General features: G+C 40.4%; 1 protein-coding gene and 2 pseudogenes across 1 annotated transcript; 1 reads left to right on the forward strand and 2 right to left on the reverse strand.

The window, feature by feature from the left end:
• Window positions 1–50,360: 50,360 nt before the first annotated feature.
• CWH43 (cell wall biogenesis 43 C-terminal homolog) lies at window positions 50,361–169,190 on the reverse strand. Its single transcript, XM_030917603.1, has 16 exons — window positions 168,971–169,190; window positions 166,786–166,977; window positions 163,897–164,017; window positions 163,394–163,548; window positions 160,678–160,879; window positions 156,735–156,823; window positions 149,258–149,515; window positions 145,938–146,063; window positions 137,544–137,623; window positions 112,853–112,958; window positions 110,679–110,814; window positions 108,950–109,099; window positions 103,463–103,607; window positions 98,656–98,717; window positions 89,423–89,578; window positions 50,361–50,624 (listed from the first exon to the last, which is right to left on the reverse strand). Exons 1-16 carry the CDS (start codon window positions 169,011–169,013, stop codon window positions 50,546–50,548), a joined length of 2,100 nt encoding a protein of 699 aa, XP_030773463.1. The 5' UTR covers window positions 169,014–169,190; the 3' UTR covers window positions 50,361–50,545.
• LOC104660732 lies at window positions 137,678–138,612 on the forward strand (annotated as a pseudogene).
• A 68,684-nt stretch (window positions 169,191–237,874) lies between the features above and the next one.
• On the reverse strand, window positions 237,875–238,016 carry LOC115896247 (annotated as a pseudogene).
• Window positions 238,017–268,746: the final 30,730 nt, after the last annotated feature.

A 268,746-nucleotide genomic window follows, 5' to 3' on the forward strand; every position in this document is an offset into this window, starting at 1 on the left:
TAGATCTGCAAAGAAACGTTTCAGAGCCCACTGAGGCCTAGAGTGATAAACTGAATATCTGCAGATAAAAACTAGAAAGAAACTATTTGTGAAACTGCTTTGTGATGTGTGAGTTCAGTTCACGTAATTAAAACTTTTATTTCCTTCACCAGTTTGTAAACCCTATTTTTGTAGTATCAGCAAAGGAACATATCTGAACCACCTGAGGCCTATACTAAAAACTAGAATATCTAATGATAAAAAGTAGAAAGGAGCCATCTGTGAAACTGCTTTGTGGTCTTTGGATTCCACTCACAGAGTTTAACCTTTTTTTATTCAACAAGTTGGAAACATTCTTTTTGTAGAATCTGCGAAGGAAATTTAGTATCCCAATGAGGCACTTAGTGAAAAGCGGAATATCCCTTTATGAAAACTAGAAGGAAACCATCTGTAAAATTGCTTTATGATGTATGGATTCAGCTGACTAAGTTAAACTTTTCTTTTGCTTCAGCAGTTAATAATCACTTTTTTTTTTTTTGGTAGACTCAGTGAGGGATATTTTGGCACCTTCTGAGGTATATGGTGAAAAAACAAATATCCCTAGATGAACACTGGAAAGAAGGTATTTGTGAAACTGCTTTGTGATGTGTGGATTCAGTTAACAAAGTTAATTCTTTCTTTTGATTCAGCTGTTTGAAAACAGCCTTTTTGTAGAATCTGCAAAGAGACATTTTAGAGCCCACTGAGGCCTATAGGGAAAAACTGAATACCCCATAATATAAGCTAGAAAGAAGCTATCTGTGAAACTGCGTTGTTATGTGCAGATTTAGCTCACAGAGTTAAACTTTTCTTTTGATTCAGTAAGATGGAAAACCTCTATTTGTAAAATCTGCAAAGGGACATTTTGGAGTCCACTGAGGCCTACAGTGAAAAACTGAGTGTCCCACGATAAAATCTAGAAAGCAGCTCGCTGTGAAACTGCATTGAGATGTGTGGATTCACTTCGCAGAGATAAACCTTTCTTTTGATTCAGCATATTGGAAACACTCTTTTTGTGGAATCTGCAAAGGTAGATTTCACAGTACACTGAGGCCTACAGTGGAAAACAAAATATGTCACGATAAAAACTTGAAAGAAGCTATCTGTGTAGCTACTTTGTGAGAGGTGGATTCATATCACAAAGTTAAACCTTTATTTTTACTCAGCAGGTTGGAAACATTCTTCTAGTAGAATCTGCAAAGGGATATTTTGGAAACCACTCTGGCCAATAGTGAGAAACTGAATGTCCCCTGATAAAAACTAGAAAGAAACTATCTGTAAAACTTCTTTCTGATCTGTGGATACAGCTCACAGAATGAAAAACTGAATATCCTGTGATAAAAACCTAAAAGAAGCTATCTGTGAAACTGCTCTACCATGCGTGGATTCAGCACCCAGAATCAAACTTTTCTTTCAATTCAGCAGATTGGAAACACTCTTTTTGTAGAATCTGCGAAAAGACATTTTGGAGCTCCCTGATGCCTATAGTGAAAAACAGAATTTCACGTGATACAAACTAGAAAGAAGCTGTCTATGAAACTGCTTTGTGATGTGTGGATTCAGCTCACAGAGTTAATTCTTTCTTCATATTCAGCAGATTGGTAGCACTCTTTGGTAGAATCAGCGAAGGGACATTTCAGAGCCCACTGAGGTCTACAGAAAAAAAAATCAGGCAATAAAAAATTTAACAAAGTCATCTGTGAAATTACTTTGCCATGTGTCTAATCAGTTCACAGATATCAATCTTTTTTTGATTTTGCAGGTTGAAAACATCCTTTATTTTTGGAATCTGCAAAGGGTCATTTCAAAGCCCACAGATGTCTGTAATGAAAAACAGATATTCCTAAACAAAAACTAGAAAGAAGCTATCTGTGAAACTTATTTGTGATGTGTGCATTCAGCTGACAGAGTTAAACTTCTCTTTTGATTTACCAGTTAGTAAATACTCTTTTTGTAGACCCTGTTAAGAGACATTTCAGAGCCCACTGAAGCCTATAGTGAGAAACCAAATATTTCATGATAAAAACTAGAAAGAAGCTATCTGTAAAGTTTCCTTGTACTGTATGGATTCATTACACAGAGTTAAACATTTCTTTTGATTCAGGAGGTTGAAAACACACTTTTTGTAGAACCTGTGAAGGGATATTTTGCAGCCTACTGAGTCCTAGAGTGAAAAACAGAATATCCACAGATAACAAGTACAAAGAAGCTATCTGTGAAACCGCTTTGTAATGTGTGGATTGATCTCAAAGAGGTAAACGTTTCTTTTATTCAACAGGTTGGAAACACACTTTTTGTAGAAACTGCAAAGGGACATCTGGGAGCCCATTGAGGCCTACAGTGAAAAAAATGAAAATTCCCATATAAAACTAGAAAGAAGCTATCTGTGGAACCACTTTTTGATGTGTGGATTCATCTCAGAGTTAAACCTTTCTTTTCATTCTGCAAGTTGAAAACACTATTTTTGTGGAGTTTGTGAATGGGCATTTTGGAGCCCATTGAAGCCTATAGGGACTAATTGAATATTTCATGATAAAAACAAGAAAGAAGCTATCTGTGAAACTGCTTTGTTATTTGCAGATTCATCTCAAAGAGTTAAACCTTTCTCTTAATCAGCTTTTTGGAAACACTCTCTGTAGAATCTGTGAAGGAAAATTTCTTAGCCCACATTGACCTCTAAGGGAAAACCAAATATCCCACCATGAAATCTAGAAAGAAGCTATCTGTGAATCCACTTTGCAAAGTGGCAATTCTTCTCACAAAGTTAAATCTTCCTTTTGTCTCAGCAGGATGAAAACACTCTTTGTGTTGAATCTACAAAGGGATATTTTGGAGCCCATTGAAGCCTATGGGAAAACCTAATATCCCACAATTCCAACTAGAAAAAAATTTTATCTGTGTAACTCCTTTGTGATGTGTGGATTCATCTCACAGAGCTAAAACTTTCTTTTGATTCAGCAAGTTGGAAACACTCTTTCTGTAGAATCTGTGAAGGAAGTTTTCACAGCCCATTGAGTTCTATCAGGACAAACTGAACATGGCGCACTAAAAACTAGAAAGAAACTACCTCTGAAATCACTTTGCAATGTGTGGGTTCATCTCACACAGTTAAAACTTTCATTTGACTCAGCAGAATTGAAACGATCAATTCGTATAATTTGTGAAAGCACATTACGAAGCTCATTGAAGCCAATAGGAGAAAACCAAATATCCTGTAATGAAACTTGAAAGAAGCTATAACTGAAAACACTTTGTGATGTGTGGATTCACCGCACAGTGATGAACATTTCTTTTGATTGAGCAGATTGGAAACACTCTTTTTGTAGAAACTGCAAAGAGCTCTTTCTATTTTATTTAGACTTTCTGTATTTATTATTGAATCCTATAGGGAAAAACCAAATATCCCACAATAAACAATAGAAACAAACTATCTGTGAAACCGTGTTGTGATGTGTGGATCAACTGAGTATTAAACTGTTCTTTTGATTCAGCAGGTTAAAAATTCAATTTTTGTAGAATCAGTGGCATGTCATTTCAAAGCCCATGGAGGTCTACCAGGAAAATCTAGAAAGAAACTGTGAAACTGCTTTGTGATTTGTGGGTTCATCTCAGAGCTAAACCTTTTTTTTCAGCAGATGTGAAACACTCTTTTTGTATAATCTGGGTAAGAACATGTCAGAGCCCTTTGTGGCTCCCCAAAAAAACAAAAACCTGAATATCCTGTGAAAGTAAAGAGAAGCTATCTTTGTAACCTCTTAGCAATTTGGGGATCATCGCAGAGTTAAATCTTTCTTTCAATTCAGCAGGTTGGAAACAGTCTTATTGTAGAATATGTGAAGGGATATTTCAGAGCCCATTGAGTTCTATAGGGAAAAACCAAGTATCTTGTGATAAAAACAAGAAAAAAGCTATCGGTGACACCGCTTTACCATGTGTGCATTCATTTAACAAAGATAAAACTTTCTTTCAACTCACCAGGTTATAAACACTCTTTGTGTAGAATCTGCAAAGAGAAATTTCAGATTCCATTGACACCTATAGGGAAAAATAAAATATCTTGTGGTAAAAACTAGAAAGAAGGTATCTATGAAACTGCTTTGTGATGTGTGTATTCACCTCACAGAGTTAAACCATTTTGGTGCAGCAAGTTGGAAACACTCTTTTTGTAGAATCTGCAAAGGGACATTTCATAGTTAATTGAGTCCTATAGAGAAAAACAGAATATGTGCTATAAAAGCTAGATAGAAGATATCTCTGAAATTGCTTTGCAATGTGAGGACTCATCTCACAGGGTAACCTTTTCTTTCAATTCAGTAGTTTGAAAACACTCTTTGTGTAAAATCTACGAAGGGGTATTTTGATTCCCATTGAGGCCTCTAGGGAAAAATCGAGTATTCCATGATAAAAAATAGAAAGAAGCTATCTGTGAAACAGGTTGCAATGAGTGGATTCATCTCACAGAGTTAAACCATTGTTTTGATTCAGCAGGTTGGAAACCCTCTTGTAGAAACTCTGAAGAAACACTTCCTTGCCCATTGAGACCTGTTAGAAAAAAACAAATATCCTGCAATTCAAATAACTAAATATTATGTAAGAAACAGCTTTGCAATGTGCAGATTCATCACAAAAAGTTAAAACTTTCTTGAGATTCAGCAGGTTGGAAACACTCTTTTGGTAAAATCTGCATGGGGACATTTTGGAATCCATTGAGGTCTATAGGGGAAAACTGAATATGCCCTGATAAATATTACTAAAAAGCTATTGGTGAAACCACTTTGCAAGATGTGGATTCACCTCACAGAGTTAAACCTTTTTTCAATTCGGCAGGTTGGATACCGTGGGGAAAAGAAAGAGAGATCAGACTGTTACTGTGTCTACGTAGAAAGAAGTAGACACAAGAGACTCCATTCTGTTCTGTACTAAGAAAAATTCTTCTGCGTCTAGATACTGTTAATCTGTAACCCTACCCCCATTCCTGTCCTTGCAGAGACATGTGCTGTGTCTATTCAAGGTTTAATGGATCTGGGGCTGTGCAGGATGTGCTTTGTTAAACAAGTGCCCGAAGGCAGTATGCTTGTTAAAAGTCATCACCGTTCTCTAATCTCAAGTACCCAGGGACACAAACACTGCAGAAAGCAACAGGGATCTCTGCCTAGGAAAGCTAGGTATTGTACAAGGTTTCTCCCCATGTGATAGTCTGAAATATGGCCTCGTGGGAAGGGAAAGACCTCAGTGTCCCCCAGCCTGACACCCGTAAGTGGTCTGTGCTGAGGAGGATTAGTAAAAGAGGAAGGAAGGCCACTTTGCAGTTGAGATAGAGGAAGGCATCTGTCTCCTGCCCATCCCTGGGCAATGGAATATCTTGGTGTGAAATCAGATTGTACGTTCTATTTACTGAGATAGGAGAAAACCACCTGGAGGTGTGATGTGCTAGCAGCAATGCTGCTCTTTATGCATTGAAAATGTTTATGGAGATGTTTGCATATATGCACATCAAAACACAACACTTTTTCTTAAACTTATTTATGACACAGAGATCTTTGTTCATATGCTTTCTTGCTGACCTTCTCCCTACTATTGTAGGGAGAAGGTCAGCAAGACCTATTGTCTTGCCACTTCCCCCTCTCTGAGATGGTAAAGATAATGATCAATAAATACTGAGGGAGCTCAGAGACCAGTGCCGGCCCGGGTCCTCCATATGCTCAGCGCTAGTCCCCTGGGCCCACTTTTCTTTCTCTATACTTTGTCTCTCTGCCTTTTTCTTTTCTCAAGTCTCTCGTTACACCTGATGAGAAATGCCCACAGGTGTGGAGGGGCAGACTACTCCTTCAGGATACAATGTTGTTTTAGAATCTGCAAATAATTTTGGAGCCCTTTGAAGCCTACAGAGAAAAACCAAATGTCTCACAATAAAAACTTGAAAGAAGTTATCTGTTAATCCACTTGGTTATGTGTGGATTCATCTCACAGAGCTAAAACTTCCTTTTGATTCAGCAGGTTAGAAACACTCTTTTTGTAGAGTCAGTGAAAAGACATTTTGGAGCCTATTGTGGCCTACTGGAAAAAAACACTAATATCCCATGATAAAAACTGAAATAAAAGCTATCTGTGAAAAAGCTTTGTGTAGTGTGGATTCATCTCACAGAGTTGAACTTTTCTTTTGATTCAGCCAGTTGGAAACACTCTGTGTGTAGAATGTGCAAAGGAACTTTTCAGACCCCCATTGGGCCTCTAAGGAAAAACTGAATATCCCAAAATAAAAACTAGAAAGCAGCTATCTGTGAAGCTGCTTTGCAATGTGTGGATTCACCTTATAGAATTAAAGCTTTATTTTTCATTCAACACATTGGAAACACTCTTTTTGTAGAATCTGCGAAGGTACATTTTGGATTCCTTTGAGGCCTATAGGAAAAAATTGAATATTCTGCGTTAAAAACCAGAAAGAAGATATCTGTGAAACTACTCTGTGATGTGTGCATTCATCTCACAGAGATAAAACTTTCTTCTGATTCAGTAGGTTGGATTCACTCTTTTTGTAGTATCTGTGAATGGACACCGGTTCCCCATTAAGGCATACTGGAAAAAACTAAATATCCTGTGATAAAAACTAGAAATAAGGTATCAGTGAATCCACTTTGAGATGAGTGGACTCATCTCACAAAGTTAAACCTTACTTCTCCTTTAGTGGATTGAAAACACTCTTTTTGCAGAATCTGTGAAGGGACATTTGAAAGTTCATTCAGGCCTATAGTGAAAAACCGAATATCCCCAGATAAAAACTAGAAAGTAGATCTCTGTGAAATCGCTTTGTGATGTGTGGATTCATCTCTCATTTGATTCAGCATGTTGGAAATCTCACAGATGTAAACATTTTTTCTGATCCAGCAGATTGGAAACACTTTTTTTCAAGAATCTGTTAAAAAAAAACTTGAAACCCATTAAGGCCTATAGGGAAAAAGTGAATATCCCACAATAAACACTAGTATCAAACTATCTGTGAAATCTCTTTGTGATGCGCACATTCGTCTCACAGAGTTAAACCTTTGTTTTGATTTGGCAGGCTGGAAAACTCTTTATGTAGAATATGTGAAGGAACATATAACAGGCCACTGAGGCTTATAGTAAAAAAACATATATCCCTTGATGAAATCTAGACAGAATCTATCTGTGAAACCACTTTGCAATGGGTGGATTCATCTCATAGAGGTAAACCTTTCTTTTGATTCAGCAGGTAGAAACAATCTTTTTTGTAGAATTTTTGAGAGTACATTTCAGAGCTCATTCATGCTTACAGGGAAATACGGAATATCTGACCATAAAAACTAGAAAAAAGCTATCTGTGAATCCACTTGCTGATGTGTGGAGTCATCTCACTGAGCTGTACATTTTTTTTAACTCAGTCGGTTGGATACACTCTTTTTGTAGAATCTGTCAAAGGACATTTTGGAGCCCTTTGATGCCTATTGAGAAAAACTGACTATATCATGGTAAAAACTATATGGATCCTCCATCTGAAACACCTTTACAATGTGTGGATTCGTCTTACAGAGTTAAATTTTTCTTTTCATTCAGCAGATGGAACACACTCCTTTTGTAGAATCTGTGAAGGGATATTACAGAGCACATTAATGTCTATAGAAAACATCTGAATGTCTCACAATAAAATCTAGAAAGAAGCTATCTGTGAAACTGCTTTGCAATATGTGGATTCTTTTTAAATAGTTAAATTTTTATTTTGATGCATCAGGTTGGAAATTTTTTTTGTAGAAACTGAAGGGATTTTCGGAGCCCATTGAGGTCTGTAGGAAAAAAACTGAATATATTAGAAAAACTAGAAGAAACTATATTCAAAACCACTGTGCAATATGTGGATTCACCTCACAGTGCTAAACCTTTCTTTACATTCAGTAGGTTGGAAACACTTTTTTAATAAATAGATTCTGTAAACGTACATTTCACAGTTCCCAGAGGCGTAAAAAGAAAAACTGAATATCCCATGATAAAAACTACTAAGAAGGTATCTGTGAAACTGCATTGGGATGTGTTGATTCATCTCACAGAACTAAAGCTTTCTTTTGATTCTGCAGATTGGAAACACTCTTTCTCTAGAATCTGAGAAGTGACATTTCAAAACTAACTGAGGACCACAGGGAAAACCAAACATCTTACATTAATAAACACAAAGAAACTCTCTGTGAAAATGCTTTGTGATGTGTGGATTCATCTCTCAGAGTTAAACTGTTATATTAATACAGCATGTAGGAAGCCTCTTTTTGTAGAATCGGTGAAGGGACATTTTGGAGCCCACCGAGACCTTGAGGGAGAAGCAGAATTTACCACAATAAAAACTAGAAAGAAGCTATCTGTGAAACCACATTGTGATGTGTGGATTCCTTTCACAGAGTTAAATCTTTTGATTCAGCAGGTTGGAAACACACTTTTTGTAGAATCTGTGAAGGGACGTTTCACAGCTCACTGGGGCTTATAGTGAAAAACTGAATATCCCGTGATAAAAACTAGAAAGAAGCTATCTGAGACACTGTTTTGTGATGCATGTGTTCATCTCACAGAGATAAACCTATCTTTTGATTCAACAGATTGGAATCATTCTCTTTATAAAATCTGCAAAGGGACATTTCAGAGAACAATGAGGCCTATAGGAAAAAAAAAAATATGCCATGATAAAAACTAGAAAGAAGCTATGTGTGAAACTGATTTGCAATGTGTGAATTCATCTCACAGATTAAAACCTTTTTTGTGATTCAGCAGATTAGGAAAACGTTTTGTGTGGAATTAGCAAAGGGATATTTCAGTATCCACTGAGAACTGTCGGGAAAAGCAAAATATCCCTAGATAAAAACTAGAAAGAAGCAATCTATAAAACTACTTTGTGATGTGTGGATTTATCTCACAGAGTTAAACCTTTGTTTTCATTCAGCAGGTTCAATATACTGTTTTTGTAGAATCTGCTAAGAGATATTTTGGAGTACATTGAGGGTATAGGAAAAAACAAATATCCCTTGATAACAATTACAAAGAAGCTATCTGTGAAATGGCTTTGTGATGTTTGAATTCATCTCCCAAAGTTCAAACTTTCTATTAACTCCGCAAGATGGGAGCAATCTTATTATAGAATCTTTGTAGGAACGTTTTGAAACCCTTTGGGGCTTATAGGGAAAAACTAAATATCTCGCAATAAAAACTAGCAAGAAGCTATATGTGAAACAGCTTTGCAATGAGTGGACTCATCTCACAAAGTTAATCAATTCTTTTGATTTAGCAGGTTGGAAACACTGTTTTTGTGGAAACTGCAAAGGGACATTTTGGAGTACATTGAGGGTATAGGAAAAAACAAATATCCCGTGATAACAACTACAAAGAAGCTATCTGTGAATCCTCTTTGCAATGTGTAAATTCATCATAGAGAGTTAAACATTTCTTTTGATTTAGCAGGTTGGAAAATCTCTTCATGTAGAATCTGGGAAAAGACATTTTGGCACCACTGAGGCCTTTAGGGAAAAACCACATATCCAGCAATATAAGCTAGAAAGTAAAAATCTGTGAAACAGCCTTGTGATATGTGGATTCATCAACAGAGTAAAACCTCTTATTTGATTCAGCAGGTAGAAAACACTCTTCTGGAAGAACCTGCGAAGGGGCATTTTGGGGCACATTGAAACCTCTAGTTAAAACTCGAGTATCTGGCAATAAAAATTAGAAAGAAGCTATCTGTGAAACTGATTTGTGATGTGTCTATCTCACAAAGTTAAACATTTCTCTTGATTCAGCAGGTTGGAATCTCTCTTTTTGTACAATCTATGAAGGGACATTTTGGATTCCATTGAGACCTATAGGGAAAACTCGAATAACCCATGATAAAAAGTACAAAGAATCTATCTATGAAACCACTTTGCGATGGGGTGGGTTCAGCTCAGAGAGTTAAAACTTTATTTTGATTCAGTAAGTTGGAAACACTCTTTGTGTAGAATCTGACAAGGGACATTTTGGAGCTCATGAAAACCTACATTGAAATATTGAATGTTTGGTGATAAAAGTTACAGAGAAGTTATCTGGGAAGCTGCTTTGCAATGTGTGGATTCACCTCACAGTGTTAAACCTTTCTTTTGATTCAGCAGAACGGAAACTCTTTTTCTGTAGACTCTGCTAGAAACATTTCTGTGCCCATTGAGGACAACACAGAAAAATCAAAAATTCCATGAGAAAAACTATTAAGGAGTCATCTGTGAAATTTCTCCATGTGTGTATTTATCTCACATATTTAAACCTTTCTCTTAGTTCAGTAGGTTGGAAACACACTTTTTTAAGAATCTGCCAAGGGGCATTTCAGAGTCAATAGAGGCCTATTGGGAAAATGGAAACATTCTGAAACAAACACTAGAAAAAGCTATCTTTGAAACCACTTTCTGATGTGTGAATTCATGTCACAGAGGTAAACCTTTGTATTGAATCAGCAGGTTGGAAAAACTCTCGGTGTAGAATTTGTGCACGGACATTTCAGAGCCCCTTGAGGACTAGTGGGAAAAATTGAATATCTCACAATAAAAACTAGAAAGAAGCTATCTGTAAAACCACTTTGTGACATCAGGTTCATCTCACAGAGTTACACCTTTTGATTGATTCAGCAGGTTGGAAACACTCTTTTTGAAGAATCTGCAAAAGAACATTTCAGAGCCCTTTGAGGACTAAGGGGATAAACTGAATATCCCATGATAAAAACTATAAAGAAACTATCTGTAAAAACACTTTGTGATGTCGAATTCATCTCACAGAGTTAAAATTTTTGATTGATTCTGCAGGTTGGAAACACTGTTTGTGTAGAATCTGGGAAAGGACATTTCAGAACCCTTTGAGGCTTATAGGGAAAAACTGAATATCCCATGATAAAAACTAGAAAGAAGCTATTTGTGAAAGTGCTTTGCGATGTGTGGATTCACCTCATGGTGCTAAACGATTCATTTGCTTCAACAGAGTGAAAATATTCTTTTTGTAGAATCTGCCAGGGATAATTCAAAACCCATTGAAGTCAAAAGGGAAAAACCTAATATCAAGTGGTAAAACATAGAGAAAAGAAACCTGTGAAATCAATTCATGATATTTGGACTCATCTCACAAAGCAAAATCTTTCTTTCTATTCAGCAGGTTGGAAATACTGTTTTTTTTACATTCTGGAAAGGGACATTTTGAAGTCCATCAAGGTCTAAAGAGAAAAACTGAATATTCCATGAGGAAAACCTGAAAAAAGTTATCTGTGAAATTATTTGGCAATTTGTGGGTTCATCTCACAGAGCCAAAGCTTTCTTTTGAATCAACAGGGAGGACACATTCTTTTTGTAGAATCTGTGAAGGGACATTTCATAGCCCATTGAAACACACAGGGAAAACCAAATATCCCATGATAAAAATTAGAAAGAAGAAATCTGTGAAACTGGTTTGTGATGTGTGAAATCATCTCACAAAGCTAAATCTTCCTTTTTATTAAGCTGTTTGCAAATGCTGTTTTTGTACAATATACAAAGAAACATTCTGAAGCTTATTGAGTCCTACAGTGGAAAACAGAATATTCTGTGATTAAAACTAGAAAAAAGTGGAGGCGTGCCCAAGATGGCCAAATAGGAGCAGCTCCAGCCTCCAGCTCCCAGTGTGAGCGCCACAGAAGATGGATGATTTCTGCATTTTCAACTGAGGTACCAAGTTTATCTCACTTGGTCATGTTGGACAGTTGGCGCTGACCATGAGTGCAGCCCGACTAGTGAGAGCTGAAGCAGGGTGAGGCATCGCCTCACCTGCAAAGTGCAAGGGGGAAGGGAATTCCTTTTCCTAGCCAAAGGAAATTGAGACACACAACACCTGGAAAATCAGGTAACTCCCACACTAATACTGCACTTTAACAAGGGTCTTAGCAAGTGGCACACCAGGAGATTATATCCCACACATGGCCCAGAGGCTCCCATGCCCACGGAGCCTCCCTCATTGCTAGCACAGCCCTCTGAGGTCTAACTGCAAGGCGGCAATGAGGCTGGGGAAGGAACGCCTGCAATTGCAGAGGCTTAAGTAGATAAACAAAGTTGCCAGGAAGCTCGAATTTGATGGAGCCCACCATAGCTCAAGGAGGACGGCCTGCCTCTGTAGACTCCTCCTCTGGGGACAGGGCTTAGCTAAACAAAAAGCAGCAGAAACCTCGGCAGAGGTAAATGCCCCTGTCTGACAACTTTGAAGAAAGCAGTGGATCTCCCAGCACAGATGTTGAGACCTGAGAAAAGACATACTGCCTGCTCAAGTGGGTCCCTGTCCCCTGAGTAGCCTAACTGAGAGACATCCCCCACTAGGTGCATACTGACACCTCACACCTCACATGGAGGGTACACCCCTGAGACGAAGCTTCCAGAGCAAAAATCAGACAGCAACACTCACTGTTCAGCAATATTCAATCTTCTGCAGCCTCCGCTGCTGATACCCAAGCAAACAGGGACTGGAGTGGACCTCTAACAAACTACAACAGACCTGCAGCTGAGAGTCCTGACTGTTAGAAGGAAAACTAACAAACAGAAAGGACACCCACACCAAAACCCCATCAGTACGTCACCATCATCAAAGACCAAAGGCACATAAAACCATAAAGATGGGGAAAAAGCAGGGCACAAAACCTGAAAATTCAAAAAATCAGAGCGCATCTCCTCCTCCAAAGGAACACAGCTCATTGTCAGCAACGAAACAAAGCTGGACGGAGAATGACTTTGACGAGTTGAGAGAAGAAAGCTTCAGTCGAATCAAATATCTCAGAGCTAAAGGAAGAATTACATGACGAGGGCAAAGAAATTAAACACTTTGAAAAAATATTTGACGAATGGCTAACTAGAATAACCAATGTAGAGAAGTCCTTAAAAGAACTGATAGAGATGAAAACCATAACACAGGAACTACATGACAAATGCACAAGTTTCAGTAAATGACTCGATCATCTGGAAGAAGGAGTATCAGAGATTGAAGATCAAATAAGTGAAAGGAAGTGAGAAGAGAAATGTAGAGAAAAAAGAGTAAAAAGAAATGAAAAAGTTCATCAGGAAGACCTAATTATCCTAAAAATATATGCATCCAATACAGGGCACCCAGATTCATAAAGCAAGTCCTTAGACACTTACAAAGGGACTTAGACTCCCATATAACAATAATGGGAGACTTTAACATCACACTATCAACATTAGACAGATCAAAGAGACAGAAAGTCAACAAGGATATCCAGGAATTGTACTCAACTCTGCACCAAGCAGACCTAATAGACATTTGCAGAACTCTCCACCCCAAATCAACAGAATATACATTCTTCTCAGCACCACATCCTACTTATTCCAAAATTGATCACATAGTTGGAAGTAAAGCACCCCTCAGCAAATGTAAAAGGTCAGAAACCATAGCAAGCTGTCTCTCAAATCACAGTGCAATCACACTAGAACTCAGGACTAAGAAACTCAATCAAAACCGCTCAACTACATGGAAACTGAACAACCTGCTCCTGAATGACTACTGGGTATGTAACGAAATGAAGGCAGAAATAAAGATGTTCTTTGAAACTAATGAGAACAAAGATATAACATACCAGAATCTCTGGGATACATTGAAAGCAGTGTGTAGAGGGAAATTTATAGCACTAAATGCCCACAAGAGAAAGCAGGAAAGATCTAAAATTGACACACTAACATTACAATTAAAAGAACTAGAGAAGCAAACGGAAACACTTTCAAAAGCTAACAGAAGGCAAGAAATAACATTCTGAGATCAGAGCAGAACTGAAGGAGACAGAGACACAAAAAAACCTCCAAAAGTACAATGAGTCCTGGAGCTGGTTTTTTGAAAAGATCAACAAAATTGATAGACTGCTTGCAAGACTAATAAAGAGAAAAGAGAGAAGAATCAAATAGATGCAATAAAAAATGATAAAGGGATGTCACCACCAACCCCAAAGAAATACAAACTACCATCAGAGAATACTGTAAACACCTCTACGCAAATAAACTAGAAAACCTAGAAGAAATGGATAATTTCCTGGACACTTATACTCTCCCAAGACTAAACCTGGAAGAAGTTGAATCCCTGAATAGACCAATAGCAAGCTCTGAAATTGAGGCAATAGTCTACCAACCAAAAGAAGTCCAGGACCAGACAGATTTACAGCCGAATTCTATCAGAGGTACAATGAGGAGTTGGTACCATTCCTTCTGAAAGTGCTCCAATTAATAGAAAAAGAGGGAATACTCCCGAACTCATTTTATGAGGCCAACATCATCCTGATACCAAAGCCTGACAGAAATACAGCAAAAAAAAAGAGAATTTTAGACCAATATCCCTGATGAACATTGGTGCAAAAATTCTCAATAAAATACTGGCAAACCGAATCCAGCAGCACATCAAAAAGCTTATCCACCATGATCAACTGGGATGCAGGGCTGATTCAACATATGCAAATCAATAAATGTAATCCAGCATATAAACAGAAAAAAAGACAAAAACCACATGATTATCTCAATAGATGCAGAAAAGGCGTTTGACAAAATTCAACAGCCCTTCATGCTAAAAACTCTCAACAAATTCAGTATTGATGGAACTTATCTCAAAATATTACGAGCTATTTATGACAAACCCACAGCCAATATCATACCAAATGGACAAAAACAGGAAGCATTCCCTTTGAAAACTGGCACAAAACAGGGATGCCCTCTCTCACCACTCCTATTCAACATAGTGTTGGAGGTTTCGGCTAGGACAATCAGGCAAGACAAAGAAATAAAAGGTATTCAATTTGGAAAAGTCAAATTGTCCCTTTTGGCAGATAACTTGATTGTATATCTAGAAAATCCCATTGTCTCAGCCCAAAATCTCCTTAAGCTAATAAGCAACTTCAGCAAAGTCTCAGGACACAAATTCAATGTGCAAAATTCACAAGCATTCTTATACACCAGTAACAGACAAACAGAGAGCCAAATCAGGAATGAACTTCCATTCACAATTGCTTCAAAGAGAATAAAATACTTAGGAATCCAACTTACAAGGGATGTAAAGGACCTCTTCAAGGAGAACTACAAACCACTGCTCAGTGAAATAAAAGAGGACACAAAGAAATAGAAGAACATACCATGCTTATGGATAGGAAGAATCAATATCCTGAAAACGCCCTTACTGCCAAGGTAATTTGTAGATTCAATGCCATCCCCTTTATGCTACCAATGACATTCTTTACAGAACTAGAAAAAACTGCTTTAAAGTTCATATGGAACCAAAAAAGAGTCCATGTTGTCAAAACAATCCTAAGCCAAAAGAACAAAGCTGGAGGAATCACGCTACCTGACTTCAAACTATACTACAAGGCTACAGTCACCAAAACAGCATGGTACTGGTACCAAAACAGAGATATAGACCAATGGAATAGAACAGAGCCCTCAGAAACAGTACCACACATCTACAGTCATTTGATCTTTGACAAACATGACAAAAAAAAAAAAATGGGGAAAGGATTCCCTATTTAATAAATGGTGACTGGGGGCGGAGCAAGATGGCCGAATAGGAACAGCTCCAGTCTCCAACTCCCAGCGCAAGAGACACAGAAGACCGGTGATTTCTGCATCTTCAACTGAGGTACTGGGGTCACCTCACTAGGGAGTGCCGGACAATCGGTGTTGGTCAGTTGCTGCAGCCTGACCAGCGAGAGCTGAAGCAGGGTGAGGCATCGCCTCACCTGGGAAGTGCAAGGGGGAAGGGTATCCCTTTTCCTAGCCAGGGGAACTGAGACACACAACACCTGGAAAATCGGGTAACTCCCACTCCAATACCGCGCTCTAAGCAAACGGGCACACCAGAAGAATATATTCCTCACCTGGCCAGGAGGGACCCACGCCCACAGAGCCTCCCTCATTGTTAATACAGCAGTCTGTGGCGATCTAACCGCGAGGCAGCAGCGAGGCTGGGGAAGGGACGCAAGCCATTGCTGAGGCTTAAGTAGTTAAATAAAGCTGCTGGGAAGCTCAAACTGGGTGGAGCTCACAGCAGCTCAAGGAAACCAGCCTGTCTCTATAGACGCCACCTCTGGGGGCAGGGCTCAGCTAAAAAAACAACAGGGGAAGCAACACAGGCCTGAGCAGACGCGAACAACTCTGTCTGACAGCTTTGAAGAGAGCAGTGGATCTCCCAACATGGAGGTTGAGATCTGAGAACGGACAGATTGCCTGCTCAAGTGGGTCCCTGACCCCTGAGTAGCCTAACTGGGAGACATCCCCCACTAGGGGCAGTCTGACACCCCACACCTCACAGGGTGGAGTACACCACTGAGAGGAAGCTTCCAAAGTAAGAATCAGACCGGTACACTCGCTGTTCAGCAATATTCTATCTTCTGCAACCTCTGCTGCTGATAACCAGGCAAACAGGGTCTGGAGTGGACCTCAAGCAATCTCCAACAGACCTATAGCGGAGGGTCCTGACTGTCAGAAGGAAAACTATCAAACAGGAAGGACACCTATACCAAAACCCCATCAGTACGTCACCATCATCAAAGACCAGAGACAGATAAAACCACAAAGATGGGGAAAAAGCAGGGCAGAAAAGCTGGAAATTCAAAAAATAAGAGTGCATCTCCCCCTGCAAAGGAGTGCAGCCCATCGCCAGCAACGGATCGAAGCTGGTCAGAGAATGACTTTGACGAGATGAGAGAAGAAGGCTTCAGTCCATCAAACTTCTCAGAGCTAAAGGAGGAATTACGTACCCAGCGCAAAGAAACTACAAATCTTGAAAAAAGAGTGGAAGAATTGACAGCTAGACTAATTAATGCAGAGAAGGTCATAAACGAAATGACAGAGATGAAAACCATGACACGAGAAATACGTAACAAATGCACAAGCTTCAGTAATTGACTCGATCAACTGGAAGAAAGAGTATCAGCGATTGAGGATCAAATGAATGAAATGAAGCGAGAAGAGAAATCAAAAGAAAAAAGAAGAAAAACAAATGAACAAAGCCTGCAAGAAGTATGGGATTATGTAAAAAGACCAAATCTACGTCTGATTGGGGTGCCTGAACGTGAGGAGGAAAATGGAACCAACTTGGAAAACACTCTTCAGGATACCATCCAGGAGAACTTCCCCAACCTAGTAGGGCAGGCCAACATTCAAATTCAGGAAATACAGAGAACGCCACAAAGATACTCCTCCAGAAGAGCAACAACTGCAAGACACATAATTGCCAGATTCACCAAAGTTGAAATGAAGGAAAAACTCTTAAGGGCACATAGAGAGAAAGGTCAGGTTACCCACAAAGGGAAGCCCATCAGACTAACAGCAGATCTCTCGGCAGAAACCCTACAACCCAGAAGAGAGTGGGGGCCAATATTCAACATTCTTAAAGAAAAGAATTTTAAACCCAGAATTTCATATCCAGCCAAACTAAGTTTCATAAGTGAAGGAGAAATAAAATCCTTTACAGATCAGCAAATGCTTAGAGATTTTGTCACCACCAGGCCTGCCTTACAAGAGACCCTGAAGGAAGCCCTAAACATGGAAAGGAACAACTGGTACCAGCCATTGCAAAAACATGCCAAAATGTAAAGACCATCGATGCTAGGAAGAAACTGCATCAACTAACGAGCAAAATAACCAGTTAATATCACAATGGCAGGATCAAGTTCACACATAACAATATTAACCTTAAATGTTAATGGATTAAATGCTACAATGAAAAGAAACAGACTGGCAAACTGGATAAAGAGTCAAGACCCATCAGTCTGCTGTATTCAGGAGACCCATCTCACATGCAGAGACATACATAGGCTCAAAATGAAGGGATGGAGGAAGATCTACCAAGCAAATGGAGAACAAAAAAAAGCAGGGATTGCAATCCTAGTCTCTGATAAAACAGACTTTAAACCATCAAAGATCAAAAGAGACAAAGAAGGCCATTACATAATGGTAAAGGGATCAATTCAACAGGAAGAGCTAACTCTCCTAAATATATATGTACCCAATACAGGAGCACCCAGATTCATAAAGCAAGTCCTTAGAGACTTACAAAGAGACTTAGACTCCCATACAATAATAATGGGAGACTTCAACACTCCACTGTCAACATTAGACAGATCAACGAGACAGAAAGTTAACAAGGATATCCAGGAATTGAACTCATCTCTGCACCAAGCGGACCTAATAGACATCTATAGAACTCTCCACCCCAAATCAACAGAATATATATTCTTCTCAGCACCACATCGCACTTATTCCAAAATTGACCACATAATTGGAAGTAAAGCACTCCTCAGCAAATGTACAAGAACAGAAATTATAACAAACTGTCTCTCAGACCACAGTGCAATCAAACTAGAACTCAGGACTAAGAAACTCAATCAAAACCGCTCAACTACATGGAAACTGAACAACCCGCTCCTGAATGACTACTGGGTACATAACGAAATGAAAGCAGAAATAAAGATGTTCTTTGAAACCAATGAGAACAAAGATACAACATACCAGAATCTCTGGGACACATTTAAAGCAGTGTGTAGAGGGAAATTTATAGCACTAAATGCCCACAAGAGAAAGCAGGAAAGATCTAAAATTGACACTCTAACATCACAATTAAAAGAACTAGGGAGGCAAGAGAAAACACATTCAAAAGCTAGCAGAAGGCAAGAAATAACTAAGATCAGAGCCGAACTGAAGGAGATAGAGACACAAAAAACCCACCAAAAAATCAATGAATCCAGGAGTTGGTTTTTTGAAAAGATCAACAAAATTTACAGACCACTAGCAAGACTAATACAAGAGAGAGGAATCAAATAGACGCAATAAAAAATGATAAAGGGGATATCACCACGGACCCCACAGAAATACAAACAACCATCAGAGAATACTATAAACGCCTCTACGCAAATCAACTAGAAAATCTAGAAGAAATGGATAATTTCCTGGACACTTACACTCTCCCAAGACTAAACCAGGAAGAAGTTGAATCCCTGAATAGACCAATAGCAGGCTATGAAATTGAGGCAACAATTAATAGCCTACCCACCAGAAAAAGTCCAGGACCAGATGGATTCACAGCTGAATTCTACCAGAGGTACAAGGAGGAGCTGGTACCATTCCTTCTGAAACTATTCCAATCAATAGAAAAAGAGGGAATCCTCCCTAACTCATTTTATGAGGCCAACATCATGCTGATACCAAAGCCTGACAGAGACACAACAAAAAAAGAGAATTTTAGACCAATATGCCTGGTGAACATCGATGCAAATATTCTCAATAAAATACTGGCAAACCGGATTCAGCAGCACATCAAAAAGCTTACCCAACATGATCAAGTGGGCTTCATCCCTGGGATGCAAGGCTGGTTCAACATTCGCAAATCAATAAACGTAATACACCATATAAACAGAACCAAGGACAAGAACCACATGATCATCTCAATAGATGCAGAAAAGGCCTTTGACAAAATTCAACAGCCCTTCATGCTAAAAACTCTCAATAAATTCGGTATTGATGGAACGTACCTCAAAATAATAAGAGCTATTTATGACAAACCCACAGCTAATATCATACTGAATGGGCAAAAACTGGAAAATTCCCTTTGAAAACTGGCACAAGACAGGGATGCCCTATCTCACCACTCCTATTCAACATAGTGTTGGAAGTTCTGGCTAGGGCAATCAGGCAAGAGAAAGAAATCAAGGGTATCCAGTTAGGAAAAGAAGAAGTCAAATTGTCCCTGTTTGCGGATGACATGATTGTATATTTAGAAAACCCCATCGTCTCAGCCCAAAATCTCCTTAAGCTGATAAGCAACTTCAGCAAAGTCTCAGGATACAAAATTAATGTGCAATAATCACAAGCATTCCTATACACCAGTAACAGACAAGCAGAGAGCCAAATCAGGAATGAACTTCCATTCACAATTGCTTCAAAGAGAATAAAATACCTAGGAATCCAACTTACAAGAGATGTAAAGGACCTCTTCAAGGAGAACTACAAACCACTGCTCAGTGAAATCAAAGAGGACACAAACAAATGGAAGAACATACCATGCTCATGGATAGGAAGAATCAACATCGTGAAAATGGCCATACTGCCCAAGGTTATTTATAGCTTCAATGTCATCCCCATCAAGCCACCAATGAGTTTCTTTACAGAATTGGAAAAAACTGCTTTAAAGTTCATATGGAACCAAAAAACAGCCCGCATTGCCAAGACAATCCTAAGTCAAAAGGACAAAGCTGGAGGCGTCACGCTACCTGACTTCAAACTATACTACAAGGCTACAGTAACCAAAACAGCATGGTACTGGTACCAAAACAGAGCTATAGACCAATGGAACAGAACAGAGTCCGCAGAAATAATGCCACACATCAACAGCCATCTGATCTTTGACACACCTGAGAGAAACAAGAAATGGGGAAAGGATTCCCTAAATAATAAATGGTGCTGGGAAAATTGGCTAGCCATAAGTAGAAAGCTGAAACTGGATCCTTTCCTTACTCCTTATACGAAGATTAATTCAAGATGGATTAGAGACTTAAATGTTAGACCTAATACCATAAAAACCCTAGAAGAAATCTAGGTAGTACCATTCAGGACATAGGCATGGGCAAGGACTTCATGTCTAAAACACCAAAAGCAACGGCAGCAAAAGCCAAAATTGACAAATGCGATCTCATTAAACTAAAGAGCTTCTGCACAGCAAAAGAAACTATCATCAGAGTGAACAGGCAACCTACAGAATGGGAGAAAATTTTTGCAATCTACTCATCTGACAAACGGCTAATATCCAGAATCTACAAAGAACTCAAACAAATATACAAGAAAAAAACAAACAACCCCATCAAAAAGTGGGCAAACGATATGAACAGACATTTCTCAAAAGAAGACATTCATACAGCCAACAGACACATGAAAAAATGCTCATCATCACTCGCCATCAGAGAAATGGGAATCAAAACCACAGTGAGATACCATCTCACACCAGTTAGAATGGCAATCATTAAAAAATCAGGAAACAACAGGTTCTGGAGAGGATGTGGAGAAATAGGAACACTTTTACACTCTTGATGGGACTGTAAACCAGTTGAACCACTGTGGAAAACAGTGTGGCGATTCCTCAAGATCTAGAACTAGAAGTACCATTTGACCAAGGCCATCCCATTACTGGGGATATACCCAAAGGATTATAAGTCGTGCTGTTGTAAAGACACACGCATACGTACGTTTATTGTGGCACTATTCACAACAGCAAAAGACTTGGAATCAACGCAACAGTCCAACACTGACAGACTGGTTTAAGAAATTGTGGCACATATACACCATGGAATACTATGCAGTCATAAAAATGCATGAGCTCGTGTCCTTTGTAGGGACTTGGATGCAGCTGGAAACCACCCTTCTCAGCAAACTATCACAAGTATAGAAAACCAAATACCACATGTTCTCACTCATAGGTGGGAATTGAACAATGAGATCACTTGGATACAGGAAGGCAAATATCACACACTGGGTCCTATTGTGTGGAGGGGGAAGAGGAGAGGGGTAGCATTAGGAGATACACATAAAGTAAATGACAAGTTATTGGGTGCAGCACACCAACATGACACATGTATATATATGTAACGAACTTGCATGTTGTGCACATGTACCCTAGAACTTAAAGTATAAAAAAAAGATAAACACAGTATTTTGGCATAAAAAATAAAATTAGAAAAATGCTGTGATACCACTCTGTGATATGTGGATTCATCTCACAGAGTTGAACCTTTCTTTTGATTCACTCTGTTGAAAATACTCTTTGTATAGATTCTACAAGTGGACATTTTGGAGACAATTGAATCATCTGTGGAAGAAACAAATAACCCATGGAAAACAGCAAGATGGAAGCTATCTGTGATACCAATTTGAGATGTGTAGCTTCACCTTGCAGAGATAAATCTATTTTTTGATTCAGCATGTTGGAAACACTCTGTAGAATCTGCAAAGGAATATTTCAGTGTCCACTGAATCCTACAAGGAAAAACTGAATATCCCATAATAAAAACTAAAAACAAGCTGTCAGTGAAACCACTTATTGTTGTGTGGATTCATCTCATATAGTAAAACTTTCCTTTTGATTCAGTAGCTTGGAAACACTCTTTTTGTAGAATCTGCAAATGGACATTTAGGAGCCCATTGAGTCCTGTAACATTCTTTTTGTAGAATCTGCAAAGGGACATTACAGAGGCCTATAAGGAAAAACAGAATATCCCAAGATAAAAAATAGAGAGAAGTTATCTGTGAAACTGCTTTGATATGTGTGGATTTGTCTCAGAGCGCTAAACCTTTCTTTTCATTCAGCAGATTGGAAGCACTCTTTTTGTAGAATCTGCAAAGGGACAATTTGGAGCCTATTGAAGCCTACAGGAACAAAATGAAATGTCCTACGATAAAAAAAAATGGAAACAAGCCATCTGTAAAACCACTTTGTAATGTGTGGATTCATCTCAAAAAGTTAAAATTTTATTTTGATTCTGCATGTTGGAAACACTCTTTTCATAGAGTCTGCAAAGAGACATTTCAGAGCCCATTGTGGACTATAGGTAAGTACTGAATATTCTATGATAAAAGCAGGAAAGAAGCTATCTGTGAAAGCAATTGGTGACATGTGGATTCACCTGAAATAGCTAAATCTTTCTTTAGAATCAGCAGGTGAGATTCTTTTTGTGTGATATGCCAAGAGAAATTTTAGAGGCCATTAAGGCCTGTAGAAAAAAAAAAAGAATATCCCGTGATAAAAACTTGAAAAAAGCTTTCAGTAAAACCACTTTGTGACGTGTGGATTCATCTGAAAAAGGGAAATATTTCTTCTTATTCCGCAGGTTGGAAACCCTCTTTTCATACAATCTGCAAAGAGACATTTCAGAGACCATTGAGTACTACAGGGAAAAACAGGATATCCTGGAACAAAAATGAGAAAGGAGCTATCTGTGAAACTGATTTGTGATATGTGGATTGGTCTCACGGAGTTAAACCTTTCCTTTGATTCAGCAGGTTAGAAATACTCTTTGTGTAGAATCTGTGAAAAGTCTTTTCAAAGTCCATTGTGTCGTATGACACTCCTTTTGTAAAATCTGCCAAGGGAAAATTCAGAGCCCATTGAGGCCTACAGGGAAAATCAAAATATCCCACAGTAAAAACTAGAAAGAAGCTACCTGTGAAATCACTTTGCTAAGTGTCTGTTCATCTTACAGAGCTAAACCTTACTTATACTTCAGCAGGCTGGAAGCATTTTTTTTTTTTTTTTTTTTAGAATTTACTAAGGGATATTTCCCTGTCCAATGAGGTCTATAGAAAAAAAAGCAAACATTCCATGATGAAAACTAGAAAGAAGATATCTGTGAAACTGCTTTGCAATATATGGATTCATCTCACAGAGTAAAACCTTTGTTTTGATTTACCAGGTTGGAAACGCTCTTTTTATGGAATCTGCAATGTGACATTTCAGAGCCCATTGAGGTCTATAAAAAGAGACACTGAATATCCCATGATAAAAACTAGAAAGAAGCTACCTGTGAATCTGCTTTCCTATGTGTGTGTTCATGTCACAGAATTAAACCTTTCTTTTGATTCAGCAGGTTGGAAAGACTCTTGTTATAGAATCTACTAAGGGACATTTCAGAGCCCATATAGGAATATAAGGGAAATCTGAATGTCCTGTGACAAAAAGTAGAAAGAAGCTATCCAAGAAACTGCTTTGTGATGTGTAGATTCATCTCATACAGTTAACCCTTGTCTTTTATTCAGCAGTTTGGAAACATTTTTCTTGTAGAACTTGTGAAAAGCCATTTCAAAACCTATTGGGGCCTATTGGGAAAAAAATTTCCTGTGATATAAAATAGCAAGAAGCTATCTGTGATAACTATTTGTGATACGTGGATACATCTGACTGAGATAAACCTTTCTTTATCCTCAGCACGATGTAAAAGTAGAATCTGCAAAGGGATGTTTGTGCCCATTGAGACCTATAGAAATAAACCAAATATCCCACAATAAAAACTAGTAAGAAGCCATCTCTTAAATCCTGTTGTGATGTGTGATTTCATCTCACAGAGTTAAACCTGTTTTTTGATTCACAAGTTGAAAGCACTCTTTCTGTAGAATCTGCAAAGGGACAATTCAGAACCCATTGAGGCCTATAAGGAAAAACTGCATGTTCCATAATAGAAACTAAAAAGAGGCTATCTGAGAGACTGCTTTGCTATTGTGGATTTATCTTAGAGTGCTAAAGCTTTCTTTTGATTCAGCGGATTGGAAACATTCTATTTGTAGAATCTGCGAAAGGACATTTTGGAGCCCATTGAGGCATGTTAAAAAAAAAAAAAAACTCATGATAAAAAATGGAAAACAAGTTATCTGTGAAACTGCTTTGCGATGTGTTGATTCATCAAAAAGAGATAAATCATTCTTTTGATTCAGCAGGTTGGAAACACTTGTTTTGTAGAATCTGCAAAGGTACATTTCAGAGCCCATTGAGACCTATAGGGAATAACTGGTTATTCCACGATAAAAACACGAAAAATGCTATCTGTGAAACCACTTGACAACGTGTGTATTCATCTCAAAGAGCTAAAGGTTTCTGTAGAATCAATAGAGTGGATACACGTTTTTGGCAAAAAGTGCGGAGGGACTTTTCAGAGCCTATTGAGGTCTGTAGGGAAAAACCAAATATCCCACAATAAAATCTAGAAAGAAGGTATCTGTAAAACCGATTTGTGATGCATGGATTAATCTCATTTACCTAAAGCTTTCTTTTTTCTTTTAGCAGGTTGGAAATACTCTTTTTGTACATTCTATGAAGAGACATTCCAGAGTCAATTGATTCCTACAAGGAAAAACTAAATATCCCTCCATAAAAATGAGAAAGAAGCTATGAGTGAAACTGCTTTGTGATGTGTGGATTCACTGCACAGAGTTAAAACTTATCTTTCATTCAGCAGGCTGGAAACACTTTTTTTGTAGAATCTACGAAGGAACATTTCAGAGCTCATTGAGGCCTATAGGGAAAAACTGAATATCTGGTGATAAAAACCAGAGTGAAGCTATCTCTGAAACCATTCTGTGATGTGTGGATTCTTGTCACAAAGGAAAACTTTTCGTTTTTTTCTTCAGATTGGACACACTCTTCTTGTAGAATCTTCAATGAAAGATTTCAGAGCCCATTGAGTCATATAGTCCTTGGAATCCATAGAAAATAACAGAATATCTTGTAATAAAAAATAGACAGATGCTATTTGTGAATTGATTTGTGATAAGTTTATTCATCTCACAGGGTTAATCCTTTCTTTTGATTCAGCATACTGGAAACACTCTTTTTGTAGAATCTGAATCAGCATTTTGGAAACACTCTTTTTGTAGAATCTGCAAAAGGACATTTCAGAGCTCATGGACACTTATGAAGAAAAACTGAATATTTCATGATAAATATGAAAAAGAAGCTATCTGTGATACTGTTTGCAATGCGTGGATTCATCTCACATAGATAAACTTTTCTTTTGATTCAGCAGTTGGAAACACTGTTTGTGTAGAAGTGGTGGAGTGACATTTTGGAGTTCATTGAGATCTATGGGTAAAAACGGAATATCCCATGATAAAATGAGAAGGAAACTTTCTGTGAAACCGCTTTGTGATATGTGGATTCATCTCACAGAGTTAATTCTGTCTTTTGATTCATCAGGTTACAAACACCCTTTTTTTAGAATCTGTGAAGGAACATTTCAGAGTCCAGTGAGGCCCATAGTAAAAAACCGAATATCCTGTGATTGAGGACTGTGGGGACCAACCAAACATAGCTATAAAAACTAGAGATGCTACCTGTGAAACCCCTTTGCGATGTTTAGATTAACCTCACAGAGCTAAACCTTTCTTTTGAATCAGCAGGTTAAAAACACTCTCTGTAGAATATGCAAAGGGATATTTCAGAGCCTATTGAGGCCTAAAGAGAAAACGGAATATCCCGTGATAAAAACGTCAAGGAAATTGTTCATGAAACCACAGTAGGATGTGCAGATTCATCTCATAGAACTAAATCTTTCTTTTGTTTAAACGGTTTGGAAACACTATTTTGTAAATCTGCGAAGGGACACCTTGGAGCCCATTGAGGTTTATATGGAAAAACTGAATTCTCTGTGATAAAAACGAGAAAGAACTTTCTGTGATGTGTGGATTCATCTCAGAAAGTTAAACACTTCTTTTTATTCAGGAGTTTGCATTTGCTCTTTTTCTAAAATCTGCAAAGCAAAAGTTCAAAGCTCACTGAGGCCTACTGGGAATAACCAAATATTCCATGAAAAAAAAAAACTAGAAAGAAGGTATCTGTGAATTACTTTGTGATATGTGCATTCATTTCACAGAGTTAAGCATTTTCTTTGATTCAGCACGTTGGAAATAATCTTTATGCAGAATCTGTGAAGAGCTATTTCAAAGTTCATTGAGGCCTTTAGACAAAAACCTGAATATCCTATGATAAAAACTGGAAAGAAGCTATCTGTGAAACCACTTTGTGATGTTTGGATTCATCTCACATGAGCTAAATCTTTCTTTTCTTTCAGTAGGTTGGAAACACTGTTTGCGTAGAATCTGTGAAGAGACACTTTAGTGCCCAGTAAGGCCTATAGGGAAAAATCGAATATTTGGCAATAACATCTAGAATGAAGTTATCTGTAAAACAATTTTGTGATGTGTGGATTTGTCTCACAGAGTAAAATCGTCTGAGTAATTTAGTAGATTGTAAACACTCTTTTTGTAAAATCTGCAAGGGGACATTTTGGAGCCCATTGAGGGCTGTTGGAAAAAGTGGAATATCCTGCCATAAACATTACAAAGAAGCTATCAGTGAAACCACTTTGTGATGTGTGGATTCATCTCAGTGTTTAACTATTATTTTCATTCAGCAGGAGGGAAACACTCTTTCTTTATGGAATCTGCAGTGAAATATTTCACAGCTGATTGAGGCTTATAGGAAAAATTGGAATATTCCAAGATAAAAACTTGAAAGAAGATATCTGTGAAACCACTATGTGATGTGTGGATTCCTCTCACAGAGCTAAAACTTTCTTTTACCTCAGAATATTGGCAAAACTCTATTTGTACAATCTGCAAAAATATATTTCAGACAGCATTGAGACCTATAAGGGAAAGCTGGATATCCTGTGATAAAAACTAGAAAGAAACCACTGGTGAAACAGCTTTATGATGTGTGAGTTCCTTGCACAGAGTTAAATCTTCTTTTTGATTCAGGAGGTTGGAAACACTCCTCATGTAGAATATGCAAAGATACAAGTTTGAGTCCATTTGGGCCTAGAGGGGAAAACTGAATATCCCACAATAGAAACCAGAAAGAAGCTATCTGTGAAACCACTTTACAATGCATGGATTCACCTCATATAGTTAATCCTTTGTTTTAATTTTGCAAGTTGGAAATACTTTCTGTAGAATATGCAAAGGGATATTTCAGAGCATATTGAAGCCTACAGAGATAAAAAGAGCATCCCACAATAAAAATCAGAAAAACGTTATCTGTGAAACTGCTTTGCATCGTTTGCATTCATCTCACAGAGTTAAACCATTCTTTTGATTCAGCAATTGGAAAAACTCTTTGTGTAAAATCTGTGAATAGTCATTTCAGAGTCCATTGAGGCCTATAGGAAAACTAACAAACAGAAAGGACATCCACACCAAAACCCCATCTGCACATCACCTTCATCAAAGACCAAACAAAGGTAGATAAAACTACAAATATGGGGAGAAACCAGAGCAGAAAAGCTGAAAATTCAAAAATCAGAGTGCCTCTTCTCCTCCAAAGGAATGCAGCTCCTCGCCAGCAATGGAACAAAGCTGTACGGAGAATGACTTTGACGAGTTCACAGAAGAAGGTTTCAGAAGATCTGTAATAGCAAACTTCTCTGAGCTAAAGGAGGATGTTAGAATCCATCACAAAGATGCTAAAAACCTTGAAAAAAGATTAGATAAATGCCTAACTAGAATAAACAGTGTAGAGACCCTAAATGACCAAACGGAGCTGAAAACCATGGCATGAGAACTGCATGATGCATGCCCTAGCTTCAGTAGTCAATTTGATCAAGTGGAAGAAAGGCTATCAGTGATAGAAGATCAAATGAATGAAATGAGGCAAGAAGAGAAGTTTAGAGAAAAAAGAGTAAAAAGAAACAAAGCCTCCAAGAAATATGGGGCTATGTGAAAAGAACAAATCTACATCTTATTGGTGTACATGAAAGTGATGGGGAGAATGGAACAAAGTTGGAAAACATTCTTCAGGATATTATCCAGGAGAACTTCCAGAACCTAGCAAGTCAGGCCAACATTCAAATTCAGGAAATAAAGAGAACAGTCAGACTCACCAAAGTCGAAATGAAGGAAAAATTGTTAAGGGCAGCCAAAGAGAAAGGTTGGGTTACCACAAAGGGAAGCCCATCAGACTAAGAGCAAATCTCTCAACAGAAATTCTACAAGCCAGAAGAGAGTGGGGGCCAATATTCAACATTCTTAAAGAAAAGAATTTTCAACCCAGAATTTCATATTCAGTCAAACTAAGCTTCATAAGTGAAGGAAAAATAAATGGCAACAAAAGCCAAAATTGACAAATGGGATCTAATTAAACTAAAGAGCTTCTACACAGCAAAAGAAACTACCACTAGAGTGAACAGGCAACCTATACAATGGGAGAAAATTTTTATAATCTACCCATTTGACAAATGGTTAATATCCAGAATCCACAAAAAGCTTAAACAAATTTACAAGAAAAAAATCAAACAACACCATCAAAAAGTGGGCAAAGGATATGAACAGACATTTCTCAAAAGAAGACATTTATGCAGCCAACAGACACACAAAAAAATGCTCATCATCACTAGCCATCAGAGAAATGCAAATCAAAACCACAATGAGATACCACCTCACACCAGTTAGAATGGTGATCATTAAAAACTCAGGAAACAACAGGTGCTGGAGAGAATGTGGAGAAATGGGAACACTTTCACACTGTTGGTGGGACTATAAACTATTTCAACCTTTGTGGAAGACAGTGTGGAATCTAGTTCTAGATTCCTCAAGGATCTAGAACTAGAAATACCATTTGACCCAGCCATCCCATTATTGGGCATATACCCAAAGGATTATAAATCATGCTGCTATAAAGACACATGCACACTTATGTTTGTTGTGGTACTATTCACAATAGCAAAGACTTAGAACCAACCCAAATGTCCATTAATGACAGACTGGATTAAGAAACTGTGGCACATATGCACCATAGAATACTATGCAGCCGTAAAAAAGGATGCGTTCGTATCCTTTGCAGGGATATGGATGAAGATGGAAACCATCGTTCTCAGCAAACTATCGCAAGGACAAAAAAACAAACACTGCACATTCTCACTCATAGGTGGGAACTGAACAATGAGAACACTTGGATACAGAAAGGGGAACATCACATGCCGGGGCCTGTCGAGGGGTGGGGAGAGGGGGGAGGGATAGCATTAGGAGATATACCGAATGTAAAGGATGAGTTAATGGGTGCAGCACACCAACATGCACATGTATACATATGTAACAAACCTGCATGAAAGGATGAGTTCATGTCCTTTGTAGGGACATGGATGAAGCTGGAAACCATCATTCTGAACAAATATCACAAGAACAGAAAACCAAACACCGCATCTTCTCACTCATAGGTGGGAATTGAACAATGAGAACACTTGGACACAAGAAGGGGAACATCACATGCCAGGGCCTGTCATAGGGTGGGGTGGGGGGAAGGATAGCATTAGGAGATATACCTAATATAAATGACAAGTTAATGGGTGCAGCACACAAACATGGCACATGTAGACATACGTAACAAACCTTCACGTTGTGCACATGTACCCTAGAACTTGAAATATAATTTTAAAAAAGAAGAAGAAGAAAGAAAGGAAAGATGCAAGCAAAAAAAAGAAAGAAAGAAAGAAATCTACCTGATGCCCTACTCTAGTTGTGCTGAGTTGCCACCCAAGCCACAAATCCTTGTCCTTCCCACTATTGCCTCCCCTTTCCACAAGCAAAAAAAATTCTCTCCCCATGGCCACCACTGCCCCAGACCTACAAAGAATACTGCCTGGGTACTGTCAATGTTCACTCAAGGTGCAGTGGCTCTTCAGTCATCTTGTGGTGAATGTTGCCATTCCTGAGACTCACCCTGTTAAGACAGTGGGCTTCTTCTAGTCCAGGGCAGGTCCAGAAATGCCATCCAAGATCGAAGGCCTGTAATCAGAGACCCCAGGAGCCTACTTGGTGCTCTGTCTCAGTGTGGCTGAGCTGGTACCTAAGTTGCAAGACAAAGTCCCCTTTACTCTTCCCTTTACTCTTCTCCTTTTTCTCAAGCGGAAGGACTCTCTCCCCATAGCCACCACAGATGGGACTCTGGTGGGTCACATTTAAAACCAGTATGTCTCTGAGTATTACCCAAGGCATGGGGAGTACTGCCTGGCTACCATTACTGATTATTCAGGGCCCAAATGCTCTTTAGTCAGCAGGCGATAAATTCTGCCATGACTGGGTACTTCCCTTCAAGGCAACAGGTTCCCTTCTGGCCCAGGGTATGTCTAGAAATGTCACTTGGGAGCTAAGGCCTGGAATGGCTGCCTCAAAACTCTGCTCAGTGCCCTACCCTACTGTGGCTGAGCTGCCATCCAAGTTGCAAGACAAAATCCTCTTTATTATTCCCTCTCTTCTCCTCAAGTGGAGGGAAGGAATCTCTCCCAGAGGTTTGACTTGTGCTGCCAGAGGTTGGGAGAGAAGTGGCACAAGCACTCCTTTGGCCACACTGGCTGGTGTTTCACTAGGCTACATGTTGCCCAAGTCCACTGGTTCTGAGACCAGCACAGCACCAGGACTTGTTCAGCAGGATTTGCTAGTCCTTGTGGCCTAGACTGTCTTTTGAGTTTATTTAGGACCCTCAGAGCACTTTAGCCTGCTGTGAAAGGGCTTACCAGATGGGTGATTCTCCTCTGACTAGGGCTATTCTAAATGGTCCTTTCATGGTCACCAGCTGAATTCTGCATGGTGTTGCTTTCCACTGTGACAGGGTAGCATTGAGTTCCAATGCAAAGACCCAAAATCGCTGCACTCTCCCTCCCACCAAGCACACAGATTCTCTCTCCACACCACACAAGCATTGCTGGGGGGTTAATGGAGGGGTTGTGTAGGCAGTTCAAGACTGTCCTTCCTAACTCTTCAGTGCCCCTTTCAGTTATACGAAGTTAAACCAGGTACTGTGAATGCTCATCTGATTTTTGGTTCTTAAGAAGGTGCTTTTTGTGTGAACCGTTGTTCAATTTGCTGTTCCTGGGGGGAGGACAATCGGTGAAGGCTTCTATTTGGCTATCTTGCCTCATTATATTTTTCCTTTTTCATTGTTTCATCCACTGTTCCAAGAATCTATGTGATCATCTAAAAAGTGTACTGTGATTAAAGCTCAAATGAGAAATGAGAAACAAGAGGATATTTCTTGAATTGCCAGATTCCACTAAGCAGATAATTTGTTGAAGAGAAAGTCCTGAAGATGGACGGCCTGGTCTCCAGAATGGAAGACATTGGCTGTTAAGTGCATGTCCAGTATAAAGTAGGAGAAGAGATCTGGATTCTTCCATTTCCCCGGTAAGACTCCACCTTTTTCCATCTGCAGACCATACCCACCCTAGGTTGGGAGTCACTGGATTACCAAACCTTCCTCCCTCAGGGCACACTCAATAAACTAGTGCATTCTTATTTACAATTTAAAATAAATCTGAGGGATAAAAAAAAGAAAACAAAATCCAAATTCAACATTTAAATTTAGCTAACTAAATTTTTAGAAGAAAAAACAGAAATGGAAATTGCCAGAGATGTTAGAAAATGTTTATGGGGATATTGTTAGAAAGCTCTGTTATGGTAAAAATAAAAAACAAAAACAGAGAGAAATGTTAATATAGTGTCTTATTTTTCTAGGAAGCAGTGCAAATATGAGAATCTGCACAATTTCCTTCTCTGCAAAGCAAACTGGAATTGAAGAGAAATTAGGTTCCCAGAACTCTCAATCCTCTTAGATCCAATGACAGAATACGGGCTTGGTATTATTAACAAGAACCCCAAAGTTCCACAGAATTCATTTAATTTCAAATCTATAGATTTCCTCAGAAATCTTAAAAATAAGGAGAGCTAAGAACATAATTGTATTTTGCTGGTTTCACAGATTATACCACTTCACTAATCACTTCAAGTTCAACCACGTTATGAAGTCTCCATCACTTCTTAGGAGGGCAGCTCCCTTCCTGACAACTTACATAGTAGGCCTTAGCCTCCTTCCCCAAAGATGTTCAGTGGGTCCACTCAGAAGGCCCCCAACTGGAGAAACTGTAGTCAGCCACACTTTCACCCCACCCATAATATCAGGGCCTTTGTCTTACCTCAGGATTTTGCAACAACAAGCATCTGTGAAGTCAGGACAGTTAGAAGAACTGGAATAATGATCATCAAGTTAAAGAGGATTAACATAGTAGCAATGTTCCACTAGTATTATGTAATAATAACTATAATAACTTTTTGCTGACTTGCGCACAGCACACTACTGTATGCAGGTGTGAAGGGATTTTTAAGAATGTGTTTATTTTTATATATATCAAACACTAACTTTGTGAATATTAAACAGATACATTTGAAGTTTACCCCCATTTCCCTTTACATCTGGATCTCAGTATCCTTTGAGCTATCTTCCCGTTCACAAATTCTCTTCAACTATTTGTCTATTCTGTTGTTAAATCACATCATTGAACTCTTAATTTCAGTTATTGTATTTTTGAGTTCTACAATTTTTCTTTTCTTTTTTTTCAAATCTGCTATGTTGTTTTTTATGCTTTTTATGCTTTTAGTATATTGCCAAAACATTCAAACTTGGCTTTTATGTTGGTCAGACCTCACAATTTAAACTGAACCTGATTGGCTAACAGCTTAAAAACTTTTCTAAATAGGTAAAAGCAATGGAGGTTAAAAAGAGGAAGTTGCTTACAAAAGGACTTAGAAAAGTAATAATATTCCCAAATAAGGAAGGAGCATAGCTGTGAGCTGGGACATGGCTGTGAGCATGTCCATCACAAATATCTTGGTTCAAGTACAAGGACATAGAATGTACTATGTGCTTGCGAGCATGTCTAGCACATATATCTTTGTTAAAGTACAAGGACATAGAATGCACTTATTCCTTTATGTCTAACAGCTACATAGGATAGGGCTTAACGAAGAGTTATTAAGAAAAAGCAAGAAGGCTTTGCTTTTTTTTATTATTATTATACTTTAAGTTCTAGGGTACATGTGCATAACGTGCAGGTTTGTTACATATGTATACCTGTGCCATATTGGTGTGCTGCACCCATCAACTCGTCAGCACCCATCAATTCATCATTTATATCATGTATAACTCCCAATGCAATCCCTCCCCCTCCTCCCTCCCCATGATAGGACCCAGTGTGTGATGTTCCCCTTCCCGAGTCCAAGTGATCTCATTGTTCAGTTCCCACCTATGAGTGAGAACATGCGGTGTTTGGTTTTCTCTTCTTGTGATAGTTTGCTAAGAATGATGGTTTCCAGCTACATCCATGTCCCTACAAAGGACGCAAACTCATCCCTTTTTATGGCTACATAGTATTCCATGGTGTATATGTGCCACATTTTCTTAATCCAGTCTGTCACAGATGGACATTTGGGTTGATTCCAAGTCTTTGCTATTGTGAATAGTGCTGCAATAAACATACGTGTGCATGTGTCTTTGTAGTAGAATAATTTATAATCCTTTGGGTATATACCCAGTAGTGGGATGGCTGGGTCATATGGTACATCTAGTTCTAGATCCTTGAGGAATGGCCATACTGTTTTCCATAATGGTTGAACTAGTTTACAATCCCACCAACAGTGTAAAAGTGTTCCTATTTCTCCACATCCTCTCCAGCATCTGTTGTTTCCTGACTTTTTAATGATTGCCGTTCTAACTGGTGTGAGATGGTATAAGAAAGTCTTTAAAAGAAACTATTATTTCTAACATTTATTATTAGTATCATCTTTTAACAAGAATGGAAACTTTGAAGAGGAACTTTTTACTTTCCACATTAAGCACAGGAAGCATAGTTGTTTTACAGTCTGTGTCTAGTAAATCCCATACCTGAAGGCTTAGTATGTTTTTTCCCTTGACTGTTGTTTCTGCTTAGCATGGTTTATGTCTTTGTGTGCTTAGTCATATTTGATTATGCACTGGACATTGTGCACAAGAACTTACTGTAGAAATTTCTTGAGACCTGTTATCTTCCTCCTAAAAGGGTTATTAATTGTACAGAATTTTGTTTTATTTTTTTCCAGGTGTGTGAGGACATGAGCCATCCAGAATCACCTAGTCTCAGTATAGGGCTTAGGATTTTTTGTGCCACCAAGATCAGGACTTCTCAAACTTTTAGATGACTTGGGGTAAGCCCTAAGACTCCACCTTTTTACAAAGCCCCCAAGTGATGTCAGTGCTACTGGTACATGGGCTACATTTTTTAAAAGTAACTAAGACTTAAATGAGTTAAAGCAACATACAGATTTTTTTTTCTTTTTTTTAGACAAGGTCTGTCTATGTTGCCCAAGCTAGAGTGCAGTGGCATGATCTCAGCTCACTGCAACCCCTGCCTCCTGAACTCAAGCCATCCTCCCACCTTAACCTCCTGAGTAGCTGGAAGTGCAGGCACATACCACCACACTCAGATAATTTTTGTAGAGATGGGGTTTTGCCATGGTGCCCAGGCTGGTCTTAAACTCAAGCGATCTCCCTGCCTAGGACTCCCAAAGTGCTGGGATTACCAGTATAAGCCACTGTGCCTGCCCTACAGTTCTTTTTGAGGGCTAGCTTACTTTCAATTAGTTCTAACATGGGTATTTTCTAATTGATTTCTGCTTCCAGTAATTCTAATAGTTCATCTGTAGATTATTTTTCATTTTCTACATAAACAATCATGTTGTCTGAAAATAATGACAATTGTATTTCTTTTTTTCTTTTTTTTCATTTTTTTATTATACTTTAAGTTCTAGGGTACATGTGCATAACGTGCAGGTTTGTTACATATGTATATTTGTGCCATGTTGGTGTGCTGCACCCATCAACTCGTCAGCACCCATCAATTCATCATTTATATCATGTATAACTCCCCAATGCAATCCCTCCCCCCTCCCCCTCCCCATGATAGGCCCCAGTGTGTGATGTTCCCCTTCCCGAGTCCAAGTGATCTCATTGTTCAGTTCCCACCTATGAGTGAGAACATGCGGTGTTTGGTTTTCTCTTCTTGTGATAGTTTGCTAAGAATGATGGTTTCCAGCTGCATCCATGTCCCTACAAAGGATGCAAACTCATCCTTTTTTATGGCTGCATAGTATTCCATGTGTATATGTGCCACATTTTCTTAATCCAGTCTGTCACAGATGGACATTTGGGTTGATTCCAAGTCTTTGCTATTGTGAATAGTGCTGCAATAAACATACGTGTGCATGTGTCTTTGTAGTAGAATAATTTATAATCCTTTGGGTATATACCCAGTAGTGGGATGGCTGGGTCATATGGTACATCTAGTTCTAGATCCTTGAGGAATTGCCATACTGTTTTCCATAATGGTTGAACTAGTTTACAATCCCACCAACAGTGTAAAAGTATTGCTATTTATCCACATCCTCTCCAACATTTGTTGTTTCCTGATTTTTTAATGATTGCCATTCTAACTGGTGTGAGATGGTATCTCATTGTGGTTTTGATTTGCATTTCTCTGATGGCGAGTGATGATGAACATTTTTTCATGTGTCTGTTGGCTGTATGAATGTCTTCTTTTCAGAAATGTCTGTTCATATCCTTTGCCCAATTTTTGATGGGGTTGTTTGTTTTTTTCTTGTATATTTGTTTGAGTTCTTTGTAGATTCTGGATATTAGCCCTTTGTCAGATGAGTAGATTGCAAAAATTTTCTCCCATTCTGTAGGTTGCCTGCTCACTCTGATGGTACTTTCTTTTGCTGTGCAGAAGCTCTTTAGTTTAATGAGATCCCATTTGTCAATTTTGGCTTTTGCTGCCGTTGCTTTTGGTGTTTTAGACCTGAAGACCTTGCCCATGCCTATGTCCTGAATGGTACTACCTAGATTTTCTTCTAGGGTTTTTATGGTATTAGGTCTAACATTTAAGTCTCTAATCCATCTTGAATTAATCTTCGTATAAGGAGTAAGGAAAGGATCCAGTTCAGCTTTCTACTTATGGCTAGCCAATTTTCCCAGCACCATTTATTAAATAGGGAATCCTTTCCCCATTTCTTGTTTCTCTCAGGTTTGTCAAAGATCAGATGGCTGTAGATGTGTGGTATTATTTCTGAGGACTCTGTTCTGTTCCATTGGTCTATATCTCTGTTTTCGTACCAGTACCATGCTGTTTTGGTTACTATAGCCTTGTAGTATAGTTTGAAGTCAGGTAGCGTGATGACTCCAGCTTTGTCCTTTTGACTTAGGATTGTCTTGACAATGCGGGCTCCTTTTTGGTTCCATATGAACTTTAAAGCAGTTTTTTCCAATTCTGTGAAGAAATTAATTGGTAGCTTGATGGGGATGGCATTGAATCTATAAATAACCTTGGGCAGTATGGCCATTTTCACGATATTGATTCTTCCTATCCATGAGCATGGTATGTTCTTCCATTTGTTTGTGTCCTCTTTGATTTCACTGAGCAGTGGTTTGTAGCTCTCCTTGAAGAGGTCCTTTACATCCCTTGTAAGTTGGATTCCTAGGTATTTTATTCTCTTTGAAGCAATTGTGAATGGAAGTTCATTCCTGACTTGGCTCTCTGCTTGTCTGTTACTGGTGTATAAGAATGCTTGTGATTTTTGCACATTAATTTTGTATCCTGAGACTTTGCTGAAGTTGCTTATCAGCTTAAGGAGATTTTGGGCTGAGACGATGGGGTTTTCTAAATATACAATCATGTCATCTGCAAACAGGGACAATTTGACTTCTTCTTTTCCTAACTGAATACCCTTGATTTCTTTCTCTTGCCTGATTGCCCTAGCCAGAACTTCCAACACTATGTTGAATAGGAGTAGTGAGAGAGGGCATCCCTGTCTTGTGCCAGTTTTCAAAGGGAATTTTTCCAGTTTTTGCCCATTCAGTATGATATTAGCTGTGGGTTTGTCATAAACAGCTCTTATTATTTTGAGGTACGTTCCATCAATACTGAATTTATTCTAACCTTCTATCGTTTATTTGTTTTTCTAACTATATTGCACTGGCCAGGACCTCTAGTACAATAGCACATAGTAAGCATTTATGCCTCATGCCTAATCTCAAGAGGAAAGCGTTCAATCTTTCACTGTTATCATGTTCACCATAAGATTTTGTACATATGCTTTATTAAATTAAGAAAAATTTCCTCTATGCCTAGTTTACTAAGAGATTTTTTTGTGGTTTTACAAATAATGAATAGAGATTAAGCTTCATCAAATGTTTTTAAATATATCATTACATATATTGTTGATATGGAGAATTACATTGATTTTCAAATGTTAAATCAACCTTCCATTCCTAGAATAAATTTAGCTTGATCATAATGTAGTCCCTTTTCACATAGTGCTGGATTTGACTTACGAATATTTTGTTCAGCAATTCTATATCAATGAATATGATAGAGGTTGGCCTATAATTTTCTTTTCATTTAATATTCTTTTCAGTTTTGATATTGTACTAGTCTGAGTTCTCCAGAGAAGCAGAACTACGCGCGCGCATGCGCGCACGCGCGTGTGTGTGTATGTAGATAGAGACAGAGGCAGAAAGACAGAAAAGACCACAAGAGAGAGATGTATTATAAAGAACTGACTTGTACATTTATGGAAGCTGAGAAGTGCCATGATCTGCAGTCAGCAAGCTGGACCCTAAAGAAAATTGGCACTATAGTTCCAGTCTGATCTGAAGGCCTGAGAACCAGAAGAGCCAACGGTGTAAGTTCCAACCAGAATCCAAATCTGAAGGCAGGAGAAGATTCATGTTCCAGCTCAAAACTAGGCAGGCAGACAGAGTGAATTCTCCCTTACCCAGCCTTTTTTTCCATTCAGGCCTACAATGAATTGGATGAGGCCTCTCCACATTGGGGAAAGCAATCTGCTTTACTCAGTCTATCAATTCAAATATTAATTTCATCCAGAAACACCCACAGAGGCACACCCTGGATAATGTATAATCAAATATCTGGGCACTTTGTGGTCCAGTAAAATTGAAAATAAATTAACCATCACAGTTACCAAAGTTATGGTGACTTCATGCAAGTTGGGAAGTATTCCTCTTTTTTTATTCTTTGGAAAAAGTCTATAAGATTGGTATTATTTCTTCCATACATAGCTGTTAAAATTCACTGGTAATCTATCAGGGTATACAGTTTTTGCCGTGGGAAGTTTTATCAGTCAGGATTTAATCAGAGAAGGAGAACAAGTAGAGTATATATAAGGATTTATTAGACACTTGATTTTGCATAGCTGTGGTTGCTGATTAAGTCACCTATAAGGCTATTGTCTTCAGACAATATTAGAGTGTGAAAACTGCAAGGCAGGCCATGGAGAAAGGAAGATGGATGTAAAGTCGTGGAGAGCAAGAACAAGCTGGAAGACACAAGAATGAGCTGGAGCACATGAGAGTAGACTGGAACTGATGTCAATTTTTCTTGCCTCTGACCTTGAATGTTTGGCTTGGAAGTTTTGTTTTATGTTTGGTTGTTTAATTATTAATTTTATTTCTTTAGTAAGTTTTCTATTTCTTCTTGTATCTCTTGTGGTAAACTATATTTTTGAGACATCAATTGGTATAAAATTGTTAATAATGTCCTCTTATATTCTTTATAATGTTTGTAAGATCTGTAGTTGTGTCTACTTTTTCATTTCTGATTTTGGTCAGTTTTACTTTTTTTTTTATTATACTTTAAGTTCTAGGGTACATGTGCATAACGTGCAGGCTTATTACATATGTATACTTGTGCCATGTTGGTGTGCTGCACCCATCAACTCGTCAGCACCCATCAATTCATCATTTATATCAGCTATAACTGCCAATGCAATCCTTCCCCCCTCCCCCCTCCCCATGATAGGCCCCGATGTGTGATGTTCCCCTTCCTGAGTCCAAGTGATCTCATTGTTCAGTTCCCACCTATGAGTGAGAATATGTGGTGTTTGGTTTTCTGTTCTTGTGATAGTTTGCTAAGAATGATGGTTTCCAGCTGCATCCATGTCCCTACAAAGGACGCAAACTCATCCTTTTTTATGGCTGCATAGTATTCCACGGTGTATATGTGCCACATTTTCTTAATCCAGTCTGTCACAGATGGAAATTTGGGTTGATTCCAAGTCTTTGCTGTTGTGAATAGTGCGCAATAAACATACGTGTGCATGTGTCTTTATAGCAGCATGATTTATAATCCTTTGGGTATATACCCAGTAGTGCAATGGCTGGGTCATATGGTACATCTAGTTCTAGATCCTTGAGGAATTGCCATACTGTTTTCCATAATGGTTGAACTAGTTTACAATCCCACCAACAGTGTAAAAGTATTCCTATTTCTCCACATCCTCTCCAGCACCTGTTGTTTCCTGACTTTAAGCAACTTCAGCAAAGTCTCAAGATACAAAATTAATGTGCAAAAATCACAAACATTCTTATACACCAGTAACAAACAAACAGAGAGCCAAATCATGAATGAACTTCCATTCACAATTGCTTCAAAGAGAATAAAATACCTGGGAATCCAACTCACAAGGGATGTAAAGGACCTCTTCAAGGAGAACTACAAACCACTGCTCAGTGAAATAAAAGAGGACACTAACAAATGGAAGAACATACCATGCTCATGGATAGGAAGAATCAATATCGTGAAAATGGCCATACTGCCCAAGGTTATTTATAGATTCAATGCCATCCCCATCAAGCTACCAATTAGTTTCTTCACAGAATTGGAAAAAACTGCCTTAAAGTTCATATGGAACCAAAAAAGAGCCCGCATTGCCAAGACAATCCTAAGTCAAAAGGACAAAGCTGGAGGCATCACGCTACCTGACTTCAAACTATACTACAAGGCTATAGTAACCAAAACAGCATGGTACTGGTACGAAAACAGAGATATAGACCAATGGAACAGAACAGAGTCCTCAGAAATAATACCACACATCTACAGCCATCTGATCTTTGACAAACCTGAGAGAAACAAGAAATGGGGAAAGGATTCCCTATTTAATCAATGGTGCTGGGAAAATTGGCTAGCCATAAGTAGAAAGCTGAACTGGATCCTTTCCTTACTCCTTATACGAAGATTAATTCAAGATGGATTAGAGACTTAAATGTTAGACCTAATACCATAAAAATCCTAGAAGAAAACCTCGGTAGTACCATTCAGGACATAGGCATGGGCAAGGACTTCATGTCTAAAACACCAAAAGCAACAGCAGCAAAAGCCAAAATTAACAAATGGGATCTCATTAAACTAAAGAGCTTCTGCACAGCAAAAGAAAGTACCATCAGAGTGAGCAGGCAACCTACAGAATGGGAGAAAATTTTTGCAATCTACTCATCTGACAAAGGACTAATATCCAGAATCTACAAAGAACTCAAACAAATTTACAACAAAAAAACAAACAACCCCATCAAAAAGTGGGGAAAGGATATGAATAGACATTTCTCAAAAGAAGACATTCATACAGCCAACAGACACATGAAAAAATGCTCATCATCACTGGCCATCAAAGAAATGCAAATCAAAACCAAAATGAGATACCATCTCACACCAGTTAGAATTGCAATCAGTTTTACCTTTTTTCTTTATTTTTTCTTCTGATCAGTCCTACCAAAGAGTTTTCAATTTTATTAGTTTTTTCAAAGGACTCCGCCTTTGGTTTTGTCACTTTTAACTATTGTAGTTGTTTGTTTTCCATTTCATTAATTTCTGGTCTTATCCTTTTTTCCTTTACTCTACTCTCTCTTGGGTTTAATTTTCTGTTCCCTTTTCAGCTTCTCTTGATGGGTACTCATGTAACTGATTTTTAGTCTTTCTTCTTTTCCGATTCATGCATTTAAGTCTGCATATTTTCATCTAAACACAAAACAATATCATATAACTTTTGATATGCCATATATTCATTACTATTTAGTTCAAAATATTTTCTGATTTTCCTTGTGGTCTCTTTTTGACCCATGGATTACCTAGAAGTTTATTATTCTATTTCCAATATTTGGGATTTACCCATTATCTTTTTGTTATTTGTTTCTAGCTTAGTCTTATGACCATCAGAAAATATAATCCTGTATGAAGTCAATATTTTGACATTTGTTGAGTCTTGCTTTTTGGCCTAGCATATGGTCTGTTTTAGTAAATGTTCTGCAGGCACTTGAAAACAATGAGTAACTTGAAGTTCCTTGGGGCACTGTTCTACACATGTCACTTAGATTAATTGCATTGTTCACACTCTCTCCTTGTTTTAACATTTACTGAGAAAGGTGTATTGAAACCTCCCACTGAGATAAGCCATTGACATAGAAATTAAGATCCCAAGAGCTTGATGAGTAAGCAGGAGGCTAAAAAATAAAGATGTTAATCTGATTTGCATTAGAAATTAATAGAAATTTGGGGGAGATATGAACAACTAGAGAAGAAAATAAGATATTGCCAAACTACGTGATGTGAAGAAGAGAAAAGATTTGCAAAGCAAGGGAATATCTAATTACCCCATTTGAATATGTTTCGAGTTTCTGCAATGAAAAACCTTCTCTATCTTCCCAAACAGTCAGTAAAAGTTGCTATCCACTAAGACACATAGTCAGAGATTTTTATTTGTTTCTTTTGAGGAAGTTAAGAAACAACCAAACTCTCTGTTTGCTTGACATAGAACAGAGGCAGCTCCTACTGTCTGTTTGTGGATCTGCCTCCCCAGGCACTAACAACGTGTTTTAAATGCATTATTTGCTTGCATTTGCCTTGCACAGTAGCATGATTTGGGTGTCAGAAATGCAATGAGACCACGTATTAATTGAAATATGACAGTAGAAGGAGATCAGTGAGAGAGATGCCTATAAGAATGTGAGTCTTGTCTCCGTCACTTCCAAATTCACAGAAGTCTTGGGAAGACACTGTCTTCTGGAAGGAGTGAAATGGGGGTTCTGGCTGTGTTACCTAGAGCTTAAAGGTAGAGAGACCCCAGTTGGTACATGGGTTATATAACCTTCCTTATTGTTGTCAGGAGATAACATTGGTAAAGCATCTAACTCAATAGAGGGTAATCAGTAGTTGCTATTCAAGCTGTCTTTGTATTTTCCCATCTCCCACACTTGGTGTTTAGGGCAATGTCTTTTTCAGTTAAGTGACACCTCCCACCACTACCACGTGCCTAGTACAGTATAATGGATAAAATGGACACTGAATAAATATGTTTGTTGTTGCCAGATTACCAAAGATTTTCAAATATATTTTAAGGACTGTGTTGCTTATGTATTGATACAAAACAAATTACCCCATTACATAGTGGCTTAAAACAACAAACAGTTATTATCTGTCAAGATTTGGGACAAGTTAAGTTAGGGTACTTAGGACTCAGGATCTCTCATGAAGTTGTAGCCAACATGGGGCTGAAGTTATCTGAAGTTTTACTGGGGCTGAAGGTTCCACATCTAAGGTGACTCACTCTGGCTATTGGCACAAGGCCTCAGTTCCTCACCACCTTTCCATGGGGCTGCTAACAACACAGCAGCTGGCTTCTCTCAGAACCAAGAGAGTGAGATTAAGACAGAATCCCCAGTATTGTTTATAACCCAGACTTGGAGTCACATACCATCTCTTTCACTTTATTCTCTTCATTAGAAGTAAGTCACTAAGTCTAGCTCACACTAAAAGAGAAGTGAATGAGGTTCCAGCTTTTGAAGAAACTGCAGGATCACTCATGGACTCATCTTTAAAACCACTATAGGAATGCAGTGTTTTACATATGGCAATGTGCTCAGTATATGATATGGTTTGGAGTTTGGATGTGTCCCCACTAAAATCTCAACTTAAATCATCGCTCCCATAATCCCCAAGTGTCATTAGAGGGACCTGGTGAGAGATAATTAAGTCATGGGGGAGGTCACCCACATGCTGTTCTCATGATAGTGAGTGAGTTCTCATGAGATCTGATGGTTTCATAAGGGACTTTTCCCTTTTTGCTCAGCACTTCTGCTTCCTGCCACTATGTGAAGAAGGATATGTTTGCTTCCCCTTCCACCATGATTGTAAGTTCCCTGAGGCCTCCCCAGCCCTGCGGAACTGTGAGTCAATTAAACCTCTTTCCTTTATAAATGATCCAGTCTTGGACAGTTCCTTATAGCAGCCTGAGAACGGACTAGTATGATACACTTTCATTAAACAGATCTGAGGAATCTCCTTAGATTGTGACGTAATACTTTTGAAAACTTTCTTTCTGACAACTTTTATCCCTGCCCCAAAAGACAAGCAGCATTCAGTGTCCTTTCCAGTTCTAAGACCTCAGGTGCCTCCATGGCCAACATTCAAATCATTATCTTCTGTGGAGATGGTGCTGTTGTGTTGAATTCTCCCCATTGTCTGCCTACTTGATTCTACAGAAGGAAAATCACTTCATGGGACCCTTCTGTGTGTTTAAGTACGCTTGCTGAGAACCTGGTGGCCTGACTGATTGGAGACATCAGCACAGGGTGTCATGTACAGCCATGAAGAGGTGTAAGCATGGGGAAAAGACAGACAAACCCTCACAGTTTAGGGAAGGATGGTGATGGGCTGCTGCTCATGTTAAGTCAGTAATAGTCACACGCACGTTATTCTTCTGGTAATTAGACTTAATTTGTTAAATATTTCCCCAGCTTTGTCCCAAGAAGGGTTTAAAATTGCTTGATTTTCACAAGTAATCCTTCCAGCTCATCAACAAATCAATGTCTGGCTGGGTGCAGTGGCTCACCCTTGTAATCCAAGCAGTTTGGGGGGCTGGTGGGAGGATTGCTTGATCCCAGAAGTTTGAGACCAGTCTGAGCAACATAGTGAGACCTCTTCTCTACAAAAAATTAAACAATGAACCAGGTATGGTAGCAAGCACCTATAGTCTCAGATACTCCAAGGGCTGAGGGGGGAGGATCACCCAAGCCCAAGAGATCAAGGGTACAGTGAGCAGTGATTGCACCACTGCACTTTAGCCTGGGAAACTGAGAGAGATCTTGTCTCAAAAAAGAAAAACAAAGTCCTATTTTTTAAGCCTTAAAGATCAAGGTGGTAGTGAGCAGTGATCACACCACTGCACTTTGCCTGGGCAACTGAGAGAGATTTTGTATCAAAAAAAGAAAACAAAAAAAAAGTCCTATTTCTAAACCTTAAAAAGATAAGATGCTTTTGCTGAGAAGAATATGTATTCTGTTGATTTGGGGTGGAGAGTTCTATAGATGTCTATTAGGTCCGCTTGGTGCAGAGATGAGTTCAATTCCTGGATATCCTTGTTAACTTTCTGTCTCGTTGATCTGTCTAATGTTGACAGTGGAGTGTTGAAGTCTCCCATTATTATTGTACGGGAGTCTAAGTCTCTTTGTAAGTCTCTAAGGACTTGCTTTATGAATGTGGGTGCTCCTGTATTGGGTGCATATATATTTAGGAGAGTTAGCTCTTCCTGTTGAATTGATCCCTTTACCATTATGTAATGGCCTTCTTTGTCTCTTTTGATCTTTGATGGTTTAAAGTCTGTTTTATCAGAGACTAGGATTGCAACCCCTGCTTTTTTTTGTTCTCCATTTGCTTGGTAGATCTTCCTCCATCCCTTTATTTTGAGCCTATGTATGTCTCTGCATGTGAGATGGGTCTCCTGAATACAGCAGACTGATGGGTCTTGACTCTTTATCCAGGTTGCCAGTCTGTGTCTTTTAATTGGAGCATTTAGTCCATCAACATTTAAGGTTAATATTGTTATGTGTGAACTTGATCCTGCCATTATGATTTTAACTGGTTATTTTGCTCGTTAGTTGATGCAGTTTCTTCCTAGCCTCGATGGTCTTTACATTTTGCCAAGTTTTTGCGATGGCTGGTACCGGTTGTTCCTTTCCATGTTTAGGGCTTCCTTCAGGGTCTCTTGTAAGGCAGGCCTGGTGGTGACAAAATCTCTAAGCATTTGCTTATCTGTAAAGGATTTTATTTCTCCTTCACTTATGAAACTTAGTTTGGCTGGATATGAAATTCTGGGTTTAAAATTCTTTTCTTTAAGAACGTTGAATATTGGCCCCCACTCTCTTCTGGCTTGTAGAGTTTCTGCCGAGAGATCTGCTGTTAGTCTGATGGGCTTCCCTTTGTGGGTGACCCGACCTTTCTCTCTGGCTGCCCTTAAGATTTTTTCCTTCATTTCAACTTTGGTGAATCTGGCAATTATGTGTCTTGGAGTTGCTCTTCTGGAGGAGTATCTTTGTAGCATTCTCTGTATTTCCTGAATTTGGATGTTGGCCTGCCCTACTAGGTTGGGGAAGTTCTCCTGGATGATATCCTGAAGAGTGTTTTCCAACTTGGTTCCATTTTCCCCCTCACTTTCAGGCACCCCAATCAGACGTAGATTTGGTCTTTTTACATAATCCCATACTTCTTGCAGGCTTCGTTCATTTCTTTTTCTTCTTTTTTCCTTTGGTTTCTCTTCTCACTTCATATCATTCATTTGATCCTCAATCGCTGATACTCTTTCCTCCAGTTGATCGAGTCGGTTACTGAAGCTTGTGGATTTCTCACGTATTTCTCGTGTCATGGTTTTCATCTCTGTCATTTCGTTTATGACCTTCTCTGCATTAATTAGTCTAGCTGTCAATTCTTCCACTCTTTTTTCAAGATTTGTAGTTTCTTTGTGCTGTGTACATAATTCCTCCTTTAGCTCTGAGAAGTTTGATGGACTGAAGCCTTATTCTCTCATCTCGTCAAAGTCATTCTCTGACCAGCTTTGATCCGTTGCTAGCAATGTGCTGCGCTCCTTTGCAGGGGGAGATGCGCTCTTATTTTTTGAATTTCCAGCTTTTCTGCCCTGCTTTTTCCCCATCTTTGTGGTTTTATCTGTCTCTGGTCTTTGATGATGGTGATGTACTGATGGGGTTTTGGTATAGATGTCCTTCCTGTTTGATAGTTTTCCTGCTGACAGTCAGGATCCTCAGCTGTAGGTCTGTTGGAGATTGCTTGAGGTCCACTTCAGACCCTGTTTGCCTGGCTATCAGCAGCAGAGGTTGCAGAAGATAGAATATTGCTGAACAGTGAGTGTACCTGTCTGATTCTTATTTTGGAAGCTTCCTCTCAGGGATGTACACCACCCTGTGAGGTGTGGGATGTCAGAAGGCCCCTAGTGGGGGATGTCTCCCAGTTAGGGTACTCAGGGGTCAGGGACCCACTTGAGCAGGCAGTCTGTCCGTTATAAGATCTCAACCTCCATGTTGGGAGATCCACTGCTCTCTGCAAAGCTGTCAAACAGAGTCGCTTGCATCTGCAGAGGTTCTGCTTCCTTTTGTTGTTGTTATTTATCGCACTTACTCCAAAATTGGCCACATAATTGGAAGTAAAGCACTCCTCCGCAAATGTAAAAGAACAGAAATTATAACAAACTGTCTCTCAGAACACAGTGCAATCAAACTAGAACTCAGGACTAAGAAACTCAATCAAAAAGCACACCAACATGCCACAAATATACATATGTAACAAACCTGCACGTTATGCACATGTACCGTAGAACTTAAAGTATAATAAAAAATAATAAAATAAAATAAATAAAATAAAATAAAATAAAATAAAAAACTGCTCAACTACATGGAAACTGAACAACCTGCTCCTGAATGACTACTGGGTACATAACAAAATGAAAGCGGAAATAAAGATGTTCTTTGAAACCAATGAGAACAAAGACACATCATACCAGAATCTCTGGGACACATTTAAAGCAGTGTGTAGAGGGAAATATATAGCACTAAATGCCCACAAGAGAAAGCAGGAAAGATCTAAAATTGACACTCTAACATCACAATTAAAAGAACTAGAGAGGCAAGAGCAAACACATTCAAAAGCTAGCAGAAGGCAAGAAATAACTAAGATCAGAGCAGAACTGAAGGAGATAGAGACACACAAAAAAAATCAATGAATCCAGGAGTTGGTTGTTTGAAAAGATCAACAAAATTGACAGACCGCTAGCAAGGCTAATAAAGAAGAAAAGAGAGAGGAATCAAATAGACGCAATAAAAAATGATAAAGGGGATATCACCACCGACCCCACAGAAATACAAACTACCATCAGAGCACACTATAAACACCTCTACGCAAATCAACTAGAAAATCTAGAAGAAATGGATAATTTCCTGGACACTTACACTCTCCCAAGACTAAACCAGGAAGAAGTTGAATCCCTGAATAGACCAATAGCAGGCTATGAAATTGAGGCAAAAATTAATAGCCTACCCACCAAAAAAAGTCCAGGACCAGATGGATTCACAGCTGAATTCTACCAGAGGTACAAGGAGGAGCTGGTACCATTCCTTCTGAAACTATTCCAATCAATAGAAAAAGAGGGAATCCTCCCTAACTCATTTTATGAGGCCAACATCATCCTGATACCAAAGCCTGGCAGAGACACAACAAAAAAAGAGAATTTTAGACCAATATCCCTGATGAACATCGATGCAAAAATCCTCAATAAAATACTGGCAAATCGGATTCAGCAGCACATCAAAAAGCTTATCCACCATGATCAAGTTGGCTTCATCCCTGGGATGCAAGGTTGGTTCAACATTCGCAAATCAATAAATGTAATCCAGCATATAAACAGAACCAAAGACAAGAACCACATGATTATCTCAATAGATGCAGAAAAGGCTTTTGACAAAATTCAACAGCACTTCATGCTAAAAACGCTCCATAAATTCGGTACTGATGTAATGTACCTCAAAATAATAAGAGCTATTTATGACAAACCCACAGCTAATATCATACTGAATGGGCAAAAACTGGAAAAATTCCCTTTGAAAACTGGCACAAGACAGGGATGCCCTCTCTCACCACTCCTATTCAACATAATGTTGGAAGTTCTGGCTAGGGCAATCAGGCAAGAGAAAGAAATCAAGGGTATTCAGTTAGGAAAAGAAGAAGTCCAATTGTCCCTTTTTGCAGACGACATGATTGTATATTTAGAAAACCCCATTGTCTCAGCCCAAAATCTCCTTAAGCCGATAAGAAACTTCAACAAAGTCTCAGGATACAAAATTAATGTGCAAAAATCACAAGCATTCTTACACACCAGTAACAGACAAACAGAGAGCCAAATCAGGAATGAACTTCCATTCACAATTGCTTCAAAGAGAATAAAATACCTAGGAATCCAACTTACAAGGGATGTAAAGGACCTCTTCAAGGAGAACTACAAACCACTGCTCAGTGAAATCAAAGAGGACACTAACAAATGGAAGAAAATACCACGCTCATGGATAGGAAGAATCAATATCATGAAAATGGCCATACTGCGCAAGGTTATTTATAGATTAAATGCCATCCCCATCAAGCTACCAATTAATTTCTTCACAGAATTGGAAAAAACTGCTTTAAAGTTCATATGGAACCAAAAAAGAGCCCGGATTGCCAAGACAATCCTAAGTCAAAAGGACAAAGCTGGAGGCGTCACACTACCTGACTTCAAACTATACTACAAGGCTATAGTAACCAAAACAGCATGGTACTGATACGAAAACAGAGATATAGACCAATGGAACAGAACAGAGTCCTCAGAAATAATACCACACATCTACAGCCATCTGATCTTTGACAAACCTGAGAGAAACAAGAAATGGGGAAAGGATTCCCTATTTAATCAATGGTGCTGGGAAAATTGGCTAGCCATAAGTAGAAAGCTGAAACTGGATCCTTTCCTTACTCCTTATACGAAGATTAATTCAAGATGGATTAGAGACTTAAATGTTAGACCTAATACCATAAAAACCCTAGAAGAAAATCTAGGTAATACCATTCAGGACATAGACATGGGCAAGGACTTCATGTCTAAAACACCGAAAGCAATGGCAGCAAAAGCCAAAATTAACAAATGGGATCTCATTAAACTAAAGAGCTTCTGCACAGCAAAAGAATGTACCATCAGAGTGAACAGGCAACCTACAGAATGGGAGAAAATTTTTGCAATCTACTCATCTGACAAAGGGCTAATATCCAGAATCTACAAAGAACTCAAACAAATATACAAGAGAAAAACAAACAACTCCATCAAAAAGTGGGCAAAGGATATGAACAGACATTTCTCAAAAGAAGACATTCATACAGCCAACAGACACATGAAAAAATGTTCATCATCACTCGCCATCAGAGAAATGCAAATCAAAACCACAATGAGATACCATCTCACACCAGTTACAATGGCAATCATTAAAAAGTCAGGAAACAACAGGTGTTGGAGAGGATGTGGAGAAATAGGAACACTTTTACACTGTTGGTGGGATTGTAAACTAGTTCAACCATTATGGAAAACAGTATGGCAATTCCTCAAGGACCTACAACTAGATGTACCATATGACCCAGCCATCCCACTACTGGGTATATACCCAAAGGATTATAAATTATTCTACTACAAAGACACATGCACACGTATGTTTATTGCGGCACTATTCACAATAGCAAAGACTTGGAATCAACCCAAATGTCCATCTGTGACAGACTGGATTAAGAGATTGTGGCACATATACACCATGGAATACTATGCAGCCATAAAAAAGGACGAGTTTGCGTCCTTTGTAGGGACATGGATGTAGCTGGAAACCATCATTCTTAGCAAACTATCACAAGAACAGATAACCAAACACCACATGTTCTCACTCATAGGTGGGAACTGAACAATGAGATCACTTGGACTCGGGAAGGGGAACATCACACACTGGGGCCTATCATGGGGAGGGGGGAGGGGGGAGGGATTGCATTGGGGCTTATACCTGATATAAATGATGAATGGATGGGTGCTGACAAGTTGATGGGTGCAGCACACCAATATGGCACAAGTATACATATGTGACAAACCTGCACGTTATGCACCTGTACCCTAGAACTTAAAGTATAATAAAAATAAATAAATAAATAAATAAAAGATAAGACGTTTTAAATTATTTTAACACCATGGTGAAATTTTCTTATATGACCCTACATTCTATTTTTTATCAAAATTTGGGAAAACAATTTGGAGGAATGTTTTTATTAAGCAACATGGTTTATAAATTGAGGTAATTTCCCACTGTATAGATATCATGTTTGTTTTTAAGTTGAAGTTGTTCATGTGTACTTTCCCACTTTCATTAACCTCTTCTTTTTACCGTACATACTTTTTTCTTAGATTTGCCCAGCCAATAGCTTCTTGTTTTAAATGTTTCATAAAAAGTATTTAGGAGTATTCATATGAAAATGATGGTTGTTTTCATAATTGTGTCCTTCTTTGTAGGATCCAAATCTAAAAATTAAAAAAATAAATAAAAATTCATTGACATGTAAAAACCATTCAGAAAGGTTTGTTCTTATGCAAAATTTGAACCATAAAATAAAATAGTAAATGAATAAATAAAACAAAAATTCGAAGATGGCCGAATAGGAACAACTCCAGTCTCCAACTCCCAGCGCGAGCGACACAGAAGACCGGTGATTTCTGCATTTTCAACTGAGGTACTGGGGTCATCTCACTAGGGAGTGCCGGACAATCGGTGCTGGTCAGCTGCTGCAGCCTGACCAGCGAGAGCTGAAGCAGGGCGAGGCATCGCCTCACCTGGAAGCGCAAGGGGGAAGGGGATCCGTTTTCCTAGCCAGGGGAACTGAGACACACAACACCTGGAAAATCGGGTAACTCCCACCCCAATACTGTGCTGTAAGCATACAGGCATTCCAGGAGAATATATCCCACACCTGGCCGGGAGGGTCCCACGCCCACGAAGCCTCCCTCACTGCTAACACAGCAGTCTGCTGCGATCTATCCGCAAGGCAGCAGCGAGGCTGGGGGAGGGGCGCCCGCCATTGCTGAGGCTTAAGTAGGTAAACAAAGCCGCTGGGAAGCTCGAACTGGGTGGAGCTCACAGCAGCTCAAGGAAGCCTGCCTGTCTCTGTAGTCTCCACCTCTGGGGACAGCGCACAGCTGAAGACCAACAGGGGAAGTAGCGGGAGCCGGTGCAGACGCGAACGACTCTGTCTGACAGCTTTGGGGAGAGCCGCGGATCTCCCAACGCGGAGGTTGAGATCTGAGAACGGACAGACTGCCTGCTCAGGTGTGTCCCTGACCCCTGAGTAGCCTAGCTGGGAGAAATCCCCCACTAGGGGCAGTCTGACACCCCACACCTCACAGGGTGGAGTACACCCCTGAGAGGACACTTCCAAAGGAAGAATCAGACAGGTACACTCGCTGTTCAGCAATATTCTATCTTCGGCAACGTCTGCTGCTGATACCCAGGCAAACAGGGTCTGGAGTGGACCTCAAGCAATCTCCAACAGACCAACAGAGAGTCCTTCTGACTGTCAGAAGGAAAACTATCAAACAGGAAGGACACCTATACCAAAACCCCATCAGTTCGTCACCACCATCAAAGACCAGAGACAGATAAAACCACAAAGATGGGGAAGAAGCAGGGCAGAAAAGCTGGAAATTCAAAAAATAAGAGCGCATCTCCCCCTGCAAAGGAGCGCAGCCCATCACCAGCAACGGATCAAAGCTGGTCAGAGAATGACTTGGACGAGAGGAGAGAAGAAGGCTTCAGTCCATCAAACTTCTCAGAGCTAAAGGAGGAATTACGTACCCAGCGCAAAGAAACTAAAAATCTTGAAAAAAGAGTGGAAGAATTGACAGCTAGACTCATTAATGCAGAGAAGATCATAAACGAAATGACAGAGATGAAAACCATGACACGAGAAATACGTGACAAATGCACAAGCTTCAGTAACCGACTCGATCAACTGGAAGAAAGAGTATCAGCGATTGAAGATCAAATGAATGAAATGAAGCGAGAAGAGAAACCAAAGGAAAAAAGAAGAAAAAGAAATGAGCAAAGCCTGCAAGAAGTATGGGATTACGTAAAAAGACCAAATCTACGTCTGATTGGGGTGCCTGAAAGTGAGGGGGAAAATGGAACCAAGTTGGAAAACACTCTTCAGGATATCATCCAGGAGAACTTCCCCAACCTAGTAGGGCAGGCCAACATTCAAATTCAGGAAATACAGAGAACGCCACAAAGATACTCCTCCAGAAGAGCAACTCCAAGACACATCATTGCCAGATTCACCAAAGTTGAAATGAAGGAAAAAATCTTAAGGGCAGCCAGAGAGAAAGGTCGGGTCACCCACAAAGGGAAGCCCATCAGACTAACAGCAGATCTCTCGGCAGAAACTCTACAAGCCAGAAGAGAGTGGGGGCCAATATTCAACGTTCTTCAAGAAAAGAATTTTAAACCCAGAATTTCATATCCAGCCAAACTAAGTTTCATAAGTGAAGGAGAAATAAAATCCTTTACAGATAAGCAAATGCTTAGAGATTTTGTCACCACCAGGCCTGCCTTACAAGAGACCCTGAAGGAAGCCCTAAACATGGAAAGGAACAACCGGTACCAGCCATCGCAAAAACTTGGCAAAATGTAAAGACCATCGAGGCTAGGAAGAAACTGCATCAACTAACGAGCAAAATAACCAGTTAATATCATAATGGCAGGATCAAGTTCACACATAACAATATTAACCTTAAATGTTAATGGACTAAATGCTCCAATTAAAAGACACAGACTGGCAAACTGGATAAAGAGTCAAGACCCATCAGTCTGCTGTATTCAGGAGACCCATCTCACATGCAGAGACATACATAGGCTCAAAATAAAGGGATGGAGGAAGATCTACCAAGCAAATGGAGAACAAAAAAAAGCAGGGGTTGCAATCCTAGTCTCTGATAAAACAGACTTTAAACCATCAAAGATCAAAAGAGACAAAGAAGGCCATTACATAATGGTAAAGGGATCAATTCAACAGGAAGAGCTAACTCTCCTAAATATATATGCACCCAATACAGGAGCACCCAGATTCATAAAGCAAGTCCTTAGAGACTTACAAAGAGACTTAGACTCCCATACAATAATAATGGGGGAGTTCAACACTCCGCTGTCAACATTAGACAGATCAACGAGACAGAAAGTTAACAAGGATATCCAGGAATTGAACTCATCTCTGCACCAAGCGGACCTAATAGACATCTATAGAACTCTCCACCCCAAATCAACAGAATATACATTCTTCTCAGCACCACATCGCACTTATTCCAAAATTGACCACATAATTGGAAGTAAAGTACTCCTCAGCAAATGTGAAAGAACAGAAATTATAACAAACTGTCTCTCAGACCACAGTGCAATCAAACTAGAACTCAGGACTAAGAAACTCAATCAAAACCGCTCAACTACATGGAAACTGAACAACCTGCTCCTGAATGACTACTGGGTACATAACGAAATGAAAGCGGAAATAAAGATGTTCTTTGAAACCAATGAGAACAAAGATACAACATACCAGAATCTCTGGGACACATTTAAAGCAGTGTGTAGAGGGAAATTTATAGCACTAAATGCCCACAAGAGAAAGCAGGAAAGATCTAAAATTGACACTCTAACATCACAATTAAAAGAACTAGAGAGGCAAGAGCAATCACATTCAAAAGCTAGCAGAAGGCAAGAAATAACTAACATCAGAGCAGAACTGAAGGAGATAGAGACACAAAAATCCCTCCAAAAAATCAATGAATCCAGGAGTTGGTTTTTTGAAAAGATCAACAAAATTGACAGACCGCTAGCAAGGCTAATAAAGAAAAAAAGAGAGAGGAATCAAATAGATGCAATAAAAAATGATAAAGGGGATATCACCACTGACCCCACAGAAATACAAACTACCATCAGAGAATACTATAAACGCCTCTACGCAAATCAACTAGAAAATCTAGAAGAAATGGATAATTTCCTGGACACTTACACTCTCCCAAGGCTAAACCAGGAAGAAGTTGAATCCCTGAATAGACCAATAGCAGGCTCTGAAATTGAGGCAACAATTAATAGCCTACCCACCAAAAAAAGTCCAGGACCAGATGGATTCACAGCTGAATTCTACCAGAGGTACAAGGAGGAGCTGGTACCATTCCTTCTGAAACTATTCCAATCAATAGAAAAAGAGGGAATCCTCCCTAACTCATTTTATGAGGCCAACATCATCCTGATACCAAAGCCTGGCAGAGACACAACAAAAAAAGAGAATTTTAGACCAATATCCCTGATGAACATTGATGCAAAAATCCTCAATAAAATACTGGCAAACCGGATTCAGCAGCACATCAAAAAGCTTATCCACCATGATCAAGTGGGCTTCATCCCTGGGATGCAAGGCTGGTTCAACATTCGCAAATCAATAAACGTAATCCAGCATATAAACAGAACCAAAGACAAGAACCACACGATTGTCTCAATAGATGCAGAAAAGGCTTTTGACAAAATTCAACAGCCCTTCATGCTAAAAACGCTCAATAAATTCGGTATTGATGGAACGTACCTCAAAATAATAAGAGCTATTTATGACAAACCCACAGCTAATATCATACTGAATGGGCAAAAACTGGAAAAATTCCCTTTGAAAACTGGCACAAGACAGGGATGCCCTCTCTCACCACTCCTATTCAACATAGTGTTGGAAGTTCTGGCTAGGGCAATCAGGCAAGAGAAAGAAATCAAGGGTATCCAGTTAGGAAAAGAAGAAGTCAAATTGTCCCTCTTTGCAGATGACATGATTGTATATTTAGAAAACCCCATCGTCTCAGCCCAAAATCTCCTTAAGCTGATAAGCAACTTCAGCAAAGTCTCAGGATACAAAATTAATGTGCAAAAATCACAAGCATTCTTATACACCAGTAACAGACAAGCAGAGAGCCAAATCAGGAATGAACTTCCATTCACAATTGCTTCAAAGAGAATCAAATACCTAGGAATCCAGCTTACAAGGGATGTAAAGGACCTCTTCAAGGAGAACTACAAACCACTGCTCAGTGAAATCAAAGAGGACACAAACAAATGGAAGAACATACCATGCTCATGGATAGGAAGAATCAATATCGTGAAAATGGCCATACTCCCCAAGGTTATTTATAGATTCAATGCCATCCCCATCAAACTACCAATGACTTTCTTCACAGAATTGGAAAAAACTGCTTTAAAGTTCATATGGAACCAAAAAAGAGCCCGCATTGCCAAGACAATCCTAAGTCAAAAGGACAAAGCTGGAGTCGTCACGCTACCTGACTTCAAACTATACTACAAGGCTACAGTAACCAAAACAGCATGGTACTGGTACCAAAACAGAGATATAGACCAATGGAACAGAACAGAGTACTCAGAAATAATACCACACATCTACAGCCATCTGATCTTTGACAAACCTGAGAGAAACAAGAAATGGGGAAAGGATTCCCTATTTAATAAATGGTGCTGGGAAAATTGGCTAGCCATAAGTAGAAAGCTGAAACTGGATCCTTTCCTTACCCCTTATACGAAGATTAATTCAAGATGGATTAGAGACTTAAATGTTAGACCTAATACCATAAAAACCCTAGAAGAAAATCTAGGTAGTACCATTCAGGACATAGGCATGGGCAAGGACTTCATGTCTAAAACACCAAAAGCAACGGCAGCAAAAGCCATAATTGACAAATGGGATCTAATTAAACTAAAGAGCTTTTGCACAGCAAAAGAAACTACCATCAGAGTGAACAGGCAACCTACAGAATGGGAGAAAATTTTTGCAACCTACTCATCTGACAAAGGGCTAATATCCAGAATCTACAAAGAACTCAAACAAATATACGAGAAAAAAACAAACAACCCCATCAAAAAGTGGGGAAAGGATATGAACAGACATTTCTCAAAAGAAGATATTCATACAGCCAACAGACACATGAAAAAATGCTCATCATCACTCGCCATCAGAGAAATGCAAATCAAAACCACAATGAGATACCATCTCACACCAGTTAGAATGGCAATCATTAAGAAGTCAGGAAACAACAGGTGTTGGAGAGGATGTGGAGAAATAGGAACTCTTTTACACTGTTGGTGGGACTGTAAACTAGTTCAACCATTATGGAAAACAGTATGGCCATTCCTCAAGGATCTAGAACTAGATGTACCATATGACCCAGCCATCCCACTACTGGGTATATACCCAAAGGATTATAAATTAGTCTACTACAAAGACACATGTACACGTATGTTTATTGCAGCACTATTCACAATAGCAAAGACTTGGAATCAACCCAAATGTCCATCTGTGACAGACTGGATTAAGAAAATGTGGCACATATACACCATGGAATACTATGCAGCCATAAAAAAGGATGAGTTTGCGTCCTTTGTAGGGACATGGATGCAGCTGGAAACCATCATTCTTAGCAAACTATCACAAGAAGAGAAAACCAAACACCGCATGTTCTCACTCATAGGTGGGAACTGAACAATGAGATCACTTGGACTCGGGAAGGGGAACATCACACACTGGGGTCTATCATGGGGAGGGGGGAGGGGGGAGGAGGGAGGGATTGCATTGGGGAGTTATACATGATATAAATGATGAATTGATGGGTGCTGATGAGTTGATGGGTGCAGCACACCAACATGGCATAAGTATACATATGTAACAAACCTGCACGTTATGCACATGTACCCTAGAACTTAAAGTATAATAAAAAAAAAAAAGAGTGATTCAAAAAAATAAAGAAAATTCATTATAATGTAAAAAAAAAAAAAAAAAAAAAAAAATTCATGCATATGGGAAAGGCAAACTAAAATTTTTACCCCCAAAGTCCTCTTTCCACGGTTATGGATAATTCCAAAAGCACAACTGTTTAAGAATTATTGGCTAACATTGCTGAAAAATAAGTCTAGATTTTCATCCTAGTCTTGAATTTGGATAATATTCATTTATACAAAAGGGGTCATGAAACCTGAAATGTTATTCATGTTACATTTATGCATATAAAAATCTATTTTGGCAGAACTTCTAAATTTTCTACATGTGTTAATGTGCTGCAGATTAGCGCTGAATAACTAATTAATTACACAGCTCCGGTTGGTATGATAGAATACAAGAGACACTAGGAAGAAAGCTAAGACTTGCACATAAGAGGCCACTTCCTTCCTTTTCTTCATAAGCAACCACAATATCTAACCTCTGTCATGTAAAAGACAGGAGATCAGCTTCCTTTGTCATCTTCAAAGAATAATAATAAGGAATATAAAATTTAACATAATATTTGATTCTGCTATTTCACATCTAGAGCTAGACCCTAAGGAAGTAATCAAGGTTATGCTCAAATAGATAAGAAGTTCTTAGAAGCCTTTTTATAATGATAAAATAATAAATATGGAAAAATAACAAAATTGATTAGCTAAATTTTGGTGCATCTATACAATGAAATATTATGCAATCATTAAAAAATATTTGAAGAAGAATACTTTATTTTGGAATGAAGTTCATAATATACTAGTTGGATGAAATGATCAGATTAGCAAATAGAATACAAATACACATGTACACACAGATATACATACATACATATATGTGTCATACATTTACAAAGGTGGTCTAATTGTATGATGTATAGATATATACAAGAGTGATGTCAGCAAGATGACAAAATAGGACTTTCCAGTGCTTGTCCTTGTAGAAACATCCATTTTAACAACTATCCATGCACAAAAATATCTTCACAAGAGTTAACGATTTCAGATGAGAGAGTATAGCATTTGAATGTATTAGAGAAATAAGAAAAGTCTCATTGAGAAGGGTAGGAAGGACAACTTCACGTTACTTCTATCACTCTTCCCACAAGACTAGGTAGCACAGTAAGTAGAGAGATAGATACTCTCTTCACTGGCCGAAAGGAGTGAAGTAAGCACCCAACTTTGCCACAGACCCCAGCACCAAGTCCAGGCCAATGAACATCGGCACCAGGCTGGCACCCACAGAACAAGCTTCCAGGCCCACCTAAACACCAGGCCAACCCCAACAACCCCAGGCCCTAAACTGGCCCTAGCAAATTCAGGCTCCAGGCCCACCCAAGGCTCCAGACTGGCACCAGTGCCAGGACACCCAGAAAATCCCCAGACTGCAGGCTAGAACACATGGACCTAGCCTTTAGGCCTGCCGCAGCTCCAAACCAGCTCTATGGTCCCTGACGCCAGTGCCCATGGACCTGGCCTCTAGAGCGATACCCACAGACCCAGCCTCCAAGTCCACCCCAGCGCTAGGCTGGCCCCTATGCAACCAGCTCCAGGCCACCCCACATAACCCCAGGCACCAGGTTAGCATTGCCAGTTCCAGGCTCCAGACTGGGCCCTGTGAACCCAGGCTCTAATGCACCCCAGCTCCAGATCAGTCCCTGCAACCCCAGGTAGCAGAATCTAGGCCAGCTCCAGCAATTCCAGAGTACAGGCCCACCATAGGAGACCCCAGCACTGGGTTCAACATAGGAGGCCCAGGCTTCATGGGCCCAAGTCCCAGATCTATCCCAATGTACCCAGGCACCAGGCTCATTTCAGCACCAGGGTGGCTCCTGCAGACTCAGGCTCAAGGCCTAACCCCACACACCCACCCCTGGAATCAGGTTGGCTGTCATGGATCCAGAATTCAAGTCCAGTCCCTATTGACACAGGCTCCAGGCCCATCCCAATGGACCCCAGCACCAGGCTGACCCCATAGACCCAGACACAAGGCCTATCCACTTGCTGACCCAGGCACCAAGCAAGTCTACCCAAGAACTCTAGCATAAGTCCACGCATGAGCCCAGCCAGATAGTCCACTGAGAATCTTTGGACCAGCCAACTGGTAAAGGCTTTCCCTGCCAAAGCCAATCTATAAAGACTAGAAGAGGTACCCACTTTTTCAAATGTGCAGAAACTAGGGCATGTTCACAAGGATCACAAATAATCAAGGAAACATGATACCACCAAAGGAACAAATAAAGCACAAGTAACTGATGCTAATTAAAAACCGACTAATAAAAAATTCAAAATAATCATCTTGAAGTACCAATAACAGACAGAGAGCCAAATCATGAGTGAACTCCCAGTCACAATTGCTTCAAAGAGAATAAAATACCTAGGAACCCAACTTACAGGAGATGTGAAGGACCTCTTCAAGGAGAACTACAAACCACTGCTCAATGAAATAAAAGAGGACACAAACAAATAGAAGAACATACCATGCTCATGCATAGGAAGAATCAGTATTGTGAAATGGCCATACTGCCCAAGGTAATTTATAGATTCAATGCTATCCCCATTAAGCTACCAATGACTTTCTTCACAGAATTGGGAAAAAACTACTTTAAACTTCATATGGAACCAAAAAAGAGTCCACATTACCAAGAAACCCCTAAGTCAAAAGGACAAAGCTGGAGGCATCATGTTACCTGACTTCAAACTGTACTACAAGGCTACCCTAACCAAAACAGCATGGTACGGGTACCAAAACAGAGATATAGACAAAGGGAACAGAACAGAGGACTCAGAAACAATACCACACATCTACAACCAACTGATCTTTGACAAACCTGACAAAAACAAGAAATGGGGAAAGGATTTCCTATTTAATAAATGGTGCTGGGAAAACTGGGTAGCCATATGTAGAAAGCTGAAACTGGATCCCTTCCTTACACCTTATACAAAAATTAATTCAAGATGGATTAAAGACTTAAATGTTAACCCTAAAACCATAAAAACACTGGAAGAAAACCTAGGCAATACCATTCAGGACATAGGCATGGGTAAGGACTTCATGTTTAAAACACCAAAAGCAATGGCAACAAAAGCCAAAATTGACAAATGGGATCTCATTAAACTAAAGAGCTTCTGCACAGCAAAAGAAACTACCATCAGAGTGAACAGGTAACCTCCAGAATGGGAGAAAATTTTTGCAATCTACTCATCTGACAAAGGGCTAATATCCAGAATCTACAAAGAACTCAAACAAATTTACAAGAAATAAACAAACAACTCCATCAAAAAGTGGGGAAAGGATATGAACAGACACTTCTCAAAAGAAGACATTTATGCAACCAACAGACATGAAAAATTGCTCATCATCATTAGCCATCAGAGAAATGCAAATCAAAACCACAATGAGATACCATCTCATGCCAGTTAGAATGGCAATCATTAAAAAGTCAAGAAACAACAGGTGCTGGAGAGGATGTAGAGAAATAGGAACACTTTTACACTCTTGGTGGGACTGTATACTAGTTCAACCATTGTGGAAAACAGTGTGGCGATTCCTCAAGGATCTAGAACTAGAAATACCATTTGACCCAGCCATCCCATTACTGGGATTGATAGCCCAAAGGATTATAAATCATGCTGCTATAAAGACACATGCACAGGTATGTTTATTGCGGCACTATTCACAATAGCAAAGACTTAAACCAACCCGAATGTCCATCAATGACTGACGGGATTAAGAAATTGTGGCACATATACAGCATGGAATACTATGCAGCCATAAAAAAGGATGAGTTCGTGTCCTTTGTAGGGACATGGATGCAGCTGGAAACCATCATTCTCAGCAAACTTTCGCAAGATCGGAAAACCAAACACTGCATGTTCTCACTCATAGGTGGGAATTGAACAATGAGAACACCTGGACAGAGGAAGGGGAACATCACACACTGGGCCTGTTGTGGGGTGGAGGAGGGATAGCATTAGGAGATATACCAAATGTAAAGGATGAGTTAATGGGTGAAGCACACCAACATGGCACATGTACACATATGTAACAAACCTGCACGTTGTGCACATGTACCCTAGAACATAAAGTATAATAAAATAAAATAATAATCATCTTGAAACTAAGTGAGCTACAAGAGAACACAGATAGACAACTAAACAAAATAAGAAAAAGAGTACAAGAACAGAATGAGAAGTTCAATAAAGAGATAGAAATCATAAAAAAGAACCAAACAGAAATTCTAGAGCTAAGAAACATCATAATTAAACTGAAAAATTTAATGAAGACATTCAACAGTAGACTCAACCAAGCAGAAGAATCAGAGAGCTCAAAGTCTGTTCATTCAAAATTACCCAACCGGAGTCAACAGAAAAAAAGAGTGAAAAAGTGAAGATAGCCTACAGAAATTATAGGTCATCATTAAGTAAACCAATATACACCTTATTGGTGTTTCAGAAGAAGCAGAGAAAGAAGGAAATAGGGGAAGAAATCTTATTTAAAGAAAGGCAGCTGAACACTTTCAAAATTTGGATAGGAAGATTAACATGCAGATCCATGAAGCTCAAAGCACCCCCACATATATTAAATATAATGAGATTGCCACCAAGACACACTATAATCAAATTTTTAAAAATCGAAGACAAAAAGAAAATTTTGCAAGCAGCAAGAGAAAAACAAAGAGAAAAAAACATTCAAGGGAACCCCTATAAGAGTATCAGTGTATTTCTCAGTAGAAACCTTGCAGGCCAAAAGAAATTGAGATGATGTATTCAAAGTGCTAAAAGAAAACAAGAATTCTGCCAACCAATAATTCTATATAGCAAGGCTGTCCTTCAGGGATAAGGAGAGATAAGAACTTTCCCAAAGAGACAAAAGCTGCAGGAGTTCGTCATCATTAGACACACCCTGTGAGAAATGCTAATGGGAGTTTTTCAAGTTGAAATGAAAGGACATTAACAATGTGAATACATATGAAAGTATAAAACTTATTGTAAAGTTAACAATACAGTCAAATTCAGAAAACATGAATACTTTAATACTTATGCAGTATCACTTTAAACTCTAGTGTAAAAGTTAAAAGACAGAAGTATTAACATAACTATAACTACAAAAATTTGATAACGGGTACATGATATATAAAATACATGAATTGTGACATCAATAACATAAAATGTAGTGGGAGGAAAAGCTAAATCTCAGAGTTTTTATATGCAGCAGACAAAGTTGTTTCCAGCTTAAAATAAATAGTTATGGGGGCGGAGCAAGATGGCCGAATAGGAACAACTCCAGTCTCCAACTCCCAGCGCGAGCGACACAGAAGACCGGTGATTTCTGCATTTTCAACTGAGGTACTGGGGTCATCTCACTAGGGAGTGCCGGACAATCGGTGCTGGTCAGCTGCTGCAGCCTGACCAGCGAGAGCTGAAGCAGGGCGAGGCATCGCCTCACCTGGAAGCGCAAGGGGGAAGGGGATCCGTTTTCCTAGCCAGGGGAACTGAGACACACAACACCTGGAAAATCGGGTAACTCCCACCCCAATACTGCGCTGTAAGCATACAGGCATTCCAGGAGAATATATCCCACACCTGGCCGGGAGGGTCCCACGCCCACGAAGCCTCCCTCACTGCTAACACAGCAGTCTGCAGCGATCTATCCGCAAGGCAGCAGCGAGGCTGGGGGAGGGGCGCCCGCCATTGCTGAGGCTTAAGTAGGTAAACAAAGCCGCTGGGAAGCTCGAACTGGGTGGAGCTCACAGCAGCTCAAGGAAGCCTGCCTGTCTCTGTAGTCTCCACCTCTGGGGACAGCGCACAGCTGAAGACCAACAGGGGAAGTAGCGGGAGCCGGTGCAGACGCGAACGACTCTGTCTGACAGCTTTGGGGAGAGCCGCGGATCTCCCAACGCGGAGGTTGAGATCTGAGAACGGACAGACTGCCTGCTCAGGTGGGTCCCTGACCCCTGAGTAGCCTAGCTGGGAGAAATCCCCCACTAGGGGCAGTCTGACACCCCACACCTCACAGGGTGGAGTACACCCCTGAGAGGACACTTCCAAAGGAAGAATCAGACAGGTACACTCGCTGTTCAGCAATATTCTATCTTCGGCAACCTCTGCTGCTGATACCCAGGCAAACAGGGTCTGGACTGGACCTCAAGCAATCTCCAACAGACCAACAGACAGTCCTTCTGACTGTCAGAAGGAAAACTATCAAACAGGAAGGACACCTATACCAAAACCCCATCAGTTCGTCACCACCATCAAAGACCAGAGACAGATAAAACCACAAAGATGGGGAAGAAGCAGGGCAGAAAAGCTGGAAATTCAAAAAATAAGAGCGCATCTCCCCCTGCAAAGGAGCGCAGCCCATCACCAGCAACGGATCAAAGCTGGTCAGAGAATGACTTGGACGAGAGGAGAGAAGAAGGCTTCAGTCCATCAAACTTCTCAGAGCTAAAGGAGGAATTACGTACCCAGCGCAAAGAAACTAAAAATCTTGAAAAAAGAGTGGAAGAATTGACAGCTAGACTCATTAATGCAGAGAAGATCATAAACGAAATGACAGAGATGAAAACCATGACACGAGAAATACGTGACAAATGCACAAGCTTCAGTAACCGACTCGATCAACTGGAAGAAAGAGTATCAGCGATTGAAGATCAAATGAATGAAATGAAGCGAGAAGAGAAACCAAAAGAAAAAAGAAGAAAAAGAAATGAGCAAAGCCTGCAAGAAGTATGGGATTACGTAAAAAGACCAAATCTACGTCTGATTGGGGTGCCTGAAAGTGAGGGGGAAAATGGAACCAAGTTGGAAAACACTCTTCAGGATATCATCCAGGAGAACTTCCCCAACCTAGTAGGGCAGGCCAACATTCAAATTCAGGAAATACAGAGAACGCCACAAAGATACTCCTCCAGAAGAGCAACTCCAAGACACATAATTGCCAGATTCACCAAAGTTGAAATGAAGGAAAAAATCTTAAGGGCAGCCAGAGAGAAAGGTCGGGTCACCCACAAAGGGAAGCCCATCAGACTAACAGCAGATCTCTCGGCAGAAACTCTACAAGCCAGAAGAGAGTGGGGGCCAATATTCAACGTTCTTAAAGAAAAGAATTTTAAACCCAGAATTTCATATCCAGCCAAACTAAGTTTCATAAGTGAAGGAGAAATAAAATCCTTTACAGATAAGCAAATGCTTAGAGATTTTGTCACCACCAGGCCTGCCTTACAAGAGACCCTGAAGGAAGCCCTAAACATGGAAAGGAACAACCGGTACCAGCCATCGCAAAAACTTGGCAAAATGTAAAGACCATCGAGGCTAGGAAGAAACTGCATCAACTAACGAGCAAAATAACCAGTTAAAATCATAATGGCAGGATCAAGTTCACACATAACAATATTAACCTTAAATGTTGATGGACTAAATGCTCCAATTAAAAGACACAGACTGGCAAACTGGATAAAGAGTCAAGACCCATCAGTCTGCTGTATTCAGGAGACCCATCTCACATGCAGAGACATACATAGGCTCAAAATAAAGGGATGGAGGAAGATCTACCAAGCAAATGGAGAACAAAAAAAAGCAGGGGTTGCAATCCTAGTCTCTGATAAAACAGACTTTAAACCATCAAAGATCAAAAGAGACAAAGAAGGCCATTACATAATGGTAAAGGGATCAATTCAACAGGAAGAGCTAACTCTCCTAAATATATATGCACCCAATACAGGAGCACCCAGATTCATAAAGCAAGTCCTTAGAGACTTACAAAGAGACTTAGACTCCCATACAATAATAATGGGAGAGTTCAACACTCCGCTGTCAACATTAGACAGATCAACGAGACAGAAAGTTAACAAGGATATCCAGGAATTGAACTCATCTCTGCACCAAGCGGACCTAATAGACATCTATAGAACTCTCCACCCCAAATCAACAGAATATACATTCTTCTCAGCACCACATCGCACTTATTCCAAAATTGACCACATAATTGGAAGTAAAGTACTCCTCAGCAAATGTAAAAGAACAGAAATTATAACAAACTGTCTCTCAGACCACAGTGCAATCAAACTAGAACTCAGGACTAAGAAACTCAATCAAAACCGCTCAACTACATGGAAACTGAACAACCTGCTCCTGAATGACTACTGGTTACATAACGAAATGAAAGCGGAAATAAAGATGTTCTTTGAAACCAATGAGAACAAAGATACAACATACCAGAATCTCTGGGACACATTTAAAGCAGTGTGTAGAGGGAAATTTATAGCACTAAATGCCCACAAGAGAAAGCAGGAAAGATCTAAAATTGACACTCTAACATCACAATTAAAAGAACTAGAGAGGCAAGAGCAATCACATTCAAAAGCTAGCAGAAGGCAAGAAATAACTAAGATCAGAGCAGAACTGAAGGAGATAGAGACACAAAAAACCCTCCAAAAAATCAATGAATCCAGGAGTTGGTTTTTTGAAAAGATCAACAAAATTGACAGACCGCTAGCAAGGCTAATAAAGAAAAAAAGAGAGAGGAATCAAATAGATGCAATAAAAAATGATAAAGGGGATATCACCACTGACCCCACAGAAATACAAACTACCATCAGAGAATACTATAAACGCCTCTACGCAAATCAACTAGAAAATCTAGAAGAAATGGATAATTTCCTGGACACTTACACTCTCCCAAGGCTAAACCAGGAAGAAGTTGAATCCCTGAATAGACCAATAGCAGGCTCTGAAATTGAGGCAACAATTAATAGCCTACCCACCAAAAAAAGTCCAGGACCAGATGGATTCACAGCTGAATTCTACCAGAGGTACAAGGAGGAGCTGGTACCATTCCTTCTGAAACTATTCCAATCAATAGAAAAAGAGGGAATCCTCCCTAACTCATTTTATGAGGCCAACATCATCCTGATACCAAAGCCTGGCAGAGACACAACAAAAAAAGAGAATTTTAGACCAATATCCCTGATGAACATTGATGCAAAAATCCTCAATAAAATACTGGCAAACCGGATTCAGCAGCACATCAAAAAGCTTATCCACCATGATCAAGTGGGCTTCATCCCTGGGATGCAAGGCTGGTTCAACATTCGCAAATCAATAAACGTAATCCAGCATATAAACAGAACCAAAGACAAGAACCACATGATTGTCTCAATAGATGCAGAAAAGGCTTTTGACAAAATTCAACAGCCCTTCATGCTAAAAACGCTCAATAAATTCGGTATTGATGGAACGTACCTCAAAATAATAAGAGCTATTTATGACAAACCCACAGCTAATATCATACTGAATGGGCAAAAACTGGAAAAATTCCCTTTGAAAACTGGCACAAGACAGGGATGCCCTCTCTCACCACTCCTATTCAACATAGTGTTGGAAGTTCTGGCTAGGGCAATCAGGCAAGAGAAAGAAATCAAGGGTATCCAGTTAGGAAAAGAAGAAGTCAAATTGTCCCTGTTTGCAGATGACATGATTGTATATTTAGAAAACCCCATCGTCTCAGCCCAAAATCTCCTTAAGCTGATAAGCAAATTCAGCAAAGTCTCAGGATACAAAATTAATGTGCAAAAATCACAAGCATTCTTATACACCAGTAACAGACAAGCAGAGAGCCAAATCAGGAATGAACTTCCATTCACAATTGCTTCAAAGAGAATCAAATACCTAGGAATCCAGCTTACAAGGGATGTAAAGGACCTCTTCAAGGAGAACTACAAACCACTGCTCAGTGAAATCAAAGAGGACACAAACAAATGGAAGAACATACCATGCTCATGGATAGGAAGAATCAATATCGTGAAAATGGCCATACTCCCCAAGGTTATTTATAGATTCAATGCCATCCCCATCAAGCTACCAATGACTTTCTTCACAGAATTGGAAAAAACTGCCTTTAAAGTTCATATGGAACCAAAAAAGAGCCCGCATTGCCAAGACAATCCTAAGTCAAAAGGACAAAGCTGGAGGCGTCACGCTACCTGACTTCAAACTATACTACAAGGCTACAGTAACCAAAACAGCATGGTACTGGTACCAAAACAGAGATATAGACCAATGGAACAGAACAGAGTCCTCAGAAATAATACCGCACATCTACAGCCATCTGATCTTTGACAAACCTGAGAGAAACAAGAAATGGGGAAATGATTCCCTATTTAATAAATGGTGCTGGGAAAATTGGCTAGCCATAAGTAGAAAGCTGAAACTGGATCCTTTTCTTACCCCTTATACGAAGATTAATTCAAGATGGATTAGAGACTTAAATGTTAGACCTAATACCATAAAAACCCTAGAAGAAAATCTAGGTAGTACCATTCAGGACATAGGCATGGGCAAGGACTTCATGTCTAAAACACCAAAAGCAACGGCAGTAAAAGCCAAAATTGACAAATGGGATCTAATTAAACTAAAGAGCTTTTGCACAGCAAAAGAAACTACCATCAGAGTGAACAGGCAACCTACAGAATGGGAGAAAATTTTTGCAACCTACTCATCTGACAAAGGGCTAATATCCAGAATCTACAAAGAACTCAAACAAATATACGAGAAAAAAACAAACAACCCCATCAAAAAGTGGGGAAAGGATATGAACAGACATTTCTCAAAAGAAGATATTCATACAGCCAACAGACACATGAAAAAATGCTCATCATCACTGGCCATCAGAGAAATGCAAATCAAAACCACAATGAGATACCATCTCACACCAGTTAGAATGGCAATCATTAAGAAGTCAGGAAACAACAGGTGTTGGAGAGGATGTGGAGAAATAGGAACACTTTTACACTGTTGGTGGGATTGTAAACTAGTTCAACCATTATGGAAAACAGTATGGCAATTCCTCAAGGATCTAGAACTAGATGTACCATATGACCCAGCCATCCCACTACTGGGTATATACCCAAAGGATTATAAATTAGTCTACTACAAAGACACATGTACACGTATGTTTATTGCGGCACTATTCACAATAGCAAAGACTTGGAATCAACCCAAATGTCCATCTGTGACAGACTGGATTAAGAAAATGTGGCACATATACACCATGGAATACTATGCAGCCATAAAAAAGGATGAGTTTGCGTCCTTTGTAGGGACATGGATGCAGCTGGAAACCATCATTCTTAGCAAACTATCACAAGAAGAGAAAACCAAACACCGCATGTTCTCACTCATAGGTGGGAACTGAACAATGAGATCACTTGGACTCGGGAAGGGGAACATCACACACTGGGGTCTATCATGGGGAGGGGGGAGGGGGGAGGAGGGAGGGATTGCATTGGGGAGTTATACATGATATAAATGATGAATTGATGGGTGCTGACGAGTTGATGGGTGCAGCACACCAACATGGCATAAGTATACATATGTAACAAACCTGCACGTTATGCACATGTACCCTAGAACTTAAAGTATAATAAAAAAAAAAAAAAAAAAAAGAAATATTATACACAAAAAAATAAATAAATAAATAAATAAATTAATAAATAAATAGTTATGTTTTATGTAAGACTCATGGTATCTACAAATATAAAACCCACACAGAAGATAAAGAGAAAGCAATTAAATCATACTATTACCAAAAAATCATCAAATCATAAGGGAAAAGAGTAAGAATAGAATGAAGGAACTGTAAAACAGTCAGAAAACAATTCTTTAAATGGCAATACTAAGTCCTTAACTATCAATAATTACTTTAAATGTAAATGGATTAAATTCTCTAATCAAAAGACAGAGTGGCTAAGTGGATTTAAAAAAATAAATTATAGGAAATTGCTGCCTATAAAAAAACTCACTTTAGCTTTAAGGATATACATAGACTGAAAGTAAAGGTTTGGAAAGATATTCCATGCAAATGATAACCAAAAGTGATGACAGATGGCTCTCCTTAGACAAACTAGACTTTAAGTCAAAAACTGTCAGAGGAGACAAAGTAGGTCATTGTACTAAAGGGCTCAATTCATCAATATAATATAATAATTATAAATATATGTGCACCCACCATCAGAGCACCTAAATATATAAAGAAAATATTAACAGAACTGAAGGGAGAACTAGACAGCAATACAATGGTAGTAGGGGACTTCAATAACCCACTTCCAACAATGGATAAATCATCCAAATAGAAAATCAACAAGGAAACAGTACACTTGAACAACATTATAGACCAAATCGACCTAACATATAGAGAGAGCATTTCATCCAACAGCAGCAGCATAAACATTCTTTTCAGGTGCAAGTGAAAGGAAAACAAATCTTGTGGCCCCAAAATCACTAAGCTAGAGGGAAAAGTCAAGCTGGGAACCATTTAGGGCAAACCTGCCTACCATTCTATTCAAAGTCATCCCTCTGCTCACGGAGATAAATGCATATCTGACTGCGTCTTTTGCAGAGGCTAATCAGAAACTCAAAAGAATGCAACCATTTGTCTATTATCTATGACCTGAAAGCCTCCTGCCTGCTTCGAGATGTCATTTCTTTGCTTCCAGTTGTCCTGCCATCCCAGACTGAACCAATATTCATCTTACATATGTTGATTGATGTCTCATGTCTACCTAAAATACATAAAACCAAGCTGTGCTCTGACCACGTTGGGCACATATCGTCAGGACCTCCTGAGGCTGTGTAACAGGTGTGCATCCATAACTTTGGCAAAATAAACTTCCTAAATCGACTGAGACCTGTCTCAGATTTTCATAATCTGAGACAAATGCTGAACAAATCCAGGACAAATCTTATGTTAGGCCACAAAACACGCCTTAACAAGTTCTAGAATACTGAAATCATTTTGAGTATCCTTTCCAACAACAATAGTTAAATTACAAATCAATACCAGGAGGAAAATTGGAAAATTCACAAATATGTAGAAATTAAACAACACTTTCCTAAACAGATACTGGATCAAAGAAGAAATCAAAAGGAAAAATTTAAATTTTGTTGAGACAAATAAAAATGGAAACACAATGTACCCAAACTTATGGGATGTAGCAAACAGAGTTTTAAAAGGGAAATTTTGTAGCAATAAACACCTACATTATGAAAAAATAAAGACATCAAACAACCTAACTTTATACCTGTGGGAGTAGAAAAAGAACAAAGCCCAAAGTCAACAAAAGAAAGGAAAATAATAAATATCAGACCAAAAATAATGAAATAGAGGATAGAAAACTTAAAAAATATCTATGAAACTAAGAGCTGTTTTTTTGAAAAGATAAAATGGACAAACTGTTAACTGGACTTACTAAGAAAAAAGAGAGAAAAATCAAATTAATAAAATTATCAATCAATATGGAGATGTTAAACTGATACCACAGAAACACAAATAATTATAAGTGACTACTATGAGCAATAATATGCCAAAAAAATTGGATAGCCTAAAAGAAAGAAATGGACCAGTTCATAGCAACAAACAATCTACCAAGACTGACAGATGAAGAAATTCAAAATCTGGACAGTTCAATAATGCTTAAGGAAATTGCATCAGTAATCAAAAACCTCCTTAAAAGCAAAAAGCCTAGATCCAATGGCCTCACTGGTGAATTCTACAAAACATCTAAAGAAAAATTAGGCCAAGCATGGTGGCTCATGCCTGTAATCCCAGCACTTTGAGAGGCCAAGGCAGGCAGATCACCTGAGGTGAGGAGTTTGAGACCAGCCTGGCCAATATGGTGAAACCCTATCTCTACTAAAAGTACAAAAATTAGCTGGGGGTAGTGGCAGGTGCCTATAATCCCAGCTACTGAGGAGGCTGAGGCAGGAGAATCACTTGAACCGGGGAGGCAGAGGTTGCAGTAAGCTGAGATAATGCCATTGCATTCCAGCATGGGTGACAAGAGTGAGACTCTATCTCAAAAAAAAAAAAAAAAAAAAAAAGAAGAAAGGAAGAAAGAAAAATTAATTCCCATCCTTCTCAAACTCTTTCATAATTTAAGAGGAGGGAACACTTGCAAATTCAGTTTATGAGGCCATTATTAGCCTGTTACCAAAGCCAGACAAGGATGCTACAAGAAAAGCAAATATCCTTAATGAACACACATGTAGAAAATCCTCAACAAAATGCTAGCAAACTGAATTCAACAGTACATTAAAAGGATCATACACAATGATCAAGGGGAATTTATCCTTGGGATGCAAGGATAGTTAAATATATGCAAACCAATAGATATGATACAATGTATTAACAGGGTAAAAGACAAAAATCATGTGATCATCTCAATAGATGCAGAAAACATCTGAAAATTTGAACTTTTCATGATAAAAACTCTCAACAAATTAGGCATGGCAGAAATAGACCTCATCATAACAAAGGCCATATATGACAACCCACAGCTAACATCAATACCCAGTGATTAAAAGTTGAAAGTTTTTACTCTGGGATCAGGATCAACACAAGGATGCCCACTCTCAGCACTTCAATTCAACATAGTACTGAAAGTCCTAGCTAGAGCAATTAAGCAAGTAAAAGAAATAAAATACATCTAAATTGGAAAGGAAAAATTTAAATTGTCCCTATTTGCAGATGACAAGAATATATGTATATATACCCCTAAAAACTCCACTGAAAAACTGTTATAATTAATAAATTCAGTAGATTTGCAGGATTGAAGATCAGCTTATAAAAATCAGTAGCATTTCTATATACTACCAATGAACTATCGGAAAAAGAAACCAAGAAAACAATCCCATTTACAATAGCATCAAAAAATACTTAGGAATAAATTTAACCAAGGAGGTAAAACACCTGTACACTGAAAACCATAAAAGAATGACGAAATAAATTTAAGACCACAAATTAATGGAAACATATCTTGTGTTCATGAATTGGAATAATCAATATTGTTAAAATATTCATACTAACCAAAGCAATCTGCAGATTCAAAGTAATCCTTATCAAAATTCCAATGACATTTTTCACAGGAATTGAAAAATTAACCCTAAAATTTGTATAAGACCACAAAACACCTCAGGTAGCCTAAGCAATCATGAACAAAAAGAACAAAGCTGAGGGCATCACACTATCAGATTCCAAAATACACAGCAAACCTGTAGTAATTAAAACAGCATGGTACTGGCATAAAAACAGATCTATAGATCAATGGAACAGAATAGAGAGCCTAGAAATAAATCCACACATTTACAGTCAATTGATATTTGACAAAGGTACCCCAAACACACAATGGGGAAAGGACAACTTTTTCAATAAGCAGTGGTGGGGGAACTGGGTATCTACATGCAGAAGAATGAAGTCGGACTCTTACCTCATACCATATACAAAAATCAACTCAAAATAGATTAAAGATTTTGAGACTTGAAACTGTGAAACTGCTAGAAGAAAACATCAAGAAAAATCTCTGACATTGGTCTGGGCAATGATTTTTTTTAAATATGATCCCCAAAGCAAAGGAAACAATAGCAAAAATAGACAAATGGGATTCTGTCAAACTAATAAGCTTCTATATACAAAGAAAACAATCAACAGAGTGAAGAGACAACCTACAGAATGAGAGAATATATTTACAAACCATATATATGTTGAGTATTCTTTATCCCAAATCACTGGAACCAGAAGTATTTCAGATTTTGGATTCATTTGTTGGAATATTTGTATTACACTTACTGTTTGAGCATCCCAAATCCAAAAGTACAAAATCTGAAATGCCCCAAGCATTTCCTTTGAGCACTGTGTCCGTGCTCAAAAAGTTTTGAATTTTGGAGCATTTTGAATTTTGGATTTTTTTACTTGAGATGTTCAACCTATATCTAATACACGGCTAATATCCAAAATATATAAGGAACTCAAAAATCTTAATAGCAAGAAAACAAACATGGATAAATATTTCTCAAAAGAAGACATCCAAGTAGCCAGCTAGTACGTGAATAAATGCTCATCACTAATCAGGGAAATACAAATTAAAAGTGCAATGAGACATCACCTCACACCTGTTAAAATGGCTACTGCCAGAAAGGCAAGACAGCAAATGTTGGCAGGAGATGTACAGCAAAAGGAACCCTTGTTCACTGTAGTGGGGAATGCAAATTAGTATAGCTATTATGGAAAACATTACAAAAGTTCCTTTAAAAATTAAAAATAGAACTACCATTATGATCCAGCAATCCCACTTCTTGGTATATATCCAAATGAAAGAAATTAGTATTGAAGAAATATCTGTACTCCAACATTCACTGCAGCATTTTTCACTAGAGTCAAGAAATATAATTAACCTAAATGTCCATTGACAGATGAATGGATAAAGAAAATGCAGCTATACACAAACATGCGTATGTATGGAATAGTATTCAGCCTGAAAAGAGGAAATCTTGTCATTTGCAACAACATGGATGAACCTAGAGGGCATCAAGCTAAGTGAAATAATCCAGACCCAGAAAGGCAAATACTTCATGATCTCATTTATATGTAAAATCTGAAAAAAATTGAACTCGTGGAAGCAAAGAGTAGAATGGTGGTTGCCAGGGGCTGGGGGAGATGAGGGTTGAGAAGATGTTGGTGAAATGATACAAAGTTTCAATTTCACAGGATGAAAAATTTCTGGAGATCTATTGTAAAGCATTGTGACTGTAGTTAATAATAATGTATTGTATATTTGAAAATTGCTATGAGAGTAGATCTTAAATACTCTCATCACAGTTTTAAAACTAAGGCATGCCTTCTACTTATGCCTTTGTTATTTTCATAATTAAACTGAGTGGGAAAGCAAATCTAGCTCCCTTCACAGTTGGTTTGGATCAATCTGCCGTTGTGGTTAGCCAAAAATATTTTATTTGGATTTCTCTGCACTCCTGCTACATGAAGAATAATGACACAGGAAAATCCTTTCCTTCCCTGATTTTCTAGCTTCCATTTAAGAAGCCATCCCAATAAGCAAAAGGAGGGAATCCTTCTATTTTACTTCTACCATTACTACTGCAAATTCTAATGTTGCTATTGCAGTTACTGTTAAACAACAAGCATTCACTATGCACTATTCTAACAACTTTTTGTGCCATGCATGCTTCACATAGCCTTAGGAGGTAATCACTACTATTTTTCCCATTTTTAGATGAGGCACTTGAGGCTCAGAGAGGTTAAGCAACTGGCCCACAGTTACCCAGCTGTTCACTGGCAAGAGTGAGGATTTGAGCCAGACAGATGACCCCAGGGCCCAGGCTTTTCTTAGTCACATTACACTTACACAGGGTAAGATCAATAGAGGAATTGGAACAAATCGAGATTTGGTGATAATTCTCCTCATATTCGTCACCTACACTTTGGTACAATTTTTTCTTGTAAGGAGGGACAAGGAAGAAAAAGAGAATGGAGAAATTTCTTTCTTCCCCCAACAAAATGAGAAATGTCTATAGCTATTAGCTGGTAAAAGTGGTAGAAATGTCAAATAATAATAATGAATACGATATGTTCTGTGTTTGACTTTATGTAGAAGTTTCCTCTCACTACCAAGTCATGGGGGAGAAAAGAGCACATACTCCAACTCGTATGTTTTGCTGCAAATAGATTTCTCTTCTAAAAACAAAACAAGGCCAGGCATGGTGATTCACACCTGTAATCCCAGCACTTTGGGAGGCCGAGGCAGGTGGGTCACCTGAGGTCAGGAGTTCCAGACCAGCCTGACCAATATGGTGAAACTTGGTCTCTACTAAAAATACAAAAATTAGCCAGGCATCAGGGCATGAACCTGTAGTCCCAGCTACTCAGGAGGTTGAGACAGGAGAATTGCTTTAACTCAGGAGATGGAGGTTGTAGTGAGCTGAGATCATGCCACTGCACTCCAGCCTAGGTGACAGAGCAAGGCTCCATCTCAAAAAAAAAAAAAAAAAAAAAAATATATATATATATATATATATATATATATATATTTCACATGGTAATGAATTTTTCACATGCAATGTAAATGAATTATCCATGATCCATAGTCTGAATCCTAACAGCACATTAAAATAAACTGAAGGAGGGCGGAGCAAGATGGCCGAATAGGAACAGCTCCAGTCTCCAACTCCCAGCACGAGCGACACAGAAGACTGGTGATTTCTGCATTTTCAACTGAGGTACTGGGGTCATCTCACTAGGTAGTGTCAGACAATTGGTGCAGGTCAGCTGCTGCAGCCCGAACAGCGAGAGCTGAAGCAGGGTGAGGCATAGCCACACCTGGGAAGCGAAAGGGGGAAGGGAATCCCTTTTCCTAGCCAGGGGAACTGAGACACACAACACCTGGAAAATCGGGTGACTCCCACCCCAATACTGCGCTTTAAGCAAACGGGCACACCAGGAGATTATACCCACACCTAGCCGGGAGGGTCCCACGCCCACGGAGCCTCCCTCATTGCTAACACAGCAGTCTGCGATCTAACTGTAAGGCAGCACCGAGGCTGGGGGAGGGGCGCCCGCCATTGATAAGGCTTAAGTAGGTAAACAAAGCCGCTGCGAAGCTCGAACTGGGTGGAGCTCACAGAAGCTCAAGGAAACCTGCCTGTCTCTGTAGACTCCACCTCTGGGGACAGGGCACAGTTAACAACAACAACAACAAAAGCAGCAGGAACCTCTGCAGATGCAAACGACTCTGTCTGACAGCTTTGAAGAGAGCAGTGGATCTCCCAACATGGAGGTTGAGATTTGAGAAGGGACAGACTGCCTGCTCAAGTGGGTCCCTGAACCATGAGTAACCTAACTGGGAGACATCCCCAACTAGGGGCAGTCTGACACCCCACACCTCACAGGGTGGAGTACACCCCTCAGAGGAAGCTTCCAAAATAAGAATCAGACAGGTACACTCACTGTTCAGCAATATTCTATCTTCTGCAACCTCTGCTGCTGATAGCCAGGCAAACAGGGTCTGGAGTGGACCTCAAGCAATCTCCAACAGACCTACAGCTGAGGGTCCTGACTATTAGAAGGAAAACTATCAAACAGGAAGAACGCCTATACCAAAACCCCATCAGTAGGTCACCATCATCAAAGACCAGAGGCAGATAAAACCACAAAGATGGGGAAAAAGCAGGGCAGAAAAGTTGGAAATTCAAAAAATAAGAGTGCATCTCCCCCTGCAAAGGAGCGCAGCCCAACGCCAGCAATGGGTCGAAGCTGGTCAGAGAATGACTTTGACCAGATGAGAGAAGAAGGCTTCAGTCCATCAAACTTCTCAGAGCTAAAGGAGGAATTACATACCCAGCGCAAGGAAACTAAAAATCTTGAAAAAAGAGTGGAAGAATTGACAGCTAGAATAATTAATGCAGAGAAGGTCATAAACGAAATGACAGAGATGAAAACCATGACATGAGAAATACGTGAAAAATGCACAAGCTTCAGTAACTGACTCGATCAACTAGAAGAAAGAGTATCAGCGATTGAGGATCAAATAAATGAAATGAAGTGAGAAGAGAAACCAAAAGAAAAACGAAGAAAAACAAATGAACAAAGCCTGCAAGAAGTATGGGATTATGTAAAAAGACCAAATCTACGTCTGATTGGGGTGCCTGAAAGTGAGGGGGAAAATGGAACCAAGTTGGAAAACACTCTTCAGGATATCATCCAGGAGAACTTCCCCAACCTAGTAGGGCAGGCCAACATTCAAATTCAGGAAATACAGAGAACGCCACAAAGATACTCCTCCAGAAGAGCAACTCCAAGACACATCATTGCCAGATTCACCAAAGTTGAAATGAAGGAAAGAATCTTAAGGGCACCCAGAGAGAAAGGTTGGGTTACCCACAAAGGGAAGCCCATCAGACTAACAGCAGATCTCTTGGCAGAAACTCTACAAGCCAGAAGAGAGTGGGGGCCAATATTCAACATTCTTAAAGAAAAGAATTTTAAACCCAGAATTTCATATCCAGCCATACAAAGTTTCATAAGTGAAGGAGAAATAAAATCCTTTACAGATAAGCAAATGCTTAGAAATTTTCTCACTACCAGGCCTGCCTTACAAGAGACCCTGAAGGAAGCCCTAAACATGGAAAGGAACAACTGGTACCAGCCATTGCAAAAACATGCCAAAATGTAAAGACAATCGATGCTAGGAAGAAACTGCATCAACTAACGAGCAAAATAACCAGTTAATATCATAATGGCAGGATCAAGTTCACACATAACAATATGAACCTTAAATGTTAATGGACTAAATGCTCCACTTAAAAGACACAGACTGGCAAACTGGATAAAGAGTCAAGACCCATCAGTCTGCTGTATTCAGGAGACCCATCTCACATGCAGAGACATACATAGGCTCAAAATGAAGGGATGGAGGAAGATCTACCAAGCAAATGGAGAACAAAAGAAAGCAGGGGTTGCAATCCTAGTCTCTGATAAAACAGACTTTAAACCATCAAAGATCAAAAGAGACAAAGAAGGCCATTACATAATGGTAAAGGGATCAATTCAACAGGAAGGGCTAACTATCCTAAATATATATGCACCCAATACAGGAGCACCCAGATTCATAAAGCCAGTCTTTAGAGCCTTACAAAGAGACTTAGACTCCCATACAATAATAATGGGAGACTTCAACACTCCACTGTCAACATTAGACACATCAACGAGACAGAAAGTTAACAAGGATATCCAGGAATTGAACTCATCTCTGCACCAAGCGGACCTAATAGACACCTATTGAACTCTCCACCCCAAATCAACAGAATATACATTCTTCTCAGCACCACATTGCACTTATTCAAAAATTGCGCACATAATTAGAAGTAAAGCACTCCTCAGCAAATGTAAAAGAACAGAAATTATAACAAACTGTCTCTCAGACCACAGTGCAATCAAACTAGAACTCAGGACTAAGAAACTCAATCAAAACCGCTCAACTACATGGAAACTGAACAACCTGCTCCTGAATGACTACTGGGTACAGAACGAAATGAAGGCAGAAATAAAGATGTCCTTTGAAACGAATGAGAACAAAGATACAACATACCAGAATCTCTGGGAAACATTTAAAGCAGTGTGCAGAGGGAAATTTATAGCACTAAATGCCCACAAGAGAAAGCTGGAAATATTTTAAATTGACACTCTAACATCACAATTAAAAGAACTAGAGAGGCAAGAGCAAACACATTCAAAAGCTAGCAAAAGGCAAGAAATAACTAAGATCAGAGCAGAACTGAAGGAGATAGAGACACAAAAAACCCTCCAAAAAATCAATGAATCCAGGAGTTGGTTTTTTGAAAAGATCAACAAAATTGATAGACCGCTAGCAAGACTAATAAAGAAGAAAAGAGAGAGGAATCAAATAGACGCAATAAAAAATGATAAGGGGGATATCACCACGGACCCCACAGAAATACAAACTGCCATCAGAGAATACTATAAACATCTCTATGCAAATCAACTAGAAAATCTAGAAGAAATGGATAATTTCCTGGACACTTACACTCTTCCAAGACTAAACCAGGAAGAAGTCGAATCCCTGAAGAGACAAATAGCAGGCTCTGAAATTGAGGCAATAATTAATAGCCTACCAACCAAAAAAAGTCCAGGAACAGATGGATTCATAGCTGAATTCTACCAGAGGTACAAGGAGGAGCTGGTACCATTCCTTCTGAAACTATTCCAATCAATAGAAAAAGAGGGAATCCTCCCTAACTCATTTTATGAGGCCAATATCATCCTGATACCAAAGCCTGGCAGCGACACAACAAAAAAAAGAGAATTTTAGAACGATATCCCTGATGAACATCGATGCAAAAATCCTCAATAAAATACTGGCAAATCGGATTCAGCAGCACATCTAAAAGCTTATCCACCATGATCAAGTGGGCTTCATCCCTGGGATGCAAGGCTGGTTCAACATTCGCAAATCAATAAATGTAATCCAGCATATAAACAGAACCAAAGACAAGAACCACATGATTATCTCAATAGATGCAGAAAAGGCTTTTGACAAAATTCAACAGCGCAGAAAATTTTTGCAACCTACTTATCTGACCAGGGGCTAATATCCAGAATCTACAAAGAACTCAAAAAAATATACAAGAAAAAAACAAACAAACCCATCAAAAAGTGGGCAAAGGATATGAACAGACATTTCTCAAAAGAAGACATGCATACAGCCAACAGACACATGAAAAAATGCTCATCATCACTCGCCATCAGAGATATGCAAATCAAAACCACAATGATATACCATCTCACACCAGTTAGAATGGCAATCATTAAGAAGTCAGGAAACAACAGGTGTTGGAGAGGATGTGGAGAAATGGGAATACTTTTACACTGTTGGTGGGATTGTAAACTAGTTCAACCATTATGGAAAACAGTATGGCAATTCCTCAAGGATCTAGAACTAGATGTACCATATGACCCAGCCATCCCACTACTGGGTATATACTCAAAGGATTATACAGTACTCTACTACAAAGACACATGCACATGTATGTTTATTGCGGCACTATTCACATTAGCAAAGACTTGGAATCAACCCAAATGTCCATCTGTGACAGACTGGATTAAGAAAATGTGGCACATATACACCATGGAATACTATGCAGCCATAAAAAAAGGATGAGTTTGCATCCTTTGTAGGGACATGGATGCAGCTGGAAACCATCATTTTTAGCAAACTATCACAAGAAGAGAAAACCAAACACCGCATGTTCTCACTCATAGGTGGGAACTGAACAATGAGATCACTTGGACTCGGGAAGGGGAACATCACACACTGGGGCCTATCATGGGGAGGGGGGTGGGGGGAGGGATTGCCTTGGGGAGTTATACATGATATAAATGATGAATTGATGGGTGCTGACGAGTTGATGGGTGCAGCACACCAACATGGCACAAATATACATATGTAACAAACCTGCACGTTATGCACATGTACCCTAGAACTTAAAGTATAATAAAATAAAAAATAAATAAATAAAAATAAAAAAATTTAAAAAAAAAAAGAAGACATTCATACAGCCAACAGACACATGAAAAAATGCTTGTCATCACTGGCCATCAGAGAAATGCAAATCAAAACCACAATGAGATACCATCTCACACCAGTTAGAATGGCAATCATTAAAAAGTCAGGAAACAACAGGTGCTGGAGAGGATGTGGAGAAATAGGGACACTTTTACACTGTTGGTGGGATTGTAAACCAGTTCAACCATTATGGAAAACAGTATGGCAATTCCTCAAGGATCTAGAACTAGATGTACCATATGATCCAGCCATCCCACTACTGGGTATATACCCAAAGGATTATAAATCATGCTGCTATAAAGACACATGCACACTTATGTTTATTGTGGCACTATTCACAATAGCAAAGACTTGGAATCAACCCAAATGTCCATCTGTGACAGACTGGATTAAGAAAATGTGGCACATATACACCGTGGAATACTATGCAGCCATAAAAAAGGATGAGTTTGCGTCCTTTGTAGGGACCTGGATGCAGCTGGAAACCATCATTCTTAGCAAACTATCACAAGAACAGAAAACCAAACACCGCATGTTCTCACTCATAGGTGGGAACTGAACAATAAGATCACTTGGACTCGGGAAGGGGAACATCACACACCGGGGCCTATCATGGGGAGGGGGGAGGGGGGAGGGGGAGGGATTGCATTGGGAGTTATACCTGATATAAATGATGAATTGATGGGTGCTGACGAGTTGATGGGTGCAGCACACCAACATGGCACAAGTATACATATGTAAAAAACCTGCACGTTATGCACATGTACCCTAGAACTTAAAGAATAATAAAAAAAAAACTAAATAAATAAACTGAAAATAATTTTTTAAATCCCAAAGCCCAGGTACCACCCCAGGAGGTCCTGATAAATTGGTCTGGGGTTGGGCCCAGGCAGTGATTTTTTTTAATTAAGAATTATTTTTTGTTGCTTATTTTATTTTATTCTATTTTTTATTATGCTTTAAGTTCTAGGGTATATGTGCACAACATGCAGGTTTTTTACATATGTATCCATGTGCCATGTTGGTGTCTTGCACCCATTAATTTGTCATTTACATTAGGTATATCTCCTAATGTTACCCCTCCCCCCTCCCCCTACCCCTCGACAGGCCCGGGTGTGTGATGTTCCCCTTCCTACGTCCAAGTGTTCTCATTGTTCAATTCCCACCTATGAGTGAGATACATGCAGTGTTTGGTTTTTTGTCCTTGCAATAGTTTGCTGAGAAAGACGGCTTCCAGCTGCATCCATGTCCCTACGAAGGACATGAATTCATCCTTTTTTATGGCTGCATAGCATTCCATGGTGTATATGTGCCACATTTTCTTAATCCAGTCTGTCACAGATGGACATTGGGTTGTTCCAAGTCTTTGCTATTGTGAATAGTGCCACAATAAACATGCCTGTGCATGTGTCTTTATAGCAGCATGATTGATAATCCTTTGGGTATATACGCAGTAGTGGGATGGCTGGGTCAAATGGTACATCTAGTTCTAGATCCTTGAGGAATCGCCACACTGTTTTCCACAATGGTTGAACTAGTTCACAGTCCCACCAACAGTGTAAAAGTGTTCCTATTTCTCCACATCCTCTCCAGCACCTGTTGTTTCCTGATTTTTTTAATGATTGCCATTCTAACTGGTGTGAGATGGTATCTCATTGTGGTTTTAATTTGCATTTCTCTGATGGCCAGTGATGATAAGCATCTTTTCATGTACCTGTTGGCTGTATGCATGTCTTCTTTTGAGAAATGTCTGCTCATATCCTTTCCCCACTTTTTGATGGGGTTGTTTGCTATTTTCTTGTAAATTTGATTGAGTTCTTTGTAGGTTCTGGATATTACCCCTTTGTCAGTTGAGTAGATCGCAAAAATTTTCTCCCATTCTGTAGGTTGCCTGTTCACTCTGATGGTAGTTCCTTTTACTGTGCAGAAGCTCTTTAGTTTAATCAGATTCCATTCATCAATTTTGGCTTTTGTTGCCTTTGCTTTTGGTGTTTTAGACATGAAGTCCTTACCCATGCCTATGTCCTGAATGATATTACCTAAATTTTCTTCTAGGGTTTTTATGGTTTTAGGTCTAAAATTTAAGTCTCTAATCCATCTTGAATTAATTTTCATATAAGGAGTAAGGAAAGCATCCAGTTTCAGCTTTCTACTTATGGCCAGCCAATTTTCCCAGCACCATTTATTAAATAGGGAATCCTTTCCCCATTTGTTGATTTTCCCAGGTTTGTCAAAGATCAGATGGCTGTAGATATGTGGTATTATTTCTGAGGGCTCTGTTCTGTTCCTTTGGTCTATATGTCTGTTTGGTACCAGTACCATGCTGTTTTGGTTACTGTAGCCTTGTAGTACAGTTTGAACTCAGGTAGCGTGATGCCTCCAGCTTTGTTCTTTTGACTTAGGATTGTCTTGGCAATGTGGACTCTTTTTTGGTTCCATATGAACTTTAAGGCAGTTTTTTCCAATTCTGTGAAGAAACTCATTGGTAGCTTGATGGGAATGGCATTGAATCTATAAATGACCTTGGGCAGTATGGCCATTTTCACAATATTGATTCTTCCTATGCATGAGCATGGTATGTTCTTCCATTCGTTTGTGTCCTCTTTTATTTCACTGAGCAGTGGTTTGTAGTTCTCCTTGAAGAGGTCCTTTACATCCCTTGTTAGTTAGATTCCTAGGTATTTTATTCTCTTTGAAGCAATTGTGAATGGAAGTTCATTCATGATTTGGCTCTCTGTCTGTTACTGGTGTATAAGAATGCTTGTGATTTTTGCACATTGATTTTGTATCCTGAGTCTTTGCTGAAGTTGCTTATCAACTTAAGGAGATTTTGGGCTGAGACAATGGGGTTTTCTAAATATACAATCATGTCATCTGCAAACAGGGACAATTTGACTTCTTCTTTTCCTAACTGAATACCCTTGATTTCTTTCTCTTGCCTGATTGCCCTAGCCAGAACTTCCAAGACTATGTTGAATAGGAGTGGTGAGAGAGGGCATCCCTGTCTTGTGCCAGTTTTCAAAGGGAATGCTTCCAGTTTTTGCCCATTCTGTATGATATTGGCTGTGGGTTTGTCATAAATAGCTCTTATTATTTTGAGATATGTTCCATCAATACCTAATTTATTGAGAGTTTTCAGCATGAAGGGCTGTTGAATTTTGTCAAAGGCCTTTTCTGCATCTATTGAGATAATCACGTGGATTTTTGTCTTTGGTTCTTTTTATATGCTGGATTATGTTTATTGATTTGCATATGTTGAACCAGCCTTGCATCCCAGGGATGAAGCCCACTTGGTCATGATGGATAAGCTTTTTGATGGGCTGCTGGATTCGGTTTGCCAGTGTTTTATTGAGGATTTTTGCATCGATGTTCATCAGGGATATCGTTCTAAATTTCTCTTTTTTTGTTGTGTCTCTGCCAGGCTTTGGTATCAGGATGATGTTGGCCTGATACAATGAGTTAGGGAGGATTCCCTCTTTTTCTTTTTTTTTTTTTTTTTTTTTGTATTTTGTATCTTTTTTATTATTATTATTATACTTTAAGTTCTAGGGTACATGTGAGTAACATGCAGGTTTTTTACATTTGTATACTTGTGCCATGTTGGTGTGCTGCACCCATCAACTCGTCAGCACCCATCAACTCGTCATTTACATCAGGTATAACTCCCAATGCAATCCCTCCCCCCTCCCCCCTCTCCATAACAGACCCCGGTGTGTGACGTTCCCCTTCCCGAGTCCAAGTGATCTCATTGTTCTGTTCCCACCTGTGAGTGAGAACATGCGGTGTTTGGTTTTCTGTTCTTGCGAAAGTTTGCTGAGAATGATGGTTTCCAGCTGCATCCATATCCTTACAAAGGACACAAACTCATCCTTTTTTATGGCTGCATAGTATACCATGGTGTATATGTGCCACATTTTCTTAATCCAGTCTGTCACTGATGGACATTTGGGTTGATTCCAAGTCTTTGCTATTGTGAATAGTGCCGCAATGAACATACGTGTGCATGTGTCTTTATAGCAGCATGATTTATAATCCTTTGGGTGTATATCCAGTAATGGGATGGCTGGGTCAAATGGCATTTCTAGTTCTAGAAAATAATTTGAATTATTTGCCTAATTATTAGGCACATTTATTTGCCTAATAAATGTTAGATAGAGTTGCCATTAAGAGGGAAGGAATGCAGAGAAAAACATTTGAAGGACTGAATAATCAAGAATTCAGTTTAGGGCATATATATTTGGTAACACTGATTAGACATTAAAATGGGGGAAACTACTATTCTTTATAACCAGAGTTTAAATCTATTTCCTTAAGAATTCTGCTGAGAGTTTCATTTCTTCAGGTTGTTAACAAAATAGAAATCTAAAGCTTTAGGTCATTAATAGGTGAATAATTATTCTACAGTTTTGAAAAGACTGAAAATTCATTGATCACCTACATAGAGTTCTGTTGAACAGTATTAAGTGACCTTTTTCTATTGATTGGAATAGTTTCAGAAGGAATGGTACCAGCTCCTCCTTGTACCTCTGGTAAGAATTCAGCTGTGAATCCATCTGGTCCTGGACTTTTTTGGTTGCTAGGCTATTAATTATTGCCTCAATTTCAGAGCCTGCTATTGGTCTATTCAGAGTCAACTTCTTCCTGGTTTAGTCTTGTGAGAGTGGACGTGTCCAGGAAATTATCCATTTCTTCTAGGTTTTCTAGTTTATTTGCATAGAGGTGTTTATAGTATTCTCTGATGGTAGTCTGTATTTCTGTGGGGTCAGTGGTCATATCCTCTTTTCATTTTTTATTGCATCTATTTGATCTCTCTTTTCTTCTTTATTAGTCTTGCTAGCGGTCTATCAATTTTGTTGATCTTTTCAAAAAACCAGCTCCTGGATTTATTAATTTTTTTGGAGGGTTTTTGTGTCTCTATCTCCTTCAGTTCTGCTCTGATCTTAGTTATTTCTTGCCTTTTGCTAGCTTTTGAATGTGTTTGCTCTTGCTTCTCCAGTTCTTTTAATTGTGATGTTAGTGTTTCAATTTTAGATCTTTCCTGCTTTCTCTTGTGAGCATTTAGTGCTAAAAGTTTCCCTCTGCACACTGCTTTAAATGTGTCCCAGAGATTCTGGTATGTTGTATTTTTGTTCTCATTGGTTTCAAAGAACATCTTTATTTCTGCCTTCATTTTGTTACATACCCAGTAGTCATTCAGGAGCAGGTTGTTCAGTTTCCATGTAGTTGAGTGGTTTTTATTGAGTTTCTTAGTCCTGAGTTCTAGTTTGATTGCACTGTAGTCTTAGAGACAGTTTGTTATAATCTCTGTTCTTGTACATTTGCTGAGGAGTGCTTTACTTCCAACTATGTGGTCAATTTTTGAATAAGTGCAATGTGGTGCTGAGAAGAATGTATATTCTGTTGATTTGGGGTGGAGAGTTCTGTAGATGTCTATTAGGTCTGCTTGTTGCAGAGTTGAGTTCAATTCCTGGATTTCCTTGTTAACTTTCTGTGTCATTGATCTGTCTAATGTTGACAGTGTTGTTGACAGGGTTGTTGAAGTCTGCCATTATTATTGTATGGGAGCCTCAGTCTCTTTGTAAGTCTCTAAGGACTTGCTTTATGAACCTGGGTGCTCCTGCATTGGGTGCATATATATTTAGGATAGTTAGCTCTTCCTGATGGATTGATCCATTTACCATTATGTAATGGCCTTCTTTGTCTCTTTTGATCTTTGATGATTGAAAGTCTGTTTTATTAGAGACTAGGATTGCAACCCCTGCTTTTTTTTTTTTTTTTTTTTTTTTTTTGTTCTCCATTTGCTTGGTATATCTTCCTCCATCCCTTTATTTTGAGCCTATGTGTGTCACTGCATGTGAAATGGGTCCCCTGAATACAGTAAACTGATGGGTCTTGACTCTATCCAATTTGCCAGTCTGTGTCTTTTAATTGGACCATTTAGTCCATTTACATTTAAGGTTAATATTGTTATGTGTAAACTTGATCCTGTCATTGTGATATTAGCTGGTTATTTTGCTTGTTAGTTGATGCAGTTTCTTCCTAGCATCAATGGTCTTTACATTTTGGCATGTTTTTGCAATGGCTGGTACCGGTTGTTCCTTTCCACGTTTAGGGCTTCCTTCAGGACCTCTTGTAAGGCCGGCCTGGTGGTGACAAAATCTCTAAGCATTTGCTTGTCTGTAAAGGATTTTATTTCTCCTTCAGTTATGAAACTTAGTTTGGCTGGATATGAAATTCTGGGTTGAAAATTCTTTTCTTTAAGAACGTTGAATATTGGCCCCCACTCTTCTGGCTTGTAGAGTTTCTGCCGAGAGATCTGCTGTTAGTCTGATGGGCTTCCCTTTGTGGGTAACCCGACCTTTCTCTCTGATTGCCCTTAACATTTTTTCCTTCATTTCAACTTTGATGAATGTGACATTTATGTTTCTTGGAGTTGCTCTTCTCAAGGATTATCTTTGTGATGTTCTTTGTATTTCCTGAATTTGAATGTTGGCCCACCTACTAGGTTGGGGAAGTTCTCCTGGATGATATCCTGAAGAGGTTTTCCAACGTGGTTCCATTTTCCGCATCACTTTCAGGCACACCAATGAGATGTAGATTTGGTCTTTTCACGTAATCCCACACCTCTTGGAGGTTTTGTTCATTTCTTTTTCCTTTTTTTCTCCAGACTCCTCTTCTCTCTTCATTTCATTCATTTGATCTTCAATCATTGATACTCTTTCTTCCAGTTGATTGAGTCAGTTACTGAAGTTTGCGCATTTTTCACGTATTTCTCATGTCATGGTTTTTATCTCTGTCAGTTCGTTTATGGCCTTCTCTGCATTGATTATTCTAGTTATCCATTCTTCCATTCTTTTTCCAAGATTTTTAGTTTGTTTGCACTGGTTATGTAGTTCTTCCTTTAGCTCTGAGAAGTTTGATCAGCTGAAGCCTTCTTCTCTCAAGTCGTCAAAGTCATTCTCCCTCCAGCTTTCATCCATTGCTGGTGATGAGCTGTGTTCCTTTGGAGGGGGAGATATGCTCTTATTTTTTGAATTTCCAGCTTTTCTGCCCTGCTTTTTCCCCATCTTTGTGGTTTTATCTGCCTTTCTTCTTTGATGATGGTGAGGTAGTGATGGGGTTTTGGTGTGGGTGTCCTTTCTGTTTGTGAGTGTTCCTTCTAATTGTCAGGACCCTCAGCTGTAGGTCTGTTGGAGATTGCTTGAGGTCCACTCTAGACACTGTTTGCCTGGGTATCAGCAGCGGAGGCTGCAGAAGATTGAATATTGCTGAACAGTGAGTGCTGCTTTCTGATTCTTGCTCAGGAAGCTTCGTCTCGGGGGTGTACCCCACCTTGTGAGGTGTGAGGTGTTGGTCTGCACCTAGAGGGGGATGTCCCCCAGTTAGGCTACTCAGGGGTCAGGGACCCACTTGAGCAGGCAGTCTGTCCCTTGTCAGATCTCAACCTCTGTGCTGGGAGATCCACTGCTCTTCAAAGTTGTCAGACAGGGTCATTAACATCTGCAGAGGTTTCTGCTGCTTTTTGTTTAGCTGTGCCCTGTCCCCAGAGGTGGAGTCTACAGAGACAGGCAGAGACAGGCAGGCCTTCTTGAGCTGCAGTGGGCTTCACCCAGTTTGAGCTTCCCAGAGGTTTGGTTTACCTACTTAAGTCTCAGCAATGGCTGGCGCCCCTCCCCCAGCCTCACTGCTGCCTTGCAGTTAGATCTCAGACTGCTGTGCTAGCAATGAGGGAGGCTCTGTGGGCGTGGGACCCTCCTGGCCAGGTGTGATATATAATCTCCTGGTGTGCCGTTTGCTAAGACCCTTGGTAAAGTGCAGTATTAGGGTGAGAGTTACCCGATTTTCCAGGTGTTGTGTGTCTCAGTTTCTAAAGGGATTCCCTTCCCCCTTGCACCTCTCAGGTGAGGTGATGCCTCGCCCTGTTTCAGCTATTGCTGGTTGGGCTGCACCAGTTGACCAGCACCGATTGTCCCACACTGCCCAGTGAGATGAACCCGGTACCTCAGTTGAAAATGCAGAAATCACACTTCTTCTGTGTCATTCACATTGGGAGCTGGAGGCTGGAGCTGTTCCTATTCGGCCATCTTGCTCCAGATCTCCATTTCGGTCTATCAATCTTGTTGATGTTTTCAAAAAGACAGCTCCTGGATTTATTGATTTTTTGAAGATTTTTTTGTGTCTGTATCTCCTTCAGTTCTGCTCTGATCTTAGTTATTTCTTGCCTTCTGCTAGCTTTTGAATGTGTTTGCTCTTGCTTCTCCAGTTGTTTTAATTGTGATGTTAGGGTATCAATTTTAGATCTTTCCTGCTTTCTCTTGTGGGCATTCAGTGCTAAAAGTTTCCCTCTACACACTGCTTTAAATGTGTCCCAGAGATTCTGGTATGTTGTGTCTTTGTTCTCATTGGTTTCAAAGAACATCTTTATTTCTGCCTTCATTTCATTATGTACCCAGTAGTCATTCAGGAACAGGTTGTTCAGTTTCCATGTAGTTGAGGGGTTTTGAGTGAGTTTCTTAATCCTGAGTTCTAGTTTGATTGCACTGTGGTCTGAGAGACAGTTTGTTATAATTTCTGGTCTTTTACATTTGGTGAGGAGTGCTTTACTTCCAACTTTGTGGTCAATTTTTGAATAAGTGCAATGTGGTGCTGAGAAGAATGTATATTCTGTTGATTTGGGGTGGAGAGTTCTGTAGATGTCTGTTAGGTCAGCTTAGTGCAGAGCTTCATTCAATTCCTGGATATCCTCATTAACTTTCTGTCCTGTCGATCTGTCTAATGTTGATAGTGGGGTGTTAAAGTCTACAATTATTGTGTGGGAGTCTAAGTCTCTTTGTAGGTCTCTAAGGACTTGCTTTATGAATCTGGGTGCTCCTGTATTGGGTGCATATTTAGGATAGTTATCTCTTCTTGTTGAATTGATCCCTTTACCATTATGTAATGGCCTTCTTTGTCTCTTTTGATCTTTGTTGGTTTAACATCTGTTTTATCAGAGACTAGGATTGCAACAGGCAGTGGTATGTTTTAAAAGCTGTCCAGGTGAATCTAATGTGCAGCCAGAGCTGAGAATCCCATCAACCTGATGATGCTAACAGGCTTTCTCCCCACTTATTAGTTCCATCACTGACTAGCCATGTGACCCCAGTGAGGTTACTTCATGTTCTTAAGCTTAAGCTTCCTCATCTATTAAACAGAGATAATAATAAGACCAGCCAATAAGGATTAATTGAGATAACACAAAAAGCACCTAGAATAGGGTCTGGGACATAGGAGCATCCAAATACTAGCTATTGTGGGGGTGACAGTTATGATGATGGTAATGATGATGGTGTGAGCTTTTTTAACCTGAGGTTACAACATATTTCTTGATTCCAGAAAGCAAGCACCATAACTTCAACCCCAACTGGATTTTATCATATTTGTCACAGGCTCCCTTACCCTGAATAACCCTCTAGGACAAGATATAATTTTTAGCTCATTTTAAGGGAATTTGTAGGTTCCATAGAGGGATGCAGCAGCTTATAACTGAACTACAACATAAAGGAACTCACCTGGGATTAAAATGAATTTTCTTGGGAACTTTTCTGTGGTCTATGACCACTTTCTGATTGTCTCTAAAATTAGTGGGGTCTTCAGGGATCCTAAATTTTGCCATCTGAATTTCTGAATCACTCAGTTCAGCATGGGAGATTCTTGCATAACCCAACCTGTAGCAGAAACAGAAATGATTTGTAAAGGTTTTATTATTACATGGAAATCTAATGAGATCCAAGTGATACCACCTTTGTTATTAAGCCAGTTTCCCACTTCTGACTCTACTCTGAATATCGCAACTGGAATTAAGTTAAATTGTTAATCTAAATATTGGCAAAATATTGCTTTTATGATATAAATGAATAAAGAATATGTATAAAGATTTAATTAAGTAACTATTCTTAGCAACTTACTTTACTTTTATTATACTAATGAATATTCTAGCCACGCAAATTGTCTCCCATACCATCATGTTTTGAGCTAATAACAGGAATTCTTCAGAATGACAGGGGTGTTTGCCTAAATTCTTTCTTACTTTTAAAAATACAAATGCTGCATGCATATTTTCAGCCAAATTTCAAGTCTAAAATCAAATATTTTTATATATCTGAAAAAAATTCCATATCCTATTTTGGCTGAGAGCTTTCGATTCCTGGGGAAATTCAAACACTTTGTAGACATTATACAAAGAGTTCTTATTTGAGAAGCTCACGTGGAAAACAGGGGGAATCATTAACAACAAAGAATTCATTTTATTTTATTACACTGTGCTCTTCCAGAAAAAAAGACTTAGGTCAGCTTCAGTCATTCATTTATTCAATGAAGCACATATGTATATATATGGAGTGCCTACCACATGCAAGCACTGCTCTGGGTGTTGGGGAATAAGTCGTGAATAAAATGAAGACCTTGCCCTCATGGAACTTTCATTCTAGTAGGGAAGGATGCAATAAACACATATGTATGTTTACAATCAGTCAAGTAGTGATAGATAAGTAAGTATTGGGGTAAATGCAGAGTAAGAACAGGCAGTGATAAGTAGCAGAGGTTGCTATCTTATGGTGGATGGTCAGGGCATATGTTTGCAATAAAGTGACACTAGAGCAAAAATTCAATGAAGGGAGGGATCAAGCCATAGAGATCCTGGAGAAATGCTGTTTAGGGAAGGGGAACAGCAAATGCAAAGGTCCTGAGGTGGAAATATGCTTGGTGTTTTGGGGCCCAACTCCACCATGACTGGAGTGAAGTGCATAAGAGGGAACAGGCAAAGCCTTCCTCACAGGCCACTGTGAGGACCTCAGATTTCTTTTTTTGTTGTTTTATGTTTGTTTGTTTTTGAGAGTGAGATGAGAATCCATCAGAAGGGTTTGAAGCAGAGGTCTGTGACAGCTCCCAGGTAGACAATCACCTTTAGGGAAAGGATCAAAGCAGGGAGACAAGTTATGAAGCCACTGTAATAACTTAGGTAAAAGATGATGGAAGCTTGGACCTGAGTGGCAGGAGAAGAGAAGCACTTAAAACAAAGCCTATAACCACATGCCTGTAACTCCATGCAAAATAGAAACAGAAACCCAGAGCGGTACCAGCAGAGACAGCAAGTCTGCCCACCGGGAAAGGTAAGCAGAGCTGTGACTGAACATCAGATGCAACTCTGAGCTGTCAGACAGCTTAATGCATTGTCTGGGCTCAAGTCCTAAATCGGTACACTTTTGTCTAATTCTAGGTTACTGTCTTTAGTAAATCTAGGTTATTTATTCCCAACTCTAAGATCAAAGTTCTAACCCATTTAACAGACACTGTCTTCAAAGATACAAAAACAATCTTGAAACTGAGGAATCTGACAATCCAAATCTTCCATTAAAGTAGAGGATCTCCCATTATTGTCCAATAAGTATTCATTAAGCACCTACTAGGAGCACCCAAATTCATAAAGCAAGTCCTTAGAGACTTACAAAGACACTTAGACTCCCATACAATAATAATGGGAGACTTCAACACTCCACTGTCAATATTAGACAGATCAATGAGACAGAAAGTTAACAAGGATATCCAGGAATAGAACTCATCTCTGCACCAAGCGGGCCTATAGTTCTATAGACGTCTATAGTTCTATAGACGTCTGTAGAACTCTCCACCCCAAATCAACAGAATATACATTCTTCTCAGCACCACATCGCACTTATTCCAAAATTGACCACATAATTGGAAGTAAAGCACTCCTCAGCAAATGTACAAGAACAGAAATTATAACAAACTGTCTCTCAGACCACAGTGCAATCAAACTAGAACTCACGACTAAGAAACACAAGCAAAACCGCTCAACTACATGGAAACTGAACAACCTGCTCCTGAATGACTACTGGGTACATAACGAAATGAAGGCAGAAATAAAGATGTTCTTTGAGACCAATGAGAACAAAGATACAATATACCAGAATCTCTGGGACACATTTAAAGCAGTGTGTAGAGGAAAATTTATAGCACTAAATGCCCACAAGAGAAAGCTGGAAAGATCTAAAATTGACACTCTAACATCACAATTTAAGGAACTAGAGAAGAAAGAGCAAATACATTCAAAAGCTAGCAGAAGGCAAGAAATAACTAAGATCAGAGCAGAACTGAAGGAGATAGAGACATAAAAAACCCTCCAAAAAATCAATGAATCCAGGAGTTGGTTTTTTGAAAAAATCAACAAAATTGACAGACCGCTAGCAAGACTAATAAAAAAGAAAAGAGAGAAGAATCAAATAGACGCAATAAAAAATGATAAAGGGGATATCACCACCGACCCCACAGAAATACAAACTACCATCAGAGAATACTATAAACACCTCTACGCAAATCAACTAGAACATCTAGAAGAAATGGATAATTTCCTGGACACTTACACTCTTCCAAGACTAAACCAGGAAGAAGTTGAATCTCTGAATAGACCAAGAGTAGGCTCTGAAATTGAGGCAATTATTAATAGCCTAGCAACCAAAAAAAGTCCAGGACCAGATGGATTCACAGCTGAATTCTACCAGAGGTACAAGGAGGAGCTGGTATCATTCCTTCTGAAACTATTCCAATCAATAGAAAAAGAGGGAATCCTCCCTAACTCATTTTATGAGGCCAACATCATCCTGATACCAAAGCCTGACAGAGACACAACAAAAAAAGAGAATTTTAGACCAATATCCCTGATGAACATCGATGCAAAAATCCTCAATAAAATACTGGCAAACCGGATTCAGCAACACATCAAAAAGCTTATCCACCATGATCAAGTGGGCTTCATCCCTGGGATGCAAGGCTGGTTCAACATTCGCAAATCAATAAACATAATCCAGCATATAAACAGAACCAAAGACAAGAACCACATGATTATCTCAATAGATGCAGAAAACACTTTTGACAAAATTCAACAGCCCTTCATGCTAAAAACGCTCAAGAAATTCGGTATTGATGGAACGTACCTCAAAATAATAAGAGCTATTTATGACAAACCCACAGCCAATATCATACTGAATGGGCAAAAACTGGAAAAATTCCCTTTGAAAACTGGCACAAGACAGGGATGCCCTCTCTCACCACTCCTATTCAACATAGTCTTGGAAGTTCTGGCTAGGGCAATCAGGCAAGAGAAAGAAATCAAGGGTATTCAGTTAGGAAAAGAAGAAGTCAAATTGTCCCTTTTTGCAGATGACATGATTGTATATTTAGAAAACCCCATTGTCTCAGCCCAAAATTCCTTAAGCTAATAAGGAACTTCAGCAAAGTCTCAGGATACACAATTAATGTGCAAAAATCACAAGCATTCTTATACACCAGTAACAGACAAACACAGAGCCAAATCAGGAATGAACTTCCATTCACAATTGCTTCAAAGAGAATAAAATACTTAGGAATCTAACTTACAAGGGATGTAAAGGACCTCTTCAAGGAGAACTACAAACCACTGCTCAGTGAAATAAAAGAGGGCACTAACAAATGGAAGAACATACCATGCGCATGGATAGGAAGAATCAATATCGTGAAAATGGCCATACTGCCCAAGGCTATTTATAGATTCAATGCCATCCCCATCAAGCTACCAATGAGTTTTTTCACAGAATTGGAAAAAATGGCTTTAAAGTTCATATGGAACCAAAAAAGAGCCCGCATTGCCAAGACAATCCTAAATCATAAGAACAAAGCTGGAGGCATCACGCTACCTGACTTCAAACTATACTACAAGGCTACAGTAACCAAAACAGCATGGTACTGGTACCAAAACAGAGATACAGACCAATGGAACAGAACAGAGTCCTCAGAAATAATACCACACATCTACAGCCATCTGATCTTTGACAAACCTGAGAGAAACAAGAAATGGGGAAAGGATTCCCTATTTAATCAATGCTGCTGGGAAAATTGGCTAGCCATAAGTAGAAAGCTGAAACTGGATCCTTTCCTTACTCCTTATACGAAAATTGATTCAAGATGGATTAGAGACTTAAATGTTATGCCTAATACCATAAAAACCCTAGAAGAAAACCTAGGTAGTACCATTCAGGACATAGGCATGGGCAAGGACTTCATGTCTTAAAACACCAAAAGCAATGGCAGCAAAAGCCAGAATTGACAAATGGGATCTCATTAAACTAAAGAGCTTCTGCACGGCAAAAGAAACTACCATCAGAGTGAACAGGCAACCTACAGAATGGGAGAAAATTTTTGCAATCTACTCATCTGACAAAGGGCTAATATCCAGAATCTACAAAGAACTCAAACAAATTTACAAGAAAAAAACAAACAACCCCATCAAAAAGTGGGCAAACGATATGAACAGACATTTCTCAAAAGAAGACATTCATACAGCCAACAGACACATGAAAAAATGCTCATCATCACTCGCCATCAGAGAGATGCAAATCAAAACCACAATGAGATACCATCTCACACCAGTTAGAATGGCAATCATTAAAAAGTCAGGAAACAACAGGTGTTGGAGAGGATGTGGAGAAATAGGAACACTTTTACACTGTTGGTGGGATTGTAAACTAGTTCAACCATTATGGAAAACAGTATGGCAATTCCTCAAGGATCTAGAACTAGATGTACCATATGACCCAGCCATCCCACTACTGGGTATATACCCAAAGGATTATAAGTCATGCTGCTATAAAGACACATGCACACACATGTTTATTGCGGCACTATTCACAATAACAAAGACTTGGAATCAACCCAAATGTCCATCTGTGACAGACTGGATTAAGAAAATGTGGCACATATACACCATGGAATATTATGCAGCCATAAAAAAGGATGAGTTTGTGTCCTTTGTAGGGACATGGATGCAGCTGGAAACCATCATTCTTAGCAAACTATCACAAGAAGAGAAAACCAAACACCGCATGTTCTCACTCATAGGTGGGAACTGAACAATGACATCACTTGGACTCGGGAAAGGGAACATCACACATTCGGGGCCTATCATGGGGAGGGGTGAGGGGGGAGGGATTGCATTGGGAGTTATACCTGATATAAATGACGTATTGATGGGTGCTGACGAGTTGATGGGTTCAGCACACCAACATGGCACAAGTATACATATGTAACAAACCTGCACGTTATGCACTTGTACCCTAGAACTTAAAGTATAATAAATAAATAAATAAATAAATAAATAAATAAATAAATAAATATATGGAATCATTAAAAAAAAAGCACCTACTACCTACTACATGTAGGGCATTGAACTTGGTGATTGAGATTAAAGCTTACAAAATTAGTGTTGTGGAGAGAAACTGAAAAACCCTAGTTCCTAACTTCATTAATATGGGAATTTTTAAAATCATCTTCCTATTTTGTGTTCCCCCCCAAATTCATTTGTTGAAGCTCTAACCCCCAGTGTGGCTGTATTTGGAGATGGGTCTTCCTAGGAAATATTAACGTGAAATGAGGTCATGAGTGGGGAGGCCTGATCCTACAGGATAAATGACTTTATAAGAAGAGACACCAGAGAGCTCACTCTCTCTCTACAGGCACAACCCAAGGAAAGGCCATGAGGGCACATGGCAAGAAGACAGTTATCTGCAACCCAAGGGGACAGTCCTCACCAGACACCAACTCTGCTGGCACCTTAATCTTGGTCTTAGAATCTACAGAACTGAAAGAAAATTAATTTCTGTTGTTTAGACCATCCAGTCTATGGTATTTTGTTATGTCACAGAGTATTAAATTCATAATAAATAAATATATATTATATATGATATATTTTTATATATACTTTATATATATATATACTCTGCCATCCCATTCTCCTAAGGAGAGGTAATAAAGGTTTCAGAGCCCAACAATGAGCTATTATGGGCACCAGTTACTATAAATACCACTGTTCCTTGGTTCCCAACATTTTTTACAACTTGGAATTATACCTATTTCAGCCTATATGAAAAGTCATTTTCTAGAATTTCTGATATCTCATTTAAACAACTGCTTTAACAAATATTTAAACAGAAAGTGTTTTCAATCTTAGATATAAAATACTATACAAAACTCACCCTTCAGCACCTTCAGTCCTACCGTAACACTTTGGAAACACCAAATTATAGTCAAGCTATCTGTTCCACAGCTATTTGGGCATGTGATGTGCCTTTCAGACTTTCTGAGTTAGTGGCATAACCGAAACAATCTTAGCATCTCAAGGGCCTCCTTTGCCCACCTCAGTAAGCATATAGCTCCATGGAGTTGTCCAAGAACCAGTAAAGGTCACTATTTTACTAAGTAATGTCCAAAGAGCTTACTAAGGATTCACAGATCCTTACAAGATTTGTTCTCTTCCCTGCCTGCCCACACACTCTCTCCTTCCCTCCTCGCTGCCCCTCACCCCATTCCAACCCAACCCTTTCCAGCCACACTAGCCTCACTTTTCCTCAAACACATGCAGCACTCCTGCATTGGGGTCTTTGCACTAGCTCAGCCCTCTACCAGGAAGTATCTTCTGCCAGGTGACCAAATGGCTCCCTCTTTGCAATCTTGGTTGAAATGTCATCTTCTCAGTAAGACCTACCCAGCTCCCTACTTACAATCGCACCCCACCTCTATATGCTGGAAGCTCCTTCCCCTGCTTCGTTTTTCCCACCACCCTCGTCATCTTCTAAAATAGATCATCCAGGAATTATTTACCATGATTTTTGTCCATCCTCCCTCCACCAGCATAGGGATCCTTCTCTGTTTTGTTTACAGCTTTATCCCTATTGCCTGGCATCCATTCTGCTAGATCAATACTTGTTGAATGGCAAATGGGGTCTAGAGCAAGAGAAACTAACAATTTGCTTTCACTGGACTGTAACTCATAACCGAACAAGCCATATCCCCACTGGGAGAGGAGTTGACTCCATGATTCTATACCATCCCAGAAAGCAACTATTTTCTCTCATAAATGTAGGCCACAGATCTTAGAAGATAAGGTTATTTAAAGAGTGATCCATTAATGTCAGCCCCTATCTTCAGGCAGGCGATGCCAAGATGCCTTTGGGTGATGAACTGCTCTATATGGAGAAGAGACTAAGGGTCAGAGAAGTCTGTCCTAAGAGCCCACACCAAGGCTCCTCACATTGTCCCCAGGATGGCAGTTAGGGGGCTCAAATCAAATATCTCCAGACACATTCCGTCCTAACAGGAGAACCCTTGAGTGTTTCAGGGAAGGTCTCCAGCATATTCCCTCTGTGGAAGAAGTTTGTATGTAGAGGAACCTCTGAATCGACCCACTGTATACATCATCTACCACCACCTGCCATACTCACATCACTTCTGTCACTCTACTCCAGCCACACTGGCCTCCTTGATCTTACCCCCACAATGTCCAGCATCCTCCTCTCAAACTTTCCCTGCCTCCCCTGCCTGAAGTGCTCTTCCTCAGGGTATATACACAGGTGGGGTCCCTCCTTCCACTTGAGGTGCTGCCCAGAAGTCACTCCATCATACCCTGCCCACTCTTTATGACAGCCACCCCCAGCACACCCTACCTTCTCACCTGGATTTATTATTTTTCTTTCATCATGCATATCTCCACCTGTCATAGCCTGTCATTTCTTATCTGCTTATTTTATGTCTCCTTCCATTGCAATGTAAGTTCTATGACAGTCAAGGATTTTGGTTTTTTCCTATTGTATCCCCACTCCTGAGAACAATACCCAGCACATAAAGAGGATTTAGTAAATACTTGTTGGATAAATGAATGAATGAATGAATGAATGAATGAATGAATGGTTAGTCCCTCTTTTTTGGTATTAAAATGCTCCTTGCTTTATTGGTACAAATACTGCCTTCAAAACTGATTCGTACGGTTACATATTTGAATTTTAAAGTCTCAGCTGTATTATTTTGGATCACATATGTATGTATACAGTCATGTGTCACTTAACGACAAGAATACATTCTAAGAAATGTGTCATAGGCGATTTCACCATTGTGTGGACACCATAGAGCACACTTATACCAGCCTGGATGGTATAGCCTACTACACACCTAAGCTATATGGTATGGCCTATTGCTCCTAGGCTACAAACCTGTACTACATGTGACTGTACTGAATATTGTAGACAACTGTAACACCATGGTATTTGTGTATCTAAACATAGAAAAGGTACAGTAAAAGTATGATATTATATCTTATCAACTACCATTGTAGATGTGGTCTGTTGTTGACTGAAGATATCATTAAGCAGCACATGACTGTATGTATCCAAATGTATATTATCCAAGTATATCATACACACACATATGCATGTATATGGTATACTTAGGTTATATTTTTATGTGGAATGATTTTTTTTAATATAATTTACCTAGAGATCTCACTACAGTATAGTAATGGCCCCATCAAATTAGTTAACTTACCCAGGATTATTGATCAGAAGCTGGCAAGGCTGGAACTCAAGCCCAGGACTTTCTCATCCAATGGTCCATGATGTTTCCACTAAACCATACATTCAAAAATGGTGCCATTCCTCACATGTGTTGACAGTTACATATTCACCTTGCTTAATAGCCTACACAGTATCCTCTTACACAATTAAGCTTAATTTGCTAAGCTATTTCTACTTTTGTAAATTATGAGACTATGCCTTGAAAAAGATGTTAAACTGTATAGTCATCTCAATGTTTATAAAAAGCAACAAAAATTAATTGCTTCCATAAAGTTGTTCTTCCTTCTCAGATAGACCCAAAAGATTGCAGCAATAATAGATTAAAAACAAAATCAAACCCCTGTGCTCACCTGATCAGTCCTCGATACATAATGTATTCACACCATCTGTCATGATCAGTGCTGTCGATATCCTAATAAAGAGCAGAGAGGAGAATGTTTAAAGCATAAAAAATAAAGCTCTATTCCACATTGCCAAAAAATGTGTTACCTACATGATAAATCTCTCTTTGTACATGCTGTTTTCTCTTCCTGGCTCCTATTGATCTTTTTTGGTCCAAATTATTTGCTCATTCTACATATATTTATTGAGCACCTGCTATGTGCCCATCTAGCTTCTGTACTACATGCTGAGAAAACAAAGAGGAAGGAGGTCTGGAGATTGACTTAGGTAAATCAGCGATTACAACATAGACCCTGGCTCCTGGCAGCTTTCCAAGCCTCTCATCCCCAACAGCACTGACCGCACCTTCATTGGTCATCCTGTACAGTACTTTACACACACTAGCTACGCCATCATGCCAGGTATCTGTTTCTATGTCTCCATCCTCCCACTCCTGCACAGAGGGACTCAATCACTTTTGGCCACCTGGCACTTAGCATAAAACCTGGTGTTGAGCAGGTGCTCCATCTGTGTTTGTTAAATTGAATCATGGAAATAAGAACATTTAGGGAGCAATCATGAGTCTTTTTGATGTTGAGAGCTTGAGACCAGGGTTATTATTCATCAAAGAAAGAGAACAGAAATATATTCTTTTCTATCATGTGTTGGGAAACTATAAATATGAGGCATTTATTCTGAAGAAAGAAAGCTCCATTTTCTTCTTTTTAAATGCCTTATATATAAAAAATATACCTGACTTTTCACCACTTCTGAATTTTACTGTTAACATTTAATTAAAAACACATTTTTAAATCACTAAAAGAATATATCACCATTTATTATATAATTATTTTTTTCTTAAGCTTAGTGGTAGACACATGGATGTCTATTAATCAACCTTTATTGTTGTTTAGAGTACACACATGCATATACCTTTTGTATACATAAAAATTATCATACATTTTAAAAATTAAATTTAAAATGTTGATGAAGAAAATAAAGAAGCACTGTTCTGGTTTGTCTTGGGAAAATAGAAAACTTTAGCTGTAGTATGAGGAATAATAAACTATAAATCTATTTAACTATCATTTTGTTTATTCAATTTGTTAAAGATGCTGTAAGTCTTGCAAAAAAATAAAAAATAAAGATGCTGTAAAGTTTTAAGATTGCAGGATTTAAATACTCATTTCTTTTTTTTTTATTTATTTTATTTTATTTTATTTTATTTTATTTTATTTTATTTTTTTATTATACTTTAAGTTCTAGGGTACATGTGCATAACGTGCAGGTTTGTTACATATGTATACTTATGCCATGTTGGTGTGCTGCACCCATCAACTCGTCAGCACCCATCAATTCATCATTTATATCTTGTATAACTCCCCAATGCAAGCTAAATACTCATTTCTTTAAGAGAAAGATCTGTTCATCCAAGCATTAATGATTAAAACTCTTCTCCACATTAATAAACTTCCTCCTAAAAAGAGCAATATAAGAATCCACTGCGAATTTTGACACAGCTTTTGACCATGACAGTGGAAACCAAGAGAGGATTAGATGAAAATCAAATCAAATTCTTCTTAACACCATGTATATCCTTCACACACACATGCACATGCACACACACACAATGTAAGAATGCCCTTATTAGGATGCAATTTTTACTTAGACTTGCCAAATTTCATCTTGTCTAATATTCCTTTGTGATTTATAGACCATATACTTACACATTTCTCTTATTTTATTTTTGACATACAGCCAGACACACATAATATATGTCATGTAAGTCTGAGGGCTTTACAGACGTTATCTTCTATTTCATCCTCAAACAACCCTATGATTCCACAGATATAGCTCTCACCACTTTTCAGATGTGGAACTTGAGGCCCAGAAAGGCTAAGCAACTTGCCCCAAAGTCACACAGCTGGTAAATGCAGCATCATCTAGGCTAATAAATAATGACAGACCATGAGAAGAGAGAGAGGTCCAGCACCAGGGCCCAGACACATGTGTGGGGCTATCTTAGACCCTCCTGCCATAAGTAAGCCATTAGCTGACTACACAGGAGAACCCAGGCAAGAACAGAAAACCACCCAGTCAACCCAAAGAATCATGAGAACATTCACTTGTTACAGTTTTAAGTCACTATGTTTTGAGGTGGTTTGTTACATAGTGATAAACAACTGATACAGTCTCTGTGAGTACACACTTTCCAGGTTTTCCTCTTCTGAACTCTCCTTACTCCCTTTCCTGAAATAATCTGTCTTCTCTTCCTTCATCTCCACCCCCATGATGGCCACATTCAATGTGGCTTCATCGGGGCTTTATTTGGTCTTCCTTTTGCACTTCTCTAATTCTAGCAGTCTAATTTGCACTTCTCTAATTACTAGCAATATCACCCACTTCCACGGCTTCAACGCTTCCCTACATGGTGGCCACCCCTTAATCTATAACTCTAGTTCTCACTGTCCTTCTGAATTCCAGATCTGTATATGCACCTACCTATTGGACATCTCCATTAATGTTCCACAGATGCCTCAAACTCAGCCCAAAGCTGAACTTATCTTCTTTGTAAAACGTTTCTTCCTTTTGTATTCTCTATAAAAATGAATGTCAGTATCATAATCCCTCTGACCAGAGTCAGAAATCAAGGATCCATCTGTGGCTCCAAGCATAAGTCATACAAGGCAATATAGGCTTTTTATTTTTCTCTTGGGACACTCACTGTTGGAAGCCAGCTGCAAGGAAGAGAGCAAGCCCAAGCAGCCCATGGTGAGGAACCTGGGTCCCCAGCCCAAAGCACCAATTTGCCACCTGTGAATTATCTACTGAGTAGATCCTCCAGTCCCTAGTTGAGCCTTCTAGCTGATCCTGCATGTAGCAGACATGAGCTATCCTCATTGAGCCCTGTCTAAACTCCAGATTCGTGAGCAAATAGATGACCGCTGTTGTTTTAACACTCTAATTTCTGCCTATCCAAAAAAATGCAGAGACTAAATCATCTTCCTAATATCTGCCTTGCCCTTCTTCCAAAATTGTAGTATTTTTAGCTTTGAATATGGCCATCAGGACTAAACACTGCACCTCTCAATTTTCTGTACAGCAAGGTATGTCCATTAGACTAAATTTATGTCAGTGAAATATAAGTAGAAGTGTTAGAGATCAGTTTCTGGGACTTGCCTTTAGAGGGGACTAGCATATGCTCTTAGCCCCTTCTTTATCCCTTCCTCTATCCTGCTAGCTACAACCTAAAGGCTGCTGGTTTGGAAATATAGGCCTTGTCAAATGGAAGCACACGATAGAACACAGATTCCAAACACCACAGAGTGCCATTCCAGTGCTGATTCACCTGCCCAGACTTTTACATAAAGAAATATGATCTCTGTTATTTTCTGTCACATGCAGAAAATTCTCATCATGCCATGCTCTCTTTCACCTGCCTTCCAAGCTCTGTAAATAATGTTACACCCTAAGAAGAGTTAAAGTAGTAAAATCAACATAAGATGGATAAGCTTTTTTCTCTGCAGATATTATCTCAAGACATGAGATAAAACAGAATGAAAGGAACCAAGACATCTGCATAGGGCATAACTAAATATAACAATCATATTTCTCATTCTAAATTAATTCATTTGGCATTATAGTATATATATATCTCATATATATATATCAATCTTCTGAGAATTTTTTTGTGTGGCAGTTCCCCAGAACATTATTATATTCTGGTACACTGACAAATTCAAGTGTTTTAGACCTGAAAAGGTAGAGTAATTCAGTGTCATCTGCTGTGGCCCTGTTGGCTGATTAGCCATTCTCTCTATGAGACATTTCATTTTGTCTTTTACTCTCAATGCCATAATGAACTTTCTTTTTTTATTTTATTTATTTATTTACAATTTTTTGAGATGGAGTCTCACTCTGTCACCCAGGCTGAAGTGCAATCTCAGCTCACTGCAAGCTCCACCTCTCAGGTTCATGCCATTCTTCTGCCTCAGCCTCCCGAGTAGCTGGGACTACAGGCACCCGTCACCACGCCCGGCTAATTTTTTGTATTTTTAGTAGAGACGGGGTTTCACCGTGTTAGCCAGGATGGTCTCAATCTCCTGACCTCGTGATCCACCCGCCTTGGCCTACCAAAGTGCTAGAATTACAGGCATGAGCCACCATGCCCAGCCCCATAATTAACTTTCATAATGTGGCAGATTGTGTTTTCTAAACATGGCTACAATAAAATCTTACTTTTCATTAGTATTCTTATCATGTGGTTTTTATATTCCTCCCATCAAGAGTTTAATGTGATCAGACTTGTGATGACACCGGAAGTAACAGTATATGACTTATAAAGCTATGCCATACAAAGCAATATAGGTTTTTTCTGGTTCTCTAGGGATACTCATTATTGAAAGTCAGCCAACATGCAGGAAGGAAGCCCAAGTAGCCCATGGCGAGGAACCAGGGTCCCTAGCCTAAAGCACAACTTGCGACCTATAAATCTACTGTGAAGTAGATCCTCTAGTCCTTGGTTGAGGCACCTAGCTGACCCTGCATGGGACAGAGATGAGCTACCTCCATTGAGCCCTGTCCGCATTGCAGATTTGTGAGCAAATAGAAGATTGCTGCTGTTTTAAGCTCCTATGTTTTGTGGTGATTTTCTATGCAGCAGTAGATACTCAGACTGCACATTAAATTGTTAGGTGAGGTTGATTTTTTAAAAAACATGAAAGAAAAAGAAGTATTTTACTTAATAAATTATAAATCCTATTAAGATTATGTTACCTTCACATTGCCATGTTCAGTGAGCTGTAGATAATCTCTGGAGCCAGGTGCTGAAGTGATATATCCCAGAAATATCACTTGATTCGAGCTACTTTTCAGTAGTTTTGAAACAGCAATAGCCTGCAGTTTCCTGTCGAGGTCATCTCTAAAAAATGTAAAAATATGACCCTTTATAGTATTTGTAAAACAATCTTTAAAAAGTCTTGGTTACCTCAAAGACTATCTGTACATAGTGAACAAGCCCAGAGTCATTCCTACTCAGGCAAATATCTTAATGTTATACAAATGAACAAGACATAGATACAGTGCTTCAAATGAGTAGGCAGACAGACATCTGGCTGAGAACATGACCTTTCTTCACAAATCATTTGGAGGCAAGTCAATTTAAAGATAAACTCTAAATACAGCATTTGTTCAACTTTTCATCAGAAGAAATTAAATCAATAATGTGAGAACTCACCATCAGTGTTATAGCTAAAGAATTAGTAGTTTAAAAAAGTAAAAAAAGCCAAGAATACTGGTAAGATGAAGAATCCTGACATTCGCAGAGCCCATCAGGCTTATGTAACCTAAGCTCCGTCAACTGAACACTCCTTTTTTTTTTTTTTTTTTTTTTGTGAGATGGAATCTCACACTGTCACCCGGATTGGAGTGCAATGGCACAATCTCAGCTCACTGGAACCTCCACCTCCTGGGTTCATGCAATTCTCCTGCCTCAGCTTCCTGAGTAGCTGGCATGACAGGCACACACCACCATGCACGACTTAACTTTTGTATTTTTAGTAGAGACAGGGTTTTCCATGTTGGGCAGGCTGGTCTTGAACTCCTGGCCTCAAGCAATCCACCCACCTTGTTTCCCAAAATGCTGGGATTACAGGCGTGACCCACTGCCCAGCCCAACTGAACACTTTCTGAAAGCCTTCTTAACTCTCCTGCTCAAACACCGGCCGAACATGGTGCTTTTATTATGCTAAGCACTGTAAACCTATAACTGAGATACTTAGGTGGGTACATCTAGCTTCTGGGGAGTTTAGAGTCAGTCTGTTTGGGGGAAAATAGGACATCATATTTTACATGATCCAGCCAGGAAAACAGAAACACCCTAGATGTTTCAAACAAAGTGAATTTAATATAGAGAATTGGTTAGCCAGGTGATGGGAAGCCAGATAGGAGTCAATTATGCAATCAGAGATTAACAACAATAAGAAACCAGTACCACCTCTACAGCTACAGGGAAAACAAGAGGAGGTGATATTATCAGAGTCCAGAAGCCAGCACTGACTAGTGGGAGATGTATCAATGGAGGAGGTTTCCAGAGGAACTGGGACCATTCAAAGAAGAACTGGAGCCACAGAAGAGACTCAACTCCTCCCATAGACACCAGAGGAAGCAGAGAGAGAAGGAGAGAAATACACTCGCTTCTCTACTCCCTCCAACCTTGCACTAGTGCCTCCCATTGGCTAAACCTACCCAGAAGCCAGAAGGCAAGGGACTGTGAGAAATGCAGTTCTCTGCAATGCATAGCTGAGAGTAAGAGCAAGGAATGGAGCCCAGAACAGATAAGAAGTAGACAAACATGGTATTTACATAGAAAGGTAGCTAATACATGAGTGTTAAGGGAGAAAATGACAAAGAAAATAGAAGATCACCAAGCACTGAGAAGACTGGAGAAACCTTGTTGAGTTAAGATCTCAAGACAGGACTGAGTTGGATAAATATGTGTACACAGATGAGGGCTATTAAAAGATGTCTCAAGAAATAAAAGAGTGAAACGAATGGCCATTTGTTAAACCCCTTTGCTACTGAATTCTCACAACAGAAGGCAGGTGGTAACTCTATTTTCAAATGAGGCTAATATGCCTATGGTTATTCTTCATCTCCCCTGCCCACATTCATCCTCTGTCTTTCTCTATGCCCTGGGAGGCTGACCCCTGCAGATTTCATCTCCTGGACTTCCTTCTCTGCTGGTTTCAAGTTAGGTTTGGCCAATTGGAGGCACCAGCAGGAGACTAAAATGTGGGAGAAAAGCAACATTCTGGGATTCCTTCCCCAGTCCCTCTGACAGTAGCTGCATTCTATGCTAGGTGGTCCCTTGTCCTAGTTCTGGGTCTCACTGGGCTCTGGGAACACTGTTTTCTCTGCCTATTCCTTCAGCCCTAAGACAGGCACTGTTACGGGTGTCTGAGTGCCTCGGCCTCTCTTATTTGTTCCATGGGTCCCTCCAGCATCTTGTTAAGTAGTTCTTTCATTAGGTCTGCAGGGAATTCTGTTCCATCTGATACCTACAACTAGGATTCAAATCCAGGTCTAGAAAATTCCAAAGCCACTGAACCACAGGCAGTGTTTTCAATCCAATGTATTTTAGTAACATCTAACTGAAGTAATCTGTGAATTTGGTTTTACATTTTCTCAGGAGATAAATCTTACCTAGTGAGAGTAATAAAAGTTGAAAGTATATATATATATATGTATAAGGAAAGAGGGCAAGACAGAAAGAAAGAGAGAGCTCACATATGCTTTATGTTTTCTTATCTGTTAATATTTTGTCAGTCCAATAACCCTATAAAGTAAGCTGGAAAAGAGAATTTTATCCCATTTTCAGAGACACGAGAATTGGAACTTACCAAGGTTTACCTGCAATGAAACGAAACCTAGAACACAGTTTTGGTTCTTTGTCACATAGTGTCAGACTATGGATTCTCTGCTCTCTCCTCTGTGTTTATGATGCATGTTATAGATTTCTTTAAATGGTGATTAGTGGCTCAGTTAATTACCTAAAATAATACCAGTTTTCATTATGGGGTTTGCCTGTGTGACTTCTAAAAAATGCTGCCATTTCCTATTTAGTGGTTATAAAAGATGTACTTATGTAGTCAGTACTTTTTAAAATCTTTTGAATCAGCTAATAACATGCACAAGCATTAGGAATTATTCATTCCTAATAGGATTTTCACATTTATATGCCATAATCACTGGAAAATGAAATCTCTAAATATTTTTTCACAGTAAGAATTTGTGTATTTAGTAATGTAGAAAACAAAGACAAAACATTTCGTGATCGCGTCACAAATTATTCAAGGTGTTAACTTTCCTATGTCACTTTTGGGGAGGCTACAGTGTACCAGACAGTACTTCTGGGGGGTGGCTCAGAGCAGTGGTTCCTAAAGCAAAGACCAAGTCTAGTTGTGTGCGTGGGACATGTCAGATGCTTGATTTATGTTTGAAAAATGAATTATTTTTTAAGCTGCCCAATATACCTTATATTCATAGTTGTCTGATTTGGTTTAGTAATGGCCATGTTAATTGAGCACTTACTACATTCATGTATGTTGTATGAGGTACTATGGGCAAAAGAACCCCATGAAATAGGTAGGATTATTGCCCCTGATTTGCAGTTGAGAAAACTAAAGCTCGAGGTAATTAAGTAACTCAGCAAAGGATACACAGCTAGTTAAAGAATTAGGATTCAAACCGGATTGTCTGACTGCAGGTTCTGGAATCCCATGCTCTTAATCATTAAACTACACTGCTTTCATCCCTAGAGTTATGTATCCTCAATAAGTGTTCACTATTATTGTTACTGCTATTGTTGTCATCATTATTATTGAATCAAATGAGCAAGACAGCAAGTAAAGGATATGGTGTTATCCAGAGAACTTTAAGTATGTGGTTAACAGAAAGTGAGAAAAGGCAATCCTTCCCTCCTCTTTTTCAAGCGCATTCCTGGGGCTCTCTTTTAGCTTTCTCTTCCTTTTCAAACCTATTCTTCACATTTTGGGATATATTGGAGAGAGTTAAAGGGGACAGGGAGGAAAAGGCAAAGGAAAAATGGAAGGAGTTCAACTGTTTCTTAGATTGAGAACTTGCAACCTTTAAACAAGAAAGTACCTTTTTTTTAAAAAAAAAAAAAAAAAAAAAAAAGATAAACCCAATGTTAAGTACGACATAAGGTCATGGGAATGATTTCTGAATGCCTGTACTTCCTACATGAAAATCACTGGGAGGAACAGAAAGCATTTCTTCAAACAGCTTTTTTAAGAGATACGAACCATCTATATCATCCATCCTCCAAACACTCCTCTTATTTCTAAGGAGGCAAGCAAGAGTCTGGTTCATGAATGGTTCATATTAATTATATTTGGAAGCTTTATTTATATTATCTATCATCTGACTTATTTAAGAAAATATTCAAATATGCTTTCACAGATTCACATAATAGTAGTAGAAACAGTGAGGTAACCAGGGAAATAAGAGTGGGAGACACATCAATTTGTTTAAATAAAACACAGTACAACAATGTTGTTTTCCAAAAGTATGTCACTTTAAAGTTCTGTGACGTCTTGTGTCATTAATGCAGGCAAAGCTTGCATGTGAATGTCATAGCATATAGCTCTTTACATTCATGTTTAAATTATTGTGGTTTAGTATGGTAGAGTATAAGTTATATACTTTTATGTTTGCTTTTACAATATATTGCTGGGATTATTCATGATTTATTCAGTACTGTCACTGGTTGTAAATGTTATTCTTTGGTGATAAAACTCATTCCCGACTCTTCTTGTTGCTTGTAGAGGGACTTCCTTAGAAAACCACTATTGGCCTCTCTCCCCATTCTTTACTTTTGGGGAGGACTTTTCTAATTCAATAATCTTGAAGTTAATTTTACGTGCTTGTCTCAAATCCTTCTTTTCTATTCTCCTTGGAAGCTGCCAGTTTGCAGACAGGCTGTTTTCCATCCTCTTCTTTCCATCAAAGAGAGAGCTTGCCAGGGCAGGCAGGGTAGGCCCACCGTTTATGGGGAGTCATTTTCATGTATATTTGGGGATGTATTCACAAGTCCATATGGGCACTTAAGCCAGGTTGTCCAAATAGGCTTATCAGTATTCAAAGTGATATTTAGATCTCCCTCTTTCAGATTCCTCTGCCTATCTGTTGTTTGTAAAAACATGAGGGAGACAAGAGATGTCATTTAATAACCTCAAATCCCAACAGTACTTCCATTTGTAGCAGTAATCCTGTAGGAAAAGGGAATTTCTTTTTCTGTTGTGTGATTGCAAGCACTTGCAGCCCTGGGTTTGGGGCTGCCTATGCCCTGACCATGAGCTTGCTCCTCGTTGGATGGGTTGTCTGACCTCTCTCAGCCTAGTTTCTTGACCTGCAAAATGGAGCTCTAATAGTGCTTACCTTGCACAGACTGAAGATCAAACACAGTAATGCACTTTGGACAGTACCTGCACAGGGAATTGACCGTACAGCTCAGTAAATGCAGACTAACACGGCCCGTCCCTACACCAGCACTCACAGCTGCCTGCATCTTAAATGCTTCTGTCTCATTTTAAAAACCAGCAACACAGGGAGAAATACTTTGGGAGGTAAAAAAGAAGAAAATGAGAAAGGTGATTTCATAGAAATCAAAGTACATTGTTAATAACAAAGTACATTGTTTCTTGGCATTTGTGTAATATTAGGTAGGCCAAAGAAACCCACTCGTGGTTCCCAAAGTGTGTCACGACAAAATCCACTGGCTTGCCCGAAATGTTAACGGTCAATGTGATGGCTGGTGCGATCTCGCCCTCTGGTGACGGAAGAAGGTGATGCTCCGATTTCACAATTGGGTATCTTGACAAAGCCATAATCCTGTATTGGAATGAAAAGAGACATGGGCATCATTGTCAGTCCCACTCTACCATGTACATGCATTAAAAAGGGATGGGTCCCACTGCACACATCCCACCAAGGGACATTCAAAGTGATGTGGCAGAGACTTATATGGCAGTCCACTTGTCAGATCGTTTCATCTGCTAGTTAGCATGTCTCACTGTGTCACTAAGGAAACACCATCAACTCTGTTTTAGTAAGCGCTATGGACACATGAAAAGGGCAGCATTAACAATACACAAAACCCATTGTACTTGCAGTTACTCTGCCAACACATTTGCGTAAACAATTCTAATATTAATCAACACATATGGGAAGGTACAGTCTTGCCAACTAGGACATGGAGTAACAACTTACAAAATTAGAAATGAAAAACTGTCCTATAGGCATATGAAAAGGCATTCCACCTCACTCTAAGCCACAGAGCTCAGTCCTTAGCAGGCTTCTCTTCTCTAGCTAGATGCATTCTCTGTCTGAGAGAATGGAGTCTCTGAGACAGGTCTGTCTCTATACGATGATAGCTGAAAGTCCATCTCCAGCCTGGCCTGTCCTTCTCAGCCCTCCAGGCCATAACCAACTGCCTACTAGGCATGACTTGACCGTCTTGGGGTATCTCACACTTAGCACAAACCTACAGCTTTCCTGATGGTTCCCATTCCATTAAAGGGCATCATCTCTTAGCGGGTACTCAGGTCAAAAACCTAGACATCGCCCTTGATTCTTCCTTCCCCTCCCCTGACATCTAAACTATTGTAAGTTCTGTTGGCTCTATTCTAAAATAGTTCCTGAGTTTGTCCTCTTGTCACCATCTCCGCTGTTCCCATTGTCATCTCTCATCTGTGCTATTTCTGCCTCCTGGCTCCCACTCTTGTCCCTGAGAATCTGTTCTTCCAGATCACTATCCTGTTTAAAATCCTTCAGTGGCTTCCAATCACAACTGGATAAAATGGAGCCCTCTATGATCAGGTACCCATCTTTGACTTCCTTTCTTACCAGTTGCACTTTGGCCCCCCATGCTCCAGGCACACCAAGATGGATCCTGCCTCAGTCTGCACCCAGACTGTTCCCTCAGCTCTTCCCAAGGCTGATCCTGGCTCCTGCTCACTATGACATCTTCGCAGAGACTTTCCTGATCACCCTGCCTATAGTAGCATCCCCATGGCCAATACCCACCCAGTTATTCTCCCTCAGTGGTTTCTTTTCTACACAGCACTTACCGTGATCGTGAAGTACCTTATTTATTTTTTGTGTGTACATGTTGATTTTCTGTCTTACACTGGAAAGTAAGCTCCATGAGGACGGCATCCAGGCCAGACATGCTTGGTGCTGTGACCTCAGTTCCTAGATTTATAATAGTGAAGAACTGGAAATATCCAGTCATAGAAAAACCACTTGAAAAATTACAGAATGTGCATATCTCCAGCACCTCCTCAACCCACAAGAAGCATCACTGGGGCACATTCACCAAAGGTATGAAAATATCAACTTGCCACTCCAAGTCTATGCAGTCTAGCCTTTCAGGACTATCTTCAGGATTAATTCTCAAGTGTATACTCACCCCCAAGTGTGATACCTTGTGCTTGGACCAAAGTCTGTATAGAAACCCAGCTTCTCCCCTAACCACATGGTTAAGTCATTGTTCCCCATATAGGGCTTAGAAGCATCACTCTCCAAAATTGTTATGAAATCTGCACCTGTTCAGAAAAAAAAAAAAAAAAGTAGCATACAGTGATGAATCACAGCAAGGCAAAAAACAATTAGCAACATTTCATTCTTGACCCTTAACCTTTTTTTCTTTACTGTTAACCCAAAAACAAAGTAATTTTTAATAAGTCACTGGAAGGAAGTGGCTCAAATCTGAGCTCTAAAGGAATTTTCCCATGTTTAGAATGCAATTAAAACGTGAAACACCTCCAGGAACTACCAAGAAGGATACAAATTTTCAAATGTGCTCAACATCATTCCTAAAATTTCAAATAATCTAAACGCATTTCTCAAATATCCAATTTATGTTCAGAAACAAGAGAACGGTGCACCATGGCATTTTATTCCAGGACAGACAGCTCCATGGTACTGACCCAGAACTAAGTTGATTGGCGTTTCTAGATCTTGGCCGGGAGTGCCTTGGAAGCCTGAAATCAGACTAAAAAAGGGCTAAGTGGCAAAGAAATGTCTCAGTGGTATTATATACACATAGATACTAAGACATTGCTCAGGAGGCATGCTTATCATTAAGAATAACCAGAACAGGTTAGTCCTTTACTTATCCTGCTCCATACACCCGTAGCTGGTCTAAAAACCAAAAACACTCTCACATTTCAAGAATGCTTCACACAAAAATGAGCACCCTGGAGCATTGAAACAAATCAAATTGACCCTAGGCCTGTTGAAAGCAATTGTGGATATTTCTCATAAGGTGGGATGAGAGACTGAGAAAAGAAATAAGACACAGAGACAAAGTATAGAGAAAGAATACTGATCCCAGAGGACCAGTGCTCAGCATATGGAGGACCTGCACTGGCCCCAGTCACTGAGTTCCCTTAGTATTTATTGATTACCATTTTCACTATCTCAGCAAGGGGAATGCGGCAGGAGAACACGGTGATAGTGGGGAGAAGATCAGTAGGAAAACATGTGAGCAAAGGAATCTGTGTTACAAATAAGTTCAAGGGAATTTACTGTGCCCAGATGTGTACGTAGGCCAGATTTATGCTTCTCTCCACCCAAACATCTCAGTGTAGCAAAGAGTAACAGAGCAGCATTGCTGCCAGCATATCTCACCTCCAGCCACAGGGCAGTTTTCTCCTATCTCAGAATAGAACAAATGTATGATCGGGTTTTACACTGAGACATTCTGTTCCCAGGGACATTCAGGAGATGGAGGCCTTCCTCTTATCTCAACTGCAAGAGGCCTTCCTCTTTTACTAATCCTCCCCAGCATACACCCTTTATGGGTGTCGGGCTGGGGGACAGTCAAGTCTTTCCCTTCCCATGAGGCCATATCTCAGGCTGTCTCAGTGGGGGGAAACCTTGGACAATACCCAGGCTTTCTTGGGCAGAGGCCCCTGTGACTTTCCGCAGTGCATTGTGCCTCTGGCTAATCGAGAATGGAGAATGGCGATGACTTTTACCAAGCATACTGCCTGTAAACATATTGTTAACAAGGCACATCCTGCACAGCCCTAGACCCCTTAAATCTTGATTCCATACATAACATGTTTCTGTGAGCACAGGGTTGGGACTAAAGTTACAGATTAACAGCATCTCAAGGCAAAACAATTTTCTTAGTATAAATCAAAATGGAATTTCTTATGTCTTCCTTTTCTACATAGACACAGTAACAGTCTGTTCTCTCTTTCTTTTCCCTGCAACCCATTCTGCCTTTTGATCCAACAGTTTTCTGCTCCCCAGCAGTGGGTCCCTAGATGACAGGAGCTACTAGCAGGGGTATCCCTAAGAACAACACAACACGAATCCCCTGCAGATACTCAATATGAGGAGTTGCTCAGAATCAACTGAAGTAATTGCTTTCAAACAAAGACAGACGTGGTTACAGAAGCTCAGTCCCCCTGAAGCTGCCTGCCAAAGTAGAGCATTTTTGAGGTGAGTTTATGACCATCTGCTGGTCATAAATTTAATTTAATACCTGTGTTAAGTTATGGCTTATGACCCTGCTGAAAATAAAAGTAACAATGTTTCTCAAAACCTGGAACTAATTCCAGAAAGACTTACCTGTTTCATTGAGAAGGTGAGCTGATCTTTCTAGACTAGACCACCCTTCATTGTCATATCCAAACCTGAAAGGCCAGATAGCAGCAGAGACCTCTTTGGCTGGTGCCTGAGGAATTGTTTTAACGATAATTTAGGATGACTGTGAACAATGGCAGTTTCAGTGACCCACTTTTCTCCACTTCTCTCTACCAAAATTCTTATTTCAGCAAAGGAATTTCCTTAGACATTTTCCCACATTTAATCCATGAAAATAAGGAGATATTTGCTATACAGCATTCTCAAATTAGTCTTCTGTAAATTTCTAGCTTAAGCTTGGAAGTTAGGAGGGATGTTTGAAAAGTGAGTATTTGTAATAAGCACTGCTTATAATAATAAAAGTTAGAAAGAGCCTGGCTGTCCATAAACAGGAAAATGAATAAACAAATGGTGCTACATATGTGGAATGGAACACTACACAACCCTAATGAGTGAATTAGGGCTACATAGGTCCACAAGGAGGAATCTCAGAAAGATTACTTTAAATTTTTTTTAAAAAAGTATGTTGTAAAATACATACGTCAAATGTCATTTAGAAAAAAAGAAGTATTGTCTAGGGATCTGTCATATATGGTAACAATAGAAAGGAACGCATGAAAGTGCTAAAAAAAAATCACAATACTCAGGATAGTGTTTACTCCTGCATGGGAAATGAATCACACAGAGGGATACAGAGGGGCCTTCAACATATTGAAGACGTGGTCAGCTTATTCTAACCTAGTTATGAATGATGTTACACCCCTGCTGTACTGGAAAGCTCAAGGTCCAGGAGCACAGCTCCTTTTATGAGGTCCTCAGGTCATGTGCGAGTCAGAGAATGCACTGCCCAACCCTAAGTATCAATCTCAAATGATTACCTACTAAGGTAGTAGGGGACTCGGGGAGGGAGGTGGCAATGGCTAATGGGTCAAAAAAAATCAAAAGAATAAGACCTACTATTTGATAGTACAATAAGGTGACTATAATCAATGATAATTTAATTGTATATTTTAAAATAAAGAATGTAACTGAATTGTTTGTAACCCAAAGGATAAATGCTTAAGGGAATGGATATCCCATTCTCCACAATGTGCTTATTTTACAATGCATGCCTTTATCAAAACATCCCATGTACCCTAAAAATGTATACTCCTACTATGCAATGACAAAAAAATTTTTTTAAATAATTTTTAGAATGGTAAAAACAGAAAAGAATCAAATGAATACCTAGTAAAGAAAGCAGAACCATCAATAGAGATTTCATGAGGCATATTATATTTATCATGCTATCCTTTTCCTTGCAACTATTCATCTGTAATTAATTCTAGATGTCATCACTTCAAAACATGCTATTCCTTTATTCTTCCCAGGAAATGCCACTCCCTTCATCCAGCTGCTCAAACCAAAAACATAGAAGTCTCCTTGATTCTTTCCTTCTCCTCACCCAACAACATCTACCCTCTCTGCCAATCCTATCAATTCTACTTTCAAAATATATTCTAAGTCTATCCACTTATCTCCAACTTTATTTCCATTACACCAGCAAAGATCACCATCATCTCTCTACTGGACAGCTGAAGAAGCCTCAGGACTTATCTCCTTGCATCCGTTCTTATCTCCCTATAATCCGTTTTTCAAAGAGCAGCCAAATTGACATATATCATTTTTCTTCACTCTCCTGCTTGAGACACTACTGTGGCTTCCATCGCAAGTAAAATAAAATCACCATGAGAATGTAAATTAGTACAATTACAATGGAAAACAGTTTAGAGATTCCTTAAAGAACTAAAAGGAGAACTACCATTTGATCCAGCAATCCCACTACTGGGGATCTACCCAAAAGGAAAGAAGTCATTATGTTAAAAAGACTTGGACACACATGTTTATAGCAGCACAATTGCAAAGATATGGAACCAACTTAAGCACCCATTGACCAATGACTGGATAAAGAAAATGTAATATATATATATATACACACACACATATACTTACGTATATACACACACACACACACACACACACACACACCATGGAATACTACTCAGCCATGAAAAGGAACAAAATTATATCTTTTGCAGCAACTTGGATGGGGCTGAATGCCGTTATTCTGAGTGAGGTAACTCGGGAATTAAAAACCAAATATTGTACGTTCTTACCTATAAGTGGGAGCTAAGTTATGAGGATTCAAAGGCATGAGTTATACAATGAACTTTGGGGACTTGGAGGGATGGGTGGGATGGGGTAAGGGATAAAAGACTACATCTTGGGGATGGCAGGAAAATGGCAAATAGGAGGCAAAACTAACTTGCAGCTCCCACTTCAACAGAGAGAGCAGTGCATGGAGACCCACATTGTGAACTTTTGCTCCAAGAACTACCACAGGAACATGCCAGGAAAGCCAAGGGAACCCACAGACCCTTTGAAGGAAGTGGATTGCTGCTGCAGGGTCCGTGGGACAGCCAAGAAACAATCAGTCAGCTTGCTTTCTCAGCTGGGAGGCTTTTAGCCTGGGGCAAGTTCCTAGCCCTGCTCACCAGCTGCCTGGACAGAAACTGAGTGCTGTTGTGGGGGTGTGGTTAGAGTGAGACCAACCTTTTGCACTATGGGTTGCATGGGAGCTGGGTGAGGCCTGTGGCTGCCAGCTTTTCCCCACTTCCCTGGCAACCTATGTGACACACCAGAGGCGGCGATGATTCCCCTGGAAATATAACTCCATTGGCCTAGGATCCACACACCCATCTCCCACAGCAGCTACAGCCAGCCCAGCCCAACAAGAGTCTGAGCTCAGAGGCACCTAACCCTGCCCCACCTGATGGTCTTTCTCTACTGGCCCTTGTAGCTGAAGAAAAAGGACATACTTTTGTAGGAGTTCCATGGCCCCACCCACCATCTGATCCTGCCTATATACTACCACAGCTGATGTGCTCTTGAAAGTGCCACCCCCTGGCTGGAGGCCAGCTAACACAAAACTAGCACACTTAACAAAAATACAACCAAGGACCCTCACAGAGTATGCTTCACTCCCCTGTTTCCTCCACTGGAGCAAGTGCTGGTATCCATGACCAAGAGATCTGAAGACACATCACATCACAGGACTCTTTGCAGATACTCCCAAGTACCAGCCCAGAACCCAGTAGCTCTGCTGGGTAGCTAGATCCAGTAGAGAAATAATCACTACAGTTCAGCTCTCAGAAAGCCCCATCCGTGGGGGAAAGGGGAGAGCACCACATCAAGGGAGCACCCTGTGGGACAAAAGAATCTGAACAGCAGCCTTGAGATCTTCCCTCTGACATAGTCTACACAAATGAGAAGGAACCAGAAAGACAATTCTATTATTAAGGCAAAACAAGGTTCTTTATCAGACCCAAAAGATCACACTAGCTCACCAGCAATGGATCCAAACCAAGATGAAATCACTGAATTGCCAGAAAAAGAATTCAAGTTGACTCTTAAGCCAATCAAGGAGGCACCAGAAAAGGGTAAAGTCCAACTTAAAGAAATAAAAAAAAAAGATGCAGGATATGAATGGAAAAATCTCTGGTGAAATAGGTAGGATAAATAAAAAACAATCACAACTTCTGGAAATGAAGGACACGCTTAGAGAAGTGCAAAATGCAGTGGAAAATCTCAGCAATAGAATTGAACAAATAGAAGAAAGAACTTCAAAGGTTGAAGACAAGGCTTTCAAGTTAACCCAATCTGACAAAGACAAAGGAAAAACAATTTAAAAAATAAACAAAGCCTCCAGGAAGTTTTGGATTATGTTAAATGAACAAACCCATGAATAATTAGTGTTCCCAAGGAAGAAGAGAAATCTAAAAGTTTGGAAACATATTTGAGGGAATAATTGAGGAGAACTTCCCTAGCCTTGCTAGAGATCTAGACATCCAAATACAAGAAGCTCAAAAAACACTTGGGAAATACATTGCAAAAACATCACCACCTAGGCACACAGTCATCAGGTTATCTAAAGTCAAGACAAAGAAAAGAATCTTAAGAGGTATGAGGTAAAAATGTCAGGTAACCTATAAAGGAAAACCTATCAGATTAACAGCAGATTTCTCAGCAAAAAACCTACAAGCTAGAATAGATTAGGGTCCTATCTTTAGCCCCTTTAAACCAAAAAATTATCAGCCAAGAATTTTGTAGCCAGCAAGACTAAGTTTTCATAAATGAAGGAAAGATACAGTCTTTTACAGAGAAACAAATGCTAAGAGAATTTGCCACTACCAAGCCAGCACTACAAGAACTGCTAAAAGGAGCTCTAAATCTTGAAACAAATCCTTGAAATACACCAAAACAGAATCTCCAGAAAGCATAAATCTCACAGAACCTAATAAATAACAACACAATGAAAGAAAACCCACGGTATTCAGGCAACAGCACAATGAATAGAATAGTACCTCACGTCTCAATAATAACATTAAATGTAAACGCCCTAAATGCTCCATTTACAAGACTTAGAATGGCAGAATGGGTAAGAATTTACCAGCCAAGTACCTGCTGTCTTCAAAAGACTCACTGACACCTAAGGACTCACATAAACTTAAGGTAAAGGGGTGGAAAAGATATTCCATGCAAATGGACACCAAAAGTGAGCAGGAGTTGCTATTTTTATATCAGACAAAACAAACTTTAAAACAACAGCAGTTAAAAAAGACAAAGAAGTACATTATATAATGATAAAAGGACTAGGCCAACAGGAAAATATCACAACCCTAAATATATATGCACCTAACACTGGCATTCCCAAATTTATAAAACAATTACTACTAGACCTAAGAAATGAGATAGATAGCAACACAATAACAGTGGGGACTTCAGTACTGCACTGATAGCACTAGAGAGGTCATCAAGAGAGAAAGTCAACAAATAAACACTTAAACAATACCCTGGAACAAATGGACTTAACAGATATTTACAGAACATTCTACCTAACAACTGCAGAATACACATTCTATTCATCAGCACATGCAACATTCTCCAAGATAGACCATATGATAGGCCACAATACAATTTTCAACAAATTTAAGAAAAAGAAATGATAGCAAGTACTCTCTCTCAGACCACAATGGAATAGAATTAGAAATCAGCCGGACACAGTGGCTCATGCCTGTAATCCCAGCACTTTTAGAGGCCGAGGCAGGTGGATCACCTGAGGTCGGGAGTTCAAGACCAGCCTGACCAACATGGTGTGAAACCCTGTCTCTACTAAAAATACAAAATTTAACTGGATGTGGTGGTGCATGCCTGTAATCCCAGGTACTTGGGAGGGTGAGACGGGAGGATCAATTGAACCTGGAAGGCGGAGGTTGCAGTGAGCCATGGCACTCCAGCCTGGGTGACAGAGCAAAACTCCATCTCAAAAAATAAAAAATAAAAATTGGAAATCAACTTCAAAAGGAACCTTCGAAACCATGCAAATATATAGAAATTAAATAACCTGCTCTTGAATGATCATTGTGTCCACAATGAAATCAAGATGGAAATTTAAAAAATTATTTGAACTGAATGATAATAGTGAAACAACCTATCAAAACCTCTGCGATACAGCAAAGGCAGTACTAAGAAAGTTCATAGCCTTAAATGCCTATATCAAAAAGTTTGAAACAGCACAAATAGAGAATCTAAGATCACACCTCAAGGAACTAGAGAAAAAAGAACAAACCAAACCCAAGCCCAGCAGAAGAAAAGAAATAACAAAAATCAGAGCCGAATTAAATGACATTGAAAAAACAAATGAACAAAAAATACAAAAGATAAATGAAACAAAAAGCTGACTATTTGAAAAGACAAATAAAATTGATAGACTATTAGTGAAATAACCCAAGTAAAGAATAAGTTCAATTAGAAACAAAACAGAAGATACTACAACAAATACCACAGAAATACAAAAGATCATTCAATGCTACCATGAACATGTCTAAGTACATAAACTAGAAAATCTAGAGGAGATGGATAAATTTCTGGAAATACACAACCCTCCTAGATTAAACCAGGAAGAAATAGAAACTCTGAACAGACCAATGAAAAGTAGCAAGATTGAAATGGCAATTTAAAAGTTGCTAACAAAAAAAAAGTCTAGGACCAGACAGATTCACAGCCAAATTCCATCAGACATTCAAAGAAGACTTGGTACTAATCCTGTTGACACTATTCCAAAAGATAAAGAGGGGATCCTTTCTAAATCATTCTATGAAGCCAGTATCACTCTAATACCAAAACTAGCAAAGGAGATAACAACAACAACAAAAAAAAAACTACAGCCCAATATATCTGATGAATATAGTTGCAAAAATCCTCAACAAAATACTAGCAAACTGAATTCACCAGAATATCAAAAAGACAATCCACCATGATCAAGTGGGTATCAGGGATATGAAATCAAGGATGCAGGGATGGTTTAACATCTGTAAGTCAATAAATGTGATACACCACATAAACAGAATTTAAAAGAAAAATCATATGATCATCTCAATAGACATAGAAAAAGCAGTTGACAAAATCCAGCGTCCCTTTATGATTAAAACCCTCAGCAAAATCGGCATAGAAAGGTCACGCCTTAAGGTAATAAAAGCCATTTATTACAAACCCACAGCCAACATTATACTGAATAGGGAAAAGTTGAAAGCATTCCCCTGTGACCTGGAACAAGACAAGGATGCCCACTTTCACCACTTCTATTCAACATAGTACTGAAAGTTCTAGCCAGCACAATCAACAAGAGAAAGAAATAAAAGGTATCAAATTGATAAAGAGGAAGTCAAACTGTCACTGTTTGCGGATGACATAATGGTATATCTGGAAAACCCCAAAGACTCCACCAAAAAGCTCCTAGAACTGGTAAATGAATTCAGCAAAGCTTCAAGATACAAAATTAGTGTACACAAATTAGTAGCCCTTCTATACACCAAACCACGGTGATAATCAAATCAAGAATTCAACCCCTTTCACAATAGCTGAAAAAATAAATAAAATAAAATGTTTAGGAATATACTTAACCAAGGAGGTGAAAGACCTCTATAAAGAAAATCATGAAACACTGCTGAAAGAAATCATAGATGACACAAACAAATGCGAACACATCCATGCTCATGGATGGGTAGAATCAATATTGTGAAAATAACCATACTGCCAAAAGCAATCTACAAATTCAATGCAATTCTCATTAAAATAGCACCATCATTCTTCACAGAACTGGAAAAAAACCTAAAATTCATATGGAACCAAAAAAGAGTCTACATAGCCAAAGCAAGACTAAGTAAAAATAATAAATTAGAGGCCTTACATTACCCAACTTCAAAATATACTATAAGGCCCTAGTCACCAAAACAGCATGGCACTGGTATAAAAACAGGCATATAGACCAATGGAACAGAATAGAGAACCCAGAAATAAAGCCAAATGATTACGGTCCACTGATCTTCAACAAAGCAAACAAAAACATGAAGTGGAAAAGGACATTCTATTCAACAAATGGTACTAGGATAATTGGTAAGCCACATGTAGAAGAATAAAACTGGATCCCCATCTCTCACTTTATACAAAAATCAACTCAAGATGGATCAAAGACTTAGATCTAACACCTGAAACCATAAAAATTCTAGAATACGACATTGGAAAAGCTCTTTTAAAATTGGCTTAGGCAGAGACTTCATGACCAAGAACCCAAAAACAAATGCAACAAAAACAAAGATAAACAGATGGAGCTTAATTAAACTAAAAAACTTCTGCACAGCAAAAGAAATAATCGGCAGACTAAACAGACAACTCACAAGGTAGGGGGAAATCTTTGCTATCTATACATCTGACAAAGGACTAATACCCAGAATCTACAAGGAACTCAAACAAATCAGCAAGAAAAAAAAATCCCATCAAAAAGTGGGCTAAGGACATGAAAAGACAATTCTCAAAAGAAGATATACAAATGGCCAAAAAACATATGGAAAAATGCTCAACATCACTAATGATCAGGGAAATGCAGATCAAAACCACAGTGTGATACCACCTTACTCCTGCAAGAATGGCCATAATCAAAAAATCAAAAACTAATAAATGTCAACATGGATATAGTGAAAAAGGAACACTTTTACACTGTTTGTGGGAAGGTAAACTTGTACAACCACTATGGAAAACAGTGTGGAGATTCCTTAAAGAACTAAAAATAGATCTACAATTTGATCCAGCAATCACACTCCTGGGTATCTACCCAGAGGAAAAGAAGTCATTATATGAAAAAGATACTTGCACATACATGTTTACAGCAGCACAATTTGAAATTGCAAAAATATAGAACCAGCCCATCAATCAATAAGTGGATAAAGAAAATATGATTAGATAGATGATAGATAGATAGATAGATAGACAGACAGACAGACAGACAGACAGACAGACAGACAGATAGATAGATAGATAGATAGATAGATAGATAGATAGATAGATAGATAGATAGTGTGTGTGTGTGTGTGTGTGTGTGTGTGTGTGTGTGTGTGTGTGTAATGGAATACTATTCAGGCATAAAAATGAATAAAATAATGGCATTTGCAACAACCTGGATGGAATTGGAGACCATTATTCTAAGTGAAGTGACTCAGGAATGGAAAACCAAACATTATATGTTCTTGCACATAAGTGGGAGCTAAGCTATGAGGATGCAAAGCCATAAGAATGATACAATGAACTTTGGAGACTCAGGGGAAAGGGTGGGAGGGAGTGAGGAATAAAAGACTACTAATTGGTTACAATTACACTGCTCGGGTGATGGATGCACCAAAATCTCAGAAATCACCACTAAATAACCTATTCACATAACCAAACACCACCCATTCCCCCAAAAACCTATGGCAAAAATGTAATAACAAAAAAATACTACATATTTGGTACAGTGTACACTGCTTGGGTGATAGGTGCACTAAAATCTCAGAAATCACCTCTAAAGAACTTATCCACATAACCAAAAACCACCTGCCTGAAAACTATTGACAATGGCCAGGCACGGTGGCTAACGCCTGTAATCCCAGCACTTTGGGAGGCCAAGGCAGGCAGATAACTTGAGGTCAGGAGTTTGAGACCACCCTGCCCATCACAGTGAAATTCCATCTCTGCTAAAAGTACAAAAATTAGCTGGGCATGGTGGTGTGCACGTGTAATCCCAGCTACTCCAGAGGCTGAGGCAAGAGAGTCGCTTGAAGCCAGAAGGCAGAGGTTGCAGGGAACCAAGATCATGCCACTGCACCCCAGCCTGGGTGACAGAGTGAGATTCCAACTAAAAAATTTAAAAAAAAAAATATTGACATTAAAAATAATACTAATAATAAAAAGAAAATAAGAAAAAATAAAAGCAACACTTCTCACTGTGTTCTACAAGCCCCTGGTATGGCCCTCCCCAGCCTCTCCACATCATCTACTACTCTTCACCAAGCTTCAGCCAAGCCAGTAACCCTGATGTCCCTCAAACACACCAGATGTGGCTCTCCCTCAGTCCTCTATATGTGTTCCTTCTGCCAGCATCCCAGCCCTCACAACTGTTTTCTCAGCTTGCAAATTTCTATTTTTTTTTTTTTATTATACTTTAAGTTCTAGGGTACAATGTGCATAACGTGCAGGTTTGTTACATATGTATATTTCTGCCATGTTGGTGTGCTGCACCCATCAACTCGTCAGCACCCATCAATTCATCATTTATATCATGTATGACTCCCCAATGCAATCCCTCCCCCCTCCCCCCTCCCCATGATAGGCCCCAGTGTGTGATGTTCCCCTTCCCGAGTCCAAGTGATCTCATTGTTCAATTCCCACCTATGAGTGAGAACGTGCGGTGTTTGGTTTTCTGTTCTTGTGATAGTTTGCTAAGAATGATGGTTTCCAGCTGCATCCATGTCCCTACAAAGGACGCAAACTCATCCTTTTTAATGGCTGCATAGTATTCCATGGTGTATATGTGCCACATTTTCTTAATCCAGTCTGTCACAGATGGACATTTGGGTTGATTCCAAGTCTTTGCTATTGTGAATAGTGCTGCAATAAACATACGTGTGCATGTGTCTTTGTAGTAGAATAATTTATAATCCTTTGGGTATATACCCAGTAGTGGGATGGCTGGGTCATATGGTACATCTAGTTCTAGATCCTTGAGGAATTGCCATACTGTTTTCCATAATGGTTGAACTAGTTTACAATCCCACCAACAGTGTAAAAGTGTTCCTATTTCTCCACATCCTCTCCAACAACTGTTGTGTCCTGATTTTTTAATGATTGCCATTCTAGCTGGTGTGAGATGGTATCTCATTGTGGTTTTGATTTGCATTTCTCTGATGGCGAGTGATGATGAGCATTTTTTCATGTGTCTGTTGGCTGTATGAATGTCTTCATTTGAGAAATGTCTGTTCATATCCTTTGCCCACTTTTTGATGGGGTTGTTTGTTCTTTTCTTGTATATTTGTTTGAGTTCTTTGTAGATTCTGGATATTAGCCCTTTGTCAGATGAGTAGATTGCAAAAATTTTCTCCCATTCTGTAGGTTGCCTGTTCACTCTGATGGTAGTTTCTTTTGCTGTGCAGAAGCTCTTTAGTTTAATGAGATCGCATTTGTCAATTCTGGCTTTTGCTGCCGTTGCTTTTGGTGTTTTAGACATGAAGTCCTTGCCCATGCCTATGTCCTGAATGGTACTACCTAGATTTTATTCTAGGGTTTTTATGGTATTAGGTCTAACATTTAAGTCTCTAATCCATCTTGAATTAATCTTCGTATAAGGAGTAAGGAAAGGATCCAGTTTCAGCTTTCTACTTATGGCTAGCCAATTTTCCCAGCACCATTGATTAAATAGGGAATCCTTTCCCCATTTCTTGTTTCTCTCAGGTTTGTCAAAGATCAGATGGCTGTAGATGTGTGGTATTATTTCTGAGGACTCTGTTCTGTTCCATTGGTCTATATCTCTGTTTTGGTACCAGTACCATGCTGTTTTGGTTACTGTAGCCTTGTAGTATAGTTTGAAGTCAGGTAGCGTGACGCCTCCAGCTTTGTCCTTTTGACTTAGGATTGTCTTGGCAATGCAGGCTCTATTTTGGTTCCATATGAACTTTAAGGCAGTTTTTTCCAATTCTGTGAAGAAACTCATTGGTAGCTTGATGGGGATGGCATTGAATCTATAAATAACCTTGGGCAGTATGGCCATTTTCACGATATTGATTCTTCCTATCCATGAGCATGGTATGTTCTTCCAATTGTTTGTGTCCTCTTTGATTTCACTGAGCAGTGGTTTGTAGTTCTCCTTGAAGAGGTCCTTTACATCCCTTGTAAGTTGGATTCCTAGGTATTTTATTCTCTTTGAAGCAATTGTGAATGGAAGTTCATTCCTGACTTGGCTCTCTGCTTGTCTGTTACTGGTGTATAAGAATGCTTGTGATTTTTGCACATTAATTTTGTATCCTGAGACTTTGCTGAAGTTGCTTATCAGCTTAAGGAGATTTTGGGCTGAGACGATGGGGTTTTCTAAATATACAATCATGTCATCTGCAAACAGGGACAATTTGACTTCTTCTTTTCCTAACTGAATACCCTTGATTTCTTTCTCTTGCCTGATTGCCCTAGCCAGAACTTCCAACACTATGTTGAATAGGAGGGGTGAAAGAGGGCATCCCTGTCTTGTGCCAGTTTTCAAAGGGAATTTTTCCAGTTTTTGCCCATTCAGTATGATATTAGCTGTGGGTTTGTCATAAATAGCTCTTATTATTTTGAGGTACTTTCCATCAATACCGAATTTATTGAGCGTTTTTAGCATGAAGGGCTGTTGAATTTTGTCAAAGGCCTTTTCTGCATCTATTGAGATAATCATGTGGTTCTTGACTTTGGTTCTGTTTATATGCTGGATTATGCTTATTGATTTGCGAATGTTGAACCAGCCTTGCATCCCAGGGATGAAGCCCACTTGATCATGGTGGATAAGCTTTTTGATGTGCTGCTGAATCCGGTTTGCCAGTATTTTATTGAGGATTTTTGCATCGATGTTCATCAGGGATATTGGTCTAAAATTCTCTTTTTTTGTTGTGTCTCTACCAGGCTTTGGTATCAGGATGATGTTGGCCTCATAAAATGAGTTAGGGAGGATTCCCTCTTTTTCTATTGATTGGAATAGTTTCAGAAGGAATGGTACCAGCTCCTCCTTGTACCTCTGGTAGAATTCAGCTGTGAATCCATCTGGTCCTGGACTTTTTTTGGTGGGTAGGCTATTAATTGTTGCCTCAATTTCAGAGCCTGCTGTTGGTCTATTCAGGGATTCAACTTCTTCCTGGTTTAGTTTGGGAGAGTGTAAGTGTCCAGGAAATTATCCATTTCTTCTAGATTTTCTAGTTGATTTGCGTAGAGGTGTTTATAGTATTCTCTGATGGTAGTTTGTATTTCTATGGGGTCGGTGGTGATATCCCCTTTATCATTTTTTATTGCGTCTATTTGATTCCTCTCTCTTTTCTTCTTTATTAGTCTTGCTAGCAGTCTGTCAATTTTGTTGATCTTTTCAAAAAACCAACTCCTGGATTCTTTGATTTTTTGGAGGGTTTTTTATGTCTCTATCTCCTTCAGTTCTGCTCTGATCTGAGTTATTTCTTGCCTTCTGCTAGCTTTTGAATGTGTTTGCTCTTGCCTCTCTAGTTCTTTTAATTGTGATATTAGAGTGTCAATTTTAGATCTTTCCTGCTTTCTCTTGTGGGCATTTAATGCTATAAATTTCCCTCTACACACTGCTTTAAATGTGTCCCAGAGATTCTGGTATGTTGTATCTTTGTTCTCATTGGTTTCAAAGAACATCTTTATTTCTGCCTTCATTTCATTATGTACCCAGTAGTCATTCAGGAGCAGGTTGTTCAGTTTCCATGTAGTTGAGCGGTTTTGATTGAGTTTCTTAGTCCTGAGTTCTAGTTTGATTGCACTGTGGTCTGAGAGACAGTTTGTTATAATTTCTGTTCTTGTACATTTGCTGAGGAGTGCTTTACTTCCAATTATGTGATCAATTTTGGAATAAGTGCGATGTGGTGCTGAGAAGAATGTATATTCTGTTGATTTGGGGTGGAGAGTTCTATAGATGTCTATTAGGTCCGCTTGGTGCAGAGATGAGTTCAATTCCTGGATATCCTTGTTAACTTTCTGTCTCGTTGATCTGTCTAATGTTGACAGTGGAGTGTTGAAGTCTCCCATTATTATTGTATGGGAGTCTAAGTCTCTTTGTAAGTCTCCAAGGACTTGCTTTATGAATCTGGGTGCTCCTGTATTGGGTGCATATATATTTAGGATAGTTAGCTCTTCCTGTTGAATTGATCCCTTTACCATTATGTAATGGCCTTGTCTCTTTTGATCTTTGATGGTTTAAAGTCTGTTTTATCAGAGACTAGGATTGCAACCCCTGCTTTTTTTTGTTCTCCATTTGCTTGGTAGATCTTCCTCCATCCCTTTATTTTGAGCCTATGTATGTCTCTGCATGTGAGATGAGTCTCCTGAATACAGCAGACTGATGGGTCTTGACTCTTTACCCAGTTTGCCAGTCTGTGTCTTTTCATTGTAGATTTAGTCCATTAACATTTAAGGTTAATATTGTTATGTGTGTGAACGGGCGCGGTGGCTCAAGCCTGTAATCCCAGCACTTTGGGAGGCCGAGACGGGCGGATCACGAGGTCAGGAGATCGAGACCATCCTGGCTAACACGGTGAAACCCCGTCTCTACTAAAAAATACAAAAAACTAACCGGGCGAGGTGGCGGGCGCCTGTAGTCCCAGCTACTTGGGAGGCTGAGGCAGGAGAATGGCGTGAACCCAGGAGGCGGAGCTTGCAGTGAGCTGAGATCCGGCCACTGCACTCCAGCCGGGGCGACAGAGCGAGACTCCATCTCAAAAAAAAAAAAAAATATTGTTATGTGTGAACTTGATCCTGCCATTATGATATTAACTGGTTATTTTGCTCGTTAGTTGATGCAGTTTCTTCCTAGCCTCGATGGTCTTTACATTTTGGCATGTTTTTGCAATGGCTGGTACCGGTTGTTCCTTTCCATGTTTAGGGCTTCCTTCAGGGTCTCTTGTAAGGCAGGCCTGGTGATGATAAAATCTCTAAGCATTTGCTTATCTGTAAAGGATTTTATTTCTCCTTCACTTATGAAACTTAGTTTGGCTGGATATGAAATTCTGGGTTGAAAATTCTTTTCTTTAAGAACGTTGAATATTGGCCCCCACTCTCTTCAGGCTTGTAGAGTTTCTACCGAGAGATCTGCTGTTACTCCGATGGGCTTCCCTTTGTGGGTAACCCGACCTTTCTCTCTGGCTGCCCTTAAGAATTTTTCCTTCATTTCAACTTTGGTGAATCTGGCAATTATGTGTCTTGGAGTTGCTCTTCTCGAGGAGTATCTTTGTGGCGTTCTCTGTATTTCCTGAATTTGAATGTTGTCCTGCCATACTGGGTTGGGGAAGTTCTCCTGGATGATATCCTGAAGAGTGTTTTCCAACTTGGTTCCATTTTCCCCCTCACTTTCAGCCACCCCAATCAGACGTAGATTTGGTCTTTTTACATAATCCCATACTTCTTGTAGGCTTTGTTCTTTCTTTTTCTTCTTTTTTCTTTTGGTTTCTCTTCTCACTTCATTTCATTCATTTGATCCTCATTCGCTGATACTCTTTCTTCCAGTAATCGAGTCGGTTACTGAAGCTTGTGCATTTGTCACGTATTTCTCGTGTCATGGTTTTCATCTCTGTCATTTCGTTTATGATCTTCTCTGCATTAATTAGTCTAGCTGTCAATTCTTCCACTCTTTTTTCAAGATTTTTAGTTTCTTTGCACTGGGTACGTAATTCCTCCTTCAGCTCTGAGAAGTTTGATGGACTGAAGCCTTCTTCTCTCATCTCGTCAAAGTCATTCTCTGACCAGCTTCGATCCGTTGCTGGCGATGGGCTGCGCTCCTTTGCAGGGGGAGATGCGCTCTTATTTTTTGAATTTCCAGCTTTTCTGCCCTGCTTCTTCCCCAACTTTGTGGTTTTATCTGTCTCTGGTCTTTGATGATGGTGACGTACTGATGGGGTTTTGGTATAGGTGTCCTTCCTGTTTGATAGTTTTCCTTCTGACAGTCAGGACCTTCAGCTATAGGTCTGTTGGAGATTGCTTGCGGTTCACTCCAGACCCTGTTTGCCTGGCTATCAGCAGCAGAGGTTGCAGAAGATAGAATATTGCTGAACAGCGAGTGTACCTGTCTGATTCTTACTTTGGAAGCTTCCTCTCAGGGGTGTACTCCACCCTGTGAGGTGTGGGGTGTCAGACTGCCCCTAGTGGGGGATGTCTCCCAGTTAGGCTACTCAGGGGTCAGGGACCCACTTGAGCAGGCAGTCTGTCCGTTCTCAGATCTCAACCTCCATGTTGGGAGATCCACTGCTCTCTTCAAAGCTGTCAGACAGAGTCGTTCGCATCTGCTCAGGCCTCTGTTGCTTCCCCTGTTGTTTTTTTAGCTGAGCCCTGCCCCCAGAGGTGGCGTCTATAGAGACAGGCAGGTTTCCTTGAGCTGCTGTGAGCTCCACCCAGTTCGAGCTTCCCAGTGGCTTTATTTAACTACTTAAGCCTCAGCAATGGCGGGCGCCCCTCCCCCAGCCTGGCTGCTGCCTCGCAGTTAGATCGCCGCACAAGAGCAAAGACTTGGAATCAACCCAAATGTCCATCTGTGACAGACTGGATTAAGAAAATGTGGCACATATACACCATGGAATACTATGCAGCCATAAAAAAGGATGAGTTTGCGTCCTTTGTAGGGACATGGATGCAGCTGGAAACCATCATTCTTAGCAAACTATCACAAGAACAGAAAACCAAACACCGCATGTTCTCACTCATAGGTGGGAACTGAACAATGAGATCACTTGGACTCGGGAAGGGGAACATCACACACTGGGGCCTATCATGGGGAGGGGTGAGGAGGGAGGGATTGCACTGGGGAGTTATACATGATATAAATGATGAATTGATGGGTGCTAACGAGTTGATGGGTGCAGCACACCAACATGGCATAAGTATGCATATGTAACAAACCTGCACTTAATGCACATGTACCCTAGAACTTAAAGTATAATTAAAAAAAAAAAAAAAAAAACAATGAGGGAGGCTCCATGGGCGTGGGATCCTCCCGGCCAGGTGAGGGATATATTCTTCTCTTGTGCCCGTTTGCTTAGAGCACAGTATTGGGGTGGGAGTTACCCAATTTTCCAGGTGTTGTGTGTCTCAGTTCCCCTGGCTAGGAAAAGGGATTCCCTTCCCCCTTGCGCTTCCCAGGTGAGGCGATGCCTCGCCCTGCTTCAGTTCTCGCTGGTCAGGCTGCAGCAACTGACCAGCACCGATTGTCCAGCACTCCCTAGTGAGATGACCCCAGTACCTCAGTTGAAGATGCAGAAATCACCGGTCTTCTTGTCGCTCGCGCTGGGAGTTGGAGACTGGAGCTCTTCCTATTCGGCCCTCAGCTTGCAAATTTCATCTCAAATGTCACCTCTCCTCAGACAGCTTTCTCTAATCCCCCATACCCAGTTACCCTTCATTCTACAATCCTATTTCCTTCAGGGCAGCTTGATCTAAAATGAGATCAGAGGGGGGCGGAGCAAGATGGCCGAATAGGAACAACTCCAGTCTCCAACTCCCAGCGTGAGCGACACAGAAGACCGGTGATTTCTGCATTTTCAACTGAGGTACTGGGGTCATCTCACTAGGGAGTGCCGGACAATCGGTGCTGGTCAGCTGCTGCAGCCTGACCAGCGAGAGCTGAAGCAAGGCGAGGCATCGCCTCACCTGGAAGCGCAAGGGGGAAGGGGATCCGTTTTCCTAGCCAGGGGAACTGAGACACACAACACCTGGAAAATCGGGTAACTCCCACCCCAATACTGCGCTGTAAGCATACAGGCATTCCAGGAGAATATATCCCACACCTGGCCGGGAGGGTCCCACGCCCACGAAGCCTCCCTCACTGCTAACACAGCAGTCTGCCGCGATCTATCCGCAAGGCAGCAGCGAGGCTGGGGGAGGGGCGCCCGCCATTGCTGAGGCTTAAGTAGGTAAACAAAGCCACTGGGAAGCTCGAACTGGGTGGAGCTCACAGCAGCTCAAGGAAGCCTGCCTGTCTCTGTAGTCTCCACCTCTGGGGAGAGCGCACAGCTGAAGACCAACAGGGGAAGTAGCGGGAGCCGGTGCAGACGCGAACGACTCTGTCTGACAGCTTTGGGGAGAGCCGCGGATCTCCCAACGCGGAGGTTGAGATCTGAGAACGGACAGACTGCCTGCTCAGGTGTGTCCCTGACCCCTGAGTAGCCTAGCTGGGAGAAATCCCCCACTAGGGGCAGTCTGACACCCCACACCTCACAGGGTGGAGTACACCCCTGAGAGGACACTTCCAAAGGAAGAATCAGACAGGTACACTCGCTGTTCAGCAATATTCTATCTTCGGCAACCTCTGCTGCTGATACCCAGGCAAACAGGGTCTGGAGTGGACCTCAAGCAATCTCCAACAGACCAACAGAGAGTCCTTCTGACTGTCAGAAGGAAAACTATCAAACAGGAAGGACACCTATACCAAAACCCCATCAGTTCGTCACCACCATCAAAGACCAGAGACAGATAAAACCACAAAGATGGGGAAGAAGCAGGGCAGAAAAGCTGGAAATTCAAAAAATAAGAGCGCATCTCCCCCTGCAAAGGAGCGCAGCCCATCACCAGCAACGGATCAAAGCTGGTCAGAGAATGACTTGGACGAGAGGAGAGAAGAAGGCTTCAGTCCATCAAACTTATCAGAGCTAAAGGAGGAATTACGTACCCAGCGCAAAGAAACTAAAAATCTTGAAAAAAGAGTGGAAGAATTGACAGCTAGACTCATTAATGCAGAGAAGATCATAAACGAAATGACAGAGATGAAAACCATGACACGAGAAATACGTGACAAATGCACAAGCTTCAGTAACCGACTCGATCAACTGGAAGAAAGAGTATCAGCGATTGAAGATCAAATGAATGAAATGAAGCGAGAAGAGAAACCAAAAGAAAAAGGAAGAAAAAGAAATGAGCAAAGCCTGCAAGAAGTATGGGATTACGTAAAAAGACCAAATCTACGTCTGATTGGGGTGCCTGAAAGTGAGGGGGAAAATGGAACCAAGTTGGAAAACACTCTTCAGGATATCATCCAGGAGAACTTCCCCAACCTAGTAGGGCAGGCCAACATTCAAATTCAGGAAATACAGAGAACGCCACAAAGATACTCCTCCAGAAGAGCAACTCCAAGACACATAATTGCCAGATTCACCAAAGTTGAAATGAAGGAAAAAATCTTAAGGGCAGCCAGAGAGAAAGGTCGGGTCACCCACAAAGGGAAGCCCATCAGACTAACAGCAGATCTCTCGGCAGAAACTCTACAAGCCAGAAGAGAGTGGGGGCCAATATTCAACGTTCTTCAAGAAAAGAATTTTAAACCCAGAATTTCATATCCAGCCAAACTAAGTTTCATAAGTGAAGGAGAAATAAAATCCTTTACAGATAAGCAAATGCTTAGAGATTTTGTCACCACCAGGCCTGCCTTACAAGAGACCCTGAAGGAAGCCCTAAACATGGAAAGGAACAACCGGTACCAGCCATCGCAAAAACTTGGCAAAATGTAAAGACCATCGAGGCTAGGAAGAAACTGCATCAACTAACGAGCAAAATAACCAGTTAATATCATAATGGCAGGATCAAGTTCACACATAACAATATTAACCTTAAATGTTAATGGACTAAATGCTCCAATTAAAAGACACAGACTGGCAAACTGGATAAAGAGTCAAGACCCATCAGTCTGCTGTATTCAGGAGACCCATCTCACATGCAGAGACATACATAGGCTCAAAATAAAGGGATGGAGGAAGATCTACCAAGCAAATGGAGAACAAAAAAAAGCAGGGGTTGCAATCCTAGTCTCTGATAAAACAGACTTTAAACCATCAAAGATCAAAAGAGACAAAGAAGGCCATTACATAATGGTAAAGGGATCAATTCAACAGGAAGAGCTAACTCTCCTAAATATATATGCACCCAATACAGGAGCACCCAGATTCATAAAGCAAGTCCTTAGAGACTTACAAAGAGACTTAGACTCCCATACAATAATAATGGGGGACTTCAACACTCCAGCTGTCAACATTAGACAAATCAACGAGACAGAAAGTTAACAAGGATATCCAGGAATTGAACTCATCTCTGCACCAAGCGGACCTAATAGACATCTATAGAACTCTCCACCCCAAATCAACAGAATATACATTCTTCTCAGCACCACATCGCACTTATTCCAAAATTGACCACATAATTGGAAGTAAAGTACTCCTCAGCAAATGTAAAAGAACAGAAATTATAACAAACTGTCTCTCAGACCACAGTGCAATCAAACTAGAACTCAGGACTAAGAAACTCAATCAAAACCGCTCAACTACATGGAAACTGAACAACCTGCTCCTGAATGACTACTGGGTACATAATGAAATGAAAGCAGAAATAAAGATGTTCTTTGAAACCAATGAGAACAAAGATACAACATACCAGAATCTCTGGGACACATTTAAAGCAGTGTGTAGAGGGAAATTTATAGCACTAAATGCCCACAAGAGAAAGCAGGAAAGATCTAAAATTGACACTCTAACATCACAATTAAAAGAACTAGAGAGGCAAGAGCAATCACATTCAAATGCTAGCAGAAGGCAAGAAATAACTCAGATCAGAGCAGAACTGAAGGAGATAGAGACACAAAAAACCCTCCAAAAAATCAATGAATCCAGGAGTTGGTTTTTTGAAAAGATCAACAAAATTGACAGACTGCTAGCAAGGCTAATAAAGAAAAAAAGAGAGAGGAATCAAATAGATGCAATAAAAAATGATAAAGGGGATATCACCACTGACCCCACAGAAATACAAACTACCATCAGAGAATACTATAAACGCCTCTACGCAAATCAACTAGAAAATCTAGAAGAAATGGATAATTTCCTGGACACTTACACTCTCCCAAGGCTAAACCAGGAAGAAGTTGAATCCCTGAATAGACCAATAGCAGGCTCTGAAATTGAGGCAACAATTAATAGCCTACCCACCAAAAAAAGTCCAGGACCAGATGGATTCACAGCTGAATTCTACCAGAGGTACAAGGAGGAGCTGGTACCATTCCTTCTGAAACTATTCCAATCAATAGAAAAAGAGGGAATCCTCCCTAACTCATTTTATGAGGCCAACATCATCCTGATACCAAAGCCTGGCAGAGACACAACAAAAAAGGAGAATTTTAGACCAATATCCCTGATGAACATTGATGCAAAAATCCTCAATAAAATACTGGCAAACCGGATTCAGCAGCACTTCAAAAAGCTTATCCACCATGATCAAGTGGGCTTCATCCCTGGGATGCAAGGCTGGTTCAACATTCGCAAATCAATAAACGTAATCCAGCATATAAACAGAACCAAAGACAAGAACCACATGATTGTCTCAATAGATGCAGAAAAGGCTTTTGACAAAATTCAACAGCCCTTCATGCTAAAAACGCTCAATAAATTCGGTATTGATGGAACGTACCTCAAAATAATAAGAGCTATTTATGACAAACCCACAGCTAATATCATACTGAATGGGCAAAAACGGGAAAAATTCCCTTTGAAAACTGGCACAAGACAGGGATGCCCTCTCTCACCACTCCTATTCAACATAGTGTTGGAAGTTCTGGCTAGGGCAATCAGGCAAGAGAAAGAAATCAAGGGTATCCAGTTAGGAAAAGAAGAAGTCAAATTGTCCCTGTTTGCAGATGACATGATTGTATATTTAGAAAACCCCATCGTCTCAGCCCAAAATCTCCTTAAGCTGATAAGCAACTTCAGCAAAGTCTCAGGATACAAAATTAATGTGCAAAAATCACAAGCATTCTTATACACCAGCAACAGACAAGCAGAGAGCCAAATCAGGAATGAACTTCCATTCACAATTGCTTCAAAGAGAATAAAATACCTAGGAATCCAGCTTACAAGGGATGTAAAGGACCTCTTCAAGGAGAACTACAAACCACTGCTCAGTGAAATCAAAGAGGACACAAACAAATGGAAGAACATACCATGCTCATGGATAGGAAGAATCAATATCGTGAAAATGGCCATACTGCCCAAGGTTATTTATAGATTCAATGCCATCCCCATCAAGCTACCAATGACTTTCTTCACAGAATTGGAAAAAACTGCTTTAAAGTTCATATGGAACCAAAAAAGAGCCCGCATTGCCAAGACAATCCTAAGTCAAAAGGACAAAGCTGGAGGCGTCACGCTACCTGACTTCAAACTATACTACAAGGCTACAGTAACCAAAACAGCATGGTACTGGTACCAAAACAGAGATATAGACCAATGGAACAGAACAGAGTCCTCAGAAATAATACCGCACATCTACAGCCATCTGATCTTTGACAAACCTGAGAGAAACAAGAAATGGGGAAAGGATTCCCTATTTAATAAATGGTGCTGGGAAAATTGGCTAGCCATAAGTAGAAAGCTGAAACTGGATCCTTTCCTTACCCCTTATACGAAGATTAATTCAAGATGGATTAGAGACTTAAATGTTAGACCTAATACCATAAAAACCCTAGAAGAAAATCTAGGTAGTACCATTCAGGACATAGGCATGGGCAAGGACTTCATGTCTAAAACACCAAAAGCAACGGCAGCAAAAGCCAAAATTGACAAATGGGATCTAATTAAACTAAAGAGCTTTTGCACAGCAAAAGAAACTACCATCAGAGTGAACAGGCAACCTACAGAATGGGAGAAAATTTTTGCAACCTACTCATCTGACAAAGGGCTAATATCCAGAATCTACAAAGAACTCAAACAAATATACGAGAAAAAAACAAACAACCCCATCAAAAAGTGGGGAAAGGATATGAACAGACATTTCTCAAAAGAAGATATTCATACAGCCAACAGACACATGAAAAAATGCTCATCATCACTGGCCATCAGAGAAATGCAAATCAAAACCACAATGAGATACCATCTCACACCAGTTAGAATGGCAATCATTAAGAAGTCAGGAAACAACAGGTGTTGGAGAGGATGTGGAGAAATAGGAACACTTTTACACTGTTGGTGGGATTGTAAACTAGTTCAACCATTATGGAAAACAGTATGGCAATTCCTCAAGGATCTAGAACTAGATGTACCATATGACCCAGCCATCCCACTACTGGGTATATACCCAAAGGATTATAAATTAGTCTACTACAAAGACACATGTACACGTATGTTTATTGCGGCACTATTCACAATAGCAAAGACTTGGAATCAACCCAAATGTCCATCTGTGACAGACTGGATTAAGAAAATGTGGCACATATACACCATGGAATACTATGCAGCCATAAAAAAGGATGAGTTTGCGTCCTTTGTAGGGACATGGATGCAGCTGGAAACCATCATTCTTAGCAAACTATCACAAGAAGAGAAAACCAAACACCGCATGTTCTCACTCATAGGTGGGAACTGAACAATGAGATCACTTGGACTCGGGAAGGGGAACATCACACACTGGGGTCTATCATGGGGAGGGGGGAGGGGGGAGGAGGGAGGGATTGCATTGGGGAGTTATACATGATATAAATGATGAATTGATGGGTGCTGACGAGTTGATGGGTGCAGCACACCAACATGGCATAAGTATACATATGTAACAAACCTGCACGTTATGCACATGTACCCTAGAACTTAAAGTATAATAAAAAAAAAATAAATAAATAAAATAAAATAAAATGAGATCATTTCTTTATTTGTTCTCAGAATACTATCATTCTCCCCTACTAGAATGCAAACTCTGGCAGGGCAAGTTCTTGTCCAACTTGTTTATATCTGTATCCCTGGCACCAGGTAATAAAGAAACATTCAGTAATCATTAGCCAAATGAATGAATGAGAAAATGAGCAAAAGAACAGGTGTTAAATCCAATTCAAATAACTCCTTCCAAAAGAATTCCTGGATGACATTAGGTATCCTTTTCTGATGGACATTATGTTGCAATAATAATGATCAACAACTAAAGGAACATGTAATGATCGTCTACTATTATCTACTTATTAAGAAATAGTTACTTAATTCTGAATACCTACCAAGTACTCTGTAAGTTACTGGACATACAAAGATCAAGAAGAGAAACATGGTCTATGTTCTCAGTGTAGCTTTTTAATCAAAATGAATGTTCCTGATAGTACAGACTGCTAAAATTCAAAGTCAACCCTCAACAATTTCTATTTTAACCAAAACTGTACCTCTGACTGCATTATGAAATACACTAGAATTTTTATCAGATCAGATAGAAAGCACAACATTCAATTGCTTATTCTCATTTCTGCCAACTGTTCTAAAAGAGAAAAGGATATTAAAACATTTAAAACTGCAGACAGCAAGAGAGGAAAGAAAGAGACAAGAAAAGTTTTACTACCTGTCAAGGCATAAGCTACCCATAGTGTGCAAAATCAAGAATTATCTGTAAGAGTTTTCCTAAAGAATCTCACATTGCTATCTTCAGCAATATCTACCAAGAAGTACAGAAAGTCCAATACAAAATAATTTCTTATCTCATAGTGACATGGTTTGGATCTGTGTCCCTACCAAATCTCAAGTTGAATTGTAATCTCTGGGGCCTGGAGGTGACCAGACCATGGGGGTGGAATTCTCATGAATGGTTTAGCACCATACCCTCAGTACTGTTCTCCAATAAATAAATAAATGATAAAACACCCCTCTTTGGTGTTGTTGTAATAGTGAATGAGTGAGTTCTCATCAGATCTGGTTGTTTTAAAGTGTGTAGCACCTGCCAGGTGTGGTGGCTTACACCTGTAATCCCAGCACTTTGGGAGGTGGGCAGATCACAAGGTCAGGAAATCAAGACCATCCTGGCCAACATGGTGAAACCCATCCCTACTAAAATACAAAAAAAAAAAAAAAAAATTTAGCCAGGTGTCGTGGCACACTGCCTGTAGTCCCAGCTACTTGGGAGGCTGAAGCAAGGGAATCGCTTGAACCTGGGAGGCAGAGGTTGCAGTGAGCCAAGATCGCACCACTGCACTCCAGCCTGGCAGCAGAGTGAGACTCCATCAAAAACAAACAAACAAACAAACAAAGTGTGTAGCACCTACCCCCTCTCTCTCTTGTTCCTGCTCCACCATGTAAGATAATTAGCTCCCTGTATGCCTTTCATCATGATTGCAAGTTTCCTGAGGCCTCCCCAGAAGCTGAGCAGATGCCTCCATGCTTCCTGTACAGTCTGTAGAACCATGGGATAATTAAAATTCTTCTTTATAAATTACCCAGTCTTAAGTATTTCTTTATGGCAGTGCAAGAACAAACTAATACACATAGTTTAGATATGTTAAATCATGAATGGCAGAAATAACTCCATAAAACAAAATCATCAGTTTGTCCCTAGTATATGGGCCTATCCTATTCCAAGAACCCAACTTCATAAAATAATCCCACTATCTTATCAGTCTGGCACATAAGGGTTTAGAAGATAGGGTCCAGGGCTCTGAAGTCTTCAGATTCAGGTTCAATCAGAATGGTAACGTGTACAAATATATGCACACATATATACCATATAAAATTCTATTTCAAGGTTTTTAATTACTTACCACTTTGTCCAACTTTCTCTCATAGGCTTTATGCCGTAGTCCTAACCCCAACAATCCCACACCAACAAGCAGCCACAAAACTAAACAGAAAAAAGAAATAATTATTTATTTTTAAATAAATAAAATAAAATAAATTTGCTGACACTGACCTTCAGTGCCTCATCTCCAGTGCTGCGGTGCCCTCCAAGAAGTTCTTCATGATGGGGCAACTGGAAAATGAATGGGCGGAAGAAGAGTCTTGGGCAGCTCACTGGCACTGAATGTGACCAAGGTGCCAGTTGACGCTGAAGTGGTTTGCTCTCCCCCCACTGCCTATATCAACTTCACCCAGCAGAAGCTAGATCCCAAGATTGCTGTGCCTGTGCAGAACTGCTAGAAAGTGACTACTGGGGAGATCAGCCCTGGCATAATCAAAGACTGCAGAGCCAGATGGGTGGTCCTGGGGCACTCAGAGAGAAGGTATGTCTTTGGGGAGTCAGATGAACTGATTGGGCAGAAAGTGGCCCATGCTCTGGCAGAGTTACTTGGAGTAATCACCTGCATTGGGAAGAAGCTAGATGCAAGGGAAGCTGGCATCACCAAGAAGGTTGTTTTCGAGCAGACAAAGGTCATCGCAGATAAGGTGAGGGACTGGAGCAAGGTCGTCCTGGCTTATGAGCCTGTGTGGGACATTGGTACTGGCAAAACTGCAACACCCCAAAAGGCCCAGGAAGTACAAAAGAAGCTCCAAGGATGTCTTAAATCCAACATCTCTGATGTGGCTCGGAGCACTTGTATCACTTATGGAGGCTCTGTGACCAGGGTAACCTGCAAGGAGGTGGCCAGCCAGCCTGACATGGATGGCTTCCTCCTGGGGGGTGCTTCCCTCAAGCCTGAATTCGTGGATATCAATGCCAAACACCGAGCCCCACCCATCTTCCATACCCTTCCTGCCAAACCAGGGACTAAGCAGCCCAGAAGCCCAGTCACTGTCCCTCCCCTGCACAAGCTTCTGATGGTGTCATCTGCCCTCTTTTGTGGCCTCATCCAAACTATACCTTCCTTTACTGTTTATATCTTCACCCTGTAATGGTTTGGACCAGGCCAATCCCTTCTCCACTTACTATAATGGTTGGAACTAAATGTCACCAAGGTGGCTTCTCTTGGCTGAGAGGTGGAAGGGGTGGAATTTGCTCCTGGGTCCCCTAGGCCCTAGTGACGGCAGGAGATAAAACATCCTCTCCCTTCTTACACTGTGAGGCCAAGATCCTTCCCTCAGAAGCCAGGAATGCTGCCCTATTCCATGGTGCCCACTCCTGTGTGGGCTCTGTATGTGAACCACTCACATGGGAGGGAATAAACACATGGCACTAGGAAAAAAAAAAAAACTAAATCTGTTTTAAAATAACAAGGTTTATAAAATCATTGAATTTATTGGCCAATGATTTTGTGCAAAGGGGAAATGTGTAGTTCTTGGGTTAATTTTCATGTGTGACATGTATACATCAACCACCCTTTAAACTCAGGTTTCAAGAATTTTCCCTAAAAATGTTCCAAGGACTATGAGCTTAAAGTAAAAATAAGTCATAAAACATACAAGAAAACAAGTTTCCATGAGCAGGAAACAAAGGAAAAATACTCTGCAGAATCAAGCCCACAAAGACAGATGTTGGAACTTTCTGAATCAGAATATAAAACAAGTACGCTTATTATATTTACAAAAATAAAGGAGGGTATTCAAAAGTATGACTAGGGAACATGAGACTAAAATAAGCAATCAAAAAATTTTTTCAAGAAATCAAATAGAGTTCTAGAAATAAAAAGATAATTATAATAATTGAAATTAGAAATTCAAAGACAATTGAATTAGACAAGCTGAATAGAGAATTAGTTCAAGGCCCAGCCCAAAACATAGAGACAAAAAATATGAAAGAGGGGGGGCGCGCCCAAGATGGCCAAATAGTAACAGCTCCAGCCTCCAGCTCCCAGCATGAGCAACACAGAAGACGGGTGATTTCTGCATTTTCAACTGAGGTACCAGTTTCATCTCACTGGGGCATGTTGGACAGTTGGCGCTGGTCCGCAGGTGCAGCCCGACCAGTGAGAGCTGAAGCAGGGTGAGGCATCGCCTCACCTGGGAAGTGCAAGGGGGAAGGGAATTCCTTTTCCTAGCCAAAGGAAATTGAGACTCACAACACCTGGAAAATGGGGTAACTCCCACCCTAATACTGCGTTTTACCAAGGGTCTTAGCAAATGGCATACCAGGAGATTACATCCCACACCTGGCCCAGAGGGTCCCACACCCATACAGCCTCCCTCATTGCTAGCACAGCAGTCTGAGATCTAACTTTAAGGTGGCAGTGAGACTAGGGGAGGGGCGCCCACTATTGCTGAGGCTTAAATAGGTAAACAAAGCTGCCAGGAAGTTCCAATTGGGTGGAGCACACCACAGCTCAAGGAGGCCGGCCTGCCTCTGTAGACTCCTCCTCTGGGGACAGGGCATAGCTAAACAAAAAGCAGCAGAAACCTCGGCAGAGGTAAATGCCCCTGTCTGACAGCTTTGAAGAAAGCAGTGGATCTCCCAGCATGGAGGTTGAGATCTGAGAACAGACAGACTGCCTGCTCAAGGGGGTCCCTGACCCCTGAGTAGCCTAACTAGGAGACATCCCCCACTAGGTGCAGACTGACACCTCACACCTCACACGGTGGGGTACACCCCTGAGACGAAGCTTTCCGAGCAAAAATCAGACAGCAACACTCACTGTTCAGCAATTATATTCTATCTTCTACAGCCTCCGCTGCTGATACCCAGGCAAACAGGGTCTGGAGTGGACCTCAAGCAAACTCCAACAGACCTACAGCTGAGGGTCCTGACTGTTAGAAGGAAAACGAACAAACAGAAAGGACACCCACACCAAAACCCCATCAGTACGTCACCAGCATCAAAGACCACAAAGATGGGGAAAAAGCAGTGCAGAAAAGCTGGAAATTCAAAAAATCAAAGCGCATCTCCCCCTCCAAAGGAACACAGCTCATCACCAGCAATGGAACAAAACTGGATGGAGAATGACTTTGACGAGTTGAGAGAAGAAGGCTTCACTCAATCAAACTTCTCAGAGCTAAAGGAAGAACTACATAACCAGTGCAAAGAAACTAAAAACCTTGAAAAAGGAATGGATGAATGGATAACTAGAATAATCAATGCAGAGAAGACCTTAAAAGAACTGATAGAGGTGAAAACCATAACAGGAGAACTACGTGACAAATGCACAAACTTCAGTAACTGACTCGATCAACTGGAAGAAAGAGTATCGGTGATTGAAGACCAAATGACTGAAATGAAGTGAGAGGAGAAGTTCAGAGAAAAAAGAGTAAAAAGAAATAAACAAACCTCCAAGAAATATGGGATTATGTGAAAAGACCAAATCTACATCTGATTGGTGTGCCTGAAAGTGACAGGGAAAATGGAACCAAGTTGGAAAAAACTCTGCAGGATATCATCCAGGAAATTTCCCCAACCTAGTAAGGCAGGCCAACATTCAAATTCAAGAAATACAGAGAATGCCACAGGATACTCCTTGAGAAGAGCAATTCCAAGACACATAATTGTCACATTCACCAAAATTGAAATGAAGGAAAAAATGTTAAGGGCAGCCAGAGAGAAAGGTCAGGTTACACACAAAGGGAAGCCCATCAGACTAAAAGCAGATCTCATGGCAGAAACTCTCCAAGCCAGAAGAGAGTGGGGGCTAATATTCAACATTCTTAAAGGAAAGAATATTCAACCCAGAATTTCATATCCAGCCAAACTAAGTTTCACAAGTGAAGGAGAAATAAAATGCTTTACAGACAAGCAAATGCTTAGAGAATTTGTCACCACCAGGCCTGCCCTACAAGAGATCCTGAAGGAAGTACTAAACATGGAAAGGAACAACAGGTACCAGCCATTGCAAAAACATGTCAAAATGTAAAGTCCATTAAAGCTAGGAAGAAACTGCATCAACTAGCGAGCAAAATAACCAGCTAATATCATAATGACAGGATCAAGTTCACATATAACAATATTAACCTTAAATGTAAATGGACTAAATGGTCCAATTAAAAGACACAGACTGGCAAATTAGAGAGTCAAGACCCATCTGTTTGCTATATTCAGGAGACCCATCTCACATGCAGAGACACACATAGGCTCAAAACAAAGGGATGGAGGAAGATCTCCCAAGCAATGGAAAAAAATAAGGCAGGGGTTGCAATCCTAGTCTCTGATAAAACAGACTTTCAACCATCAAAGATCAAAAGAGACAAAGAAGGCCATTACATAATGGTAAAGGGATTAATTCATCAGGAAGACCTAATTATCCTAAATATATATGCACCCAATACAGGAGCACCCAGATTCATAAAGCAAGTCCTTAGAGACTGACAAAGAGACTTAGACTCCCATACAATAATAATGGGAGACTTTAACACCCCACTGTCAACATTAGACAGATCACGAGACAGAAAGTTAACAAGGATATCCAGGAATTGAACTCAACTCTGCAACAAGTGGACCTAATAGACATCTACAGAACTCTCCACCCCCAAATCAACAGAATATACATTCTTCTCAGCACCACATCACACTTATTCCAGAACTGATCACATAGTTGGAAGAAAAACACTCCTCAGCAAATGTACAAGAACAGAAATTATAACAAACTGTCTCTCAGACCACAGTGCAATCAAACTAGAACTCAGGACTAAGAAACTCAATCAAAACCACTCAACTACATGGAAACTGAACAACCTGCTTCTGAATGACTACTGGGTACATAACGAAATGAAGGCAGAAATAAAGATGTTCTTTGAAACCAATGAGAACAAAGATACAACATACCAGAATCTCTGGGACACATTTAAAGCAGTGTGTAGAGGGAAATTTATAGCACTAAATGCCCACAAGAGAAAGCAGGAAAGATCTAAAATTGACATCCTAACACCATGCAGTAAAAAATGATAAACGGGATATCTCCACCGAGATAATGAAGGCAGAAATAAAGATGTTCTTTGAAACCAATGAGAAGAAAGACACGATGTACCAGAATCTCTAGGACACACTTAAAACAGTGTTAAGAGGGAAATTTATAGCACTACATGCCCACAAGAGAAAGCAGGAAAGATCTAAAATCAACACCCTAACATCACAATTAAAAGAACTAGAGAAGCAAGAGCAAACACATTGAAAAGCTAGCAGAAGGCAAGAAATTACTAAGATCAGAGCAGAACTGAAGGAGATAAAGACACAAAAAATCCGTCAAGAAAATCAATGAACCCAGGAGCTGGTTTTTTGAAAATACCAACAAAATTTATGGACCACTGGCAAGACTAATAAAGAAGAAAAGAGGGAAGAATCAAACAGATGCAATAAAAAATGATAAGGGGATATCACAACCGATCCCACAGAAACACAAACTACCATCAGAGAATACTATAAACACCTCCACACAAATAAACTAGAAAACTTACAGGAAATGGATAAATTCCTGGACACATACACCCTCCCAAGACTAAACCAGGAAGAAGTTGAATCTCTGAATAGACCAATAACAGGCTCTGAAATTGAGGCAATAATTAATAGCCTACCAACCAAAACAAGTCCAGGACCAGAGGGATTCACAGCCAAATTCTACCAGAGGTACAAAGAGGAGCTGGTACCATTTCTTCTAAAACTATTCCAATCAATAGAAAAAGAGGGAATCCTCCCTAACTCATTTTATGAGACCAGCATCATCCTGATACCAAAACCTGGCAGAGACACAACAGAAAAAGAGAATTTTAAACCAATACCCCAATGAACATCACTGCGAAAATCCTCAATAAAATACTTGCAAACCGAATCCAGCAGCACATCAAAAAGCTTATCCACCAAGATCAAGTTGGTTTCATCCCTGGGATGCAAGGCTGGTTCAACATACGCAAATCAATAAATGTAATCCAGCATATAAACAGAACCAAAAACAAAAACCACATGATAATCTCAATAGATGCAGAAAAGGCCTTTGACAAAATTCAACAGCGCTTCATGCTAAAACCCCTAAATAAACTAGGTAATGATGGAACGTATCTCAAAATAATAAGAGCTATTTATGACAAACCCACAGCCAATATCATACTGAATGGGCAAAAACTGGAAGCATTCCCTTTGAAAACCAGCACAAGACAAGGATGCCCTCCCTCATCACTCCTATTCAACATAGTGTTGGAAGTTCTGGCCAGGGCAATAAGGCAGGAGAAAGAATAAAGGGTATTCAATTAGGAAAAGAGGAAGCCAAATTGTCCCTGTTTGCAGATGACATAATTGTATATTTAGAAAACCCCATCGTCTCAGCCCAAAATCTCCTTAAGCTGATAAGCAACTTCAGCAAAGTATCAGGATACAAAATCAGTGTGCAAAAATCACAAGCATTCCTATACACCGATAACAGACAAACAGAGAGCCAAATCATGAGTGAACTTCAATTCAAAATTTCTACAAAGAGAATAAAAAACCTAGTAATCCAACTTAATAGAGATGGGAAGGACCTCTTCAAGGAGAACTACAAACCACTGCTCAACGAAATAAAAGAGGACACAAACAAATGGAAGAATATTCCATGCTCATGCATAGGAAGAATCAATATCATGAAAATGGCCATACTGCTCAAGATAATTTATAGATTCAATGCCATCCTCATCAAACCACCAATGACTTTCTTCACAGAATTGGACAAAACTACTTTAAAGTTCATGTAGAACCAAAAAAGAGCCCACATAGCCAAGACAATCCTAAGCCAAAAGAACAAAGCTGAAAGCATCATGCTACCAGACTTCAAACTATACTACAAGGCTACAGTAACCAAAACTGCATGGTACTGGTACCAAAACAGATATATAGACCAATGGAACAGAACAGAGTCCTCAGAAATAACACCACACATCTACAACCATCTGATCTTTGACAAACCTGACAAAAACAAGCAATGAGGAAAGGGTTCCCTATTTAATAAATGGTGCTGGGAAAACTGGCTAGCTGTATGTAGAAAGCTGAAACTGGATTTCTTCCTTACACCTTGTACAAAAATTAATTCAGGATGGATTAAAGACTTAAATGTAGGACCTAAAACCATAAAAGTCCTAGAAGAAAACCTAGGCAATAACATTCAATACATAGGCATAGACAAAGACTTCATGAATAAAACACCAAAAGCAATGTCAACAAATGCCAAACTTGACAAATGGTATCTAATTAAACTAAAGAGCTTCTGCACAGCAAAAGAAACTACCATCAGAGTGAATATGCAACCTATAGAATAGGAAAAAAATTTTGCAATCTACTCATCTGACAAAGGGCTAATATCTAGAATCTACAAAGAACTTAAACAAATTTACAAGAAAAAAAAAACCATCAAAAAGTGGGCAAAGTATATGAACAGACACTTCTCCAAAGAAGATATTTATGCAGCCAACAGACACGTGAAAAAATGCTCATCATCACTGGTCACCAGAGAAATGCAAATCAAAACCACAATGAGATACCATCTCAAACCAGTCAGAATGGCAATCATTAAAAAATCAGGAAACAACAGGTGCTGGAAAGGATGTGAAGAAATAGGAATGCTTTTACACTGTTGGTGGCAGTGTAAATAAGTTCAACCATTGTGGAAGACACTGTGGTGATTCCTCAAGGATCTAGAACTAGAAATACCATTTGACCCAGCCATCCCATTACTGGGTATATACCCAAAGGATTACAAATAATGTTACTATAAAGACACATGCACACGTATGTTTATTACAGCACTATTCACAATAGGAATGACTTGGAACCAACCCAAATGTCCATCAATGATAGACTGGATTAAGAAAATGTGGCATATATACACCATGGAATATTACACAGCCATAAAAGATGAGTTCATGTCCTTTGCAGGGGCATGAATGAAGCTGGAAACCATCATTCTCAGCAAACTATCACAAGGACAACAAACCAAACACCGCAAGTTCTCATTCATAGGTGGGAATTGAACAATGAGAACACATGGACACAGGGCAGGGAACATCACACACCGGGGCCTGCCATGGGGTAGGGACCTGGGGAAGGGATAGCATTAGGAGAAATACCTAATGTAAATGACGAGGTTGATGGGTCCAGCAAACCAACATGGCACATATATACCTATGTAACAAACCTGCCCATTGTGCACATGTGCACTAGAACTTAAAGTATATTTTTTTTTAAAAAAAAGTAGAGAAGACAGCTGTTAACAACATGGCAAAATGTTGAGAATTGCTGAAACTGGATGAAGGATATCTGAGGGACCATTATACTCTTTAATTTCATACATTTAGAATTTTATATAATTAATTTTTTAAGAATGTAAAACTATACTTACAAAGTTTCATGTATTTTTCACTCTTTCTGAAAAGCACTTTAGAACTGTTTTTTGTTTGAAGAAGCAAGTCAAGGTTTTTCTTAGGACCAAATAGCATATTCAGCCCAATAATTAACAAGATTGTCCCTGTTACAAGGGAAAGAAATAATACATTATACTCTGATCCAAAAATCCTTCCAATGTTGTATTCCAGCAGCTGAGATTTCTTTTAAAGGAACATACCCTGGAAATTCATGTACTGATTTAATTTATCTCAAAACCTAAGCAATTACTTCGGTAGTGCCTTTGATAACTGGAAAATATCAGGTAGGGTTCTAGGAATCATGTTTTAAGTGAGAGGACCCCAGTCTTTTCCTGATGCATATTTCTTTGAATTTCTTGAGTATTTCCTAGTTGTTAGGTTGCTGAAGGTGTTGCTGACTGACTGTTGATTGGGCAGGGGACAGTAAAATCTTCTGAGCTCCCATAGGGATGCAATAAGAGCCCTTCCGTGCACCAGGTTGAGGATCACAATGGAGCATATGTAGGCTCTTAATATGACAGTGATTGTTGCAATAATTCTGCCCCAGGATATGAGTTCTCCGGCCACAGAGGCCTCACAGAGGATGCATGCCGGAACTCACAGTGTGCCAACAGACCAGACAATAAAGTAGAGCTAAATTGGGATGCACAGCAAACTAGCTTACACTTAAAGTTTACTTACTTCATCTAAAACCATACACACTAAAAATGGAAACAGAGATATGCTGCCATATGGAAATTAAGAAATTAAGGCATTTAAGAAATGTCAAGTGAAAGTCAGAAGCCAAGCAAAAACAGCGGTATCCAATTTTCCAGGAAACAGCAGGAGGAACCCAGAAAATAAATTTAGAACTAAATTCTGATATAATAAAGATTATTTTCAACTCAGTTGTATTAAAAGCTACTCTAAATATTACCAATATTTCTTGGCTTTTATGGCCTTATCAAATAACATCACTCTTATTTTTCTTTAAAGTTCTTAGTTGTATGAAGCTGTAATTATGCACTGTTTCTACAATCCCATAAGTAGTGAGAAGAAACTAAAAAAAAAAAAACTCATCGTTCATAAAATTCTAAAGAAACAAACTCATGTATGGAATAGCTCTTACTTTCATTTGTTTTATTCTCATGGCAGATCCCTAAGCAAGCTTGTAAAAGAAAAAAAGCAGGGCATTGGACAAGAAAACAAAGCAGGGGAGAGTACACACACCTGAAAGAAATCAGAAGAAATACAAAGTTTGTAAAGCCAAGGTTACCACAGAAGAAAGACAGCAATGTATTTCTCTCATGAGATAAAAGCTTGAGTATTTACCAGAAATACCAAATTCTCCAAGTTAATTCAAAAATATTTCATGTAATTTTAAAATATGTCTTTCAAACCAGCCTGTCCTGACAGATGTCTAGCTCAGGGGATAGAAAAGCATATGGGAAAATGTACAGAGTAGTTGGATATCTGTCAGGGCATCAGGGGAACTGTAGTAGAACCCAGGTAGATGTAATCCCAGCACCTTGGGAGGCCAAGGCAGGAGAATTGCATAAGCCCAAGAGTTCAACAACAGCCTGGCCAACAAAGTGAGACCCCATCTCTACAAAAAATAACAATCAGCCAGGCATGGTCGTGTGAGCCTGGAGATCCAGCTACTTGGGAGGTTGAGGTGGGAGCTCAAGGATACACAACTATGATTGCACCACTGCACTCCAGCTGGAGCAACAGAAAAAGAAAAAGAAAAAAACAGAACTCAAATAGAAGCCTTCACTTCTCCTGAGTAGCACTCACACAACTGTAATTTCTTAAGTATTTGTCTCATTTTATATATGGCGTTTCCCCCATTCAACTAAAGCCCCAGGTAGGCAAGGACAGTGGGTGTTTTTAATATTTCAGCAGCTGGGAATGGTAGATAAAGTGGACCAGAAGAATGAGAGTGTGGGAAAGGGGGCAGTGATGAGAAATTGATTAATGGGTACAATGTACCCTGTTAGGGTGATAGATACTCTAAAAGCCCTTACTTAATCACTATGCAACCCATGCAAGTAACAAAATTGCACTTGTACCCCACAAATTTATACAGATAAAAAGGTGAAGAAATAATCTTCAGTATCTGGCACTGTTCCTGGAACATAAGGTAGATGATCATATTTTTTTCAAAATGTAGATAACCAGTGAAATCGTGTTAATGTTCTTAATGAATAACTGAACAAACGAACGAGTTTAACCCTTATTAACATGTTTTTTTCTCCTCATCTTTCAAACATTTTGTGGAAGAATTTGACATGTTACTTAAGCTAAAATTATGTTATCTAAATGATTCACAACATTCGATTTATGTATGCCTGTTATACACCAATAATTTTATTATTGCCAGAAGCCAATTTTTAAAATATTAAAATTGAACTAAGTTTATGAAATTATAATTTTGGTATGTGAATCAATTTTTAAAATATTAAACTGAGCTAAGTTTATGAAATTATAATTTTGGTATGCAAATTCATAACTACTAAAATGGTAAATATATTTGTGCTATGATTTGGAGGTTTATCATTTACACTAAGATATATGAATTTTTTGGTACAAATATAGTAAATAAAAATGATAGTGTCTAGGTGTGGTGGCTCACACCTGTAATCCCAGCACTTTGGGAAGCCAAGGCAGGAGGATCACTTGAGGCCGGGAGTTCAAGACCAGCCTGTGCAACATTGTAAAACCCCCATCTCTACAAAAATTTTTTAAATTAGTGGAGTGTGGTGGCCCACACCTAGTAGGCCCAACTACTTGGGAGGCAGAGGTAGAAGGATCGCTTGAGGACAGGAGCTCAAGGCTGCAGTGAGCTATGATCACACCACTGCACTACAGCCTGGGAAACAGAGTAAGACCTCATTTCAAAAAAACATTCATAAATGAAATTCAGGGGAACCCCAAAAAATCACAATCCCCATGTATATTTACAAGCCAACCACTGAAGTGGCAGCATGAGTATCATGATCATACCTTTTCCTAACACATCATATAACACAAGTGTTATGCTTTAGTATGGACTGAATCTTTTCACAACTAATTAATTTAAAAGACCTTTGTAGTAATAAGTATTACTCAAATGCGCTGGTAAATTAAGACATTTGTTTTTAATTTATAATTTAGACATCCCTCCAGGTTTTGTGTTTTAATCAAGAGAGTCTATTTTATTAAGAAAGCTAGATCATCCTGTTTACTTCTACCAGTTACATAAGGCGCTAAATCCTGGTCAGTCCATAAGGATATTTTTGAGCAATTATTTTAATCCAGACCTTTCAAATATACTCACCCAAAAGCACATCTGATCTTTCTCTAGCATAGACACCTCCTGGGACAAACTTAAAAGCTGTGCACCAGGCACAGAAAAATATTTCTAGAAGATAAAATATCATGGCAATGGTCATGGTTTTCCCAGGGTTTGTCCCTGAGTTAATAAGGTGTCCAAGTGCTTGAGGCCACACAGACGCAGTAAAGACGGCAAAGACACAGCCGGACATAGCTGCTGCCCACGTGTGCAGATATAGGAGCCCCGCAGCTGAAGCTGTTCCTGGTTGTGAGAGAGAGAAATGAATCAGACAGAAAAGCAGTTGAGCTTAGAGGATGACCAATTTATAGCCTTTAGAACCAGAACAGACCTTAGGGGTATACTGATCCAATCTCCAGACAGATGAGAAAACTAAGGTCTGACAAGGTTAATGTGATTTGCCCAATGTCACACAGCCAGTTACTGTCTCAACTGGAGGTAGAATGTGGATCTAGTAAATCTCAGTTCAGTGCTATTTCTTCAGAAAGGGCAGGAGGAGGGGAAAAGGCATTTTTAGGTCATTGCTGTTAAGATCCTAACAGCAATAAAAACTAAAATTATCTGTAATACCAAAAATATGTCCATTACATTTAACCAATTGGATACAGGACATTAGAAAACAGGTAGAGTGTGGTTTTTAGAACACTTCTGTTAAGGGGCTTCTAAAGGAATTTCTGTCCATCTAATGCTACCTCCTGTCCTACAAGAGGTACATTGACTTTTCCAACCACACAGCCCCAAGAGAAGAGGTAGCATTTGTATGCTCACTGCTTGAGCAATTCTGCAATCAGTTCATTCATCACCCAACAGCCTGCTAGGTGTCGGTAGCTATGCATTCTGTCTGATCCACAGCAGGCACTCTGTAAGTGTTAGTTTATTGAGCCAATGCTGAGGTCACATAACCTTTCCCCCAATTCTTGTGAAATCAGCTTTGAAATAGCACTGCAGGGTCCACTCCATCTTGGGACCATCAATATAATCCCTTTCCATAGAAAATATGGCATTTTTGAAACATTCCAATCCATGTTGTATAATTGGGACCCACCCTTCAAGGGTAGCTACAGCAGACTCTTCACTACTTGGGCCAAGAACTCCAGAAAGCAGTGGGAAGCAGAAAGTGGCTCCAGCCAGCATCTTAATGCCCCATAGCTCAATAAGTTCAGTACACTCCATTGCACCATCACAGGGCAATGCCACCTGCCTGACTGCCTATTTCTCCCCACTTCAAAAACAACATCTCTCAGATGAGCATGAGAACTAGATTCCAAGGTCCTCTACAAACCGTGGAGTTTAACTCCATAGGGAGATCTTCAAATACCTAGATCCTCAATGGAATTTTTTCATTTTAAAATAAAACAACTGTAATGCCTATTTGCTTTAGAAATTTTAAAAATACAGAACTGAAAAGAAGCAGTTTAGGATTGACTAAGATGGAGATGACCACAGCCAATATTTCTGTGTATTTCTAAGTCACCTTCTGTGTATATACAGAAGTATTTTTACATAAATGGAATTGTACCACATATTAAAGACTATATATGCTGCTTTTTATGAAACATTATATCAGGAACATTTATTAGTGTAAATAATTTTTTTCTAAAACATTTTAATGTACATATAATACTTCACTGGATAAATACACCACAATATAAGTATTTTCCTATTGCTGGCCATTTATGAAGCTTCCCATGTCAAGCTTTTAAAACAACAGTGTGATGAACACATTTTTTTGTCAATGATCCCTTGCCACATTACTTATTATTTCCTTAAAACAGATTCTTAGCAACACAACTCTTATGTTAAGGGGCATAAGTATTTTAAGGTCATGACTTGTGACCAGTTGCTTTCCTGAAAGCAACTTTCAGGAAAGCTAATTCTTGTCTTTACTTCCTGTAGAAAACCTGCCAAGTCTCAACACCTCTTAAATCCTGCCAAAATTTCATCTTTAACTTGGTAAAAATTTACCAAATATATGTAATAATGCCAAAAATCTTTACCAAATTAAAGTCAAAAAAATTCTATGACATATTAAATTGCACTTATTTGACTATTAGTGAGGTTGAATTTTTCTTACTAACTTACAATGACTGTTTTTAAAAGCATGATCCTGAATTTGATATTCTAATCTAAAGACGTTAGAATAATATTGTTAAATAGTGGTAAGATGGCCGAATAGGAACAGCTCCAGTCTCCAACTCCCAGCATGAGCGACACAGAAGACCGGTGATTTCTGCATTTTCAACTGAGGTACTGGGGTCATCTCACTGGGGAGTGCCGGACAATCGGTGCTGGTCAGCTGCAGCAGCCAAATCAGGAATGAACTTCCATTCACAATTGCTTCAAAGAGAATAAAATACCTAGGAATCCAACTTACAAGAGATGTAAAGGACCTCTTCAAGGAGAACTACAAACCACTGCTCAGTGAAATAAAAGAGGACACAAACAAATGGAAGAACATACCATGCTCATGGATAGGAAGAATCAATATCGTGAAAATGGCCATACTGCCCAAGGTTATTTATAGATTCAATGCCATCCCCATCAAGCTACCAATCAGTTTCTTCACAGAATTGGAAAAAACTGCTTTAAAGTTTATATGGAACCAAAAAAGAGCCTGCATTGCCAAGACAATCCTAAGTCAAAAGGACAAAGCTGGAGGCATCACGCTACCTGACTTCAAACTATACTACAAGGCTACAGTAACCAAAACAGCATGGTACTGGTACCAAAACAGAGATATAGACCAATGGAACAGAACAGAGTCCTCAGAAATAATACCACACATCTATAGCCATCTGATCTTTGACAAACCTGAGAGAAACAAGAAATGGGGAAAGGATTCCCTATTTAATAAATGGTGCTGGGAAAATTGGCTAGCCATAAGTAGAAAGCTGAAACTGGATCCTTTCCTTACTCCTTATACGAAGATTAATTCAAGATGGATTAGAGACTTAAATGTTAGACCTAATACCATAAAAACCCTAGAAGAAAATCTAGGTAGTACCATTCAGGACATAGGCATGGGCAAGGACTTCATGTCTAAAACACCAAAAGCAACAGCAGCAAAAGCCAAAATTGACAAATGCGATCTCATTAAACTAAAGAGCTTCTGCACAGCAAAAGAAACTACCATCAGAGTGAACAGGCAACCTACAGAATGGGAGAAAATTTTTGCAATCTACTCATCTGACAAAGGGCTAATATCCAGAATCTACAAAGAACTCAAACAAATATACAAGAAAAGAACAAACAACCCCATCAAAAAGTGGGCAAAGGATATGAACAGACATTTCTCAAATGAAGACATTCATACAGCCAACAGACACATGAAAAAATGCTCATCATCACTCGCCATCAGAGAAATGCAAATCAAAACCCCAATGAGATACCATCTCACACCAGTTAGAACGGCAATCATTAAAAAATCAGGAAACAACAGGTGTTGGAGAGGATGTGGAGAAATAGGAATACTTTTACACTGTTGGTGGGATTGTAAACTAGTTCAACCATTATGGAAAACAGTATGGCAATTCCTCAAGGATCTAGAACTAGATGTACCATATGACCTAGCCATCCCACTACTGGGTATATACCCAAAGGATTATAAATTATTCTACTACAGAGACACATGCACACGTATGTTTATTGCGGCACTATTCACAATAGTAAAGACTTGGAATCAACCCAAATGTCCATCTGTGACAGACTGGATTAAGAAAATGTGGCATAGATACACCATGGAATATTATGCAGCCATAAAAAAGGATGAGTTTGCGTCCTTTGTAGGGACATGGATGCAGCTGGAAACCATCATTCTTAGCAAACTATCACAAGAACAGAAAACCAAACACCGCATGTTCTCACTCATAGGTGGGAACTGAACAATGAGATCACTTGGACTCGGGAAGGGGAACATCACACACTGGGGCCTATCATGGGGAGGGGGGAGGGGGGAGGGATTGCATTGGGGAGTTATACATGATATAAATGATGAATTGATGGGTGCTGACGAGTTGATGGGTGCAGCACACCAACATGGCACAAGTATACATATGCAACAAACCTGCACGTTATGCACATGTACCCTAGAACTTGAAGTATAATAAAAATAAATAAAATTTAAAAAAAAGAAAAGTAAATAGTAAAAAAAAAAAAAAAGAATAATATTGTTCTCTTTGTCTTACTACAGAGAATTATCTAGAGGGAATGAAAACATCTCTCAAATTTATCTTGACTGTTATCATTTTTATTTCTATTTTTAAATAGGCTCTACATCTTAAATCTGCCAAAATTGTACTGTTTAAGTAGGTTATAAATTCAAAATTAGAATTCAAATGCTACAAAAGGGACTTTCTGTCCCATCACCCATTAGTTCCCCTTAGTGAAGGCAACCAATCCAGTGTAAGCACTTACCTTTGTATCCTTCCAGAGATACTCTACACATACAAAGAAATATATATGTGCATGCATTTCCCTTCCTTTTTGTACACCAATGGTAGCATGTGATATGACTGTTAGTCACTTTACCTTTTTCACTTAACTGTATTCCTTAACTGCTTTTGTTTGAGCCTTCCCAATAATCTCCCCCAAACCTGTACAACATCAAAGACATCAAGTGGAAGTAATGGTAACTATTTCAATAACAGTTATAATAACTCACATATAAGTTTTCAATAAATCAAGTTTTCCATGTAGTAAAATTATCCGAACACTACAGTACAATGGGGTCCTATCAATGTGTTTACTATATCTAGCCTTTTTTAAAAATAGAACTCTGGCTTTACTAATTTAACTGCTATCAACATTTAAAGCACCTGTATCTTTGCTTGTATGAAATTGTTCAGTCACTGCCATAATTAATTTCATGCTGAGTCTCCAGTTGGGATTGTCAACTTAAACTGTACAGTGGGAAAACAGGATTCCTTTGGCCACAGCTTGGTTTATTGTGTGGTTTCCAGAGATGAATCACAGTGAAAAGTGGGCACCACCTCCAGACAATTAAGCTTGCGCTCCAACTTATTGCAAGTGAATAAGTGATCAGAAAGGAAAATGAAGCTGGTGAATTATGGCCCTGCTTTCTTCTACTGCAAACAGCCTTCTAGAAGCCTTAAATCTGCTTCTCTTAGAGTCTTTAAAGCTACTATTTAATACTCCAGAGAGACAGCAAAACTAGATTAGGTTTGACTCTCAAGGATATGACCTTATTTGTCTGGGGAAATAAGTATAACACTATAGGTTCACAGCTTTTCTGTTCTTTAACTGACAGTCTATTTCTCTGTGTTCTTAAGGTTAAAATGAAGCTGTTAACTACCTGCTCAATAAGCACTTTGCTTATACTTTATGAGAAAAGGCATGATATAAATGCTGAACAAATGCTCAATGCATTTCTTTTTCCTTTTCCAAGTTATATGCAGATTAAGAAGCTTCTGTATATGCTCAATGCAAACTCAGCATTGACAAATTTTCCTGGCTCTTTCCCTGAGGAATCTCACAAATAAACCCTCTGATGAGAAGAAAGATTACTCCCACGTACACACAAACCTCCACAGGCTCCAAATACAATGCCTATCAAAAACTACATGAGCAAGTACAAACAGCTCAACAAGACTGCAATAGTGTATTCACATAGCTCCAGGAGGAAGAGGACCTGGCTAACCTCATCGATTTAGCCATGTATCTGGATTACACATACATTTCCAGGCAAATGTGATGGCGCTTATGATGTACAGAAATTCACTTGTTATGTTGTCATCCTAAATCTTCTATTACTGATACAGTCTCTCAAACACAGCATCTAGTGTACCACTCTGAATCACCAGCTTAATTAACATGTATTAACAACATCTCATCTCTCTTCACATAAACCAAATATAGTATTTGCTATATAAACCAAATATAGTATTTGCTATATAATAAAGTGGTTTTTTTTACTTAGAGTCAGCAAACCTGACTATAATCATTAAATACTGCCTTTTAAGGGAAAGGAGGAGGGCTGGCATAATTCTATTATAGGAAAATAAGTACAATGCTCCCTCCTCTTCACAAAGACTAGGGGAGAGGGAAGAGGGCGGCCCAAAACATGATTGTCTTCACTGATACTTCTGGGGTCTTAAAGGGTGTAACTGGGAAAAGATGGGTCAGGTCTTTGAGTAAGCAGACATGGACCCTAAAACTGGGTGGAAGGCTGGGAGCTCCACTGTTACATGTAAAGGAGAAAGGGAAATGGAGCTTCATCATGGAATTCTAAAGGGCATTTTTGAAACACAGAAAAGCAAGGAATCTTGAAGAGTGAAAGAAGTCTGGCAATTAGCAACATGGCAATGCACGGCCCTCATCTCCTCAGTAAAATCTGCTATTCATGAGAATTACTTAACGGGTCCACTCTATCCATCAGGTGAGGGATCGCCTAAGAACTCTGACTTGACCACTACCCAATCTATGCACCTATACACTGCTAGTGAGAGTGGAAATTAATCTAACAATTTTGGAAAACAGTGTGAAAATTCCCCAAAACAGAATCACCATTTGACCTAGCAATCCCATTACTGGGTACGTACCCAAAGGAATATAAATTGTTCTACCATAAAGACACATGCACGCATATGTTCATTGCAGCGCTATTCACAGTAGCAAAGACATGGAATCAACCTAAATGCCCATCAATGGTAAAATGGATAAAGAAAATGTGGTAATATACACCATGGAATACTACGCAGTTATAAAAAAGAATGAGATCATACCCTTTGCAGGAACATGGATGGAGCTGGGAAAAGATGGGTCAGGTCTTTGAGGCCATTATCCTTAGCAAACTAATGGAGGAACAGAAAACCAAATGCTACATGTTCTCATTAAGTGGGAACTGAATGATAAGAACACATGGACACAAAGAGGGGAACAACAGACACTGGGGTCTACCAGAGGAGGGTAGAAGGAGAGAGAAGATCAGGAAGAATAACGGGTACTAGGCTTATTACCTGGGTAACAAAATAATCTGTACAACAAGCCCCCATTGCACAAGTTTACTTATATAACAAACCTACATATGTACCCCTGAACTTAAAAATTATCAATCAATCAATCTCACTTGTACCCCATAAATTTATACAAATAAAATTTTTTTAATTAAAAATCAAGAATTTGTATGAATCTGCTACTTAACACATGTGCCTTGTTTATGTATTTTTAAGAGTAGGTAGTATTATGGTAGTGTAGTCCAGGAAAGCAGCACAGCCACAGGAGGAAGAGGAGGCGGAGGTAGAAGGAAGCAGGAACTCAGAGCAAGCAGTCACCAGTGACCTTGGTGACATCTGCGTTATAGTTGCTGCTGCTGGTTGCAACAGCCCATTTGGCCACAGTACATATTTATATGGTTGTATCTACTTTCAGTTGAGTTGTGCATGCTTGTAAACAAACTGGATAACCAAGCTCAGTGATGGTCTATCTGCAGGTAAATTCCACATACCTGTAACCCACCAGATCAAACCAGCACCACGAAACCATGAACAAGCTGGAAGCATTAATCCACTTGCCAAGCACAGCAGTACTGCACCTCTGTGAAAAAGGACATGCTCTGAGACATGTGACATTAGTAATATTTCATCATCCCGAATATAAAATAGAAATATACCTCCCACCTCTGGTTACATATAAGAAATAATGTGTGTGGAACAACCGGTGAGATCATGAGAGCCCACTGGGAGCCAATATTATACACATTCAGAACAGAGAAGGAATAAAAACTCCGCCATGAGATCAATGCTATCTGCCAACTTATCATGTAAACGCAGTAACCAAGCTTTCTCAGACTATTAAAGTGCAGTCCATGTTGGTCATGTAACATTTTAAATGACTCTGCCAAGAACAAAAAGAAAAACTCATTGGAATGGTTTCTATTTAGTTTGCTTTTTTTTCTTTCTTTCCTCTACCTCAATACTGCTCTTGCCTAGAGTCTCTGCCTTCCCAAGACCAGTGTCAGTTTGATAAATAACTGATAGCTGTGTGTCTTTTAAAACAACCACAAATGATTTTATTATTTTGCTATTTTGGCAAAAAGTTGCAAAAGGAGGAAAAAAGAAATATAACTAAACTTTAGAAGGAAACCCAGAAATAATAATAGCTAGAACATAGGACTCATTTAAGTAGCTGTCACATAAATTAGGTTCAAAAACATAGCATACACTATATACTAGGCACTATTTTAAGATTTTCCCCTGTAATTATTATTCATTTAATTCTCATGCACCTGTAAGGTAATTGCTAATATTATCCCCATTTTGCAGAGGAGAATACTGGGGGAAAGAGCACATAAGTAACCTGCTTGAGGTCAAACACAGTAGCCCACATAGGACTAAGAATCTGAAATGGTCCTCAGGCTCTGAGGTGAGGCTCGTAGCCGTATTACTACCTGCTTCTACCTGTGTAAGAATGACCCTGGGGCTACAGAAGACCAGATGTGAGAAGAGGCCATGAAGGACAGTGTGGGTATTTTTCTACTGCCAAATCAACAACAAATATTTTTGAGTGCCCACCATGTGCCAGGCTCTGTTCTAGGTGTTTGGGATGCATCAATGAACAACGATCCCTTTCTCCCATAGAGCTCACATTCCGGTGGGGGAGACTTATAATAAACACCATTAATAAATAATGCAGATAGGGCCAGGCAGAGCGACTCATGACGGTAATACCAGCACTTTGGGAGGCAGAGGTGGGAGGACCGTTTGAGGTCAGGAGTTTGAGACCAGCCTGGACAAAATAGTGAGACCTAATAATAATGAAGATTATCAGAAGGCAGAAAGTGCTACAGAACACTAAGAGTGATGAGGTCACTAGTGTTGGCGTGGGCTAAGGAGAAGCCAGAACATGTGACCAAGACACAGTTTGTCCTCCCTTGTCCTCCCAGGGCCACAGACGACACTGCTCCTTTGGTTTCCCAAGGCCTTTCAGCACCTTCGGGGCCTCCCTCTCACCTTTTCCCCATCAAACATACCTATGAACCATTTCCTTAAGTATAATCTGGTGAATTTCAGAAAGCAATTCCTACTATGATGAGGGTGAGCGATGATGGTCTAACGCAACATTTCTCAAGCTGGTTCTGAGAAACACGCCTACTCTGTCAGGTATTAATAGATGTTCTAAAGGAGAATTCCATGTTCAAATAACTTTGGGAAACCTCCAAACGTCTCTAATATGCTGATATGCACTGTGAAGTACAAAGAAAGGAAGATTGAAATGTACTATTTCCTCAACCTATTTGATGTAGAAGCATTTTCTTTTTCTCATTAACATCTCAAGAAACCAGCATCTCACAGGGAAGACGCTGTGTCTTCCCAAACCAGCACAGTTTGGGAAATGCTGGTCTTGTGAGTTGCATTTCCATCTTCAATGTCTCACTCTAACATACAGGATTAGGAAATGTCTGAAAAGCAAACCCTCATTTTATATATGTGAGAAAGTTTCCCCCTGAAGTTTAGTTACATTCTTCTTGTGAGAAAGGCAAGGCCAGGGATGTAACATGATTGGCCCAGAGTTGAATGGTGAGTTTCTCCTGGCTACCAGGACTCACCATTTACAATTAAAATTCTTCCTTTACTCTGCCACAAAACATATGCTTGTTCTCACAAGTAACTCTGGAAACTAAGCTTTAACACGTAGGAATAAACTTCTTCCTTCCCCTCTGTCCTTTTGTTCCTTTCTTTCTTCTCTGCCTTCCTCCCAGATATGGAGGAAGATACAGACTCTAAATGAAATAATATTTTCAAACGTCCTTGTTCAGTACTTGACACAGAGTAAGCAATCAATATTCATTCATTTTCCCATTCCCTGCCCTCAAGGGGCTTAGTATCTGGACAGGAAGAAAGACATTTTTTAAAATCTGTAATACAGAATAATAAAGTTTCTAACAGATACATATATATGTGTGTGTGTGTACACACATATATAACACATACACAAAAATTGATTGATTCAAAGTATTATAGTATGTGGCATAAAGAAGGGATCCCCTGTAGTAATAAGAGAAGAATTCACAGAGAAATGTTTGAGCTGGGTTTTGAAGGGAGTAGGGCTTACCAGGACATCAAGACAGTAAAGCAAGCCCAGGCAGTGGGGGGACTGGAAGAGTCTGGCACTTCCAGAGAACCGCAAGTGGGTTTGGCTCAGGTGAAGCAGGAGGATAAGATTAGAACGCATTTGGAAAGGTAAGTAGGGGACCAGATCCTGCCTCATGTGGGAGAATTGGGGGCAGTATTTTCCCAGTGTATTGTGGGGGAAACTGCTGAGAGCTTATGAGTAAAGGAGTGGTGGAATCAGATTTGCATTTTACAGAGATCATTCTGGAGCCATGTGGAGAAGATTCTGCTAAAGAGAGACAATTAGGAGACAACAGTAATAGCCTGAATGAAAAAATGGTGAGGACTCCACTAAGGCAGATGTGCTTAGGGATGGAGAGGAAGGGTTTAATCTAAAAGAAGTCACAGAACTGAGTTGGAGAAAATGAGGAAGATGGAGAATTCTGGGCGAACTCTTGGTTTCAGGTTTGGATAATGAGGTGGACAGACAAAGTGGACCTGGGCATGGGGGAAGAAGAACATGCGTGGAGGACTGGGAAATACTGAGTTCAGATTTGGACAGGCTGAGGTTGACAAGCCTGTGGGATATGCCCAGATCCCTGCTGGGGAAAGATCCAGTAGGCAGCTGCATGCCTTCAATTGTAAGAATTGAGCACTACAAGAGAGAAAAGATATCGGAGGCAGATCTTTTAAGAGTTGCTCCAATTTTTTTGCAAGAAGAGATGGAGCCAGTTACAAGAGAAAGATGTGTCAGGAAGAGTAGAGAGAGGGTTAATAAGGACAAAACACAAGGACCAGCACTTGACTCCAGACTACTAACTCCCTGTGTGTCCCACGGCTGGAACAAGAAAGTACCAGAAGATGCAGGGATCTCCTGGGGCTGCCCTCCTTCGCTGAGAATAGAGATCTGTGCCCCAGGCAGTCAACCTAGTCTCCTCAGGGGACTGTGGTCTTGTCCTACTAAATGCCCATAACCATAACCAGAGGGTCTGGAGGAAATGGCCAGGGAGTGCTGCTCCTCTCCCGCCACTGAGAATATTCTTCTGTGCAAGCATTCCTCGGGATGTCTATGCTGAAGCTCTGGAAACCTCTTATTTAGCTGTGAGCAACCATTGGGCCTCCCACATCTACTTTTCAGCAATCCTTCTGCACAGGGGAAAAGACCCTTCCAGTGCCTTTCTCTCCAGAGCACACAATAATTTCATGCCATATTCTGATATCTAGGGAGAGTGGGTATGAAATATCTGGCTAGCACAGACCTAGCTGTCTGACAAAGGAGGCATTGCTTTCTCCAGGTATAACTGCCAATTTTGTGATTGCTTTCAAATCCAAACTCACCCAAATGGGTTAGGATCTGGCCCTGGATGTGGATGCCCACTCACTGCCCATCTGGAAACAAGAGAGACTTCTCCAAAAACCCAGTGGGTGAGGAACACAAGGCTACCAAAGGCAGCCCCTGCCAGCAGCCAGTTGGGTCTAGAGGCCATCCCCGTGGCTGCCTCGCCAGTCTTCTTTTCTTCAGGTTTACTGCAGTCACCATCTAGAATTTAAAAATACATATATGGAAAAAGTTTAGTTATATGGAAATTTGCACCCTATATTTAGCAGACATTAAGGAAGAAATGGTATTTGGCTTCAAGAAGCTTACTTCAGAAGAGGAGATGAGACATGCAACTAAACTACGAAGCTAAACATGCTGACAGCTATTTAGTGGGAGAGATAATTCCATGCAGGCCAGATAAGGAATGGTTTAAGGGAGAAAAGGCATTTTGGAATTCAACAGGTGAAAATGCAGAAAATTATTTGCTTCATGTGAAGTTAAGGCATTGCAGAAAAAGTGTCCGAGAACAAATGTACAAATTGAGTGGAACATTTCCAGTACACAGGCTGCTTCCTCCCAAAGAACAGGGCTGTCATCTAACCCTCTGTGGATGCAGTGCATTGATTGAGCAGCCACTGTGCACCAACCCCTCTTCCGAGCCCTGTATATTGACTTTATATTAACTCATTTAACTTTCACAACAACTTTATGAGGTAGGCTCTACTATTAATCCTATTTTACAGATTAGAAAACAGGGCAGGATGCAGTGGCTCGTGCCTGTAATCCCTGTACTTTGGGAGGCCGAGACGAGTGGATCACCTGAGGTCAGGAGTTTGAAACCAGCCTGGTCAACATGGTGAAACCTGTCTGTACTAAAAATACAAAAAAAAAAAAAAAAATTAGCCAGGCACAGTAGCAGACACCTGTAATCCCAGCTACTCGGGAGGCAGAGTCAGGAAAATCACTTGAACCTGGGAGGTGGGGGTTGCAGTGAGCCGAGATTGCAACACTGCACTCCAGCCCAGGCAACAAGAGTGAAACTCAGTCTCAAAAACAAGAAAACAGACCCAGAGAGATCAGGTAGCCTTTCCAAGTTCACACAGCTAATAAAGAGAACCTAGGAACCTGGGATTGGAGCTTAGGCATTGTAGCTCCTTGGTACTATTTAGCCAAGAGGTCCAATTCATCACAGTAATGACTTTACACACAAAACTGTAACAACTGGAGAAGATGCCAGCAGGAGGACTCCTTCATAGAAATAGAGAGAGCATATTGGGCAGACACTTTGTGACCCCCATCCTACCCTCTACAGGATGGAAGGAAGGTCTTAGGGTCTGACTGTATGACTGGCAGTCTAATTTCCCAAGAAAGCTTCTCTGACATTAACAGGATCAGAGGGAGGAGGGGCAGAGCTGAGAGCAGTGGGGATGGGATGGAGTGGGGGAGGGCGGTAGTGACAGAAGGGAGGCCAGGGATATGGGGGCTCAGCAGAGAGTTTTGAGGAAAAAGAGCCATCTAAACTGAATTTGCTGAGTGAAATGCAGTGTATGACAGTGGGTGACCCCACCCCCACACAGGACCCAACAAATCTTCAAAGGAAACTACAAAAAATACTTGGTATGCTCAGATAGGCTGAGAAGGTGCATGATGAACAGTCAGTTTTATAAAGAAAGGCACAGAGCAGAAATGGAGGAAGGGACTGCCAGCCAGGAACTGGGTCACATACATTTAAAACAGAGGCCAGATAGAAGAAAAGTCAGGAAATGTGAACAGTACCCTGAAGTTCAGATCTTTATCAAGCTGTACCTGTGAAATGGGCTGCCCGAGTCTCTGCCTCTAGATATGAATGTAAAACATATGTTAGGGGACCAGACCAAGTTCTAAGTCTTCTGCTATTAATATCATGTGGTCAATTTACTGACATAATTTCCCTCTATTCTCATTTCATGCCAAACTAGGGGGCACAGGGGAAATTATACAAGCACTTTGTTTGTGGTGAGCCGATACCCTCTAAACTTCCATTAATCTGTGATATTTCACCTTGTAGTTACAGAACAGTGACTCACTGAGAGTTACACAAAAAGCTAGGAGCAAGTTAACTAGAATCCACTAATACTTCTCCCTTCTTTTTAGAAGAGTCTCGGGTTGGTTTATAAAACAAACTCCAAGCTGGGCATGTTTCTGTGTCAGAGAAAGCTGGCCCCTGGGAGATACAGGTGATTGGAAAGTTGGTATGCATATGCAAGGTTTCCTTTCTTTTCAAGTCTTAGATTTGGAGCTTCAGACCTCTGGAAGAAAAAAACACAGGAAGTTCCAGGGACAGCTATAGGTCACAGAAACTTTCCTTAGTGTTACAGATGTACTGGGTCAGTGTGGAGGTGGAGGATGGAGAATCCCATCCTAGACAGCCCTGACCAGGGGGAAGGAGGAGGAAGACAGAGCCGAATGAGAGCTGGGGTATAAGGCCTGGTTCCCGTCTCCCACTGCCACGGTGCTACAAACCAGTGATGGTATTTTATTTTCACCCTCTGTCTGTACAGGCAAGGAAAATGTGCCTCCTGCTTAGCAAATAGCCCACTGGTTGCACCAATTATTATTTCAGAGGAAGAAAAAGCTGAAATATAGATATAATGCAGAAAGATTACTTTTATAGATTTTCTTTCCAAGATGTGGAACATTCACATAGGAAATGTAAGCTCTGCAAAAGAGAAAATTCCAAAGTTACTATATTACCTGTGCCAATACGATCAAGTGTGGCTATGGCACTTAATGTCAGTATCACTTTGTTGGACATCTGATAACTCCAGACTGGGTTTAGTGAAGTGTACCATATGCGTAGAACAACAAGAACAATCTGTCCTAAAATGAATCCCCAAATTCTGAGGTACCTGTAAGTGCAAAAGTATTTTTAAACACTTTTTATGTGGACTCAATGTACTATGTCCATCATGAATTTCACAGTTTCATAGAATAAGTAGCTGAAATAGTCTTGTTGGTAATCTGCAATAATGAACGTGACTTAGCCTCTATATAGCAACTTAAGCAACTTGCTATAATTCTTTAATTTTCAAAACCTTATTGAGATTGATGGCAAGTGTTCACGTCCTTGTTTTGGGAAAAGGAAAAAAAGGAGACTTCAACAAGACCGTATGGAAGGTAAAAACTATAACCTGGAACTCCTGGCCCCAGGTTTCCCTTTGGTAACTGACTATAAGTACATGAAACATTAACCATACCTTTGCAAACGACTTCCTGACCACCAAGTCACAGCTTGCACTATCAGCGAGGAAGACACCCCAAGTGCAAGAATCATCAGTCGAAGTTTGGCATTTGGAGCCTGGAATGAGGCTATGCTGCCTACAAACAAAATAGGGAGAGCTAAGCAGTCCTGGCAAGCATGGATTGGAACTCCATAATCTGCATTTGATGAATGTTATCTGATACCATCTTTATACTCAAGAAGACATAGTTGATGTATAATTTTATATATGTATTTAAAATTTTTATTGAAATACAATTCACATATCATAAAAGTCACCATGTTAAAATATACAATTCAATGATTTTTAGTATACTCATAAAGTTGTGCAACAATCACCACTATCAAATTCCAGAAAAATTTCATCACCCCAAGAAGAAGCCACATCCCCATTAGCAGGTCACTTCTCATTCCCTTCTCTCCACATCCCCTAGCCTCTGGCAACCACTAATCTATTTTCTGTCTCTACGAATTTTTCCGGTTCTGGACATTTCATATTAAAGTGTACAATATGTGGCCTTTTGTGACTGCCTTCTTTCTCTTACCATAATATTTTCAGGGTGCATCCAGGTTGTAGCATGTATCAGTGTTTCATTACTTCTCATAGCTACATAATATTCCATTGCATGTATATACTACATTTTGTTTATCCATGTATCAGTTGATGGGCATTTAGGTTGTTTCCATTTTGTGGCTCTCATGAATAATGCTGCTATGAAGATTTGTGTATAAGTTTATGTGTGAGCAGATGCTTCTGTTTTTCTTGGGTATATACCAAGGAATAGAGTTGTTAGATCATATGATAACTGTTTCTGTTACACTTTGCCAAAGCAGCTGTGCCATTTTACATTTCTTACATTTCTACCAGTAATGTGTGAAGGTTCCCATTTCTCCACATCCTTGCCAACACTTATTATTGTCTGTCTTTTTTGATTATAGCCATCCTGGTGGGTCAAAAATAATCTAAATTGATAGGAGTATGAACTGGTTTAATTAACCTAGAGTATCTGAGGTGCCAGAAGTGAGATGGCATGTAACGCTCATACCCTCTCTGTATTTATATAAGAATATCTCAGGACTCTAAAAACAAAGTTGTTTCATGTCCTTAAGAAGCATTTGAAGGGAGTTTTAAAGCAAGTCATGGCTTACTTCAGCCTCTGTTTAGCAAAAACAAAGCTCAATGGTCACCTGGAGCAGCATTTAGCAGAGATTGGCCACTTCCTCCTCAACTCTGAGTAATGTTCCCTACCTATTTCATATTTCCAAATATAATTCTACTTCTGCTCAAGGTGATAGGTTTTCATGGAGGAAGAAAGTGAAAAGGGAACAGGAAGCATAGAAATAAAATAGAATATCTACCCCAAACTTATTTTATATCACATCCCTTACAGTCACCAGAAGTTACTGGGCCAAAAATGGATTAAAGTAATGGAAACTGTCCGAGTTTCCACTCAGTCTGTGGATGTATAGGTAAGGTCAACATAGGCAGCACCAAAGGTGACAAGAAAGTATCACCTATGAGATCACTCCCATAAAATCAACCTGAAGTGTGATAAGAAAATGAATCTTGCAAGACTCAGAGCTATGGTGGGTCATGGAAGGATACTGTAAGCCAATGCCATTTGAAATCAATTACTATATACTCAGTTCAGGATAGGAAACTTAATTTGTTATTTCTGGAGCTGAAAAGTTCAAGACCATTTGACACGTCTTTCAATTCCTATGGACACCAACTTTGTAAAGGGCACACTTTTCAGGAGTTTTTACCACTATCCTTCTGAGTCTGAGTTGTTTTAAAAACAAGAGCTCTAGGCCATGAGCAGTGGCTCACACCTATAATCTCAGCACTGTGGGAGGCCAGGGAGAATGGCTTGAGCTCAGGAGTTCGAGACCAGCTGAGCAACATAGCGAGACTTCATCTTTACTGACACAAAACAAAACAAGAGCTCTATACCTTTGTGGGGATCCACAGAAGTCAATGCACTGACTGTGTTGTGCCTTCAGAAAAGCGATGGCAGTGTCGTAGTGAAATGTCACCATGCAACACATGACTGTGAGTATATCTGCAGGATATATTTCTAGAAGTAGAATTTCTGGTGAAATGTGCTTATTTGTAATTTTGATACTACTACTAAATTATTCTCTATAGAGGTTGTGCCAATGGACACGCACCAGCAATGTATGAGTGCCTGTTTCCCCACCCTGACTGCACAGTGCAGTCAGACTATTCTTTGCTGATCTACTTGTCAAACTATAGATAAGCATATCTGTATGTGTATAATTTATGATCTATACATTTGATTCCATTTTTAATCAAATCATTGTATTTCCTTTCCAGTGAATTGATCAGATCCTGTGCCCCCTTTTCTATTGAGTTGTTGGTCTCTTTTTATTATTGGTTTGTGGGAACTCTATATATTACAGAAATTAGCCCTTTGGAAGAGTTGCAAGTATTTTTCCTAGTTTCTTGTTTGACTGCTTACTGTGGTGTTTGTCATCATAATCTTCACATTTCTTGTGAATTATTATTTAACAAACTTTTTAAAATGGCTCCTGAGTGTTATGTCACAGATGGAAAGAAAAACACAATATATTCAAGAGTTGATCAGTTATTTAAAGTATCTTTCCCCTACTCATTTCAATGATTTTTAGGTCTTTCTAGTCTGGCAAAAACATTGTAAATGTAAAACACATTGACTTTCAGTCTAGTCTTCCAATTACTAAAGCTCTTCTTAGGTAGTGGTAAGGGAAAAAGAAATATTTGATTTTTTAAATTCAAACATTTAGCTTTCAAAGAACAGTCTACATAATCTCACTTGATTTTTAACTAAAACAAAAAAATTAAAGAAACTCTTTTAAATCTTACCAACAGTGATCATCCTCAGCAGGGTTAGCATCCACTTCTTGTTAACCAATTTCCAGAAAGGAGTAATTGTTAGGAATATTGGAGAAAGGAACGCTATACTAAAACCTTCAAGCCCAGTGAGTTCTAGTGTTTGCAAAGGAAAGTAATAGATCATCGGTCCCAGGTCATGGTAGAGAGACCAAGAAATATATCCTACAAAAAAAAAAAGTTAAAGAGAGAAAGTGTAACTTCGGCATTGTTTCTAACAATAGCCCTATCCCTCCACTCCAGCCACTAGGGCTGGCCATTCTTCTTTATGACTCTGGCCTGAACTGGGTTCCAGTTGTTTCCACTGACAGGAAACAAAACAAGAGCACTACACCTGTGTAGGGATTCGCAGAACTCGCTGCACTGACTGTGTTGTGCCTTAAGAGACCGACAGACAGAAAAGTGATGGCAATTTCCTAGTGAAATGTCAATATGTAATGCATGACTCTGAGTATACCCGTAGGATATATTCCCAGAAGTGAAATTTCTGGTGAAACGTACGTATTCCCCCCCTCCTCACATCAGGCCCTGGTAGAGGATGGCTTCCTGCTGCCATGAGTCTCTCAGCATCCCTTGCTTGTTCCTTGCCTATATGGCTGTAGACAATCTCTTTATTAAGTCCTATTCATTTGGACCATCTGAGTTGAATTTGGCTTCCCGTCAGGACCCTGACTGACAAAATTTTCTTACCTACATTGTCCCCTGTATAATGAAAAATATTGTGAGAGTCCAAAAGGGCAGCAAGCAGCAGGACTCCCTCCTGCAACCCCAGACTACACCCAAAACACTTGAGTGAGGCAGCAGTCATTCCCTTGAGTAGACCATTTTCAGTCCAAACCTTAGGAGGCAGTGCAGGGTAGTGGAATACCCAGATCTGAAGTAAGTTGCACCTCTGCCGACAACCGCTGTATAATCTTGAGCAATGATGATAATTAACGCTATGGGCACTTGCCACGCACTAGGATTGGTGCTAAGTATTAAACACGGAACATCTGTCTCATTCCTTATACAGCCCCCTATGCTATGAGATGGCTAGTATTTCCACTCGCCTCTTATAAATGCAAAAACTAACTAAGAAAGAACAAAACAACAAGCAAAACCCTGAGACTCAGAAAGATAAATGAGTACCTAAGGTTACACAAGTAGCAAATGTCAGAGTTGCCATAACTCTAAGCAGCCTGGGTCCAAAGGTAGCCCCTCTAACTACTAGGTGTGGGAACTTTCTGCCAACTGACTTTCCAACTCCGCTTCTTAGTCTGCAAAACTTTCAACCCCTTCAGAGTTGTTGGGAGGATTAACTGAGATCAAGTGCACTGAGTACTAGCACCTGAGGTACTTATTGAATGCTAGGCACTGTACATCTCCCAACTTATAGATACAGGCTGAGCCAGAAAAAAAAATAATAATCTGAAGCCCTCCTGAGAATTACTAGCTCCCAGAAAATCAAGTTCTCAGGAAGGCGCCCCACCCACACCAGAGGGATCTTTGTTTTGTAACGAACCTGGGATTCCAGCAATATCCCAAATGTTTGTCTGGGAACTTTGATTTTATTACTCACACAGCTCCGACAGAATTACACCAATAAAATTGTCCTTGGGATTTTGTAAAGCTGGTGAGAGAGCACATGAGACTCGAGTCCGATGTTTTTCGCCAAATGCCCAAGTGTGCAGCCGACACCGGGGCCACTTGTCCTGGGCCCAGCCCACGGCAGCAGCTGCCGCCGGGTGTTCACCTACAGCTCCTGGGGAAAACGGGTGCCCCTTTCCTTCTGAATTTTAAAGTTCAGCACTGAATTGTATTAAGTTAAACTTAAGGGCCACGAGTGGGGGTCTTTGGGGACTATACCGGCCTCGCCGGGTCAAGGCCGACAGGAGGGGAATTCGCGCTCCTTGGGCACAATCCCAGAGCTGCTGGGAACTCGGGCGACGGCGTCTTCTGCGGGCGCCTCGCAAACTCAGTTTGAGGACTTCCATCTAGGTCTTTTCCTTTATTCCCTTCAGTAGGAAAAGTTCCCAGGGGACGATAAGCATCTCCACTCTGGGCACGGAGCGCCCTTTTCCTCCTACCCGAACTCAGCCAACCTGGCCTACCACCGCGGCTCTGGACAGGACCGGGAGAGCTGGCACCAGCAAACGCGCTGGGAGGCGCTTCGGCTTACCCAGCAGCGACTCCAAGAGGATTTCTCTCCACAGCGAGGGCATCGCCGCGGCGCTGGGCAGCGCTTTCCGGGAAAGCCGTGCGGGCCGGGCCTGCTGCCCTAGTCCTGCGCCCCCAGGTCCCCGCAGCCGCGTCCTCCCGTACCTGCGTCCGCGCACCTTGTCCCCGCGTCCCCTTGCCAAGCGAGCCCCAACAAGCTGTCCCACTTGCTGAACCGAGGCGGGGTGGGGCCGGTCCGACCGCCCCTTCCCGACCACACCTAGCCTCACCTGCCCGAGCCTGGCCTGGCCTGGCGCCACCTGTGCGCGTTGCGCCACCTCGGGAGCCTCTGGTCCCCGCCTTCGCCCACTCGGCGCGAGTCCCAGCGGCACCCTTGGCCGGCGCAGGGGACTTGCGTCTCGACTCTGACTCTGCTATCTGGCCAGAACCCGGAGCAGCCCCGGGGATGTAGCGCTGCCAGAACCCAGGAGGGAGCGAACAAATGCAACTCCGGACCAGCGGTACCCTTGTTTAGACAAGGCCCAAAGGGGTGCGCCGCGAGAAGAAAGTAGACAGGAAGGACCGCTGGAGACCCAGATTGGGACCCTGGAGGAGCAGGTCCTGTACACCGGCTCCGGCGCTCTGGAAGCCTTAGGTGACCACGGGGTGCGAACCCGACTGTGGACATCTTCAGGCCAGGGCGACGTGTTGGAAGCGTGCCGGCAGGGCATGGGCCACTCTTTCTCAACTTTGAGAGTAAAAATGCAATTTGTTAATTGCCTCCTAGCAAAGGGGTCCAAAATTCTAGCGGCTGCAAGATTTTCTCGGAGGAGAGAAAGTAACTGATGCGAGTGGAAACCCAGCCCTCCCCCAGCTTATTAGTAATGATATTTGAGAGTGCTTATCTCTAAAGAGAAGGTGGGAGACTTTCTGATTAATGTGGCCAGTGAACTAGGCCAGCTATTTCTCCCTCAAATGTATCACACCCAGGAGGTCTTGAACTTGTTTAAGAACCCCTGAAAGCAATTTATTTTAATGTACTTTAATTTCTTAAGAAGAGCTTATTGTTTATCAGTTCCAGAAAGTTTGCTCTGAAATTAAGCAATAATGGCATGCCCAAAAAGTATTAGAATCACATTAGCAGCAATCATTGCTATTAAATAGGAGTATTGAGCAAAGAGGTTTTGTTTTGTTTGAGACGGAGTCTTGCTCTGTCGCCCAGGCTGGAGTGCAGTAACATAATCTCGGTTCATTGCAACCTCCGCCTCCTGAGTTCAAGCCATTCTCCCGCCTGAGCCTCCTGAGCAGCTGGGACTACAGGCACGCGCCACCACGCCCAGCTAATTTTTGTGTTTTTAGTAGAGACGGAATTTCACCTTATTGGTCAGGCTGGTCTCGAACTCCTGACCTCGTGATCCACCCACCTTGGCCCCCCAAAGTGCTGGGATTACTAGAGTGAGCCACCGTGCCCGGCCAAGTAAAGAGTTCTTAATTGGTTAATTACTAGCTAGTACTCTCAATCTCAAGGATAGATATATAGATTAATGAAACAGAAGTGAGAGACTGGAGATAAACCCCCTTTTAGGGTCAAATGAGTTTCACAAACTTGCCAAGACAATTCCATGGGGAAGAGTCTTTTCAAAAAATGATTCTATGACTACTATCTGTATGCAAAAGAATAAAGTTGGATCCATATTTCACACCATACACAAAAATGAACTCGAAATGGATCAAAGACCTAAATGTAAGAGATAAAACTGTAACACGGGGGGCGGAGCAAGATGGCCGAATAGGAACAGCTCCAGTCTCCAACTCCCAGCGCGAGCAACACAGAAGACCGGTGATTTCTGCATCTTCAACTGAGGTACTGGGGTCATCTCACTAGGGAGTGCCGGACAATCAGTGCGGGTCAACTGCTGCAGCCTGACCACCGAGAGCTGAAGCAGGGCGAGGCATTGCCTCACCTGGAAGCCAAGGGGGAAGGGAATCCGTTTTCCTAGCCAGGGGAACTGAGACACACAACACCTGGAAAATCGGGTAACTCCCACCCCAATACTGCGCTTTAAGCATACAGGCACACCAGGAGAATATATCCCACACCTGGCCGGGAGGGTCCCACGCCCACGGAGCCTCCCTCACTGCTAACACAGCAGTCTGCGGCAATCTATCTGCAAGGCAGCAGCGAGGCTGGGGGAGGGGCGCCCCCCATTGCTAAGGCTTAAGTAGGTAAACAAAGCCACTGGGAAGCTCGAACTGGGTGGAGCTCACAGCAGCTCAAGGAAGCCTGCCTGTCTGTAGTCTCCACCTCTGGGGAGAGCGCACAGCTGAAGACCAACAGGGGAAGCAGCGGGGGCCGGTGCAGACGCAAACGACTCTGTCTGACAGCTTTGGGGAGAGCCGTGGATCTCCCAACACGGAGGTTGAGATCTGAGAACGGACAGACTGCCTGCTCAGGTGGGTCCCTGACCCCTGAGTAGCCTAGCTGGGAGACATCCCCCACTAGGGGCAGTCTGACACCCCACACCTCACAGGGTGGAGTACACCCCTGAGAGGAAACTTCCAAAGGAAGAATCAGACAGGTACACTTGCTGTTCAGCAATATTCTATCTTCTGCAACCTCTGCTGCTCATACCCAGGCAAACAGGGTCTGGAGTGGACCTCAAGCAATCTCCAACAGACCAACAGACAGTCCTTCTGACTGTCAGAAGGAAAACTATGAAACAGGAAGGACACCTATACCAAAACCGCATCAGTACGTCACCATCATCAAAGACCAGAGACAGATAAAACCACAAAGATGGGGAAGAAGCAGGGCAGAAAAGCTGGAAATTCAAAAAATAAGAGCGCATCTCCCCCTGCAAAGGAGCGCAGCCCATCGCCAGCAACGGATCAAAGCTGGTCAGAGAATGACTTTGACGAGATGAGAGAAGAAGGCTTCAGTCCATCAAACTTCTCAGAGCTAAAGGAGGAATTACGTACCCAGCGCAAAGAAACTAAAAATCTTGAAAAAAGAGTGGAAGAATTGACAGCTAGACTAATTAATGCAGAGAAGATCATAAACGAAATGACAGAGATGAAAACCATGACACGAGAAATACGTGACAAATGCACAAGCTTCAGTAACCGACTCGATCAACTGGAAGAAAGAGTATCAGCGATTGAGGATCAAATGAATGAAATGAAGTGAGAAGAGAAACCAAAAGAAAAAAGAAGAAAAAGAAATGAACAAAGCCTGCAAGAAGCATGGGATTATGTGAAAAGACCAAATCTACGTCTGATTGGGGTGCCTGAAAGTGAGGGGGAAAATGGAACCAAGTTGGAAAACACTCTTCAGGATATCATCCAGGAGAACTTCCCCAACCTAGTAGGGCAGGCCAACATTCAAATTCAGGAAATACAGAGAACGCCACAAAGATACTCCTCCAGAAGAGCAACTCCAAGACACATCATTGCCAGATTCACCAAAGTTGAAATGAAGGAAAAAATCTTAAGGGCAGCCAGAGAGAAAGGTCGGGTTACCCACAAAGGGAAGCCCATCAGACTAACAGCAGATCTCTCGGCAGAAACTCTACAAGCCAGAAGAGAGTGGGGGCCAATATTCAACGTTCTTAAAGAAAAGAATTTTCAACCCAGAATTTCATATCCAGCCAAACTAAGTTTCATAAGTGAAGGAGAAATAAAATACTTTACAGATAAGCAAATGCTTAGAGATTTTGTCACCACCAGGCCTGCCTTACAAGAGACCCTGAAGGAAGCCCTAAACAAGGAAAGGAACAACCGGTACCAGCCATTGCAAAAACATGCCAAAATATAAAGACCATTGAGGCTAGGAAGAAACTGCATCAACTAACGAGCAAAATACCCAGTCAATATCATAATGACAGGATCAACTTCACACATAACAATATTAACCTTAAATGTAAATGGACTAAATGCTCCAATTAAAAGACACAGACTGGCAAACTGGATAAAGAGTCAAGACCCATCAGTCTGCTGTATTCAGGAGACCCATCTCACATGCAGAGACATACATAGGCTCAAAATAAAGGCATGGAGGAAGATCTACCAAGCAAATGGAGAACAAAAAAAAGCAGGGGTTGCAATCCTAGTCTCTGATAAAACAGACTTTAAACCATCAAAGATCAAAAGAGACAAAGAAGGCCATTACATAATGGTAAAGGGATCAATTCAACAGGAAGAGCTAACCCTCCTAAATATATATGCACCCAATACAGGAGCACCCAGATTCATAAAGCAAGTCCTTAGAGACTGACAAAGAGACTTAGACTCCCATACAATAATAATGGGAGACTTCAACACTCCAGTGTCAACATTAGACAGATCAACGAGACAGAAAGTTAACAAGTATATCCAGGAATTGAACTCATCTCTGCACCAAGCGGACCTAATAGACATCTATAGAACTCTCCACCCCAAATCAACAGAATATACATTCTTCTCAGCACCACATCGCACTTATTCCAAAATTGACCACATAATTGGAAGTAAAGCACTCCTCAGCAAATGTACAAGAACAGAAATTATAACAAACTGTCTCTCAGACCACAGTGCAATCAAACTAGAACTCAGGACTAAGAAACTCAATCAAAACCGCTCAACTACATGGAAACTGAACAACCTGCTCCTGAATGACTACTGGGTACATAACGAAATGAAAGCAGAAATAAAGATGTTCTTTGAAACCAATGAGAACAAAGATACAGCATACCAGAATCTCTGGGACACATTTAAAGCAGTGTGTAGAGGGAAATTTATAGCACTAAATGCCCACAAGAGAAAGCAGGAAAGATCTAAAATTGACACTCTAACATCACAATTAAAAGAACTAGAGAGGCAAGAGCAAACACATTCAAAAGCTAGCAGAAGGCAAGAAATAACTAAGATCAGAACAGAACTGAAGGAGATAGAGACACAAAAAACCCTCCAAAAAAATCAATGAATCCAGGAGTTGGTTTTTTGAAAAGATCAACAAAATTGACAGACTGCTAGCAAGACTAATAAAGAAGAAAAGAGAGACGAATCAAATAGACGCAATAAAAAATGATAAAGGGGATATCACCACCGACCCCACAGAAATACAAACAACCATCAGAGAATACTATAAACACCTTTACGCAAATTAACTAGAAAATCTAGAAGAAATGGATAATTTCCTGGACACTTACACTCTCCCAAGACTAAACCAGGAAGAAGTTGAATCCCTGAATAGACCAATAGCAGGCTCTGAAATTGAGGCAACAATTAATAGCCTACCCACCAAAAAAAGTCCAGGACCAGATGGATTCACAGCTGAATTCTACCAGAGGTACAAGGAGGAGCTGGTACCATTCCTTCTGAAACTATTCCAATCAATAGAAAAAGAGGGAATCCTCTCAAACTCATTTTATGAGGCCAACATCATCCTGATACCAAAGCCTGGCAGAGACACAACAAAAAAAGAGAATTTTAGACCAATATCCCTGATGAACATCGATGCAAAAATTCTCAATAAAATACTGGCAAACCGGATTCAGCAGCACATCAAAAAGCTTATCCACCATGATCAAGTGGGCTTCATCCCTGGGATGCAAGGCTGGTTCAACATTCGCAAATCAATAAACATAATCCAGCATATAAACAGAACCAAAGACAAGAACCACATGATTATCTCAATAGATGCAGAAAAGGCTTTTGACAAAATTCAACAGCCCTTCATGCTAAAAACGCTAATAAATTCGGTATTGATGGAACGTACCTCAAAATAATAAGAGCTATTTATGACAAACCCACAGCTAATATCATTCTGAATGTGCAAAAACTGGAAAAATTCCCTTTGAAAACTGGCACAAGACAGGGATGCCCTCTCTCACCACTCCTATTCAACATAGTCTTAGAAGTTCTGGCTAGGGCAATCAGGCAAGAGAAAGAAATAAAGCGTATCCAGTTAGGAAAAGAAGAAGTCAAATTGTCCCTGTTTGCAGATGACATGATTGTATATTTAGAAAACCCCATTGTCTCAGCCCAAAATCTCCTTAAGCTGATAAGCAACTTCAGCAAAGTCTCAGGATACAAAATTAATGTGCAAAAATCACAAGCATTCTTATACACCAGTAACAGACAAGCAGAGAGCCAAATCAGGAATGAACTTCCATTCACAATTGCTTCAAAGATAATAAAATACCTAGGAATCCACCTTACAAGGGATGTAAAGGACCTCTTCAAGGAGAACTACAAACCACTGCTCAGTGAAATAAAAGAGGACACAAACAAATGGAGGAACATACCATGCTCATGGATAGGAAGAACCAATATCGTGAAAATGGCCATACTGCCCAAGGTTATTTATAGATTCAATGCCATCCCCATCAAGCTACCAATGAGTTTCTTCACAGAATTGGAAAAAACGGCTTTAAAGTTCATATGGAACCAAAAAAGAGCCCGCATTGCCAAGACAATCTTAAGTCAGAAGGACAAAGCTGGAGGCGTCACGCTACCTGACTTCAAACTATACTACAAGGCTACAGTAACCAAAACAGCATGGTACTGGTACCAAAACAGAGATATAGACCAATGGAACAGAACAGAGTCCTCAGAAATAATACCACACATCTATAGCCATCTGATCTTTGACAAACCTGAGAGAAACAAGAAATGGGGAAAGGATTCCCTATTTAATAAATGGTGCTGGGAAAATTGGCTAGCCATAAGTAAAAAGCTGAAACTGGATCCTTTCCTTACCCCTTATACGAAGATTAATTCAAGATGGATTAGAGACTTAAATGTTAGACCTAATACCATAAAAACCCTAGAAGAAAATCTAGGTAGTACCATTCAGGACATAGGCATGGGCAAGGACTTCATGTCTAAAACACCAAAAGCAACGGCAACAAAAGCCAAAATTGACAAATGGGATCTCATTAAACTAAAGAGCTTTTGCACAGCAAAAGAAACTACCATCAGAGTGAACAGGCAACCTACAGAATGGGAGAAAATTTTTGCAACCTACTCACCTGACAAAGGGCTAATATCCAGAATCTACAAAGAACTCAAACAAATTTACAAGAAAAAAACAAACAACCCCATCAAAAAGTGGGCAAAGGATATGAACAGACATTTCTCAAATGAAGACATTCATACAGCCAACAGACACATGAAAAAATGCTCATCATCACTCGCCATCAGAGAGATGCAAATCAAAACCACAGTGAGATACCATCTCACACCAGTTAGAATGGCAATCATTAAGAAGTCAGGAAACAGGTGTTGGAGAGGATGTGGAGAAATAGGAATACTTTTACACTGTTGGTGGGATTGTAAACTAGTTCAACCATTATGGAAAACAGTATGGCAATTCCTCAAGGATCTAGAACTAGATGTACCATATGACCCAGCCATCCCACTACTGGGTATATACCCAAAGGATTATAAATTATTCTACTACAAAGACACATGCACACGTATGTTTATTGCAGCACTATTCACAATAGCAAAGACTTGGAATCAACCCAAATGTCCATCTGTGACAGACTGGATTAAGAAAATGTGGCACATATACACCATGGTATACTATGCAGCCATAAAAAAGGATGAGTTTGCGTCCTTTGTAGGGACATGGATGCAGCTGGAAACCATCATTTTTAGCAAACTATCACAAGAAGAGAAAACCAAACACCGCATGTTCTCACTCATAGGTGGGAACTGAACAATGAGATCACTTGGACTCGGGAAGGGGAACATCACACACTGGGACCTATCATGGGGAGGGGGGAGGAGGGAGGGATTGCACTGGGGAGTTATACATGATATAAATGATGAATTGATGGGTGCTGACGAGTTGATGGGTGCAGCACACCAACATGGCATAAGTATACATATGTAACAAACCTGCACGTTATGCACATGTACCCTAGAACTTAAAGTATAATAAAAAAAAAAAAAAGAAAGAAGAAAAGTCATACAAAAAAGTAAAAAAAAAAAAAAAAAAAACTGTAACACTCTTGGAAGAAAACATCAAAGTAAATCTTTGTGATCTTGAATTAGGCAATGGATTCCTATTATATATAAAACGCCAAAGCACAAGCGACAAAAGAAATAATAGATAACTTGGACGTCATTAAAATTAAAAGCTTTTTGCTTCAAAAGACTCCATCAAGAAAGTGAAAAAACAATGTACACAATGGGAGATTATTTTTATTATTAATATACCTTAATATCTGGGATACATGTGCAGAATGTGCACTTTTGTTATGTAGGTATACATGTGCCATGGTGGTTTGCTGCACCCATCAACCTGTCATCTACATTAGGTATTCCTTTTAATGCCATCCCTCCCCTAACCCCCAACCCCCACCACGACAGGCCCAGGTGTGTGATGTTCCCCTCCCTGTGGCCATGTGTTCTCATTGTTCAACACCCACTTATGAGTGAGAACATAGGGGGTTTGGTTTTCTGTTCTTGTGTTAGTTTGCTGAGAATGATGGTTTCCAGCTTCATTTATGTCCCTGCAAAGGACATGAACTCATTCTTTTTCATGGCTGCATAGTATTCTATGGTGTATATGTGCCACTTTTTCTTTATCCAGTCTATCACTGATGGGTATTTGTGTTGTTCCAAGTCTCTGCTATTGTTAATAGTGCTGCAATAAACATACGTGCACATGTGTTTTATAGTAGAATGATTTATAATCCTTTGAGTATATACCCAGTAATGAGATTGCTGGGTCAAATGGTATTTCTGGTTCTAGATCCTTGTGAAACTGAACCACTGTCTTCCACAATGGTTGAACTAATTTACACTCCCATCAACAGTGTAAAAGTGTTCCTATTTCTCCACATCCTCTCCAGCATCTGTTGTTTCCTGACTTTTTAATGATCACCATTTTAACTGGTGTGAGATGGTATCTCATTGTGGTTTTTATTTGAATTAGGAGATAATATTTTTAACTCACATCTGTCCCACCACATTTATTTTGATCTCTATTTGAAGTAGGGCTTTCTTGGCATTCTCCCTTGATCTGTTGAAAATGTCTCCCAGTGTTCAGAAGTCCCTGGATAATTTTTTAATGTAATTTTAGAAATGTTAGAATTTATGGTGGCATTGATTGCTTTTTTAATGAGAAAACAAAGAGGAAGAATCAGATCATCTCTTCCCACCCTTCCATTGTATCTCTGACTTCTTGGGATCCTACACATATCTGAAGGTCTCTTAGAAAACATTCTAGCTATTAAGTACCACTTTCCTCAGTATACAATTTTACACATTTGCCAAACATCTCAAGTCACACTTGAATGTAGTCTCAAATGCATCATTCTTCTGTTATCAGGTTGGAAAATTTGTAGCACATGGGAAGCCCCACAGTACTGTCTCACCCCGCACCTTGCAGATATCCACAGCCACAGCTCTCTTCCCTGCTTCCCTCAAAGTTGACCTCAAAATCCTTCTCGGAAATAATCCTTCTTGGAATAATAATAATCCTTCTGGATAAACAAAACGTTGTATGCCCATTCAATGGAGTATTATTCAGCCATAAAAAGGAGCAAAGTACTGATATATGCTATAACATATAGAATATATGTTATATGTTATCTTGAATACATTATGCTAAGTGAAAGAAGCCAAACACCAAAGTTTGCATGTTGTGTCACTCTATCTATGTGAAATGTCTAGAATAGGTAAATCCATAGAGGCAGAAAGAGCATTGGCAGTCACCAGGGGGTCAGGGGAGGGCGGAATGAAAAGTGATTGCTTAAGGGGTTTCTTTTTGGGAGTGATGAGATGTGCTGGAATTAGATTGTGGTGATAGATGCATCATTCTGGGAATATGCCAAAGCCATTCTATCGTACACTTTAAAAGAGTGGCCCGGGAGTGGTGGCTCACGCCTGTAATCCCAGCATTTGGGGAGGTCGAGGCGGGCGGATCATTTGAGGTCAGGAGTTCCAGACCAGCCTGACCAACATAGTAAAACCCCTTCTCTACTAAAATACAAAAAAAAATTAGCCCGGCCTGGTGGCGAGCGCCTGTAATCTCAGCTACTGGGAAGGCTGAGGCGGAAGAATCTCTTGAACCCAGGAGGCGGAGGCTGCAGTGATCCAAGATCGTGCCACTGCACTCCAGTCTTATCGACAGAGCTAGATTCCCTCTCAAAAATAAATAAATGAACAAAAATAAAAATAAAAGGGTGAGTTTCATGGGACGTCAATTTTTAAAGGAAGAAACAATTGTTCATAGCAGCTATTAATAATAGCTAGGTTTTCTTCTAGGGTTTTTATGGTATTAGGTCTAACATTTAAATCTCTAATCCATCTTGAATTAATCTTCGTATAAGGAGTAAGGAAAGGATCCAGTTTCAGCTTTCTACTTATGGCTAGCCAATTTTCCCAGCACCATTTATTAAATAGGGAATCCTTTCCCCATTTCTTGTTTCTCTCAGGTTTGTCAAAGATCAGATGGCTGTAGATGTGTGGTATTACTTCTGAGGACTCTGTTCTGTTCCATTGGTCTATATCTCTGTTTTGGTACCAGTACCATGCTGTTTTGGTTACTGTAGCCTTGTAGTATAGTTTGAAGTCAGGTAGCGTGACGCCTCCAGCTTTGTCCTTTTGACTTAGGATTGTCTTGGCAATGCGGGCTCTTTTTTGGTTCCATATGAACTTTAAGGCAGTTTTTTCCAATTCTGTGAAGAAACTCATTGGTAGCTTGATGGGGATGGCATTGAATCTATAAATAACCTTGGGCAGTATGGCCATTTTCACAATATTGATTCTTCCTATCCATGAGCATGGTATGTTCTTCCATTTGTTTGTGTCCTCTTTTATTTCACTGAGCAGTGGTTTGTAGTTCTCCTTGAAGAGGTCCTTGACATCCCTTGTAAGTTGGATTCCTAGGTATTTTATTATCTTTGAAGCAATTGTGAATGGAAGTTCATTCATGATTTGGCTCTCTGTTTGTCTGTTACTGGTGTATAAGAATGCTTGTGATTTTTGCACATTAATTGTGTATCCTGAGACTTTGCTGAAGTTGCTTATCAGCTTAAGGAGATTCTGGGCGGAGACAATGGGGTTTTCTAAATATACAATCATGTCATCTGCAAACAGGGACAATTTGACTTCTTCTTTTCCTAACTGAATACCCTTGATTTCTTTCTCTTGCCTGATTGCCCTAGCCAGAACTTCCAACACTATGTTGAATAGGAGTGGTGAGAGAGGGCATCCCTGTCTTGTGCCAGTTTTCAAAGGGAATTTTTCCCCTTTTTGCCCATTCAGTATGATATTAGCTGTGGGTTTGTCATAAATAGCTCTTATTATTTTGAGGTACGTTCCATCAATACCGAATTTATTGAGCGTTTTTAGCATGAAGGGCTGTTGAATTTTGTCAAAAGCCTTTTCTGCATCTATTGAGATAATCATGTGGTTCTTGACTTTGGTTCTGTTTATATGCTGGATTATGTTTATTGATTTGCGAATGTTGAACCAGCCTTGCATCCCAGGGATGAAGCCCACTTGATCATGGTGGATAAGCTTTTTGATTAATAATAGCTAAAAAAATGGAAGCAACCTGAATGTGCATCAACTGATTGATGAATAAACAAAATGTGGAGTATCCATGGAATCGAATATGATTCAGCAATGAGAGGGCTGAGGTACTGCTATATATGCTGACATGGATGAACCTTGAAAACATTGTGCTAAGTGAAAGAAACTACCTATTGTATGACTCTGTTTATATGAAATGTTTGGAACAGACAAATTGATAGTGATGAAGGGTAGATTATTGGTTGCTTAGGGTTGTGGGGACATGTGGGATAGGAAAGGCGACTAATGAGTACAGAGTTTCTTTTAGAGGGAGATGAAAATGTTCTAAAATTAGATCATGACAATGGTTGCACAATGGTTGCACAACTCTATGAATACATTAAAAACTTTGTGTTGTATACGTTAAATACTGTTTGAATTATATCTCAATAAGGCTATTTTTTAAATGCAATTCTTTCTAGTTAAATAGTTTTCAAATGCTTTGGTTGGGATTTCAGTCATTTTCGTGTCAAGTGTTCCCCAACATGTGAAGGACTTCAGTGACTACAGACATCAGACACTGCATTTTCCTTCTCTGATGCCCTTATGTTTATTTTCCATGCACCTATAGAAAGCATCTAGCTCAGTGCTGTGTGTGCCTAGCAGGTGCCTTGTAAAGTGTGTTCCTTTACAAAGCTAAGTGCTAGGAAAAACTTTACTTCTACTAAGGATGCGATATGCCTTCTTCTCCACCCAGAGCTCAATTTTTGGTTTTAGTGCTTTTGGTTTTATTTTTTGCCTCATTAACCTTTTGATCACAGTTAACCACAAGGAAGTCTGGAAAATGCAGTCTAGCTGTGGTCCCAGAGAGAGAAAGAAATCAAGTTTTAGTGAGCAGCTATCTGTCTCTGCTACAAAAACTGCTTTATATATAGGATTGTTTTAAAATTTATTTATTTATTTATTTAGAGATGGATTTTTGCTCTTGTTGCCCAGACTGGAGTGCAGTGGCTCCCTCCACCTCCTGGATTCAAGTGATTCTCCTGCCTCAGCCTCCGGAGTAGGTCGGATTACAGGCATCTGCCACCACACCCAGCTAGTGTTTGTATTTTTACTAGAGGTGAGGTTTCACCATGGAGCGGCTGGTCTTGAACTCCTGAACTCAGGTGATCCACCTGCCTCAGCCTCCCAAAGTGCTGGGATTATAGGCATGAGCCACTGTGCCCAGCACATATGTATATATATAAGCCACCACACCAGAGAAAGTTTTAAGGCACTCAGCACAGCACCTTTGGTATTCATAGTATTCAGGAAATAGTACTTGTATTATTACAAGTATGCCCCCACCCCTAATGTTTCACCTTGTGCCAAGCACATGGTAGGTCTTCAGAACACAATTGGTAATTATAACAACAGCATCTCCATCCTGCACTCACTTTAATTGCCTTCTCTAGCTTTCTACAACTCATTCTGGCTTTTTTCCAACTGCAGAGACAAGAATGGCACTGAGTATGCCAGGAAAAATTTAGTCAAAAGACCCCCCACCCTTCTACAAAGGAATCAAGATGCTTCCACTGTGTTTGCAATCATTGTTCAGATTTGACAGTTTGTCCCTCAGTGGCACATTATGGGAAAGTTTGTCATGATTTCTAGCACTTTCCTATGTAATTTTTAAGTATAGTTTGAATTATTGTTCCTATAACAGGTTAATTATGAAGTTGCTTTATAATTTCATTCCTAAATATCATAAGTCAAATAGGATACTCATAAAGTCAAATACAATGTTCATATAAACTTCTTGCTCTCCATAAGTTTTGCTGCTGTTTAACTACTAATATTATATATTGGTAGGCTGGAGTGCAGTGGCGTGATCTTGGCTCACTGAAACCTCTGCCTCCTGGGTTCAAATAATTCTTGTTCCTCAGCCTCCCAAGTAGCTGGGATTACAGGCATATGCCACCATGCCCAGCTAATTTTTGTATTTTTAGTAGAGATGGGGTTTCATCATGTTGGCCAGGCTGATCTCAAATTCTTTACCTCAAGTGATCTGCCTCCCTTGGCTTCCTAAAGTGCTGGGATTACAGGTGTAAGCCACCATGCCCAGTCTGATATTACATAATTATTACCTAGAACATACAGGATATGAGTTATCATATGACTGATGACATAACAGCATCATTCAGTTTGACTTGTCTTGTGAGTATATCAATTATATGTAAGTTTACTGTTGCCATGTCAATTTTCATATTTACAGTCTGCCTGGTTTTAATTTAATTTTGAAGGCCACTGTCTTGTCATTGTTGTTGGAATCTCTTCTTGGACCTCAAGTTACCATTCGCATACTTTTTTTTCCTTTTTTTTAAGATGGAGTCTCACTCTGTCGCCAGGCTGGAATGCAGTGGCACTTCAGCTCCATTGAAGCTAAGTTCAAATTACAAAGGTCTATTTCTCCCTTGTATCCCTGCAGCTGCACTCCATCATGATCCAGAACTCGGGCTGAAGGGGCAGGCTCCCCTTGCAGGTCTCATAGAAGACCACATCTCTTTCTCTCACACTCAGCAAACACAGTGGCCAAGACAACCTCAATGGGGCAGCATCTATGCAAAAGAGGCAGGAAGTGTTTTGAACAATTAATGCAATCTATTGCTGCCCTCTTTTTTAATAAGAATGTATAGCTCTGTTCTTTTCATGTTAATTTGTAATTGATTAGTAGTTATTTAATGATCATCTTTGTTTTGGAGGTTTTTTGAGTTAAAAAACTGTATCTCATGTTCTACTGAAGAACATATTACAAAGCATACAGATTTCCACTTATAAGTATCTGATCAGATACATATGAGTCTATAACCGAAATTATTCATTGTGAGTATATCTAGTTCATTACTTTTGCTAGGTTCTTTTCTTTTTCTTTTCTCTTTCTTTTTTTGAGACAGTCTCCCTCTGTTACCCAGGCTGGAGTACAGTGGTGTGATCTCAGCTCAATTCAACCTTGACCTCCAGGGCTCAAGCAATAATGATCATCTTTTGTTACCTGCTTTTTTTTTTTTTTTTTTTTGTCTAATACATTAAGAATATTTTCTCATGTCAATAAATATTCTTCTGCAATGTGACTTTTTTTAGAGACAGGGTCTCACTCTGTTGCCTTGACTGGAGTGCAGTAGCATGATCATAGCTCACTGCAGCCTCGAACTCCTAGACTCAAGCAATCCAAGTAGGTGTGCACCACCACGTGTGGGCTTTTAAAATTTTTGTAGAGACAGGGTCTCACTATGTTTGCCCAGACTGATCTCAATTCCTAGTTTCAAGCAATCCTCCTACCTTGGCTTCCCAAAGTGTTAGGATTACAGGAATGAGCCAAAGTACCTGGCTGCAATGTGACTTATAAATATTAATAGTAACATTATTTCATAGCATGATTATATAATTTACTTAACCATTCCCACTTTGAGGGCTATTTAAGTTGTTTTGTTTGTGGGAATAGTCAAAGAACAGACTCCCCACCTAGAAAACATGAACACTTTTTTTTGTTGTTTTTGCCACACAGTTTATTTTAAACAGAGAGTTTACGTGTCTCCAACAAAAAGTAGTGAAATTCTCTAAGGAGCTGATGGTCCTTGGCTCTCTTTTAGCTAGAATCTCCAGGGCCCTGGGTTTTGCTTAAGATCATCAGACTCAGACCCCAGGTGTTGTCCGAGTTTACTCACCCAATGCTATCTGAGTTTACATTACTTATGCCTGTAATCTCAGCACTTTGGGAGACTGAGCTGGGCGGGTCACTTGAGGCCAAGAGTTTAAAGACCAGCCTGGCCAACATAGTGAAACCCCCATCTCTACTAAACATACAAAAATTAGCCAGGAGTGGTGACATGTGCGTATAATCCCAGCTACTCAGGAGGCTTAGACAGGAGAATTGCTTGAACCCAGGAGGCAGAGGTTGCTGTGAGCCAAGAACACACCACAACACTTCAGCCTGGGTGATAAAATGAGACTGTCTCAAAAAAAAAAAAAAAAAATGCCGAGCTTGGTGGCTCATGCCTGTAATCCCAGCACTTTGGGAGGCCGAGGTGGGCAGATCACAAGGTCGGGAGCTCGAGACCAGCCTGGCCAACATGGTGAAACCCTATCTCTACCAAAAATACAAAAATTAGCCAGACGTGATGGTGGGTGCCTGTAACCCCAGCTACTCAGGAGGCTGAAGCAGGAGAATCACTTGAACTTGGGAGGCGAAGGTTGCAGTGAGCCGAGATTGTACCATTGCACACTAGCCTGGTGACAGAGCAAGACTCTGTCTAAAAAAAAAAAGAAAAAAAAAATCAGCAGACTTCCATTCTAACTGTAAAGAAATGAAGGCATGCACTTTGTGTGCCTCTCTCCACTGAGACAGGTGGGTTTCTTTCCTTGAATGGAAAGAAAGTGGAAGCCCCCTATGGCAGAGGAGGTTAACTATCAACCAAACGTCATGCTTATCCTCCATCATCTCTACAGTAGTTCCTGGAGAGGAACTGCCAGCCAGGGGCTACATTTCTCAGCTCCCCTGGCGTCTTCAGGGTCTTGTATGATTAGTTCTCACCAACTGAATGTGACCAGAGTCACTGAATTGTGTCATTTCCAGAGAAGAAGATTTAAATTTGTTTCCTCTTCTGCTTGTGATAATAAGGCCCTAGGGAAAGGCTGAGCCACAAGAGGAAGGGAGCCCTTGCTGGGAACACTGACTTTGAGCTGTCATGTGTGATTGTCTTAGACCACCAAAATGATGGAGTTTACTTATTACAGAACTAGCATTGCCCAGACTGCGACACTCCCAGCCTCCTTTTTCCCCCCAGAGGGTTAAGAAGGTATAAAAATTAAAGGGAATCCCTTAGAGTATTCATCCTATGCCCCTCTAGGCACAGGAAAGAGAGAAAGAGAATCAAGTTACAAAATGGGAGTTTAATGTTTCAACTAATTTCTCCTCTAGGAATTGTTATGCTGCCTGAGATGATTATTTGCTCAGTAAACACCATCCAGGACAATTAGTACAGGCAGGGGTCCAGTCTTCCCACTCCCAGAATGCTCTGTTGGATTTTTAAACAGAGATCACATGTGAAATCACCACGTTCTTCAATGGGGGTGAACGTGGTGGGAAAATGGGGGAAATGACACAATTATGAGTAATGGGACCTCAGAGATAAACCAACCTGTGTTTGAATCCCAGCTTTAACTTTCAGGAACAATGGCCAAAAACCATGCTGCATAACTGATCTGAAAAGATCTCCACTGGCTGAACTGAACACCAGATTCCCCAGTTGCCCCACTGCCATTTCAGTGCTAGGAACTCAACTACCCCGAAACCACTCCAGCCACCAGCACTAAAGCCACCACTGCCCCTCGACCTTGCCTTTTCAGCTACTGTTTCTGTCATCACTTCCAGAGAGTGTGGGTCAATACTGGTCCTTTAGGAAGCAGACCAGACTGCAAGGCTGGAATTAGAAGTGGAAGGAATTAAGAGGGAAATGCCCATGAAAGACAAAGAGGGAGGGAACAGGAGTTGGAAGGGATAACCTTCAGCTGTGGTACAGATCTAGCACCTTAGAAAGGAGCAGGGGAAGGAGAGGACTGGGTAAGAAGAGACTCAGACTGTAATGACCTCTACAAACATCTCTGCCAGGCAGCAAGGGAGCCTATTAGAGTATCTAGCACGGGGGAGGAATGGCCCAGCTCCAGTATCCTCTCTGTGCCCATTCATTGACTGGAGCTGCCTAGATAGAATAGAGACTCATGGAATGAATGCTGCAGCAGATGCTAAAGGTTGTCAGTTAATTACACTCTTCACAGCAGGTTATCTTGAAGGCATATCTGAGTGGCACAGCTCCATGCTGCCAAAGGAAAACTTGGCATCAATAGGTCCTGGGTTGAAGTCTAACTGATGGAGATTAGACCATGTGTCCTTGCTGCAAGAAAGCCTAGAAAAGCAAGTGGCTGGCATTTTCAGCACCAAAGGAGAAAAGGTCAAAACAAATGAGTGTCCACTATAGGATGTAAATCACTGAGCCCTGTGCCTGGCATACAACAGACAGCTGGATCAATGGAAGCTGCCATCCTCACTAACCACACTGAGGAGCAGGGAGAGTGATGGAAGGAGAATGGGTTGTTGCATCAATCTCTCCTGGGTTCACATCTGGACTCCAGCCTTCCAGTGAAATCAGACAAGCTACTTAACCTTTCCGAGCCTGTTTCCTTATCTGTAAAGCCTCCTTTGCAGAGTTGTGAGGATTTGAGTCATGCATCAAATGATTGACCCAAAGTAGGCTCTGAGAAGATAACAGTGCTAAAGTTACTTGGTGGTGAGCAGAGTATGGAGCATCAAGATTAGAGTGAAAACTCTGTGGGGGGTGGGTACTGCACTGCACCACATTCATCTTTGATTTTTTTTTTTTTTTTTTGAGACCAAGTCCCACTCTGTCACCCAGGCTGGAGTGCAGTGGCACAATCTCGGCTCACTGCAACATCCACCTCCTGGGTTCAAGTGATTCTTCTGCCTCCTGAGTAGCTGGGACTACAGGTGCCCGCCACCATGCCTGGCTAAATCTTAGTAGACACAGGGTTTCACCATGTGGGCCAGGCAGTTCTCGAACTCCTGACCTCAGGTGATCCATATGCCTCAGCCTCTCAAAGTACTGGGTTTACAGGTGTGAGCCACTGTGTCTGGCTTCATCTTTGATGTTCTGATAATCAGTAGCAGAGCATGGCATATACCAGGTGCTTAGCAGATATTTGGTGGGTGCGAATGACTGAATGAGTGAATGAATGAACATTGTTTCTTGTTGATAGATAACAAAGACAAAGTTGCATAAATCATTCTAAGCTGGGATTTTTGTTCTGCAGACTGGTTCTTCCTAATAATATTCTCCCTTCCCCTTCATTTCTTTTTCTTGCATTCCATCCAATCACTTCAAGGAGCTTAAAGATTACATAGTCAAAAAGTTTATTTTATTTCATTATTTTTATCACAGTGAAATTTTTAATTTTATTAAAATAATTCTAAGAGTCACACAGTAAGGACAAAACTTCTTTCTCCTGGTCCTACCCCTCCCATCCCTAATTCCTATTCTTCAGGGGCAACCATCTTCATAGCTACTTTTTCAGTGTTTACTTCCATATTGCTTTTTCCTGATTTTTAAAAATTTTGACATCATGGTTTTAATTGTAGAAGATGAAGGGCTAAATCTCTCATAGTGCTTCTCTCCTACAAACACAGGTATTCTATCAGCTCCCTTTTTCCCTGGAGTCATCACTCCTGGTGTTCTCTGCTCTTCTACTCCAATCTGAGCAATCTGCTTTCCAAGCTTGCTGCAGAGCTGTTGTCCTGAACTTCCCTTCACCCTCATTGGAGACATTGCTTCATCTCTGTCCTATACTGGACTCCCTCTTTATAGGGTCCCATGTCTTCCTCTTGACTGGTTTACTCCAGCAGCTTCCTGAAAAACAGTGCATGGGAAGTAAGTTGTTGTTGTTGTTGTTGTTGTTTGAGGCCTTTCATGGCTGCAAATGTCATAATTCTACACTGTGCATGTTTGTACAATCCATTGAGATTGAAAAATTATTAGAACAGGAAACACCATATTGCAATTATTCATCCCCAGGTCTGGCCAAGTGCGACAGGAATTCCAAAATAACAGTGACTTGAACGAACTTGAGGTTTTACCTCTGTCACACGAAGTTGCCATAAGTAATCCGGGGCTGGTGTGCTTGCTCCACAGGCGTCAGGAGCCTGAGCTCTTTCTATCCGGGTGCTCACCATCCTCAACAGGCATCCTTTGTTTCATGGTTCAGGATAGCTACTTCAGCTTCCAGCTTCACATTCTCAGTCTAACTTACAAGAATAAGAAAAAGGAAGGACAAGGACAGGGACCACCCTTTTGGGACATTCCCTAAAAGTTGCATACCTGACTTCTACTTCCAACCCATTGACCAGAATGCACTCATCTGATTGCATGAACAGTCCATCCTTCTTTTACCCTTGTGTTTAACCTTACTTTAATGACACCTCCCACAGATTTTATTGTACCTATATGTCTGTATCATTACTATTATTAGATTTTAAACATATGGTGTGATGTAAACATGCCTCTTAATTTTTATTATATCTTCACTTAGTAACCCAGATGTTGGGTGCCACTAACCATTACTTCTGTTTTGTAGGCTATATTAAGTTTGAAATGCAATATTATCATACTCCCCCAGAAGAAAGTTCACTCCACAAATCATTAATAATTTTTGAAGGTTAGCCTGATTGTCTTCCTAGGGAACTTTGTCCATATTGGTAATTTATGTATGTATGTATGTATGTATGTATGTATGTATTTATTTAGAGACAGGATTTCCCTTTGTTACTGAGGCTGGAGTACAGTGGCACAATCTATAGCCCACTGCAGTCTTGAACTCCTGGGCTCAGGTTCAAGTGATCCTCCCACTTCAGCCTCCCAAGTAGCTAGGACTATAGGTATGCACCACTACATCCAAATAATTTTTTAAAATTTTGTGTAGAGATGGGGTTTGTATTAGTCTGTTTTCACACTGCTAGAAAGATGCTACCTGAGACTGGGTAATTTCTAAGGAAATGAGGTTTAATTGACTCACAGTTCTGTTCTGCATGGCTAGGAGTCCTCAGGATGGAAGGTGAAGGGAAAGCAAGGCACCTCTTACATGGCGGAAGGAGGAGCAGATGCAAGTGCCACACCTTTAAACAATCAGATCTGATGAGAATCCACTTATTATCATGAAAACGACATGGGGGAAACCACCTACATGATCGAATCACCTCCCATCAGGTTCCTCCCTTGACACATGGGGATAACCATTCAAGATGAGATCTGAGTGGGGACACAGAGTCAGACCATATCGGGGCCTTGCTATGTTGCCCAGGCAGTGGTGCAATCATACTTCACTGTAACCTGGAATTCCTGGGCTCAAGTGACTCTCCCACCTCAGCCTCCCAAAGTGTTGGGATTACAGGCATAAGTCACCACACCTGGCCAATATTGGCAGCTTTAGGCTTCAGAACTATTTTTATCTTTTTTGGTGGGGAGGTCATGTAATGTAAAGCAGGGGAAGTGTTTTGTGTTTCCCACCATGCAGAGTAAGGTGGTTTGCATCAAGAGAAAATAAATTCTACATTAATAAAAGGGCAGAGAAGAAAGAAGTTTCTTGGATTAGATTGATTTAATCATTCCAAAATGTATACATATATCAAAATATCAGCCTGGCATGGTGGCTCACCTGTAATCCCAGCACTTTGGGAGGCCAAGGCGGGCAGATCACTTGAGGTCAGGAGTTCAAGACCAGCCTGTCCAACATGGTGAAACCTCATCTCTACTAAAAATACAAAAATTATCTGGGCATGGTGGTGTGCGCCTTAATCCCAGCTACTCAGAAAGTTGAGGCAGGAGAATTGCTTGAACCCAGGAGGTGGAGGTTGCAGTGAGATGAGATCATACTGCTGCACTTCAGCCTAGACAACAGAGTGAGACTCCATCTCAAAAAAAAAAAAAAAAAGAAGAAGAAGAAGAGAAAAAAACTATCACGTGTGCACCACCAAATCTTTACACAATTTTTACTTGTCAATTAAAAATGAAGGACCAGGCAAGGTGGCTTATTCCTGTAATTTCAGTACTTTGAAGACCAAGGCAAGTGGATCACCTAATCCCAGGAATTCAAGACCACCTGTCTCTACCAAAAATACAGAAAATTAGCCAGGAGTCATGGTATGCACCTGTTGTCCCAGCTACTCAGGAGGCTGAGGTGGCAGTGTCACTTGATCCTGGGAGGCTGAGGTTGCAGTGAGTTGAGACTTCACCACTGCACTCCAACCTGAGTGAGAAAATGACACCCAATCTCAAAAAATAAAAATAAAAAATAAAGAAAAAGCGGGGAGGAAGAAGACTCTCAGCAGCATCCGAGCCCCTCATTCTGTTTTACGATCCAGCTGCATCTGTGCTCTTCCCATGGTTTGGTTGTTCAATAGTTCCATGGATCCTATTAGTCAATGTGTGAGTCAGGGTTCCCCAGACCAACAGAACCAATAGGATGTGTCTGTGATATGTGAGTGTCTGTGTGGTGGGAGAGGGGGGTGGAGAGAGATATTTATTATATGAAATTGGCTCATATGATTATGGAAGCTGAGAAGCCCCAAGATCTGCAGTTGCTAAGCTGGAGACCCAAAAGAGCCAATGGTGTAGTTCCAGTCCAAGAGCCAGGAGGCTCAAGACCCAAGACGACCAGATGTTTTGGCTTGCGTCAGAAGACAGAAAAAGACTGACTGCCAGCTCAAAGTGGTCAGTCAGGAAAAGTTCCCCTTTTTATCTGACTGGGGAGGGCCAGCCTTTTTGTTCTATTCAGGCCTTCAACTGGTTGGAAGAGGGCTACTCACATTTGGGAAGGCAATCTGCTTTATTCAGTCTACTGATTCAGATGTTAATCTCACCCAAAATCACCCTTACACACAAACCCAGAAATAATATGTAACCAAATATCTGAGCCCTCCAAGGCCCAGTTGACAAATAAACTTAACCATTACAGTCAGAAAATTCTCCCTTTTAATCCAAGACCATTTAGTCTGGGTTTTAGTCACTTGAAAACAAAGTAATCCTTGCAGTCGGGTGTGGTAGCTCAAACCTGTAATCCCAGCACTTTGGGAGGCCAAGGCTGGAGGATTGCCTGGGCCCAGGAGTTCAGGACCAGCCTGGGTAACATAGTGAGACCTTGTCTCTAAAAATAATAATAATAATAATAATAATCCTGACATTCATATTCAAAGTTGCTTATTGTATTTGCAACAGAGCTTTCTTATTGTGCACATGGCTAGTTTCCCATGCAAGTGTGTGTTGCAGGGGATGATGAGGGCAGAGGATGGGAAGGTAGGGGAGGTTAGGGAGTGATGGCAAAAGGGTATGGATTTTCTTTGGGGGATGATGAAAATGTTCCAAAAGTGATGATAAATATACAACTCTGTGGAAATATGAAAAGCCATTTGTCCTGTAGCAGATTTAAACACGGTTCCTAAAAAAGGAGTGGTAATGGCCATTAATATCCCCACAGAGGATAAGACAAGCCATGTTCCTATAGCGGCAGAGCCAGAAGTGCCAACAAAATTTATCCCTGTGGCCAGAGCCAAGAGGGTTTCTCAATGAGATTAAAGGGCATCAATCACTTTGGTGCCCCTAAAGTAAAGAAGGTCTGCCTGAACGAACATTTTCAATGTAGTAAAAATAAAATAAGAAAGTTTTAAGAAACATTGAGTTCATATCCTAATGTGAACATTAGGTTTTCTTTCACTTAGACTTATCATCAAGAGCACCATCCTAGCAGATTCTTTTAAGGTTTACTTAGAAGGCATGTCTAGGAAATCAAAAATTTACATTTAAAAAAAAAAGTGTGGATCATTCAACAGTTTCTTGGATAGATATATTTTGACTTAGTCGTCCCCTGAACATTACCTGAGAGCCCTCTGTGGGTGAGGAGCCGCCATCATCCCTGAGTACATAGAGATGAGCAAGACATAGTCCCAGCCAGGAGGAGCTCATGACCCAGAAGTGGAGTCAGCTCAGGTGATCACAGTCCATCGGGATAAGAGCTGCCTTCAGAAGGGGTTGGGGGCATGAGCTGAGGATCTGAGGGCGTGGAGGACAGAGTGTGCCTGGGGGCCCCAGAAGCAGAGCTGCGATGGTCTACTTATGAATGGTGTATTGTGGTGCTTATTTACCTTCCTGAGCCTCCATTTTCCCACCTGCAAATTGAAGTCAATTAGAGAACGATTGCATCAGTGCACTAACTGGTCTGACTTGAAAGAAACCACAGATCAAGTGCAACTTACATCATGCTGTGAGTTAGCTCCCTTGGAAAACTGTGACTCGATGTATAAATTTCTAGAAGGAGTTACCTAAATACAAGAATTCCATTAGTATTATCAGATTTCTCATTCATTTCTTCATTCAATAAACATTTCTTGAGCATCTACTATCCATGCTTCTGAAACTGGAATACACGACAGGGGTAGGTGGCAGTGTATCAGATGGTATAGACTCAGCAATTCAACATTGCAGATCTTCTTGCAGCATTAGGTTTACCCAGGGTAAGCAATTCATAACATTTTTATGTTAAAACAAGCATGGATATACTACAGAGAAGAATGCGAAATGCATATGAAGTTTTAGGATAAAGCATTTTGAGTTCATAATAGACTTCTCTGATATGTGTCTTCCAGAATTTGAGGGGAAACTTGTGCATTCTTTGTTGCTATTAATTAAATATCAGTTGTTAAGTATCTTAAGAGATACAAAACATACATCTCTCCAAAAGTGTATAATCTGAGTTGAAACAAGATATCTAAAAGTATAAATCAAATAGATATACATATGTGTATTTTGAGAAGTATGAGATTGCTTCTGTGTCTGTGAAGTCATTTTATATCAGATGCCTGACATGACAGAACTATGAAAAACCAATTCAGGGGCCCCACCAGAGAGAATCTGGAAAAGAAAATGAATTTCAGCAGAATGCTCATTAAAGAAACAGATTCAAGAATAGCAGAAGAAGGGTCCCTGCAAAGTAAAAGCTCACATCTACTCAGGCAATCAAGGCAGATGGCTTGGAAGGATGGAGAGGATCACAAAGGGCAGGGATTGGTAGAAGCCCTTTCCAACTGAACAGAGTGACGCCGAGAAAAGGAACAAAGTAAAGAAAAGGAAAGTTGTATTTGGGGTTCAAGGATTAATCAATTGGTCTAAATCAGAAGTTTAACCAAGCATGCCAGCACAGCCTAATGAAGGGACCTTGAAACCAAGGACAAAGAATGTGAAATGTAACTGCCATTTAGCACATGCTCAAACGGAATTTACTGAATTAAATGAGCAGGACCAGGCAGATGAAATAATGCACTCCACTGAGCCCTGGCAGGTTACAACGAGTTAGCACCAGAGTCTGCCTTGAAGTATTTCCAGTCTGCTTGCTCCTCCCCTTTCCTCACCTCCCTGTCTAATCTCTCCCATTCCAACACACATACAGAAAAAAAAAAAAAAAAAAAATGTTGCAATACCACTCTCAACATTAGCTTCAATATATGTAGTTAAGTCCACAAGTAGTCCTGTGTAATGGCTCATCCAAAGGGTGGAGTAACTTGTGCTGGGTGAATAAAGGGGTAGAGAGTTGTGACTCCCCAGTTTTGGGTGTGCGCTATCCTTGCAAGTTTGTCATTTTGGGGTCTTCATATTTGCCAAATAGTCCATTCACCTTGCGAAAGAACTGTGTCTTGGCTAATTTAGCTTCCTGTGGCTAGCACATAGTGTGGAGGTTTGAGAGTCTCAATACACATAACACCCTTCTTCCCCACTCAGTCTCTGAACAAACTGAAAGATATAAAGGAATCAAGCAGATAAAGATGTAAAAATCAGCAGCTTAACTGCTCATAAAAGCTGAAAGGGAGTATGTGGCTTAGGTATGCAACAACAATGGGTGTCCTGATAACTGAACCCAAGAATTAGGCAGACTCACCCAAGCAGCCACAGGCAGCCCTGGAAAAACCACAGGTCTCACCCACAGGTGCAGAGCCTGTATTTCATAACCTACTGCAGAACAGAGTGTGTGCTCTGGGGCAGGCCAATCCCAAAAAAAGAAAGGGAGGGGAAAGGCCTGAATGAAGCAGGCCAGCAACTTTTTCCCAAACCACCAATACCTCCTAAGGGAGACTTAAGCCAGTTGGTATGATAGGCCAGAAGTGTTACCCTAGTAAGTGTCCTTAGGGCCTAAGAGTTTCCCCCAATGTGTGGCATCACTAGCCATACATCTGCTTCATTGTCTATGTAATGGGGAACTTACTGAGGCCAACTTCAAACAAGGCGCCTATTCAGAGAAGGTGTTCAGTTATTCCAGCTGGTCTACTCTCTGCAGATGAAGGCTGCAGCACATCTTCTTGTCCCAGGAAGAATCATTTGATCAGCTCCTCTTGGTTATGAAGTGTGTTGTCCAGGAGGCATTGGAGGATGATAAAAGGTGTACAAAAGAATCCCAGCATTGTTCCTCTTGGAGATCTCTGGAATGCAAAGCAGGTCACTGGGTGGGGGGGAGCGGGGGGGGGGGGATGGTGTCAATTTGCATAAGGGCCTTTGGGGAAAGAAAGAATGGGGCCCAACACCTGCTTTCACAGATCCGAAAACTTAGAAACTGACTGGTTGCCATACCATGGTGACAATAGCGTCAACCTTTCCCAGGAAACAATAAAACTTTGCCATACAAAGTAGATGACAGCAAATGACTTTTATCTTTTATTTATTTTTAAAAACATACATTTCCTAGAAGGTGCCAAATTTTCAACAATAGAAAAGAAAGTCTATTAATTCAAAGGATGCTTTTGCCAAATACTGTATATGTATACATATACACATATTAATTTGACAATACTGAATCTGTAGTAATCACCACAAATAGGACTATATGAAAATTGCATAGTATAATAGATGTATGTGAGGTTTTAGGCCAATTAATAATATGCATGACATAGTGACTAGTTCAAACATTTAGTCTATTTACTAAAACCAAAATATTCCAACCTAGTAGCACACTTATAAAAGATAATTACACTAATTACAAATAATTACTGCAAGTTCATTTTTAAATTTTAAAGAGGCTTGATGTGCTGTCTTCTTGGAAACAGCCTAGTGTGTATTCTACACGAATGTTAAGTTCATAGAGTTTGTTGATGAAAAAATTCAAACTCTGTAAAATATTTTAAGAGATTTATACTGAGCCAAATATGAGTGACCCGTGACACAGCCCTCAGGAGCTCCTGAGAACATGTGTTCAAGGTGATCAGGCTACAATTTGATTTGATACATTTTAGGGAGACAAATGACGTAAATCAATACAAGTAAGATATACATTTGTTTGTTCAGGAAAGGCAGGGCAACTAGAAGCAGAGGGGCTTCCAGATCACAGGTAGGTTCAAACATTTTCTGATTAGCAATTTGTTGAAAGATTTGTTAAGTTACTGTCTAAAGACTTAGAATCGATAGAAAGGAATGTCTGGGTTAAGATAAGAGGGTGTGGAGACCACAGTTTTATCATATAAGGGGAAGCCTCCAGGTAGCAAGCTTCAGAGAATAGATTGTAAATGTTTCTTTCCAGACTTAAAGAGTCTGTTCTATCAATACTTCTAAAAAGTGAGGCAAGTATAATGAGGCATGTCTGGCTTCCCCTTCCCATCACGGCCTGAACAAGTTTTTCAGGTTAACTTTGGAATGCTCTTGGCCCAGATGATGGGTGAATTAAAATGACTGGGTGACTTAAAATTTTATTTTTGGTTTATAAGATTTAGAGTTAGAAGGGATCTTAGAAATTATCTACTTGTTTACTTCAGTAGATACTCCAGTCCTCTGATTTTATAAATTAGTATGTGATTTATCCAAGGTCCGGCCACTGCACTCCAGCCTGGGTGACAGAGCGAGACTCCGTCTCAAAAAAAAAAAAAAGAAAAAAAAAAAAGTATATTTTAAAAAAAATCTAATTCTGAATTTTTTCTATTTAGACTGACTTTCCATCCACCTGATCTAAATTAAAATAATTTTTTTGTACAGACAGGAACAGCAGAATGGAACCAGTAAGTCATACAAAATTATCCTCAAATTCTGGCACTTCCTGGGGAACAGAAGAATTACAGTGAGATGTGGCAGGTTTCCTGTGGAGCTAATGACCGTTTCAAGGGGTCCCAGCAATGTGCTCACCTGGTCATATGTTTACATAAAATTTTCAAAAGTAAGATATTTTAACCACAATTGGTTCAGACAACTGTCTCCTTTCACTAGAATTTCCTGTCTTTCACATTTGCCTGATGTCTCTGGCATTAGAATGGCTGCAAGCAGTTTTGGGATCCTGCTAAGGAGAAATGGACCAGGGAATGTGCCATTTTAGCAGAAATTTGGAAAGTTGCTTTGGAAAGTTCCAGTAAACCAAGTGAAAAGTGACAGACATCATTTGACTTCTTATTGTTTGTTTATTGGTTTATTTATTGATTGATTTCACCAAGTGAAAAGTGACAGACATCATTTGACTTATTATTTATTTATTGGATTTTTGACTTTTTAATTTTGTTTTGTTTTGTTTTGTTTTGTTTGTTTTAGAGATAGGGTCTTGCTGTCACCCAGGCTGGAGTGCACTAGAGCAATCACAGCTCACTGCAGCCTCAAACTCCTGGGCTCAAACAACCTGCCCACTGCACCCTCCCAAGTAGCTAGGACTACAGGCATGTGCCACCACGCCTGGCTTTTTATTTTTTGTAGAGGTGTGGTCTCACTGTGTTGCCCAGGTTGGTCTCAAACTCCCTCCTGCCTCAAGCAATCCTCCTGCCTCAACCTCCCAAAGTGCTAGGATTATAGGTATGAGCCACCATGCCCAACTTTGTCATCTGCTTATTAAAGAAATGGAAGAAAATTCAGGGAAAAAAAATGGAATGTGAAGCAAAATGGTTACAATAAAGAGTGGAATCAAGGGAAAGTCTAACATTGAGAAGGAAATTATGACCAAAAAATTTCAGATCATAGCACAGAGGAGGAGATACATTTCAAATAGAAATAATAAATAGGTTTTTGGATTGTTTGATAATCCCATTAATGAAAAAGAGCAAACAATATGAACACACTGGGAAAATATTTAAATTTCTTGCTAATTTGACATGATACTGCCATCTTAAAAGATAGAAATCACAGTATTCCACTACAAGGAGGATAGGGAAACAAACCGGGAAATAAATGCTGTCAATGCAAACAGAATTCAATATTAGACACTGCATAAGAAAACTAGAAAACGTCCTGAGATCTTATGGCTCATAAGTGAATTACAGAGAGTTCCCCAAATTTGACCACAAGCCTCAGAATGTACATGACATTACCTGTGAATTGTGAAGCTCAAGGAAACTCTTCTCAACTGTCAACAGTAAACAAATTTTGATGAACCATGATAGAGGAAAAGCCAAATGGTCTTTCTATTCTAACTATAAAAAATATTGCCTGACTGGGTATGGTGGCTCACATCTGTAATCCCAACACGTTGGGAGGCTGAGGCGGGCAGATCACTTGAGGTCTGGAGTTTGAGACCAGCCTGACCAATATGGCAAAACCCCTTCTCTACTAAAAATACAAAAAAATTAGCCCGGTGGGATGGCATGTAACTGGAGTCCCAGCTACTCAAGAGGCTGAGGCAGAATCACTTGAACCCAGGAGGCAGAGGTTGCAATGAGCCAAGATCACGCCACTGCACTCCAGCCTGGGAGACAGAGTGAGACTCCAGTCTCAAAAAAAAAAAAAAAAAAAAAAAAGAAAAATGCAAAATCATTTTTATGACGAGACAAAGACAAAGAATTTTTTTAAGTTTAAAGGAAAGATGTGTGTGAAACAGTTAATCTACAAAACACATTTATTTTTCTGTCTTGTGTGGTGGGCATGGTAATTGTCACCTTTTTGAAATTTGTAACTTGTTGCAATTTTGTTTCTCATTCTGAAATACATATTCTCTTCCATACTTGATATTATGTTTGTAATTTTATATTTTTTCATTTTAAAGAGGAGTCCTAAAATTGAATATGCTACAGTTCCCACAAAAACTTGGACCTGTCTCTGGATGTAAGTTAAAAGGCAATGTATTTACTTAATAGGAAGAAATTGGGGCCTGTTTTTGCAACATGGAGGAGGCATTCATTCAGATGCTGACCAGTATGGCCACCAGAACGTTAGTTATACTGCACCATGACCAGCAGGCGGCAGTGAGGTAGAGCAATTCAAAATAATGCCTACGTTTGCCATCAAAAATACCAGCAAAATAAAAGATTATTTTTGTATTCTGCATGGTACCACATGTTTAACTTTGGTGCTTTGGATTATTTTAGAAGAATGTTACAGGAAAGACATGAACCATAAATATAGCTTCCCTATAGAGTTGAAATGTACCAAAGGAGTTTTACGTTTAATAGTACATCAATCGTACTTTTTTTTTTTATTATTATACTTTAAGTTCTAGGGTACATGTGCATAACATGCAGGTTTGTCACATATGTATACTTGTGCCATGCTGGTGTGCTGAACACATCAACTCGTCAGCACCCATCAATTCGTCATTTATATTAGGTATAACTCCCAATGCAATCCCTCCCCCCCTCCCCCTCCCCATGATAGGCCCTGATGTGTGATGTTCCCTTTCCTGAGTCCAAGTGATGTCATTGTTCAGTTCCCACCTATGAGTGAGAACATGCGGTGTTTGGTTTTCTGTTCTTGTGATAGTTTGCTAAGAATGATGGTTTCCAGCAGCATCCATGTCCCTACAAAGGACGCAAACTCATCCTTTTTTATGGCTGCATAACATTCCATGGTGTATATGTTCCACATTTTCTTAATCCAGTCTGTCACAGATGGACATTTGGGTTGATTCCAAGTCTTTGCTATTGTGAATAGGGCCGCAATAAACATACGTGTGCATGTGTCTTTATAGCAGCATGATTTATAATCCTTTGGGTATATACCCAGTAGTGGGATGGCTGGGTCATATGGTACATCTAGTTCTAGATCCTTGAGGAATCGCCACACTGTTTTCCATAATGGTTGAACTAGTTTACAATCCCACCAACAGTGTAAAAGTGTTCCTATTTCTCCCCATCCTCTCCAGCACCTGTTGTTTCCTGACGTTTTAATGATTGCCATTCTAACTGGTGTGAGATGGTATCTCATTGTGGTTTTGATTTGCATCTCTCTGATGGCGAGTGATGATGAGCATTTTTTCATGTGTCTGTTGGCTGTATGAATGTCTTCTTTTCAGAAATGTCTGTTCATATCCTTTGCCCACTTTTTGATGGGGTTGCTTGTTTTTTTCTTGTATATTTGTTTGAGTTCTTTGTAGATTCTGGATATTAGCCCTTTGTCAGATGAGTAGATTGCAAAAATTTTCTCCCATTCTGTAGGTTGCCTGTTCACTCTGATGGTAGTTTCTTTTGCTGTGCAGAAGCTCTTTAGTTTAATGAGATCGCATTTCTCAATTTTGGCTTTTGCTGCTGTTGCTTTTGGTGTTTTAGACATGAGGTTCTTGCCCATGCCTATGTCCTGAATGGTACTACCTAGGTTTTCCTCTAGGGTTTTTATGGTATTAGGCATAACATTTAAGTCTCTAATCCATCTTGAATTAATTTTCGCATAAGGAGTAAGGAAAGGATCCAGTTTCAGCTTTCTACTTATGGCTAGCCAATTTTCCCAGCAACATTTATAAAATAGGGAATTCTTTCCCCATTTCTTGTTTCTCTCAGGTGTGTCAAAGATCAGATGGCTGTAGATGTGTGGTATTATTTCTGAGGACTCTGTTCTGTTCCATTGGTCTATATCTCTGTTTTGGTACCAGTACCATGCTGTTTTGGTTACTGTAGCCTTGTAGTATAGTTTGAAGTCAGGTAGCATGATGCCTCCAGCTTTGTTCTTATGACTTAGGATTGTCTTGGCAATGCGGGCTCTTTTTTGGTTCCATATGAACTTTAAAGCAGTTTTTTCCAATTCTGTGAAGAAACTGATTGGTAGCTTGATGGGGATGGCATTGAATCTATAAATTACCTTGGGCAGTATGGCCATTTTCACAATATTGATTCTTCCTATCCATGAGCATGGTATGTTCTTCCATTTGTTTGTGTCCTCTTTTATTTCACTGAGCAGTGGTTTGTAGTTCTCCTTGAAGAGGTCCTTGACATCCCTTGTAAGTTGGATTCCTAGGTATTTTATTCTCTTTGAAGCAATTGTGAATGGAAGTACATTCATGATTGGGCTCTCTGTTTGTCTGTTACTGGTGTATAAGAATGCTTGTGGCTGGGCGCGGTGGCTCAAGCCTGTAATCCCAGCACTTTGGGAGGCCGAGATGGGCGGATCACAAGGTCAGGAGATCGAGACCATCCTGGCTAACCCGGTGAAACCCCGTCTCTACTAAAAAATAAAAAAAAAAAAAAAAACTAGCCGGGCGAGGTGGCGGGCGCTTGTAGTCCCAGCTACTCGGGAGGCTGAGGCAGGAGAATGGCGTAAACCCGGGAGGCGGAGCTTGCAGTGAGCTGAGATCCGGCCACTGCACTCCAGCCTGGGCGACAGAGCGAGACTCCGTCTCAAAAAAAAAAAAAAAAAAAAAAAAAAAAGAATGCTTGTGATTTTTGCACATTAATTTTGTATCCTGAGACTTTGCTGAAGTTGCTTATCAGCTTAAGGAGATTTTGGGCTGAGACAATGGGGTTTTCTAAATATACAATCATGTCATCTGCAAACAGGGACAATTTGACTTCTTCTTTTCCTAACTGAATACCCTTGATTTCTTTCTCTTGCCTGATTGCCCTAGCCAGAACTTCCAACACTATGTTGAATAGGAGTGGTGAGAGAGGGCATCCCTGTCTTGTGCCAGTTTTCAAAGGGAATTTTTCCAGTTTTTGCCCATTCAGTATGATATTGGCTGTGGGTTTGTCATAAATAGCTCTTATTATTTTGAGGTACGTTCCATCAATACCGAATTTATTGAGCGTTTTTAGCATGAAGGGCTGTTGAATTTTGTCAAAAGCCTTTTCTGCATCTATTGAGATAATCATGTGGTTCTTGTCTTTGGTTCTGTTTATATGCTGGATTATGTTTATTGATTTGCGAATGTTGAACCAGCCTTGCATCCCAGGGATGAAGCCCACTTGATCATGGTGGATAAGCTCTTTGATGTGCTGCTGAATCTGGTTTACCAGTATTTTATTGAGGATTTTTGCATCGATGTTCATCAGGGATATTGGTCTAAAATTCTCTTTTTTTGTTGTGTCTCTGCCAGGCTTTGGTATCAGGATGATGTTGGCCTCATAAAATGAGTTAGGGAGGATTCCCTCTTTTTCTATTGATTGGAATAGTTTCAGAAGGAATGGTACCAGCTCCTCCTTGTACCTCTGGTAGAATTCAGCTGTGAATCCATCTGGTCCTGGACTTTTTTTGGTGGGTAGGCTATTAATTATTGCCTCAATTTCATAACCTGCTATTGGTCTATTCAGGGATTCAACTTCTTCCTGGTTTAGTCTTGGGAGAGTTTAAGTGACCAGGAAATTATTCATTTCTTCTAGATTTTCTAGTTGATTTGTGTAGAGGTGTTTATAGTATTCTCTGATGGTAGTTTGTATTTCTGTGGGGTCGGTGGTGATATCCCCTTCATCATTTTTTATTGCATCTATTTGATTCCTCTCTCTTTTCTTCTTTATTAGTCTTGCTAGCGGTCTGTCAGTTTTGTTGATTTTTTCAAAAAACCAACTCCTGGATTCATTGATTTTTTGGAGGGTTTTTGTGTCTCTATCTCCTTCAGTTCTGCTCTGATCTTAGTCATTTCTTGCCTTCTGCTAGCTTTTGAATGTGTTTCCTCTTGTTTCTCCAGTTCTTTTAATTGTGATGTTAGAGTGTCAATTTTAGATCTTTCCAGCTTTCTCTTGTGGGCATTTAGTGCTATAAATTTTCCTCTACACACTGCTTTAAATGTGTCCCAGAGATTCTCGTATGTTGTACCTTTGTTCTCATTGGTTTCAAGGAACATCTTTATTTCTGCCTTCATTTCGTTATGTACCCAGTAGTCATTCAGGAGCAGGTTGTTCAGTTTCCATGTAGTTGAGTGGTTTTGATTGAGTTTCTTAGTCCTGAGTTCTAGTTTGATTGCACTGTGGTCTGAGAGACAGTTTGTTATAATTTCTGTTCTTTTACATTTGCTAAGGAGTGTTTTACTTCCAATTATGTGGTCAATTTTGGAATAAGTGTGATGTGGTGCTGAGAAGAATGTATATTCTGTTGATTTGGGGTGGAGAGTTCTATAGATGTCTATTAGGTCTCCTTGGTGCAGAGATGAGTTCAATTCCTGGATATCCTTGTTAACTTTCTGTCTTGTTGATCTGTCTAATGTTGACAGTGGAGTGTTGAAGTCTCCCATTATTATTGTATGGGAGTCTAAGTCTCTTTGTAAGTCTCTAAGGACTTGCTTTATGAATGTGAGTGCTCCTGTATTGGGTGCATATATATTTAGGACAGTTAGCTCTTCCTGTTGAATTGATCCCTTTACCATTATGTAATGGCCTTCTTTGTCTCTTTTGATCTTTGATGGTTTAAAGTCTATTTTATCAGGGACTAGGATTGCAACCCCTGCTTTTTTTTGTTCTCCATTTGCTTGGTAGATCTTCCTCCATCCCTTTATTTTGAGCCTATATATGTCTCTGCATGTGAGATGGGTCTCCTGAATACAGCAGACTGATGGGTCTTGACTCTTTATCCAGTTTGCCAGTCTGTGTCTTTTAATTGGAACATTTAGTCCATTAACATTTAAGGTTAATATGGTTATGTGTGAACTTGATCCTGCCATGATGATATTAACTGGTTATTTTGCTTGTTAGTTGATGCAGTTTCTTCCTAGCCTCGATGGTCTTTACATTTTCGCATGTTTTTGCAATGGCTGGTACCGGTTGTTCCTTTCCATGTTTAGGGCTTCCTTCAGGGTCTCTTGTAAGGCAGGCCTGGTGGTGACAAAATCTCTAAGCATTTGCTGATCTGTAAAGGATTTTATTTCTCCTTCACTTATGAAACTTAGTTTGCCTGGATATGAAATTCTGGGTTGAAAATTCTTTTCTTTAAGAACGTTGAATATTGGCCCCCACTCTCTTCTGGCTTGTAGAGTTTCTGCCGAGAGGTCTGCTGTTAGTCTGATGGGCTTCCCTTTGTGGGTAACCCAACCTTTCTCTCTGGCTGCCCTTAAGATTTTTTCCTTCATTTCAACTTTGGTGAATCGGACAATTATGTGTCTTGGAGTTGCTCTTCTCGAGGAGTATCTTTGTGGTGTTCTCTGTATTTCCTGAATTTGAATGTTGGCCTGCCCTACTAGGTTGGGGAAGTTCTCCTGGATGATATCCTGAAGAGTGTTTTCCAACTTGGTTCCATTTTCCCCCTCACTTTCAGGCACCCCAATCAGACATAGATTTGGTCTTTTTACATAATCCCATGCTTCTTGCAGGCTTTGTTCATTTCTTTTTCTTCTTTTTTCTTTTGGTTTCTCTTCTCGCTTCATTTCATTCATTTGATCCTCAATCGCTGATACTCTTTCTTCCAGTTGATCAAGTCAGTTACTGAAGCTTGTGGATTTGTCATGTATTTCTCGTGTCATGGTTTTCATCTCTGTCATTTCATTTATGACCTTCTCTGCATTAATTAGTCTAGCTATCAATTCTTCCACTCTTTTTTCAAGATTTTTAGTTTCTTTGCGCTGGGTACGTAATTCCTCCTTTAGCTCTGAGAAGTTTGATGGACTGAAGCCTTCTTCTCTCATGTCATCAAAGTCATTCTCTGACCAGCTTTGATCCGTTGCTGGCGATTAGCTGCGCTCCTTTGCAGGGGGAGATGCGCTCTTATTTCTTGAATTTCCAGCTTTTCTGCCCTGCTTCTTCCCCATCTTCATGGTTTTATCTGCCTCTGGTCTTTGATGATGGTGACGTACTGATGGGGTTTTGGTATAGGTGTTCTTCCTGTTTGATAGTTTTCCTTCTAATAGTCAGGACCCTCAGCTGTAGGTCTGTTGGAGATTGCTTGAGGTCCACTCCAGACCCTGTTTGCCTGGGTATCAGCAGCAGAGGTTGCCGAAGATAGAATATTGCTGAACAGCGAGTGTACCTGTCTGATTCTTCCTTTGGAAGTTTCCTCTCAGGGGTGTACTCCACCCTGTGAGGTGTGGGGTGTCAGACTGCCCCTAGTGGGGGATGTCTCCCAGTTAGGCTACTCAGGGGTCAGGGACCCACTTGAGCAGGCAGTCTGTCCGTTCTCAGATCTCAACCTCCGTGTTGGGAGATCCACTGCTCTCTCCAAAGCTGTCAGACAGAGTCGTTCGTGTCTGCACAGGCCTCTGCTGCTTCCCCTTTTGTTGTTTAGCTGTGCTCTGTTCCCAGAGATGGAGTCTACAGAGACAGGCAGGTTTCCTTGAGCTGCTGTGAGCTCCACCCAGTTCGAGCTTCCCAGCGACTTTGTTTACCTACTTAAGCCTCAGCAATTGTGGGCGCCCCTCCCCCAGCCTTGCTGCTGCCTTTTGGGTTAGATCGCAGACTGCTGTGCTAGCAATGAGGGAGGCTCCGTGGCCATGGGACCCTCCCGGCTAGGTGTGGGTATAATCTCCTGGTGTGCCCGTTTGCTTAAAGCGCAGTATTGGGGTGGGAATTACCCGATTTTCCAGGTGTTGTGTGGCTCAGTTCCTCTGGCTAGGAAAAGGGATTCCCTTCCCCCTTGCACTTCCCAGGTGAGGCAATGCCTCGCCCTGCTTCAGCTCTCACTGGTCGGGCTGCAGCAGCTGACCAGCACCAATTGTCCGGTACTCCCCAGTGAGATGACCCCAGTACCTCAGTTGAAAATGCAGAAATCACCAGTCTTCTGTGTCGCTTGCGCTGGGAGTTGGAGACTGGAGCTGTTCCTATTCGGCCATCTTGCTCCGCCCCTAGTACATCAATCTTTACCCATATTTTAATTAATTGGTTTTACTACTGTAAACTAAAAATAAAATTCTAAGCGCCCCCCTCCCACCTCATTCATCTGAAGGGACCTCTCCTCTCAGCCAAGGGCATTCCAAAGTTAACCTGAAAAACTAGTTCAGGGTCAGATGCACTCATGCCTGTAATCCTGGCACTTTGGGAGGCCAAGATGGGATCTTGGTTAGGAGTTCGAATACAGCCTAGCCAATAAAGTGAAACTCCATCTTTACCAAAAATGCAAAAACTAGCCAGGCCTGGTGGTGCACACCTGTAGTCCCAGCAACTGGAAAGTCTGAGGCAGGAGAATCACTTGAACCCGGGAGGTTAAGGCTACAGTGAGCTGAGCTCGTACCACTGCACTCCAGCCTGGGTGACAGAGTTAGACTCCATCTCAAAAAAAAAAAAAAAAACCCTAGTTCAGGTCATGATGGACGGGGTAGTCAGACATGCCTCGTTATCTCCTCTTCCCTTCAGAATTCAGGCACAACTGACAAGCATTAACATTAAAACAGAGATCTTAAGACTTTTTGTAGCAATAAGACACCAAATTCCAGCCTGACTCTAGTATAGCATACATGACAGATAGCAGGCCCTGAAAGAAATAAAAGTATTTTACCCTAATATATATTTCTTTGACATAGTTTGAAATGGTCCTGCAAAGCTGTATCTTATGGGGAAAATCTACATTCTGTAGAGAATCCCTTTCCCTTTCCAGGTATTTTCCCTGATCCAAGAGAGAACTAATTAAGGCTCTGTTACCTTTTTAAGTCTGATAAGAAACATTTACAATCTATTTTCTCTGAAGCCTGCTACCTAGAAGTTTCATCTGCATAATAAGAACCTTGGTCTTCAAAACCCCTTACCTTAACCCAGACACTCTTTTCTATGGATTCTAGGTATTTAGATAAACTCTTTAAAGCAATTACCAATCAGAAAATCTTTGAATCAACCTATCAGCCTATGACCTAAAAGCACCCCCACCCCGCAACTTCCAGTTGTCTCATCTTTCCAGACCAAGCCAATGTACATCTGACATGTATTGACTGATACATTATGTCCCCCTAAAATGTACAAAATGAAGCTGTAACCTGACCACCTTAGCCACATGTCATCAAGGACTCCTGAGGCTGGGTAATGGGCACATCCTTAACCTAGGCAAAATAAACTTCTGATACAAGAGATAGAAAGAAATTATTTAGGCAGATAGTGAGAGTAAAAGAGTCCTTGATGGAATTTCCCTTCTAACAAAAAGCAGCCCCAAAATCATTCTTTTCTAACAAAGAGCAGCCTGAAAAATAAAGCTGCAGACATAGAAAAGCAAGGTGGAAGTTTGCACAGGTAAATGCCAGCAGCTGTTCCAATAGAAAAGGGCTATCCAAGGGCCAGGTATATTCAACATGGAGGCTCCATCTCCCCTTTTCTATTTCACCGTGTGTACAATAAAGAAACAGGCAACATGGCCAGGCAGAGAACCCATCTGCAAAATACAAGATTAGGGTGGGGGCAGCCAGATTTTTGTGTGTTGTGCAAATGGCACACCTAGGCCTAAACAGTTTTTTGTGCCTTATGCAAATGGCACACCTGGCCCAACCAATATTTTCTGCTCTATGTAAATCAGACATCGTCTCCTCAGGCTCATCTATAAAACCCCTCACATTTCACTGCAGACCAGAAAACCCACTTGGGACCTCTGTCTCTGCAGGACAGAGCTCCTCTTTTTCTTTCACCTATTAACCCTCCACTCTTAACCTCACTCCTTATGTGTCTGCCTCCTTGATTTCCTTGATGTGAGATGACCTCAGGTATTACCTCAGATGAATGATGTCGCTTCACTTTTAAATTGGTTGAGACTTGTCTAATGCTTTCTAGTTTACACCATCATGAAACCATGCTTCAGAGTTTACTCCAAAAAGGTGTTTTTTGCCTTGTTTTTCTGTGGGATAAGCCATTATTTCTCCATCTAAGAAGAGTCTCTTCTTTTCTTTTAAGCACAATACAGCAATTTATTCAGATGCTTAAAATGAATACAGAGGGAAATAAAGATCACAAAATTATACATACTACAACAGTGTGTCATATATTAGATGGTATAAATGAATACACCAGGATGGTATTTAACTAAAGATAAAACTAAATATCCAAAATGCAGCACTCACTGATTACTTGCTTCAACACAACACCCTTTTATACAGATCTAAAAGGTGTCAACATTAGTAGCTGCGAAGTCAATTCTTGCATGTGACTTTTAGCTTAAGAGATGTCAGAAAACAAATCTACAATAGCAGTTTTTGCTTTTGACAGCTGTAATCTCAAGATATTCAGGACAAGAAAAATTCTATAATACAAAAGAGTCCAGATGTGTGAAGAGCCTCTTTTAATCTTGAAAAACAAATATTAGTTTGCAGGGTCTGTTACATGCAAAACTAAAAGAATTTCATGCTGATAAAGAACAACCAACGTGATCATAACAACAGCTAGGGCCAGTGGCTGGTACAAAGATTATGATCAATCAAACCCAGGGTACTCTCCAATGCTGATACTCAAGATCCTTGCAATAACTATTAGTAATAAGAATGAATACAGTCACAGGGCCATGTAGGGCTATGTAGAACTAAGCATAGTTCCAAATTCTACATATTATTTTATTAACCTTAATAATACTTGGCTGGGCGCATTGGCTTATGCCTGTAATCCCACCTCTCTGGAAGACCAAGGCGGGCTGATCACCTGAGGTCGGAAGTTCAAGACCAGCCTGACCAACATGGAGAAACCCTGTCTCTACTAAAAATACAAAATTACCCAGGCATGGTAGCACATGCCTGTAATCCCAGGTACTCAGAAGGCTGAGGCAGGAAAATCACTTAAACCCGGGAGGCAGAGGTTGCAGTGAGCCGAGATCGTGCCATTGCACTCCAGCCTGGGCAACAAGAGTAAAACTCCATCTCAAAAAAAAAAAAAAAATAGTACTCAATCCTGTGAGGTGGCACTATTATTATTGCTGCTTTCAGATGAGAAAACTGGACCACAAATAAGTTAAATAACTTACCTAAAGTCACACAGTAAGTAACAGAGCTGGGCTTTGGATCTAGGCAGCCAGGCTCGAGAACTAGGGCAATTCACCACCATGCTATATCTTTTGCTACAAATCCAGTTCTATTTTCTCCTTTCCCAAGAGAACATCTTTATAAAACAATCAGTAGGACACACCCCAAGAACAGCAATATTGCAATATTCTAGTCTTTTTACAATGATAAAAGGGATGTGGCTATTAAGTTTGATTCCTTCATGCTAAGAATACTGTATTCATTGTACAAGACTGGAGGAGAAAGAACTCAGCTTCACTCACTTTTCTCTTGTAGTGACTGACCAAGACAGCTGCCAGCTTTACAACTCCACATGAATCTCACAAAGATGTCTTATTCCACTCGTCCCTCAGGTTATCCAGAGCCTCTACTTTTCTGACTCTTAAATTCTTCGAAAGAATAGAATGAATTCACTTTCCCTGCCACTGAATCATCCACTGTCTCTTCAGCCCTCAACCCAGCTTTTGCCTCTTCTACTCCTGGGAAGGTGATCTCAGCGAGGCCACCAAGAACCTTCAGTCAGCCAAACCCACCTCTTCTAGGCCCTTCCCTTGGCATCCATGACCCATCTCCCTCTGGCTCTCCTCCTACATCTCTGTCCTTTCTTCCTTTGTCTCATTTGCTGATTCTTTTTCCTCTACCCATGCCTTGCCCTCCTTCCCCTCCTTTTCTCGCCCCATTCTCTTCTCTCCTACACCTTTCCCTGGTCCTCTCATCCTTCCTGCTTCAGCTGTCCCTTACAGGCTGATGATTCCCAGCATTCTCTTATTCCAGTTGCTCTTCTATGTTTTCATCTTATAACTCCCCCTGTCCTTTATACATCTCACTTTAGATGTCTCACTCAAAATGTCCAAAATATTATCTTCCGCCCACTGACTGCATTTTCTTCCATCCTTTGTTTCAGCTAAGGCCATCATCATTCAACAAGGCTGGCAATGCCAGCACCATCTTGCACCCCTTCCCTTCTTTCAAATCCATTTGGTCAATGACTGGTGGTGCATCTTCTTCTGATATGTTTTCAGCCCTCATGCCTCTTCTTCTCCATTTCCACTGCCACTATCCTCACTCAGTCTCATATTCATCCATATTAGCTCTGAGCAATAGCGTTTCCTAACTCCTCCAACAGCCTACGCTCCTCACTCCTGCATCTACCCCTGCCTGCAGGTTCCATCCTGTTACACTCATCTTCCTGAAAGACAGACTGATGACATCATTCCCCTACTTTAAGATCTTTGGTAGCTTCCTTAAATGACTTTCCATGTTCCCTACAATGTCATCTTAAGAACTGCTATAATCCATTCTGACTTGTGTTTCTAAGTTCACCTCTGGCCATAAAATCCCCTTTCACTCCCTCACCTAGGCATCTGATACTTTAGACCACATGTGAGCACTTTCACCACACATCTGGACAAGGGAAAGAACGTAAGCTTGTTAGGCAGGCAACTTAGGAGTCAATATTTAACTCCACAACTTCTAGCTACGTGACTTTGGACAATCTCTCTGTGCCTCGGTTTCTTCATCTGCAAAATGGCTACAATGACATTTTCCTAACAAAGATGACTAGTCACTGAACAAATATGTATCTACTGTGTACCTAATAGTGTGTTTAGAACTCTTCAAATAACAGGCCGGACGCGGTGGCTCAAGCCTGTAATCCCAACACTTTGGGAGGCCGAGACGGGTGGATCACGAGGTCAGGAGATCGGGACTATCCTGGCTAACACGGTGAAACCCTGTCTCTACTAAAAAAAAAAAAAAAAAAAATACAAAAAACTAGCCGGGCGTGGTGGCGGGCGCCTGTAGTCCCAGCTACTCGGTAGGCTGAGGCAGGAGAATGGCGTGAACCCGGGAGGCGGAGCTTGCAGTGAGCTGAAGTGAGCTGAGATCCGGCCACTGCACTCCAGCCCGGGCGGCAGAGCGAGACTCCATCTCAAAAAAAAAAAAAAAAAAAAAAACTCTTCAAATATCAGTTCATTTTCTCTATGTCTACTTCCTCCTCACCTTTGTCAATGTAGTTCTTTCTTATCCGAGCAGAAGAAGCCCACTTCAAAGCCAAGTTCAAAAGTTATTTGTGACATTGGTGAAGCCTCTCCCAGCCCTCAAGGCAAGGCTCCACACACTCTCCTCAGTAGTTGGAACCAGTATCACGTAGTGTATTTTGTTACCTTTCTGATGTATCTGTTTCCTCCTATAGGCTCTTTGCAAGTAAAAATAAAAAAGTAACAGTAGTCTCATATATCTTCGCATCTTACACATCTAAATATGCACATAGATACACTGAAGAGGAAAAAATTACAGTGTTATCTATTGTTACCAAGACTTTCTGACCCAGCATGATTATCTGGAAATTAATTATAAATATGTTTTGGGTTTAAGTGTCCCAGACATTTTCAAATTGCCTTTCATATTTTGCTAAATAACTTTCTGCCTTTGTTACAGGAAAGGGGTCCAGATCCAGACCCCAAGAGAGAGTTCTTGGATCTCATGCAGGAACGAATTCAGGGCGAGTCCACAGTGCAAAGTGAAAGCAAGTTTATTAAGAAAGTAAAGGAATAAAAGAATGGCTACTCCATAGACAGAGCAACCCCTAGGGCAGCTGGTTGCCCATTTTTATGGTTGTTTCTTGATGATATACTAAACAAGGAGTGGATTATTCATGTCTCCCTTTTTGAGATCATATAGGGTAAACTTCCTGACATTGCTGTGGCATTTATGAACTGTCGTGGCACTGGTGGGAGTGTAACAGTGAGGACGACCAGAGGTCACTCTCGTCGCCATTTTGGTTTTGGTGGGTTTTGGCTGTCTCCTTTACTGCAACCTGTTTTATCAGGTTTTATATTTTGTGCTGTTTTATCAGGTTTTGTATTTTGTGTTGACTTCTAGCTCATCCTGTGACTTAGAATGCCTTAACCACCTGGGAATGCAGCCCAATAGGTTTCAGCTTCATTTTACCCAGCTCCTGTTTAAGATGGAGTTGCTCTGGTTCACATGCCTCTGACACCTTGATAACAATAAAACCTTATTAATTTGACTTCTCTTCTAGAGAAGCTAGGCTTTAAATTCAGTATATTCAAATTTTTGAATATCTGTGTCAAATTTTTGAAAACAATTGGTGATTTCTAGTTAGCTAGAAAATAGTCATTATTTATGTTCATGTATTATTTTGAATAGTTTTGCATTAATGATGTTTAATTATACTTGTTTCTGCCACTATCACACACATTTCTGTTTCTGTTACTTTTTTTCTGTCTCCCCCGACTAGAATGGATATGTTCAAAAATGCAGGAATCTTGTCTACTGTATTCACTTTTGTGTCCCTAGAGTTTAAAATAATGTTTAAATAAGATTTGTCAACATTTGGGGGGCGGAGCAAGATGGCCGAATAGGAACAACTCCAGTCTCCAACTCCCAGCGCGAGCGACACAGAAGACCGGTGATTTCTGCATTTTCAACTGAGGTACTGGGGTCATCTCACTAGGGAGTGCCGGACAATCGGTGCTGGTCAGCTGCTGCAGCCTGACCAGCGAGAGCTGAAGCAGGGCGAGGCATCGCCTCACCTGGAAGCGCAAGGGGGAAGGGGATCCGTTTTCCTAGCCAGGGGAACTGAGACACACAACACCTGGAAAATCGGGTAACTCCCACCCCAATACTGCGCTGTAAGCATACAGGCATTCCAGGAGAATATATCCCACACCTGGCCGGGAGGGTCCCACGCCCACGAAGCCTCCCTCACTGCTAACACAGCAGTCTGCCGCGATCTATCCGCAAGGCAGCAGCGAGGCTGGGGGAGGGGCGCCCGCCATTGCTGAGGCTTAAGTAGGTAAACAAAGCCGCTGGGAAGCTCGAACTGGGTGGAGCTCACAGCAGCTCAAGGAAGCCTGCCTGTCTCTGTAGTCTCCACCTCTGGGGACAGCGCACAGCTGAAGACCAACAGGGGAAGTAGCGGGAGCCGGTGCAGACACGAACGACTCTGTCTGACAGCTTTGGGGAGAGCCGCGGATCTCCCAACGCGGAGGTTGAGATCTGAGAACGGACAGACTGCCTGCTCAGGTGTGTCCCTGACCCCTGAGTAGCCTAGCTGGGAGAAATCCCCCACTAGGGGCAGTCTGACACCCCACACCTCACAGGGTGGAGTACACCCCTGAGAGGACACTTCCAAAGGAAGAATCAGACAGGTACACTCGCGGTTCAGCAATATTCTATCTTTGGCAACCTCTGCTGCTGATACCCAGGCAAACAGGGTCTGGAGTGGACCTCAAGCAATCTCCAACAGACCAACAGAGAGTCCTTCTGACTGTCAGAAGGAAAACTATCAAACAGGAAGGACACCTATACCAAAACCCCATCAGTTCGTCACCACCATCAAAGACCAGAGACAGATAAAACCACAAAGATGGGGAAGAAGCAGGGCAGAAAAGCTGGAAATTCAAAAAATAAGAGCGCATCTCCCCCTGCAAAGGAGCGCAGCCCATCACCAGCAACGGATCAAAGCTGGTCAGAGAATGACTTGGACGAGAGGAGAGAAGAAGGCTTCAGTCCATCAAACTTCTCAGAGCTAAAGGAGGAATTACGTACCCAGCGCAAAGAAACTAAAAATCTTGAAAAAAGAGTGGAAGAATTGACAGCTAGACTCATTAATGCAGAGAAGATCATAAACGAAATGACAGAGATGAAAACCATGACACGAGAAATACGTGACAAATGCACAAGCTTCAGTAACCGACTCGATCAACTGGAAGAAAGAGTATCAGCGATTGAAGATCAAATGAATGAAATGAAGCGAGAAGAGAAACCAAAAGAAAAAAGAAGAAAAAGAAATGAGCAAAGCCTGCAAGAAGTATGGGATTACGTAAAAAGACCAAATCTACGTCTGATTGGGGTGCCTGAAAGTGAGGGGGAAAATGGAACCAAGTTGGAAAACACTCTTCAGGATATCATCCAGGAGAACTTCCCCAACCTAGTAGGGCAGGCCAACATTCAAATTCAGGAAATACAGAGAACGCCACAAAGATACTCCTCCAGAAGAGCAACTCCAAGACACATAATTGCCAGATTCACCAAAGTTGAAATGAAGGAAAAATTCTTAAGGGCAGCCAGAGAGAAAGGTCGGGTCACCCACAAAGGGAAGCCCATCAGACTAACAGCAGATCTCTCGGCAGAAACTCTACAAGCCAGAAGAGAGTGGGGGCCAATATTCAACGTTCTTCAAGAAAAGAATTTTCAACCCAGAATTTCATATCCAGCCAAACTAAGTTTCATAAGTGAAGGAGAAATAAAATCCTTTACAGATAAGCAAATGCTTAGAGATTTTGTCACCACCAGGCCTGCCTTACAAGAGACCCTGAAGGAAGCCCTAAACATGGAAAGGAACAACCGGTACCAGCCATCGCAAAAACTTGGCAAAATGTAAAGACCATCGAGGCTAGGAAGAAACTGCATCAACTAACGAGCAAAATAACCAGTTAATATCATAATGGCAGAATCAAGTTCACACATAACAATATTAACCTTAAATGTTAATGGACTAAATGCTCCAATTAAAAGACACAGACTGGCAAACTGGATAAAGAGTCAAGACCCATCAGTCTGCTGTATTCAGGAGACCCATCTCACATGCAGAGACATACATAGGCTCAAAATAAAGGGATGGAGGAAGATCTACCAAGCAAATGGAGAACAAAAAAAAGCAGGGGTTGCAATCCTAGTCTCTGATAAAACAGACTTTAAACCATCAAAGATCAAAAGAGACAAAGAAGGCCATTACATAATGGTAAAGGGATCAATTCAACAGGAAGAGCTAACTCTCCTAAATATATATGCACCCAATACAGGAGCACCCAGATTCATAAAGCAAGTCCTTAGAGACTTACAAAGAGACTTAGACTCACATACAATAATAATGGGGGACTTCAACACTCCGCTGTCAACATTAGACAGATCAACGAGACAGAAAGTTAACAAGGATATCCAGGAATTGAACTCATCTCTGCACCAAGCGGACCTAATAGACATCTATAGAACTCTCCACCCCAAATCAACAGAATATACATTCTTCTCAGCACCACATCGCACTTATTCCAAAATTGACCACATAATTGGAAGTAAAGCACTCCTCAGCAAATGTAAAAGAACAGAAATTATAACAAACTGTCTCTCAGACCACAGTGCAATCAAACTAGAACTCAGGACTAAGAAACTCAATCAAAACCGCTCAACTACATGGAAACTGAACAACCTGCTCCTGAATGACTACTGGGTACATAACGAAATGAAAGCGGAAATAAAGATGTTCTTTGAAACCAATGAGAACAAAGATACAACATACCAGAATCTCTGGGACACATTTAAAGCAGTGTGTAGAGGGAAATTTATAGCACTAAATGCCCATAAGAGAAAGCAGGAAAGATCTAAAATTGACACTCTAACATCACAATTAAAAGAACTAGAGAGGCAAGAGCAATCACATTCAAAAGCTAGCAGAAGGCAAGAAATAACTAGGATCAGAGCAGAACTGAAGGAGATAGAGACACAAAAAACCCTCCAAAAAATCAATGAATCCAGGAGTTGGTTTTTTGAAAAGATCAACAAAATTGACAGACCGCTAGCAAGGCTAATAAAGAAAAAAAGAGAGAGGAATCAAATAGATGCAATAAAAAATGATAAAGGGGATATCACCACTGACCCCACAGAAATACAAACTACCATCTGAGAATACTATAAACGCCTCTACGCAAATCAACTAGAAAATCTAGAAGAAATGGATAATTTCCTGGACACTTACACTCTCCCAAGGCTAAACCAGGAAGAAGTTGAATCCCTGAATAGACCAATAGCAGGCTCTGAAATTGAGGCAACAATTAATAGCCTACCCACCAAAAAAAGTCCAGGACCAGATGGATTCACAGCTGAATTCTACCAGAGGTACAAGGAGGAGCTGGTACCATTCCTTCTGAAACTATTCCAATCAATAGAAAAAGAGGGAATCCTCCCTAACTCATTTTATGAGGCCAACATCATCCTGATACCAAAGCCTGGCAGAGACACAACAAAAAAAGAGAATTTTAGACCAATATCCCTGATGAACATTGATGCAAAAATCCTCAATAAAATACTGGCAAACCGGATTCAGCAGCACATCAAAAAGCTTATCCACCATGATCAAGTGGGCTTCATCCCTGGGATGCAAGGCTGGTTCAACATTCGCAAATCAATAAACGTAATCCAGCATATAAACAGAACCAAAGACAAGAACCACATGATTGTCTCAATAGATGCAGAAAAGGCTTTTGACAAAATTCAACAGCCCTTCATGCTAAAAACGCTCAATAAATTCGGTATTGATGGAACGTACCTCAAAATAATAAGAGCTATTTATGACAAACCCACAGCTAATATCATACTGAATGGGCAAAAACTGGAAAAATTCCCTTTGAAAACTGGCACAAGACAGGGATGCCCTCTCTCACCACTCCTATTCAACATAGTGTTGGAAGTTCTGGCTAGGGCAATCAGGCAAGAGAAAGAAATCAAGGGTATCCAGTTAGGAAAAGAAGAAGTCAAATTGTCCCTCTTTGCAGATGACATGATTGTATATTTAGAAAACCCCATCGTCTCAGCCCAAAATCTCCTTAAGCTGATAAGCAACTTCAGCAAAGTCTCAGGATACAAAATTAATGTGCAAAAATCACAAGCATTCTTATACACCAGCAACAGACAAGCAGAGAGCCAAATCAGGAATGAACTTCCATTCACAATTGCTTCAAAGAGAATCAAATACCTAGGAATCCAGCTTACAAGGGATGTAAAGGACCTCTTCAAGGAGAACTACAAACCACTGCTCAGTGAAATCAAAGAGGACACAAACAAATGGAAGAACATACCATGCTCATGGATAGGAAGAATCAATATCGTGAAAATGGCCATACTCCCCAAGGTTATTTATAGATTCAATGCCATCCCCATCAAGCTACCAATGACTTTCTTCACAGAATTGGAAAAAAACTGCTTTAAAGTTCATATGGAACCAAAAAAGAGCCCGCATTGCCAAGACAATCCTAAGTCAAAAGGACAAAGCTGGAGGCGTCACGCTACCTGACTTCAAACTATACTACAAGGCTACAGTAACCAAAACAGCATGGTACTGGTACCAAAACAGAGATATAGACCAATGGAACAGAACAGAGTCCTCAGAAATAATACCGCACATCTACAGCCATCTGATCTTTGACAAACCTGAGAGAAACAAGAAATGGGGAAAGGATTCCCTATTTAATAAATGGTGCTGGGAAAATTGGCTAGCCATAAGTAGAAAGCTGAAACTGGATCCTTTCCTTACCCCTTATACGAAGATTAATTCAAGATGGATTAGAGACTTAAATGTTAGACCTAATACCATAAAAACCCTAGAAGAAAATCTAGGTAGTACCATTCAGGACATAGGCATGGGCAAGGACTTCATGTCTAAAACACCAAAAGCAACGGCAGCAAAAGCCATAATTGACAAATGGGATCTAATTAAACTAAAGAGCTTTTGCACAGCAAAAGAAACTACCGTCAGAGTGAACAGGCAACCTACAGAATGGGAGAAAATTTTTGCAACCTACTCATCTGACAAAGGGCTAATATCCAGAATCTACAAAGAACTCAAACAAATATACGAGAAAAAAACAAACAACCCCATCAAAAAGTGGGGAAAGGATATGAACAGACATTTCTCAAAAGAAGATATTCATACAGCCAACAGACACATGAAAAAATGCTCATCATCACTGGCCATCAGAGAAATGCAAATCAAAACCACAATGAGATACCATCTCACACCAGTTAGAATGGCAATCATTAAGAAGTCAGGAAACAACAGGTGTTGGAGAGGATGTGGAGAAATAGGAACACTTTTACACTGTTGGTGGGATTGTAAACTAGTTCAACCATTATGGAAAACAGTATGGCAATTCCTCAAGGATCTAGAACTAGATGTACCATATGACCCAGCCATCCCACTACTGGGTATATACCCAAAGGATTATAAATTAGTCTACTACAAAGACACATGTACACGTATGTTTATTGCGGCACTATTCACAATAGCAAAGACTTGGAATCAACCCAAATGTCCATCTGTGACAGACTGGATTAAGAAAATGTGGCACATATACACCATGGAATACTATGCAGCCATAAAAAAGGATGAGTTTGCGTCCTTTGTAGGGACATGGATGCAGCTGGAAACCATCATTCTTAGCAAACTATCACAAGAAGAGAAAACCAAACACCGCATGTTCTCACTCATAGGTGGGAACTGAACAATGAGATCACTTGGACTCGGGAAGGGGAGCATCACACACTGGGGTCTATCATGGGGAGGGGGGAGGGGGGAGGAGGGAGGGATTGCATTGGGGAGTTATACATGATATAAATGATGAATTGATGGGTGCTGACGAGTTGATGGGTGCAGCACACCAACATGGCATAAGTATACATATGTAACAAACCTGCACGTTATGCACATGTACCCTAGAACTTAAAGTATAATAAAAAAAAAAAAAAAAAAAAAACAAGAAAAAAAAAAAAAAAAAAATAAGATTTGTCAGCTAGAAGATGAAGAAATGAATGTATTCTATATTTTAATTTTTAATAGAATATAAATTATGAAAATGTAAAACATTGTACAAAACACTCTACCAAATAAATTAGTTGAATTATAACTGAATGTCTACTATTTGTAGACATCTCCATTTGTATGACCAACTAACATCTCAAGACCTTTTTTTTTTTTTTTTTGAAATGTAGTCTCACTCTTGTTGCCCAGGCTAGAGTGCAGTGGCATGATCTTGGCTCGCTGCAACTTCTGCCTCCTGGGTTTAAGCGATTCTCCTGCTTCAGTGTTCCAAGTAGCTGGGATTACAGGCACCTGCCATCATGCCTGGTTAATTTTTGTATTTTTAGTAGACATGGGGTTTCCCCATGTTCGAGTCCCCAGGTCTCAAACTCCTGACCTCAGGTGATCTGCCTGCCTCGGCCTCCCAAAGTGCTGGGATTACAAGCATGAGCCACCACGCCAGGCCTACAAGACCTTATATCTTAATGTCTTTGAGTGCCTAACCCGCATCCTACAGCCAAACCTTCTCCACACTCCTTTAGACCCACATTCCACTCCTATTCCTTTCCTTTTTTGAAGACAACCTTGTTTCTTTCCTTACTCAGAAGGTAAGGCCACCTGATGATATCCTTTTCAATGTTCCTCATTCTATTTCAAACTCTGTTTCAAACTCGTCATTAACTTTACTCAAGGTTCCCTTTCCATACCTCACATTATTTCATGTCTGTACATTTTCTTTTTTCCTATAATTCTCTTTCCAGCTCTTCATGCCTGGATCTTACTCATCCTTCAGAGCCTGACACAGAAACCATGCTCTCCATGAAGCCTTCTTGGATTTCTCCAGCCAGAAGAAACCCATCCCTCCTGTGACTTTCCTCAGCACGTTATGTGCACTTCCTGTAGGACATCCTAAAAAATACGGCCATTTTATGCAAAGTATTGTAGGCATTGGGAAGGTTAACAGATGGTTCCAGCCTTTGAGGGGTTTGCTATCTAGGAGTGTAGTCCAATAAACAGCTATGAAGAAATATGTGAGAATGTTTGAGATCCCTTGTTAGAATATAATCCAGCAAAGCAGGTCTTTGGTTTTATTCATGTTTATATTCCACAGAGTATTGCATAGATCCATGACTGGATAAATGCATATTTCAAGATGATTTAAGAAATTCTGGCTTTCGGCTGCACTCAGTGGCTCACACCTGCAATTCCTGCACTTTGGGAGGCCACGGTGGGTGGATCACTTGAGGTCAGGCGTTTGAGACCAGCCTGGCCAACATGGTAAAACCTCATCTCTACTAAAAATACAAAAAATAGCCAGGTGTGATGGCGCATACCTATAGTCCCAGCTACTCGGGAGGCTGGGGCAGGAGGATCACCTGAACCCAGGTGGTAGAGCCAAGATTGAGCAACTACACTCCAGCTTAGGCAACAGAGTGAGACTTTGTCTCAAAAAAGAAGAAGGAAGGAAGGAAGAGGAAGGAGGAAGGAGAAAGGAAGGAAAAGAATGAAAAGAAAGAAAGAAAATAAAGAAAATAAAAGGGAAAAGAAAAGAAAAGAAAATTCTGGCTTTTTGCACTGAAAGTGCTTACCTGCCCTTCACATAACATTATCCAGAGAGGAAACTCTTCACTGTTATGCCCAGAAAAGGTAAGTATCCCTATGATTAGTCAGCAGACACAGAAGAGAAAGCTTTCTGCTAAAAAAGAGATTGTGTGTGTGTGTGTGTGTGTGTGTGTGTGTGTGTGTGTGTGTGTGTGAGTTTTAATTAGCCTGGAAGAAATGAGGCCTGGAGCAAAAAAGGGGAATGAAGTAAAGGACATGATAGTTAAGATGTACTAATGTCAGAGGTATCCTAACCAGAACGACTTCATCTGGATAAAGGCCAAATAAAGCCAAACCTACTGGGTGACATTCCCAGGAAGTCAGGCACTCTTGGTTACAAGATGGTTGTGGTTGAGGGAATGAGTTAACAATGCTCACTAAGTAAGACCCAGAACTTAAGGAAATGTCCTGACATTTTAAGAATAAATAGCATTCTTAGTTTAAGAATAACTTTTGCTTTAAAAATAATAGTACACCCATAAATTCTTGCTGAAATCAATAGTGACACAACAGACGAACAATCCTAATAGCCTGTCACAAGCTGATCACAAGCCTTTATAATAAAGCACATTATTCTTAACCTTAATATCCTATGTAAGCAAACATTATGTTTGAGGTAGGGGTGCTCCTCTCCTTGCTTTATGAGCACGCTTTACTCTGTAATAAAAGCAGTCTCTACTAAACTCTTAACTTCACTACGTTCTGTGACTCACCCTGAACTCTTTCCTACGCAAGATCCAAGAACCCACTCTTGAGGTCTGGGATGAGACCCCTTTTTCAGTAACACTGAGACCTGGAGAACAATGAAGAAAAGGAAGATAGTTATTTTCCATAAGAAAGAAAGAAGAGAGAGAGAGCAGAGAAGGGGAGGGGAGGGGAGGAGAGAGGAGAGGACAGAAGGGTAGCTAAGAAAAGAAGCCAGAATTTGCCCCATAAAGCAAGGCTGAGAAAAGGTACTTTTCTGGGAGGAATGCATGGTTGCTGTGCCTGTTGGGAGCTATCTAGAAGCTGTATTTTTTCAAACGAAGAAGATAAGTGGTTTTTGAAAAAATGCTTTCCGAATATATGCTACAAGATGAACAAACCTCAAAAAAAATCACACTAAGTGAAAGAAGCCAGTCACAAAAGGCCACATGTTGCATGATTCCACTGAAGTTAAATGTATGTAGAATAGGCCAGAATAGGAACATCCATAGAGACAATACTGCTAATGGGTATATGGTGTCTTCGGGGGGTGATGAAAATATTCTAGAACTAGTGTTGATGGGTGCACTACTTTGTGAATAAAAAAAAAAAAAAAGAAAGAAACACTGAAATGTAAAGTTTAAGGTGAATTTTATGGCATATAAATTATATTTCAATGGGGCTGTGCTTTTTTTTTTACAGTAAAAATGAATAATGTTTAACATCTCCAAAAGAAAATTTCCAAATATTTACAGAATGTAAAATATGAATGTCCTTGTTATATAAACATCTCTTACAAATCAATAAGAAAACATAAATAAAAATACACAAATAACATAATCCTGAATTCTACATAAGAGAAACATATTTGTATTAAATATGAAAATATGATAAAATTCAAATGACCTGCTAAATAATTTGGAATTATAATTATGTACTATTTTTCACCTACCAAATTGGCAAAGGCTTAAAGAATATTGGTGATAAGTGGATGAAACAAACACTCTCTTATACGGGGGAAGTAGGGGTGCTCCTCCCCTTGCTTTATGAGGATGCCTTACACTGTAATAAAAGCAGTCTTTTCATAAAAATTGGCACAATTTTTATGAAAAGATATTTGAGAAGAATTAAAATTATTAACTATGTTCCAATGAAGTTCCACTTACAATTGATTTTAAAAATACAGCACTAGGATAAAAGGCCATATGCACCATTATAAAAGAGAGTCTTAAAATATGTAAGGATATTAAGGAATGTTTCCTTGCATGTACAAAGAGCAAGTTATGAATAGTTTGTACTGAATTATCTGCATTTTATTTTAAATAAAGAAATATATATTAAAAATTGGATACACAATAAAGTGTCAATCTAAACAAATATTAGGGTAGTAAGATTATAAGTAATTTTCTTTACTTAAAGTATAATTTTAAAAAAGATATGTAACATCATTTTTGAAATGAAAAAAATAAGTAGGGGCTGTGCTTTTTAAAAAACTACTTCCTTTTTTTGTTTTGTTTTTTGTTTGTTTGTTTGTGTTTGTTTGTTTTCTGTGAGAGTGTCTTGCTCTGTCACCCAGGCTGGAGTATAGTGGTGCGATCATGGCCCACTACAGCCTCAACCTCCCCAGGCTCAAATGATCCTTCCACCTCAGCCTCTCTAGCAGATGGAACTACAAATGCATGACACCATGCCAGGTCATTACTTTTGCATTTCTTTTTTTTATACTAGAGATGGGATTTTACCATGTTCCCCAGGCTGGTCTTGAACTCCTAGGCTCAAGTGATCTTCCTTCCTTGGTTTCCCAAAGTGCAGAGATTACAGGCATGCACCACTGCTCCTGGCTGACTTTTTTCCTTTTTGCTTGAGAAACCATGCTTAAAGTCTATGGAGATTCCTTCACTAGTTTGTACTTGTTTTTAATTGAACTGTTAGGTAATCTTTAGTGATCATTAGGTGGTCTTTAAAAAAAACAGCAATTGGTGTAAGTATGACTTCTTTTCTCAAGGAGTTTACAATCTGCTTTGATAATGGATAATTCATTCACATGCCAAATGGTAAATAATACAAGAGTTAAACAGTACAGGGGATGACAAAAGGCACCATACAAATACCTCTATTAATAAAGAGGGTATTTCTAACAATGTTACTAGCTGTCCAAAATACTGGGTACAACCTAAAATTCAATATTAGGAATGATTAAATTATGGTACATCCCTCCAAATGGAAAAAAAATTTGAGGAAATTTGGAATGCATGTAATATGGGAAAACACTGAAGATATTATTATACTGTAATGGTCAAAGAAGGTACAAAACTATTTACAAAGTACAGTCTCCACTTTATCAAATATATGCATGTACAAGTAGAGAAAAAACTAGAAAGAAATGCTCAAAATATGAACAGAAGTAGAATTACAGGCTTTAACAAACTTTTTGATTTGAGCCTGAGGTACTTTAATTTACATTTTTAAAAATTTATATTTCAAACAGAAAATACAAGCATACCATAAAGAATATAAAAGGTATAAATCAAAATGCAGTTTTAAAAAAAGTTCTTTCCCATGACTGTCCCTGCCCTAGAGGCAACCACAGTTATAGGCTTCTTGTGTGTGCTTGGAGAAGTAGTCTATGTACATACAAGCCCGTATGACCTCCAACCACATTTGGGTTATGGTTTCCTGGGTGAGCAGTTACCCCGGGAAAGAAGAGACTAAAGACTATTTTTCCTAGCTTCCTATCCTCCCCACAAATTCACTCTAAGAGGATCATAATGAGACAGTAGAATAGAGTTTGGAGACCAGGGAACATAAGGACTTCCTAGAACCAAATCAAATGGAAACATTTCAGGTACGAAAGGAAATATCCTCTCCATTTACATAGAGCCTATGCTGAGTAAATGACTTTGTAACTTTACTTCATCCTTTTCATTTATATAGGGCATACACACACCAAGTAACCTCTAGAGGGTGTTTAAACCCCAAAAAATTCTGTCACAAGGTTCTTGAACCCCTATGTTCGGGCCCTCCCCCACCCTGTGGAGTACGCTTTTATTTTCAATAAATCTCTGCTTCTGTTGTTTTGTTCTTTCCTTGTTCTGTTTGTGCATTTTGTCCAGTTCTTTGTTCGAGAAGCCAAGAACCTGGACACCCTCAACCGGTAACAGTAGCATTTGTCTTCCCACAATAAAAAGGCCTGTCCTGGTATTTTGGGACTTCTCTTGTCCTACAAGTTTTCTCCATGTTGCTCCCTAATCCTCTGACCGAAGTTTTCATGTACCAGTGAAGATAAAAGGCTAGACATTAAGTTTGGGGTAAGCTGAGCACTGCAAACTTGTTCGAGCTGCCTGCACAGAGGTGAATTAAATGGCTGTTAACCAGTAACCAGTCCCCTACTGTCTTGCCCCTCTGACCCAGTGCTTCCCAAGCTTTAGTCATTTACATGCCCACTTCGGGGTTTTTGCTTATCCACCTATTCTCTTAATTTTTTTTCTCTAAATTAGCTAACTTTTTCTTCTTAAATAAATATTTTGAAGGAAAATTTTATATTACAAAGTAGTTTTTTCACATTTGTTTTTTAAGTATATAACTTTTAAAATTATTTTAAAAACCCTTGAGTCCTTGGATTGAACTCAACTCAAGGGATCCTCCTGTCTCAGCCTCCTGTGTAGCTGGGACTACTGGCACACACCACTGTGCCTGGCTTTTACAGTAGTTTTCAAATGCACATAGGAATATAATTATCAACATTTTAAAATGTGTCTGTATACCTAGTGGTCATATTTGAAATATTTAACAACCCAGAATGATGAAGGCAACATGAACAAGCAGTAGGGCTCTGTTGGTTCTTCCCGCCTGGGTGTCAGCCTACACTGCCCATGTAAAATCACCCTCTATGCCACCAGTGTAGCATTTAACATATTTTAGAAACCTTGCTAGAATCCATGCAACTTTCTTTTGCTAAATTAATCTTCCTAAAATACAAATCTGATGTTGCTTTCCTGATCAAACATTGTCAATGCCAACTTCTCCACATTGCTTAGAGATGAAAGTTCAAACCCCTTAAGTTTGCATTTAGAGCTTCTGAATTTGACTACAGCCTACCTTTCCTTTATTCATGTAGTGGCTATTTATTTATAGAACATCTATTATGTGTCTTTCCAGCTTTATCTCCTACTGTTACCTTTAACATATCTTAAACCCTAGCCATGCTTAAGTCCCAGAACATACGCTACTCCTCATCTCTGTTCTTTTGCTCATACTATTCTATTCTTCCCTGCTATAGCACCCTTCCACATCCAGCCATCTGCGTCTGTCAAAATCCTACATTAACTTCAGGACTCAGTTCATGACTTCTCCTCCGTGAAACCATCCCACACACTTCTGGACCAGAAATAAGTCTCTCCCTCCTCTTTCCTCCTATAGCCTTTGTCCATCTACAAAGTATTAAAGCATTATCAGAGTTACATTCATGCCTGACTTCACTTTCTTGCAAAAACAAGTATGTTCTCAAAAGTGATCTCTTCCCCTATCCAGCATCTAGCCTACTCCCTTGCCTTATTTAATCATGTTTCTTAAACTAATATGAACAGTCTCCTAGCAACAGCCCTGCCTATCCTGCAGTATTTCACATTACACAAATGGAAATTAGCCCTGGGAACATACATTTATTGGGTTGTCACTTGTGCAAAGATACCTGCACTAGGAAGTTTTCCAAAACTTTGCAATTGCTTGGCAGGCCACCGTGTTGTATTGTTCCATTGGGTTGCATATTGGTGACTAGATAGATTATTTCAAAAGACAAGGGAAGGAAAGTGTTGGAAATAGAAAGATTTGTAAGTTTTATCTATGTCAACAAGTTGCAACTAGCATTCCATGTAAAAGATGTCAAGAGAGGGAGTCCCTTGTGAGTCAACCATGGTGCCCATAAAAACAAGGGGAAAACATTTCCAGATGCTTAGGCCCTAGGAAACTACACCGTCATTCTCCCTTAATTTCTGATATAACTAGAAAGATCATAAAGTATATTGCATGCCCATTTCTTGGGCTTTTACCCTAGATAGTTTTACTCTTTACCCTTTGTATTTTACCCTTTGTATTTTCTTTCCCAGTTAAACTTTTACCAGCTAAACACTATGAAACTCACCTTTAATTAGGTCCTTAGTTAGGCCTCAATAAATGGATATGGCATTTATTCAGAACTTCTTAGATATGCACCTGCCTTATAGGGAAAAAAAATCCAGAAACTCATAGGAAGAACAACATAAGCAAAACTACCATGCCTTCTTAAAGTGTCAAACTCTTTGAAGAGATCTCTAGGTGGGAAACAGTTCTGAGTTTCATTTTCCCTTAAGATTCTTCCACTTTGATTCCTATGAGACTAACTCCAGCAGCTGCCAAGGTCTGCTTGTTCTTTCTTTAAGGACCTGATTTATGCATATCCAAGAGACATTTCCTTACCCTTTAACACATTTAAGACAGGAAAGAACTTTCTAAAAGGCTTTGCAAAATGCCAAGGGGCACACAGAGGAAGTAAATACAGACAACATAAGAAAAGTTTGGGTAAGTAGTTCTCAACCAGTGCTCCTTTAGGGGGCATTTGGCAATGTCTGGAGACATTTTTGACAGTCACAACTGGGTAGGTACTACTGGTCTCCAGTGAGTAGAGCATCCCGTGTCTCCCTGCTATAGTACCTACAGCAGAGCTGCTGCTAGCCCTCCAACAATGCTCAGAATAGACCCCTGCAACAAAGAATTATGTCAATAGTGATGAGGTTGAGAATCCCTGGTCAGTTTATATGATTCCTAACTCTAGGGAGCCACTTTCTGAGTCCCAGTCCTACCTTATTCTAATTGCCATCTGAGACAACTATGCCCTGGCTCCAAAAGCCTGGGACCTCTTTTTTCTCAGCTCTTAACCTGTCCCCACATGAAGGGTATCATCCTTCTCATAACCCCTCCCCTCATCATCCTCATCTCTCTCTGCTGAAGACCAGAAAAGGAACATCCTCTTGATGTTACTAACCTACACATTTTCCATGCAATTCTGGTTTACAGGCCCCTTGCCTAGTTGATGATGCCATGCATAATCTCACCCTTCAGGTATGACCTCACTCCTTACACCCATGACTATGGCTTTACCCTCCTATCCAAGAGCATAAACACACTTTATGCAAAACAATCACAACACCCACTTAACACCAATGCTCTGTATACGGCCCCAGGTAAATCATTCAGATATAAGCTGCCTCTAACATCAACAGTTCTTGCAGCTGAGGAACAGTGGCCCAGATATTGTCATGGAGAGGAAGAGTCATTCAACAAATCCTGGTGCTGAGCCCTGTGCTTGGTGGTGGAGATAGCACCATGGAACAAGATAGATGCAGACTATACTATATAGATGAATCGATAAACTGGCAATTATAATGAACTATATGCCAGGCCGGATGCTGTCTGCTTTATGTACATAATCTCTGTGATGATAATTATCCTGCAAGTTAGGTACTTTAAAGTTGAGAAAATAGGGTTCAGCAGTTGGAAACCTTTCCCCAGTCACACTTTCTTAAGTTATGGAAGCAAGGTTCAACTTCATATCTATTTTATCCCTCCTGGGATATATCAAGAGGCATTTTTAGAGCCCAAGCCCCATATTCTCTTCTGCCCCCTTCTGGTTAGCACAAATTTCATATCCTGCAGGAAGAAAAGTGAGAGTGGGAGAAAGACGCTGACTCGTGTTTTTCCCTGCTCCCCCAGCAAATGCATGGGCTCATTTGCCTTGTGGAAGAATTGATTATTTGTGCTGCAGATTGTATCACAAAGGAGGGATTGGAGATCTTCTCCAGCATGGACCTCCATCTGCTATCCACTTTGTTGGAGTCAAATGAAATATAGAGACAAATTTCTAAATCTAAAATATTTTATTGGGAAGCAACAATTACAATTCAGGGCAGACACACAGACCAGGGAGTCTTCGGTATGTCCAAAGAACAAAGAGAAGGTTGGAAGTTTTATCAGAAAGACAACTGTTACATATTGTTTTGAAAAAAACTCTCACTGACACTGAAGAAGCTTCTGGGAGCTGGCCAGCTCTGACTGGTGAGTGACAGAAGTAGTCTTAGTGTCCTTTGTTTAGGCAATTACTAGGTAAAACTGATCACAGGGTTACAGCAGGCTATTTCATCAGCTGAGCTTGTGGAAAATTTAATTATTGGAGCAGATACTATATGACCCAAGTACTTTTCACCCAGCCCCTCAACTCTGATTTAGTTGGTGATATGGTTTGGTTCTGCGTCCCTACCAAAATCTCATCTTGAATTGTAAACCTCACATGTTGAGGGAGAGACCTGGTGGGAGGTGGCTGGATCATGGGGGCAGTTTCCCTCATGCTCTTCTTGTGATAGTGAGAGAGTTCTCACAAGATCTGATGGTTTTATAAGGGGCTCTTCACCCTTCACTCACGATTGCTCTCCTGTTGCCATGTGAAGAAGGTGCCTGGTTCCCCTTCTGCCATGATTGTAAGTTCCCTAAGGCCTCCCCAGCCATGAGGAGCTGTGAGTCAATTAAACCTGTTTCCTTTATAAATTACTTAGTCTCAGATATTTCTTTATAGCAGTGTGAAAATGGACTAATACAGCTGGGTATAACAAGAATGATTCAATTTATATAATCAAACTTCACATCTATTAGCAAGAGTATAATGCTCTGCTGGAAGATCAGAAGATGAGAAATTAAAATGTCTTTACATTATGACCAGACTCAGACAAGAGGAGTCATTAAAATGTCAGACAAGGGGAGAAAATGAAAAAATAGAGACTTGAATCTGCCAGCAAACACATTTATTAAATGGAGCCCAGGAGAGACTTGCAAAACTCCATCCTCACAAATGTAATAAGAATGGTCCAACATGATCATCCGTGGTACAGGGAGCATAGAGCCATCAGGTCTGGGCCCTATTCTATATTCCAAAGACATCACAGTCAGGAGCAGTTAACCCTGTACTCTGGACCAACCCAAGATGGTACAATTGCTCCCTGTACTTGTGTAACTGCCTTTTCAAGTCTGGAAAAGATTAGAATTGAACAGAGATGAAGAAGCAAATCAAAAACTTAAAAAACTAATAGCTTTATGTTCACTCTAGCAATCAGGTATGTAATCATTAGGACAACCCAAAGGGTTAATTAAAGGTTTTTGAGAATATAGCAGATTAGAAAATCCAATGGATTAGCTTTGTGACTTTCATTTGAAAAGTGTAATTGACTTTGACTTCTAATTTTAGGTTAAAGAGCATAAGTAATCTTGAACAAATATTTAAACAGCATTTAATATTCAAGAGAACAAAAGGGTAACTATACTTTATAAATGTGATTTATTGAATGTACAAGAGTCAATCTAAGTACTTAGAAAGATTTTTGCTTGTTAAGTCATAAATTTTCCTTGTCAGGCATTTGAAGCACTTACAAAAATTAAATGTATGTATAAGTGTAGTTTCAAATGTTTAAGGAAATTTAATTAATCTTGTAAGTGGGAACAATGTTTAGGGGAACTTAATCTGTTAATGTTGAGTTACTCTAACATTAATCTGAGGCCAATTAAAGGTGATTGTTCTTGTTTTGTTTGCTTTATAAAAAGTCTAACAAGATTGCTAAATTTAACATAAAGGCTTTAATACTAAGTTTTAATGTTTGTAATTTTTTAAAAAATTTTAGTTTTAAGTACAAACAAGAAAATCCTAAAAATAGTTCTTTCCTGACAAAAAGACCCCTCCCTGAGCATTTTTTTAGAATGTAGGTGACAGATAATGTGACTAGGAATGCTTCCCAAACTTTTTCAAGGACTCTGGAAGGATGAGAGATTATTTAAGTGGCCAGCTGCAAATATACATTGGCTTTGACATCTGAAATATTATCTTTAAAAATAAATTTTGTACTCCATTCCATATTAACACTGTACTCTCAACGGACCCAAGATGGTACAATTGCTCATCTTTTCAACATGAAAATATTTTCCCTAAACACCTTTCAAGTACCTTACAAGTACCCTTGCTAGAGAAGCAAAAGCTGAGACCATGAGCCCAGTTCAGCTGGAGAATATGGTTCTTATGACACATACTAACAGGTATTCTCCAGTCCCACTGCCCACCTCTCCATCTCCACCCCAGGGTTACTACTGTGAGAAAGCTGCCTTTCAGATGCCTTGAGATCTTAACTCTTTTGTATAGCAAAGAGGGAGTTCAAAATAAGCCAGCCCTCCCACCTCCCATTTCCTGCCACTGTTAGAGCCCTTCAAATGAGCTTGGGCTTCTCTGGTTTGCACTGGAAACCGCCTGTGCTGGTTATTAAAGTATTGTTTCTCAGCTCCAAACCTGCCTTTCATAAACTGCTTTGCGATGCTCTGGCTGAACTTGGCAAAAAAAAAAAAAAAACTCTGTTCTTTGGCCTGCTTGCTACCCTATTCGGTCCTGCCAATAGGGGGCACTACAGAGACTGCAAGATTAGCAGGACACCTGTTGCAGACTCCAGCTTTTGTCAACATACCCGGAGCCAGCCTCATTTTACCCTCGCAGTGGTGCCAGCACCACCCGGATACGGCTTTCTCCCCAGGGATCTGCATCCCAGCTCCAAGAGGCTCCTCCTCGAAATTTCTAGATTCTAGTAATCCCAGCAACTTCCTTTTGTTCCCACAGCCCTGTGGGGCGGTAGATACTTCCTGTGGTTATTTCTCTGTTCACACCTGTGTTCCCTTTGCTCCTTTAGCCCTCCAACACCGATACCTCACATTCTCTTCTCTCTGTTGTAGTAGTCAATGTGGTTTCTGCTTTCCTGACTAGATCCTGACTCGTACATTAGATTACACTCCCTGTTGCTCACTCACCTTGTCCCATTGATCCAGGCTCACAAGGAGAAAAGAGGAGTCGCCTCAGGCTCCAGGCCTACATTGAATCCAACTTCATTGGCCAGCCATATTCTGTGGGCACTTGGCAGCAAGCCCCAGTGTGTAGGGTGGTGCTCTGTTTCTTTTAATACTGCCATAGAGAAGTACTTTCTGGGCCTGGCACCATGGCTCATGCCTGTAATCCCAGCACTTTGGGAGGCAGAGGAGGGAGATCCCTTGAGTCCAGGAATTCCAAGCTGCAGTGAGCTATGATCACGTCACAGCACTCCAGCCTGGATAAGATAGGGAGACCTTGTCTCTAAAACAGAAAAAATTATATATGTATTTTTTTTAAGAAAAGTACTTTTTGCATATCTTTGGATGTACAATAAAGTAGAATCTTACAAAAGTAACTGAACTCATATTTTCATAAAGATTCTGTTTTTCCTGTCTTATGTTTATACCTCACTTGAATCTCCCAACAAACCCATGAGGGAGGCAGGGTGGCATATCATGTCCATGACCAGGGAGAACCTGAGAGGGAGCTCCCTCTCCTGTCTGCTCTCACCTGGACTAACTGGTGGCAGAACTGAATCTCTTTATTTCTTCTCTCTTCTGTTTCCAAGATGTGCTTAACACAATGATTTTTCTATTAATTTTCTACCGATGCATGACAAATGCCACAAATGTAGTGGCTTAAAACAACACTCATTTATTAGCTTGCAGTTCTGTCCATCACATGTCCAGCACAGAGTGGCTGGGCTCTCTGCTCTGATATCCCAATGATGAAATCAAGGTATCCGCTGGGCTGACACTGAGGAAAATTCGTTTCCAAGATTATTCTTGCCATTGGTAGAATCCAGTTCCTTGCAGCTGTAGCCTGAGGTCCCCATTTCATTGCTGTCTGCCAGGCAGTTGCCACTCTCTGCTCCTAAAGACTGCTCACGTTCCTTGTCATCCCTTCATCTTCAGGCCAGCAACAGCACTTCTAACCTCTGATCTCCTGTACTTCTAACCTCTGATCTCTTCTTCTGCTGTCAGTTAAAGAAAACACTCTCCTCTTAAAGAGTTCGTGTGCTGGATACAGTGAATCCCACCTGTAAGTCCAGCAGTTTGAGAGGCCAGGGCAGGAGAATTGCTTGAGCCCAGGAGTTTGAGACCAACCTGGGCAACACAGCCAGACCCCCATTTCTAAAAAAAAAAAAAAAAAAAAAAAAAAAAAAAAGGAAGGAAGGAGGGAGGGAGGGAAAGAGAAGAGAAAGAAAGAAAAGGAAGGAGAAAAGAAAAAGAGAAGAGAGAGAAAAGAGAAGAAGAGGAAGAGAAAGAGAAAGAAAAGAAAGAAAGAAGAAAGAAAGAAAGAAAGAAAGAGAGAAAAAGAAAGAAAGAAAGAAGAAGAAAGAAGAAAGAAAGAAAGAAAGAAGAAAGAAAGAAAGAAAGAAAGAAAGAAAGGAAAGAAAGAAGAAGAAAGAAAGAAAGAAAGAAAGAAAGAAAGAAAGAAAGAAAGAAAGAAAGAAAGAAGAAGAAAGAAGAAGAAAGAAAGAAAGAAAGAAAGAAAGAAAGAAAGAAAGAAAGAAAGAAAGAAAGAGAAAGAAAAGAAAAGGAGGAGGAGAAGGAAGGAAGGAAAGAAGGAAGGAGAGAGAGAGAAAGAGAAGGAAGGAAGGAAGGAAGGAAGGAAGGAAGGAAGGAAGGAAGGAAGGAAGGAAGGAAGGAAGGAGGAAGGAAGGAAGGAAAGGAAGGAAGGAAGAGGGAGAAGAGGGATATCCGGTCCTCCTTCCAGTCCGTCCTTCCGTACGTCACCTTCCTTCCTTCCTTCCCTTCCTTCCCTTCCTCCTTCAAGGAAGAAGGAAGGAGAGGGAAGGAGTGCGGAGGTAGGGTTCTTATGATTAGGTCAGGCTCCAGGCTTGCTGGGATAATCTCCCTAATTTAAGAGGAACTATGCTTGTTAACATAATCTAATAATGGGGGTAAAATCCACCAAATTCACAGTCCTGGGATTATGCAGGTCTTGTACAACACAGGTGAGAGATCTTGGTGGCTTCTTAATTCTGCATACCACAGGACTTGTTTCCCATGGTGTTTTCTGCAGACTCCACCATCAGAATAGTTGAAGATAGCGCATTAAAAATGAAGATTCTTTGGTCACAACACAGACCTCTGAATCAATCTCCAGGGAGACTGGATCTAAGAATCTGCACCTAACACAAACTTCTCACATGATTCTGATGCTCAAGAAAATTGGAGAACCTAGAATTTCAGAGTGGCATTTCACAGGCTGGGTTAGAACAGAGCATCATCTCCACTCTGTGTGGTGTGCCACCCAGATGCCATCAGGACCCATGCACTCGCTTCTCCAGCTGGAGAAGGAGAGTATGAGCTCTTCCAGCTCCCAGGTGAGTCCCTCCAAAGGGGTTGCCCTCCTGTGAAAGGAGCAGCCTTGTCCTCTCTCTGGAAGCCACCCATTTCCAGTGAACTGTCAATGCGGTGGGTACCAAGACCTACTCCCTCCTTGCTTCAATTTGGGGCATATCTGAAGGGCCATCCCAGCTTTTGCTTTTCCATTGAGATCACCTGAGGCCTCTCCTGTTCATGCAGTTCAACTTTGTCTGCCCCACCTTGCACCCCTTGCTCCTGTACAGGCATCCCAAGGGCTCTCCTCAAGAAACCTCACACCCAAATCGCCATCTCAATCTGTTCCCAGGGAGCCTGACCTAAGACATACACATAGAGTTTACTGGAGATCTGTCTTTGTCACTCTGTCTCAAATGATATACCCAATCTGTCATCATCTCCATGGCTACCTCATCCAAGCCGCCATTTCTCTTTCTTCTCCTCTCCCGCATTATATGCCATTCTCTACACACCAACCCCAGGGAACCCTAATAGCCCTTGATGATTTCTTTGTTTGCTGCCTACTTCCTGCATTAGATGTAAGCTTAAGGAAGGCAGAGACTGTTTTTTGTGGTTGTTATTGTTCACCTCTGTCTCTCTGGCATAGAATAAAGGCTAATAAATGCTTGTTGGATAAATTACTGGATTTAAAGCACCAAACTCTCAATGATACAAAAAGACACCATCAGTCAGGTATAAGCAAATTCAATTTTTTGTTTCAGTCCACCACTACAATGGGAAGGTAATCTCCCATTGTAGCCAATTAAAATTAGAAAATGGACCTTGTACATTTTACCCCCAAATTAGGTATATGAAGTTCATCTGGAAACCTTCCTTAAACATGAGGATTTTAGGTTACTTTTGGAAAATGTCAGGGAAAGAAGAAACTGGCCTCTGAGTCATTTTGGATCCCACTATCCAACTGTCATATCTTTTCTGTTACAAAATAGTTATATTCCAGCAATATGAGTTATAACATTAATATCTGAAGAGTAAATCTCATTCTCTCAGTGACTACCAAATTTAGTGGTGCATTTTCTGAGTGGGGAGGGAAGAATAATTTCTTGATAGATTCAACTGAAAACTCTTTAGAAGACACATGAGCCTCGTTCTACATAATTCTGTAAGTTCTCATGCAGGTCCAGTGGATTTATTTAAAATGAGAGATCTGTATCACATTACTTGCCAAATGAGCTTGAGAAATGAAAAACACACAAATCATTCTTACCTATAGCTTCTTTTTTGGAAAGGTACTAATCTTAGCTGCAGTGATTAGTGAAGAAAGGGGTATATGTTCTCTGAGCTAGTCATTCCTGAAACAGGATTCAGGAAAAGGCAGTTCTGTGACTCAAGTGCAGTTTTGGAATGACTTTTATGAAGGAAAAAAGAAATGTTTCCCAGGTAGTCAGAATAATTCAGACTCCAAAAGTATTACATGATTTATAAGTAGTGATTTGCCAGCCTTGGCTTCTTCAGAGGAGAAAAATCCTTGAAGGTATGTATATATATTATGTATATATTTTTAAGTGCCAAAAAGTGCAAGACATCATAGTTAATTTAAAAGCAAAAATTCAAGATCATAAAAAGAGAGGGAAAGACTTATTCGTTGACCAGAGCAGACTTATGTGACATGCAGAGAATGAACTCTTGCCATGTACATTTAGAGACCAATCATTTCAAGCCCATTAATAGTGCAATTGAGTACCCATGGGCACAGAGAGCCTTCCTAAGGTATTACAGCAAGTCACAAAGTCATAAACAAAACCCAAAAAATACACATCTTTGTGTCTGTGTCTCATGGACTTAGTTATTCCTGCCTAGATGCCAACATCAGATTTAGAACCATAAAAATTTATTCGAACCAATAGCCAAGGAAGAAACTGAAAATATTTTCAAGAATTGCCTCTATATATGGGTTTTGGCATCAAGCAGTCATACTGCCTATAGTCTCACACTTGCAAAGAACAATTAATTCCAATGCAATATAAAATGTTCCAGGATTTAAAAAAGAATTACCCAATTTATTTTATAAAGCTAAAATAAATGACAGCAAACCCCAACATGACCAGCACAGAAAAGGAAAATATGAAAACAACATTTATTTTGGAGAGATTTCTAGCATTACATAGCCAAATTAAGTATGCAGGTGCCCTCTGACTCAGAAATTCCACTGGTGAGCACATATCCTGGAAACATTCCCAGGCAGGCTCAAGAGGGAAATGTACACGATGGATCATTGCAGCATGGTGGTGGCAAGGAGATGGCATCACTGGGAGAGTGAATGGGTAAAATGTGGGGCAGGCACACCACAGAGTATTTTGCTGAGGGTAGAAGCAATTAGTTGGACATAATTAGAGCACTAGAAATTGATTTTAAAATATGGTACATAGTGAAAAACGCAAGAAACAGAACAATATAAAATATAACATCACTTAACAAACAATATGGCAAATCAGTAATACAAGCTTTTCAAAGATACATTCAAATAGAAATAAACATACTCATTAAAAGTATTGCTGATTGGAGACAATGGGACTAGGATATAAAATAAAGGGAATAAATAAATGCATGACTGCATTCCAATTTCCATGGGCCCGAGTCCCTTTTGCCTTCATGGGTCCTTTCCTCCATTAGAAAAGTATTTAAAAATCACATTTTACAACTGTGTTGGTATAAAGATAAATATATTAATATTATGTATTAAAACATTTTATCTGGGCCAGGGATGGTGACTCACACCTGTAATTACAACACTTTGGGAGGCCAAGGCAGGAGGATTGCTTGAGGCCGGAAGTTCAAGACCAGCCTAGGCAACATAGTGAGACCCTGTCTCTATTAAAAAAAAAAAAAAAAATTCTTTGCCCTAAAAGTACATTTTTACTTCTGACTTACAAGAAATTAAAACACATTTCTGGGCCCCTAAATGTATCATGAGCCCTAAGATACTGTGCTTTCTGTGCCTGATGTGACTCTGAATAAATGAATGAATGAATGACAATGGGTCCTTGTAGGAACCACTGATAATCGTGTGTCAGGAACTAAGAAGTATGATTCATTCAGTGCTCTGCATTTTAGGTCCAAAAACCTTTACAGAAACAGCAGTTTCTTAGGTGCATTGAAGAACTCTGACTTACGAAGGAAGGATATTACTAAGACTTATGAAAAAAAAAGGATGGTTTCCCAAAAATGTATTCCATGTGGAAAATGCTGAGTTAAACAAAGCTAAGCAGGCTTTTATATCTCACGATCTGTCAGAATCTTTACTAGATAGTGTAATATAAGTTATGAATCCCCAAGGAGGTGGGCAGGGAAGTTAACAGGCAGGGTTTCCCAAAGCCATTTGACAGTGACATTCTTCTGCTTTGACGGTAGAGGCACTGAGTGCTGAGAACTCCCTGAGAAGCTTGACCTAGGTCAGTCCCTGCCCCAGGCTCAGGCAGGTGAATTCACTTACAGCTGTCTGAGCCTGGACCCCCATCTGCCCTGCCTGCCCAAGCAGAGCTGTGCTTCCACTCAAACTAGCAAACTGTGGCTCTTTCAACCTCTAGGTTGCAGGACAGTCTCTGGGAAGCACGGTGGCCCATGTCAGGACCAAGCCAGAGATTGTGGGTATGGTTTAATTTACAACTTCTGAATACTTAGACATCAAGTATGCAGGCTTTCATTTGTACAATCCACTTCCTTGTCTTTTTCAGTTTTAGAGGCTGCCTGCATTCCTTGGCTTGTGGCTGCTTCCTCACATCACTCCAACCTCTTGCTTCTGGGGCCACATCTTCTACTACTGCCTTTGACTTTATTCCCTCCTTCTTGTAAGGACCCTTGTGATTACACCGGGTCCACCTGGAAAATCTAGATCGTCTCCCTATTTCAATATCCTTAATGTAATCACACCAGCAAAGATCCTTTTACCACGTAAGGAAACATATTCACTGGTTCCCAGGATTACGAGGTGGATATCTTTGGAGGTCATTGTTCTAACAATCCTTGAGAGATTTCATTGAGCAGAGCTCCACCTTCTAAGCTGCATTAGACATGCAGTGAGAAAAAAAAATTAGGGGTGCATTGACTCACTGAGATTTAGGAGGTTGTCTATTACTACAGCAGAATTTAGCACACATTTATACCTCATTTTATTTTTGCCACCTGTTTATATTTTGCAATAACTCTATGCATTAAGTATGACTTTTTAAAATAAAGTACACTTTTAAAATATTATACTAGGAATAATCTATGAGCAAAACAAAGGGTGTTTTTGTTCTTGAAAAAAGTAACTTTAGATCTGTAGACTTAAAAATAAATATTGCCCACATTTAATATCCTAACAAAATTCTTCCCTGACTCTGAAAAATCTTCAGATTCCCTTTGGTCCAAAAAAACTAACAGGTGGCCGGGCACAGTGGCTCATGCCTGTAATCCCAGCACTTCAGGAGGCCGAGGCGGGCAGATCACGAGGTCAGGAAATGGAGACCATCCTGGCCAACATAGTGAAACCCCATCTCTACTAAAAATAAAAAAAAATTAGCTGGGCGTGGTGGTGCCTGCCTGTAATCCCAGCTACTCCGTAGGCTGAGGCAAGAGAATCGCTTGAACCCAGGAGGCGGAGGTTGCAGTGAGCTGAGATCACACCACTGTACTCCAGCCTGGCGATATAGCGAGACTTCATCTGAAACAAAACAAAACAAAACAAAACAAAACAAAACAAAAAGACACACAACTAATAGGTTAGCAATGTTGATTTACTTAGATGCTGAACCAGGTGAAAGTAACAAAGAAAACAAATATGATTGGAAGATTGTTAAATCTAGTCCTGTTTTTCCTAGAAGTTGAGGGGTGAGGATGGAGGGAGGTTTTCCTGATAATGGAAATGCAAATATATATATCTGACTTTCTAAAGCACAACCCTTTCCCTAGTTCATGCAATCGTGTGTTATAGGTCATAAAACATAGAGTGAGAAATGTTTTACAGTCTTGAATTGCAGAATCCAAGCTGTGCCACCACCCACATGTCTTCTTCATAAGTTGGATGGACTTCTGGACATGTCAGTCTCAGTACCAATCAGTGGTCACCAGCTTTTTGATTGTGCCCCTCTAATCAGCAAAACGTGTTCAGCCCATACTTCCACTATGTATACTTACCAATGTATTACAGCATTACAATACATGCACAAAAAAGACACTAAAAGATGATATAAAAGTGAGATAAATAATATTATTATTTATTCATTTTGGGGGGGTAGGAAGCAGGTTTTATTGGTGGGTGTGAATAAGGAGGGGCAAACCAGTGGGAGCCCCCATAAGTACAGGGCCTGCCACTTGTCCAGGGGGCTATGACTGGGGAGTGTTTGACCCGATAGCTGTCTAGGATGAGCTGCTTCACAGTTACCATGTCTTCAAATTCATCCACATTAATCTTAATAAAACCTTGCTTCTTTGAAATATGGATCTTCTAGCAGCTAGAGAACTTGAACTTGGTCCTGTGTGGGGTCTTAATCACATACTCCTTGTTCTACAGCTTGGTGCAGATGAACATGAATGACTTGGCCAATGTGGACCTTTCCTCCCATGCCCTGGGGCTTTCAAAGGCACCCTGCATACCTGCCTAGAGCCTAGACTGGAAATATCATCAGGTCAGGGACATGAATGTCCATTGGAAAGGGCTGTCTCCAAGGGTCCTTAGGGCAATGCATACAACATACAAGCAACAGGGTGCACACACTACCAAGAAGGCTGCTCTCCGCAGCCATGGCACAGCAGGCCCGTACAAGGAAAGGAACATGATCGGCTTAACTGACTATAGGAAATAATATTTTTAAATATCTTTCTAATCATGGCAGCATCATGCTACAATCATTAATATTTCAAGGCAAAATATGCCCTTAAGCTGTGGTTCCTCATTAATGATAATGGATGTAAATACAACTTGCAAGCCATCTCCTTGATAATTTTGACTGACTAAATAATTTTGTCAGACTTTTCCTCAAATCTCATTTGACCCTTATTATTTTTGCCTTTCAATGTGGGTATCAAAGAGTTTTTTCTAGGAGTAGCACTGTCTGCTCTATCTTTTTCTTGTTGTTATTGTAGTTGTTTATTTGCTTGTACTCATGTTATTGTTTTCACCTCAATCCATGGTTTCTTTGCAGGAAATCTTTTTGAGTCATTTGTCTGTTTTTATAAGAGTTAATTTAATTAAAATTAGAGACTATTGACTAAAAAACAGTTATGACAATATAGCTGACCATACATAAACTGTAATGCATCACACTGTGCTGAAAGAAAGAGTGAGGAAACCACCATCAACCCATCTTTTCTGGAACTCCCACTCTTCCCTCGGGTGCCTCCGTGTATGGTACAACCACCACACAAAGCCAGGTGACATCTGGATAAAGGGAGGGTGCCATTGTCGATCTATATATTGACTTTCATAATGCTTCTGGGAAGCATGTGCCATACTCTGTAGAACTCTAATTTAAGTAGCTGAGGCCAGGCACAGTGGCTCACGCCTGTAATCCCATCTGTTTGGGAGGCTGAAACAGGTGGATCGCTTGAGTCCAGGAGTTTGAGCCCAGCCTGGGCGACATGGTTTTCATGTTGATGGGGGTTTCATGTAGAAACTCCATCTCTACAAAAAAAAAAAAAAATTAGCTGGGCATAGTAGCGCACACCTGTAGTCCTAGCTCCTCAGGAGGCAGAAGCGAGAGGATCACTTCAGCCTGGGAGGTCCAGGCTGCAGTGAGCTGTGATTGTGCCACTGCACTCCAGCCCGGGCAACAAAACAAGAACCTGTTTCCAAAAAAATAAAATAAAGTAAGAAGAAAGAAAAAAATAAGTATCTGAAATGCAAGTTTCTAAAAAGGCTTTTACATGAGCAATCAGTTTAGGTATGTGGCAAAAGACACAGTTTAGGTATGTGGCAAAATCTATTCTAATAATGTTGCCATTACAAAACAAATTACAAAGAAACTGAAGCCAGAAAGCCTAATCCCATAGAGGGTTTTTGGAAATTGGGACCAGAAACCAGATAGTCTGAGTCTCGGGCCAACACACTTTCCGTTACACCATGAGATTATGAATGAGTGAACTTAGAAATTTCATGACCGAATTAAGTCCTGCTGGCCTCCCTTCAGCATGCTGTGCTCTGTGATGAGGGGGAAAGACGCAAGCCAAGAACGGGGAGAAGCCAGGAGGTAACAGGTTCAGCCCTGGATGAGGATTTTTAGTTCCCTCCAAGATAGTTATAAAGAAAAGATATTTATTTATAAGAAAACATTGAAAGAATACAAGAAACTACTAGAAGTGGTTACCTTTAGGAGTGGGGTGAGGGTGGCAGGAATGTGATGGACAAAAAAAGGGCTGGGGACCAGACTTCACAGTGCATACCTTATATATAGCTCTAATTTTTTTTTTTTTTTTTTTTTTTTTTTTTTTGAGAGGGAATCTTGCTCTGTTGCCCAGGCTGGAGTGTAGTGGTACAATCTCCACTCACCACAACCTCCACTTCCAGAGTTCAAGCAACTCTCCCATTTCAACCTCCTGAGTAGCTGGGATTACAGGTGCACTCCACCACGTCTGGTTAATTTTTGTATTTTTAGTAGAGATGGGGTTTCACCATGTTGGCCAGGCTTATCTAGAACTCCTGAACTCAAGTGATCCACCCGCCTCATCCCCTCAAAATGCAGGGATTTCATGTGTGAGCCCCTGCACCCGGCCTAGCTCTGATTTTTGAGCCAGGCTAGTGTATTACCTATAGAAAGATATTTATAAAGGTCATGGTTTGCCTCCCATTGTATCTCTATCTGTGTGTCTCACTGAAAAGGATATTCAGATAGATAGATAAGGTTCTTCTGAAGAGAGTTATGCGTGCCTTCTCTACCAGAAGTTCAAGGATATTATTAATATGGTTTGGATTTGTGTCCCTGCCCAAATCTTATGTCGAATTGTAATCCCCAATGTTGGAGGAGGGACCTAATGGGAAGTGATTGGATCATGGAGGCAGCTTCCCCTATGCTGTTCTTGTGATCGTGAGTTCTCCCAATTTCTGGTTGTTTAAAAGCATGTAGCCCTTTCCCCTTCACTCTCTTTTCCTCCTGCTCCAGCCATGAGGCTGTGCCGGCTTCCCCTTAGCCTTCTGCCACGATTGTAATGTTTCTGAGGCCTCTCAAGCCATGCAGGACCATGAGCCAATTAAACCTCTTTTCTTCATAAATTACCCAGTCTCAAGTATTCCTTTACAGCAGTGTGAGAATTGACTAATATATTATATTCAGGGCTACATTGATTATATTGATATATATTGATTATATTCAAGGACAGCCAGCCAGGAAGATGTCTGGTGTGGCGACCTGTAAGAAATGATAAAATGTTCCTGGAAACATAATAAGATGAAGGCAATTATAGTTCCCTCCTGTACCGGTAGAGTTCAATCAGGGAAGCAAGACCATTATGAGCACTATGGGGTAAGTTATTTATTATGGAGTTAAACTTTCCGCAATCTGGGGAAAAGCTGAGGAAGAAAGGTCTGAAAAGCACCAGAAAAAAGTCACTAATCAACCCTGGAGCTGGTGAACAAGTCGAGGCTTGCTGGATGTGAGGTGCAACCATGAAGGCGCTGGCATAGAAGTCTACGGAAGGCTCTTTGTGGCTTCCACCTCTGTGAGCTCACAACAGAGCATCTTATGGTGGGCCTGGTTCATGGCTGGTCAGTAGGGCCAGCAGTCAGGAAGAGCTGGACATTGAGTAGGAAAAATTGAAGACAAGGTGGCACCCACAGGCACTGTTTTTGTTTGTTTTGGTTTTGTTGTTGTTATTGTTGTTGTTTTGAGACAGAGTTTTGCTCTTGTCACCAGGCTGGAGTGCAATGGTATGATCTTGGCTCACAGCAACATCTGCCTCCCGTGTTCAAGCAATTCTAGTGCCTCAGCCTCTGGAGTAGCTGGGATTACAGGCGCCTTGCCTTGGCCTCCCAAAGTGCTGGAATTACAGGCGTGAGCCACCTCTTCTGGCCCCCACAGGCACTGTTAACCATACCTACCAATCATGGCCTTCAAAGTGCAATGGCTGCTGCTTCATTCCTGATCTCAAATTTCACATAAGGCACTTGCTTCAAAATTGGAATGATATTAGCCATTAGCATGGCCCCCGCATGGGGTGATGCACAAATTTATGAAGCATTCCATATTTTCAGCTTCCTTTTAATATCATACGATTATTTAGGTAATAAGAAATACTAAGTAATTAGCTTTAGATTTTGTAATTTTCTCCCTGAGTTTCTGCTAGATCTTTACATTCTAGTAGTCAATGTATTTTCAGTGAAATGTAAAAATATTCCTGTTCTCTTTGATCAGTATTAATTTCTTGAAATCATGTTGTCACTTGAATCCTGTAGCTGTCATTCATCTCTTTTATAAGCAACATTTGATTTTTGATGTGTGTAGACCAGCTCTTCTTCATTTTTTCATCACATTTTCAAGATGTGATTTTACATTTCTGCATCTTAAAAACAGTTTGGTCAAAATTCTAGATACTTGCTACTAATTTATGTACCTAAACATGTGACCTCTGTGAACAGAAATTGCCATGTCCAATCTGTGTTTATACACAATTTTTTGGTTATATACTCCTTAGATTTGTGGATTCAAGTTACTGAAGTGAATACCATTAAAATCCTAGGCCATATTAATTGATTATACATTTTTAGAATGTTAAACAAACAGACCAGGCCCAGTGGCCCACACCTGTAATCCCAGCAACTTGGGAGGCCAAGGCAAGCAAATCGCTTGAGGCCAGGAGTTCGAGGCCAGCCAGGCCAACATGGTGAAACACCATCTCTATTAAAAATACAAAAAATAGTCGGATGTGGTAGCACATGTGCCTATAATCCCAGCTACTTGGGTGGCATGGAGGTTGCAGTGAGCAGAGATCGTGCCACTGCACTCCAGCGTGGGTGACAAACAAAATCACACAAGTTTCTCTTGTGGCAACTATAACTTTGAACCATACAAGGTATCTCTGTATCTAAGTTATCTAGGAAATGTAATTCCAATTTAGCTACCTTGACATTGTACAAAGTCCCCATGGCTCCTCACAGGGACAAATGCCATGTGGCTAAAAGCAACTTTGATAAGCTGCTTGGGATAGAGTGTAAGACATTCAAGACTCCAGCTCCAGCTTCAATTAACAATGGCTACGCTTCCTTCTAAGGATGTGGGGCTGTCTGCCTTCAGGGCTTCGGCTCTGTGGGTGAAATATGCAGGTTTGGAGCTAGACCTGAATTGCTGAGGACTGTGGAGGAGAGGCAGAAAGGTGCCCCCAGCAGCTCAATGTTGCTTTTGCCGGCAGAGGGCTCAGCTTTGCTAGAAATAAACCTAGAATCATTTGCAGAAAATAAACTTAGAGGCTGGGTGTGGTGGTTCACACCTGTAATCCCAGCACTTTGGGAGGCCAGGGTGGGTGGATCACCTGAGGTCAGGAGTTCGAGACTAGCCTGACCAACATGGTAAAACCCCGTCTCTACTAAAAATACAAAAATTAGCCAGGCATGGTGGTGGGCACCTGTAATCTCAGCTACTTGGTAGGCTGAGACAGGAGAATCACTTGAATCCAGAAGGCAGAGATTGCTGGCAGGTAGAGGTTGCAGTGAGCCGAGAATCATGCCACTGCATTCTAGCCTGAGCAACGGAGTAAGACTCTGTCTCAAGAAAAAAATAAAAGTCAGAGTTTAGCAAGCTATAGAGGCACCAACATGCCCCCATTGTGTAGTTTTTCTTTAACATTTTTCAGATGCACAAGTATAGACTGAAAACACTCCAGCCCTCGTCATGGCTAAGATTCTATTCCTGGAATGTAGCCAGATGGACTCATTAAATTCAGATTTGAATCTTCTGGAATTATGACTTGAAATGTCTACAAGTCCCTAGAAGAAGCAGTTTTATCTCCTATAGTGTGTACTGCTATGTCCTGCCCTGATCCCCTTCCCCAGGCCACCTCCAGCTACTGCCAGTGACTCACAACTGCCCCTGCTAATGAGAACTGCCCTTGGCCAACGGGAGCCACCTCCCCCAAGAGACCCCTGCCAATGACTGGCTGATGTGTGGAAACAAGAAGCCAATCCATTTGTCTCAAGGGGGAACTCACTGTGGTGCTCCCCCTGGGGCTAGGCTGTACCTGCCAGGACCACATCCTTACTTAGCTCTTCTGCTCTCTCTTCCTTTCTTCCCTCGTTTTTTCCTGAGAACACATCCTCAGGAAATCAATGGTATTTGAATTCCTGTCTTAGGTTCTACTTCTAAGGAGTCCCAATCTACAATCCCTCTCTATTGTATTCTCCTCCCCAGCCACACTGCACACCTGCCAGTCCTAGAAGCAAGGCATGTGCCAACCTCAGGGCCTTTGCACTAGCCATTCCTTCTGCCTGGCAAAGCTTTCCACCAAATATCTGAGTGGCTGACTCCCTCAGCTCCTTCAGATCTTTACTTAAATGCCATCAAGATCTTGTTTTGGATTTTTTTTTTAACAACCCATTTAAAACTACAAACCCATCCAACACTCCTTTATCCCTTTCTTGTTCTTGTACCATTAAATATAATAACAGCAAGTACTTATGTAGTGCTTAAAGTGTGCCGGTCACAGTTCTAAGTGTTTAACACTGATTAAATGTAATCCTCACGACAAATCTCAAAAGATTTTATTAACCCAAATTTACTGATGAGGAAACCGAGGCACAGAGAGGTTAAGAACTTCCTCAAAGGCCATAAAGCTTGTAAGTGATGGTGCCAGGCTTTGACCCCAGGCTGTCTGGTTCCAAAACTGTGTCACTACACTGCACTATCATATTCACTGACTTTATTTATTTATTTGCTTATTTACTTATTTGTGTTGATTAATGTGTATCTCCTTCCACTAAAATACAAGCTCCTTGAGGATACAGATTTTTGTCTTCTTGGTCCACTGCTGTGTCCCACAGCACCTAGAGAAGTCTGGGTACCATACTCAGCCCTCAAATATTGATTAAACTGTGTACCTTCTGTGTCCTCAAGCCCTTCTTCTTTCCGGATTCAAGAGAGAAAACAAATTATTATAAAGTGGATTGGTTCTTCTACTTTTAGCCAATGTTCAGATTGATAAAATAAGAACCTCTTCCTTCCCATCTTGACTGAGCTCTGTAACAAGTTGGATGCAATATTTCATGGCTCACAGTGATAATGTTTAAATATCTGGCTTCCATTGTATAACCATGAGTGCCATGCAGCCATGTTATTGCTGGCTGAGATAACGATCTCTAGCATTCTGATTACCAGAGTTTGCAGTGATGTTGTCAAGTTTTTTTTTTTACCAGAGACAATCAAAACTGAGAGAAGACCTGTGTGAATCTAAGCAGAAAGTTCATGGCCAAAGTCATTTATTCACACAATCTAGTACTGTTTCTTGGGACTTCAGGGAACTCCCAAAATAGCATCACATCCAAGTTCTGAACCACCTGAGAAATAGGCTCAAAAAGTAAGATGCATGGAAATCAAAATATCATGTTTACTACTAAGAAAGCTGATATTGCAGAAAATGGCTTAGATTTAAGAGCCAACTGGGTTTGCTAACACTAAACCCCAGAACTAGACAAACTTGCCCATGGATGGCCACAGACCTCCCCAGGGAGGGCCCTGACCCTGTAAACCTACAGCATGGAGGAGTAAAAGCAGACACATCTTTTCTACAGGTTTCCAGCTCCCACGAGGACTCAAGAGGACACATTTTATCTTCAGGTCAACAGCTCTCGAGAAATTGAGAGGAAAGGGCTGCCATTCTATCCAACTTCTCCTATGCACTCACCAGTTAGACAGGTCACTGCATATTCCCAAAAAAAAACAAAAAAGAGGAGCGAAAAAGGCAGAGCAATGCTAGGCATGTCACACTTAACGGATACTCCTTCAAATGAAAGGAATCATCAATAGTGGGCATTTTATTTCACAGCAAAATGGGCAGTTGGACTACTAAAGGAACTAAAGTTACATTTTTACTTTATGAATGTGGTGTCACCAAATATCTAATAGTTAGATTCTTATGATTACCACTTTGTTTCTTAGTTATCAGAGCTAAAGCTGTATTGAAACTGTAGCATTATACAGTTAGGAGTAAAACTTCAAAGATAATCAGTCAACTGCTCTCCTTAATGCAGATGGCAAAACAGAAGGGTTTGTCCCATAACAAAAATCTAGGCAGGTCGGAACCAAAACTACATCCCTGTTTATTCTCAGCCCAAATCTTTTATCCATCCAATGGCTGTTTTCAGCTTGTCATCAAATTGTCTCTAGTGTCAAGAAAGAGAGGAAAAGGAAACCCTTCACTAACAGAAAGCAAAAACATAGCATACATATCTGCTTCACAGCCAAGATGACAGGGTGGCTCTAAGAAGATGAGGTGTTCAAGAAGACAGAAATCATTTCTCTAAATGATTTAAAATAAGGGCTTCATTAGCTTTCACTGTACTTTTCATGATTTGATAACTTGCACTAAAATTTCCCGTCAGTCTAAGTTCATGTGCTGTAGCTAGCTAAGTCTCTCTGTTTAGGGAGAACTTGTTTTTTATTTTAATTGAAGTCAAGAAAACTAGATAGTTCTCTACATAAACATAAACGACAGTATCCTAATTATTTTTGTGTTATATTATTTACACATAGCTCAAACATCCTGGGCAATTTTTTAACTCCTACATATGAATCATATTGCAGCTTTTTTTCCAATGAATGATAGAAGAAATTAGTGCTAGTCTCAGTATCTCAGAGGAGAGGGAAATCTTATTTCAAGATTCTTTCACTTTCTAGGCCAGGCACGGTGGCTCATGCCTGTTATCCAAGCACTCTGGGAGGCCTAGGCGGGTGGATCACTTGAGGTCAGGAGTTCGAGACCAACCTGGCCAACATGGTGAAGCCCCATCTCTACTACTAAAAATACAAAAATTAGCCAGGGGTGGTGATGTGCGCCTGTAATCCCAGCTACTTGAGAGGCTGAGGCAGGAGCATTGCACGAACCCAGGTGGCGAAGGTTGCAGTGAGCCGAGATTCTGCCACTGCACTTCAGCCTGGATGATAGAGCGAGACTCCATAAAAAAAAATAATAAAAATAAAAAAATTATTTCACTTTCTATAATGCAATATGTATGCATAAGGGCTTTAAAATAGGGCACAATGGCCGGGCATGGTGGCTCATGCCTGTAATTCCAGCAGTTTGGGAGGTAAAGGAGGGCGGATCGCCTGAGGTCAGGAGTTTGAGACCAGCCTGGTCAACATGGTGAAACTCTGTCTCTACTAAAATACAAAAATTAGCCAGGTGTGGTAGTACATGCCTATAATCCCAGCTTCTCCAGAGGCGGAGGCATGATAATTGCTTGAACCCGGGAGGCAGAGTTTGCATCAAGCCAAGATTGTGATACTGCACTTCAGCCAGGACAACAGAGCAAGATTCTGTCTCAAAAAAATAAAATAAAATAAGGCACAAATATAAAGATCAGGAATAACTGGGTTTGAAAATTAAAATAGGGGGGCGGAGCAAGATGGCCGAATAGGAACAGCTCCAGTCTCCAACTCCCAGCGCGAGCGACACAGAAGACCGGTGATTTCTGCATTTTCAACTGAGGTACTGGGGTCATCTCACTAGGGAGTGCCGGACAATCGGTGCTGGTCAGCTGCTGCAGCCTGACCAGCGAGAGCTGAAGCAGGGCGAGGCATCGCCCCACCTGGAAGCACAAGGGGGAAGGGGATCCGTTTTCCTAGCCAGGGGAACTGAGACACACAACACCTGGAAAATCGGGTAACTCCCACCCCAATACTGCGCTGTAAGCATACAGGCACACCAGGAGAATATATCCCAATCCTGGCCGGGAGGGTCCCACGCCCACGAAGCCTCCCTCACTGCTAACACAGCAGTCTGCCGCGATCTATCCGCAAGGCAGCAGCGAGGCTGGGGGAGGGGCGCCCGCCATTGCTGAGGCTTAAGTAGGTAAACAAAGCCGCTGGGAAGTTCGAACTGGGTGGAGCTCACAGCAGCTCAAGGAAGCCTGCCTGTCTCTGTAGTCTCCACCTCTGGGGACAGCGCACAGCTGAAGACCAACAGGGGAAGTAGCTGGAGCCGGTGCAGACGCGAACGACTCTGTCTGACAGCTTTGGGGAGAGCCGTGGATCTCCCAACGCGGAGGTTGAGATCTGAGAACGGACAGACTGCCTGCTCAGGTGTGTCTCTGACCCCTGAGTAGCCTAGCTGGGAGAAATCCCCCACTAGGGGCAGTCTGACACCCCACACCTCACAGGGTGGAGTACACCCCTGAGAGGAAACTTCCAAAGGAAGAATCAGACAGGTACACTCGCTGTTCAGCAATATTCTATCTTCGGCAACCTCTGCTGCTGATACCCAGGCAAACAGGGTCTGAAGTGGACCTCAAGCAATCTCCAACAGACCAACAGACAGTCCTTCTGACTGTCAGAAGGAAAACTATGAAACAGGAAGGACACCTATACCAAAACCCCATCAGTACGTCACCACCATCAAAGACCAGAGACAGATAAAACCACAAAGATGGGGAAGAAGCAGGGCAGAAAAGCTGGAAATTCAAAAAATAAGAGCGCATCTCCCCCTGCGAAGGAGCGCAGCCCATCGCCAGCAACGGATCAAAGCTGGTCAGAGAATGACTTGGACGAGAGGAGAGAAGAAGGCTTCAGTCCATCAAACTTATCAGAGCTAAAGGAGGAATTACGTACCCAGCGCAAAGAAACTAAAAATCTTGAAAAAAGAGTGGAAGAATTGACAGCTAGACTCATTAATGCAGAGAAGATCATAAACGAAATGACAGAGATGAAAACCATGACACGAGAAATATGTGACAAATGCACAAGCTTCAGTAACCGACTCGATCAACTGGAAGAAAGAGTATCAGCGATTGAAGATCAAATGAATGAAATGAAGCGAGAAGAGAAACCAAAAGAAAAAAGAAAAAGAAATGAGCAAAGCCTGCAAGAAGTATGGGATTACGTAAAAAGACCAAATCTACGTCTGATTGGGGTGCCTGAAAGTGAGGGGGAAAATGGAACCAAGTTGGAAAACACGCTTCAGGATATCATCCAGGGGAACTTCCCCAACCTAGTAGGGCAGGACAACATTCAAATTCAGGAAATACAGAGAACGCCACAAAGATACTCCTCCAGAAGAGCAACTCCAAGACACATCATTGCCAGATTCACCAAAGTTGAAATGAAGGAAAAAATCTTAAGGGCAGCCAGAGAGAAAGGTCGGGTTACCCACAAAGGGAAGCCCATCAGAATAACAGCAGATCTCTCGGCAGAAACTCTACAAGCCAGAAGAGAGTGGGGGCCAATATTCAACGTTCTTAAAGAAAAGAATTTTAAACCCAGAATTTCATATCCAGCCAAACTAAGTTTCATAAGTGAAGGAGAAATAAAATCCTTTACAGATAAGCAAATGCTTAGAGATTTTGTCACCACCAGGCCTGCCTTACAAGAGACCCTGAAGGAAGCCCTAAACATGGAAAGGAACAACCGGTACCAGCCATCACAAAAACATGCCAAAATGTAAAGACCATCGAGGCTAGGAAGAAACTGCATCGACTAACGAGCAAAATAACCAGTTAATATCATAATGGCAGGATCAAGATCACACATAACAATATTAACCTTAAATGTTAATGGACTAAATGCTCCAATTAAAAGACACAGACTGGCAAACTGGATAAAGAGTCAAGACCCATCAGTCTGCTGTATTCAGGAGACCCATCTCACATGCAGAGACATACATAGGCTCAAAATAAAGGGATGGAGGAAGATCTACCAAGCAAATGGAGAACAAAAAAAAGCAGGGGTTGCAATCCTTGTCTCTGATAAAACAGACTTTAAACCATCAAAGATCAAAAGAGACAAAGAAGGCCATTACATAATGGTAAAGGGATCAATTCAACAGGAAGAGCTAACTCTCCTAAATATATATGCACCCAATACAGGAGCACCCAGATTCATAAAGCAAGTCCTTAGAGACTTACAAAGAGACTTAGACTCCCATACAATAATAATGGGAGACTTCAACACTCCGCTGTCAACATTAGACAGATCAAGGAGACAGAAAGTTAACAAGGATATCCAGGAATTGAACTCATCTCTGCACCAAGCGGACCTAATAGACATCTATAGAACTCTCCACCCCAAATCAACAGAATATACATTCTTCTCAGCACCACATCGCACTTATTCCAAAATTGACCACATAATTGGAAGTAAAGCACTCCTCAGCAAATGTAAAAGAACAGAAATTATAACAAACTGTCTCTCAGACCACAGTGCAATCAAACTAGAACTCAGGACTAAGAAACTCAATCAAAACCGCTCAACTACATGGAAACTGAACAACCTGCTCCTGAATGACTACTGGGTACATAACGAAATGAAAGCGGAAATAAAGATGTTCTTTGAAACCAATGAGAACAAAGATACAACATACCAGAATCTCTGGGACACATTTAAAGCAGTGTGTAGAGGGAAATTTATAGCACTAAATGCCCACAAGAGAAAGCAGGAAAGATCTAAAATTGACACTCTAACATCACAATTAAAAGAACTAGAGAGGCAAGAGCAAACACATTCAAAAGCTAGCAGAAGGCAAGAAATAACTAAGATCAGAGCCGAACTGAAGGAGATAGAGACACAAAAAACCCTCCAAAAAATCAATGAATCCAGGAGTTGGTTTTTTGAAAAGATCAACAAAATTGACAGACCGCTAGCAAGGCTAATAAAGAAGAAAAGAGAGAGGAATCAAATAGATGCAATAAAAAATGATAAAGGGGATATCACCACTGACCCCACAGAAATACAAACTACCATCAGAGAATACTATAAACGCCTCTACGCAAATCAACTAGAAAATCTAGAAGAAATGGATAAATTCCTGGACACTTACACTCTCCCAAGGCTAAACCAGGAAGAAGTTGAATCCCTGAATAGACCAATAGTAGGCTCTGAAATTGAGGCAACAATTAATAGCCTACCCACCAAAAAAAGTCCAGGACCAGATGGATTCACAGCTGAATTCTACCAGAGGTACAAGGAGGAGCTGGTACCATTCCTTCTGAAACTATTCCAATCAATAGAAAAAGAGGGAGTCCTCCCTAACTCATTTTATGAGGCCAACATCATCCTGATACCAAAGCCTGGCAGAGACACATCAAAAAAAGAGAATTTTAGACCAATATCCCTGATGAACATTGATGCAAAAGTTCTCAATAAAATACTGGCAAACCGGATTCAGCAGCACATCAAAAAGCTTATCCACCATGATCAAGTGGGCTTCATCCCTGGGATGCAAGGCTGGTTCAACATTCGCAAATCAATAAACGTAATCCAGCATATAAACAGAACCAAAGACAAGAACCACATGATTGTCTCAATAGATGCAGAAAAGGCTTTTGACAAAATTCAACAGCCCTTCATGCTAAAAACGCTCAATAAATTCGGTATTGATGGAACGTACCTCAAAATAATAAGAGCTATTTATGACAAACCCACAGCTAATATCATACTGAATGGGCAAAAACTGGAAAAATTCCCTTTGAAAACTGGCACAAGACAGGGATGCCCTCTCTCACCACTCCTATTCAACATAGTGTTGGAAGTTCTGGCTAGGGCAATCAGGCAAGAGAAAGAAATCAAGGGTATCCAGTTAGGAAAAGAAGAAGTCAAATTGTCCCTCTTTGCAGATGACATGATTGTATATTTAGAAAACCCCATCGTCTCAGCCCAAAATCTCCTTAAGCTGATAAGCAACTTCAGCAAAGTCTCAGGATACAAAATTAATGTGCAAAAATCACAAGCATTCTTATACACCAGTAACAGACAAGCAGAGAGCCAAATCAGGAATGAACTTCCATTCACAATTGCTTCAAAGAGAATAAAATACCTAGGAATCCAGCTTACAAGGGATGTAAAGGACCTCTTCAAGGAGAACTACAAACCACTGCTCAGCGAAATAAAAGAGGACACAAACAAATGGAAGAACATACCATGCTCATGGATAGGAAGAATCAATATCGTGAAAATGGCCATACTTCCCAAGGTTATTTATAGATTCAATGCCATCCCCATCAAGCTACCAATGAGTTTCTTCACAGAATTGGAAAAAACTGCTTTAAAGTTCATATGGAACCAAAAAAGGGCCCGCATTGCCAAGACAATCCTAAGTCAAAAGGACAAAGCTGGAGGCGTCACGCTACCTGACTTCAAACTATACTACAAGGCTACAGTAACCAAAACAGCATGGTACTGGTACCAAAACAGAGATATAGATCAATGGAACAGAACAGAGTCCTCAGAAATAATACCACACATCTACAGCCATCTGATCTTTGACAAACCTGAGAGAAACAAGAAATGGGGAAAGGATTCCCTATTTAATAAATGGTGCTGGGAAAATTGGCTAGCCATAAGTAGAAAGCTGAAACTGGATCCTTTCCTTACCCCTTATACGAAGATTAATTCAAGATGGATTAGAGACTTAAATGTTAGACCTAATACCATAAAAACCCTAGAAGAAAATCTAGGTAGTACCATTCAGGACATAGGCATGGGCAAGGACTTCATGTCTAAAACACCAAAAGCAACGGCAGCAAAAGCCAAAATTGACAAATGGGATCTAATTAAACTAAAGAGCTTTTGCACAGCAAAAGAAACTACCATCAGAGTGAACAGGCAACCTACAGAATGGGAGAAAATTTTTGCAACCTACTCATCTGACAAAGGGCTAATATCCAGAATCTACAAAGAACTCAAACAAATATACGAGAAAAAAACAAACAACCCCATCAAAAAGTGGGGAAAGGATATGAACAGACATTTCTCAAAAGAAGATATTCATACAGCCAACAGACACATGAAAAAATGCTCATCATCACTCGCCATCAGAGAAATGCAAATCAAAACCACAATGAGATACCATCTCACACCAGTTAGAATGGCAATCATTAAGAAGTCAGGAAACAACAGGTGTTGGAGAGGATGTGGAGAAATAGGAACACTTTTACACTGTTGGTGGGATTGTAAACTAGTTCAACCATTATGGAAAACAGTATGGCAATTCCTCAAGGATCTAGAACTAGATGTACCATATGACCCAGCCATCCCACTACTGGGTATATACCCAAAGGATTATAAATTATTCTACTACAAAGACACATGTACACGTATGTTTATTGCGGCACTATTCACAATAGCAAAGACTTGGAATCAACCCAAATGTCCATCTGTGACAGACTGGATTAAGAAAATGTGGCACATATACACCATGGAATACTATGCAGCCATAAAAAAGGATGAGTTTGCGTCCTTTGTAGGGACATGGATGCAGCTGGAAACCATCATTCTTAGCAAAGTATCACAAGAACAGAAAACCAAACACCGCATGTTCTCACTCATAGGTGGGAACTGAACAATGAGATCACTTGGACTCGGGAAGGGGAACATCACGCACTGGGGCCTATCATGGGGAGGGGGGAGGGGGGAGGAGGGAGGGCTTGCATTGGGGAGTTATACAAGATATAAATGATGAATTGATGGGTGCTGACGAGTTGATGGGTGCAGCACACCAACATGGCATAAGTATACATATGTAACAAACCTGCACGTTATGCACATGTACCCTAGAACTTAAAGTATAATAAAAAAATAAAATAAAATAAAATAAAAAAAAAGAAAATTAAAATAAGGAATTCAGTAGAACTATACAGTATGATAATAGTAATGGTTTTGATTTTATATATCCATGGTTACTGCTGAAGGTATTTCATTTCTTTGTTTATCCCCATAATTTTCAATTATGAAAAGCTAGTGCTATATTTCAAATTATAGAAAGTTTACATAGATACAGAAACTAAAGAGAAATCTCAACTGTTTTTTATTGAACTACTTGCCTGTAACTTAATAAGTAGCAACCTTATTCATCCAACCCATGAATTGTGGGTTTGATGTACCCATGGCTGTGATGTAAGAAGATGAGGGTGCCTCTGTGTGCCTGCTCTGAACTGCCCAAATAGGTCAGACCATTGCAGAAACTGTCATTCACTAAGGGAAGAGAGCAATTTGGTTGCTAAAGGAGTAAAAGCCTTACCTGATGAACTACAGGCTCCACTAGCAAATACAGTTTATTTTATTATGGAAATGCACTGTGGTGTTCCTTTGTGTGGTAATTATTGCAGATATCTATAACAACAACAACAACAACAACAAAAAGTCCAGTGGCCTGGTGATCCTGAATTGTAAAAGGTATGGCCCCATGTTTATAAAGTTTGCCTAGGATGAATGATGCTTCAAAAAGATATCAAGAAATGTGTGTGTGTGTGTGTGTGTGTGTGTGTGTGTGTGTGTGTGTGTGTGTGTGTGTATTGGGGGGATTTAAGGAAATAGTTGCTTCAAAGAGAGTGTGGGGGGTTTTTGTTTTGTTTTTTATTAGATATAGGGTCTTATTCTGTCACCAGGCTGGAGTGCAGTGGTGCAATCAATGCAACCTCGAACTCCTGCACTCAAGCAATCCTCCTGCCTCAGCCTCCCCAGTAGCTAGGACTACAGGCATGAGCCACCATGTGGACTAGCTTTTTTTTCTGGATGAGTCCAGATTTAGAGCCAAACTTCTACTCTCCAGGGGACTTATGATCAGCTTTGAGACCTTTGTTTCTTCTGGAAAAACAAATCAGTTTATAGGGTTAAATTTCTAAGTAGAGGGGCTAGAACACTGCCTAATAGTGGAAAAAGTATTCACCAATTCTAACTGCTAGCCTCAACTGTGTGTCAGTATTTCATAATATTCAGAGCAAAGATTTTGATGTTTTCTTCACATTACTATCTCCACACCTAGAACAGATCCTGTTGCCTAATAAATGCTCAGTAAATATTGGCTGGATGAAGAAGTCACCATTGATTCTAAATTTCAACCTCGCCTTATCACAGCTGCAGTGTGACCTTGAGCCAGTCATTTGTCCTGGCCATTTCAGTTCTCTCAAGAGAAACGAAAGCTTGAGCAGGCCCTGGGTAGTTGTGAGAGTAGATGAGACATTTCATGTAAAGCACTTTAGCACAGTACTTGCATTCAATGTCAGATTTTAAAAATTATTTATATGTTATTTGAAATAATGTTTAGCTTTCACAAAATTATAATGTAAGCCAGGTGCAGTGACTCACGCCTGTAATCCCAGCACTTTGGGAGGCTGAGGCTGGTGGATCACCAGGTCAGGATTTCGAGACCAGCCTGGCCAACATAGTGAAACCTCATCTCTACTAAAATTACAAAAAATCAGCCAGGCATGGTGGCATATGGCTATAATCCCAGCTACTCGGGAGGCTGAGGCAGGAGAATCACTTGAATCCAGGAGGCAGGGGTTGCAGTGAGCCAAGATCACACCACTGCACTGCAGCCTGGGCAACAGTGCAAAACTCCAACTCAGAATAAAAAAAAGAAAGAAAGAAATTATATTGTAGTAGCATCATAACAGATAATGTTCTAATTTCTGAAGTTGTGATTTCGGTACTGCAGACCTTATAAGATAAATGGTTCTCATAACTTTTGATGACTGTAAACTTTAACTCAGCCATTTAGAATTTGCTCTAATACACACCCATCTAATCTTGAAAATTTCAGTTCACTCTAAAATCAATTGATAATAAATTGTGCTGTTGTAACAGGCCAAAAAGTGCTTGCAACTTCTAGAGGTCAAAGAACTCCCTGTGCTCATGTAAGGGAAAGAAATGAACAGAAAAAATATTATTAATCTGTACTAAAAATCTAACATTGAAAAATTTAATTGAAGTCAAGAAAACTAGATAGTTCTCTACATAAACATAAACTACAGTATCCTAATGATTTTTGCGTTATATTATTTACACATAGCTCAAACATCCTGGGCAATTTTTTAACTCCTACATATGAATCATATTGCAGCTTTTTTTCCAATGAATGATAGAAGAAATTAGTGCTAGTCTCAGTATCTCAGAGGAGAGGGAAAATTGAAAAATTGAAAAATGAAAACATGGAGCACTAAAAGATAAAGTCATTTGTAATTTTAATTAGAGTACAGCATTTCTCCAACTAAAAACCTAAGACACAGTTGTAAAATCATATTTACCCTCTTTCTATTTTGTTGGTGACAAAGATAAATTTTAGTCCTAAATCATCATGTATCAGATTTGCTTGAAGGGATATATTTATAAAGACGTCTTATACTGTGTTTGTTGGTTTTTTAAAGGAAAAGGTGGATTCTAGACCAGTATTCCTAATGAAGATGTTAAATCTTCTGCCAGAATATTCTAGATCTAGGGGTATCTTCAACTACCTATTGTTTAATCACACTTAAAACTTTAGATTTTTGATGGAGCACTAAGCCAAAAGCCCCATTACAAACAATAAGAGAAGCTGTCTTTATGTCTTACCACTCTTCACCAGCCCCTAAAACATGGAGTGGAACACTTCTCAATGTAGTGTAAGAGAAGACTCAAAAATGAGTCCCCAGAAATATGGAGTTCCCATGGCTACTAGCAATGTACCAGAAAACCCAAGAAGCTGTGCTGATTCTATCAGTCTATGCCAACCCTACTAGGATCATATACCTGAATAACTAAAACAAAAACAATGATAATAGGTAAGTCTTATGTATTACTATGTGCCAGGAACTGATTTAATGGCCTTGTGTATATTAAGTCATTTATCCTCACAATCATCCTGTGTGGTAGGTCTACTAAAGATATGATTTGGCTTATCCCTACCCAAATCTCATCTTGAATTGTAGCTCCCGTAATTCCTACATATTTTGGAAGGGACTGGGTTGGAGGTAATTGAATCATGGTAGTGGTTTCTCCCATACTGTTCTCATAGTAGTGAATAAGTCTTGCAAGATCTGATGGTTTTATTAGGGGGAATTTCGCCGCACAAGTTCCCTCTTGTCTGCTGCCATGTAAGATGTGCCTGTCACCTTCCACCATGATTGTGTAGCCTCTCCAGCCACATGGAACTGTGAATCCATTAAACCTCTTTTTCTTTATTAATTACCCAGTCTCAGGTATATCCTTATCAGCAGCATGAAAATGGACGAATACAATGAATATACCTATCTTATGGTTGAAGAAACTGAGGCAAAGAGAGGAGAAGTACTTTACCATGATCACACAGCTAGCAAGGGGAAAGACATAATCCAGATTTCATGCCCTTTCCCCACCCAAGTGCTCTCTTTACTCGTATACTGTAGTAAAGCAGGCTTTGGGTTGGTTGGGTCAGCCAATAAGGATCTAACGTGTGAAATAATTCTGTTCTTTCAGATTTTATTCCTTTACGTTCGCTTTATTTTTTTATGCTGAAATACTGTAAACTACAGACATCATGACATTTCATCCCTAAGTACTTTAATATGCAGCTCTAAAAAATAAGGACAGCCTCCATAACCAAAATCGAGACTATCATGCCTAATGAGCCATAATAATAATCTTAATGAGTTTTAATATCATTTATGACCTAAGCCATATTCCAATTTCCATAATGTTTCTCAAAATCATTTTTATAGCTATTTAAATCTGCATAAACTGGAATCTAACCTAGGACCACATGTTATAATACATCTGATGGTTGGGTCACTTAAATTGCTTTTACTCTATAAATTCACTGTTTCTATGATGCTGATTTGCTAAGAGGCCAGGACAGTTGTTCAGTGGAATATCTCACCTTCAGGATTTGCCTGATTGCTTAATCATGGTGTTGTTTAGCTTGTTCCTACTTTTCCAGTTATTACCTGTCTTTTAAATACCCTTCTGATAGTTACAAGGTAAAGAAAATAAATCTACAACACCAAAGCTCTGAACTATGAAAAATTGATAAATCAAACTTCACTAAAATTTAAAATGTCAAGGCCAGCCACAGTGACTCATGTCTGCCTGTAATCCTACTGCTTTGGAAGGCCCAGGCAGTAGGATCACTTGAGCCCAGGAATTTGATGCTACAGTGAGCTATAATACTGCACATCAGCCTGGGTGACAGAGCAAGACCTTATCCAAAAAAAAAAAAAAAAAAGGCTGCCCTGGCGTGGTGGCTCATGCCTGTAATCCCAGCACTTTGGGAGACTGAGGCGGGTGGATCACAAGGTCAGGAGATCGAGACCACTCTGGCCAAACATGGCGAAACCCTGTCTCTACTAAAAAATACCAAAAAATTACCTGGGCATGGTGAGGCATGCCTATAATCCCAGCTACTCGTGAAGCTGAGGCAGGAGAATGGCTTGAACCAGGAAGTCGGAGGTTTCAGTGAGCCAAGATTGTGCCACTGTACTCCAGCCTGGCAACAGAGCAAGACTCCCCCTAAAACAAAACAAAACAAAACAAAACAAAACAAAACCAATGTATTCTACAAAAGACACTGTCAAGAAAATGAAAAGACAAGCCACAAACTGGGAGAAAATATTTGCAAGACAATCTGATGAAAGACTACTTTAAAAATATACAAAGAACTCTTAAAACTTAACAAGAAGAAAACAACCCAATTAAAAAATGGACTAAAGACCCTAACAGATACCTTACCAAAGATGATACGTAGATGACATCTTTGTGTATGTGTGTATATATATATATACACAAACAAATATATATACAAATTTTTGTGTGTATGTGTGTATATATATACACACACACATATATACACACACATATATATAAAGATACCCAACTTCATATGTTTTCAGGGAAGTGCAAATCAAAAGAACAAATTAGCTATCACTATACACCTATTAGGATGGCCAAAATCTGGAACACTGACAACACCAAATGCTGGTGAGGATGTGGAGTCACAGAACATCTCATTCACTGCTGGTCAAAATGCACAATAGTACGGCCACTTTGGAAAATAGTTTGGAGATTTTCTAGGAAGCTGAAGACACTCTTATCATATGATTCAGCAATCATGCTCCTTGGCATGATTCAGCAATCATGCTCCTTGGCATTGTGCTCCTTGCACAAGGATGTTTATAGCAGCTTAATTTATAATTTCCAAAACCTGGAAGCAACCAAGATGTCCTTCAATAGGTGGATGGATAAATAAACTGTGGTCCAACCAGACAAGAGAATATTATTCAGCACTAAAAAGAAATGAAAAAGCACTATCAGCTCTATCAAGCCATGAAAAGACACAGAGGAAATTTAAACACATATTAGCAAACGAAAGAAGTCAATCTCAAAAGGCTACATACTGTACAGTTCCAACTATATGACATTCTGGAAAAGGCTACAGTAAAAAGATCAGTGGTTTCGAGGGGTTGGGAGAAAGAAGGGACAAATAGGGAGAGCACAGGGGATTTTTAGGGCAGTGAAACTACTCTTTATGATTCTACAATGGTGAACCATGTCATACATTTTTCCAAAACCATAGAAGTACAACACTGTGAGTGAACTCTAATGTAGACTATGGACTCTGGGCAAAAATGTGTCAGTGTAGGTCCAGTGTAGGTCCACCAGTTGTCACAAGTGTACTGTTCTGGTGAGGTATGTCGATAATGCAGGAGGCTATGCATGTTTTAGGGCAGGGTTTTATGGGATATCTCTATACCTCCTGCTAGATTTTTCTGTGAACCTAAGACTGCTCTAAAACAAAAATCTATTGAAAGCAAAAACAAAACAAACACAACAAAACCTAGATAAAAGAACACTGAAAGAAGTCAAGGGTGAATTCTTGAGAATTCTGGTGGGGGGGAAAAGATAATAAATTGAATCTGCAGCTGGTATAGCAGCCTAGAAAAAATGTCTGAAGACTAGAGGGGAGAGTGAGCAGAAACTAAGGACTAAAAGAATGTTGTTCAATTATCTCTAGATTTCATTCATTTAAGTGATCCCTGTATGAATAACCACAAGTAATTGAGACTAGAAAAAAAGTAATAGCCCAAATAACTTACATTCTGAGCAAGAATTAGGAATTGTAGATACAAGGCAGCTTTGTGACGTGGATACCAATATACAAAATAAGATTTTGGGTTTTTGCCTTCAAGGCTTTATCGTTTTAGGTGGGGCTTTGTGATGCAAGTTCTCATTGGAGACTTCAATCTATTCATAGACAAAGTGTAAAGTAGCAAGGCTTAGTCACAGTTAGCAACCAGCAATGTAATACTGGGGAGATATAAATTCAGCTTGCTGCTAGCTTGAAGTGATAAAAGTCTTTTGAATCCTTGTTCAAAGACAATTCATTTGCATGTGCTTTAAATGCTCAGGAAATGGCCATGGAAAACCTTTAATAAAGGTAGGTAAATAAAAAATGTTGCTATGGCATTATTAAAATAGTATGGAGAAATTTCAGGGTACTTCCATTATTTACTGACTCACCAAATATTCTATGTGACCTACCTTAGCCAGGACCATGGTCACGCTGTAGATGTGAATTTTAGTTCACTTCACGAGGGTTTCCAAAAGGCCGTGTTCTTTTGTGTCTCTAAATAAAGTTGCATTTGTTCAGAGTCCCCTTTCACTCAGGAAGTTCAATCTCAGGAATTTGATGGGGATGGAGAGCAGGAACCCTTATTCCTAGGGTCAAGTGAGGGGATCTGGCACACTCTGGAACATTCTAGAAGATCCTCTGATCTCTTCTGATCACACCGAACTGGTTGACGTATTCAGTGTCAAAATCCACGTGGTACCTTGAAAGCAGTGGCCCAGTCCCAGATCTTTTGACGGCTGGGAAATTAAAGATTTAGTGAACCTTCTCTCTCAGGGGACCATGCAGCTTTTCTGCTGTGAAGTCCTGCCACAGACCAGCTGTGGGAGGGAAGTGCTGGTCTCCAGTACCACAGGATCTGCACGCCTCTGTCCCACTCCCAGTCTCTCAAAAAGCTTTCACAATCTTCCCTCCAGGGTTGGCCCACTTCCTCTCTCTGTTGAGGCTTCTTTTTTACAACAAAATTCTATATAGGGGTGACATTCCAGATCCCTGTTTCACACTTTGTCTCTGAACTCTTTGTTTATCCCTGTAGTGCCAAAGTCATTAATCCTGAAGTTAAGGACACTTGGTGACTTTCTTGGAATGGGGAAGAGAGAATCCTTACCATTCTTTCAGGCTGCTGAAAGAGTACATAACTCAAATTAAAATCTCAATGTGGTTTTCTAGTCACAGAAGTGAAGGTAAGAAAGACAGCCCCTGCCTTCAGGTATCTACATCCTAGAATAGAGGCAAGTAAAGAGGTCATCAAAATACAGCACATAGGAGAGATTCCTGCCTCAGGAGCTAGGGAGGGAGAGTTTCCCTGGAGGAAATGGTTATGAACACTTAAACAACACTTCCTATGTACCAGGCACTGTGCCAAGCAATTATTTATATAAAGATATGGAGTGGGGCTATAATTGAGCCCAGGTGTCTGGGTCCCTGCTTCAATTCCTAGGCTTTAGGGATATCTTCAATGGGACCCAAAGAAAAGGCATAAGCTTGCCATGGCAGAGCATGTAGGTGCCTGGCAGAGGGTATAGGGTGGATACAGTGCGAAGATGCCCTGAGAGGCACTATGAAGAGGGAAGCTGGAATTGAACTGCCTGAAGGAGTTGCAGCTTAGGCCCCTCCCCAAGTGGGCTGCCAGGATACTGAAGTTTGTTTCCCTAATGCTCAGAAAAGTGAATCAGAAAAAGTGGGCTGACTAGGGTAACAAGGGGATTCTCAAAAATTCCTCTGTGAAAGTAAATCTTCCCCCAACATTCTATCAAGATCTTGATTACTAAGCTTATTAGATTTTGATTACTAAGCCTTCATCTAAAATGGAATTATGCACTGCAAGGAGCTAAATCTGTGGTTCTCATTTACATCCTGCTGTGAGTCATTTTCACCAGCAAATCAAATTGCTTTTCTCCCATCCTCACCATAGCCAGGTAAGAAGCTTGGTATCTAAAGAGAGGCTCAGGACAGATACCAGGACACAAAACTGACAATGCACACTTGTGATGGGGTGAACAAATTTGCTACAAGATATCACTGGCCTCTGCTTAACCACATATTCTCTCTGCTACACCAGGAACATTCTGTTTTCTGCATTCAAAGGTTTTGCATATCATGGACTACGGAAAGCAGTTTTGGAATATTAAAGTAGTAAATTTACTTTCAGAATGTCTATTATCAGCAGTTGTGAGTTAAATAAAGGATAGCCTCTGGGAGGCCGAAGCCAGTGGATCACCTGTGATCAGGAGTTCGAGACCAGCCTGGCCAATATGGTGAAATCCCAGTCTCTGCTAAAAATACAAAAATTGGCCAGGTGTGGTGGTGCACGCCTGTAGTCCCAGCTACTCTGGAGGCTAGGGCTGGAGAATCGCTTGAACCCAGGAGGCAGAGGTTGCAGTGAGCCAAGATTGCACCACTGCACTCTAGCCTGGGCAACAGAGTGAGACTCCTTCTCAAAAAAAAAGTTATAACAAAGGATAGGCCTGATGCAATGCAGACTGGAGACACAAGCAAATCAAATATTCACTCATCTTCATTCTTCAGCCTTTCCCCAAGTGAGTCAAAATTATGATCACTGGGGCCTGTTTCACCTCTTGCTGAGTCTGGCATTCTGAACATCAAATCCAGATGAAGCTGAAGCAGCCAGAACTCTGGGTTGACGGCCCAAAAGCTCAAGCTGAGAACTGGCAACATGCCTCGCCCAACAGCCATGCCAGTTCACAAGGGAAAGCAGAACCTGCAGTCCATCTTTGTGTGACACCTCATTTAAACCCAACTGCTCTGCTTTTGTGAGACTTGATATAATTTATTCCTCAGAGAGGGAATGAGTGACTCATGAGATCCTGTGATTCACAGAGCCTCTCACAGAGGTATGCAGATGGCAAGTTGAGCTGGAATAAGAAAAAGAATGGCAGGATGCTGAGAGCTGCTCTTGCTACCCCATGAACACCCAAGATGCCCCCAACACACACATGAAACCTTTCCACATCAGGAATGCAGCCAGAGCCCCTTTTAGAGAGCAGGAAGAGGTGGTTGTGGGTGAGCTCTGGGCTCCTGCAGGCATCAATCTAGATTTCCACTTGCTTTTTTTTTTTTTTTTTTTTTTTTGAGACAGGATCTCCCTGTCACCAGGCTGGAGTGCAGTGGAGCGATCACAACTCACTGCAGCCTCAACCTCCTGGGTTTGGGCAATCCTTCTGCCTCAGTCTCCTGAGTAGCTGGGATTACATGTGTGTGCCAATATAGCTGAGTGATTTTTTAATTTTTGTTTTAGTATTTTGTACGGATAGGGTCTCATGAATGTGTTGCCCAGACTGGTCTTGAACTGCTGGCCTCACATGATCCTCCCGCCTCAGCCTACCAAGGTGCTGGGATTACAGGTGTGAGCTGCCTCATTTTGTTTTTAATCCATCCCCATCCCTCCCCTACTAGGGCTTGCTATTCTGCCAACCACACTGCACAGCACTCTCTCCTACTCCACAAAGCTGCTTGTCCAGGTCTCTCCAGGTGTCTGTAACTATCTCTTGCTATGCATCAGTCTATGTGTGTCCTCTGCCCAATAAGGCTACTGGAGACATAACATATTGTAGAGGTTAAGAACATGAGCTCTGGGGCCAGGCCACTGCAGTCTGAATCATGACTGTGCCCCTTCCCAGCTATGACCTTGGCCATGTTATTTAACTTTTCTCTGCCTCATTTTTCCTACCTATAACGTTGGGATAATAGTACATATTTTTAGGGTTGCTTAAAAGGCCTTATAACTAATCTGTTAAGAAAGAAAGGAAATTGTTCAGCTCCCTCTTACAAGTGAGAACATGCGGTGTTTGGTTTTCTGTTCCTGTGTTAGTTTGCTGAGGATGATGGTTTTCAGCTTCATCAATGTCCGTGAAAGGATGTGAACTCATTCTTTTTTATGGCTCCATAGTGTTCCATGGTGTATATGTGCCACATTTTCTATATCCAGTCTATCATTGATGGGCATTTGGGTTGGTTCCAAGTCTTTGCTAAATAGTGTTGCAATAAACATATGTGTGCATGTGTCTTTATAGTAGAATGATTTATAATCCTTTGGGTATATACCCAGTAATGATATGCTGGGTCAAATGATATTTCTGGTTCTAGATCCTTGAGGAGTTACCACACTGTCTTCCACAATGGTTGAACTAATTTACACTCCCAATAGTGTAAAAGCTTTCCTATTTCTCTGCATCCTCTCCAGCATCTGTTTCCAGACTTTTTTTTTTTTTTTTTTTTTTTTTTTTTGAGATGGAGTCTCACTCTATCGCCCAGGCTGGAGTGCACTGGTGTGATCTCAGCTCATTACAACCTCTGCCACCTGGGTTCAAGCAATTCTCCTGCCTCAGCCTCCCGAGTAGCTGGGATTACAAGCTCCTGCCTCCGTGCCCTGCTAACTTTTGTATTTTTAGTAGAGACAGGGTTTCACCATCTTGATCAGGCTGGACTTGAACTCCTGACCTTGTGATCCATCTGCCTCGGCCTCCCAAAGTGTTGGGATTACAGGCATGAGCCACTGCACCCAGCCAATGATCACCATTATAACTGGCATGAGATGGTATCTCATTGTGGTTTTGATTTGCATTTCTCTAATGACCAGCAACAATGAGCTTTTTTTCATATGTTTGTTGGTCTTATAAATGTCTTATTTTGAGAAATGTCTGTTCATATCCTTCACCCACTTTTTGATGGGGTTTTTTTCTTCTTGTAAATTTGCTTAAGTTCCTTGTAGATTCTGGATATTAGGCCTTTGTCAGATGGATTGATTGCAAAAATTTTCTCCCATTCTGTAGGCTGACTATTCACTCTGATAATAGTTTCTTTCGCTGAGCAGAAGCTCTTTAGTTTAATTAGATCTCGTTTGTCAATTATAGCTTTTGTTGCAATTGCTTTTGGTGTTTTAGTTATGAAGGCTTTGCCAATGACTTCCACACAGGAAGGGGAACATCACACACTGGGGCCTGTTGGGGGGTAGGGGGAAAGGGGAGCCAGAGCGTTAGGACAAATACCTAATGCATACGGAGCTTAAAACCTAGATGATGAGTTGATAGATGCAGCAAACCACCATGGTACATGTACAACTATGTAACAAATCTGCATGTTCAGCACATGTATCCCAGAACTTAAAGTAAAATTAAAAATAAATAAATAAATAAAACAAAATTTTAAAATGCCATTTTATTTTATTTATTTATTTATTTATTTTTTGAGACGGAGTTTCGCTCTGCCACCCAGGCTGGAGTGCAGTGGCCGGATCTCAGCTCACTGCAAGCTCCGCCTCCCGCGTTCACGCCATTCTCCTGCCTCAGCCTCCCGAGTAGCTGGGACTACAGGTGCCCGCCACGTCACCCGGCTAGTTTTTTGTATTTTTAGTAGAGACAGGGTTTCACCATGTTAGCCAGGATGGTCTCGATCTCCTGACCTCGTGATCCGCCCGTCTAGGCCTCCCAAAGTGCTGGGATTACAGGCTTGAGCCACCGCGCCCGGCCTAAAATGCCATTTTAATATTTAACTTTCCTATTAAAGGCTTTTATCTGGAAAAACAAAAAGAAAGAAAAGAAAAAGGAAGTGAGGGAGGGAGGGGCACAGGAGGGATGGAGAGAAGGGAAAGAAAGACAGTGAGCCTCTTGAAATAAAGGACCATGTATTACTCGCTTTTTATTTTGTGCCTCATTAAATTCATTCATCATCATTGCCATTTGTGAGTTCATACAATATACCAGTTACTGAAGAAGATCAGTGCTTGACTGCCCTCACCATCAAGGAGTTTACAGTCAAGACAGAATGCCAATGAATGACATCAGTTGTAACTGTGAGAACAGCCAAAGGACAGCAGGGCCACACTGCTCTGAAGCTCATCACTCTGGAGCCCAGGTTAAAATTCTACTGTCACTTCCTGGCTACATGACTGAGTAAGTTATTAGCACCACTCATGGGACTACTGTGTGGATGAAGTTAAAAGATGAGAGCCTGGGCAACATAGCAAAACCTTGTCTCTACAAAATAAATAAATAAATAAATAAATAAATAAATAAATAAATAAATAGCTGGTGTGGTGGTGCATGCCGGTAGTCTCATCTACATAGGAGACTGAGGCAGGAGGATTGCTTCAGCCTGGAAGTAGAGGCTGCAGTGAGCCAAGATTACATTACTGCACTCCAGCCTGGGCAACAGAGAGAGACCCTGCAAAAAGAAAGGGAAGGGATGGGAAGGGAAGGGAAGGGAAGGGAAGGGAAGGGAAGGGAAGGGAAGGGAAGGGAAGGGAAGGGAATGTAGGGGAGGGGAGGGGAGGGAAAAGAGAAAGAGAGGAAAGAAGGAGGGAAGAAAGGAAGGAAGGAAGGAAGGAAGGAAGGAAGGAAGGAAGGAAGGAAGGAAGGAAGGAAGGAAGGAAGGAAGGAAGAAAGAAAGGAAGGAAGGAAGGAAGAGCCAGGCATGGTGGTACACACCTACAGTTTCAGCCACTCAGGAGGCTGAGGCAGGAGGATTACTTGAGCCCAGGAGTTCCAGGCTGTAGTGTGCCATGATTGGGCCTGTGAATAGCCACTGCACTCCAGCCTGAACAACATAGCAAGACTCCCATCTCTAAAAAGAAAAAAAATAATAAGGTCATGGGAGACCAGAAGCACAACTGACACATAGTATTTAATGCATATTAGCTATGAATATTACATTTATGTACATATATATGCATAATAGATACATATATATGCACACACATATGCATAACAGGTATCCACTGCAGAGTGCAATGGGAGCACGGAAGGTGAGAAACTAAACTTGAGTCTGCAAGGCTTCCATGAAGAGGTGACTTCAGAGCCCAATCTTCAAGAATGAGTAAGAGAGGTGGAAAAGCAAAGGAAGACTGATTCAGGCTGACTCTCCAGTGCACATAAAAACATGAAAGGAGAGAACATGAGTCACTCCAGAGGGCCCTGGGAGGGCCTCCGATAGATGCATTGGAGAGGCAGGCAGGAGCTGAATCACTCAGGGCCCTGCTAATGAATTCAGACCTTGCCTCAGGTCGGTGTAGAGCTGTGGAAAGAGTTTAAGCTGAAACCTGCCATGGATGGTTTGGCACTTTCTAAATCAACCACATTTTTCATAGTATTAGCCAGTGATAACCAATTTCGGATCAGGTCATGATCCGGAGGCCCTGTAGGATGCTGAAGCAAAGCCTAAGAAAGACTCTGTTGAGGGTCATAGACTTCTACAGCAATGTATATTTATTATAATTCTTTGGGAAGTGATAAATCCTTTCTTTGTGGAAAAGACTCATCTCTTTTTCTATTATCTTTGAAAGTACTAGAACAATACATGGACACATGAGATTTGCCCAACAAATACCAATTGGTCATAACCTATGCACATTACATATGATGACTTTTTGCTATTTAAGGTAGTTAACGGCCTCTTTGGTGGAAAGTAGAGATGAGGGTAGGGGCCTGGACTATACCATAGCAAGATGTTAAAGGACAAATGCCACTTAGGGTATTTGTTAGAAGGTTGACTTCAGTGTAATGGAGGGCTGTTCATTTAAATCACAAAACCTATTGGAAAGCTGTTCTGTTCAAACCAGTTGATTTTTTCTGATTTCTGGTAATACAATGTGGAATTAGCAATAGAATTATATTCCCTTTAATTTGGAGGTGAAAAAGGAGTGAAAACAAAATAAGACACACTTTGGTGGTGAGAAGAACCAGTGAATCCATGGAGGAATGTGGTCTGGAGGATCTGCTAGGGAAATGAACCCTCCAAAACAACAGTATCTTGACAGTCATTGAACCCAGGCTCACTTATTCATTAATTCAATAAATATTTATTGAGCCCCTTCTATATCCAAGATGCTACACAACAGTGAACAAAACTGACACCATCTTGTTCTGAACCTCATGAAGATTACACTGAAGCAGGAAAAATAGGTTTTATAAAAATGAACACACTAATAAGTACATAATGAGTTGTGATAAGTGCTATGAAGGAAAACAATAGTGTCCTGTTCTATGGAAAAGAAGAAAGGCCTGCCTTAGGCTGGTGTCAAGGAAGATTTTCCTGAGGAACAGTCAAAAACCAGGAGTAGGAAAAAGCCAGGACAGGACCAATTGGGAGAGGCTGCAGGCAGGGGAGGGCCTCAGGTGGAAAAGAGCTGTGTGAATGTGAAGAACAACAAGTTGGAGGTGTGGATCCTGGAGGCATGAGGAGAAAGGGGCCACAGGTACAAGGACCAATTCGTGCAATAGGAAAGGGTGAGAAAAGAAGTGGGCCTTCAGTGGAGGTCCACAGCCTCTCTACAAGTCAACACACTCAGTCAGTCCTGGCAGCTCAGGCCAGAAAACATTGTCAGCCACCGCGGCCGTAACTGTGTCCAAAGGTATTTGAACCAGAGCCACTCCATCTTGAATAGGAACTGAGTAAAATAAGGCTGAAACCTACTGGGCTGCCTTCCCAGGTGGTTTGGCATTCTTAGTCACAGGATGAGATAGAAGTTGGCACAAGGTACAGGTCACAAAGACGGCTGATGAAATAGGACTCAGTAAAGAGGTCGACCAAAACCCACCAAAATCTAGATGGTCATGAAAGTGACCTCTGGTCGTCCTCATTACTCATTAAATGCTAATTTTAATGCAATAGCATGATAAAAGACACTCCCACCAGGGCCATGACAGTTTACAAATGCCATGGCAATGTCAGAAAGTTACCCTATATGGTCTAAAAAGTGAAGAAACCCTCAGTTCCGGGAACTGACCACCTCTTTCCTGGAAAACTCACGAATAATCCACCACTTGTTTAGCATATAATCAAGAAATAACTACAAGTATAATCAGCTGACCAGCCCACACAGCTGCTCTGCTAATGGAGTAGCCATTCTTTTTTGTTGTTGTTCTTGTTTTTTGTTTTTTGGGATTTTTTTTGAGACAGAGTCTGGCTTTGTCACCCAGGCTGAAGTGCAATGGCGCAATCTTGGCTCACTGCAACCTCCTCCTCCAGGGTTCAAGCGATTCTCCTGCCTTAGCCTCCCGAGTAGCTGGGATTACAGGCGTAGGCCACCACGCCTGGCTAACTTTTTGTATTTTTAGTAGAGAGGGGGTTTCAACATGTTGACCAGGCTGGTCTGAACTCCTGAGCTCATGTGATCTGCCTGCTTTTTCCTCCCAAAGTGTTGGGATTATGGGGGTGAGCCACCGCCCCCGGCCTGTTTCTTTACTTCCTTAATAAACTTGCTCTCACTTTAGGGACTCACCCCAGATTCTTTCTTGCGCGAAGTCCAAGAACCCTCGCTTGGCGCCTGGATCGGGACCCCTCTCTGGTAACAAGTAATGTCGGTATTAAAGGTACCCCCACATATCAACGGCTTCCCTCCACAAGTCAGAGTTGGGGAGGGACAGGAGGCAGGAGGAAACCTACAAAGAGCAATGGAAAGAGAAGGCCTGGGAGCCGAGCAGGCCTGGGGTTGACTCCAGGCTCCCTTAGTGGCCTGCACAACTCAGATGACCCGTCTGTGAAGTGCAGGTCACAGTGGGCGCCCCACAGGGCTGCAGAAAGGAGTG

The sequence above is a fragment of the Rhinopithecus roxellana genome, chromosome 2, assembly GCF_007565055.1.
Source record: "Rhinopithecus roxellana isolate Shanxi Qingling chromosome 2, ASM756505v1, whole genome shotgun sequence".
In the NCBI taxonomy this organism is placed as follows: Eukaryota; Metazoa; Chordata; class Mammalia; order Primates; family Cercopithecidae; genus Rhinopithecus; species Rhinopithecus roxellana.

Excerpts from the sequence above, each read along its gene's own strand:
- CWH43 (XM_030917603.1), bottom strand. The coding sequence starts at position 169,013 with ATGCCCTCGCTGTGGAGAGAAATCCTCTTGGAGTCGCTGCTGG. Across the intron at positions 166,978-168,970 it reads CCTCTTGGAGTCGCTGCTGG|GATATATTTCTTGGTCTCTC; the intron begins GTAAGCCGAAGC and ends TTTTTTTTGTAG. Across the intron at positions 109,100-110,678 it reads ACAAGGTATCACACTTGGGG|GATTATGGCTTTGTCAAGAT; the intron begins GTGAGTATACAC and ends ATTCCAATACAG.